General features: G+C 51.3%; 15 protein-coding genes, 2 non-coding genes and 3 pseudogenes across 55 annotated transcripts; 8 read left to right on the top strand and 12 right to left on the bottom strand.

Annotated features, from left to right (window-relative positions):
- Nucleotides 1–2,249: 2,249 nt before the first annotated feature.
- Nucleotides 2,250–11,798, bottom strand: DLL3 (delta like canonical Notch ligand 3). 3 transcript variants are annotated; one of them, XM_054462702.2, is made up of 9 exons: nucleotides 11,684–11,798; nucleotides 11,254–11,535; nucleotides 10,056–10,113; nucleotides 7,663–7,905; nucleotides 6,434–6,651; nucleotides 5,272–5,494; nucleotides 3,103–3,682; nucleotides 2,807–2,891; nucleotides 2,250–2,467 (listed from the first exon to the last, which is right to left on the bottom strand). In XM_054462702.2, exons 1-9 carry the CDS (start codon nucleotides 11,750–11,752, stop codon nucleotides 2,462–2,464), a joined length of 1,764 nt encoding a protein of 587 aa, XP_054318677.2. In that variant the 5' UTR covers nucleotides 11,753–11,798; the 3' UTR covers nucleotides 2,250–2,461. The 3 variants fall into 3 exon arrangements, 2 of the variants coding, with proteins under 2 accessions (XP_054318677.2, XP_063513834.1); XM_063657764.1 differs by having other exon boundaries at nucleotides 2,250–2,891; nucleotides 11,684–11,779; XR_010124935.1 differs by lacking the exon at nucleotides 2,250–2,467 and having other exon boundaries at nucleotides 2,809–2,891; nucleotides 3,007–3,682; nucleotides 11,684–11,761.
- An 8,390-nt stretch (nucleotides 11,799–20,188) lies between these two features.
- Nucleotides 20,189–29,803, bottom strand: TIMM50 (translocase of inner mitochondrial membrane 50). Its single transcript, XM_054462704.2, has 11 exons — nucleotides 29,387–29,803; nucleotides 28,309–28,459; nucleotides 27,419–27,450; nucleotides 27,179–27,200; nucleotides 24,716–24,774; nucleotides 24,511–24,630; nucleotides 24,027–24,131; nucleotides 23,823–23,921; nucleotides 22,114–22,270; nucleotides 21,682–21,788; nucleotides 20,189–20,611 (listed from the first exon to the last, which is right to left on the bottom strand). The coding sequence occupies exons 1-11, from the start codon at nucleotides 29,801–29,803 to the stop codon at nucleotides 20,510–20,512; spliced, it is 1,371 nt and encodes a 456-aa protein (XP_054318679.2). The 3' UTR covers nucleotides 20,189–20,509.
- A 3,702-nt stretch (nucleotides 29,804–33,505) lies between these two features.
- On the bottom strand, nucleotides 33,506–65,533 carry SUPT5H (SPT5 homolog, DSIF elongation factor subunit). 3 transcript variants are annotated; one of them, XM_054462698.2, is made up of 30 exons: nucleotides 64,567–65,533; nucleotides 64,229–64,382; nucleotides 56,654–56,819; nucleotides 52,438–52,503; nucleotides 51,876–51,887; nucleotides 51,288–51,357; nucleotides 51,102–51,170; nucleotides 50,926–50,991; nucleotides 50,586–50,616; nucleotides 50,215–50,283; nucleotides 45,126–45,377; nucleotides 43,612–43,701; nucleotides 43,438–43,508; nucleotides 41,321–41,426; nucleotides 41,010–41,103; nucleotides 40,784–40,920; nucleotides 39,900–40,055; nucleotides 39,651–39,797; nucleotides 38,671–38,817; nucleotides 38,444–38,569; nucleotides 37,682–37,766; nucleotides 37,245–37,364; nucleotides 37,060–37,162; nucleotides 36,844–36,971; nucleotides 36,649–36,754; nucleotides 36,051–36,209; nucleotides 35,770–35,938; nucleotides 35,454–35,657; nucleotides 34,001–34,096; nucleotides 33,506–33,920 (listed from the first exon to the last, which is right to left on the bottom strand). In XM_054462698.2, the coding sequence occupies exons 2-30, from the start codon at nucleotides 64,301–64,303 to the stop codon at nucleotides 33,777–33,779; spliced, it is 3,264 nt and encodes a 1,087-aa protein (XP_054318673.1). In that variant the 5' UTR covers nucleotides 64,304–64,382; nucleotides 64,567–65,533; the 3' UTR covers nucleotides 33,506–33,776. The 3 variants fall into 3 exon arrangements, with proteins under 3 accessions (XP_054318673.1, XP_054318674.1, XP_054318676.1); XM_054462699.2 differs by having other exon boundaries at nucleotides 64,229–64,312; XM_054462701.2 differs by lacking the exon at nucleotides 51,876–51,887 and having other exon boundaries at nucleotides 64,229–64,312; nucleotides 64,567–64,688.
- On the bottom strand, nucleotides 41,892–41,963 carry LOC129021253 (small nucleolar RNA ZL116). The gene has a single exon (XR_008495987.1). It is a non-coding gene; the product is annotated as a small nucleolar RNA ZL116 (small nucleolar RNA).
- Nucleotides 65,534–68,672: 3,139 nt separating the features above from the next.
- On the bottom strand, nucleotides 68,673–70,688 carry LOC129019663 (uncharacterized; annotated as a pseudogene).
- A 2,644-nt stretch (nucleotides 70,689–73,332) lies between these two features.
- Nucleotides 73,333–77,161, top strand: RPS16 (ribosomal protein S16). 3 transcript variants are annotated; one of them, XM_054462697.2, is made up of 6 exons: nucleotides 73,333–73,419; nucleotides 74,011–74,398; nucleotides 74,538–74,639; nucleotides 76,607–76,703; nucleotides 76,799–76,846; nucleotides 76,950–77,161. In XM_054462697.2, exons 2-6 carry the CDS (start codon nucleotides 74,351–74,353, stop codon nucleotides 77,093–77,095), a joined length of 441 nt encoding a protein of 146 aa, XP_054318672.1. In that variant the 5' UTR covers nucleotides 73,333–73,419; nucleotides 74,011–74,350; the 3' UTR covers nucleotides 77,096–77,161. The 3 variants fall into 3 exon arrangements, with proteins under 3 accessions (XP_054318672.1, XP_063514756.1, XP_054318671.2); XM_063658686.1 differs by lacking the exon at nucleotides 73,333–73,419 and having other exon boundaries at nucleotides 73,894–74,398; XM_054462696.2 differs by lacking the exon at nucleotides 73,333–73,419 and having other exon boundaries at nucleotides 74,246–74,398; nucleotides 76,607–76,846.
- A 7,483-nt stretch (nucleotides 77,162–84,644) lies between these two features.
- Nucleotides 84,645–97,503, bottom strand: PLEKHG2 (pleckstrin homology and RhoGEF domain containing G2). Of its 11 annotated transcripts, none has more exons than XM_054462651.2 (19): nucleotides 96,644–97,503; nucleotides 95,861–96,113; nucleotides 94,795–95,066; nucleotides 94,616–94,716; nucleotides 93,744–93,810; nucleotides 93,561–93,607; nucleotides 93,158–93,308; nucleotides 92,462–92,599; nucleotides 92,049–92,249; nucleotides 91,334–91,426; nucleotides 91,157–91,243; nucleotides 89,503–89,536; nucleotides 89,311–89,412; nucleotides 89,166–89,213; nucleotides 89,049–89,087; nucleotides 88,864–88,880; nucleotides 87,881–88,054; nucleotides 86,509–87,430; nucleotides 84,645–86,429 (listed from the first exon to the last, which is right to left on the bottom strand). In XM_054462651.2, exons 2-19 carry the CDS (start codon nucleotides 95,967–95,969, stop codon nucleotides 84,868–84,870), a joined length of 4,164 nt encoding a protein of 1,387 aa, XP_054318626.2. In that variant the 5' UTR covers nucleotides 95,970–96,113; nucleotides 96,644–97,503; the 3' UTR covers nucleotides 84,645–84,867. The 11 variants fall into 11 exon arrangements, with proteins under 11 accessions (XP_054318626.2, XP_054318625.2, XP_054318629.2 ...); XM_054462650.2 differs by having other exon boundaries at nucleotides 95,861–95,991; XM_054462654.2 differs by having other exon boundaries at nucleotides 94,795–95,063; nucleotides 95,861–95,991.
- A 188-nt stretch (nucleotides 97,504–97,691) lies between these two features.
- On the top strand, nucleotides 97,692–124,235 carry PAF1 (PAF1 homolog, Paf1/RNA polymerase II complex component). Of its 4 annotated transcripts, none has more exons than XM_054462678.2 (16): nucleotides 99,302–99,349; nucleotides 100,518–100,554; nucleotides 118,875–119,246; nucleotides 119,777–119,806; nucleotides 119,905–119,997; nucleotides 120,309–120,430; nucleotides 120,522–120,588; nucleotides 120,685–120,786; nucleotides 120,870–120,975; nucleotides 121,053–121,121; nucleotides 121,203–121,306; nucleotides 121,392–121,508; nucleotides 121,600–121,728; nucleotides 123,282–123,387; nucleotides 123,509–123,599; nucleotides 123,678–124,235. In XM_054462678.2, the coding sequence occupies exons 3-16, from the start codon at nucleotides 119,200–119,202 to the stop codon at nucleotides 124,094–124,096; spliced, it is 1,602 nt and encodes a 533-aa protein (XP_054318653.1). In that variant the 5' UTR covers nucleotides 99,302–99,349; nucleotides 100,518–100,554; nucleotides 118,875–119,199; the 3' UTR covers nucleotides 124,097–124,235. The 4 variants fall into 4 exon arrangements, with proteins under 4 accessions (XP_063513764.1, XP_063513765.1, XP_054318653.1 ...); XM_054462677.2 differs by having other exon boundaries at nucleotides 118,840–119,246; XM_063657694.1 differs by having other exon boundaries at nucleotides 97,692–100,554.
- Nucleotides 97,796–97,888, top strand: TRNAI-UAU (transfer RNA isoleucine (anticodon UAU)). The gene is given in 2 exon segments: nucleotides 97,796–97,833; nucleotides 97,853–97,888. It is a non-coding gene; the product is annotated as a tRNA-Ile (tRNA).
- Nucleotides 100,666–103,300, bottom strand: ZFP36 (ZFP36 ring finger protein). Its single transcript, XM_054462682.2, has 2 exons — nucleotides 103,143–103,300; nucleotides 100,666–102,333 (listed from the first exon to the last, which is right to left on the bottom strand). The coding sequence occupies exons 1-2, from the start codon at nucleotides 103,182–103,184 to the stop codon at nucleotides 101,377–101,379; spliced, it is 999 nt and encodes a 332-aa protein (XP_054318657.1). The 5' UTR covers nucleotides 103,185–103,300; the 3' UTR covers nucleotides 100,666–101,376.
- On the bottom strand, nucleotides 109,492–118,825 carry MED29 (mediator complex subunit 29). Of its 2 annotated transcripts, none has more exons than XM_054462685.2 (4): nucleotides 118,425–118,825; nucleotides 117,540–117,598; nucleotides 116,472–116,556; nucleotides 109,492–112,538 (listed from the first exon to the last, which is right to left on the bottom strand). In XM_054462685.2, the coding sequence occupies exons 1-4, from the start codon at nucleotides 118,701–118,703 to the stop codon at nucleotides 112,308–112,310; spliced, it is 654 nt and encodes a 217-aa protein (XP_054318660.1). In that variant the 5' UTR covers nucleotides 118,704–118,825; the 3' UTR covers nucleotides 109,492–112,307. The 2 variants fall into 2 exon arrangements, with proteins under 2 accessions (XP_054318660.1, XP_054318659.1); XM_054462684.2 differs by having other exon boundaries at nucleotides 109,492–112,608; nucleotides 118,425–118,773.
- A 1,025-nt stretch (nucleotides 124,236–125,260) lies between the features above and the next one.
- On the bottom strand, nucleotides 125,261–167,640 carry SAMD4B (sterile alpha motif domain containing 4B). Of its 14 annotated transcripts, none has more exons than XM_054462668.2 (16): nucleotides 167,491–167,640; nucleotides 161,669–161,770; nucleotides 157,698–158,255; nucleotides 156,014–156,074; nucleotides 152,983–153,383; nucleotides 139,938–140,408; nucleotides 134,203–134,442; nucleotides 133,547–133,656; nucleotides 133,302–133,388; nucleotides 132,285–132,624; nucleotides 131,522–131,607; nucleotides 130,023–130,141; nucleotides 129,303–129,501; nucleotides 128,977–129,100; nucleotides 126,794–126,877; nucleotides 125,261–126,586 (listed from the first exon to the last, which is right to left on the bottom strand). In XM_054462668.2, exons 5-16 carry the CDS (start codon nucleotides 153,176–153,178, stop codon nucleotides 126,558–126,560), a joined length of 2,085 nt encoding a protein of 694 aa, XP_054318643.1. In that variant the 5' UTR covers nucleotides 153,179–153,383; nucleotides 156,014–156,074; nucleotides 157,698–158,255; nucleotides 161,669–161,770; nucleotides 167,491–167,640; the 3' UTR covers nucleotides 125,261–126,557. The 14 variants fall into 14 exon arrangements, with proteins under 14 accessions (XP_054318643.1, XP_063513763.1, XP_054318640.1 ...); XM_063657693.1 differs by having other exon boundaries at nucleotides 125,261–126,377; nucleotides 167,491–167,610; XM_054462665.2 differs by having other exon boundaries at nucleotides 158,122–158,255; nucleotides 167,491–167,610.
- A 31-nt stretch (nucleotides 167,641–167,671) lies between these two features.
- GMFG (glia maturation factor gamma) lies at nucleotides 167,672–181,871 on the top strand. Of its 3 annotated transcripts, none has more exons than XM_054462693.2 (8): nucleotides 167,672–167,758; nucleotides 174,016–174,099; nucleotides 174,550–174,646; nucleotides 174,771–174,820; nucleotides 177,085–177,134; nucleotides 180,605–180,687; nucleotides 181,150–181,223; nucleotides 181,684–181,871. In XM_054462693.2, exons 2-8 carry the CDS (start codon nucleotides 174,097–174,099, stop codon nucleotides 181,753–181,755), a joined length of 429 nt encoding a protein of 142 aa, XP_054318668.1. In that variant the 5' UTR covers nucleotides 167,672–167,758; nucleotides 174,016–174,096; the 3' UTR covers nucleotides 181,756–181,871. The 3 variants fall into 3 exon arrangements, with proteins under 3 accessions (XP_054318668.1, XP_054318667.1, XP_054318669.1); XM_054462692.2 differs by having other exon boundaries at nucleotides 167,678–167,769; XM_054462694.2 differs by lacking the exon at nucleotides 167,672–167,758 and adding an exon at nucleotides 168,308–168,547.
- Nucleotides 181,872–189,346: 7,475 nt separating this feature from the next.
- On the top strand, nucleotides 189,347–203,423 carry LRFN1 (leucine rich repeat and fibronectin type III domain containing 1). Of its 3 annotated transcripts, none has more exons than XM_054462663.2 (5): nucleotides 189,347–189,470; nucleotides 191,904–191,936; nucleotides 194,116–194,170; nucleotides 194,880–196,322; nucleotides 201,700–203,423. In XM_054462663.2, exons 4-5 carry the CDS (start codon nucleotides 194,917–194,919, stop codon nucleotides 202,607–202,609), a joined length of 2,316 nt encoding a protein of 771 aa, XP_054318638.2. In that variant the 5' UTR covers nucleotides 189,347–189,470; nucleotides 191,904–191,936; nucleotides 194,116–194,170; nucleotides 194,880–194,916; the 3' UTR covers nucleotides 202,610–203,423. The 3 variants fall into 3 exon arrangements, with proteins under 3 accessions (XP_054318638.2, XP_054318637.2, XP_054318636.2); XM_054462662.2 differs by lacking the exon at nucleotides 189,347–189,470 and adding an exon at nucleotides 189,589–189,773 and having other exon boundaries at nucleotides 191,904–192,110; XM_054462661.2 differs by lacking the exon at nucleotides 189,347–189,470 and adding an exon at nucleotides 189,599–189,773.
- Nucleotides 203,424–211,565: 8,142 nt separating this feature from the next.
- On the bottom strand, nucleotides 211,566–213,820 carry LOC129019654 (interferon lambda-1). The gene is made up of 5 exons (XM_054462686.2): nucleotides 213,635–213,820; nucleotides 213,345–213,422; nucleotides 212,132–212,275; nucleotides 211,943–212,026; nucleotides 211,566–211,848 (listed from the first exon to the last, which is right to left on the bottom strand). The coding sequence occupies exons 1-5, from the start codon at nucleotides 213,803–213,805 to the stop codon at nucleotides 211,723–211,725; spliced, it is 603 nt and encodes a 200-aa protein (XP_054318661.1). The 5' UTR covers nucleotides 213,806–213,820; the 3' UTR covers nucleotides 211,566–211,722.
- A 27,155-nt stretch (nucleotides 213,821–240,975) lies between these two features.
- Nucleotides 240,976–242,768, bottom strand: LOC129019655 (interferon lambda-3). The gene is made up of 6 exons (XM_054462687.2): nucleotides 242,586–242,768; nucleotides 242,306–242,487; nucleotides 241,935–242,012; nucleotides 241,528–241,677; nucleotides 241,344–241,427; nucleotides 240,976–241,250 (listed from the first exon to the last, which is right to left on the bottom strand). The coding sequence occupies exons 1-6, from the start codon at nucleotides 242,593–242,595 to the stop codon at nucleotides 241,152–241,154; spliced, it is 603 nt and encodes a 200-aa protein (XP_054318662.2). The 5' UTR covers nucleotides 242,596–242,768; the 3' UTR covers nucleotides 240,976–241,151.
- Nucleotides 242,769–244,900: 2,132 nt separating this feature from the next.
- Nucleotides 244,901–246,770, bottom strand: LOC129021060 (interferon lambda-4-like; annotated as a pseudogene).
- Nucleotides 246,771–255,751: 8,981 nt separating this feature from the next.
- Nucleotides 255,752–256,106, top strand: LOC129019660 (methionine-R-sulfoxide reductase B1-like; annotated as a pseudogene).
- A 6,129-nt stretch (nucleotides 256,107–262,235) lies between these two features.
- LOC129019658 (interferon lambda-4) lies at nucleotides 262,236–264,781 on the top strand. Its single transcript, XM_054462691.2, has 5 exons — nucleotides 262,236–262,663; nucleotides 263,097–263,168; nucleotides 263,241–263,384; nucleotides 263,628–263,702; nucleotides 263,860–264,781. Exons 1-5 carry the CDS (start codon nucleotides 262,514–262,516, stop codon nucleotides 263,956–263,958), a joined length of 540 nt encoding a protein of 179 aa, XP_054318666.1. The 5' UTR covers nucleotides 262,236–262,513; the 3' UTR covers nucleotides 263,959–264,781.
- A 1,243-nt stretch (nucleotides 264,782–266,024) lies between these two features.
- LOC129019656 (interferon lambda-2-like) lies at nucleotides 266,025–267,548 on the top strand. Of its 2 annotated transcripts, XM_054462689.2 has the most exons (6): nucleotides 266,025–266,034; nucleotides 266,133–266,314; nucleotides 266,608–266,685; nucleotides 266,944–267,093; nucleotides 267,194–267,277; nucleotides 267,371–267,469. In XM_054462689.2, the coding sequence occupies exons 1-6, from the start codon at nucleotides 266,025–266,027 to the stop codon at nucleotides 267,467–267,469; spliced, it is 603 nt and encodes a 200-aa protein (XP_054318664.2). The 2 variants fall into 2 exon arrangements, with proteins under 2 accessions (XP_054318664.2, XP_063513584.1); XM_063657514.1 differs by lacking the exon at nucleotides 266,025–266,034 and having other exon boundaries at nucleotides 266,096–266,314; nucleotides 267,371–267,548.
- Nucleotides 267,549–269,014: the final 1,466 nt, after the last annotated feature.

Below are 269,014 nucleotides of genomic sequence, written 5' to 3'. Positions count from 1 at the left end.
ACTCGGGAGGCTGAGACAGGAGAATTGCTTGAATCCAGGAGGCGGAGGTTGCAGTGAGCCGAGATTGTACCACTGCACTCCAGCCTGGGCAACAAGAGTGAAACTCTGTCTCAAAAAAAAAAAAAAAAAAAAAGATGAATATTCTAGCCATGCAATTGTGAAGAAAGAAAAGGAAATTCATGCTAGTTTCACTGTCATACCTCAAACTGCCAAAGTTTCCAAGGCCACAGGGTGTGATAAATGCTCAGTCAAGATGGGAAAGGCATTCCGTTTGTAGGTGGAAGACATGAACAGAAATGTGTTCAGATTGCATTCGGTACTATCAGCAGCTTCAGGCATCCACTGTAGGTCTTGGAAAGTATGCTTCAAGGATAACGGAGGACTACCATAATCTTTTTTTTTTTTTTTTTTTTTTTTTGAGATGAAGTCTCGCTCTCGTCCCCCATGCTGGAATACAATGGTGCGATCTCAGCTCACTGCAACCTCCGCCTCCCAGGTTCAAGCGATTCTCCTGCCTCAGCCTCCTGAGTAGCTGAGATTACAGGTGCGTACCACCATGCCCGGCTAATGTTTTGTATTTTAAGTAGAGACAGGGTTTCACCATGTTGGCCAGGCTGGTCTCGAACTCCTGACCTCAGGTGATTCGCCCGCCTCGGCCTCCCCAAAGTGCTGGGATTACAGGCGTCAGCCACCGCTCCCAGCCCGCTGTAATCCTTATAATTACATAATTACTGTCACGGGCGCTTTTTTTTTTTTTTTTTTTGAGACAGAGTCTCACTCTGTCACCCAGGCTGGAGTGCAATGGAGTGACCTCAGCTCACTGCAACCTCCGCCTCCCAGGTTCAATTGATTCTCCTGCCTCAGCCTCCCAAGTAGCTGGGATTACAGGTACCCGCCACGATGCCTGGCTAATTTTTGTATTTTTAGTAGAGACAGGGTTTCACCATGTGGCCAGGCTGGTCTCAAACTCCTGACTTCAGGTGATCCACCCACCTCAGCTTCCCAAAGTGCTGGGATTACAGGCGTGAGCCACCGCACCCAGCCTGCTCTTTGGTTTTTGGTGTAAATTTGAATTACTGTCTGAGGTTACCTGCTTTCAGACTAAGGAGTTTCCTTATTTCTTTTAAGATGGTCTGTCAGTTTGCCTGCCTGACACAGTACTCATTTCTGGGAACAAATGATCTGAGGGGAGCAGGGACACCCCATCACCTATATATTCCATGTGATCTGGGCAGGCTGATGTCACTTCCTACCACACAACAGGCAAATGAGCAAGCCTGGCCAAATCAGAGGAAGCCATACTGCCTGACGACTGGTTTAGGAGGGCCTACCAACAAGCCAGGGCCAATGAGAGACTGCCCACAGTGAAATCAATCAAGGGGTAAGAAGAGGCAACTGGAGAAAGACCAAGAGCCCCAGTCCATTGCTGTTGGAAGCCACATCTACCCCTAGGATTTTTCCATTTTATGAGCTAATACTTTTTTTGTTTTTGTTTTTGTTTTTGTTTTTTTTGAGACAGAGTCTTGTTCTGTCTCCAAGGCTAGAATGCAATGGCACAATCTCGGCTCACTGCAACCTCCACTTCCCGAGTTCAAGCAAATCTCAGCCTCCCGAGTAGCTGAGATTACAGGTGCCTGCCACTGCACCCAGCTAATTTTTGTATTTTTTAGTAGAGATGGGGTTTTGCCATGCTGGCCAGGCTAGTCTCCAACTCCCGACCTCAGGTGATCCACCCAGCTCGGCCTCCCAAAGTGCTGGGATTACAGGCGTGAGCCACCACGCCCGGCCACTAATACATTTTTTTTTTAAAGAGACAGGATCTTGCTGTATTGCCCAGGCTTTAGTGCAGTGGTGTGATCATAGCTCACTGCAGCCTCAAACTCCTGAGCTGAGGCGATCCTCCCGGCCTCAGCCTCACAAGTAGGTAGAACCACAGGTGTGCCACCAGGCCTGGCTAATTTTGTTTTAATTTTTCATATAGGGGTCTTGCTGTGTTGCCCAGCTGCTCTCCAACTCCCAGCCTCAAGCAATCCTCCTGCTTCAGCCACTGATCCCACTCAGTGGTTCAGTGGGATTACAGGCGTGAGCCACTGCACCCAGCCATAAAGTCTTTTATACTTAAAGCAGTTTGAGTCGTTTCCGACCCCTACAACATAAAGAGTCCTGTCTACTATTCTCCTCAGGAGACAAAATCTCTTCCCCTCAGCCCCAACACCAAATACAAAGCATTCAGCCTCATTAGTCAAAACTGATCACAATAATAGCTTTTATAGGTGTTTCTGGAGAGATGGGGTGAGAAAAAACAGGATATAAATAACCATTATTTACAACTTGCAGCAGTGAAGTTCTCCCAGACACCCCTTCAAGATTGAACTCCAAAGCCTCTGCGGCAGAGACTGGGCACCACCGAGCAAATACAAAAATCCACGCTCTGACTCCAGGTGCGGATGGAGGAGACGCGTCAGGCCTAGAAACAAAATGAGTAGGAAGCATTAGAGAAGCTGGCCCCTCTGCCTCCCCTGCCTCCCCGCAGAGTAGAATCAGTGGAAAAGCTCTGGCGGAGTCGGCATCGTGACCTCTTCAAGCCCATAGCCTTTTCAAAGAGAAGATGGCGGGTAGCTCAAAACGACAAGAGGGATGCAAAACAGAATGAAACTAAGTTAGAACTGAAAATGGGCTTAAAACCTTCCAGGGACTCTACCAAATTCATTTCACAGACAGAATCGAGGAAGGGTAGGGAAAAAGCAGGTGCTGCCTCTGCCCAGCGCGCCCAGTGTGTAGCGGGGGGGAAAAGGGGCGTCGCTACCTCCCGAGCGTAGATGGAAGGAGCAGATATGACATAAATCCCTCGAGGGTCTACATCTTCAGGGCGATTCCAATCTACGGACGAGCTGTGGGAGGAAAGAAAGAAGAAAAACTCAGACCCTTTAAATTCTCAGATCTTGTTTTCCCCTACCCATCACAAAGGGGAACCCAAAGCCGGCTACCGGGGTAAGAGAGACCGACCAGAGAAATGCATCAGGGAATCGGGCCAACTGCACCACGGAGATGGGTACAAGCAGCCAGCAGCGCAAGGCGTTCGTCTGCGGCGCAGCCCCTCACCTCGGGCCATCCCCGGGACCCTCCTGCGTCCTTAGGTTGTTGAGTGCATCCGGGAGTGCGTGGACTGACGGCTCCGGGGTCCCAGCCAGCAAGCGAGACCCAGCATCCTGGGCGTGGCCACGGCGGCGCACGTGGACCAGCAAGAGCGCAGCGCCGGCCACGCCCGCGGCCACCAGCAGTCCCAGAGCCGGCGGCAAAAGGTAGCGCTGCGGGTCCCCGGGCCTCAGGCCCGGCGGGGCCGCGGGCAACGCGCTTGCGCCGTCGGGGTGCACTGGGAACTCACACCGCGCTCCCATATAGCCGGGCGCGCAGGCGCAAACGAGGCCGGAGAAGTGGGCGTAGCAGCGGCCGCCGTGAGCACAGGGGCGCGCGGCGCACGGGTCCGCGCGCTCGCGGCAGTCGCGGCCGCCGAAGCCCAGCGCGCAGGAGCAGCGGTGCGCGCCGCCGCCCTCCACACACGTGCCGCCGTTAGCGCAGGCGCGGCCCGCGCAGTCGTCCAGGTCGTGCTCGCAGCGCGGACCCGCGAAGCCGGCGCGGCAGCGGCAGCGCAGGGCGTGGCCCAGGTCCAGGCAGAGTCCGCCTGTAGGGAAGGGAGCATCAGAGGGCGCAGTCCGGGAGCCGGGGACCCACCTGCCCGCGCTGTTTCCCAGCTCTATCATCGCTGCACGGGGTCCCCTTTTTCTCTCTGTCTCTAACTCAAGGGCCAGCGTCTTGGAGTGTGCCAGGAAAGCCAGCTTGCTTCTTTTCTACCTAATGAAGTTTTGGAATAATGAATTCAGCTCCACCTCTTTGGCTGTGGGTGCCCTTGTCTCTTTTTCCCTCGGCTTCAATCATACTTCAATAGTAGACAGCTCCCAGAACTGTGTTTGAACTCTCTGGCCTTCCTCTGCCTTAGAATACCCCTCCTCTCTTCCCTTCCTCCTTTTCTCACATTTTTTCCCACCTTTTCTCTTCCTTGGCCCACCCCTCAGGTCTCTACTCCGATGCTCCTTCCTCCATCCCAGCCCTGATCACTGCCCTGTGCTCCCAGATCACAGCCCTGACCACCCACCCTGGGCTCTGTCTGAGGGTGTCTGTCTTCCCCTCTGGGCTGGTACCCGCAGGAGGGTAGGGCCCAGAGATGTCCCGGTCCGTGCTGTGTCCCTAGTACCACACACCCCAGAGTGAACACTCAGTGTTTGGGAAAGAATGATCGTATTCACTCACAAGAAGATACACGGCCAGCCCTTTACATTCATGATCTTTTTTTTTTTTTTTGAAACGGAGTCTCGCTCTGTCGTCCAGGCTGGAGTGCAGTGGCGCGATCTTGGCTCACTGCAATCTCCGCCTCCCGAGTCCCGAGTTCAAGCAATTCTCTGCTTCAGCCTACATTCATGATCTTATTTAATCTTTTTTTTTTTTTTTTGAGACAGAGTCTCACTCTGTCGCCCAGGCGGGAGCGCCGTGGCACGATCTCGGCTCATTGCAACCTCTGCCTCCCGGGTTCAAGTGATTCTTCCGCCTTAGCCTCCCGAGTAGCTGGGATTACAAGCACCTGCCATCACGCCCGGCTAATTTTTTGTATTTTTAGTAGAGACGGGGTTTCACCATGTGGCCCGGGCTGGTCTCCAACTCCAGAGCTCAGGTGATCTGCCCGCCTCGGCCTCCCAAAGTGCTGGAATTACAGGCGTGAGTCACCGTGCCAGGCCGCATTTAATCTTTTAGCACCGATATCAGGTCTCTTCTCTCCTCAGAACCTTCCTGTGGCTCCATCTCACTCAGAGGAAAAGTGAAAGTTCCCCTTCTTGTGACCCAGGGGGTCCCACAAGACGTGCCTCAGTCACCTCCCTGACCTCATCTCATCAGTGTAACCACACTGGCTTCCCTGCTTATCCTCAGCACACCAGGCACCTCAGCTCTATCAGGCGGGGGCAGGGACTTTGTCTGTTTCATTCCCTGCTGTATCCTCAGTGCCTAGAATAGGGCCTGGCACACAGTAAATTCTCAGTAAATATTAATAGTTATGAGATAGGGAATGTCTCCTTGCCCATTTTACAGGCTTGGGGGTGGAAGTTCAGGTCCCCAGGCCCTAGGGTTAGAAGAGTCAAAGCCAGGATTCCAACCCAGGACTGTCTGAGCCAAGCAGGACCCCCACCCCCATCCCTTGCCGTTCAGGCCTCCAGGCCTCACCATTGCGGCATGGCTGCAGGCTGCACCGGTCCACCCTCTTCTCACAGTTGGAGCCTTGGAAACCGGGTGGGCAGTGGCAGATGTAGGCAGAGTCAGGGTCTGCACCCCCAACACACAAGCCGCCGTTGAAGCAGGGTCCATCCGCACATGTCACCCCGCTCACCTCACACCGCAGCCCGTAGAACCCACGCGGGCAGGCGCATTCAAAGGACCCGGGTGTCTCCTGGGCAGGGACAAGAGTACTTGAGAAGGGTGTTTCCTTGGAGAAAAATCCCATCACCCTCCTCAGTCCTAACCACTGGGGGCTGCTCCTTGTCCAGTCCCAAGTCCCACTGTGCAGGCGCCACCCTGGGAGGTCCTCCCGACATCCTCTCGATCCACTCCACATTTTTGTGTCTGCCCATGTGACCCCACAGGGAGGAGGCTCTGGGGACCCAGAGTGACCCCATTCCCACCACTACACCTTTGCCTACCAAATGCTGCCTGCCTGGTCTGCCCTCCTCGCTTCTGTCTACACTGACGAGTCCTACTGGGAGGTCCTAGATCTCAGCCCACCTCCTCCAGGAAGCCTTCTCTGGATCTCTCCTTCCCAGGGCCTCTCCCTAAGTATTTGAACCCTGAGTGTGGCAGTATCCAGGTGGCCCACACTGGACCCTACTCTATCCCAGCACTCCATGCTAGGCTCACTCACTGCCACCTCTGCACCCTTGCTCCCTGCAGGCCAGTCACCTGGCCACCCTCTCTAATCACGTCCCAGAAGCCCCAGCCCCGGCTGTCTCCATTAAGCCTTCTCTGATGTCTCCACCCCCTGTGCCCGCAGATCCCAAATCTCCAACCTATTTGGCCCCACCACCCACTACCTTGGGCCCTGAATCGTTCTCAGTCCCGCAGTAGGGGCAGCTGTGGCCCCACACGGCTCCTCATCATTTCCACTCCCACATCTTTTGGGGCCACCCACTGAGCCTGCTCTCCCCAGTCCCATCCCCATCACCTAATCCTACTTCAAGGCCCCAGATGCAGGCTGGATGCCTCCAGGAAGACCTCCCTGATAGTTATTCCCAGATCTCCTCCCCAGGCTGGTGTCTCATGGAGCCCCAGTGAGAGGGCTGTGGCTCCCAGGGTAAAGTACTAAGCAGGACAAGGTGGGAAGGGTGACACTGACACTACAGCTGCCTCCATTGGCACACGGGTTCCCGTCACAAGGCCCAGGCCCAGGGACAAGGCATCTGGTAGTAGCAGAGGATGGGCCCCTGGGGCTGAGGCAGCTGCTGGTGGAGACAGGGACCGTGCAGAGGGGTCCAGTCCAGCCCTCTAGGCATCGGCATTCACCAGGCTGTTCACAGAAGCCATGCTCGGGGCTGCAGCCTGCTCGGCACACCGCTATGGGAGACAGAGAGGCAGAGAGAAAGGGAACACCAACGTCGGGGAGGGCCAGGGACAAGACAGAAAGCAGGGAGGTTTCTGAGCACGTTCCCTGAGCCACCTTGCTTCATCTTTGTGACAGATAATCATCGGGACTAGATGGTACTGTGACCCCCCGCAAGTTTACAGATAGGGAAACTGAGGCCCACAGAGACGAGGTGACCAGCCCACCTAGAAGTGGAGGAGTGATGATGTGAACCCAGGCCATCGGGCTGGAGTCTGTGCTCTTGGAAGGAGGATGGGACGGGGACACCCAGGTGAGATCGTGAGGATAGGAGACAGTGAGGGGATTTGGGATTGGTGGGGGGACCCCTGGCCTTTCAGGGAAGATAGGAATGTATTGAATTAGGGTGGCTCTGAGAAGATCTGGATTAGCCTGGGAGTCCTAGGGGCCTTGGTGGGGCTCTGAAATTTGGGGAGAAGTCTGAAGAATTCCAAGCTTTAAGAAGCCATGGGTTCTGGCCTGCAACCCTAGAGAGGGAGGATGGAGGGCCCCTTGGCCAGAGTGGACTGGGAGGAGATTCCAAAGCTTCCGAGTGGGAGTCGGGAGGCCAGCAGAATTAGAAAAGCTTTGGAGTCCTAGCATCAGGACAGGGTGTGAGTGTGGGTTAGGGAAGGAACTGGAGGGTGCCAGCATAGGAAATGGACGTGGGCTTCCGATTTGGGGCAACAAGAGGGCTGGGAGAGGGAAGGGGGCTCGAGTAGCAAGGCAGGGCTGGGGAGAGGTCCAGGGTCCTCAGTTTCCCCGAAGGTGGCAGCTGGATGGTGGGCGGGGTTTGGGGTACATCCGCAGCAGTCAGCGCGTTCCCCAGCTCCCTGAAGAGGGGTGCCTGGGGTACATGGTGGGGGACTCTAGAGTACCCTGAAGAGGGTGAGTGGGTTGTGAGAGGGGACCGGGGGCCGCAAGTGACGCTCAGGAGGGGCCGGGGTCCCCGGCTAGGCTGGGGTGGGTTCGAACGCAGGACTCACGCGGCGCCTGGCACTCGTCCTGGAGCGGTGCGCAGGGGCGCAGTCCCGGGCCACACCGCGAGGGGGCGCTGCGCGGACGGCAGAGGCGCATGCACGCGGTCCCGACTGCAGGCGGCTCGCAGCGCGCGCGGTACGAGAAGCGCAGCTCCCAGGCGCCTGCGCGCTGAATGTCCCGGGCCCACGGGTCCCCGGCTGCCAAGCGCCGCCGGCCAGCCACTCGCGCCAGCAGGCTCCAGGCGGGCCCTGCGGGGACAGGCAAAGGAGGGGTGCTGGGGTGGGCCCGGCCGAACATGGATGCATACGGAGCGCCCCTGTCGCATTCTCCCCGCCCCTCCCAGCGAGGCCAAAACGCCCTCATGGAGCCCTGGGGTCCTTGGACCTCGCAAGTAGAATGGCAGTCACCCTCTACTTTAGCAAGGCTGCTAACTCCCCAATGCACCCTGGGACCTGCAATGTCGTGGTCCTTTCTAGGTAACAGTTCTCTCGGCCAGGCATGGTGGCTCAAGCCTGAAATCCCAGCACTTTGGGAGGCTGGGACGGGTGGACCACCTGAGGTCAAGCGTTCAAGACCAGCCTGATCAACATGGTGAAACCGTCTCTACTAAAAATAAAAAATAAAAAATAAATTAGCCAGACGTGGGGTCGCGCGCCTGTAATCCCAGCTACTCAGGGGACTGAGGCAGGAGAATCACTTGCACCCAGAAGTGGAGGTTGCAGTGAGCCGAGATCGCACCATCGCACTCCAGCCTGGGTGACAGAGCAAGACCCCCTCTCAAAAAAATAAAAATAAAAAATAAAAAATAAACAGTTATCTCATAGAAACCGTAATACTCCTGTATTTTGACCCAGATCTTTGTTTGTTTTTTGTTTGTTTGTTTTTTGCGACAGAGTCTCACTCTGTCGCCCAGGCTGGAGTGCAGTGGTGCGATCTCGGCTCACTGCCAGCTCCGCCTCCCAGGTTCACGCCATTCTCCTGCCTCAGCCTCCCGAGTAGCTGGGACTATAGGCGCCTGCCACCACGCCCGGCTAATTTTTTTGTATTTTTAGTACAGACGGGGTTTCACCATGTTAGCCAGGATGGTCTCAATCTCCTGACCTCGTGATCCACCCGCCTCGGCCTCCCAAAGTGCTGGGATTACAGGCGTGAGCCACCGTGCCCGGCCTTGACCCAGATCTTTGTAAATTGAAGTAATGATAAGACCTCTAACACCCTGTGACATTCGGTACCTCCATATGGCCAAAGAACAATAACATGTCTGAAGAGAGGTCATAACACCCCTAAATTGTGCCTCCGGATCTTCCTATATCAAAATAGTGGCAGAGACCCCAGTTACTAGACCATAAGTTACCACACTACCTGAGACCTTGGGATACTAGGAGAGTGACACTTTCTTGAAGGCAAAGGTGTCACCCCCGCCAAGATTGTGACACAGCTTTCTACATCAGAACGGTGAAGAAGTGGCTCACTCCTATAATCCCAACTTTTTGGGAGGCCAAAGCCAGTGGATTGCTTGAGCCTAGGAGTTTGAGACCAGCCTGGGCAACATAGCGAGATCCCATCTCCATAAAAAATAAAATAAAAACAAGAAAAAAAAATGGTGACAAAACCCCCGCTGTGGGCCTTACATAGCAACAGAATCTCCCAAGTTGAGGATAAGAATGCCCTGTATCCCTCCCAGGAACCTCTGCTCAATATTCTCCTTGGTGAAGCTCCAACATCCCACAGGGCTCCCTGGGACCTCCACATGGACAAGGTGATAGGGGCCAAGCGTGGTGGCTCACGCCTGTAATCTCAACACTCTGGGAGGCCGAGGTGGGTGAATCACGAGGTTAGGAGTTCAAGACCAGCCTGGCCAACATGGTGAAATCCTGTCTCTACTAAAAATACAAAAAAAAGTAGCCAGCTGTGGTGGTGGGCGCCTGTAATCCCAGCTACTTGGGAGGCTGAGGCAGGAGAATTGCTTGAACCCAGGAGGCAGAGGTTGCAGTGAGCTGAGATCATGCCATTGCACTCCAGCCTGGATGACAGAGCAAGACTCTGTCTTGGAAAAAAAAAAAAAACTTCACATAGAAGAACCAGAAGTAACTCATATTGCACCATGAGCTCTCAACATCAGATGATAAAGTAGGGCTGTGAAATGCTATGCCCTGCTCTGGAGGCTTTGATAGTAAGAGAGCTTCCCCTACTTCATGTGGTACCAGAACCACAGACTGCTACATCCAGTACCAGGGACATTTCTGTGCCTGAGATGCCAAGAGCCCTGGAGCTGTCAACACTCGGCACCACATCCCAGGAGCTGTGATGACATCATAAGACCTATAGATGACACTACCAACCCCGTGACTCACGTGGGCCCCAGCTCCCCACCAGTCCCAAGACTGAAGACACTCACCTCCAATCTGGTCTCCTAACTCCTCTCTCCAGGTTTCGATGATGAGAGAGAAGGTGCCCTGGTTGGGTGAAGGAAGGGGGAGATGAAAGATGAAAGACAGTGGTTAGGGTAAGTACTCAATGAAGGCCAGAGTTCAGGAATGGAGGGTGATGGCCATTGCTGGGGACTGAGCAAGCAAGGGAAAATTCCCAGAGGGACCAGGCCAGCCCAGGGAAGGAATGACATCTGTGGCTTTTTTTGAGGGGTGGGAGACAGGGTCTCACTTTGTCAACCAGGCTGGAGTGCACTGGCGCGATCTTGGCTCACTGCAACAACCTCCGAGGCTCAAGCAATCCTCCCACCTCAGCCTCCCCAGTAGCTGGGACTACACGTGCATGTCACCATACCCTGCTATGGTTTTTTTTTGTTCTTTTTTTTAGAAACAAGGTCTCACTATGTTACTGAGACTGGTCTCAAACTGCCGGGCTCAAGCGATCCTCCTGCCTAGGCCTCCCAAAGTACTGGAATTACAGCATGAGCCACTGAACGTGGCTTGCTATATTGAGCACTTACTACGTGGTAAGCACTTTATTCAAGAGATGTGGCTGAATCGCTCAAAAGGGACTCTTGTGAGGTACCAGGATGATCTCATTTTTAAGCTTAGGAAACTGAGGCTGGAAACCAGGCAGTCACTTGTCCAAAACGACAAGGGTCAATAATTGCAATACAGGTCTGTTCATCTTCGTGCCTTTGGGTTGTGGGGGTGGGAGATAGGATTTTGGAGGTGAAAGAGTAATTAATACAGGACCCAATTGAAAGAACTGAGGACAGAAAAAAAAAAAGAGAAGATATTAGTGGTCCCCAAGACAAGGTGTGAGAGGTTTGGGGATAAAGATGAGGACCCCAGTTTTTAGGGATCCCCAAGGAGCAGAGGTAGGGTTTCTTGAGTTTAGGATTTCAGAGCTTGGGTTTGAGATTCTGGGAATTTGGGGTCCCAGCATCCAGGGTTGGGGAATCAGAACATTTAGAATCCCCAGTGTGTAGAATTTAGAGGTCTGGGAATGTGGGGTTCCAGATGGTAGAGTTACTGGTCTGGGAATTTCGTCGACCCCCTGGGTGGCAGGATTAGGGTCTTGGAAGCTGGAGGGGAGAGGAGGTGGAGGTTTCGCTGGCAGGGTTACGCCTCCAGCACCGGGAGTCCCCCGGGGGCAGCACTTACAGGCCAGGCGTCCCGGAAGGGCACCTGCAAGAGGCCGTCGGGCAGTGGGAGATCAGGCGCGGGCGCTCCGGGCTGCTCGGTGTAGACGGGTCCGCGCGCACTCAGTGCCGCGCCCAGGGCGCACGGGGACTCGGCGGCCTCCTCCGAGAGCCCAGGCTTCAGGCAGACTCTGAAGAAGAGGCGGCAGGGGACCCGGACCCTGCAGGGGGACCGCGGGGCCCCAGGGCCTGGACCCGGCCCGAAAGAGTTGATCTGCAGCTCGAAGACGCCAGCGGGCCGTGCCTGGGACGGAGAAGGGCGCAGGGTGAGGCGGCCGGGAGGACCCAGGCTTCCCGTCCGCCCCGCGCTCCTTCCCCAGGACCTTCAGGTCGCACTCACCCCTCCCCTCCGCTTTCATCCCTTTCCACGCCACCTCCCACTTGGCTCTGACCTGGGGGAGGAAAATGAGCGCTAGGATCACAGTCTGGGAGAGGAGCCGGGACATCCGTGGGGAGACCATGGCCTTCTGGTGGGGGGTCTCGGGAGTCGCAGCTGCTGGCTTCCAAGCCTTATAACTGAGAGAATGGCCCCGCCCCTTCAGGCAGCTACCCGGCCCCAAGGGACCAAGGGCAGGCGGTGGGGCGGGGGGGCCGGTCACAGGGGAAGGGGAGCGTGCAGGAGCAACAGCGAGATTCCGTCTGTGGTCGTGGGCACGAGCGAGGTCATGAGTGGGTGATCCCGCGACTTTGTGTGTGGCTGGGATGGGGTGGGGTTGGGGGCTAAGCCTGTGTGTGAGGTTGTAAGGATTTTAAGATTTTGTGTGTGTGGTATGAACCAGAGCTACCAGAGGGTGCACATGACTTTGTGATTGTGAGTCCACGTGGAACTGTGCGGCTCAGCATACGCCTGGAGTTGTGTGTGATTGACACATTTATGAGGTTGTAAACAATTCTGATTCTGCACGCACACCCGAGAGGGAAACTAGAAGTGTACACGACTTCGTGATTGTGTGACGCTTTGAGATTGTGTGGCTGTGTAGATGCTTCTCTGTGCGTGTGTGTTTATGGGAGATCCCGTATAGGCGTATAAACCTGTGACTTTGTGCTCTGTGCGGGTGTGGTAGACGCTGTGCAAGGTGATGAATGGCTGAGGGCGTCTGTGTGTGAATGAGACTGGGTTTGAGAGGTCCACGGATGCAGCCGCGTGTGAACACGATGAAGATCCGGAGTTCTTTGTAGACCCCTGTGTGCGCTGGTTTGTGTGAATGAGACTGGGTTTGGGAGGTCCACGGGCGTAGCTGTGTGTGGATAGGCTGAAGATCCAGGGCTCTTTGTTGACCCCTGTGTGCAAGCGTGTGTGTGTTCCCCCTCCCCAAGACAAAGCCACCCTCCCAAACCCCGCATCGCGGACGCACCAGACGCCAGGGCGAGGAGCTCGGCCTCAGAGGGGGCTCCCAGCTGTATGTAAATGCCGCCATCTGCCGGGCGGCCGAGCCCCTCCCCCTTCGGGCCGCAGCTGGGCTGCCCGTTTGGCCTCCGGAAGGTGTGAGGAGCAAATGGGCAGGAAATTCCGTCTTCACATACAGGGACCCGCTCCCCCACCCCAGAAGAACTGGGTGGGGGGGACATCCCGGGCCGTTCAGAAACCCTTTAGTATTCCAGGACCTCAGCAGGAAAAGCCAATTAGGAGCAGATGTCCCAGCCCCTCTGGTCATAATTGCTCCCTGCCAGGCATGGGGCAAAACCCTTGAGCTGGGGTAACTTCTTTGTTTTTTCCCCCCAAAGTAAAAAACTTTAGTGCTTAGAGGCTAATAATTATAGGGAAAAATACAGGTTCAATTTATATGTTTTTTTCCAGAGAAGTAAGATATAGTAACCAACGAAGCATAGCCCAGCAGAGCCAGGCATATAGTAGGTGCTCTATTTTTTTTTTTTTTTTTAGAAGTTTTGCTCTTGTTGCCCAGGCTGGAGTGCAATGGTGCAATCTCGGCTCACTGCAACCTCCACCTCCCGGGTTCAAGCGATTCTGCTGCCTCAGCCTCCAGAGTAGCTGGGATTACAGGCACCCACCACCACACTCGGCTAATTTTTTATATTTTTAGTAGAGACGGGGTTTCACCATGTTGGCCAGGCTGGTCTCGAACTCCTGACCTTCAAGTGGTCCACCCACCTCGGCTTCCCAAATTGCTGGGATTACAAGCATGCGCCACTAATCCCTGCTCAGTTAATTTTTTAATGAATGAAAGAAGACCAGGCTGGGCACAGCGGCTTACGCCTATAATCCCAGTACTTTCCAAGGCTGAGGCAGGGGACTGCTTGAGGCCAGGAATTTGAGACCAGTCTGGGCAACACAGCAAGACACACTTTTCTACAAAAAAGAGAAAAAAAAAAGGAAGAGAGGAGGAGCAGGAGGAGGAGGAGGAGGAGGAGGAGGAAAAAGCAGCCTAAAGATTCTTCTCCTAATTCTGACAACAGTGGCGTTTGAGCAAGGCAGGGCCATGGGTCAGATTGGGCAGAACATCCCAGGCTCCTTTTCCCTGTATTTGTCTTTTCCACTCCCTTATTATTTTTTTAAATTTATTATTATTTTTTGAGATGGAGTTTTATTCTTTCACCCAGGCTGGAGTGCAGTGGCTCCATCTCCGCTCACTGCAACCTCTGCCTTCCAGTTTCAAGCAATTCTCCTGCCTCAGCCTCCCGATTAGCTGGGATTACAGGCACGCACTACCACACCTGGCTAATTTTTGTATTTTTAGTAGAGACAGGGTTTCACCATCTTGGCCAGGCTGGTCTTCAACTCCTGACCTCGTGATCCACCCGCCTCGGCCTCCCAAAGTGCTGGGATTACAGGCGTGAGCCACTGTGCCCGGCTCCACTCCCTTCTTTAATTCCTTTTTCACCATTCAGACTTCAGCTCCTCCAGGCAGCACTACCTAACACTCCCCAGAAGCATCAAGCACCTCCTCTGAGCTCCCACATCCCCCTGTGATTCTTTTATTCTGCCCGATCCCTCTGTCTGTGCCTCCCTCAGCCGTGACCACTGTGGCGTATGAGGTCTATTTTTCTGAGATGGGGTCTCTGTTGCCCAGGCTGCGGTGCAGTGGCATTACCCTAGCTTACTGCAGCCTCGACTTCCCGGGCTTAAATGATCCTCCCACCTCAGCCTCCCAAGTAGCTAGGATTACAGACATGAGCCACCACACCTGGCTAATTTATTATTTTTGGTAGAGATGGGGTCTCCCTGTGTTGCCCAGGCTGAACTCCTGGGCAAAAGCGATCCTCCCACCTCGGCCTTCCAAAGTGCTGAGATTACAGGCATGAGCCTCCATGCCTGGCCCTGTGTGGTTTATCTAAGCACAAATCAGACCATTTCCTTCACCTGCATTAGACTTCTATAGCTCCCCAGTGCCTTCTAAATATGTAAGCTTCTAAGGCTGACATTTGAGACCCTCCTTCCACATCCCCCCCTGCTCAGACAGGTTATGTGGCCCCAAGGAGTAAAGCCAGACCTTGTAAACCAAAGTCACCTGGAGGCAAATTAGGTCTCATATTGGGTTAGGTGAGGGAATAGGCTTCCCATCACAGAATATATTTTAACAGAATTTGGGCAACCAGCTGTGGAAGGAAGCAAATTCCTGCCCTGGATGATCATCGGGGGGAACAGATTCCAGGTCTGAGATATCTCAGAATGTTTGTTTTTTTTGTTTAGTTTTGGGTTTGTTTTTGTTTTGTTTTGTTTTTTTGAGACGGAGTCTCGCTCTGTCACCCAGGCTGCAGTGCAGTGGCTGGATCTTGCCTCACTGCAACCTCCGCCTCCCGGGTTCAAGCGATTCTCATACCTCAGCCTCCCATCTAGCTAGGATTATGGGCACCCACCACCACGCCTGGCCTGTTTTTTTGTTTGTTTGTTTTCCTAGAGTCTCACTATGTTACCTAGGCTGGTCTCGAACTCCTGGCCTCGAGTGATGCTCCTTTCTCAGCCTCCTAAAGTGTTGGAATTACAGGTGTGAGCCACTGAGCCTGGCTCTAAAATTTTAAAGATTATAAAAATTGCCAGCCTTTGTGAAGGTTTGTGGCAGGCATGATGGCATTTCATGTGGATTTTCTTGTGGTGTGTGGTGTGTGTGTGTGTGTGTTGTGTTGTGTACTTTAAGGGATTTCTGAGCATCTTTCTGGCTATTCACAACTTTTCTTTATGTGTTGACCATAGTCACCATAGAAGGCCATGCTGGCCAGGCACAGTGGCTCACACCTGTAATCCCCGTACTTTGGGAGGCCGAGGCGGGCAGATCACTTGAGGTCAGGAGTTCGAGACCAGCCTGGCCAACATGATGAAACCCCATCTCTACTAAAAATACAAAATTTAGCTGGGAATAGTGGCGGGCACCTGTAGTCCCAGCTACTGGGGAGGCTGAGGCAGAAGAATCGCTTGAACCTGGGAGGTGGAGGTTGCAGTAAGCCAAGATCACACCACTGTACTCCAGCCTGGGCAACGGAACGAGACTGTCTCAAAAAAAAAAAAAAAAAAAAAAGGCCATTCTAAGGTCACATTTAAGCAAAGGCCTAAAGGAGTAAGTTGTGTAGACTCTAGGGAAAAACACTTCTGGCAGAGCAAACAGCAATGGCGGAGGCCTGAGGTAAGCATGAGGCCCTGAGTGTGCCTCAGGCACACTCAGCTATCCCAGGGTTTCCCTCCTCACTTCATCCCATCTCTGCTCAGATGCGCCTTCCCAAGAGGCCTCCCGACCATCCCGTCAGGTCTAAACCAGTCTTCCGAGTCCCCAGATCACTGCTGCTCCTTGCTATACTTTTTCTTTATGCATTTATTATCCTAGGAAGTTATCTGATCATTGTCTGTCTCCTCTGTGAGAACACTGAACATCAGCTCATGAAAGCAGAGCTTTGGTTTTTTGTTTTTGTTTTTTTTGAGACAGAGTCTCACTCTGTCACCTGGGCTGGAGTGCAGTGTTGCGATCTCAGCTCACTGCAACCTCCGCCTCCTGGGTTCAAGTGATTCTCCTGCCTCAGCCTCCGAGTAGCTGGGATTACAGGCGCCCACCACTACGCCCAGCCACTCTTTTGTATTTTTAGTAGAGGTGGGGTTTCACCAAGTTGGCCAGGCTGGTCTTGAACTCCTGACCTCGTGATTCACCCACCTTGGCCTCCCAAAGTGCTGGGATTACAGCCGTGAACCACCGCGCCTGGCCTGAAACCTCATCTCTCTTAAAAAAAAAAAATGCAAAAAATTAGCTTGGCATGTTGGCATGTGCCTGTAGTCTCAGTTACTTGGGAAGCTGAGGTGGGAGGATCACGAGGGCCCAGGAGGTCAAGGCTGCAGTGAGTGGTGACAACGCCACTGCACTCCAGTGTGGGCAAGAGTGAGACGCTGTCTCAAAACAAAACAAAAAGCCAGGCGCAGTGGCTCACGCCTGTAATCCCAGCCCTTTGGGAGGCCAAGGCAGGCGGATCATGAGGTCAGAAGTTCAAGACCAGCTTGACCAACGGGGTGAAACCCCGTCTCTACTAAAAATACAAAAATTAGGCCGCAGTGGCTCACACCTGTAATCCTCATACTTTGGAAGTCTGAGGCGGGCAGATCGCTCAGGTCAGGAGTTCGAGACCAGCCTGGCCAACATGGTGAAACCCTGTCTCTACTAAAAATACAAAAATTAGCTGGGTGTGGTGGCATATGCCTGTAATCCCATCTACTTGGGAGCCTGAGGCAAGAGAATCGCTTGAACCCAGGAGGTGGAGGTTGCAGTGAGCAGAGATCGCCCCACTGCACTCCAGCCTGGGCGACAGAATGAGACTGCATCTCAAAAAAAAAAAAAAGCAGCACAGGTCCCCTCCCTCAGTCCTGCAGACTTCCTCAAGCTGGGAAGGACCAAGAATTTTGGGAAGTAACCCCACCAGCTTACAGACAGTGCACCCCAGGACAAAGGGTCATGGTGTAAATTTTAATTCTTCTTTGTAGAGGCCTGTGAGGCTTCAAAAAAAAAAAAAAATCTAGAGTGCAGAGGTTCAGTCTGGTCCACACAGTTCTGAATGCCTTTTAATTACCATCACACACACCAGGGAAGGTCATCTTAGAATATTTAATCAGTATTAGCACTAGATGAAGGATGGAGTAGGAGAGACTGGGACAGTGTGGGGCAATGTGGGGATGGAGGCAGGGCGAGGGAGATAAAGTCAAACTGGTTATTTTTTTTTTTTTGGAGACAGAGTCTTACCCTGTCGCCCAGGCTGGAGTGCAATGGCATGATCTCGGCTCACTGCAACCTCCGCCTCCTGGGTTTAATCGATTCTCCTGCCTCAGCTTCCCAAGTAGCTGGGATTATAGGCACCCACCACCATGCCCAGCTAATTTATTTGTTTTTTTTTTAGTAGAGACAGGGTTTCACCATGTTGGCCAGGCTGGTCTCAAACTCCTGACCTCAGGTGATCTAGCTGCCTCGGTCTCCCAAAGCGCTGGGATTATAGGGGTGAGCCACCGTGCCCAGCTAAGATATTTCAATCGGTGAATAACCCATATGGCCTGGTAACAGCAAGCACCTGGGAATATATACATAATAACCTGCATACGAACTCTCCCGTTCACTCCTCACAACCACTCTGCTAACGTACTACCATCACCCCATTTTAGAGATGAGGAAACGGAGGCAGAGGTGCCTTGCCTAAGGTTTACATAGTTACCATTTGAGTGCCTACATGGGAGTGCTTCATTTGGTCCCCAAAGCTAGCCTATGAGACAAGAACTTTTTTTTTTTTTTTCCCAAGAGACAGGGTCTTCCCATGTTGCCCAGGCTGCTCTCCAACTCCTGGCCTCAGGCGATCCTCCCACCTCGGCCTCCTGAAGTGTTGGGATGACAGGCATGAGCCACTGTGCCTGCCCAGTTATTATTTTATAAATGTGGAAACCAAGGCACTGAGAGGTAAAGTAACTTGCACAGGATCACAAGCCAGCTGAGAAGTGGTCGAACTTGGATTTGAACTTACAGAATCTGGAACTCATACTCTTAATACACAGTGGCACTGTCGATACAGGAGACACATGTGGCTATTTAATTAAAAGTAGCTGGGCAGAGTGGCTCACTCCTGTAATCTCAGCATTTGGGGAGGCCAAGGCAGGAAGATTGTTTGAGCCCAGAAGTTCAACACTGCAGTGAGCTACAGTTACACCACTGTGCTCCAGCCTGGGCGACAGAGCGAGACCCTGTCTCCAAAAAAAAAAACCTTAAGTTTTTTGGGGTTTTTTTTGAGACAGGGTCTCGCTCTGTTGCCCAGGCTAGAATTTAGTGGCATGATCACAGCTCATCACAGCCACGCACGACCTCCTTGGCTCAAGGGGATTCCTCCCACTTCAGCCTCTCACGTAGCTGGGACTACAGGTACACATAACCTCACTGGGCTCATTATTTTGTTTTTTTTTTTTTTTTAGAGACAGGATTTCACCATGTTGCCCAGGGTGGTCTTGTGCTCCTGGATTCAAGCAATCCTCCTGCTTCGGCCTCCCAAAGTGTCGGGATTACAGGCGTGAGCCACTGTGCCCAGCCTAAAACAAAATTAAAAATTCAGTTTCTCAGTCACACTAGCCACATTTCAAGTGCTCAGAAACTTTATGTGGGGCGGGGCATGGTGGCTCATGCCTATAATCCCAGCACTTTGGGAGGCCGAGGTGGGCGAATCACGAGGTCAGGAGTTCGAGACCAGCCTATCCAACATGGTGAAACCCTGTCTCTACTAAAAAACACAAAAGTTAGCCGGCCGTGGTGGTGTGCGCCTGTAATCTCAGCTACTTGGGAGGCTGAGGCGGGAGCATTGCTTGAACCTGGGAGGTGGAGGTTGTGGTGAGCCGAGATCGTGCCATTGCACTCCAGCCTGGGCAATAAGAGCGAAACTCTGTCTCAAAAAAAAAAAAAACTTTATGTGGCCACTGGCTACTGTACTGGACAGTACAGACCTAGAACATGAACCAAACATCACAGAAAGTTCCAGTGGAGAACACTGCTACATATCTGCCTGTTTTAGTTAAAAGCCAACATTTATTTTTTTATTTTATTTTTTGAGATGGAGTTTCGCTGTTGTTGCCCAGGCTGGAGTGCAATGGTGCGATCTCAGCTCACCACAACCTCCGCCTCCCAGGTTCAAGCAATTCTCCTGCCTCAGCCTCCCGAGTAGCTGGGATTACAGGCATGCTCCACCACACCCGGCTAATTTTGTATTTTTAGTAGAGATGGGGTTTCTCCATGTTGAGGCTGGTCTCGCACTCCTGACCTCAGGTGATCCGCCCGCCTCAGCCTCCCAAAGTGCTGGGATTATAGGTGTGAGCCACTACACCCCGCTAGGAGCCAACAGTTTTAAATAGGGAGATTTAATATAAAAACCGCTATTTTAGCTGGGCACAGTAGCTCACACCTGTAATCCTAGCGCTTTGGGAGGCCAAAGCAGGAAGACTGCTTGAGACTAGGAGTTTGAGACCAGCTTAGGCACCAAGACCCCAGCTCTACAAAAAAAAAAATTTGTTTAAATTAGCTGGGTATGGTAGCACGCACCTGTAGTCCCCAGAAGGGTACTCAGGAGGCTGAGGCAGGAGGGTCACTTGGAGATCACTTGAGCCGGGAGGTCACGGCTGCAGTAAGCTAAGATCACATCACTGCACTCCAGCCTGGGCAACAGTGAGACCCTGTCTCAAAAAAAAAAAAAAAAAAAAAAAAAAAAAAAATTCCCCAAGTTCTTGCTTCTTTTGAACAACTGGTATGTCAAGCAACTCCAGGCCCCCTTTACCCCAGGGCCACACTGGCTGGAGCCAACCAGCAGCTGGCCTGTTGAGAGGGGTAATCTCTGGTCCACCAGAGCCCCACTGGGCCCATAACACATTCTCTCCACAGTAGCCTGGCAGCTACCTGTCTTTAAAGGCAAGTGCCATCCTCTCTTCCCTTCACCACACATGGGCAGTCTGTGGTCAGAGGGAGATGTATTTTTTACAGATCACACAACACACAGGAAGACACAGCGAGGGTTTTTAGATTCGGAGACTAGGGTGAAAAATCCGCTCTGATCCAACAAAGCACCCCCACTGTGCCTGGCAGCCGATCAGCCACTGTGGGACAATGACCCAAGAGTCCCGGACCTCACCCTGATGCCCCCATCTGGAGACTCTCGGGACACAGCAGGTGTGGCGTCTGGGATGTACTTTATTGGACAAGTGGTGGCCCAAGTCTTGGTCTGGAAGCACTGGGGTCCTGGACCCAGGCACTGAGTTTGAGGAGGCCCAGAGTTCAGGGCTGTTTGGAGCGAGGCCACAGGCGGCTGGTGAGGGAGCCGAGGAAGAGGTTCTGCTTGTTGGACTTGGAGAGCTCGGCCAGGCGCTGCTGCTCCTCCTGGGGTAGGGGGACAGTTGGAGGAGAGGGTCAGCACAAGGTGGACAGAGCCTCCTCCCAGATGCCCAGGTCCCCAGGCCTCAGCCCAGGGACCACCTTTCCTTCTGACTTCTGCCAAGTCCAGACCCCTTTCCCCAAACCCTGGGGCCCCCAGCCCAGACACAAGGGACCCTAGACCCCAGTCCCCCCACCCCAGACACTAGGAAGAGCCAGCTCTGAGCCGCAGGAGCCTAGGTTTCAATGTTTGGGGGACGACAGACTCCAATACTAGGCACTCGAGGTATTCAGGCCTGAACTGCAGTAGGTTCTCAGGCCCCAGACTGTCATAATCTCCTTCCCCAGATCCCAGGGATCCCTCCCCTGAGCCTGAGATCCTATCCCAGACCCTGTTACCCCAAGGTGAATGCTGGTGAGATCCCAGGTCCAAACCCCATGGCCCTCCTCACCAGACTGCATCATCCTGCCTCTGGGCCCCCTGAGCCCCATGACCCCTCTCTGGATGCAGGGGTCGGGGGTTCCCTGGGGGTCCCCACGCCCAAATCTCTAGGGACTTCTGCTCTGGGCACTCAGGGGCTCCCAACTCTAGGAACCTAACCTAGAATCTGGTGAACCTCAGCCTAGACCCCTGGGAATCTTACCCAGATGCAATCCATACTCTCAGTCCCACTTCCAAATTACCAGGGTCCCACCAAGACTATCACAACTCTCCCCACAGCCTTGGGCCACATGCCCAGGGAGCCTCTTTCCAGGCCTGATCTAAAACCCAGTCCACCTCCACAAGGTGCCCCCAGACCTACTCAAGACCATCAAGGGCAACCCCTCTCCCAGTCCAATCTCAAATCCTCTGTCTCCTGTTCTCAGAGCAGGCTGCAGAATCAATGCATCCCCTCATTCTGGCAGCCCTACAGGACAGGCTGTGTTATATCCCCCTGGTTACAGAGAGTGAGACAGAGAGAAGGTATCTGCTCAGGGTCACACAGCCAAGCCAAGAGTGTGGAGATGGACTGCCCCGGGCTCCTCCTTCAGGAGCCTCAGAGCCGATCCTCCACTCTGGGCATCTGAGCACCGACCTGCTCTAGCCGGCTTTGCCGCTGTTTGAAAGCCGCCAGCGGGTCATCCTCCAGGGCGTAGTGCTCCAGCACGGTTCGCACGTCCTCCACACCATTCAGTGCAATGGCTATGGGCACAACAGGGGGAGATCAGTCAGGCTTCTAAAGGCCAGACAGAGGGAAGCAGGGCCCATGAGAGGAACGTCCCACACTGGGGCACGGGGGCGGTCAGTGCTACCTGGAATGCTTCTGAACGCTCTGAAAGGGCTCCCCTGAACATCCCCAAGTATCCCCCAAACATTCCATGAACATCCTAAGAAGCTCCTAAAGACTCCAAGGTGCTCAGGCACCTCTTGCACCTCAGTCATCCAGCCATGAATCATGCATTTATCCTTCCTCTTCAGAGTCAGGGGCTCTGGGGTCAGAGGCCAAGGGATCAGGGGTCAGCCTTACTCTTGAGGAAGGCAGACAGATCCAACAAGACCCGGTCATCAGAGTTGCCGTCCCAGGGCCGCAGGGCGACACCGTTATACGGCTGCAGGCGGAAGGCTTCCTTCTTGCAGTCCACAACTACTACTCGAGCTGGGTCCCGATTCAGACATGAAATATCCTGGAAGTGAGTGATAGATCAGGTCAACATCTGTGCCCAACTCTCCCCCCATCAAGAAGACCCAAAACACACAAAACATACATACACACACAGCATCACACATACTGGGATCACAATGGCAGGGCCTCTCAAAGACCGGCTTTGGATGATGACATCGACCCCCACAGAGGGCCAGGTATGGTGGCTCATGCCTGTAATCCCAGCACTTTGGGAGGCCGAGGCGGGCGGATCACCTGAGGTCAGGAGTTCAAGACCAGCCTGGCCAAAATGGTGAAACCCCGTATCTACTAAATACAAAAAATGGCCGGGTGCGGTGGCTCACGCCCGTAATCCCAGAATTTTGGGAGGCCAAGGTGGGCAGATTGCCTGAGCTCAGGAGTTCAAAAACAGCCTGGGCAACATGGCGAAACTGTCTCTACTAAAAATACAAAAAATTAGCCGGGCGTGGTGGTGTGTGCTTGTAGTCCCAGCTACTCGGGAGGCTGAGGAAAGAGAATCCCTTGAACCTGGGAGGGGGAGGTTGCAGTGAACCAAGATCGCGCCACTGCACTCCAGCCTAGGCAACAGAGCGAGACTCCGTCTCACAAAAAAATTAATAAATAAAAATTAGCCCAGGCATGGTGGTGTGCACCTATAGGCCCAGCTACTCAGGAGGCTGAGGTGGGAAGATCGCTTGAGCCCAGAAGGTTGAGACTGCAGTGAGCCATGTTCACACCACTGCACTCCAGCCTGGGTGACAGAGCAAAACCCTGTCTCAGAAACAAAAAACAAAACAACCCCCAGGATATTGGGGAGCTAATCACATAGACTCCTAGACCCAGGGCCTAGCACACAGAGAGGTGATTAGGAAGTTCCCCGGAGAGGGAGGCGGCCACTCTCGTGTTTAACCCCTGCCCAGGTGACTGTGGTATGTTGCAGGTTTAAGAACCTCTCACTCAACTAAACAGGTGCAGACAGATCTGCAGCCACACCCAGGGAACCACACAGACAGGCACCCAGACACAGACCCTTCAAGACCCTTGATCACAGCCCATGTATTTTGGAATTTCCAAGAACAACACAGACCCCCCCACCCCGACATGACACAGACAGAAACCCAACAGACACATAGATACTTGGAGCCAGATCCACAAAGAGGCCCATTCACAGATCCAGACTCCTAATTATATCACTGGCCACAGTAACAGACCCCAGGTCAAACAAACCCCAACCAGTCTCATATGTACAACTATAAGCAAACCTTCCCAGAAACACTAAGTTACAGACACAGCAAGATAAAACCAGCTTCTAAATAGTACGTCCTTACCACTCACCCCCAACTGTCTTCTTTAGAGAGACCCCATTTCCCCCAACTCCCACACCCAGATTCCAGGGAACAAAGAAGGGTGCAGATGTCTGGCCAAGGCTAGAGGCAGGCATGTGCCTGCCAGCAGGAATCGAATCTGGGCAGAACCATAAGCCAGGTGAGGCTAGGGTCAGAGCTGGGCCCTCCTTCCCTCAGGTGGTGCCAACTCCACCAAATCCCAGAGGCCCACCCGTGAACCCACGGCACCTTAACATGGTGTCCATCCATGTATCTCGTGGCGTCCCGGAATAGGCGGTAGGAGATGAAGCCGTGGGGGTCCACACTATCAATGAGTGGAAACGCAGTCTGGGGGTGGGAAGTGAGCGAGAAAAGGTCAGGCTGAGCCCTGGTCCTCCAGATCTCTACGCCTCCCGCCACACCAACATTCCCTCCCCTGCCCCAGAGCCTCACCATGCCAGTCTCTGACGTAAAGATGACAATTTCATATAAAGGGGCAAGCTGCTGGAACAAGGTCTCGATGCCTGGGCGCTTCTTAAACCTCCAGCCAGTGGCCAGCTGGGAAGACAGTGAGGACAGTGAAACACCAAGACCCAGAGGCCCTCAGAGTCCCCAAGAGGACAAAGATCCAGCCTGGGGGATTCCCAGAACAGAGTTCTCTCCGTCTGTCTTTGTGGCTCTTGGAGTTCAAGTAGTACATGGGCTGTGACTGAGGGTCTGGCTCCTTTGTGGCACTTACAGCGTGCCTGGGCACACCTACACCACCCTACAGAGTGGGTGTTAGCATGACTGCCTTCTCCCAGCTGAAGAAAGCTAGGCAATGATAGGTGACATCTCCTTCCCAAGATCACATAGCACAGCCAGGGCTGAAAGTCCACCTCATCACAACCCCACTGCCCAGGTCTATCCCCAACCCACTGCCTTTCCCGGGACACACCGACCACTCAGGATGCAAGAGGACGCCAGTGAGCTCCAAAACGAGCGTGTAGGGTGGCTGGTAGTACGGTTCCTGCAGAGGGTCTGGGAGAAGGCAAGGGCTGGTGGGCTCGATGATCATCTGTGGGAGAGGGACAGGATGGGGGCGCTCAGACAAGGAGGCCAGGGCTGGAGACATGGGGACTAAGCCCAGGACTTCTGCTCACCTGTCTATAATCTTTGAAATATTTGTATGTCCGGCGCAACTGCTGTACCAGAATTGGATCTAGGAGAACACCAGGCACAAAGAGATTCCACAATAAGCTGCTGCTCAAACTCCCAAACAAACCAGGGGTTTCTTATCTACCAGATACAAACAAGTCTGCATACCTACCTGGTTTGAACCAACTCATTTCTAGGTCCAAAGACAGAAGGCAATGACATACCGCCAGACAGGAATACAGATTTATTTACCTGCCCTATTTTAAGCTGATACGTATATCCACATACTACCCCAGGTATGAAACAGAATGCTTATTACATTGGCCCACTTAAAACCCACATACAAGGCTGGGCGCGGCGGCTCACGCCTGTAATCCTAGCACTTTGGGAGGCCGAGGCAGACGGATCACGAGGTCAGATCAAGACCATCCTGGCCAACATGGTGAAACCCTGTCTCTACTAAAATATTAAAAAAAAAAAAAAAAAAAAAAAAAATTAGCCAGGCGTGGTGGCATGTGCCTGTAGTCCCAGCTACTTGGGAGGCTGAGGCAAGAAAATCACTTGAACCCGGGAGGTGGAGGTTGCAGCGAGCCGAGATTGCACCACTGCACTCCAGCCTGGCAACAGAGTAAGACTCCGTCTCAGAAAAACAAAACAAAACAAAACTCACATACATATAAATCTGCTGACATTACACCAGTGTATACACACTTTTTAAATAGAGACAGGGTCTTGCTCTGTTGACCGGGCTGGTCTTGAACTCCTGGGCTCAAGTGATCCTCCCGCCTTGGCCTCCCAAAGTGTTGGGATTACAGGCGTGAGCCACCACACCTAATTTATGCCAGTGTATTTTGCCCACTTTGAATCACTAGGCTTCCAGATCTGCCCACTTTAATCCAGTGTGCTGAATCTAAACCACAATGAATATATAAACACATCTGTATACCATAAAACAGTGGTTCAGAACTAGGAACAATTTTGATTATCTGCCTACCCCTGGGAAATTTGGCAATGCTGGGAGATATAACTGATTATCGCAATACTGGCATCTAGTAGGCAGATGCCCAGGATGCTGCAAAAATCCTTCAATGCACAGGGCAGTCCTCTATAAGAACTATCTGGTCCAAAGTGTCAATAGGGCCAAGGGTGAAAAACCCTGGTTTAAGTGAATATATTGACTCCAGTTTACTTTCTCATTTTAACTTATTTTTTTTTAGAGGTGGAGACTCACTCTGTTGTCCAGGCTAGAGTGCAGTGGCGGATCACAGCTCACTGCAGCCTGTAACTCCCAGGCTCAAGTGATCCTCCCACCTCAGCCTCCTGAGTAGCTGGGACCACAGGCACAGGCCACCACTCCCGGCTAATGAATCCAGCATAAAACAGTAAACTTACATGGCTACCTACTTTAATACAGTATTTTTAGTGCAATACATGGGCCTGCCTCTTAAAAAAAACACAAAATATTGGGCCAGGAGTGGTGGCTCATGCCTGTAATCCCAGCACTTTGGGAGGCTGAGGCGAGTGACCACCTGAGGTCAGGAGTTCGAGACCAGCCTGACCAACATGGTGAAACCCTGTCTCTACTAAAACTATAAAAATTAGCTGAGTGTGGTGGTGTGCGCCTGTACTCCCAGCTACTCGGGAGGCTGAGGCACGAGAAATGCTTGAACCAGGGAGGTGGAGGTTGCAGTGAGCCAAAATTGCATCACTGCACTCCAGCCTGGGCAACAGAGCAAGACTATGTCTCAAAAATAAATAAATAAATAAAACAAAATAAACCACAATATTGAAACCAGTTAGGCTAGTAAACATACACACTTTAAAACTGCAGATTTACCTGCCCAATTTAAATCAGCATACTGATTTGTTGAAGCCAGCATGATTCTACAACTGCCCAGTGTGAAACAATCGATGTATTAACATGACTGTTTGCAAACGTCCCCCAGCATAAACAGGTGGCTTTCTGGACCCACTAATTTCATTTTTCTCCTAGGAAGAGCCAGATGTGACAGGATTGACAACTACTCTCTACTATCCAATTTCTCATATACTTCACCACCAAAAGCTGGTTAACCAGAAGGGGAGAGAGGAAGGCGGCATTGTTTTGAAAATGAGCCTAATGGGGTAGGGGCTCGAGGGGGATGGGGAAGGAGTTGGGAACTGCAGATGCTTAGTCTAAGGCACAGGAACCCATGTGTCTGGAGATAGGCCACCCTGTGTCCCCAAGCCCTCCCACCCAAGGCTCCCCTCCCCCATCTGTCTCTGACCATCTGCTCAGGGCTGAGGGGCCAGGGAAGTGGGCTTGGGCTTTGTAATGTCCCTCCCCACAAAGCCATCCAGCTGCTGGCTCCCCCACCTCCCCAGTGGAAGGAGGAGGGGCCGGAGACACCAGATGGGGAGACAGACATCCTTACAAATGACAGAGTTGAGAGGGTCAGGGACTCCAGAATCTGTGCTTGTTTACTCACCATTGTCGAACTCATCAGGAATCTGGGAGGTAGAGAGAAAAATGGAAGGTTTAGGATGTCAGAGGCAGAACCCCATCACATACAGAAAAGGAATCTCCAGGACCCCAAGAGGAATAGGCAAAGGTCACTGGTAAAGAAAGGCTCACTCCAGACCAGCAATGTGCCTGAACAGACCAAAGGGGACCCCTCTCACCCACAGACTAGGACCCCTGGCAAGGCCTCGATCTCTTTCCCCCTCACCTTGGCACCATTTTCATCCACCGGGTTGTTTCCTGCAAGGGAGACCAGGATGAATATGAGGAATTAGGGCCCAGTCCCCTGGGTCCCGAGGGAGGAGTGGGATAAGGGGCCTGGATTCCTGGATCTGAGGAAAGAGAGTTAGAGGCATAGCCTCCTGGATTCAAGCCAGGAGGGGGCTGGGAGCCAAGAATCCTGGGTCTTTGAGAGAAATGGGGCTGGGGCTGGGTCTCTTGGGTCTGTGGGATTTTTTTTTTCTTTTTTTTTTGAGACGGAGTCTCACTCTGTCTCCTAGGCTGGAGTGCAGTGGCACGATTTCGGCTCACTGCAAGCTCCGCCTCCTGGGTTCACGCCATTCTCCTGCCTCAGCCTCCCGAGTAGCTGGGACTACAGGCGCCCGCCACCATGCCCAGCTAATTTTTTTTGTATTTTTAGTAGAGACGGGGTTTCACCGTGTTAGCCAGGATGGTCTCCGTCTCCTGACCTCGTGATCCGCCCGCCTCGGCCTCCCAAAGTGCTGGGATTACAGGCGTGAGCCACTGAGCCCGGCCGGGTCTGTGGGATTTAAAGTAACTAGTGGGAAGGCTGGATTTTTGGCTGCTGAGGAAAGACAAAGTTTAGGAAGCTGATCCAGGCCTATCCTTCCCCATCTTCCTCTCTTTCCTGTATCCTGGTACAGGAACCAACTAGAAAGACTAGAACCTTAAGGAGTGGAAGGGAGAAGAAAGAAGACTTCCCTGGTTTTCAAGGTAGGTGTCCTGTTTGGCTGCCCTATTGAGGAAGGAGCCAGGGAATGAAGATGAGAGACGCTGGTAGTGGGCAAGAGTGGGAGGTTCCACAGTGGACTAGGGAGGCCAAGGAACAAAACTGGGGGACAGGGATATGTCCCTCACCAAAGATATAGACGACGCTCACAGTCCCACCAGCTCCAAGCAGCCCAGCAAGCCAGAGCGCAACTTTTTTGGCATAGCTGGGACCCTCTGAGCCCGGCTGCTGCTGTGGCCCTTGTGCCTTAGTGCTCCCGCGGCTCCCGATCTCTGCGGCCTGCGGTTGAGAAAGGGGAGGTCAGCAAAGAGAGAAGACAGGTCAGGATGGTCCCAACCCTCCAGTCCAAGAAGAATCAAGTTCAGGAGCCAAGACAGACACCCACAGAGCCCTGGACATCGTGTCCCTGGAGGAGCAGTCAGGAAGTGGGGCCGCTCAGAGGGTCAAAACCAGACTGTCCCGCACCAGGATGCCAGGAGTTTTAAAAGCTAACAGGCCAGGTGCACAGGATCCTGTAGGCAACAGGACTGGAGGGTCTGCAGCCCAGAAAAGCAAAGCACGGAGAATAAGGGATGGGAAGGCCTAAACACTGGGATGAGAGGGAACGGAGGGCACAAGTGGTGGGGGAAGGGGGACAGACAGGACCGGGAGTTATGACATCCGGCTGCTTGGGGCTAAAGGTAGCAGAGTTATAGGATAAGGGATGGGAGCGGAGGCGGGGAAGGGCAATCACTTGTCTGGGGCTTGGGGAACTAAGGCACAGAAGTGATAGACTTGGAGGTCAGAATGGCTGGGTCTCTGTCAACATGGAGGCAAGTCGAATTGGAAACCCAAATGTCTACCTCACCACCACCAACGCCACAGAGAAAATAACTCCCATGGCCAGACTGGGACTCCAGCGTCCCAGGCCCGTCCTGCTGAAGTATCACCTGAGTGGTCACCGAGATGGGGAACGGTAACCCCCTCCTCCTCCGACACCCACGTGGGTGGGAGGTGGGGTCTAAGGACACACCTGGATTCCCAGCCTCCAGCCTAGGGGAGCAAGTGTCGTCCACCCAGGAGGCTGGGAAGGGCCCCAAAACGCAAGCGGCGTTTCATTCAGCACCCTGAGGGGAGGCGTCCCGGAACCCCCAAGGGGGGGGGCGATATGTCCCTAACTCCAGGGAAGGGACCCCACATTCAGAGCGCCACCCTCGTTCTGCTCACCTGATCTGGGGCCCGGGGGGGCGGCGTCGCCAACCTCGTACACAGTCCCCGCGAGCCGAGCCGGAGCCCGCTCCGCAAGCGTGAGAACACCGCTGCCGAAGCCGCCATCTTGCGCTGACGCCACGCGGCCCCGCCCACTCGCTCCCTCTTCGCCCGGCCCGGGCCGCAGCTACAGCCAATGGAAACGCGGGGGAGGGGCGGGTGGACGGAAGCCCGAGAGAGACTAAAGGCATCAGGCGGATTGCCGCAGGCGCGTTTGCCTCTGACCAGTCTCCTGCCTGGCCCTGGGGGCGCCAACTGGGATCCAAAGTCATCTGGACCACGCCCCCTTGGGCCTTGCAGAGCGCCACCGCCCCTACAAAGGACGCAGCGAAGGAAGGGATCACACTTATTGCCCAGAGTTAAAGCTGAGGCCATACTGAAGGGAGTCAGTGGCTGCCTGATTTGTCCAAAAAAATAGTCATGAGTCAGGTCGCTTGTCTCATCGTGTAAGGCAATCGGCCCTCACCTCCCAATTGTCTGAAGGGGTGGGTTGCCCCTCCACACCTGTGGGTGTTTCTCGTTAGGTGGAACGAGAGACTTTGGACGCAGAAACAGAGTAAAGAGAAAGAAATAAGGGGGCCCAGGGGACCAGCGCTCAGCATACAGAGGATACCGCCAGCCTCCGAGTTCCCTTAGTATTTATTGATCATTCTTGGGTGTTTCTCGGAGAGGGGGATGTGTCAGGGTCATAGGATAATAGTGGAGAGAAGGTCAGCAGATAAACACATGAACAAAGGTCTCTGCATCATAGACAAGGTAAAGAATTAAATGCTGTGCTTTAGATATGCATACACATAAACATCTCAATGCCTTACAGAGCAGTATTGTTGCCCGCATGTCCCACCTCCAGCCCTAAGGCGGTTTTCCCCTATCTCAGTAGATGGAACATACAATCGGGTTTTATACCGAGACATTCCATTGCCCAGGGACGGGCAGGAGACAGATGCCTTCCTCTTGTCTCAACTGCAAAGAGGCGTTCCTTCCTCTTATACTAATCCTCCTCAGCACAGACCCTTTAAGGGTGTCGGGCTGGGGGACGGTCAGGTTTTTCCCTTCCCACGAGGCCATATTTCAGACTATCACATGGGGAGAAACCTTGGACAATACCTGGCTTTCCTAGGCAGAGGTCCCTGTGGCCTTCCGCAGTGTTTGTGTCCCTGGGTACTTGAGATTAGGGAGTGGTGATGACTCTTAACGAGCATGCTGCCTTCAAGCATCTGTTTAACAAAGCACATCTTGCACAGCCCTTAATCCATTTAACCCTGAGTTGACACAGCACATGTTTCAGAGAGCACGGGGTTGGGGGTAAGATTATAGATTAACAGCATCTCAAGGCAGAAGAATTTTTCTTAGTACAGAACAAAATGGAGTCTCCCATGTCTACTTCTTTCTACACAGACACAGTAACAATCTGATCTCTCTTTCTTTTCCCCACATTGTCAGAAATAGACATTGAGGCCCAGAATACGACCTGAAAAGCCAGCCCTCAAAAACTCTTCTGGCCAGGCACGGTGACCGACACCTGTAATCCCAGCATTTCGGGAGGCCGAGGCAGGAGGATCGCTTGAGGCCAGGAGTTTGAGACCACCCTGGGTAACATAGCAAGACTGCCATCTCTATTTTTAAAATTAATAATAGACTGGGCGCAGTGGCTCATGCCTGTAATCCCAGCACTTTGGGAGGCTGAGGCAGGCGGATCACCTGAGGTCAGGGGTTTTGAGACCAGCCTGGCCAACATGGGGAAACCCCATGTCTACTAAAACTACCAAAAAAAAAAAAAATTAGCCAGGCATGATGGTGCACGCCTGTAGTCCCACCTACTGGGGAGGCTGAGACAGGAGAATTGCTTGAACCCGGGAGGCAGAGGTTGCAGTGATCCTAGATCGTGCCACTGCACTCCAGCCTAGGCGACAGAGGGAGACTCCGTCTCAAAAATAAATAAATAAAAATTAATAATAAAACTCTTCCTCACGTGGAGCTGGGAGGCAGAATCTGTTTTCTCTCCCATTCCTTCCTGCCATGATTTTCTATAAAGGACTGGAGAGCCAACCATTTTACCTGAGGCTCAGCCAAAGAATAGCAGTATCTGGCTGTACAGGGCTTGAGAAACGAATTAGAGGCTATAGATAGGACACTACGAACCTCCCTTAAATTGAGTGGAAGAAAAATCAGATCCTGTTTATGTAAACTTTAAAACCAAATACCAAGGTAGTAAAAATACAAATTCAAGAAAGAGAAAGACACAAGGAACTCGGCCCTCCTGGTTACTTCTGGGGGAATGGATTTAGGGTGCTCCTGAAGTGGGTGCTATCTAGTACATATTGTTTCCTGTTTCCTCAGCTGGCTGATGGGGACATGGGTGTTCTTGGTATATAATCTTGAACATCTGAAATGTTTTTTGGTGTTTTTTTTTTGTTTTTTTTTTTTTTGGTTTCTTGAGACAGAGTTTTGCTCTGTCACCCAGGCTGGAGTGCAGTTGGTGCAATCTCGGCTCACTGCAACCTCCACCTCCCAGGTTCAAGTGATTCTCCTGCCTCAGCCTCCCAAGTAGCTGGGAATACAGGCGCCCGCCACCATGCCCGGCTAACTTTTTTTGTATTTTTAGTAGAGACAGGGTTTCACCATGTTGGTCAGGCTCAACTCAAACTCCAGACTTCAAATGATCCGCCCCCCTCGGCCTCCCAAAGTGCTGGGATTACAGGCATGAGCTATCGTGCCCGGCCTTAAAAGTTTTATAATACATTTACATTTGTAAAAAGACAGGAATATCTAACGAGGAAGGGAAACAGGTTCTGGGTACTAAGCCCCAGTCTCTAAGATTGCACTCACTCCTGTCCCCAAGTCATTGGATAAGGTACAGCAATCCTGGTGTCACTGCTATCAGTGTTCAAGAAAAAGGACCGCTGAGCACTGTGGCTCACGCCTGTAACTGCAGCACTTTGGGAGGCTGAGGCAAGAGGATCGCTTGAGCACAGGAGGTTGAGGCTTCAGTGAGCAATGACTGCACCACTGAACTCCAGCCCGGGCAACAGAGTGAGGCCCCACCTCAAACAGAAAATTAAAAAAAAAAGGAACATCGGCCAGGCGCAGTGGCTCACGCCTGTAATACCAGCACTCTGGGAGGCCGAGGCGGGCGGATCACGAGGTCAGGAGTTCAAGACCAGCCCGGCCAACATGGTGAAACCCGTCTCTCCTAAAAATACAAAAAAAAAAAAAAAAAAAAAAAAATAGCCAGGCGTGGTGGCTCACGCCTATAATCCCAGCTACTCGGGAGGCTGAGACAGGAGAATTGCTTGAACCCAGGAGGTGGAGGTTGCAGTAAGCCAAGATCATGCCTCTGCACTTCAGCCTAGATGACAGAAAGAGACTCTGTCTCAGGGGAGGGGAAAAAAAAAAAAGGCCAGGCGCGGTGGCTCACGCCTGTCATCCCAACACTTTGGGAGGCCGAGGTGGGCAGATCACGAGGTCAAGAGATCAAGACCATCCTGGTCAACATGGTGAAACCCCATCTGTACTAAAATACAAAAAAATTCGCTGGGTGTGGTGGTGCACACCTGTAATCCCAGCTACTGGGGAGGCTGATGCAGGAGAATCGCTTGAACCCGGGAGGCGGAGGTTGCAGTGAGCCAAGATCGTGCCACTGCACTCCAGCCTGATGAGAAAGCAAGACTCCGTCTCAGAAAAATAAAAATAAAGAGAAAACAAAGAAAAAGGACCATCAAGCACTGTATCCTGCACCACAGGAGGAATTTAGGCTTCCTGGGGGATACTGTGATTTTCACTTAGCATAATTCATGCCTGAATAAGATATAATGTCATCAATCACATGACAAGTTCTACTCTGATCATCTCCTTGCGATGTCTTCTCATACACACTCCCCTCAAGAGCTCTCTGGGGCAGGCACTATCACTATTATCTAGAAGGGAAAATGGATTTAGGTAGGGTCCACTTATTTGCCCCAACCACAAAGCAAGGAAGTGGGGTCTGCAAATGACCCCACTTAAAAACGACACCCTCATTCCCACGGCATACACACACACACACACACAGACACACACACACACACATACACACACTTTTAGACCAAACAGCTTCTTTTTATTGAAAGACGGTACAACAAAAGCAAGCTGTGGGGAGGAGGTACAGGAAGGTGGGGACCCTCCCCCAGACTCTACTCAGATTCCAATGAGCACCAGGGAGGGAAAAGATGGAAAACTAAAAAGAAAAACAAAAGGAAATCCAGAACGATGGGCCTAGCCCTGCAGCAGGATCTTGTGTCACAGCCAAGGGCCAGGGAAGGAAGGAGGATCACTCTTCATCTGCCGAAGTCCACCGGCCCTGCCTGCTTCAGGCTTCCAGGAGCTTCCCCAGGAAGCGGAGGTTGAGGATCTTGAGCTGCTCATCAAGGTCCATACGGACAATGCCATCCTCACCATCAATGCTCAGCAGGACGCCCGTGGCTTCCCGATCCTCACCCAGGATCACTTTCACCTGGGGGTGGGGGGGAATATGGTCAGGGTCCGAGTCAGTACCCAACACTCCCATCTTATCTCCTTGCCCCCTGCCCTTACCTTGTTGTTCTTGGTGGGGGTGATGGGCTCCAGGTGCTCACTGGAAATGCTGACAACCTTCTCACTGTCCTTCAGGTACACGGAGCACATGCCCCCCTGGAGGATGGGGACAGCCTGGTCAGCCTGTCCTGCTCCCAACATGGGACTGAGGCCCACACTCCAGGGGACAGAGGCTCAGGGCTCATTCTGAGAACTCAAGGTGAAATGGGGGCAGGAAAGGCCAAGGCTGGGCCTGGTTCCAAGGCCTGGGGCCTGTGGTGCATGTCAGGGTGGATAGGGTGACCCAATGAGCAAGGGAAGCATCAGAATGAAGCTAACAGGCAAAAAGGAGACTGCTTCTTGACTCTTCATGTCTCAAACTGGCCTCAGCGTCTTCCCCACACCTGCTCCTCTTCCTGGACCTGGTCTCAGGGACCGCCCCATGGTCTGCAGGCCCCCCCAGAGCTCTGGACCTCATCTTGGTCACCTCCCTCACCAACAAACCCCTGGCTCTGAGGCCTGGCCATTCAGCCCGTGAGGGTCTCTCCCACCTGCCTCCTGCCTCTTCCCCACAGCCCTGCCCCAGTGCAGCCCAACCTCCCCCTGGGGTCCCAGCCCAGTCTCCCCACCCCCAATCCATCACTGATGGAGAATTCCACACCACAGATCTGCTCCCACCCCTCTCCTGCTTAGATTCCTTCATGGCTCTCCGGCGCCCTCTGAACAGTCTAGGTCCTCCGGGCTGGTGCATGACAGGGCCCCAGCCAACTCTCTGGCCTCATCACTCACCATTTTTTTTTTTTTTTTGAGGAGTCTTGCTCTGTCACCCAGACTGGGGAGCAGTGGCACGATCTCGGCTCACCACAACCTCCACCTCTTGGGTTCAAGCGATTCTCCTGCCTCAGCCTCCCAAGCAGCTGGGATTACAGGCATGCGCCACTACGCCCAGCTTTTTTTTTTTTTTTTTGTATTTTTAGTAGAGACAGGGTTTCACCACATTGACCAGGCTGGTCTTGAACTCCTGACCTCAGGTGATGTGCCCACCTCGGCCTCCCAGAGTGCTGGGATTACAGGTGGGAAGCACTGCCCGGCCCCCTTCGGCTCTTTATGTTCCAGCCACAACAAACCTTTTAGCTCCCGGAATGTGCCCAGGTTCCCCTCACCTCCAGGCCTCTGTACATGCAGTTCCCTCCATTTGGAACACACTCACCCCAGTCACTTTCCTTAGCTTACTCCTATTCATTTGTCATGTCTTGGCTCAGATTTCTCCTTCTCCAGGCAGCCCTCCCTGATTCCCCGCTAAATCAGGTAAGATGACTCCTTTGGGTTCACATAGCTCCCCTTGCCCTCTAGGCTTCCTCAATCCCAGCTCTGCCCACTCTGGGCTGTCACCATCTGGGGACAGGTCTGTCCCCAGTTTAGGGGGTACCAAGGAGAGGATGCCTGCTCACCCACCACCCTGGGCCCCACGTACCGTGACACTGCGGATGACACCTGTCTGTCCCACCACCTGTGTATCCAGGTAGGTGTCCCGCACCTTCACCTGAATGTCAGTGGTTACCCAGTCGCTGGAGTTCTGCTCGATGCCTGAGCCTGGCGTGTGTGGGTTGTAGCCACCAGGGGAGGGAGCTCCAGGTGTCATAGGACTGTAGCCAACGGGGCTCGGGCTGGGGCTAGCCTGCAAGGGAAAGAGGAAGTGTCATTGGGAACAGTCATCTGGCCTGGCCAACCCTATATGCCCAAAGCCACCCTAGCCCACCACCCTTCAGGGCAGGCAGGCAGACCATTACCTGATAGGCCATGGGCGACGGTGTAGGGTGGTAGCTGGCCGGGGAGTGGGTATTCTGGTAGCCTGCTGGGCTTGGCGCCACCTGGTGGTAGCTCTGGGGGCTGGGGCTGGGCTGGTAGGAACCTTGTGGGGAGGGGGCAGCATAGGGAGAGAACTGGTCTGTGTTGTACCTGCAGAGACAGGAGAGAAGGGGGCATTTGTTGGAGGAGGGAGGGAAAAAGAGGTGGTGGCAGTAGGAGGGTTTGGGCAGGGGTAGACGAGGGCAGACCCCAGTGGACTCACATGGCCGGCGTCCCTGGCGTCTGCGGGTTGTATTGTGGGTTGACCTGTGGGGACGAGGGGTCTGGGTAGCCAGGTGTTTGGGGATTGGGGGTTCCCCCATAGGCCTGCGGGGACGGGGTGGGCTCATCATCGAAAGCATACTCATATTCTTCCTCAGCCCTGTTGGGAGAAAAGTCTGTTGAGAGCGACTGTGGTGATAATGCGGTGGATGCTTCCAGAACAGCACCCTACACCAGACCCCGAACTGAAGCAATTTCATTCTCACGGAAGCCCCATCCAGAGGCACTCCTGATGTTATTTCCTTCCACAGCTGACACTGTGGCTGACAGAAATGAGGGTGCCCTCCCAAGGTCAGCCCACCCAGGCAATCTTTCTCCAGGCCCAGGGGTATCCACAATCACTACTGAGGTTGGGGATGGAGAGGAGGCCGCTTTGCCCCCGCCCCACCATGCTATGCCTCCTCCTTCAAAGGGACCAGCCTGAGCCTAGGAGCAGAGAATGCTGGGTGTGCCCCACAAACCCCTCCATGCCCCAGACACCCAGCATCACCCCTCACACACACCAGCACACACCAGAACCTGGGGAACCCTGGACTCACCGTGACGGCGTGTTGGGGTTGTTGGGGTCCCAGGCCCCACTCTGGGCAGGAGTGCGGCTGCCATCATGCAGGGGCGTCTGCGAGCCGTAGTGTGGGGTGCGGCTACCTGGAATGGGGGAAATGAGTGTGTCTGTCAGTCCTGTCCCTTCTCTAGGTCCCCCTAGCCCCTCTTCCCTGTCCCCTGCGGGCACTCACCATCCTGGAGGGGTGTCTGTGAGCCGTACATGGGTGTTCGGGAGCCAGAGCCATACATGGGCGTCTGGGAGCCATACATGGGCGTCCGCCCATAGGTCGAGGTCATGCCACCCGGGCGCCGTGAGCCCCTGTGGACGCAGAGAACAAATAGGGTGAGCAGAGCCCTCTCACTGCCTAGCAAGCCCCACCCTGGCCCTCCCCAGGCCCCACCCGTACACTGTGGTGAGCCGCTGACGGTCCACAGAGATGGTCTGGCAGGTCGAGTGCAGCTCCACACGGGCCGTGGACTCTGTGGCATCCTTCACCACACCGATGTAGCCTGCAGGGGGGCAGGAGGTCAGGCTGGGCAGGCTCTCCCTCACCATGCCCCTCCCCAGGCCTCCACAGGCCTCGCAGGTCACCTTTGTAGGGCCCCTGGGAGATGCGCACGGTCTGGCCGATGAGTTCGTTGTCCCTCCGGCCCCGGCCCCTGCTCATGCCACCACTGCCGCCACCTGGGCTACCAAAGCCGCCACGCTGACCTGGGGATTGGGGAGAATGTCACTGGTCCCCCACGGCTGTGCCCACAGCAAGGGCCCCATCAGAACGTCCCCTTCACTTGCTTGACTCCTCCCTACTTGGGTTAGGAGCCTCCTCTGCCCACCCCTGCCCCTTGGCTTTCCTATGGAAGCCCTGACCATTCCGGGCTGTCACTGTGGCGTCTACCCTCCTGTGGGTGGTGAACCCCCTAATAGCAGTGCCCAGCCCAGCACAGGCACTCAGTGAGTGTAGGCTGAACAACCAAGTTCCTTCCAGCCCCTTCTACCCACCACATCCCCTGACCCTGAACCCCTCTCACCTCCAGCACTGGGGTGCATGGGGCTGCTGATCCGGGGACTCATAGGCGCAAAGCCACCCACGGTGAAGTTGGTCACATCACGGGGCTAGGAGAGAAGCAAGGAGTGAACTGGCAGGCAGGGGATGGGGGAACCACAAACCACAGGAACTCATCATCCCATGTGCAGGGCCCTGAGGAGACCAACCAGCCACTCACACCCCAGGCCTGAATTCCTCTGTGACACCTGGTCCTGCACACTTTCCTACAAGCCCCACCTCAGGGCCTTTGCACTTGCTGTTCCCCCAAAATGCTCACTCTCCATCCCTTCATTCAGGTCTCTGCTCCAATGTTGCCTCCCACTGAGGCCTTTTTTACCCTCCTCTATCTAAAACAGCAGCCCTGGTCACTCCCTGTCTCCTGAGCCCATTCTGTTTTCTTCACAGCGCTTGCCATCACCTCAAGCTGTACGATGGGTTTATCTGTCCGCCCACCTCTGGAGTATCAGCTCTGTGAGAGCAGAGTATTTTTGTCCTGTTCACCACTGGTTCTCCAGTGTCTGGCACCTAACAGGTGCTCAGGAAAATGAAATGAATAAATAACTTAAATAACTTGGTGAACAGCTCAGAATCCCAAATAAACCTTCTCACTCTTTGCCAAGGACCTGACAATGACACTGCTCTCCTAATCCCTCACAAGCCCAATCTTGTCACTTCTGGGGCCAGAGGAGGCTTGGAGGGCTGAGCCAGGTACCCAACGCACAGGGTCCTGCCATGCCCACCTCACCTTTGAGCCCCCAGCCAGCACCAGGTGGCGGGTCTTGCAGACAAACATGCCCCCGTTCTCCACCAGTTTCTTGCAATGTAGGAAGGCGAAGCTTCGGAAGAGATGGCGAATCTCCCCTTCTCGACCCTAGCCGGGGAGAGAAGGGTCACTCTCTTGACCATGTCCCCCTCACCCTCAACCAACCAAATTCTTTCAGGTGCAGCTCAAAAGCAGGAACTTGTACTCACTGAGTGGGGGCCATCAATGACCTTAACGATGTCTTTCACATGGATGTTGTTCTGCTCTGAGTCCAAGGCCACAGCAAAGCGGTTGTCCTTCTTCCGGGTCACAGCCTGATGTCTGACAGTCACCACCTTCCCGTACATGTTCAGCACCTACAGAGGGAGAGCAGGGAAGTGAGGGGGTGAGAATGGGAAGGGGAGACACGGGGCAGGGGTTCCCTAAAGTGGGATAATCCTTCCTTGTGGGAGACGGTCCCAAGCTCCACAAGGCATCTCAACTCCCTGGCTGCAGGGCAGGCAGGCAGAGTGCCACCTTTAGGTACTGGGTCAACCAAAAATGTTCCCAGTCATTCTAAAACACCCTTTGGGAGGAGACTCCACTCCCGATTGGGCAACAGGGACCTGAGAGATGGAAGAAGAGGCTGATAGCAACATTGTTCATCCATCATTCTGTGTCAGGCCCCGTAAGATTTCACTGAAGCCTCAAAACTTCCTCTGAGGTGGATTCTATCATGATTTCCATCTTACAGAGGGAAACTCAGGCTGGGAGAGGGTGAGTCACTAGCCCACGGTCAAACAGCACAGAAGCAACAAAGCCGAGATGTGGATGTGGAGTCCAGGATCCTAAGTACTGTGCTCCATGACTCCCACATCCATGAGGAAGGAGCAAAGGCAGGAGGGCACATGTGGCACTCCATCCTTGAGCGAGCAACAGACACCAGGGTACAGATCTAACCTCAGGGAATCATTCACTACGAACAGAGTAGACGCTGCTCTCGTTTCCATTTTATAGGGTGTGAAAACAGGCAAGGGGAGAGATCAATGACTTGCCATGTGCCCACTATCAGCCAGTCAGATGTAAGTGACAGAGCCAGGTCTGCAACCCAGAGCAGTCTGGGGGCTCTGCCACCTCCCAGGATGAGGGGTTGAGGGACAAGAAGCCTCCTAAAAGCAAGTCCACCCCACAGAGCACAAGACACACACACCTGGAAGGTCTCCCGTTCTAGTCGCACGATGACACCCACAGTCTGGGGATCCAGCTGCACCAGCTCGCCCCATTCATGCTGGCCCCCAACATCCACACCTGATGCTGTCTCTGAGCAGAGCTGCAGGTCCCGGGGGAGCACCTTCAGCTGCCAGGGATGGTGAAAGGGGTGAGGCCCGGTCCAGGTGGCTCGCCTACCTGGGTCTCTTCTTGGCACGTGCACCCTTCCCCAACCCTTCTATCCACCTACCTCATGCATGGTGAGGTCAGAGAACAGTATAACAAAATTCTCCTCCACCCGCACAATGAGGCCTGTGTCGCCCTCGAATCGGCCAGCAATCACCTTCACGTGGTCCCCCATCTTGAAGTATTTCCGAAGTTCCTGGGCTGGGAACTCCAACATGTCCTGGGGGATTGGGTGTGGGGACAACAAACAGGTGAGGGGAGACTACCACAACCTGCCAGCCCCTCCTGTCTTTAGAATCCACTCATGTTCTCAAAAACCCCACTTCAGGCTCATACCACCCACCCTAGACTACCTTAGTCCAGCTGGACGACCCCTCAGACTGCCCCAGAAACAGCTGACCCCAGACACAGGACACCAACCTGGACAACCTTTACCCCAGCCCACCCTCAAGACACACGATGCCTACCTATACCCACACAGAGAGCCTGCCCCTCAGACACAGGACCCCCAACTGGACAGCTCCTCAGCCCCACCCAGAGACAGCCTCACCCCACACATCACATTGGGCCTGCACAACCCCTCAGACACATACCAGACACAGACAAACACACACCCCGCTCTAAGCAAACAAAATCAAGCCCCCACCGCAGATTACCCCTTGGTTAATCACACTCTCAACCCAGTACTACCCAGATATCTTGCTTTTCAGAAACAACAGATAGACCAAGCCACTCTCCAGAGACAGACACCACCAGGCAGACCTGCTGCCCACCGACCCTGAGCTGCATTCAGACAGAGCCTCTCAGGCACCTGAGAACACTAGAAGGGCCTCAACTTACCCTCCTGGAAACCAGGTGTCACCAGGCACACCACCACCTTGACAGCCACATACAGCCAGATGTGCCTGAACACTCCAACCCCTGCCCCTGGGAACACCGGGCACCCACCTTGAGGTCCTCATGCTTGGGCATGATGGTGATCTTGTTGCCATCCACGCTGAGGATCTTGCCTTGCAGGTTGATGAGCTCACCCTCACAGACCTCCACGTTGTCCCCAGGTTGGAAGTTGTGCTCCCGCTCCTTCCCTGCAGGGGCGGTCGTAGGGCTGACTCAGGGGTTGCCACCATGGGCCGCCCCTGCTCCTTGGCCCAGGTTATAGAGGGGGATCAAATACCTGTGCTCTCAGTCACCACCTCCAGGTCGATGCCCTCTGGCTGGTCCTCAAACTTTTCCAGCTCAGAGAGTGTTGGCTTCACACCCTCCGTGATCTAAGCCCCCAGCGGTGAGGGGAAGAGAAGGAAATGGACCGAGGTCAGTGCAACAGCCCAGCTGAGTGGGCTGAGTGGGTCTTAGGGGAATAATTCTCCTAGGGAACACTCCTAACTTGAGGAGTGGGACAGAATCAGATAACCCACAGCCCAGGGCCTCACCTGCAGGAGAACGCTCACACCACCCCCATTACCAATGCCCCTCTGGGACCCTCACCACAGCAGACATGGCGAAGCTCTTGAACAGAAAGCCCTTCCGGCTGTAACGGTTCCCCTCAAAGATGAGGAAGTCACCATCAGAGGCAACATCACCTCCCAGGGACCTGGAATTTGATGGGGCAGAAGATTAGAAGGGAGAGTCAAGAAGAAAATCTTGCTGTACCTCAGTCTCCTCAGCTGGCAACAGAGGGAGAGGACCACAGGCGGAATGACCCATCCCATCCCAGCACACACCCTCTTGGCAGCAGTGACTTCTCACAAACCCCAAAGGCCCGCCTCCCACCTCCCTGCACTCCTCCACCCATTCCCTGATTTATCTTTCACCAGAGCACCGATCACCATCTGACAAGCTAGTGTTTGACCTGTCCCCCTAACTAGCATGTCAGCTCCAGAAGGTCAGGGATGTAACATTCACTAAATTTCACCAAGAATAGTGCCCAGTACACAGAAAGTATGCAGTAAACATTAGCTGAACAAAATAACAGTTTCAGACAATGATACCAGTTAATATTCGCAGAGCGCTCAGCCTGGCCTGCACATTCATGACCTCACAGACTCTTCCCCAAATCTGTGACATCAGTAACTGCTCATCATTTCCAGGTGAGGGAATGCAGGCTCAGGAAGGTCACATCACATGCCCAAGGTTGCCAAGCCAGAGTCTTGACAGGATTCAAAAGCAGGCAGGTGGGACTCCCAAGCCTGCAGCTCCCGGCCCCAAATGTGGAGTGCCGGCTGCTTAGTGCCTGTTCCATGTCTCTGGGGTGGGGAAGGAGCCTCCTTCACAGAGGAGCAGGTCAAGTTCCTCCTGCGCTCATGCAATCGCCTTCTCCCGTGGTGAATCTGGGAGAGGGGCCAGCATGCTCTGCTGGGCATGTTGGGGTACTTGGTCAGCTGGCTTGTTGGGGGGGTGGGGAAGGGAGCACTAGGGTTTGTTCTTTGCAAAGAGAGGTTCAGGTGAGTCGAAACCAGTGGTATAAATGGGTCCGAACTCAGGCAGGTGAAGTATTAGCAAGGCCCTTGGGTGCAGACTCAAAGGTGCATTCCACAGCTCTTCCTTTATCTGAAGGAAAACCTGACTGGCTGAATCACACACAATTAGTTCTAGAACAGGACCAGAGGGAAGAATATCACTGGCACCTCTCGTTTCTCCATGTTCTCCTCTCCTGCCCTCCCTGCCGGAGCCCCCAGTTGGCCTTGGGATTTTGAAATTCCTGGGCTGCTCCAATTCTCTACCCAGCTAGGGAGTCTGGGGGGCATCCTGAGGGAAAGGGGATCCATATCCCCCCATCTCAAGTGGGCATAAGCAGATCAGGAAAGGAGACTTTCTAAAGCCTGACATAGTCTATGAATCCCACTTCAATATATCATACCATGGATCACACTTACTACATGCCAAGTGCATTCTGAGTACATACGCATACTAATTTATTTAATTCTCACTATAATCTATAATCTGAGGAAGCAGAGGTTGTTTTCTTTTTTTTATGAGATGGAGTCTCGCTGTCACCCAGGCTGGAGTGCAGTGGCACGATCTTGGCTCACTGCAATTTCTGCCTCGTGGGTTTAAGCGATTCTCCTGCCTCAGCCTCCCGAGTAGCTTGGATTACAGGAGCCCACCACAACCCTTGGCTAATTTTTGTATTTTTAGTAGAGACAAGGTTTCACCATGTTGGCCAGGCTGGTCTTGAACTCCTGACCTCAAGTGATCCGCCCACCTCGGCCTCCCAAAGTGCTGGGATTATAGGTGTGAGCCACCACGCCCGGCCTCATCAATCTTTTTAAATTTCTTTTTAACTTTTTTCTTTTTACTATTATTTTAAAAGATGGGATCTCATTATGTTGCCCAGGCTGGTCTCGAACTCCTGGCCTCAAGCAAGCCTCCTGCCTTAGCCTTCCAAAGTGCTCCCTCCCACTGCGCCCAGCCTCATCAATCTTTATAGCAGAAGAAACTGAGGCACAGGGATGTGAAGTGACTTGCCTGAGGCTATACTGCCAAGCTAACCAATTCACAGGCTAAACCTGTGGCAGGGCCACCCCTGGGGAGGAACCTGCAAAAGGCACATTCTGCACACCGGCCCTGGGGACCCAGCCCAGCCAGTCCCCAAGGACACGCACCTGATCTTCTCAGCATCAAACAGCCTCTGTGGAGGCCGCTTAAACTTCTTCCTTTTGGCAAACCAGTCTTTCTATGGAGGAAAGGGGCATGGGTGGGAAGGGTGAGGGAGGGAGCTTGGCCACCAGCGGGATCGAGCACATCCCCTCCCCCAGGCCACAGATTCCCCTGAGTACCAAGCTCATGCGGGCCTTGATGCGATCGTAGTCGATGCGTGGGATCATCTTCAGGGAGATGGTGTTCTGGCTGGGCTCCACGTAGTCCACCTGAGCAGCGCGAGCAGGAGGTCAGCAGGGCCCCACCCTCCTCCCTGACCCCAGACACAAGAAGGGTCAGGAGATGCTAGGAAGAAGGGACGCAGGACGGTGGGGAAGAAACCAGGCTGCTGACCACTCCCAAAAGTCCCACTCTAGCTTGTCTCTCCCCTCAACTCTGGCACTGAGTAGCCACTGCCTGCTTGCTATCTCCACCTGGATGTCTAAAGGTCCCTCAAATCCAGGACAACCGCAGCCAAACCGCTGATTCCCCCAAACCTGCTGCCTCCCACTCCATTCTTCCCTCTGCTCAGGCACACAACCTGGGAGCCACGCTTGACTCCTTTGTTTCTCTTACACCTACCCGACCTGTCGGCAAATTCCATCAGCTCTGCCTTCAAAATACCTGACCTCTTCCCCTCCTCCACTGCAGTCTCAGCATTCCAAATCCAAAAACCCAAAATGCTCAAAAATAGGAAACCCTGTGAGCACCAACATGATGCTCGAAGGAAATGCTCACTCTTGGATTTTCAGATTTGGGATGCTCAACTGGTAAGTATAATGCAAATATTCCAAAAGCTGAAAAAATCTGAAATCTGAAAAACACCTCTGGTCTCAAGCATTCAGGTTAGAGACACTCAACTTGTATTAGGGTCTTGGTCCCATCCCACCAGCACTGCCACGTGGGTGGGATGTGCTACAGCAGCAGCCTCCTCCCTGGTCTCCACGCTCTTGCCCATGGCCCCCTCCAGGCTATTCCCGGGTTTATCAGCCTTGGCACTATTGACTTTTTGGGCCAGGTAATTTTTTGTTGTGGGCAGCCATCCTGTGCATTGGAGGACGTGTGTGTCTAGCATTTCTGGCTTTAACCTGCTAGATGCCATAATCATCAACCCCCTCCCCAGCTGACATAACCAAAAATGTCTCCAGACATTACCAAATGTCCCCTGGGGAAACATCGCCCTGGCTTGAGAACCAGTGGTCTAGTCTCAACACAGTCACCAGAGAAATCTTATTAACACTGAAGTCAGCCTGTGTGCCTTAGAGCCCTCCCATCCTACGCCAGTAAACACCAAAGCTCTCCAATGGGCCGCAGCCCTCGTGAGCTCCCTGAGTCATCTCGCGCCATCCCTGCTGTAGCCAGTGACTGTGCCATCCTATCTCACAGGCCACTCCTGCTGCCTACAACACTCCTCCCCAAGAGTTCCACATGCCTCATGCCCTCTGCTCCTTCAGACCTTTACTCAACACGCCTGGGAATGTGCAAGGAAGACGGCCATCCGTTTCCTGTGTGCTCACAAAACCCAGGCTCTGCTTCAACTCATCTGAGTGGGGTTCTATTCTCTGCAGCACAAAGAGGGTGGGAAGGACAAAAGGAAAGGAAGGGAGAACAGAATGGAGGGACCCTGACCCCCATGCCACCCCGCCCCCGGCACCTGAGCAATGTCATCCTTGTAGATGCCCCGCTTGAGGCGGACCCAGGATTTTGGTTTCAGGTTGGCCACCTCCTTCACCACTTTGAGCACATCTGTCATCTCCTTGATGGGCACCATCTGCTGGTTCCAGTAGCCAAGCCGCAGGTTGCCTACCCCCTCAATGGCCTGCTTCACATGGGTCTGCTTGTAGGCCTCCACGTAGATGTAGCCCTTCACATGCTCTGGTGCCACCACTGACTTGATCTGCAGGGGCTGCAGGGTGAGCCGGTGGAAGGAGGAAACAGTGAGACACAACGGCTAATATCAGAAACGACTGCGACTCATCAGCAGTCCCTCTTCTAGGAATTTATTCCACAGAAACACATTGGCACAATGACATGGACACAAAGGTGTTCCCTGCAGAATTATTTATCACAGCAAACAAACCAGACTACAAATTTAAAAAACATCCAGAAACAGTAACTAGTTAATTTATGGCTTAATGTACCATGAAATACAATGTTGCAGTTAAAGAATACAAAAACTAGCTGGGTGTGATGGCACATACATGCCTGTAGTCCCAGCTACTCAGGAGGCTGAGCCGGAAGGATTGCTTGAGCCCGGGAGGTTGAGGCTGCAGTGAGCTGAGATCGCACCACTGCACTCCAGCCTGGGCAACAGAGTGAAACCCTGTCTCTTAAAAACAAAAAATAAAAAATAAAAATTAGATTAACCTGTATGTACTAATATAGAAAGCTATCCAACATATGTTCTGTGTAAAAAAGCAACTAGAGCCGGGCACGGTGGCTCATGCTTGTAATCCCAGCACTTTGGGAGGCCGAGGTGGGTGGATCACTTGGGGTCAGGAGTTCAAGACCAGCCTGACCAACATGGAGAAACCCTGTCTGTACTAAAAATATCCAAGATTAGCCGGGTGTGGTGGCACATGCCTGTCATCCCAGCTACACGGGAGGCTGAGGCAGGAGAGTCGCTTGAACCCAGGAGGTGGAGGTTACAGTGAGCTGAGATCGCACCATTGCACTCCAGCCTGGGCAATAAGAGCAAAACTCCATCTCAAAAAAAAAAAGCAACTAGAAGAAGAACCAAGAAAGGAGTGCTTACATCAGACAAAATATACTTTAAGACAAAAATTGCTACCAGAGACAACAAAAAACATTTTATAACAATAAAAAGGTCAATCCATCAAGAAGATAGAACTACAAATGTATATGAAACTAACAGAGCCTCAAAATATATGAAGCAGAAACTAATGAAAATGAAAGAAGAAACTGACAACTCAACAGTAACAATCATTGACTGCAATACCCTGCTTTCAATCATGGATAGAGCTAGACCCAAGATCAACAAGGAAAGAGAACACTTGAGCAACACTGTAAGCCAACTAAACCTAATAACCAGCTATAGACAGAACATTTCATCTTCAATTTCCACTTATTAAGCGGAAATGGGAAAAAAGCACACTCCATCTAACAACAGCAGAATGCACTTTCTTCTCAAGGGCATATTGAATTTTCCAGAATAAACCACAGGTTAGGCCATAAAACACGTCTCAGTAAACATAAAAGAACTAAAATCATATAAAGTATATTCTCCACCCATATGTAATGAAGTTAAAAACCAAAAGAAAGATACTTAGGAAATTCACAAATACATGGCAACACACTCCTAGATACCAAAACTTCTGAGATTTGGAAAAAGCCATGCTTAGAAGTAAACGTATAGCTGTAAATACCAACTAAAAGAAAAAAAAAGGCCAGGAGCGGTGGCTCATGCCTGTAATCCCAGCACTTTGGGAGGCCGAGGCAGGTGGCTCACTTGAGGTCAGGAGTTCAATACCAGCCTGGCCAACATGGTGAAACCTTGCCTCTACTAAAAATACAAAAATTAAGGCCGGTTGGCAGGGTGCAGTGGTTCATGCCTGTAATCCCAGCACTTTGGGAGGCTGAGGGGTGGATCACCTGAGGTCAGGAGTTCAAGGTCAGCCTGGCCAACATGGTGAAATCCCATCTCTACTAAAAATACAAAAAAAAAAAAAAAAAAAAAAATAGCTGGGCATGGTAGTGGGTGCCTGTAATCCCAGCTACTTGGGAGGCTGAGGCAGGAGAATCGCTTGAACCCGGGAGGTGCAGGTTGCGGTGAGCCGAGATCGCGTCATTGCACTAAAGCCTGGGCAACGGTGCGAGACTCTGTCTCAAAAAAAAAAAAAAAAAAAAAAATTAAGGCTGGGCACAGTGGCTCACGCCTGTAATCCCAACACTTTGGGAGGCCGAGGTGGGCTGATCACCTGAGGTCAGGAGTTCGAGACCAGCCTGGCCAACATGCTGAAACCCCATCTCTACTAAAAATACAAAAATTAGCCAGGTGTGGTGTCGGGCGCCTGTAATCCCAGCTACTTGGGAGACTGAGACAGGAGAATCAGTTGAGCCTGGGAGGCAGTGGTTGCAGTGGGCCAAGACTGCACCATTACATTCTAGCCTGGGCAAAAAGAGTAAAACTCCATCTAAAAAAAAACAAAAACAAAAAATGAAGTCTTGATATATGCTACAATATGGATGAGTCTTGAAAACATTAAGTGAAGCAAGTCAGTCACAAAAGGTGACATATTGTATGATTCCCTTTGTATGAACCATTCAGAGTTCCAACAGTCAAATCCACAGAGAAAGAAAGTAGATTCGTAGTTACCAGGAGCTGTGAGGAGGGAGGAATGGGGAATTATGGCTAATGGGTATCGGTTTATTTTTGGGATAATGAAAATGTCCTGGAATTAGGTGGTGGTGATGGTTATGAATACACTACAATATATAAAATCCACCATAGTTTACACTTAAAAAAAATTAAATTTTAGGCTGGGCACAGTGGCTCAGAACTGCCATCCCAGCACTTTGGAAGGCCAAGGCGGGTGGATCACTTGACTCAGGAGTTCAAGACCAGGCTGGCCAACATGGTGAAACCCCATCTCTATTAAAAATACAAAAAAATCAGCCGGGCATGGTAGCGGATGCCTATCATTTCAGCTACTCAGGAGGCTGAGGCAGAGGTTGCAGTGAGCCGAGACCACACCATTGCACTCCAGCCTGGGCAACAAGAGTGAAACTCCGTCTCAAAAAAAAAGAATAATCAGAGACGAGTTTGAAGTAACTAGAATTTTACCCCAGGGTACCATGTAGGAGGATTTGAGCACACTTCTTTTAATTATTATTATTATTATTATTATTTTTTTTTTTTGAGACAGAGTCTCGCTCTGTTGCCCAGGCTGGAGTGCAGTGGCACGAGCTTGGCTCACTACAACTTCCGACTCCTGGGTTCAAGAAATTCTCCTGTCTCAGCCTCCCGAGTAGCTGGGATTATAGACATGCACTACCACGCCTGGCTAATTTTTTGTATTTTTGGTAGAGACGGAGTTTCACCATGCTGGTGAAGCTGGTCTCGAACTCCTAACCTCAGGTGATCCACACGCCTCAGTCTCCCAAAGTGCTGGGATTACAGGCGTGAGCCACCGCGCCCGGCCTATTATTATTTTCTTTGTAGAAACCAGGTGTCACTATGTCACTATGATGCCCAGGCTGGCCTCGAACTCCTTTTGCCTCAGCCTCCCAAAATACTGGTATTACAGACATTAGCCACCACACCTAGCCAAAAGGTACCTTTTCAGCCTCCCTGTTGGGGAATCACACCCCACAAACCCCAGTCTCACCCATGACAGGCAGGGACACTTACTACTATTTAATGAGGAAGACATTCCACCCACTACCCACCCCAAGACAGAGTCGCACTCTGTCGCCCAGGCTGGAGTGCAATGGCGCAGTCTTGGCTCACTGTAACCTCTGCCTCCTAGGTTCAAGTGATTCTCCTGCCTCAGCCTCCCAAGTAGCTGGGATTACAGTCAAGCGCCACCATGCCCAGCTAATTTTTGTATTTTTGGTAGGGACAAGGTTTCACCATGTTGGCCAGGCTGGTCTCAAACTGGCTGGTTTCGAACTCCTAACCTCGTGATCCACCCGCCTCAGCCTCCCTAAGTGCTGGGGATTCAGGCATGAGCCACCGTGGCCGGCCTTTGAGGAGGACATTTGAGCACATTTAAAAGCATAGTTTGCAAACCCTGCAACTGTCTACTTGGTCCTACTGGGTCACATCCAGTGGCTGGACAGGTAAAAGCATGATCCCTAGCAGGGATCATGTTAACTGAGAAAGCTACCAGCCAGCACCCTTCATAGCGTTTGCCCTGGTTCCCAAACTGCCAATTAAGCCTTTGACAACAGCTCTGCTAAGTAAATGCAAGCTGCAGAACAAGTCCTAGCTGATAGCTGGACATAAAGCCACCTAATCCTTTTTTTTTTCACGCTGGAGTGGAGTGATGCGATCTCGGCTCACTGCAACCTCTGCCTCCTGGGTTCATGTGATTCTCCTGCCTCAGCTTCCCAAGTAGCTGGGACTACAGGTGTGCACCACCACGCCCGGCTGAGTTTTGTATTTTTAGTAGAGATGGGGTTTCACCACGTTGGCCAGGCTGGTCTCGAACTCCTGACCTCAAGTGATCTGCCTGCCTCAGCCTTCCAGAGTGCTGGTATTACAGGCGTATGCCACTGAGCCCAGCCAAAAGCCACCTAATCCTAATGATGCTGAGAGGCAACCAAGGGGCCCAGAGAAGGGAAGTAGGTGCATCAGAGTCACACAGCTAAGAAGTGGCAAGGGCAGGACTCAAACTCTGTCAGGCTAAAGAAAACCTGGGCCTTGGATGCAGCATTTGCTGCCTGGCAGGTGGTGAAGTGGGTGACCCCAGCCCAACAGGCCTGGTGAACAGGCAAACCCACTCTCACGAAGAAAAGGTGCAGGAAGCTAGCTGGCTGACTTCCAAAGGGCTAAAACGGTGGCAGGACCCTGTCAGAAATGCAGAGAACAAAGACAACATATCCGTCTAGGCCGAGAGGAGCCCTTCCATCTAGGCAGTGGTCTTATTCCAGCTCAAGCAGCTCACTCAGCAGGCAGCTCTGCTCAGCACAGAGGCACCTGGTACCCCTGAAGTTGACAATGTCCTTCCCTCTGGGTGTTGCCATGTCTCCCCACCAAGCCGCCTGCCCACCCGACTTACCGTGTCTGTGAACTGGTAGGCAATGAACTTGCGCATCAAGGAAATGGCCGTGGCCCGTTCCTCCCCAATCTGGAAGATGAGAGGCAGATTTGAGAGAGATGACAGGATGGAGGAAAGGACACAGGAAAGGGGGAAGGAGACAGCAGCAAGAAAAATAAAGTAGGACCAAGAGAGGAGAGAGAAAGAAGGATGGACAGCCAGGAAGATGGAGGTGGGAGATAGCCAGTCAGTAACGTGGAGTGAGGGACGGAGACAGAAGGACCAAGTGACTGGCAGGCCACGGAGACCCGGGACAGACAGACACTTCTCCCCCACAAAGCAGCCTCCCTCATTCTCCCACCTCCTCCAAGCCCCAAGATCAGAGCACATACCTTACATTTGACAGTCCACAGATTGGGATCCCTAAGCAGCAGAGGAAAAGGAAGCCCTTCAGTGAAGCTGGATCTTCAGTAACAAACAGACGAACCCCCAGGGCCACCCCCTTCCTCTGGTTTCACATCCAGGTTCCCCCATACTCACTGACTTCCCCACGCTTCTACCCAGGAGCAAGAGGAAAGAGAAAGTGCCACCTTGCCCTCCCTACCCCCGCCATCCACCACACCGCCTGTGTGACTCTGCCCTGACTTATTTCAGGGAGCCACCTATCTGGGCACCATCACCCTATACAAGATTCGCACCCCAGCATGGCCCCCACCATCCCAACCCCCTTACTTGACTCCTGGGAGCAGCTGCTGCTGGGTGATGTCGTCTGAGAGCTCATCAGATCCTCCATACACCCTGAAGGGAGGAGGGCAGTCAGGAAGGGGTGAAGCTCTATCAGATCCCCGCTCCTTCCCGCTTAGGGACCACCTGCTCCCTGCCCCCACCTGCCCCCGCCATGCCCTTACGTCTCTCCCACAGATGACTTGGCGTATTTCTTCATGTAATACTCGCCCAGTTCTTCTTCTCGCTGGTCCCTGGAGCACGAGTGGGGAAGCACACACAAATTGAAGGTTGAGGACAGCAGGTGGGCTGACCTACCCCCAAATCTCCCCACAGGAGCCAATCCCACCACGTTTCCCTTCCTTGCCCACCTCCAGAGGTTTTGCAGGCGGCGAGCCCCAGAACGATCTTCATCCAGGACAACATTATCGATATTGGAGGCTGAAAACAAATGGGCAGAGGGCGTGAGCAATGGCAGGTGGAGGGCAGGGGCCTGGAGAAAATAGGGGCGTGCAGCTAAGAGGGCCAGGGTTTGGCCCTGGGGCAGGAAGATGACATCTCACAGAGGAAATCCCAACCCCTCATCCCCTACTCTGTCCTACTCAGCATCCTGCTTCTTGTCAAAAAGACTGGGGATGGGGCCCAGCAAGTTGGGGGGCTTCCAGCTGTTCCCATCTCAAAGTCACTGTCCAGGCACACCCTAGACTGCACCCCACCCCACACATCGCTACCACCCACAAATGCTCAGTCCCAGACAGACACATCTATGCTTTCCCAGGTCAACAACTGGGGTATACCTGGCCCCAGAACTCCCTGACTCTGGATCCTACATGGGTCAGAGCCCCCAGGGCCAGACCGGGGCTGGTGGGGAGGCTACCGGTGAGGGCAGGTGCCTCAGGAAGGAGGAAATGTCAGGATATGGGAGGAAGGTCGGGGAATCACACTTTTCAGATTCTTACCTTCAATCTCTTCTACTTGGAGGAAGAGGAGGTGGTGGTGGTGGTTGTGGTGGTGGTGGTGGTGGTGGTGGGCGAGGGCAGACAAAGTATGAGCCAAATTATAGCAGCAAAATCAACCAATGGGTTGGGGGAGGGAAAGGGAGGGACACAGAAAGGTTGAAAATCAAAAGTAAAGGCCAGGCACCAGGTGGTTGGGGAGAAGCCGAAATGTATGAGGCGCACAGAACGGAAAATAACGGGGAAAGGGGGGCACTGGCCCAGGAAGTGGGGGGTATCTTGGGACAGAGCTCGCCCACCCTACAACCCCAGAAGGGATTCACTGGGCCCTGGGATCCCAGAGTCCTCTCTCCACAACATCGCCACCCCACGGCCCCACCCCCCACTCATGGGCCTAAAAGGAAAAAGCAGGGAGCTGGTCTCTCTGGGAAGGACAGAAAGAAGCAAGGTGAGGACAGTGGGAGTTGGGGTGTACAGGGGATGGGGGGGTGGGGGGAATGGGCTCTGAAGACCCTCTCAGCCACCCTCTTCCCAGTAGTCTTGTGGAGGCAGGGCTCACACACACCTTTCTCTAGGATGTCCTCTGCTCCATCCTCCCACTGGTCCTCGTCCTCATACTCATCGTCAACATCTAAAACGGAAAGGCCAAGTGGTAAGTGGCAAAGGTGACCTCATAACAGCTCCCAGGACACGAAGCATCTCCTCTGGGAGACGTGCACTACAAATCCCCACTGCACAGAGCAGGACACTGAGGCTCCGACAGGGAGGTACTCGTCTGAGGCCGTGCCACAGAGCTGGTGCACGCATCAGGATTGAGGGGGACATACAGCTCCAACTAGCTCCAAAAGTCATCCCCTCTCCTTATTCCACTCCCAAATCCCTTTTAAAAAACTAAGATCAAAGTAAGCAAAAAGAAAATTTCCCTCCCAACTATCAAAAAATGATCAATAAATACAGTTTTTTAAAAGATGGTTCGTGGTCTGTTGGTTTTATGATTCTCGTGCATTTATAACAGCTAATGCTGAGAGCATACTATACATCCTGCCCTGTTCTGAGTACCTGACACAGGTTCCTCACTGATCTTCCTAGCAACCCCGAAGGAGGCACTATCGCTGTTCCTATTTTACAGCAAGGGCTCTGAGACCCAGAGAGATTAAGGAACCTGCCCACAGACTCAGCTGGGATCTGAGAGAGGCAGTCTGGCTCCATGGTCCATGTACTTAATCTCTACACTATGTTGGATGTACTGCTTTGTAGGTATCAAACATTACACTAAAAATACATGTACATAATGAAAAACTCCAATGTCTATAGAGGATGTAAGTATCAATTAAGTCTCCCTCACATTTCTAACCCCTAGTATCTCAGTAACCTTTCCCAAAGGCAACTCTGTGACAAGTTTCTTGCCTAGAGATATCTGTGTACATATATGAAATCCATTTAAGGCTGGACATGGTGGCTCACACCTGTAATCTCAACACTTTGGGAGGCCAAAGTGGGAAGATCACTTGAGCCCAGGAGTTTGAAACCGGCCTTGGCAACGTAGTGAGACCTCCTAAATCCAAAAACTTAAAAAATTAGTTAGGGCTGGGCATGGTGGCTCATGCCTGTAATCCCAGCACTTTGGGAGGCCAAGGCGGGTGGATCATGAGGACAGGAGTTCATGATCAGCCTGGCCAACATGGTGAAACCCCCGTCTCTACCAAAAATACAAAAAATTAGTCGGGTTTGGTGGTGGGCACCTATAATCCCAGCTACTCGGGAGGCTGAGGCAGAGAACTGCTTGAACCCGGGAGGTGGAGGTTGCAGTGAGCCAAGATCACACCACTGCACTCCAGCCTGGGCAACAGAGGGAAACTCCGTCGCAAAAAAAAAAAAACAAAAAAACAGTCTAGTCAGGCCTGGTGATGCACACCTGTGGTCCCAGCTACTCAGGAGGCTGAGGTGACAAGATCACTTGAACCTGGGAGGTAGAGGCTGCAGTGAGCTATGATCATGCCACTGAACTCCAGCCTAGGAAACGGAGTGAGATCCCGTCTTTAAAAAAAAAAAAAAAAAAAAAAAAAAAAAAAAGGGCTGGGCACAATGGCTCATGCTTATAATCCCAGCACTTTGGGAGGCCGAGATGGGTGGACCACCTGAGGTCAGGAGTTCGAGACCAGCCTGGCCAACATGGTGAAACCCCGTCTCTACTAAAAACACAAAAATTAGCCAGGAGCGGTGGCGCGCACCTATAATCCCAGCTACTCAGGAAGCTGAGACAGGAGAATCGCTTGAATCTGGGAGGCAGAGGTTGCAGTGAGCCGAGATCACACCACTGCACTCCTGCGTGGGCAAGAGAAACTCCGTCTTCAAAAAAAAAAAAAAAAAAGAAGAGGCGGGGCACAGTGGTTCACGCCTATAATCCCCGTACTTTGGGAGGCCAAGGTGGGTGGATCATGAGGTCAGGAGTTCGAGACTAGCCTGGCCAACATGGTGAAACCCTGTCTCTACTAAAAATACAAAAATTAGTTGAGCGTAGTGGCAGGCACCTGTAATCCCAGCTACTCGGGAAGCTGAGGCAGGAGAATTGCTTGAAACCAGAAGGTGGAGGTTGCAGTGAGCTGAGACTGTACCACTGCACGCCAGCCTAGGTGAAAAAGCGAAACTCCATCTCAAAAAAAAAAAAAAAAAAAAAGAAGAAAAGAAAAGAAATGCATGTAATCCCCCCCTCCACCACTATGTTCCCCCCATGTAATTTTTTTTTTTTTAGACTGAGTCTTGCTCTGTCGCCCAGGCTAGAGTGCAGTGATCTCGGCTTACTGCAACCTCCACCTCCCAGGTTCAAACAATTCTCCTGCCTCAGCCTCCCGAGTAACTGGGATTACAGGCGCCCGCCACCACGCCCAGCTAATTTTTGTATTTTTAGTAGAGACAGGGTTTCACCATCTTGGCCAGGCTGGTCTCGAACTCCTAACCTCAGATGATCCACCTGCCTTGGCCTCCTAAAGTGCTGGGATTACAAGCATGAGCCACCGCACCCAGCCCCCACGTAATTTTTTTAACACACTGTTCTGTACCTTCCTTTTTCTCAAAACTACTACTAACTCAGAGCTCTCCCACAGCAGTACGTGCCTCATATACTACATGGCCCATAATTTGTTTAACCAGGCCCTAATCATCAATAAACATTTAGGTCACCAAACTTTTGCAACTGCGAACAGGACTACAACAAGCATCTTTGTTCTCACGTCTTCATGCACTCATGCAAGTTTAACCATAAAGTAAATTCTAAAGAGGAACTGCTGAGTCAAAGGGTTCCCGCATGTTAAATGCTAACAGGCACTGCCACATAGCCTTCCACACAGACAGTGCCCACCAACACTTCCACCACCAACATATGGGTGTCCCTGGGAGCCCACAGCTTTTACCCAGCATGGTATCCATTCTCTTGCTCTCTAAGAACATCCAGAGCACCTCCTATCCCTTTGACAATAAACTAGTTTTCTTCTCAGGTAAAACAGTCCCAGGAAAACAGAGGGAGGATGTGTTCTAAGTGACCCCTCTTCCCATAGGTAAGAGAAAACATACACATTCTTTATCATCATGGAAGTATGAACTAGTCTTATCTTTTCAGGAACTGATATTTGGCCATAAATATCAAAAATCTTTTTTTAAAAAAAATGCGGCCGGGCATGGTGGCTCACGCCTGTAATCTCAGCACTTTGGGAGGCCAAGGCGGGCGGATCACAAGGTCAGGAGTTCGAGACCATCCTAACACAGTGAAACCCCGTCTCTACTAAAAATATAAAAAATTAGCCAGGCATGGCGGCACGTGCCTGTAGTCCCAGCTACTCAGGAGGCTGAGGCAGGAGAATCAGTTGAACCCAGGAGGGAGAGGTTGCAGTGAGCCACCGCACCACTGCACTCCAGCCTGGGTGACAGAGCGAGACTCCGTCTCAAAACAACAACAACAACAACAACAACAACAACAAAATGCACCACCTTTGCCTAGCAATTTGACTAACATGGATTTAACATGTAGAACAGAGATTTTTCATCTGGGGTGGTCTGTGTTCGATGAAAAAACTACAGCTCCTATTTTCAGTAATCTGGAATTGAAATTTAGCATTTATATCAATTACATACAATGGCAACAAACCACACAATGTTAGCTGTGTCACTGGCTCTTTCACAGCACATTATAGCTATAGATATCTCAAGGCAGCATTTACACTCACTGCTACTCGAAAATTAGATTCTTAGACTACCTACAAAGTCTTATTACCTAATGCACCAAAATGTTCTTTTTAAATATTCTGATAACTGTACTTCAATAAATTGTCCTCTTTGGAATCCTATGTATTTTGTTTTATGCATTTCAGAAGATGATTCTGAGAAGGGAACAGGGTTTCACCAGACTACAAAAGGGGCCATAGCACAAGAAAAGTTAAGAACTTTGGTCCTTCACGCCTGTAATCCCAGCACTTCGGGAGGCCGAGGCGGGCAGATCACGAGGTCAGGAGATTGAGACCATCCTGGCTAACAAGGTGAAACCCCGTCTCTACTAAAAAATAGAAAAAATTAGCCGGGCGTGGTGGCGTGCGCCTGTAGTCCCAGCTACTCGGGAGGCTGAGGCAGGAGAATGGCATGAACTTACAGTGAGCCAAGTTCATGCCACTGCACTCCAGCCTGGGCGACAGAGAGAGACTCCGCCTCAAAAAAAAAAAAAAAGAAAAAGAAATGGAACTAAAAGTGGAAGTTCAGCCTCTGCTCAGCACTGGCCGAGCACTATGACGTACCAGCCTCGTCCAGAATGAAGCCTCCATGGCGGGGTTTCTTGGGGGGCCGGTCATCATCTTCTTCCTCCTCTTCCTCATCATATTCCTCCTCCTCTTCCTCCTCCTCTTCTTCCTCAGGCTCTTCTTCTTTCTCACTGCCCGCTGCACTCCGCCGCTCTTCCTCTACCTACAGGGGTCAGGCAGGGTTGTAGCACCAGAATTCTACTACCCCAAAAATCCAAAAACCAAGTTCCCCACCCTAAATGTGACCTCAGATTGGCCTGGCCAATCATAGCCCACTTTGCTCTGCATATATCCCTTTCACTCTAGCCTGGCCTCTCTGGTTACCATCCTATCTCAGCGACAGCACTGCCATCTCCCCAGCCACCCAAGCAACCCTGGGAGTTGACCCGGGCTTCTCCCTGCACTAGACCTCTAAATCCACCAAGTCTTTAACTATAATAGCTCGATGAAGCTTGGTCCTTGGGCCTCATTTCTTTCTCTCTCTCTTTTTTTTTTTTGAGACGGAGTCCCACTCTGTCTCCCAGGCTAGAGTGCCATGGCAGAATCTCGGCTCACTGCAACCTCCACCTCCTGGGTTCAAGCAATTCTCTTGCCTCAGCCTCCTGAGTAGCCGAGATTACAGGTGTGCACCATCACACCTGGCTAATTTTTGTATTTTTTTAGTAGACACAGGGCTTCACCATGTTGGCCAGGCTGGTCTCGAACTCCTGACCTCAGGTGATCCACCCGCCTCTGCCTCCCAAAGTGCTGGGATTACAGGTGTGAGCCACAGCACCCGGCCCATCTCTTCCCATTCTACAACTCCCCAAGGCCATCTCGTCCTCTCCCTTGGCAGTGGTGGACATCTCTGTGACAGTGACTCCCATCTCTGTTTCTAGTCCACACTGCTCATCAAGATCACTGGCCACCCCTGTTGCTAATTCTGTGGCCATTCTGTATCCCTACCACCCCAGCAGCATCTGGCACCCCAACCATGCCCTCCCTGGAGAAATGCTCCTCCCTTGGCTTCTGCCGTATCATGCTCTCCTGGTTTTTCTCAAAACCCCACCGGCTCCTCTTCAAGCTCCCCTTACTGTTAATGTTAACCCCTTCAAATCTGACATCAATTACCAGGGCTCAGTCCAGGGCCACTTTGTTCTCCCTCCATGCACTCTCTCCCTGTCCATTTTACTTTCCATGACCTCAGTTCCTGTCTCTAGAGACGACACCCTCATCTGTCTCTACAGTCCCACTTTTTTCCAGAACTCAAGACCTCCATGCACCAGCAGCATCCTGGATGCCTCCCCTAGATGGCCTCTGAGCCCTTTCATACTCACTGTGTCCCAAACTGACCTCAGTGTCTTCCCCTAGACCTGTGATGGCCTCCTCCAATTACCGACAGGCACCAAATCCTCATCTTTTCTGCCTGTGAACATCATTTCTCCAACCCATCCTTTTCCCCCAGCCCCATATATCTGCGCCTAGGCCAGGACACTGCCCTCTAACACCTGGATCCTTACCCCAGCCTCCTCCCTACTCTCCTGGCCTCTAATCCTTCTTTCCATACCAGAAACAACATTAATGGATGCATACCAAACTTCAATCTTTAACTCATGAACTTCACAATTTCTTCCATGTCATTACTACAATCCATTTACCTAATAAAGGTTGAACATCCCTAATCCAAAAATCTGAAATCTGGTCAGGCGCAGTGGCTCATGCCTGTAATCCCAACAGTTTAGGAGGCCAAAGCGGGTGGATCACCTGACATCAGGAGTACAAGACCAGCCTAGCCAACGTGGTGAAACCCCGTCTTTACTAAAAATACAAAAGCTAGCCCAGCATAGTGGTGGGCACCTGTACTCCTAGCTACTCAGGAGGCTGAGGTAGGAGAATCACTTGAAACTGGGAGGTGCAGGTTGCACTGAGCCGAGATTGTACCACTGCACTCCAGCCTGGCCAATGGACCGAGACGCTGTCAAAAAAACAAACAAACAAAAAACTGAAATCTGAAAGGCTTCAAAATCTGAAACTTTTTTCAGCACTGACATAATGCTCAAAGGTCATGCTCAGGCTGGGCGCAGTGGCTCGTGCAGATTACTTGAGGTCAGGAGTTCAAGACCAGCCTGGCCAACATAGTGAAACCCCATCTCTACTAAAAATACAAAAAAAAACTTAGCCAGGCATGGTGGCACGCCTGTAGTCCCAACTACTTGGGAGGCTGAGGCAGAATTGTTTGAACCTGGGAGGCACAGGTTGCAGTGAGCCAAGATCGCACCACTGCACTGCACACCAGCCTAGGCGACACAGCAAGACTCTGTCTCAAAAAAAAAAAAAAAAAAAAAAAGGTCATGCTCAAAGTAAATGTTCACTGGAGCATTTTGGATTTTCAGATTAGGGAATGCTCCAGAGCAAATATTACAAAATCAAAAAAAAAAAAAAAAAAATCCAAAATCTGAAACACTTCTTGTCCCAAGCATTTTGGATAATATTCAATGTGTATTTTCTTCAAATCTACTCACCTTCTTAAAGAAAAATATTTCTATATTATGCAATGTTTCAAAATTTAAAACTTTTTGAAGGTTTGTCATAAACACAAGGTAACTATAAAGATAAAAGCAAAACAATGTTATTAGACCCAGCAAGATACTGCTGCCTGCTGCAGGCTCTAAGCTTAAGGCCTGTTCTCCCACCCAGAGGCGTTCAAGACACAGTAGCACTAAGATGAAACTTTCTCATGACCCAATCAAGATAAGACACACAACTAAAAAGGAAATATTCTCACTAAATGATTCAATGTAGCTTAAGGTCTTGTCCTTATTCCACCTAAAAGCACCTTTCATCATCCCCAACCTAGAATATATGGTACAGTCTTAGAAAACTGTAATCTAAAACATGAACCTGACCATTTGGTCCCCTGCTCAGCTTCAGCCAGCCTGAACTAGAAGCACATGCTCTGCCTGCTGCCTCTCCCCGTTTTCCACCATTCAGGACTGCCTCCCCAACACTAGGCTTCAGCTGCACTCAACTACTTGGACCATACTCTCTCAGGGCTGGCCATCATCCATGCTGGTTCTCTGTATAAAAAGTCCCCTCTGGGGCTGGGCGCGGTGGCACGCACCTGTAATCCCAGCTACTCAGGAGGCTGAGGCAGGAGAATCACTTAAACCCGGAAGGCAGAGGTTGCAGTGAGCCGCGATCGTGCCACTACACTCCAGCCTGGGCGACAAAGCGAGACTTCATCTCCAAAAAAAAAAAAAAGCTGTGCCTCCCATTCACACTTCAACTAAAATATTCCCCCCTTAGCTAGGCATGGTGGCTCACACCTGTAATCCCAACACTTTGGGAGGCCAAGGTAGAAGGATCACTTGAGCCCAGGAGTTTGACACCAGCCTGGACAATCTGACAAAGCCCTGTCTCTACCAAAAATACAAAACTTAACCAGGCATGGTGGCAAATTCTTGTCGTCCCAGCTCATTGGGAGGCTGAAGCAGGAGGATTGCTTGAGCCTCAGGAGGTTGAGGCTGCAGTGAGTCCAGATCACACCACTGCACTCCAGCATGGGTGACAAAGTGAGACCCTGTCTCAAAAAAAAAAAGGCCAAGCGTGGTGGCTCATGCCTGTAATCCCAGCACTTTGGGAGGCCAAGGTAGGCGATCACTTGAGGTCAGGAGTTCTGAGACCAGCCTGGCCAACATGGTGAAACCCCATCTCTACCAAAAATATAAAAATCAGCCAGGTGTGGTGGTGCACCTCTGTAATCCCAGCTACTCAGGAAGCTGAGAGAGAACTGCTTGACCGTGAGGTGGAGGCTGCAATGAGCCGAGATCGTGCCACTGCACTCCAGCCTGGTGACAGAGCAAGACACCAAGACAAAAAAAAAAAAAAAAAAAAAACAAACCAAACCAACCTTCCTCCTCCAGGCAGCCATCCCCGCCCCCTCTCCCCCAGGCAGAGTCAGGCACATCCTCTATGCTCACAATTCTCTGGGCTCCCTCCATCACAGCCCTGACCACTGTGAGCCTCCCAATAATAGGGCCCAATCCATCTCAGGCACTGCTGGGTCCCCCAACATCACCCAGCCCAAGGCCAAGCACAGAAGACTTCAGAAATATTTGCTTAACACAAATCTCGACTAGCCCACAATGAAACACATTTTAACAACCCAAACTATGACAGGACCACAGGCTGATTTCTAGGAACCTTGTCATCAGTTCCCCTCTGCCAGGTCCCAGAGATGCCTCTTTCCAAACCTGGCTCCTCCCTCCCAGTGGAGGATGCCCCCACCACTCTCTGCATCACCTCAGGGCTTGGATGTGCTCTCACCGTCCTCAACATCCCCTGCAGTAACTGTGTATCTATAAAACTTCCACTGCTCTGAGACTGAGATCTCCGTAAGGGAGACTGTGACCCCAACATGACAAGTCAAGGAACATTTGTTTTTTGTTTTTTTGAGACAGAGTCTCGCTCTGTCTCCCAGGCTGGAGTGCAGTGGCAAGATCTCTGCTCACTGCAAGCTCTGTCTCCTGCATTCACGCCATTCTCCTGCCTCAGCCTCCCAAGTAGCGGGGACTACAGGCACCCACCACCACGCCCGGCTAATTTTTTGTATTTTTAGTAGAGACGGGGTTTCACCGTATTAGCCAGGATGGTCTCAATCTCCTGACCTCGTGATCCACCCGCCTCAGACTCCCAAAGTGCTGGGATTACAGGCGTGAGCCACCGCGCCCGGCCAGAACATTTGTTGAATGAATAAATGAACAGGTTACTGGAGCCATGATGGGTGAACCAGCAGCTCCCCTCAAAAGTAGCTCATTATTTGCCATCCCTACCTGTCTAGCCACAGAACCCTGTCCTTCAAGGACCATGTCACCATTTGGCTGTCTGAAAAGGCCATCCAGTCCTGTCCCTGGCAGTGGGGACAGGCCTCACAGTGCCCTCTTGCCTCACCTCGTAACTGAAGAGGAGCCAGCGGCGGCAGGGGGGGTCAAGTATGGTGTAGTGTTGGGGAAGTGAGACTAGTACAGTGCAAACGAGGATGTCCCAGACAGGAAATGGAACTGGGGATCTTGGTCTCATTTCCACGAGACTTTAACCACCAAGCAGTGTCTCCAAGCCATGAATCAGAGACCAAAAATCCAGTGCTACAGCTTAGAGAAAAGGCCCTCCTTGTCACTCTCCCACCACAGCATCCCAATTTCTCCAACTCTTCACTGCAAGCCTGGAAACCAGGCACTCTCCAAAGGTCACAACAAAGATTGGCAATCAAATGTCCACAGAGGATAAGCAGGCAACATAAGTGACTGGGACAAGTCACCCGAAACACACAGCACTCTCCGTCTACCAAACGTTTTCCAGAACACAGCCACATGAAATCTTTTCCTTTTCTTCACTCTGCCACAAGGCAAGCAAGAGGACAAATGCCAACTAACTTATCCCGGGAACTGGAGAAAACTCCCAGCTGTAAGTAGGGCAGCCACTCATCAAGCAAATGGCTGCTCTGCAGAACAACTCTGGGTCCCAGGGTGCCAGCTCCTTCCATTTTCCCAGAAAAAGAAATCTTAATCTTTATGTTAAATCTCCCTCACAAGCATTGGCAACTAATTTAAAAGCCAATTTAAGTTTCTGTGCATCAAACAAGGGATCTATAATCACCCTGTCATCTGTTTACTGGTTTGTGATTGCTACCTACTAAATGTCAACTCCAAAAAAGCAAAGATTTCCTACCAGACACCAGAAGTAAGTTCCACCAGAAGTAAGTGGAACACAGTAGTAGATGCAAACACTGATTTGTTCAACAAACGAATAAAACAAAAATAAGTTTAAAAGGTGGATAATGGGCTTGGTGCAGTGGCTCACACCTGTAATCCCAGCACTTTGGGAGGCCAAGGAGGGTGGATCACCTGAGGTCAGGAGTTCAAGACCAGCCTGGCCAACACGGTGAAACCCCGTCTCTACTAAAAATACAGAAATTAGCCTGATGTGGTGGTGCATGCCTGTAATCCCAGCTACTCGGGAGGCTGAGGTTGCAGTGGGCTGAGATCATGCCACTGCACTCCAGCCTGTGCAACCTAGTGAGATGCTGTCTCAAAAAAAAAAAAAAAAGGATAATGGCAAATAAAAGAACATTTGAAATCAGAAATGCCCCAGGAAATGTTGGTTTTTTGGTTCCTGGAACAGAGGTACACAACAGACCCAAAGCCAGAGTGGTCCTTTCAAAACATTAGGTCACATCTTCCACTTGCTCAAACTTTTTCGTGGTTTCATTTTACTCAGTTAAGACCAAATTCCTTACCACAGCCTTCAAGATCCTACATGACTTGGCTCTCATAAATTCTTTGTTGCACTCACTCTGATCCAACCAAAGTAGACCCCCTTTTTTTAGGGGGTGGTGGGGAAACAAAGTCTCACTCTGTCACCCAGGCTGCAGTGCAGTGGCACCATCACAGCTCACTGCACCTTCACCTTCTGGCTTAAGCGATCTTCCCACCTCGGCCTCCCAAGTAGCTGGGACTACAGAAGCGTGCCACCAAGCTCAGCTAATATTTTTATAAGACGGAGTCTTGCTCGTCGCCCAGGCTGCAGTGCAGTGGCACAATCTCAGCTCACCACAATCTCCACCTCCCTGGTTCAAGCGATTCTCAGCTTCAGCCTTCCAAGTAGCTGGGATTACAGGTGGGCGCCACCATGCCAAGCTAATTTTTTTGTATTTTTAGTAGAGACGAGGTTTCACCATGTTGACCAGGCTGGTCTTGAATTCCTGACCTCAGGTGCTCCACTGTCTTGGCCTCCCAAAGTGCTGAGATTACAGGTGTGAGCCACCAAACCCGGCCTCAGCTAATTTTTTTAAGATTTTTGTAGAGACAGGGTCCCGTTGTGTTACCCAGATTGCCCTCGAACTTCTGGGCTCAAGGGATCCTCCCAGCTTGGCCTCTCAAATCCTCGTCAATCCTTGAATACGGCAGACACACTCCCATCTTTGCACCGGCTGGTCCCCCTCACTGTAACACTCCACTACCAGCTAACCACGACTCACTCCCTCACCTCCAACAAGTTTTTGCTCAAATGTCACCCCTCAGACTCATGCTGATGACCCTATTTCAAGAGCAACCAGGACTCTCCATTCCCCTTTTCTGTTCTCCTTTTCTCCAGAGTACCTTCCAGCTTACTATATAGTTTATTCCTTGGCTATATTTATTTACATTCCCGAAGGCAGACATTTTTAAAATCTTTTTGTTTACTGGTGTATCCTAAGAGCAAAGAATTGCGCCTGGTACACAGTAGGCACTACAAATATAGTTATGGAATGACTAGACGTAACCAAAAAAAATTAATGCTAAGTGCTTACTATATGCACACAAAGTAAACTTGAAAAACATCACCTGTTATCTCACTGGACCTGACCCATTACTGGCCTCCAGAACCTGTCCCTTTGCTTGACTTGGACTTGCCTAATTCTCTACCTCTTGCGACAATCTGGGAGTTCCCAGAAGCCAGAGCCCTCTGTGAACCCCTCGAGCCTCCCACAGGGGCCTTTCTGCCCGGAGTCCTGTCCCCAGACGCAATGTCTCCCCCAGCGCCCCAGCCACAGACCTCGGCCTCCTCGCCGTCACTGCTGCGCTCGCTGTCCTCCTCCTCGGAAAAGTTGCTGTCCTCGCTGTCCGACATCTTCCGCTGCTGCTGGGAAAGACAGCAGCTGTGGCGCGTCCCACAATCCTGCGCTTCACCCCGAGCCTCAGTTTCCCCGCTGGTTCCCCGGGAGAAGAAAACCCCTTAGCGCGCTTCCGGCAGGCTCGTTTTGGCAATCGCGAACTGGAGTGCGGACCCCCTCCTACGCCACATGCTAGACCTCCCAAGTTTCTGAATCTGTTCTCTACACCTCCCCAGCCCCCGGCGACCCCCGGAACTGCCACCTCTGCACACGCACTTACCTCTCGGGCTCCACCTCCGCCTTCGGTACCAGCTGCTGTTCGCACGACGCCTGACTGGGGCTGACGGGTCTCTCGCGAGAACCTACCCGTTGACCTCGCCTAACACGAGATTTCCGGGGCTGGCACGGGCGACGCACTTCCAGGTCGCCATCTTAAAAGAGGCAGGGCTGGCCTAGGCGGAGTGCGGGGCCGACATCTGCGGAGGGTCACCAGGGGAAAGATTTTTTTTTTTTACCCGCCGGCTCGGCGACGAGGCTGAAACTCATGTTTGAATTTAGTGAGCCGTTTGTTCGTTAGTCCAGAACACTAGCGCGGTAGGCCAAGCCCCGAGGAGGCGGCGAATCAGCGAATAGCAAATTACAAAAGAAACCAGGCTTTATCTCCTAAGCCCTCTAAAGCATCCCCAGGAGATACCTATCCCCATTTTGGAGAGAACGCTGAAGCTCAGAACTCAGTGGAAAGCGGCAGACCCAAGCCTCCTCGCCAAGTCTGAGTGACCGTGAAGCCCTGGTTTTTCTTTTTTTACTTTTTTTTTTTTTTTTTTTTTTGTAGAGTCAGGCTGTTGCCCAGCCTGGTCTCAAACTCAAACTCAAAAGCCATCCTCCGGCCTCGTCCTGCCAAAGTGCTGAGATCACAGGCATAACCTGCCGCCCCCGGCCCAAGTCCCTATTTTTCTTTCCAGGCTCCCTAAGTTCATTTAAAGGCGAATTTATCTATTAGTAATGACGGCTGACGAGTGGTGGCAGAGTGGATAGGTGTAATGGAGAGATGAAAAATGAACCTTCGCCTGTAATCCCAGCGCTTTGGGAGGCTGAGGCGGGAGGATCACCTGTGGCCAGGAATTTGAGACCAGCATGGGCAACAAATTGAGACCCCATGTATCCAATTTTTGTGTTGTTTTTTTTTTCATGTGGTGTGGTGGCGTGTGCCTGCGGTCCCTGCTACTCCAAAGACTAAGGTGGGAGGATCACTTGAACCCATGTTGAGGCTTCAGTGAGCTATGATTGCACCACTGCACTCCAGACTGGGTAATAGAGACCCTGTCTCTAAAAAAAAAAAATTAAAACTTAAATTTTAAAAAATTGAAAAATTAACCTGATAGGGGAAAGTTTAAAAATCAGAAGCCTATGTCAGGCACGGTGGCTCATGCCTGTAATCCCAACACATTGGGAGGCCGAGGCGGGCAGATTACCTGAGGTCAGGAGTTGGAAACCAGTCTGGCCAACATGGTGAAACCCCGTCTCTACTAAAAATACAAAAAAATTAGCCGGGTGTGGTGGCATGCGCCTGTGATTCTAGCTACTCGGGAGGCTGAGGCAGGAGAATGGCGTGAACCCAGGAGGCGGAGCTTGCAGTGAACCGAGATCGCGCCACTGCACTCCAGCCTGGGCGAGAGTGAGACTCAGTACCCCCCCCCCCCCAAAAAAAAAAAGCCTCAGGACACATTGGTAAAATTTCTCACATAAGTATGACACACCTGGGCCGGGCGTGGTGGCTTATGCCTGTAATCCCAGCACTTTGGGAGGCCGAGGCGGGCGGATCACGAGGTCAGGAGATCGAGACCATCCTGGCTAACATGGTGAAACCCCGTCTCTACTAAAAATACAAAAAAATTAGCTGGGCATGGTAGCGGATGCCTGTAGTCCCAGCTACTCGGGAGGCTGAGGCAGGAGAATGGCGTGAACCCAGGAGGCGGAGCTTGCAGTGAGCCGAGATCGCGCCACTGCACTCTAGCCTGGGCGAGAGCGAGACTCTTGTCTCAAAAAAAAAAAAAAAGTATGACACACCTGGATTCAATTTACCTAAGCTTGATATACCTACTTAGTTACTGGGGAATGGGGTGCAGCTATGATGGAAGCAGGCAGTGAATATACCTGAAGGTGCGTGTGTCTCCCCAAAAGCACACACTCCCAAATCCAGCAATCCCAAATTGAGTCCAAGATAGATTGGGGAGGGGCTGAGCACTCTGTCTAAAGGTGTTTCCCCTTCCTTAAGCTTGGTTCTTTTAAATAGCAACTCTTGAAAATAGGATTCTTGGCCGGGCGCGGTGGCTCACGCCAGTAATCCCAGCACTTTGGGAGGCCGAGGCAGGCGGATCACGAGGTCAGGAGATCAAGACCATCCTGGCTAACACGGTGAAACCCCATCTCTACTAAAAATACAAAAAAAAAATTAGCCGGGCGCGGTGGCAGGCGCCTGTAGTCCCAGCTACACGGAAGGCTGAGGCAGGAGAATGGCGTGAACCCCGGAGGTGGAGCTTGCAGTGAGCCGAGATCATGCTACTGCACTCCAGCCTGGGCAACAAAGCTAGACTCCATCTCAAAAAAAGAAAACAGGATTATCGGCCGGGCGCGGTGGCTCACGCCTGTAATCCCAGCACTTTGGGAGGCCAAGGCAGGTAGATCACGAAGTCAGGAGTTCAAGACCAGCCTGGCCAACATGGTGAAACCCCATCTCTACTAAAAATACAAAAAAAAAAAAAAAAATAGCCAGGTGTGGTGGTGCACGCCTGTAATCCCAGCTACTTGGGAGGGTGAGGCAGGAGAATCACTTGAACCAGGGAGGTGAAGGTTGCAGTGAGCAGAGATCACACCACTGCACTCCAGCCTGGGTGACAGAGTGAGACTCCGTCTCAAAAGAAAAACAAATTTTGGCACACCCATCCATGCAACAGAATAGTAACGACTACCAATACACCCATGAATGAATCTCCAAAACATTATGCTGAGTGAAAGGAGCCAGACATTAGGAGATGTCCAGCATGATTCCATTCATATGAAACTCCAGAGCAAGCAAAACAAACCTATACAGACAATGCAGATTAGTGGATGTCTGGGGCTGGAGAGGGAGGTGAAAATTGACTGGGAAGAGAGATAAGGAATGTTTTGGGGTGATGGAAATGTGGCCATCCAGTCCACCAGCCAGTGCACTCCAGCCTGGGTGACAAAGGGAGACTCTGTCTCAAAAAAAAAAAAAAAAAAAGTCAGGTGTGGTGGCTCATGCCTATAATCCCAGCACTTTGGGAGGCCGAGGGGGGAGGATCCCTTGAGCCCAGGAGTTCAAGATTAGCCTGGGCAATAAAGGGTAACCCCATCTCTACAAAAAATACAAAAATTAGCTGAGTGTGGTGGCATGCGCCTATCTATAGCCCTAGCTACTTGGGGGGCTGAGGTGGGAGAGTCACTTGAGCCTGAAAGATCGAGCCTGCAATGAGTTTTGATCATGCCACTGCACTCCAGCCTGGGCGACAGAGTGAGACCCTGTCTCAAAAAAATATATGGACAAATGCCAAGTATAGCCTGTGCAGCATAGTGAAACACTGTCTCTAAATAATAATAATAATAATAATAATATAGATGCTCAGGCTCCACCAGAGACCAATTATCAAATTATCTGGGTTGGGGTCTGGCCATCAGTATTACTCGAAAGTTCTCCAAGTGGTGGGCTGGGCACGGTGGCTCACGCCTGTAATCCCAGCACTTTGGGAGGCTGAGGTGGGCAGATCACAAGGTCAGGCGTTCGAGACCAGCCTGACTAACATTGTGAAACCCCATCTCTACTAAAAATACAAAAATTAGCCAGGTGTAGTGGCACGTGCCTGTAATCCCAGTTACTCAGGAGGCTGAGGCAGGAGAATTGCTTGAACCCGGGAGGTGGAGGTTGCAGTGAGCTGAGACCATGCCACTGCACTCTAGCCTGGGCAACAGAGTGAGACTCTGCTTCAAAAAAAGAAAAGAAAGTGTTTCAAGTGGTAATTATTTGTAGCCAGGGATGTAGGGATGTGAACCACAGGACCCTCCCTGTTCTCAAGGGATAGAGATGAGGTTAGAGAATACCTGTGCACTTCTCTGTTCCTTCTTGGAAGAAGAGAGAAGAATATCTAAAGGAGGGTGAGAATGGGGGCAGGTGGAGCAATTTATCCAACTCCCTGCCCAAGAGGTCAGAGACTTCAGATCTCACCTTACTTTCCTCCTTCTCACCTCTTCCCCTTGGCTACTAGGGCTCCAGGTGGGGTCCTCTGGCCTAGAGGGAAGAAAAGGCTTAGGGTTTGGGAGTTGGAGCTGAAGACTATTCCCTCCCTCTCTCTACCCAGCCTCTCTGGGTGTACCTGGGAGCCCATGTCCTCCAAAGCTCAGGCTGTGGTAGGATGCCGAGCACAAGCTCCCTGTAGTAACTCCAAGAGGGGGACAGGTCTCTGGGGATGTCCTTCACAGGGCAGGCAAGGGCCCTGGCTGGCCACCCACAGCCGGGACCCCAGGGGATCCAGCAGGCACTGTAGCTGGAACACAGCAGTTCCCATAGATGGTCCCTCCTCAAACCCAATCACAGACAGCTCCAACCTGAAGCAGCCTAGAGTCTCAGCAGGACACACAGTAGGGACAGAGTGACCTGGTATCTATGGGTAAGGGCATGAGTCCAAGTCCCCACTCCCAAGGTTTCTTATCTGTGGCCTGGAACAAACCCCTTCGTTCTCTGGGCCTCAGTTTCCTCATTTGTAAATAGGGCTCTGGATAATCCCAACCTTAAGGCCTGACACTATCCCATGCTGTACTTATGTGCAAGTTAGAAAAAGACACTCAGCTGGGCACAGTGGCTCATGCCTGTAATCCCAGCTCTTTTAGAGGCCAAGGCAGGAGGATCACTTGAGCCCAGGTGTCCAAGACCAGCCTGGGCAACATAGTGACACCCCATATCTACGAAAAAAAAAAAAAAAAAAAAAGGTCAGGCGCGGTGACTCACGCCTGTAATCCCAGCACTTTGGGAGGTTGAGGCAGGTGGATCACGAGGCACGAGGTCAAGAAATCAAGAACATCCTGGCCAATATGGTGAAACTCTGTCTCTACTAAAAATACAAAAATTAGCTGGGCATGGTGGCACATGCCTGTAGTCTCAGCTACTCGCTGAGACTTCTGCTGAGGCAGAAGAATTGCTTGAACCCAGGACGCAGAGGTTGCAGTGAGCAGAGATCGCGCCACTGCACTCCAGCTGGCGACAGAGCAACACTCTGTCTCAAAAAAAAAAAAAAAAAATTAGCCATTAGCTATTTGTGGTGTCACGTGCATGTGGTCCCAGCTACTCTGGAGGCTGAGGTGGGAAGATTGCTTGAGCCTAAAAGGTCGAGACTGCAGTGAGCTGTGATTGTGCCACTGCACTCCAGCGTGGGGGAGAGAGCACGACCCTGTCTCAAAACAAATAAAATAAAAAGACCTTCCTTAAGTTCCTTCTACCTTCTAAGTCTTGATTTTATTAGAACAAGATACTTTACTGCCATCTGCCGGAAGTTGGCAAATATGCAAATCTACAATGTCCAGCCTGTGAATATAGTACTGTCTTTGTAGATGTGGGATCCTTGTGCAGCGTACAATGTTCACATGCATACATGGCGGTCCTATCTATTTTATAGGATTGGTGTAAAGAGGAAATAAGCTAACATACTTAAAGCATTTAAACCAATACCTGGCACAGAGTAAGCACTATTTACATGTAGCTGTAGTCATCATCATCATTTGTTATTATATGCCTCCCTATTCTAGGTGTTGGAGACAGCAGTGAGCAAAATATATCTGTCAAGGCTAGGGGCTGGGTCAGGAGACAGTCCCACTACCTCCTCCCCACAACATATTCATGTGGTCACACAGCAACCCTCACACATGGAGACCACTGAATTCTCTCAAAACCTGCAACTGCAGAAAGAAGCGAATGCAATACTCACTGAGAGATCATCTGGGGTGTAGAGGGTGTCATCATTTTTGTTTTCCTATAGTTCAGGGGTAAGGAGAAGAATCAGATCTTGGAGGGAAAGAGGCTGACCCTTCCTCAAACACACCCCCTACCACGCCCCATCAATTGGCCCACACCTGTCTGCTGGCTCTGCTCCCCACTCACTAGTATCTTCAGAGGGCTGCAAGAAAGTAAAAACGCCCCTCCAGCAGAGGGGCGTTCCCAGGCCCTCCCAGGGCTGTACAAGCAGGAGGATGATCCACAGAAGCAACATGGGCACCTTGCTCACTCCCAGGCCTTCTCTGGTGCTTGGCCTGGGGTTCTGGAAGAGAGAGGTACAGGAAGGGGGAGCAGACTGGAAGGCTGAAGTGGGTGAGGGGAACTCCCCCTCCACCCCCCATCCCATCCCCTGCTTGCTCCACTCAAGCCACAGATAATTCCGGGAGTGTGCCCATAGAGGCTGGGGAAAGATGGTGACCCCAAAGTCGGGAGGGCTTAGGTCAGAGCGCTCCCTGACTCCCAAGCTCAGGGACGATATGAGACAGCAAATGTGTGAAGATCAATCTGGAGAGACTAGAGAACCTGAATTCCCCTGCCCAACAGGCCCTTAAGACAGTGCAGGCTAGGCCAATCGCCGTGGCTTACACATGTAATCCCAGAACCTTGGGAGGCCGAGGTGGGCGGATCACTTGAGGTAAGGAGTTCAAGACCAGCCTGGCCAACACGATGAAACCCTGTCTCTACTAAAAAATACAAAAATTAGTGGCCAGGCACAGTGGCTCACACTTGTAATCCCAGCACTTTGGGAGACCGAGGCAAGTGGATCACTTGAGGTCAGGAGTTCAAGACTAGTCTGCCCAGCATAGTGAAACCCTGTCTCTACTGAAAAATACAAAAATTAGCTGGGCATTGTGGTGCGTGCCTTTAACCCCAGCTACTCAGGAGACTGACGCAGAAGAATTGCTTGAACCCAGGAAGCTGACGTTGCAGTGAGCTGAGATCAAGCCACTGCCCTCCAGTCTGGGCAACAGAGCGAGACTCCATCTCAAAAAAAAAAAGAGAAAAATTATTAGTCAAGCGTAGTGGTGGAGGCCTGTAATCTGGGCTACTCAGGAGTCTGAAGCAGGAGAATCTGTAATCTCAGCTACTCCAGAGTCTGAAGCAGGAGAATCGCTTGAACCGGGGAGGCAGAGGTTGCAGTGAGCTCAGATTGCATCACTGCATTCCAGCCTAGGTGACACAGAGAGACTCTATCTCAATTAAAAAAAAAAAAAAAAAAAAAAAAAAAAAGACAGTACAGGTAGAATGTGTGCATCCTCTCATCTGCCTGCATCTTCATTGGAAAACACCTGTGCTAGCCTTTATCTGCGTCTGCAAGTGAATATTTGAGGTCTCTGCTCTCCTATTTATTTATTTTTGAGACAGAGTTTATTTATTTGTTTATTTATTTATTTTTGAGACAGAGTCTTGCTCTGTCGCCCAGCCCGGGGTGCAGTGGCGCCATCTCAGCTCACTGCAACCTCCGCTTCCCGGGTTCAAGCAGTTCTCCTGCCTCAGCCTCCCTTGTAGCTGGGATAAAGGCACCTGCCACCATGCCCAGCTGATTTTTATATTTTTAGTAGAGGCGGGGTTTCACCATGTTGGCCAGGCTGGTCTTGAATCCTGGGCTTGAGTGATCCTCCTGCCTTGGCCTCCCAAAGTGCTGAGATTATAGGTGTGAGCCACTGCACCTGGCCTCTGTCTCAAGTATTTTGGAAACATCATGCCTGCCTTTTATCTCTTTTTTGTTCGAGGGTTGGCCTCTCTGCCTCTAAATGTCACTGGGCTTGTTTTGGGGGTCCATCTCTTGACTGTCCTGGTTTCTCCCTTTTCTCCTACTCTTCTCCCTTGGCCTTTCATCTTTCTCTCCTTCTCCACTTGTGCCTACATTTCTTTGGGCTGTGTCTGTGTCCCTCCAGGTCAGCCTCTGGGTACTTCCTTCCTCCCTCCCCACAGCCCCTCTCCCCGCTCACCCTTTTAGAGCTGGACTCTGGGCTGGATTTTCCCTCTGGCCCCAGACCTGCCCTCCAGTGTCTCCCTGTCTCCACCCTCTTTGGCAAGGTGCGCCACCACGCCCTTTTGAACCTTGGATCCCAGGCCCTGTACTGCCAGAGAAACTGAGGCAACTGTGGGCTTCCTGTAGCTCTGAGAGACGAACCTCTTTGTTGGGGAGACTCTTGATGGGGTGAATCTGCCGGGGAACCAGAGGACAACCCAATCCTGGGGTTCCTCAGGTGGGGTTGGGGGACTGGGGATGGAGAATTCTGTGGGGAGGAGGCCTAAGTGGAGGGTCATTTCGGGGAGATGAAAAAGATGACTGGGAGATTCTGGAGAAAGAGATTCTAGGGGCCGGACGCGGTGGCTCACACCTGTAATCCCAGCACTTTGGGAGGTTAAGATGAGTGGATCACTTGAGGTCAGGAGTTGGAGACCGGTCAGTCTGGCCAATATTGTGAAACCCCGTCTCTACTAAAAATACAAAAATTAGCCGGGCGTGGTGGTGCATGCCTGTAATCTCAGCTACTCAAGAGGCTGAAGCAGGAGAATCGCCTTAACCCGGGAGGCAGAGGTTGCAGTGAGCAGAGATCACGCCACTGCACTCCAGCCTGGGCGACAGAGCAGGACTCTGTCTCAAAAAAAAAGAGAGAGATTCGGCCGGGCGTGGTGGCTCACGCCTGTAATCCCAGGACTCTGGAAGGCCGAGGCGGATCACATCAACTGAGGTCAGGAGTTCGAGACCAGCCTGGCCAACATGATGAAACCCCATTTCTACTAAAAATACAAAAAATGACCAGGGCGTGGTGGTGGACGCCTGTAATTCCAGCTACTCGGGAGCCTAAGGCAGGAGAATCTCTTGAACCCGGGAGGCGGAGGTTGCAGTGAGACGAGATCGCACCACTGCACTCCAGCCTGGGCAACAAGAGCGAAACTCCGTCTCAAAAAAAAAAAAAGAGATTCTAGGGTGGGGACCCGGAAGAGGTGAATTCTCGGGGGAGGGTCTCTTAGGAGACGGGGATTCTAAGGGAAGGAGAACTCAGGGAAGGCAGTTGCTGGGAAGAGGAGTCTCGGAAGGGAAATAAATTCAGGAAAAAGGTAGATTTTGAGGGACGGCTCTCTGAGAGAGAAGTTTTTGTGGATTTGCGGGGCGGGGTGTTCTGGGAAAGGGGGATTTGCCGGGAAAGGGGGATTTGCCAGGAAAGGGAGATTCTGGAGGAGGGAGATTCTAGGGGTACTGGGTCCTGACAAAAAGATTCTGGGAAGGGTGACTGAGGGGACGAGGACCGAATGGAGGGAGATTCAGGGAAAAGGGGGGTCTAAGTTGAGCACTCTTAAGAGGGACATTTGGGGTTGGCCTTCTGAGAGAAGGATGGGAAACATTCTGGGAAGAGAAGACTGAAAGGACATTCTGGTGAAAGGGAGATTTTGAGGGGAGGGGGCTCTGAGGGGAAAAGGATTCTGGGAGAGGATCCCCAAGGAGGGGGATTCTAGGAAGGATAGGATTCTGGAAGTCCTGAATCTTGAGAATCCAGCCAGATTTCTTGCAGTAGATTCCAAAGGGAAGATTCTGATGCGGGGGATTCGGGTAGGAGGGAGTCCAGAGGGGAGAAAGATTACAGGTGGTGGGAGGGTGGGAACTGATTTAAAGAAAGGGCGAAGGGAGATTATTAAAGAGCCAAAATGCAGAGAAGAGCAGCGGCAATCGACGACTGAGGAGGACGCGAAGCACTTTCCGCGGCGTTCCCTTCAGTCCGTACACGACACTCCCAGGCCCCGCCCCTTCCGCCGAGAGAGCCCGCCACTTCCGCCTCTCAGGGCCCGCCGGCTCTGAGCTCCTAAGGGTCTTCCCGCCGCTGACCAGACGCCCCGCCCGTTAGCCGCAACAGAAGCCGTAAAGCTCTCTCCCGTCGTGACGCAGCGCTCAAAGCGCCTGCGCAGACCCTGAAAAGCGGCCAGTGTGGCCCCTCGTTTTCCTTTTCCGGTTGCAGCGCCGCGCGGTGAGGTTCTCTCGTCCACGTTCGCAGCCATGCCGTCCAAGGGCCCGCTGCAGTCGGTGCAGGTCTTCGGACGCAAGGTGAGCCAGACGCCGGATGGGAAGGGGAGGGGAAAGAGAAGGGCAGGGTCTGGGAGAGGCCAGTGGGCAGGAATCTAGGGAGCAACATGGGAGCTGGAGCCGGAGCTCACGGGGCCCCTGTTTCTCTTGTATCTTATAGAAGACAGCCACAGCTGTGGCGCACTGCAAACGCGGCAATGGTCTCATCAAGGTGAACGGGCGGCCCCTGGAGATGATTGAGCCGCGCACGCTACAGTACAAGGTGCTGGGATCGGGCACCGGCGTTGAGTGAATGGAGAACTCTTGGAGACAGAGATGTTGTAGCTCTTGAAAGCTGAGGGGGCTGGTATCAGCAACGGGATGTTTAGAAGTTGTATTGGGTGTAGAAAAGTGGGGTATTTGGCGATAGAGCTGGGCTTGGGGTTCAGAAGATGTAAAAGCTGAGATGGGGGTGTTGAAGATTAAGGGGTTGCTTTGAAAACTGGGATGTTAGGAAGCTCACCTAACTGGGGTGGGGGGACCCAAAGGGTGAAGGGACACCGGCTTCGTAGCTTTATTTTCATAAGGATCAATGTTTTGATCCTGATAAACCCCAAGTGTCTAAAGCAGCGTTTAGACATTGTAAGTGCTCAGTAAGTATTAAAGTAGCTTGAATTTGAGTCTGTTTATTTTTTATTTTATTTATTTGTCTTGAGAGGGAGTCTCGCTCTATCACCCAGGCTGGAGTGCAGTGGCGCGATGTCGGATCACTACAATCTCCGCCCTATGGGTTCAAACAGTTCTCCTGCCTCAGCCTCCCGGGTGGTTGTGACTACAGGCGCACGCCACCAAGCCCGGCCAGTTTTTGTATTTTCAGCAGAGACGGGGTTTCACCGTGTTGGCCAAGCTGGTCTAGAACTCATTATCTCAGGTGATCCACCAGCCTCAGCCTCCCAAAGTGCTGAGATTACAGGCGTCAGCCACCGTGCGCGGCCGAATTTGGGTCTGTTTAAATGCTTGCTTGTAAAAAGGGTTCCTCTGTTCCCCTTTTGGGACTCTCAATTTCTTTGGCTCAGAATGGAAAGAAACCAGAGTCTGATTTCTGCCCCTTCTGAACTCTCTACTACTTGTAAAAGAAATCATGTCTACATTGCAGGGTCAGTTAAAAAATTTTTTTTGAGTTATAAGATTCTTTTTTAAGAACAGTATCTTGCTGTCACCTACCCTGGAGTGCAGTAGCACAATCCTAATGAACTGCAGCTTTAAACTCCTGAGTTGGAGATCCTCCCACCTCAGCCTTTCGGTTGCCAAGACTGCAGGCACATCACGCCTGGCTCATTTGAGAAATATTTTTTTGTAGACATGGGGTCTCACTTTGTTGTCCAGGCTGGTCCTTGGTCTCAAGTGATCCTTCTGCCTGGACTGGGATTACAGGTGTGATCACCATGCCTGGCCTAGAATTTAATAAAAATTCTGAGATTTCCTTTGTGTAGCAGATGTTGAATGTTACTGTTTTAGGCTGTCACTGTATTTGAAGGATTTGTATGTGTACCCTCTGTTGAGTTTTGGGGACATAGCAGTGATCCAGATGACTTCAGGTCTTGCCTTCATGAACTTGCCAGCCTAGTTGGGGAGAAGGACTGGGCCCAATACCAGAAGCTGATCAAAAGTGGTCAGAACTGGGGAAGGAGACCTGTGAGCTGAAAGCAGGTAGAGGAAGTATCCAGACAGAGGCACTGGTAAAAGACCTAGAGCTGGGAAGGGTCTAGGGACCAGGGACAGGTTGTATTGTAATTTTGGAAATCTGTGAGGCTCAAAGAAAGGGCAGAGAGCTCAGGTGGGAAATAGAAAAGGCACCTGAGCAGTCCAGGGATGGCTTTCGACTGCTTGAAACAGCCTTGGGAGTTTCAGAAGCCATTGGAATGCTCCTTACTGTTCAGCCTTCTAAGAACCGGTCTTAGAGATAGGGTGTCTGAGGTCCAGTGAGGGACACAAGTAGGAGGGAGCCCAGATCTTGTTCCCTTTACTTTGCCTATATTTCTTACACCACTTCAGCAGTCTCATATCTGGCTTTTTTAACTTTCCTCTTCTCTGGGTCTGTAGAGGGGCTTGGAGTGACACCCTGACCCCCATCCGCTAGTACTTGAAGGCCAGTGGTGGCAGAAGCCACAGAAACAAGGAGAAGCCCAGTGAGATGGCTAAGCTGCCCAGCATGTAACTTAAATCCCTGTTCATTCCCCATTCCTTTAGCTGCTGGAGCCAGTTCTGCTTCTTGGCAAGGAGCGATTTGCTGGTGTAGACATCCGTGTCCGTGTGAAGGGTGGTGGTCACGTGGCCCAGATTTATGGTGAGTCCCAGGAACTGAGCGCATGGGGGAGGTGGCTCTGGGAAGGAGGCCTTCACAGAGCTCCTGTATCCTTTAATTGTGTGTCTTCCTCACAGCTATCCGTCAGTCCATCTCCAAAGCCCTGGTGGCCTATTACCAGAAATGTGAGTGAGCATGGGTCCTTCCCGTGAGGTAGGTGGGTGTGTGGGGATCAAGTCAAGGATTCTGTGTGATTATCTAAATCCTCATCTCTGCCCTTCTTGCCAGATGTGGATGAGGCTTCCAAGAAGGAGATCAAAGACATCCTCATCCAGTATGACCGGACCCTGCTGGTAGCTGATCCTCGTCGCTGCGAGTCCAAAAAGTTTGGAGGCCCTGGTGCCCGTGCTCGCTACCAGAAATCCTACCGATAAGCCCATCATGACTCAAAATTCACCTGTATAATAAACAGTTTTTGAGGGATTTTAAAGTTTCAAGAACTGTGTGTGGCCTTATGTGTTGGTATTGGATGTTTAACCAGATAGAAATCAGTAAACATCCTGGACCTATTGCCAGTCTGGATTTTGACCCTCCCCAGAAGTGGTTGAGCGGGGCTTGGTGTGGGTGGGTGGAGGCAGAAGGCAGGGGGTCTCTGTCTCTACACCTCCAGTAGAGTCCAGTGTGCAGGCAAAGCTGAGATGGCAGTTGTTTGGGGCCATTAGTGGCTGCAGACCTTGGCGGATATATGGCTCATCCTTGTGGGTGTCTATTTTTCTCAATCCCAGCCTCCCAAATAGCTTGGATTACAGGTACCCACCACCACGCCATGCTAATTTTGTATTTTTAGTATCAATGGATTTTTCCATATTGGTCGGGCCGGTCTCAAACTTCTGACCTCAAGTGATCCTCCTGCCTCAGCTTTCCAATGTGTCCAGGTTACAGGTGTGAGCTACCATGCCTAGCCAATAATCTTTAATACAAAGAAAACAAGGAGAGCCGGGCGTAGTGGCTCAGAACTGTAATCCCATCACTCTGAGAGGCCAAGGCTGGTGGATTACAAGGTCAGGAGTTAAAGAACAGCCTGGCCAAGATGGTGAAACCTCATCTCTATTAAAAATAGAAAAATTAGGCATGGAGGCTAAGGGAGAGAATTGCTTGGACAGGCGCCTGCCACCACACCCAGCTAATTTTTTTGTATTTTTTTTTTTTTAGTAGAGACAGGGTTTCACCATGTTGGCAAGGTTGGTCTTGAACTCCTGACCTCAGGTGATCACCCGCCTCGGCCTCCTAAAGTGCTGGGATTACAAGCATGAGGCACCACGCCCAGCCTAATTTTTGTATTTTTAGTAGAGGTGGGGTTTCACCATGTTGGCAAGGCTGGTCTTGAACTCCTAACCTCAAGTGATCCTCCCGCCACAGCCTCCCAAAGTGCTGGGATTACAGGCATGAGCCACCCTGCAGGGCCCAAAGTGGCATTTTGGACAGGCAACTGGGCTGTGGAAGACCCTAGGGTCTTTTTTTTATTTATTTTTATTTATTTTTCTTTTTTTTGAGATGGAGTTTTGCTCTTGTAGCCCTGGCTGGAGTGCGATGGCTTGATCTTGGCTCACCGCAACCTCTGCCTCCCGGGTTCAAGCAATTTTCCTGTCTCAGCCTCCCGAGTAGCTGGGATTACAGGCGCCTGCCACTTCGCCCAGCTAATTTTTCTCTTTTTAGTAGAGACGGGGTTTCACCACGTTGGCCAGGCTGGTCTGGAACTCCTGACCTCAGGTAATCTACCCGCCTTGGCCTCCCAAAGAGCTGGGATTACAAGCATGAGCCGCCGCACCTGGCCTTTTTTTTTTTTTTTTTGAGAAAGAGTCTTGCTCTGTCACCCAGGCTGGAGTGTAGCTGCACGATCTCAGCTCACTGCAACCTCTGCCTTCTGGGTTCAAGCAATTCTGCCTCAGCCTCCTGAGTAGCTGGGACTACAGGCAAGTGCCACCACACCTGACTGATTTTTGTATTTTTAGTAGAGACATGGGTTTCACTATGTTATCCAGGCTGATCTTGAACTCCTGACCTCAGGTGATCCCCCTGCCTTGGCCTCTCAAAGTGCTGGGATTAACAGGCGTGAGCCACCGAGCCCGACCTAGAGCCCAGGTTCTTGACTACTAGTTTAGGTTGTCACAGATCTGCTCAAGAGGCCCCATCTCTACCCTGTGGCCCATCAATATGAGGAGCTAAGAAGTCAGGGCGGCCGCTTGTGGGAAAAGCACAGGAGGCTGTGGGACTCAAGCGGCGCCTGACAGCCTGGAGGAGTCAGGTGGACTCCTTGAGGGAGAGGACATGGGAACCAGGGTCTGCTGGCCAGTAGGAAGAGTAGCCAGGGAGACCATGTCTGTGATTAGTTGTTTTCGGGTGTCTATGGCCTCAACTTGCTCTTTCGCTTCCCTTGAACACCTGTGCTGGGCCATGTGCTCGTCATGGGGCACTGAGTGACCACAGCCCTCTTCCCCCTCCCAAGGAGTCACAAATGACGCAAGGGTTGCTGCCGGTGCTGGAAGAGGAGTTGGGCTTCAAAGCACAGTGCATCCTCAGTGTCTTGTATAGGTGCTTGGAAACAGACTTAAACAAAACAAGCAGATCCTGTAATAACAGTCCTTTAAACAAACGTTTCCTTATACGTCGTTTCGCTTAAGGTCACGGTTTCCCAGAACCTATTGATGACGTTAAGTGAGGACTTGGTTGAGTGGCTAATGACTCATAGGAAGCGAGTGAACTTCATTGTTTGGGGAGCGCAGATATCTCTACTTCCTAGTTCCAGCCTCTGCAGCCAATAGGGAAGTCCCGCACCTAAATGCTCCGGGGGAATGTTTTACAACTTGAGATTTTCTGTCCACTTGCCCATTTTCTATGTATCTGCCCTAGTCAATACAGTAGCCAGTGCTCAGAAGCCATGTATGGCTACCAAGCGGGGCTGCACAGATTAGAACATTTCCGTCATCAAGGAAGGTTATATGGGACAGCAGGGACACAGGATACATAAAACGAGTGGGGGGCTGGGCCCGGTGGCTCACGCCTGTAATCCCAGCACTTTGGGAGGCCAAGGCAGGTGGATGGCTTGAGGTCAGGAGTTCGAGACCAGCCTTGCTAGCATGGCGAAACCCGGTCTCTACTAAAAATACAAAAAAAAAAAAAAAAAAAGGCCAGGCGTGATGGTGGGTGCCTGTAGTCCCAGCTATTTGGGAGGCTGAGGCAGGAGAATGGCTTGAACCTGGGAGGCAGAGGTTGCAGCGAACTGAGATCGCACCACTGCACTCTGGCCTGGACAACAGAGCAAGACTCTGCCTCAAAAAAAAAAAAAATGCCGGGCATGGTGGCTCATGTCTGTAATCGCAGTACTTTGGGAGGCCGAAGTGGGTGGATCACCTGAGGTCAGGAGTTGGAGACCAGCCTGACCAATATGGTGAAAGCCTGTCTTTACCAAAAATACAAAAATTATCTGGGTATGGTGGCGTGCGCCTGTAGTCCCAGCTACTCAGGAGGCTGAGACAGGAAAATTGCTTGAACCCTGGAGGTAGAGGTTGCAGTGAGCTGAGACCTCGCCGCTGCACTCCAACCTGAGCCACAGAGCAAGGACCCGTCTCAAAAAAAAAAAAAAAAAAAAAAAAAAAGGCCAGGCATGGTGGCTCATGCCTGTAATCCCAGCACTTTAGGATGCCGAGGCGGGTGGCTCATGAGGTCTGGAGTTTGAGACCAGCCTGGCCAACATGGTGAAACCCTGTTTCTACCAAAAATACAAAAAAATTAGCTGGGCATGGTGGCGCTTGCCTGCAATCCCAGCTACTTGGGAGGCTGAGGCAGGAGAATCACTTAAACCCCAGAGGCAGAGGTTGCAGTGAGCCAAGATTGTGCCACTGCACTCCTGGGCAACAGAGAGAGACTCCGTCTCAAATAAATAAATAAAATAAAAAGTAAAGGAGTGGGGGTCCGGGCGCAGCGACTCATTCTTGTAATCCCAGCACTTTGGGAGACAGAGGCAGGCAGATCACTTGAGGTCAGGAGTTCGAGACCAGCCTGGCCAACATGGTGAAACCCCGTCTCTACTAAAAGTACAAAATTAGCTGAGCATGGAGGCATGTGCCTGTAGTCCCAGCTACTCTGGAGACTGAGGCAGGAGAATCGCTTGAACCCAGGAGGTAGAGGTTGCAGTGAGCCGACATTGTGCCACTGCACTCCAGCTCTGGGTGACAGAGCAAGACTCCTCCTCAAAAAAAAAAAAGAAAAGTAAAGGAGTGGGGTTCATGGAGCATCAGGTAGGTGGTTGTTGGAGGTATCCACATCCCTGTGAGGTTGGTGACACAGGATGAGAAAACTACCCTAGTGGCAAAATGTTTTGCAGCTCGCCAAGTTTTGCATTGCAGCCAGAGTTAACTCGGGTTAACTGGTTTAGCTGGCATTAACCTAAATGTCCCAGAGAGCACAGCAGGCACCATCCTTATCCTTTCAGAGCCTGATTTAGCTGTAGCTCTGAGGAGGACTGAGCTCGGAACCAAGGTAGGACAGCAGGAAAGGTATTCCTGAGGAGGCGACGGAGCTGGGGCTGGGAAGCAGCAGTAGGAGTTGGGCGGGAGGGAGGAATGGAATTCACAGACGCCAGGAGGAGGGGTGGAGGCAAGCCTGGCGCCCATGGTTTTCCCAGGGGGTCCAGAGACCCCCTTATTGAGGCTCCTGGCTCTTTCCCAGAGGCACAGCTGGGACACATCTGGACTGGAAAGGGGCTTGCCTCTGCTTCCCAGCTCCAGGCCTTGGAGTAGACAGGCCCCTTCTCCCTCCCTGCCTCCTCAAATACCGGGAATTCCGACGCCACTGGGAGGCCAGGCCAGGCTGAGAACTTTCCTTCAGCCGGGAATGTGCAGCTGGGGCGGAGGAGGGGAGCGTCGGCCGCGGTCCTGACCTTGGGGAGGCTGCAGTGGAGTGGATCACTCCAGGCTGAGGAGTTCACCTCCATCGCCACGGGGCCCCCGGACACAGCCTCGGCCCTGAAGTACAGTAGCCAGTCAATAAACAGTAAGTGAGCAGAAGCCAGCAGCTAATATTTATTGAGCCAGGCCCTGTGCTGGCAACTGTACTCAGCTAATTATCAGAATCCCCTGAGGTGTGCACAGCACCAGGCCACAAGCCTCATGCGGGCAAGGCAGTGTTCTGTCATGTATCCCCACTGGCAAGAACAGCACCTGGCACAGGACAGGCACATTTATTTATGTATTTTATTTTATTTTTTTGAGACAGAGTTTTGCTCGTCTCCCAGGCTGGAGTCTAGTGGCACAATCTCGGTTCACTGCAACCTCCACCTCCCAGGTTCAAGTGATTCTCCTGCCTCAGCCTCCTGAGTAGCTGGGATTACAGGCGCCCACCACCACGCCCAGCTAATTTTTTGTATTTTTAGTAGAGATGGGATTTCACCATGTTGGCCAGGCTGGTGTGGTCTCGAACTCCTCACCTCAAGTGATCCACCTGCCTCGGCCTCACAAAATGTTGGGATTACAGGCGTGAGCCACCGCACCTGGCCAGGACAGGCAAATTTAATGGTAGATTTAAGCCAAGCTGTGTGGATTCTCAGTGCTGCACCTTCCTAGCTGTGTGACTAGGCAAATCCCTTAGCCTCTCTTTGCCCACCTCAGTTTCCTCACCTCTAGACTGAGGATTAAAAAACATGCTCACTTGCATATTAGGAATGTTATGAGGACAGTGAACGAGCTTATATAAAGTGGCTGTAATGCTCATAGTATGTGCTTAGTACCCAGTAAATCTCAGCTTATTTGCTGTTCACTGATTGCTAAAAATTCAGATTCCTGGGCAGGGTATGGTAGCTCACGCCTGTAATCCCAACACTTTGGGAGGCCAAGGTGGGCGGATCACCTGAGGTCAGGAGTTCAAGACCACTATGGCCTGGCCAATATGGCGAAATCCCGTCTCCACTACAAAATACAAAAAGTAGCTGGGCATGATGGTGGGCGCCTGCAATCCCAGCTAGAGGCAGGAGAATCACTTGAACCTGGGAGGCAGAGGTTGCAGTGAGCTGAGATCGCGCTATTGAACTCCAGCCTGGGCAACAAGAGGGAAACCCCGTCTTAAAAAAAAAAAAAAAAATTCAGATTCCCAGCCAGGAATGGTGGCTCATGCCTGTAATGCCAGCACTTCGGGAGGCCGAGGTGGGCGGATCACGAGGTCAGGAGATCGAGACCATCCTGGCTAACACGGTGAAACCCTGTCTCTACTAAAAATACCAAAAAAATTAGTCGGGCGTGGTGGCAGGCGCCTGTGGTCCCAGCTACTCGGGAGGCTGAGGCAGGAGAATGGCGTGAACCCAGGAGGCGGAGCTTGCAGTGAGCCAAGATCGTGCCACTGCACTCCAGCCTGGGCGACAGAGCGAGACTGTCTCAAAAACAAAACAAAACAAAAAAACAATAACAAAAAATTAGCTGGGCATGGTGGTGCACGCCTATAATCCCAGCTATGTCGGGAGGCTGAGGCATGAGAATTGCTTGAACCCAGGAGGTGGAGGTTGCAATTAGCCAAGATTGTGCCACTGCACTCAAGCCTGGGTGACAGAGTGAGACTTTATCTCAAAAAAAAAAAAAAAAAGAAAAAAAAATCAGATTCCCAAGCTCCTCCTGCCCTGGGGGTCCTGATTCAATAGGTTGGGACTAGATACTGGGGGATCTATGATTTGAATGATGCTCCTAAGCAAGTCAGAGGTTCAAACATGTTTGGGAAGTGGAAGGATATGCTCCCTAAATCTTTCAATGATCCCAGGAGGGAATTACTGTTGTCTTCATTTTGTAGATGAGAAAACTGGCTCAGAGGGAGGACCCACACCAAATAAGATGGGACTTGAATTCATAGCCAGGACACCAGGGTGCTTCAGAGAATCCTAGGGGAGCTTACATAAATAATGTGCTAAAGCACAAGAGGCTAAGTATTTGATAAAGTAGCTAATATCATCACCAAAGAAACTACTTAAATTGTGCCTCTCAGTGGGCATACCACTGCTGGAACAAGGGGGCAGACAGAACCTAACAGAAAAGCCTTTTGTCTCCACGACGTGAATTATTTTGCTGGGGGAGGGAGCATGTGGATGAATTGTAGAGGCTGCAAACTGCGGGGAGGAGTGAAGGGATCTGAGGTATGTGAGTGGGCACAAGAACTGGGATATTCATGAGGAACTGGCGGGAAGGATGCCAAGGGAAATCAGACAGACGTGGGACAGACTTATCCCAGAGCCCCAAAATTGATCTCCCCTGTATCAGCATGGAATTGTCTCTGAAGTATCATAGTACTAAGACCGAGAAGAGTCCAGTGAGGGAGGGATGGGGTATGTCGATGGATTGGGAGATGGCTGGGTGAATATGTATGGATGGCAAAATGAGTGGATGAATGGACACAGATGGAAATATGGAGGGAGAGGTGGATGGATGAATGGAGTGCTGGATGGAGAAGATGGGGAAGTGGGATGATGGATAAATGGATGGAGGGATGGAATGCCAGATGGGGGTAGAATGATAAAGGGATGGGTGGGTGAATAGGGCAGACAGTTGGATAAGCAAGGCAGATAACGTAAGATGATGGATTGGAAGATGGGTAGATGGAGAGGGAAAGCTAGATGGAGCAATAGCCGGATGGATAGGTGGAGAGATGGCAGGGTGGGTGAGATGAACGGATGGTGGGAGACGTGAACTATATAAATTGCCAAGGGAATGGATTTCTAGGGTCTACTTGAAGCAAAGCTTCTTAACTTGGCTTTCCTGAATGGGCATCAAGCAGTTCACACACCTGCTGAAATCACACGCCAAGTTACAGTGGGTCCATTTTCCAATAATTCTCAAAGGAGTCTGAGATTCCCCAAGCGTTCAGAACCACTGATTTGTTCTGTGTCAGACCCTCCCATTCATTGTTTTGTCATCTCCCACAGCCTCCAGAATGGGAAAATACACATCATTGCATGAAAGAATCAGTATTAATTGACAAAACATTAATGACATTCCCTTCCCCATCCCTGTGGATCAAGGCAAGAAGGGCCATTCGCCGATGCAGATACCAGGAGTTGGAAAGCCGCAGCAGTTTTGAGGCCTGCGTTCAGTGTCTGGACTTCCAGGTCAAGTTCTGAGGGTCTATGGCATCTGGCTGAAATCCTTGCTTCAGGGAAGCCTCATGTCCTGGCTCACATGTGGAAGGGGGCATCAGGAGCCCCCTGGGCCCTGCGAAGGCCCATAGATTCCTGTGTGGAGGCCAAGAGAGCAGGGTGGTTCAACCGGACCTGGGCCTTGGCTGGCCGAAGCCGCCCACCCCCGCCCACGTGGATGTTAACCGTCGTGGCATAGCTGAGCCGCCTGGCTGGGGGAGGTGGTGGCTGGGGCTGGGGGGGCGGCGAAGATGCCCGTGATGTGGGAGCAGAGGACCAGGAGCCCCGGGAGGCTGCGGGGGCCCCTCCCCCAGGCCCCTGCCGCCGAGCCAGGCTCTGGCTGATATATGAGGCTGCCAGGTATCTGGAGAGGGCAGCTGCATTGGGGCCCAGGAGCTGACGGCTGGAAGGTGGGGGACTATGAGGTGGGGTCAAGTCTGAAGACTCCAACCTGGCAACATGAGAGGCTAAGGAGCCTCCTGGTTTGGACAAAACCATGGTGGTCTGAACTGGGGTGGGTAAGAGGCCCTGAATGTCTAGAGAGCCTCCTCTCTCCGCTAAAGGTGTGGCAACTGGAACATGGGCATCTGTGAGGCTCTTCTGCTCCAACAAAGGTGTGAGTTTCTGAACCTGTGTATCTGTAAGGCTTGGCTCCGGAAGTGGAGGTGCAGCCACTGGACCCTGGATGTCTGGGAGGCTTCCCTGCTTGGGTGAAGTTGGGAGGGCTTGGACCCAGATGTCTGTGAGGACTTGTGGCAGGGGCAAAGGTGTGGTAGCTGGAACCTGAGTGTCTGGGAGGTCCTGGGACAAAGACAGTGGGGCGTTGGCTGGGATCCGATGGTCCAGGTGGCTTCCATGTGCAGGCAAAGGTGAGGTACCTGGAATCTGAAGGTCTGGAAGGTGACATGGCAAGGGCGGTAGGGCGTCGCCTGGGCCCTGGGGATCCAGGCTACTTCCATGCAAAGATAAAGGCTGGATGGATTGACTGCAGACAGGGTCTGGGCCCTGAACATCGCTGGAACCTCCTTGCTTTGTCAGTGGGATATTGGTTGGGCTCTCGCTGTCTAGGTGACCTTCTTGCTTGGGCACAGGGGTGGTGACTGAAACTGTGAAATCAGAACAAATCTCCTTGGGCAAAGCTGGAGTGGTGGGAACGTGGATGTCCACACAGTGTCTCTGCTCAGGACAAAAGGTGGTGGATGGAGCCGGTATAACCACATGACTTCTATGCTCAGGCAAAAGAGTGGTGGCTGGAACTTGGATTTCCGGGTGGCCTTGATCAGGGAAAGCTGTAAGAGCTGGCACCTGGAGGTGCAGGGGGCCTTCTTGCTTGGGCAAAGGTGTGGTGGCTGGAGCCTGGAAATGCCAGGAACCTCCTTGCTCAGGCAAAAGGGTAGCAGCTGAAACGTGGATGCCCGGATGGTCTTGCTTAGGCAAATTTGAAACATGTAGACCCTGGCCATCCGGACTGCCTCCCTGCTTCGACAAAGGTATGGCAGCTTGAACCCAGGCAGCAGGACCCAGGGGGACAGACTCCTGAGCACATGTCAGTGGGAAGGCCAGCTCACATACCAGCACGTGTCCAAAGGCAGGCAGGAGCCCTGAATGCGAAAAGAGGATCGAGTCAGGACCACTACCCCAGCGGGGACCACCTCTGCCAACCACGTACCCGGACCTCACCTGGCTCTGCCTGCTCCTGGGGCAGACAGGGGGATGGCTGGGGTTGGGCCAGAACCCGAGGCCGGCGGCGTGGGGCGTTGGCTGATGCCCGAGTCTCCGCCCGCTGCATCTGCTGGATCCGCTCGCTGTAAAGCCGGGCCAGCTCTCGCACTCGGGACGCTGTCCTTTCTGAACTCGGGGCTCCTGCCTTCCCGCTCCCGCTGTCTCCACCCAGATCCGAATCCTCCAGGATCAGCAGTGGCTCTGGGAAGCCTGGGCGGGCCAGCTGTCCCTGCTCCAATGCCTGCCAGGCGCTCCGGATTTCTGAGCAAGAGCGGAATGCCAGCTCATCTGGGAATCCCTGATGTTGGGTGACATCCTGGGGCTGGAAGTCTGCGAATGATACCCCGTCTTCATCTTCCTCTGGCCCTGCCTTGCCTCCTGAAGGTGGCTCTCCCAGTTTCCCAGGATTGCTTCCAGAGAACAGTTCTCTCCTGGTGGCTGGAGCCTCAGCTGGTTCCTGCAGAGGCTCTTGGAGCCAGGAGTCACAGGAGAGGGTGGGAGTGCTAGAAAGACGGGGGGTGTCGGGGACACTAGGTATGGCTGGAAGGCAGGGCATCTCAAAAACATCGGAAACGTCAGAGAGACTAGGAAGGCGGGAACCTTCGGGAATTTCACAGCGGCTGGGAATTTCAGGAAGGTTGGGCACGTCAGGAATTTTGGTAAGGCAGGGAATGCTGGGCATTTCAGCTGCAATGGAACTTTCGAGCCCTTCCAGGACGTGGAGTGGGGAAGGCCCCCGTTCATCCATCTCCAGCCCTTCCTCTTCCTCCTCCTCCTCTTCTGAAGAGTCCCGGCTGGGCAGGGCTTGGAATGTGAGGGTTTCGCTGTCGCCAGGCACCTGGGAGTCTCTGGGGAACTTGGGAATGTCATGGGTGGACGGCTACAGTGGGCACAGAAGAAGAAGCCAAAGATATCAGCATGGTGGCTGGGTGTGGTGGCTCATGCCTGTAACCCTAGAACTTTGGGAGGCTGAGGTGGGCGGGTCACTTGAGGTTAGGAGTTCGAGACCAGCCTGGCCAACATGGTGAAACCCTGTCTCTACTAAAAATACAAAAAAAAAAAAAAAAAAAAAAATTAGCCGGGCGTGGTAGCGAGTGCCTCTAGTCCCAGCTACTCAGGAGGCTGAGGCAGGAGAATCGCTTGAACCTAGGAGGCAGAGCTTGCAATGAGCCGAGATGGTGCCACTGCACTCCAGCCTGGACAACAGAGCAAGACTCCATCTCAAATAAAAAAAAAATAAAGGTATCAGCATGGGCTGGCCTACCTGGTCCCTGGTCTGTGTGCCCACACCCAGAGGCCCAAGGACACCATGATGGGACAGCCAGCTCACCCCTGGATCTCGAAGGCCTCGCTGATTCAGCAGTTCCAGTATTTCTTCAGTGATTGAGGTCCCAGAGGGGTCCAGTGTTGGGGGTCCAGCATCCTCCAGATCCTCAGGGGGTCCAGAGCCTGAAACTGGTGGCTGAGATTCTGGGGGGTAGAGTTCCCCTTCGCTGCCAGCGTGCTGTGAGGAGGGAAAGCAATGGAAGGCAAGAGCCAAGACTCCTCCTTCACATAGAGGACCCCAAGTCCCAATCCCCTTCTTTTGCGTTTGTTTTGAGATGGAGTCTCACTCTGTCACTCAGCCTGCAGTGCAATGGTACCATCTCTGCTCACTGCAATCTCCGCCTCCCAGGTTCAAGCGATTCTCCTGCCTCAGCCTCCCGAGTAGCTGGAATTACAGGCACCTGCCACAATGTCCAGCTAATTTTTGTATTTTTAGTAGAGACACGGTTTCTCCTTTTTGGCCAGCCTGGTCTCAAATTCCTGATCTCAGATGATCCACCTGCCTTGGCTTCCCAAAATGCTGGGATTACAGGTGTGAGCGACTGTGCCTGGCTCAATTTTTAAATTTATTTTTCTTTTAAAATTTTTATTTATTTATTTGAGACAGGGACTCACTGTCACCCAGGCTGGAGTGCAGTGGCGCGATCCCAGCTCTTTTGCAACCTCTGCCTCCCAGGCTCAAGCAATCCTCCCCCCTCAGTCTCCTGAGTAGCTGGGACTATGGGCACGCACTAGTGTGCCTGGCTAATTTTTTTGTACTTTTTGTAGAGATGGGGTTTTGCCATGTTGCCCAGGCTGGTCTCAAACTCCTGGGCTCAAGCAATCCTCCTGCCTTGACCTCCCAAAGTATTGAGATTACAGGCATGAGCTACTCTGTCTGGCCCTAATCCCCTTCTCATTCAGACCCAGGATTTTGGAACTCAAGCTCCCTTCTCCATCAGACCCAGAAGTCAAGGTGCCCAGACCCTATCTCGAGATAGCTCTTACCTTGAATCCAGGCTTAGCTAAGGATGGAGAGATGAGAGAGAGAAAAGCATTAGTGAGATGTAAGGGAAAAAGAGTGATCCCCCATAACTGATGAGCTGAAGCGACCACCCCTCCCCAACCCGCCCCAGACATCCCACCGGGCGACAGACAGGGATGGACCAGGCTGAGCCGGGGCAGTCACTGACCGTTCTGTGGGAACATGACATAAGGGTCCTTCACCGGCTCTGCGGGGAGGACACAGTGATGTCAGGAGCCCAGCTCCCACCCCGATGCCTGGATCACCCTTAGGGGTGAGTGCTCACCAGACTGCCTGCGGCCTCGGCGGATCACAGAGGGCCCAGGAGATGGAGCTGTGGGAGGGAGGGCCAGAGCCCGGTGTGAGCCCAGCTCCCGGGTCCTAGGGAAGTAGGGGCTGAGGGCCGGGACTCAGGGATCCACCGCCTTTACCTGTGTTCCTTCGCCCAGGGGTAAAACTTCTAGCATCTCGAGGTCGAGGAGACCCAAGTGGGGGTGTCAGGGGTTCTGGGACAGGCTTACTTTTGGGGGCACCTGTGGGGAGAGTTTTGGGGCTAACAGCCAACTTTTTCTTGAAGTAATTCCTCTACTTCCACACCCTCCCAGCCCAAGGCCCCAACTCACAATGCAGGCTGTTTTCAAGGAGAACTTGCTTTGCCTGAAAGATAGGAGGACGAGGGCTGAGGTGGGTCGATCTTGGGAGTACCACAGGGAGGATGCTTTAAGCACCATAGTCATGCCCATTAATGGGTGCTGTTTTTGTTTTTAGATCTTGCTCTATCCGCCAGGTTGGAATACAGTGGTGCAATCATAGCTCACTCCAGCCTCTACTTCCTGGGATCAAGCGATCTTCCCACCTCACCCTCCTGAGTAGCTGGGATTTCATATGTGCACCATCACATCCAGCTAATTTTTTTTTTTTTGAGACTGAGCTTTTGCTCTTGTTGCCGAGGTTGGAGTGCAAAGGCGCGATCTCAGCTCACTGCAACCTCTGCCTCCTGGGTTCAAGCGATTCTCCCACCTCAGCCTCTTGAGTTGCTGGGTTTACAGGTGCCCGCTACCACACCTGGTAATTTTTGTGTTTTTAGTAGAGACGGGGTTTCACCATGTTGGCCAGGCTGGTCTTGAACTCCTAACCTCAGGTGATCCACCCGCCTTGGCCTCCCGAAGTGCTGGGATTACAGGCGTGAACACCACATCCAGCCCAGCTATTTTATTTTTATTTTTTTGAGACGGAGTTTCGCTCTTCTTGCCCAGGCTGGAGTGCAATGGCATGATCTCGGCTCACCGCAACTTCCGCCTCCCAGGTACAAGTGATTCTCCTGCCTCAGCCTCCTTAGTAGCTGGGATTACAGGCATGCGCCACCATGCCCGGCTAATTTCTTTTTCTTTTTTTTTTTTTGAGACAGAGTCTCACTCTGTTTGCCCAGTCTAGAAAGGGCAGTGGCGCAACCTAGGCTCACTGCAAGCTCTGCCTCCTGGGTTCATGCCAGTCTCCTGCCTCAGCCTCCCGAGTAGCTGAGACTACAGGCACCTGCCACCATGCCTGGCTAATTTTTTGTATTTTTGGTAGAGACGGGGTTTCACCATGTTAGCCAGGATGGTCTCAATCTCCTGACTTCGTGATCCACCTGCCTCGGCCTCCCAAAGTGCTGGGATTACAGGCGTGAGCCACTGTGCCCGGCCTAATTTTGTATTTTTTAGTAGAGATGGGATTTCTCCACGTTGGTCAGGCTGGTCTTGAACTCCTGACCTCAGGTGATCCACCTGCCTCGGCCTCCCAAAGTGTTGGGATTACAGGCGTGAGCCACTGTGCCTGGCCAGCCCCAGCTAATTAAAAGATGTTTTTTAGAGACAGGGTCTCACTATGTTGCCCAAGCTGGTATCGAACTCCTGGGCTTAAATGATCCTCCCACATCACCCCTTTGAAGTGCTGGGATTATAGGCATGAGCCACCACAGCCAGCTGATGGGTGCTTCTATTGGTCAAGCCCATGACGTGGCTGGTGACCATTAATCATCACCACAACCCTAGGATGAAGGTGCTATCATTCCTCTAGGTGAGGAAGTTAAGGCTCAGAGAGGTTAAGTTACTTGCCCAAGGTCACAAAGCAGGGACATGGTAGAGCTAAGATTCAAACCCAAGTAGCGGAATTCTGCACTTTTAGCAATCACATTATAACAGACTGCTCTGGCATTGGGCAGGGGTGTCTCTTAGTACTATTGGGGGAGGGTGTCTCCAGCACTCAGAGGGCCCCCGGCTGCGGCAGGAGCTGTACCTTGGCAGGGATGGAGGCGGGGTGGTTCTCAAAGAAGAGGCGCTGGAGACAGTGAATCCACAGCCTCTTCTCTTCTTGGTTCTTAGCCTAGGAGTGGGTTGGAGTAGAGTCAGGGAGCCAGGTGTGAGGTCTCGAGGCTGGGGGATCCCTGCCAGCCTGATCCCACTACATGCTCACCTGGAGCAGGTGTCTGTGCTTGGGAATGGTCAGATCAGACACCTTGAACCCTAGAGGGTCTCGGGGACTCTCGCTCACGCTCAGGTTGCAGCACTGGAAGAGAGGGGCAGCAAGCTCAGAGTCCTTGGGCTCACTGATGCCCCTTGTACGGAGACACCCTTGGAGGTGTATCTGGTTCCTCCTCCCTAGGAAGATGCATCCCATAAGACTGTATGGTGGGTTTCCTTTCCCTTATTTTTTTGAGACAGAGTCTCGCTCTGTCACCCAGGCTGGAGTGCAGTGGCACGATCTTGGCTCATTGCAACCTCCACCTCCTGGGTTCAAGTAATTCTCCTGCCTCAGCCTCCCCAGTAGCTGGGATTACAGGCACTCGCCACCACATCCAGCTAATTTTTGTATTTTTAGTAGAGACAGGGTTTCACCATGTTGGCTAGGCCGGTCTCGAGCTCCTGACCTCAAGTGATCCACCCGCCTTGACCTCCCAAAGTGCTGGGATTACAGGAATGAACCACCACGCCCAGGCTTCTCCCTTTTTTTCTTAAGTTGGGGCAGCTCTCATTCTATACACTAGAAAGCAAGCTTCCCTTGGCTTCCATTCTCTAACTCAAGAAAACGTGGCAGGCTCCCCTGGCCCACACTGTTGGGCACACAGATACAGGTATACAGGATATACTTTGTAGGTAGTATTCAAGCCCCACCCCATCCCCAAACTCACGAAGATGTGGCCTTTGTAGGTGTACTCCAGCCCCCTGCGCTTGGCCACCAGCAGCATCCGAGAGAACAGGAAGAGCAGCCGCTCACCCCCTCGTAGCCGGGGGCCACCCCCTCCACCTCCTCGGAACGCGCCCTCCAGCACCAGCTCCCCAAAAGCACTGAGCTCTGGTCCGGTCCAGCCACCCAGCCGCCGCTGCACTTCCTGCCGGGACCCCGCCAGGTGCGCCGGGCACAGAGACAAGCATAGGTAGGTGGCACACACATACACACCAAAATGGGGGTTAGCAACAGGGCCATGCTGTCCCAGCCAACCCTCCAAGGCTACCTCTGAGGCACTGATTTCCCCCCCACCCGCAACCAAGGCCCCCTTGCTCACTCCCTCATCCAGCAAGCCCCAGCCCACCCTGGGGCCACCTGGAGGCGCGCCGCATGCTCCTGCTTGCGCTTCATGTCGTTGATGTACCAGGCAACCGCTGTCATGGACACAATAGCTTCCTCCACCATCTCGCGGCCCCCAGTGCCCGGGCCCTCTGCCCAGTGCTTCCCTAGTTCCTGTCAGGAGCCACCAGGCACGCAGAAATGGGGAGAGAAACAGAGAAGGAGAAAGAGAATGAGAATAACAGGAGACGGAGAAATATAAAGATAGGGGCAGAGGCCAGGTGCAGTGGCTCACGTCTGTAATCCCAGCACTTTGGGAGGCTGAGGTGGGCAAATCACCTGAGGCCAGGAGTTTGAGACTAGCCTGGCCAAGATAGTGAAACCCCGTCCCCATTAAAAATACAAAAATTAGCTGGGCATGGTGGTGTGCGCCTGTAATCCTAGCTACTCAGGAGGCTGAGCCAGGAGAATCACTTGAACCCAGGAGGTGGAGGTTGCAGTGAGCCAAGATCGCACCACTGCACTCCAGCCTGGTCGACAAGAGTGAAACTCCACCTCAAAGGGAAAAAAAAAGGTAGGGCTGTGTGCGGTGGCTCACGCCTGTAATCCCAGCACTTTGGGAGGCCTTGCCCAACTCGTGGGGGGTCCATCCTCATCCTCCAGATGCACCCACAGGTGGTCAAGGGACAGGACCTCCCCCTCCCCAGCCTGGCTCTAGGGGCCCCAGCTGACCTGCAGCAGCAGATGGTACTTGAGGATGCGCTGGACAGGTTTCAGCAGGAAGCTCTGCAGGGGCAGCGAGTGGCGAAGCTGGGCCTGGCGCTCCTGCAGCCACAGGGCTGCTGGCGGAGACGATGACAGCTCCCGGAGCAGGGCCAGGGAGCTGGGGGCACAGCACAGGTCCGTGGTGATTGTCAGTTCCAGTGGGTGGGGTCAAGAGGGGTTAGGGAGGGGCCAGGGTTTGGGAAGGGTCAGGGTCTGACAGGGGGCGGGGCAGTGAGGGAGAGGTCAGTTACTGTCACAGCCTGGCAGGGGTCGGTGCTGGATGGGTCAGGGGTGGAGGGAGGGTGACGGGTGACTGGCACATCAGCTTGTGGGCACGGCCTGAGGCCCGGCAGGGGCTCCTGCCCCTCACCTCGGGTAGTTCATGCAGTACAATGTGTAGATGTCAAAATCCTCGCTCTGCGGGTGACATGGGAGTCAGGGAGACCCCAGGTCCTGGCTTCCCATGACCCCCCTTCCAGCCTAGCCCAAGCCAGCTCTCCCCCCTCTACAAAGGCCCCATGCAGGACCGAGAGCCCTCCACCCCTCCACTCACCCTCTGCACGAAGCACTCGGCAATACCCCCGGCGCTGCTGCTGTTCTCCAAGTCCTCCAGAAGCTCGCTACGGGGGAGAGGGGAGGGTGAGGAACCGCCTGCCTCCACGAACCCCTCCATGTGAGGCCTCCAGGAGGCTGAGGCCCCAATGGTCTGCTGGGGCTGGGGGCTTGCTGACTGCCAGCATCTCCTAAGGGGATGTCACATCCGGAGGAAGTGTCCTCTGAGGGCTAACACGGGGCATGGTAACCTGCTTAGACTTTGTCCCTGGACAGCTTCTCATTCCTCAGCTTGAACTTGTGTCACTGCTGGCATGAGCCTAGGGGTGTCATGTCATGACCCAGAGAGCTAGGATGATCTTAAGCTCCTGATGTAATCCCGAGACCTCATCAAAGTACTTGGAAATGTCATGATCCTTGGACCCCAGAGTCCTCCTTACCACAGTGACCAACCATCCTGGTTTGTCCGGGACTGAGCAGTTTCCTAGGACGAGGGCTTTCAGAGCTAAAACTGGAAAAGTCCCAGGCAAATCAGGCTTAGGGGGTCACTCGCATGCTCACGCTGTCTCGGCCTTCAGGCCCCATGTGATTCTTGGATTCATCGTGAGCCCAGACCTGACACAGCCCCAAGGACTCATCCTGGTGCCGGGACCCTGTCCCAGTGTTTGGGCTTCATCCAGGTCCTCTGACTCCCATCCCCTATGCCCCTCCCTCACTCTGGGTCCTCACTCCCAGTCGTGATCCCTGATCCTTGCCCAATGTCACAACCCCACATACCAGCCTGGACAGGACACTATGAAGCTCCGAGGTTTGGATTAGGAAATAGACCCTCCAACCAATCAATGCCCCCTACCTGTCCCCCCTGCCCCTGACCTGCTGAACTCGTAGATGTCCTCAATGTTGGCAAACAGCGTGCCCACCTGCTCCACGCTCAGCCCCAGGACCCCGCCGTCCAGCAGAGGGCCCAGGTAGTCCTGTTGGGATGGCTGGGGTTATGGGGGCCAAGGGGTTGGCCTGGGTACCCACTGCCCTTGGGTGTCTGCCCGCCTTACCTCCACGATGCTGCGGAGGTCCCTGACATAGGCCCGTTCTGTCTCCACGATCTCCCGGGCCACACGCTCCAGCCTTGAGGGTTTGGCTGAACCTGGGATCCCCACCGGAGAGAGATGTAGGCGGATGGGGGGCCCTGGAAGGGGCTCTGGTCTGGAGACTGAGCAGGCTGGAAGGGGCCCGGGGGCTGGATCCCCCTCAGAGCCCACTGTGCTCAGGGATGTGGAGCTCCCAGAACCTCGGGGGGAGGCCATGGTGGGGGCTGCAGGAGCTGCTGGGGTGTGGAACAGGAGGTCAGAGAAACCTCCCCATGCACCGACTTCCACAGCCTTTCATGCATTCAGCCCACACCCTCACCCACACCTGTCCAACAGCTTTCCCACAGGCTCCTTCCTCCTCTCCCCACTGCCCTGTCTTGGTCCAGTCCCATCCTCTCCCATCAGGGTCCTCTCTGGACTTCTGGCCTCCATTTCTCTAATCTACCTCCATAAATCAGCTAGGTAGACTTTTATTAATTTGTCCATCTGACTGTGTTATTCCAGTGAGTATAACCCCTTCATGCCCCTGGGGAATAAAGTCCAAACTCCTCAGATCCACAGGGCACTCACTGGGCAATGTGGCTGACACAGATCCCTCCAGCCAGTTCACTTCCCACAGCCACCCCTCTTCTTACACTCTGGATGCCAGTGACACTCAACTTCTTTCAGTCACTTACATGCAGCCTTTTCTCACCGCTGGGCCTTTGCACATGCTGTTCCTTGCATGTAGAATACTCTTTCTTGTCTTTGCCCAACTCCTTCCCCCTAATCTTCCACTTCCCAGTTGAGATGTTCCCACCTCCAGGAACCTTCCCTGACCTTCCGAGCTCGGAGGATCCACGATCACAGCTCTGACCACTCTGCCCAGAGCTGCCCCCTCTGGCCTGTCATTGCCTGGGGATGGGCCCGCCTTCCCCACCAGACTCGGAGCTTTGTGCGAGTTGGCCTGGGGTTGTCTCCATCACCCTGCCTTGCCAGCATTGCCAAGGAATAAAAGCCCCACAGGCTCCGCCCCTGCCTCTGGGCTCACCTGTCCGATTCTCACACACGGTGCCACAGTCACACACTTCACCTCTTCGGCCACACCCGAGGCTTGGGCTAGGTTTGGAGAGGCTCAGTCCTTGGGCTCCCTCAGGCATGGCTGAGCGGCCCAGCAGAGTCCTGCAGAAAGAGCCCCTTCTTGGATATCAGGACCCCATGGGCCTCTCCGCCGCCCAGACTCACAGATGGGGGCTGGGAATTAGGAGCGTGGCGTAAATCCAGGGAGGGGTCCCTGGGAGTAACTAATAGGGGAGGCACAAAGTGACAGAAAGAAGGGGATAAGGAGAGAGAACCTGGGAAAAAAGATGGAAAGTCTGAGACAAAGAAGAGCGAGCGGAGCAGGAGGCGCAGAAGCTGCGAGTCCCGTTTGTCTGGGGCCGGAGGCTTAGGGATCCTGGGAACATTTGGGCTCTGGCTGGAGCGGAGGGCGAGGGGCAGGGCTGGGAAAAGCCGTGGGCGGGAGGCCGCGGGGTCCCAGGGGAGGGCGGAGGCTGGGGGACCGGATGCCAGGGTCCTGCAGACGGCTCCCTCCCCCGCCGAGGGCTGTGCGCTGGGGCGCTGGCCCCGAGCCCTCGCACCCCCTCCGGCCCGTCTCTCCGAACCCCGATCGCCGTCCCCACAGCCGCAGCCTCCCCAGCGCCTTCCCACACCCCTCCAGCCCCCAACTCCCGCCGGCGCCTCGGCTCGCCCCCCGCCGGCACGCCCCCTCATTGTTCAGCAATGGCGCCGCCCCCTCCCCCAGTCCGCCTGGGCCCCTCGCCTCCCCCCTCACCTCCCGGGGAGCCTCCAGCCCCGGCCCGAGGTAGCCCAGCTCCTGCGCGACCCCGACGCGGTCCCCGGGGAGGTGCGGAGCCTAGACTCAGGGGCGTGAACTTCAGGCTCTCAGGCTCCAGGAATAGAATCTGGGGTCTCTCGGAGACTGGGGTCCCGCAGTCGGAATTTTTCAGTGTTCTACGTAGGGGATGCTAGGAGCCTCGACTCTGGAGTCTCAGATGGCGGCGCTGGGGACCCACATTCCTAAGTCTTCTAGGTAGGGCCGTGGGGTGGGGGATGGATTTCTGGGTTCCCCTAATTCTAGGGGCAGGAATGAAACTCCCTCCAGGTGGGAGCACAGGGGGGTCCCAAAGTCCTGGGTCCCCTTGAAGTGATGGCCGCTGCAGCCCGAAACTGGTTGGGGCGCTTAGAAGTCCGGATCTCAAGTTCCTCCAACGCGGGGTCTTGTGATCGGAGCCCTGGAGGGAGTCTGCGGTCCTGGATCCTGAGTTCTTGAAACGGGGATACGGGGCGCTCGGCCTCCAGGGTCCCGCGGGGTGACGTCCGGGCTCCTGGCTGCTCCAGGAGGGGGCGCTGCACACCTGGATGGCTCAACTTCTCCAGCCTGGGCGCCGGGGCCTGGACCTCGGGGTCTCTCAGGATGAGGTGCAGAAATTCCGGACGCCCGGGTCCGAGCCTCTGGACCCTTCGGGCTCCCGGCTGGGTGTCACGGGGCTCGTGTGACGGCGGCGGCGCCACATCTGGGGCGGGAGAGTCCGGTCCCAGCTGTGAGGCGGGGGGCGGTCGCCCGGGGCTTCCCCTCCCCCGCTGTTGCCGGGGCTCACATCCTGTTCCCGCCTGTAGCGGGGGAGGGGCTGCCTTCCGGCCGGCCCGCCAGCTAAGGGTTAAGACCCCACCCCCTTGTTTTGAATATTCATGAAGAGGCGTGTCCTTCTGGTAGGAGACACCCCCACATTCCAAACGCCTCGCGGACTTTTCCCTTTTACAGCAAGGGCCGCGAGGCGTGAGAATCCGGAACTGGCAATGCACTGTCTCCTATTGGTCAATCCAAAATTTTTAATTTGCATATGTAATACGAGGCGGGGTCCTCCGGTGAGGTCACGTGGCTACGAACCACTGAAGAACTCCCCGGCGCAGGGGTGCGGCTGGAGCTCCAGTGGCGCAATCGGTTAGCGCGCGGTACTTATATGACAGTGCGAGCGGAGCAATGCCGAGGTTGTGAGTTCGATCCTCACCTGGAGCACTTTTTTCTCATCAGTTTTTATAAACTTATACATCTTATAAACCAACAAAAACATCTACATCAGTTAGATGAATGAACGTTTCTATCTTTTGAATTATTGGGCTCAAAAGACTCCCAGGGCGTTGGCGACGGTCCTTTGGGTGTTCTGTATTGTAGGAAGGTGCCGTTTCCGTCCCAGCCACCAGGTGGGGGTATCGTCTCTTATTAATGGAATTCAGTGCAAATAGTTTGACTTCTGTAGAGATGTGGGTCCTTGGCAAACTGCATATGACTCTGCCTCCTCCGTATTTCTCTGTCTTTTTAATGCCTCCTTTACAGATGAACATATTTATCTGTCTTGGAGTTTTCAACCTCTGTTGAAAAGGAAAACTATGTTTTTGAGTCGACTTGTTTTTTCAATAAATATTGAACATTCACTTATGTGCCTGGCTTCCTTTAGCTATGTGTAATACAGCAGTGAACAAGTAGTCCCTGCCCCTGAGGACGCCACATTCTAGTGGGGAGGCAGATTGCTGTCAACATAAGAATTAAGTACATTTTAATGTTAGGTGGTGATGATAAATGTCATGGAAAAAGTCGAGCAAGGTAGGAAGGGTGGGGTAGTTGGAGGTGGGGTGTGGATTGCAACAGCAGTGGTCAGGGAGGATCTCACAGAGAAGGCAACTTTTGAGCAGAGACCTGAAGGAGGGGAGTGAGCCATGGGGACTCCAGGGGAGTGTTCAGGCAGAGGGAACAGCTAGTGCAAAGCTCCTATGGATGAAGCAGACCAGACTTGGTAGAGCAGCTAGGAGGCCAGTGTGGCTGGTAAGCGATGGGCACCAGACTGTGTGGGCTGTGGGGAGGACTTAGGACTTTGACTTTTATGTGATCTGACTCAGGTCTCATAACAGGCTTCCTTTGGTTGTCTCGTGGGGGAGTGGGAAAAGGAGAGACTGAAGGCAGGGGCTAGAGCAGAGACTGGGGCTGGGGCTGCTATGAAGATGCAAATGGCAGACGATGTTGGCTAGGACCAGGGCGGGGGTCATGGTAGGGGCAGGTGGATTGTGGATCTATTTTGCAGGTGGATCAGACAGGATTGCTGTTGGCCTGGGGTGTGGATTTGAGAGCAAGGTGTCAAGGGATATTCCTGGGTGTCTGGCTTAAGCCCTGGTAGATGGTGAGAGGTGCCGTTTTCTTACATGAGGGATTTTTTGGGGAAGGGGCAGAGAATCAGATCTGGCTAAAGGAAGGACCAGAGATGTTGTTCTTTCAGTCTCCAAGGCTCTGTTTCTGCAAATGTCTCTTCACTGCTTGCTCTTGGTCTCTGCCCCTCTGCTGCCTTTGCATCTCACGGGTTCTGACTCCCTCTGCTGCCTTTGCATCTCACGGGTTCTGACTCCCTCTCGCCTGATCCTCTTCTATTTATTAGGGCCTGAGCTCTTTCCCACAAGGGAAGCAGTTTCCTGGAAGAGGAGACCAAAGGTCAGTGAGCAAGGGGAGAGGGCCAAGGAGGCCTGAGAGCAGGAGGGAGGCTTGAGGAGGGTAGAGAGGAGAGGAGGGAAAGGGGCTGTAGAGGGAGAGAGAAGAGGAGGAGGAGGAGGAGGAGGAGTAAGGCTCGGGGGAGGACGGGAAGAGGACAATGGGGAGTGGGAGGGCAAGGAAAGGGTGGAGAGGGAAGGAAGGACGGGAAAAAGGGAGAGAAGGGAGACGGGAAGGAGGAGAAAGGGGGTAAGAGACAGCAGGATGGGGACGCTGGAAGTAGGGGGAGAGGAGTAATGAGGGAGGAGACAAATTGGAGGGGGGAGAGAAGAACAGAAGGCAAAGGGTGTAGGGCGGGGCAGGAGGTGCAGAGGAGGAAGTGAAAAAGAGGAGGAAGGGTGAGGGTAGGGAAAGGAGAGAAGAGGGAAGTGAGAGGGAGGAGGGAGGAGTGCGGGGCAAGGAGAAAGAAGAGGGGTCGCAGGGGGCGAAGGCTGGGCGGCAGGGCCGAGCCGCAGGCGCTGACGCAGGGCGGCTTCCGGGCGTAGGGCCCCGGGGTTGGTCCCGACACCGCTGGCCTTGTATGGTCTGAAGACGCGGCTCCCCCGGGGCCCCTCCTAGACGCGCGGCCCCTACCCACACGCCCTGGCCTCGCGGGGCCGACCCTGGTTGGTGTCCGAGGCCTCGGGCTTCCAAGGTTCGGAAATGCCAAGACCCGGTAATTCCCGGGCTCCGGGGTCCCGGGTGGCCAGAAATCTGCAACTCCGAGCCACCAGGGGTCTAGAGTCTAAAGCGCTAGGGGACGCAACCTGAGACTCCGAAATGTTGAGATCCTAGCCTCTTGAGACCCTAAAACCCGCTTCCCCAACATCCAGAAGGTGTCGAAGCCCCCCCGGAACCCCTAGTCCCGAAACGGGTTCCGCTACCCCAGGCTGCCCCGCCCGGGGCCCGCCCCCGCTCGCTCTGGGCGCGCGCCCCAGCACATTCCGTCCTCCCCACCCGGCCCCTCCCGCCTCCCGCGGCCCCGTGGGGACGGAAACATCCCGTCCCCGACCGCACCCGCCCGAGAGCTGGGTCAAGGAGCCCGGCAGGACGGGAGCGCGGCGCCCCCAACGCCCGGGAACTGGCTCCCCCGGTTCCCATCTGGTGACTTCACCTGGTACCACCCTTTCAGGTGAACTGCCAGGCCCGGTGACGTCACTTCCTGCCAGGTAAGCGCCGCGGGGCTCGGAGAAGCAGAGTTGACTGCACCCAGCTTCCAAAAAGTCACCGCCTCCCTCCCCATTCCTGTCTCTAGACCACGAAGAAGCCAGGATCCCAGCTTACACTCAGATTGTTTATTTAAAAATGCCCCAAAACACAAAAATAGACTTTTAAGGTAACAATATATATTACTAAATATATTATAGTCTACTTATAATAATTATACCGTCGTTTTCAATATTACAAAAAAAGAGGAAGAAAAATACAAGGGAAGCAGACGACCCAATATATATAAATACTATAAAATCATATTAGAATAAATAAAGTCGTCATAAATAAAGGGCCCATTGATTTATGGGTGGGGTTTGGCAACGGCTTTGGCTACTTGCTTTTGGAGGGTAATTTGAGCACCAGGATTCCCCCTCAGGAGAGGTTCCAGTTACCAAGAGACACTGGAACCTCAGGTCTATAAAAACTGGAGGGGCAGTGAAGGCCTATTATTCACAGCACGTAAGATTCTAGGAAACAGATTTGGGCAGGGAAGACGTGGGGGAGAGGGTTCATTGCCTCCCTTAAATATGCTACATTTTTTTTTTTCCCAAGAACCTCAGAAGACACTCCATCCCCCACCATCATGAATACTGAGCTTGCACACTTGGGGACCTGCCCCAGCGTGAGGTCAGGGGAGTGGGTTAATGCATTCTGGAAAAGGGGGTTACTTGATTACTGTCCCCCAAGTCCCCACAGCCTTGGGGTCCATGCAGAGACCACAGTGCAAGAGACGTGGCTCCCCGCTGAGATCCAGCTGATCTGACCGGGCAGTCACTTTGTCACTCAGAAACAGAGATGCGATTGAAGATGGGGAGTCGCCGGGGGGCTGCCACGGGCTGGGGTGGTGCAAAAACTCCCGCCTCGAAGACAGGAGAGTCAGAGCCCCCCAGGCTGCTGCCGCTGCTGGCGTATTCATCAGGGTCGGATCCCAGGGACTGTACAGAGGGGGTCCGAACCAGGCCACCCAAGGGGCCCCAGACGCTGATAGGAGTGGCCCTTCGGCAGGAGGGGCAACAGACTGGGGTGGGGTCTCTTCGAGCCAGGGGTGTACCAGGGGCAGCAGAGAAGGCAGAGGGTGACAGTGGAAGGTCCCCAGGTGGTGGTGGGGAGCTGGAGGGCGAGAAGGAGCTGGAGGACAGGGAAGGGCCGGCCAGGCCTGGTGGTGGTGGTGAGGTCCGGCGGCCAGAGGGCAGGCCGGAGAAGCTGATGCTCTGGCGAAGCACAGGAGGGTGGCCCGGGGCCGCCAGGTCTTCGCTGGGATTGTGGATGAAGTGGCAGCGAGAGCCGTAGGGGCAGCGGCCCTGGAGGTAGAACTTGTGGCAGAGTTCCGTCTTGTATTTGGGGTGGCGATTGGCCTGGCGCAGCTCGCCCAGGCCATGGGCAAACTGGCACTTGGCCCCGTAGCGGCAGCGCCCACTCTCTGAGAAAGTCCGACATAGCTCAGTCTTGTAGCGCGAGGGGGTGGTGGAGGTCGCAGTGGGCGAAGTGGGTGAGGGTGACAGCTCGGGGCCCAGGCGGGGAGCCAGCGGTGCGAAGCCAGGAGGTGGGGGCACCCAGCCACAGCTGCGGCCCTCCACTAGGCTGGTGGAGCGGCCAGGCAGGCGGGAGGTGACCCCAGACGGGCTGGAGTCGGAGGGGCTCAGGCTCCAGGGTCCCGAGGAGCCCCAGCCTGGGCTGGACTCAGTCCCTCCATGGTCGGATGGCACGGGCACGTCAGGGCTCAGCGACAGCAGGCTCTGCGGAAATGGGTCGGTTAAGGTACCTGAAAATGCAGGGTGACGCCCCACCCCAGCTGCAGGAAACTAGAGCTTGCCAGGCCGGTTTGTGGGCTCCCTGCCTGAGCCCCACCCGCCCGCAGAAACCCCTGGGTTTCGGATGCCAGGAACCCAGATTTGGAGGTTCTGAGTTTACCCACGACCGAGGCCTTATCCCGAGGAACCCAGGAATCCCGGCTTCCCCGGCTGGACCAAGAGGGGGCCCCCGAAGTCAGGGCGCACCACTGTTTCCCAATTTTGGATCTCTTGTCCTCCCCGGATATGACCCACGCGTCGGCATCTCCAGTTTCACAACTGGAGGAACCGGGCAAAGTTGACCCGGGAGTCCGGATTGCTTCGGTTTTAGGGTTCTCAGAGAACTACGGTCAGGGACTGGAGAGACAGAAGTCGGATCCCCCCACCCTGAGACTTCAGCCCCAGAGACGCCTCCGCGCAAAACCACGCCCTCAGCAACGACTAGGGGTGAGCCAGGTATGGGGGCCACTTCCGCCTCCAGGCAGCCTCGGTCTGAGAAAAGTTCTCCGACTTTCCACTTGCATGGGCCGCCCCACCCATGTTTGAGCGAAGAGCCGGGTGTCGCGGGCTCCATTTTCACCTCCAAATCACCAAGCTAGTCTGAGCGGGAGGCAGGGGCCCCAGGCTGGAGGGCGCGGCGCCAGGGAGCCCCAGTTGGAGAAGGGAGGCAAGCGTCCCGGGCTGGAGTTTGCGGCGCTAGAGAGCTGGGGAGTCAGGCATACAGGTACCGGGGATGCCGTGCGGCGGGGACTCACCTCGTAGATGGCAGTCAGATCCATGGTGTAGCGGTTGGCCATGAAGGGGGTCGGCCGAGAGTGGGAGCGCTGAAGTCAGGCTGAGGCTGGCACCGAGAGCCGGCTACTTATAGGAAACTGCAAGCACGGGGCGGGGCCGGGGCCGGGGGTGGGGCCGGGGGCGGGGGCGGGGCAGGAGGGGCGCTTCCCGGACGCGCGCCCCCGGCGCAGCCCGGCTGGCCCTGGACTGGTTCCCTTCCCCCCGGCCCTGGGCCAGGACGCGCCTGAGCTTGGCCGGTGGACAGCCGCGACCGGGCGGGGAATGCGTGGGGAAGGGGTGGGGGTGGGGATGGGGGGACGCCTGCCCAGTTTTCAAAGCTGGAGACTGAGGCTTGTAGAAGGAAACTGGGGCGGAGGTGGGGGCAGGGCCCCAGGGGCAATTGACAAGAGCAGAAGCCCGATGGGGGTGCGCGTGCGACACAGACGGACGGGGGCGGGGAGAGACGCAGAGGGGTACAGACAGGCAGACAGGCAGGGAGAAAAACATCGAGAGAGACGCACACACCGAGAGACATACAGAGAGAGATAGACAGGGTGAGGAGGGGAGGGAAGACGGGGAGACAGAGACAGTCCCAGAGACAGATTCAGAGGGAGAAGAGGGTTGGGAGGATCACAAAAAGAAACAGAAAGGTGCTGAGCGCAGTGGCTCACGCCTGTGATCCCAGCACTTTTTGTGTTTTTCTTTCTTCTCTTTTTCTTTCTTTTTTTTTTTTTTTGAAAGACAGGCTTTCCCTATGTTGCCCAGGCTAATCTCCAGCTCCGGGGCTCAAGCGATCCTCCCACCTCCGCCTCCCAAAGAGCTGGAATTACAGGTGTGAGCCACCAAGCCCGGCCAATCCCAGTACTTTCAGAGGGTGAGGCAGGTGGATTACCTGAGATCAGGAGTTCAAGATCAGCCTGGGCAACAGTGAGATCCCATGTCTACAAAAAATACTATTTAAAAAAAAAAAAAGAAAAAGAAACTGGACAAAAAGGAGAAAGACTGTGAGAAACAAGCACTTAACGGAAAGAAATCTGCAGAGCAAAGTGCCAAGAAAGAGCCAGCAGGCCTTGGAGGGGAATTCTCTGAAAACTGCCTGCCTTGTGTGGTCTCACTCCTAAGCAGCCCAGACAGATAAGGAGACCTGGACTGCTCTCCCTCTCCCCACTTGCTGGGGTTGGGTGGGTGAGTGAGTGGGCTGGGGTCCAGGATACCTGGCAAGGCTGAAAAGGGGCCTCCTTTCACAATTCACAGGGCGGCTCTAGCCCCCTCACTCTCAGGCAGATGATCTCTTCTAGGCTGAGTTGAGAACTCACCTGGGCTGAGTTCTAAGTACTTTACGCACATAAATCCTAATGCCAGGTGGTATGCCCATTTAAGGCAGGAGGAAACCAAAGTGAAGTTACTCTCCTGCCCGGCTCACACCTGTAGTCCTAGCACTTTGGGCGCCCAAGGCAGGCAGATCACTAGAGCTCGGAGTTTGAGACTAGCCTGGGCAACATGGCGAATCCCCATTTCTACAAAAAATACAAAAATTAGCTGAGTGTGGTGGCACACACCCTGTGGTCCCGCTACTGGGGGGCGGGGAGGGAGCAGGCTGGGGTGGGAGAGTCGCTTGAACTCAGGAGGCGGAGATGGAGATCGGGCGACTGGGCCACAGAGCGAGACTCCCTCTCAGGGGGAAAAATAAAGTTACTCTCCTAGTTCGAGCTAGCAAATGGCAGAGGCCTCATACTAGGGTCTGAAATTATGTCGAGGTTTGCTCTCTGAGAAAACTCAAGATTGGCAAGGTGGAGGTCTTTCACTATAACGGATGGTTGCATTGATTGAAAGCTGTTTTAAACTTCCAAAAAAAAAAAAAAAAAAAGGTCATCCTCAGTTGATGGCTGGATGGGTCTCTTATAGTGGGGTGTGCCTTCAGACTACATTTTCCTTTTTTTTTTTTTTTTTTGAGACGGAGTCTCGCTCTTTCGCCCAGGCTGGAGTGCAATGGCGCGATCTCGGGTCACTGCAAGCTCCGCCTCCCGGGTTCACGTATTCTCCTGCCTCAGCCTCCAGAGTAGCTGGGACTACAGGTGCCCACCACCACGCCTGGCTAATTTTTTTGTATTTTTAGTAGAGACGGGGTTTCACCGTGTTAGCCAGGATGGTCTCGATCTCCTGACCTCCGTGATCAGCCCGCCTCGGCCTCCCAAAGTGCTTGGGATTACAGGTGTGAGCCACCAAGCCGGCCCGGCCTCCTTTTTTTTTTCTTTTTTGAGATGGAGTTTCGTTTTTGTTGCCCAGGCTGGAGTGCAATGGCGCGGTCTCAGCTCACTGCAACCTCTGCCTCCCGGGTTCGCGTGCTTCTCCTGCCTCAGCCTCCCAAGTAGTTGGGATTACAGGCGCCGGCCACCACGCCCAGCTAATTTTTGTATTTTTAGTAGAGACAGGGGTTTCACCATGTTAGTCAGGCTGGTCACGAACTCCTGACCTCAGGTGATCCACCTGCCTCGGCCTCTTAAAGTGCTGGGATTACAGGTGTGAGCCACCGCACCCCGCCCAGACTACATTTTCAAGGATCATTCCCCACACTGGCACATTTTTTGTTATCAAAGGGTCGCCCTAGATGAAAACCCTCTTAAGATCTAGGAAGACTATTTTTTAAGGGGTGCTGGAGAGCTGGATGCCCTGAGTGAAAATGTGGGGGTAGAAATCATTGCCACAGTGCACAGTTACAATGGTGGAAAGTTCATTCTTGCAGGCTGCGGGCTTGTATTAAGGTGGGGAGATTCTGCCAGGCTCCACGTCGACCTGCTCCGTCCGAGAGCGGCGGGGGGGAATCCCTGGTGCGGCGCTTGCTGAGGGGCCTTCCCGGGCCGGTCTCGTGAGCTGGGCGGGCCGCGGGCTGCTCTGGCACGGTTGTGGCCTCCTGCTCGCCCGTGACTCACTCGCAAGGGGCGGGGGAGTGGGGGCTTCCTGGAAGCCGTGACGAGGAGGTTCAGCCCGGACACTCGGGTTCCTCTCCTGTAACCAGGGCTCCCGTCTCCTGTAAACAGAGCCTTGAGGACAACGGGGAAAAAGGGGGGAGGAGGGGGACCTGGGACCCGCCTCTAGGCCGAGCTCCAAATCCTTACGCAGCTTATAGGATTGAGGCGCGGAAAGGGGGGTTGGGGGCATCCTTGGGTTCGCGGAGGCCGGCTCAGCTCGGGCTGCGATCAATCCTGGAGGAGGGATTCCAGTTTCTACTCCCTGGAGACCGGGAGCATTTCCCATCCCTGAGTCAGGCTGTCCCCCTCGTCTCTCCCATCTGCTGAGTCATCGGCCCCAAGAGTCAGGACTTTTGGGATAGGGCCACTCTCAAAGGAGGGGGATGCTTTGCTCGCAGAAGGACTGGTCCTCCACCTCCGCAAACCCACAGACCTGGGGGACCCAGGAGCCAAGGCCTCAGTCCCTCCTCCCTCGCAGTAACCCAGGGGCCTGGGTCCCCAGCCCCTCCTCCCCCAGACCCAGGAGTCCAGGCCCCCAGCACCCCCCTCCCTCGGATCCAGGCCCCCAGCCCCTCCTCCCTCGGAACCAGGGGTCCAGGCCCCCAGCTCCTCCTCCCTCAGATCCAGGGGTCCAGGCCCCTAACTCCTCCTCCCTCAGACCCAGGGGTCCAGGCCCCCAGCTCCTCCTCCCTCAGATCCAGGGGTCCAGGCCCCTAACTCCTCCTCCCTCAGACCCAGGGGTCCAGGCCCCCATCTCCTCCTCCCTCAGATCCAGCGGTTCAGGCCCCGAACCCCTCCTCCCTCAGACCCGGGAGACCCCCAGCCTGTCCTCCCTCAGATCCAGGAGACCAGGCCCTCAGCCCTCCCCTCAGGTCTCGGGCGTCCAGGCCAGGAGGAAGTTCATGGCAGGACTCCTCCCTGCTCCCCACGTAGCCAGCGGGAAAATCCGCGGCCCCAGCGGCGGCCGGGAATCCCCTCTGGAATGACGGTGGGGAAGGGGATGGCCGGGGTCCCCCCGCGGGGCGCTGGGGCCAGTCCTGGGCGGGCGGGGAAAGAAGGAAAGGGGCGGAAACCAGAGAGGCTAAAAATACAGCCAACACTTCCGGCCTAGGGGGAGGGGAGCGGAGAGCAGAGTTTCCAGAAAAACAAGCGGGGACGGGAAACGCGGGGGTGTGAGAGCCGGCCGAGTGCGCGGGCGAGCTGGGGATCGTGTACCCGCGGCACGTGTGCTCGCGCCGTGTGTGCGCCTGGCGTGATTGCCTGGGCCTGAGCGGGCGTGGCCAAGGGCGGGGCTGGCCGTGTGTACCCTGGCCTGCGACTGCGTGGGCGGCCGGCCTGGGCTAGCAGGCATGTGTACCAGGTTGTGTGAACAGTATGTGTGCTTGCGGATGCAAAGGTGTGCGCCTTGGCATCTGGGGCTGCGAGAACCTGTGTGCCTGGGTATGCAGTGGGGGAAGGTGAGGGACACGAGTGTGCCCAGTTTCCTGTGAGAAGGCTGTGTGCATACAATCCCGCATGACTTGGCTGTGTGAATCAATGTGTGAAACCGCCTGTGTGATCGACTGTACCGTGTGTACTTTGGCCATCTCTGGGTGTGGGGTGGATGCTCTGTTGTAACTGTACTGCAATTTGTCTCTGAGGCGGCATTCTTAAGAACATGAGATTTTCATCCCCACCTGCATATCTGTGCGTAGCTCTGAGCCACTGTGGGATCTGCAGTGACTGTGTGTGTGTAACTCCGCGCAGGTGCCTGGGTGAGGGAATGACTCTGCCCTCCCCTGTGACTGAGGCTCTGTGCACACACAACTTTGTGTGTGTTTGTTGCTTTGAGACAGGGTCTCACTCTGTTGTCCAGGCTGGAGTGCAGCCGCACGATCTCGGCTCACTGCGGTCTCGACCTCCCAGGCTGAATCGATCCTTTCACTTCAGCCTCCCAGGTAGCTAGGACTAAAGGCACGTGCCACCACACCCGGCACACACATTTGAAGCTGTCAGCATCTGTGACTCTGCAGCTGTGGCCGTGTGCAAGGCCTTTGTGGCTCAGTGTGCGTAGTCCCTGAGTGTGTGAATAGTGTTCACATATGTCCACATCCTTTGTCGTGGGTGTCTGAGACTGCATGTGCAGATCACAGCAGGCCGGCGTCTGAATGCGGTTCCTGTGGCCCGAGTCACAAGGCAGTGAAACCGATGAACTTTGGTTTCTGACGTCTACAGCCCGCGTGATGGGGAGAGTAGCTGGCCAGCTCCCCCCTCCATGTCACTGTTCTTGTGTCGGCCTCTGTGGGCAGAGCAGACGTGCAGACATGAGCACCTGAGAAGCTGGGGCAGCGCCGATGAGGCTGCTTCTGATAGTGCTGGGCTAAGGACAGGGCTGAGTCAGCCTGTGATGGGCAAAGTCTGCGATGGGGTGAGAGATAGCTTATCAGGTAAAGTGGTGGTTTGAGGGTTGTTTGTGTATTCATGTGGCTGGGTTGCTCCCTGAAAGTATCTGTTTGTGGGGCTGTCAATGGGATGGGGTCCCTGGGGGCACCATGACTGTAGGGTGGTGGGTTAGCTCTGCAGTGGGGCAGGCATGCTGTGTGCTGGAGTCCCCACGGTCTTTGTGGTGGCTGTGCACCTCACGTACACCTCCCTGGAGCATGCAGTGTGCACCAGACTGTGTAATCTCCCTCTGGGTTTAGTTATCTAGCAAAGCCAAGTCCTCACCAAGGCCCTCTGTGACCTGTCTGGATTTCCTCTCCTATCCCTGCTCCCTCATTGTGCCCAAGCCTCCTTTTTATGTGTTCCATAAACCCCAGCACATTCCTGTTCCAGGTCCCTGGCACTTGCAGTTCCCTCTGTCTGGAGCACTCTTGCCTGGATGTGTGGATGTCCCCAAGCTTATTCCCTCTCCTTCGGGGCTGCTCTAATATCGCCTTCTCAGTGAGGCCTTCCTTGACCTCTGTCAAGGATTAAAAAAAAAAATTAAAAGGCCCACCGCAGTGGCTCGTGCCTGTGCCTGTAATCCCAGCACTTTGAGAGACCAAGGCGGGCAGATCACTTGAGGTCAGAAGCTCAAGACCAGCCTGGCCAACATGGTGAAACCCCGTCTCTACTAAAAATACAAAAATTAGCCGGGTGTAGTGATGCACGCCTGTAATCCCAGCTAGTTGGGAGGCTGAGGCAGGAGAATCACGTGAACCCAGGAGGCGGAGGTTGCAGTGAGCCGAGATGGCGTCACTGCACTCTAGCCTGGGCGACAGAGTGAGACTGGTCTCAAACATATATAAACAAGAATAAGAAAACCCTTGTCATCTATTTAATAATAAATACATGGAACATATATAAACCATAACGAATGCTCACGAAACCACAATCCAACTTAAGTTCTCAAACTTTTAATGTTTTTCAATAAAGTAACACAATTCTCCATATGCAGATATTACATTTCATGTGTTAGATTTGCTCCTAAGTATGATTTTTTAATTATACATTTCCATTTTTTGATCTTCAACTTAATTACACTTAAAAAAAATGAGTATTTTGCTTGTGTAAACACCTCCACTTCTTTTTTTTAAAAAAAGAGTCTCCATTAACCAAGCTGGAGTGCAGTGGTGCGATCACAGCTCACTGCAGCTTCGACCTCTCAAGCTCAAGGCATCCTCCCACGTCTCAGCCTCCGAGTACCTGGGAACCTGGGCACGCACCACCACACCTGGCTAATTTTTGAATTTTTTGCAGATAAGGGCTTTTGCTATGTTGCCCGGACTGGTCTTGAATTCCTGGGCTCAAGCCATCTGCCTGCCTGCACCTCCCAAAGTGATGGGATTACAGGCCTGGGCCACTGTGCCTGGCTCCAACATCTCCACTTCTGATCTCATTTTTCTGTTTTCTCACCATCTGATATATTTTACTTTTGTCACATTTACTGTCTCTCACTAGAATATCAGCTCCACAAATACAGGCCTTGGGCACAAGATACCCAATGTGTTTGCTGAGTGCAACTTCATGGTGCCCACCTCCGCCCTGTGCCTGGTAAATGTGCATCCATCACCCCACCACCCACTGAGCGCCTCTGTGGCCTCCCTGGGTGTGGTTTTAAGCATTGGTAGGCCCTGTATCATGGGTGCTGGGCTATCAGGCCCCCCACCTGTGTGTGATGTTGTGTTGACACCACCTGGGAGGGCCGGCAGTCCCTCAGTCTTGTGTGTGTGCTCATGGACCAACATCTCCACCACTGCTGGTGGGCTCTGTTGGGGAAAGGGTTAGTTGTTTTCAGTTGTATGCAAGATAACTGCATCATGTTGGGTGAGACTATGACTATGTTATCATACTTACTTGGAGATTAAGTGTGGTTAAGGAGATGTGTGAGGGTGCCCAGGTGACAAGGACTAAATGGTCAGTTTTTTATTTTTTTGAGACAGAGTCTTGCCCTGTCGCCCAGGCTGGAGTGCAATGGTGCGATCTTGGCGCACTGCAACCTCTGCCTCCCAGGTTCAAACGATTCTCCTGCCTCAGCCTCCCAAGTAGCTGGGACTACAGGCACGTGCCACCACACCTGGCTAATTTTTTGTATTTTTAGTAGAGTTGGGGTTTCACCGTGTTGGCCAGGCTGGTCTCGAACTCCTGACCTTGTGATCCGCCCGCCTCAGGCTCCCAAAGTGTTGGGATTACAGGCGTGAGCCACTGCCCCCGGCCCAATGGTCAGTTTTATGTGTCAACTTGGACGAGCTACAGTCCCAGTTATTCAAACACTCATCTAGCTGTTGCCATGGAAGTGTTTTGTAGATGTGATTAAAGTCCATAATCAGTTGACTTTAGATAAGGGAGATTATCCTACAAAATCGGGGGATTGGGTAAAAAACTGATTCAATTAGATAAATGGGCAAAACTGAGGCTTCCCTGAAGGAGAAATTCCTCCTAGGGACAGCGCTTCAGCCTTCCTTCTTGCCCTACATGCTCGGGCACTTCAAGGAAGAATAAGGGGAGGAATTTCCTGGGACACACAGCTGGCCATTTCCCAGTTTTCCAGTGTGGGGACTTGGGCTCAGCGTGAATCACAGAGGTATCCATGGTCCTAGGGTTTCCTTGCAGACGTGGGGTCCAAGACAGGAGGCCACGGAGTGGGAATGTGGGAACCATGGCACAGAAGATACTGGGTGGGGCAGTTCTCCAACCAGGCTGAGTCACTTGAGGCTTTCACACCCCAACATCTGAGCCTGGGCTGGTAGCTCTGCCCTGCACTTGCTCAGGCCTGAAGGCCGAGGCTGAGCTTCCTGAAGCTTCCAGGGAAGCAGGGAGTCTGAGGAGGCACTCCCTCCTTGAAGCCCCCTCCCCAGTGCCTGCTTCCCGGAGCTGGGGCTCAGGCGCCTGGGTTCTTCCCCAGGACTGATGATTCACCCCAGCTGGGGCCTTTTCACTTCTCCTTTGGGGCTAAAAATACTGGGACCCAGGCATCCAACTGGGCCAGCCTTGCCACAGATTGCACAACGCCCCTCACTCAAGTTCCGCTGACGCAGGCTTGGGTGGGGGCCTGAGTTGCTCCCTGCTCAGACCTGTGGAGCTCAGAGCCTGGGCCCCTCCACTGCTCCTCTCCTAGGCCAAGGACCCTGGGGTCTGGGCTGACATGTGAGCCGCTGGGGGACTCTGGGCTTGGCTGTGGCCCCTGGAAATGAAGTCCCTTCCCTTAGCCCCAGATAACCCAGGGGTGCTGGCCCCCTGCATAGACACAGAGTCTCAGTTAGGAGCTGGGGATAAAAGACAGCTAAAGGGGACTAAGAGAGAGAGAGGTCAGAGTGAGAGACATAGGACCATGGGGAGAAACACATTAACAGGAACAGAGAAACAAGGACAAAAAGAGACAGGATGAGAGAGACACAACTGTAATAGAGACACAGAGGAGTGGCACACAGAGACCACCTCCCAGCTGGAGACAGTCAGGAAGGACTGAGGGAGAGGGGACAGCCAGGGCTCCACACCCAGGCAAGAATGGGGGAGGGCCTGTGGAACAGAGAGGTCATCAACACACACAGTCCAAAGTCTACCCGAGGCTAGGAGGGGGAGCAGGAAGAAGGGGCAGGGACGCAGGGGCCCGGCCTGTGAGCTCCCTGTTGGCCTCTGCTGCCCCCTGCTGGCTCCCGCCGCGGTGCTCAGGCAGGAAAAGAGAGGAGGCTGCTGTGTTTAGGCCCAGGACGCTCTTCATTCCCTTTGCACACTACCCACCAACCACTGCCTGCCCCACTCCCTGTCCCCCACTTCACAGAGTGCCCCCAGGGCCAGCAGGTGGTGCAGGCGTCTTGCCTGTGACCTTGTTGGCACAGTCCAGCAGGGCGGTGTGAATGTCCTTGGCACAGGAAATCTGGGCTTTGATGACCGCCAGGTACTGTGGGTAGGGGAGGCTGTCAGGCTGCACTGCGTCGGGCTTGGTGGCTGTGGGCACCAGCGTTGGAGAGTGCTTGGCACTGTCACAACTCTGTGACAGGCACTCATGCGCCAGGCGCTGCGGACAGGCAGGCAAGGGGACAGCATCAGCTCCACCCCAGGTCAGTCTACCCCACCCCAAGGGCCAGCTGGGGGTTGTTGGCTTTGCCTCTGGATTTCCCAGTTCTTAGAGTCAGAGGTTGGCCCTGCCAGTCATTTGCTGGGGAACCTGGGGGCATGGCGGCTACTCTTCTCTGAGCCTCAGTTTCCTCCTTTGGAAAACGGGTTTAATAACCACCTCTTCTTACCTCATAAGGTGAGAACAGTGAGAGCAGGTGTGTGAGACACAGGCACGGGTCCTGGCACACCGTTTAAAGTGCCAAGAAATGTTAGCTACTATCATTGTTACTGCTCTGGCTCCAGGCCTGTTGTTGGCAGTGGCACCTCACCCCTGGTTTTCCGCCTGCTTCTCTGGCTGCTCTAGGTACTAATTTCTTTCTTTCTTTTTTTTTTTTTTTTGAGATGGAGTTTCGGTTTTGTTGCTCAAGCTGGAGTGCAATGGCACAATCTCAGCTCACTGCAACCTCCCCCTCCCGGGTTCAAGTGATCCTCCTGCCTCAGCCTCCCAAGTAGCTGAGATTACAGGCACCCGCCACCACGCCCGGCTAATTTTTTTGTATTTTTAGTAGCGACAAGGTTTCACCACATTGGCCAGGCTGGTCTCAAACTCATGACCTCAGGTGACCGACCCGCCTCAGCCTCCCAAAGTGCTGGAATTACAGGCATAAGCCACCGTGCCCGGCCTTTTTTTTTTTTTTCTTTTGAGATGGAATCTCGCTCTGTCGCCTAGGCTGGAGTGCAGTAGCACGATCTGATCTTGGCTCACTGCAACCTCTGCCTCCTGGGTTCAAGTGATTCTTCTGCCTCAGCCTCCAGAGGAGCTGGCACTTCAGGTGCATGCCACCAAGCCCGGCTAATTTTTGTATTCTTAGTAGAGACGGGATTTCACCATATTGGCCAGGCTGGTCTCGAACTCCTGACCTCGTGATCTACCCGCCTTGGCCTCCCAAAGTGTTGGGATTACAGGCATGAGCCACTGTGCCCGGCCCCTTTTTTTTTTGGAGACAGTCTCGCTGTTACCCAGGCTGGAGTGCAGTGGCGCCATCTTGGTTCACTGCAACCTCCACCTCCCGGGTTCAAGAGATTCTCGTCTCATCCAAGTAGCTGGGATTTCAGGTGCACGCCACCATGCCTGGCTAATTTTTGTATTTTTAGTAGAGACAGGGTTTTGCCATGTTGGCCAGGCTGGTCTTGAACTCCTGACCTTGTGATCTGCCCGCCTCAGCCTCCCAAAGTGCTGGAGTTACAGGCATAAGCCACCGCGCCTGACCAGCTCTAGGTACTTCTTACACTACCTAAGACATAAGTGCAGCCATTCCTAGGCTCTGTCTTCTCTCACTGTTCAAGCCCTCCCAGGGCTGTCACACCCACACACACCACTCAGTTTCCACCTCTGCACTGATGGCGCCCACACTGTCGCCAGCCTCCCCCTGACATTTGTAGGGCCTTTGTACTCCCCAAAACTGCTTCTCCTAGGTCCCTGTTTCAGGGACAGTCCTCCATTCATTTTTTTTTTTTTGAAATGGAGTCTCGCTCTGTCGCCCAGGCTGGAGTGCAGTGGCGTGATCTCGGCTCACTGCAAGCTCTGCCTCCCGGGTTCATGCCATTCTCCTGCCTCAGCCTCCCTAGTAGCTGGGACTACAGGCGCCCGCCACCACGCCCAGCTAATTTTTGTATTTTTAGTAGAGATGGGGTTTCATCGTGTTAGCCAGGATGGTCTCGATCTCCTGACCTTGTGATCTGCCCGCCTCAGCCTCCCAAAATGCTGGGATTACAGGCGTGAACCACCGGGCCCAGCGACAGTCCTCCATTCTAAACCAGAGTCCTGGGCCTCATCCTAGAAACTTTATCTCCTTCCAGCACACCAGTCCTGTGGCCCGTATACAAAACCCTGCACACGAAGCCTCTCAAGTTCCCCCAGTCTTCCCCATTTCCTCATGGCCCCGCCCTGGTGGAGCCCAGTCCAGGCATCCTTGGATCCTGCCATGGCTGCGCCCTTGGGCTCCTGCCTCCAGTCTCGGCCCCTTGAACCCTGCCCTCATTTGCCAGCCAGAGGTGTATTTCTAAAAAGCAGATAGGTCCATGTTCTTCCCTGCTTGAAACCCTCCATGCTTCCCCAGTGCCCTTAGGATTATATTCAAAATCCAACAAGCTCCTATGCCTACCACACCTCAGCCAGAATGAATTACTTGATGTTCCTAAAACAGATTTAAAGCAAATGTTATTCCCTCTGGTTGGAACATGGTTCTGACACTACCAAACTTCTCAACTTCTCACTTTTCCTTCAAAACCCAGGCCAGGCCAGGCACAGTGGTCTGTAATCCCAGCACTTGGGAGGCTGAGGTGGGTGAATTGCTTGACTCCAGGAGTTCAAGACTGGCCTGGGCAACATGGCAAAACCCCGTCTCTACAAAAAATACAAAAATTAGCCAGGCATGGCAGTGCATGCCTGTAGTCCCAGCTACTTGGGAGGCTGAGGTGGGAGGATCACTTCAGCCCAGTAAGTAGAGGCTGCAGTGAGCCGAGACTGTGCCACTGCAGTCCAGCCCGGGCGACAGAGTGAGACTCTGACTTGGGGGGGGGAGGGGGGGAAAGCCGGGTGTGGTAGCTCACGCCTGTAATCCCAGCACTTTGGGAGGCTGAGGTGGGTGGATCACAAGGTCAAGAGATCAAGACCATCCTGGCCAACATGGTGAAACCCCATCTCTACTAAAAATACAAAAATTTGCTGGGCGTGGTGGTGCGTGCCTGTAGTCCCAGCTACTCAGGAGGCTGAGGCAAGAGAATTGCTTGAACCTGGGAGGCCGAGGTTGCAGTGAGTTGAAGTCGCGCCACTGCACCCTAGCCTGGCGACAGAGTGAGACTCTGTCTCAAAAAAAAAAAAAAAAAAAAGGCCGGGTGCAGTGGCTCATGCCTGTAATCCTAGCACTTTAGGAGACTGAGGCAGGTGGATCACTTGGGACCAGGAGTTCAAGACCAGCCTGGCCAAAATGGTGAAACCCCATCTCTACTAAAAATACAAAAATTAGCCAGGCGTGGTAGTGTGCGCCTATAGTCCCAGTTACTTGGGAGGCTGAGGCACCAGAATTGCTTGAAACCGGGAGGAGGAGATTGCAGTGAGCCTAGATCGTGCCACTGCACTCCAGTCTGGGTGACGGTGAGACTGTCTTCCCCCTCACCCCCCGGCCAAAAAAACCAGTCCAAAATAATGATGATACTACAGTACACATTTGCCATATGCCTGGTATCATATTAAGTAGTTTACATGCATAATCTAAGTTTTCCTGGAAACTCCATTTTCCTAAGGAGGAATCCAGAGGTCAGAGATAGAGATTGATGGTGCATCTGACTCCAGAGGCTGTATTCTTAATCACTTATCCTCCTCTCAACTCTTGCCTCTCTTCTCTTCTTTGTTTCAGACTTGGTCAGATGTGCTCTCTAGCAGTAGCCTTCCCTAAGCCACTCTCTCCCTATCCCCACCCTGGGCTTCCACACTGAGATTTCTCCATCCCAGCCCTGATCCCTCTGCCTGTGTGCCTCCTCAATCATAACCCTAACCACTCTGGCCTAGGCTTCTCCCATCACAGCACTGACCACTCTGAGCTGTCACTGTTTAGGGGTGTGCTTATTATTCCACTCAACTGAAAGCTCTCCGAGGGCAAGGATCAGAGCAACCCTGTGTCCTCAGTGTTGGTGGAAGCACAGGTCTGGCCCACAGGAGGTCCCCAGTTGAGTGTGAGTTGACTGACTGACTGAGGGTTTCTGAAGACCCCGGAGACTGGGACATGGCTGTCGTTACCCCGTGTCCAGAAGGCTTCTTACCAGGCAGAGCTCCAGCTGGTCACAGAGTGCGTAGAACTCTTCCAGGCACTTGTCAAAGCGCTGTATGGGTCCATCACTGCTCTTTCTACAGACAAGGAAAAAAGGATGTCTGAAGAATTGATTTCTAATCTCTGGGACACCAGTATCTACCCAACCAAGTGTCCATCAGGAAACCAGGTACGGGTCCAGGAGATCTGAAGTAGTGGCTGAAAACCGGAGGGGTTCAAAAAAAAAAGAAAAGGAGGCTGGGCACGGTGGCTCATGCCTGTAATCCCAGCACTTTGGGAGTCCGAGGCGAGCAGATCACCTGAGGTCAGGAGTTCGAGACCAGCCTGGACAACATGGTGAAACCCCATCTCTACTAAAAATACAAAAATTAGCCAGATGTGCTGGCACACGCCTGGAGTCCCAGCTACTTGGGAGGCTGAGGCAGGAGAATCGTTTGAACCCGGGAGGCAGAGGTTGCAGTGAGCCGAGACTGCACCACTGCACTCCAGCCTGGGCGACAGAGCGAGAGTCTCAAAAGAAAAAAAAAGGAAAAGGCTGGGCGTGATGGTTCATGCCTGTCATCCCAGCACTTTGGGAGGCCAAGGTGGAAGGACTGTTTGAACCCAGGAGTTTGAGATCAGCCTGGACAACATGGCAAGACCCTGTCTCTACAAAACAACAACAAAAATAAAATAAAATAAAATAGGAGGAGTGATTCGTGAGGCTGAGGGGATGGCTAGAGGCCAGGAGTTTGAGACCAGCCTGGGCAACATAGCAAGACTCCGCCTCTATAAAAAAATCTTACAAATTAGCCAAGCATCTGTAGTCTGTAGCCATGTCTGTAGTCCTGGCTACTTGGGAGGCTGAGGCAAGAGGATCTCCTAACTCAGGTGTTCAAGGCTGCAATGAGCCAAGATCGTGCCACTGTAGTCCAGCCTGGGTGACAGAGGGAGACCCTGTCTCACAAAAAAAAAAAAAGTAAATATAGAAGGTGAGGTGGGCGGGGAGCAGGAGAAGGAAAGATGAATTTCAAAGACTGGGGAGGCAATAGAATATCCTGGGAAAGGGGGCTGCACTCACTGTCCATTGTCGATGTTAGTGTTCTGAATCAAGTTTTGGGCTGCAACCTTCATCAAGGTCTAGTCAAAACAAAAACAAAACACGTGGGAAATGGAAAAACAAAAGGGAATACCTCTGGCAGATCTACACTCTTCCTTAAGATCACTCAATCTCAGGTTTTCTTTTCAACTGGCACCTTCCCTCCTGACTTTCCAAAGTAATATTTGTTTCCATTCCTATAGCTGTCACCAGTCCATCCTCCCAGAGGCCCACTCTCACCTGAGCTTTTCGCCAATAACCTAAGGGTCCTCCCTCACCTATCAATCAAGGGCAGAATCTCCGTATAAGCCAGTACTCTCCTCAGGCTTTAACGACCAGAGCCCAGTTTCTCCTCTAAACAACCCCTCACTCAAGCTCTGGCCAGGCCCAGCCTCAGCATCAGCGCTGATCCCATCTCTGCCGAGCTTCGCTTAGGTCTCGCAGAAAACAACAGTTTTTTTGTTTGTTTGTTTTTTTTTTTTTACGGAGTCTCCCTCTGTTGCCCAGGCTGGAGTGCAATGGCACGATGTCGGCTCACTGCGACCTCCGCCTCCTGGGTTCAAGCGATTCTCCTGCCTCAGCCTCCCGAGTAGCTGTAATTACAGGCGCGCGCCACCATGCCCGGCTAATTTTTGTATTTTTAGTACAGACGGCGTTTCACCAGGCTGGTCTTGGAACTCCTGACCTCAAGTGATCCGCCCGCCTCGGCCTCCCAAAGTGCTGGGAACACAAGCGTGCGCCAGCCAGGCCAAAACAGCAGGTTCTACTCCTCTTTCTGCTTAGCGCTCTCTCCGACTAACCTGGCCCTCGGCCTGCCCCTCTAGACTACTAAATCCAGTTTGCTTCTCGCTGCTTAAGGCCAGTCACCTGTAGACTCTCCTTCAGTTGCGGGATGAGCATCTTATAGCGCTGCACAGGATCGAAGTCCTGTTGCTGTTGCTGCAGGAGGCCGCTCTGGGCAGGGCCCACCAGTTGTGCTGGCGGTTGCGGCTGCTGCTGGGTACCCGGGCCGCCAGCCGAACTAGGACCCGATACACCAGCAGCTGAGGAAGCCGCTGAAGCTTGCTGCTGGGATGCAGCCATCTTCCTCGCGTAGACCGCCGGAAGTGCGTCACAACTGCGTCTCTCTCCGTTGCTTTTCAGCATCCCTATTTCTAGTCCCCGTTTGCTAGTTAGTCCCGCCTCCCAGGCAATTAAGCCAATGGAGGGGAAGGAGGTGCCCTAACGTTACGTCACTCTCAAATCCAGGGTCCAGACTGAGATATCTTTTCACCAATCACAGAAGCACCTCTCTCCCTCGCTCCGCCCTTCACCCAGACGCTCGCCAATCCGTGTGTGGTTCCGATCCGGACTTCATTTCCCCGAAGGCGTCGCGGCCTGAGGAGACCCGTTGGGTCCTCAGCGTCTTGGCGGCAGTTGGTGGAACCGGAGCTTCGAGTCCGTCCCCGGTGCTGCCTGCGCGTTCACCTGAGTCTCGCTGGAGCTCTTCTCGCCCGCCCACCTCATCTCAACCCACTTTCCGCGGGGAGCGGCACCAAGCTGGGCCTTCCTCGGATCAGGCGTCCCCTGAAGTCGCCACGCCCCTCTGCGTCCCCCTTCGGTCCCGCTAGGACCCCGTCCGGGCTGCCGTCGCCTCGTCGCTATGGCGCCCACCATCCAGACCCAGGCCCAGCGGGAGGATGGCCACAGGTAGGCGCCACGCTTTTCTGTTGCAGCAAGGCGGGGGATCGGGAGAGGGTTTCTGCTGAACAACGTCACCAGCCCCCAGGTCTGCCCGTGACGTCATGAAGCGCTCACCTTTGACGAAGGGGGCGGGTTCCTTCTGAGATTCAGGTGTTCCCCTCCTCCCCGCCGTGCAGTTCAGGGATTAAGCTTTTGGAGACTCCCTCCAGAAGGGATCCCTCCAGTCAAGCGTTTGGATACCCCTCTTCCAAAGACGATTGAGTACATGGTTCTTTATTAAAGCACTTGAAGCCATCCCCTGCAAAAGGGATTGAGCACTTGGCCTTGTTCATTAACGCTTTTGGGGGCATTTCTTCCTAAATAAATTGAACATTTGTCTTCCTCCATTAAAGCATTTGGACACCCCCCTACCCCACCACCAAAAGAAACCAGCATTTGTCACCCCTCCTTCTACCTTTTGAAAGGTTGGAGAAGGCTTTTTCATTCTCCTGTCAATCCCGTCCTCTCCACCTATCACTTTCTTTCTTCTCCACTAGGCCCAATTCCCACCGGACTCTGCCTGAGAGGTGAGCCCCACTGTGCTTTCCCAGGAGCGGTGGGGCAGTGGGGCTGGGAGCAGAGGTGAGGCAGCGGGGGCCCACTTTTGAGCCACTAATGTTCCTAGGTCTGGAGTGGTCTGCCGAGTCAAGTACTGCAATAGCCTCCCTGATATCCCCTTCGACCCCAAGTTCATCACCTACCCGTTCGACCAGAACAGGTGAGACTAAGGAATGGGAAAACTACTCAGGTGTGAGTTCCTTGAAGGCAGGGACTGCTTGTTTCGTTGGCTGGTGTCTGCTCAGGGCCTAGCACAGTACCTACCCTAGCACATAGTAGTAGCTGCTCAATTGTTTGTTAATGGAGCAAGCAGTGTCCAAGTCCCTTCCCACTGGGGAGCCAGCTTTCAGACTCCGCCATGGGGGACACTTCATTCTGAGTTCCTCCCCAGAGAAGCTCCGCCTCTGGGAAGCAGGGCTGTGAGGGGTGAAGCTGGAATCCAGACACCACAATAGGTGTTTCCTCACCCAGGTTCGTCCAGTACAAAGCCACTTCCTTGGAGAAACAGCACAAACATGACCTCCTGACTGAGCCAGACCTGGGGGTCACCATCGATCTCATCAATCCTGACACCTACCGCATCGACCCCAATGGTGTGTGGGGACAGGGAGGGTCTGCTCTAGGTCAGCAAAGGCCCAGGCCTGGGCCTCCCTCATGGTCCTCCTGCCCCCTGCTCTCCTCTAGTTCTTCTAGATCCAGCTGATGAGAAACTTTTGGAAGAGGAGATTCAGGCCCCCACCAGCTCCAAGAGGTGAGTGGGTAGCAAATGGTTACTGGAGACTGGCTCAGGTGGGCCCTACAAGCAGGAGGGCGGTGGGGTCCTGAGGTACCTGATTTCCTACCCCAGATCCCAGCAGCACGCGAAGGTGGTGCCATGGATGCGAAAGACAGAGTACATCTCCACTGAGTTCAACCGTTATGGCATCTCCAATGAGAAGCCTGAGGTCAAGTAAGTTACTAACAGGAAGAGAGGGAAGGTGGAGATATCAGGTGTGTCCAGTGGCCCCTAAGGGCCTTTTTCTTCATTCCTAGGATTGGGGTTTCTGTGAAGCAGCAGTTTACCGAGGAAGAAATATACAAAGACAGGGACAGCCAGATCACAGCCATTGAGAAGACTTTTGAGGATGCCCAGAAATCAGTAATTGAGGGACTGGGATGGGGAGAGGCAAGGGTGTGGCTGCAGAGCTCCTCCTCACCCTGTTTTTGTCCCACCAGATCTCCCAGCATTACAGCAAACCCCGAGTCACACCGGTGGAGGTCATGCCTGTTTTCCCAGACTTTAAGGTCAGGCCCAAGGTGGGAGGTAGAAAGAGACAGCCTATTTGTGCCTGTTCCCATCTAACCCCAGTGCCTCCATCTCCTTAGATGTGGATCAATCCATGTGCTCAGGTGATCTTTGACTCAGACCCAGCCCCCAAGGACACGAGTGGCGCAGCTGCGTTGGAGATGATGTCTCAGGCCATGATTAGGTAGGTGGTCCTGCTGTCCACCTTGGCCTGCTCCTTGCTACCTCTTGTCCTCACACTTCATTGCTACTCCTTTTCCCCCAACCAGGGGCATGATGGATGAGGAAGGGAACCAGTTTGTGGCCTATTTCCTGCCTGTAGAAGAGACGTTGAAGAAACGAAAGCGGGACCAGGAGGAGGAGATGGACTATGCACCAGATGATGTGTGCGTGGGTTGGGGTTAAGTTTTGGGGATTGGGAAGTTTGGGGATTGGGATAGGGAGGAAACGGGGCTGAAGCTGTGCCCTCATCCTCAGGTATGACTACAAAATTGCTCGGGAGTACAACTGGAATGTGAAGAACAAAGCTAGCAAGGGCTATGAGGAAAACTACTTCTTCATCTTCCGAGAGGGTGACGGGGTTTACTACAACGAGTTGGAAACCAGGTACTCAGCACACTCCTATCTGATTAGCCTGGATCTGTGCTTCTTAAGACCCTGGGGCATGCAAGAGCCACCTTGAAGGTCATTTGTACCTAAGAATTTGTCACATGCATTGGTAAACAAGAGCAGCAGATGTCTGGTCATGCACATGAGCTGGACTTGGTTCTAACAGGAGGAGCCAGAAAAAAAACTTTTTTTTTTTTTTTTTTTTGAGATGGAGTCTCGCTCTGTTGCCCAGGCCAGAGTGCAGTGGTGTGATCTCAGCCCACTGCAACCTCTGCCTCCTCGGTTCAAGTGATTCTCCTGCCTCAGCCTCCTGAGTAGCTGGGATCACAGGCGTGTGCCAGCATGGCCAGCTAATTTTTTTGTATTTTTAGTAGAGATGGGGTTTCACCATGCTGGCCAGGCTGGTCTTGAACTCCTGACCTCAGGTGATCTGCCCGCCTCGGCCTCCCAAAGTGCTGGGATTACAGGTGTGAGCCACCGCGCCCAGCCAGAAAGAAAATCTTAATGCAGGAGACATTTAGAGCTTTTGTGCAGCGTAGAGGGCCAAGTTTCCCAGTATTAGTAACAGACTTCATGTGAAAGTAAACATTGCCAAAGTATGGAGTAATATATAAAATTAGCATGAATGTTTTAAATGAAATGCTTAATACCCACGTTCAAAAATGTGACTCCAAAACTCTTCCCTTATGGCTCAAAGTTTACTGCTATGCCAGTACCTCTGGTGTAGAGTTGGGAAGTCTTGAGTTTCTGTTTAAAGCAGAGATTACAAGAACTGACCCCATAGGCCAGGCAGGAAATGTAAAAGAGCAGTGGCTGGTAGCATCTGAGTGACCTGGAGTTCTGGGCAACCATGGAGGGCACTATTCACTTCCAGCCCACTGTTGCTATGCTGTGGGGCCAGAAATTCCTATCTTCCAAAAGCCCCAGATCCAAATGATTTGGTATCTCCTGGTTTCTCAAAGTGTTGGTAACTAATTCACATATACAGTAATGCACTGCATGTTTCAGTCAACAATGGACTGCTTATGGTGGTCCCTTAAGATAGAATACCATATCTTTACTGTACGTTTTCTATGTTTAGATACACAAATACTTACTATTGTGTTACAATTGCCTGCAGTATTCAGTACAGTCACATGCTGTACAACTTTGTAGCCTAGGAGCAATAGGCTACAACATTACAGCCTAGGTATGTAGTAGGCTATACTATGTACGTTTGTATAAGTGTACTGTATGATGTTCACATGATGTATATCTCAGAATGTGTCCCTGTTAAATGGCCCATGCCCGTATTTATGTAAATACACCGTATAACACACACACACACAGTGTAGAGCAACCAAACTGGTGCCATGGGAGCCATCCTTCCTTTCCCCTGCCCTCAATACCTTGAGCTTAGCTGCCCTTATTCAATCTGTATTTATTCCCATTTACTCTAAGTATTGATGGGGAACCAAGTCAGACCAGACCCCTCACTAGGGGGCGGGGAAGTGGGAGGTGTGTCTTTAACTGCATCTTCCACTTCTCTCCCCCAAATTCACCCCCTGCAGGGTCCGCCTTAGTAAGCGCCGGGCCAAGGCTGGGGTTCAGTCAGGCACCAACGCCCTGCTTGTGGTCAAACATCGGGACATGAATGAGAAGGAATTGGAAGCTCAGGTAACAAGCACCACTGGCCCAGGGCACCCATGGCAGGGAGGGTGGTGGTTGTAGGTGAGGAGGGGGACAAAAACCCAACAGAACACCCTCCTTCCCCTCATTCCAATCTTGCTGCTTCCAGGAGGCACGGAAGGCCCAGCTAGAAAACCACGAACCGGAGGAGGAAGAAGAAGAGGAGATGGAGACAGAAGAGAAAGAAGCTGGGGGCTCAGGTAAATCTGGACAGGCCAGACTCTGGGAACCCCGGGAGGGTGGAAAAGTGGGTCTCATCTCTCTCCACTCCCTTCCAGATGAGGAGCAGGAGAAGGGCAGCAGCAGTGAGAAGGAGGGCAGTGAAGATGAGCGCTCAGGCAGTGAGAGTGAACGGGAGGAAGGTGACAGGGACGAGGCCAGTGACAAGAGTGGCAGTGGTGAGGACGAGAGCAGCGAGGATGAGGCCCGGGCTGCCCGTGACAAAGAGGAGATCTTTGGCAGTGATGCTGATTCTGAGGACGATGCCGACTCTGATGATGAGGACAGAGGACAGGCCCAAGGTGGCAGTGACAATGATTCGGACAGCGGCAGCAATGGGGGTGGCCAGCGGAGCCGGAGCCACAGCCGCAGCCGCAGCGCCAGTCCCTTCCCCAGTGGCAGCGAGCACTCGGCCCAGGAGGATGGCAGTGAAGCTGCAGCTTCTGATTCCAGTGAAGCTGATAGTGACAGTGACTGAGTCCCAAGGCATTCAGGGCTGCTTCAGACACCATTATTGTGAGCAGGAAGGCACTTTTCTAGTGGTCTGTTTGTGAGCCTTTCACTTGTTTGTTCCCCACCCCCAAACATTTGCTGTTAATAAAGTCAACTTCTCTTTACTTCCCCTCCCAGCCCCTATGATGTCATTCAGCCCAGCACATACCTCCCCCACCCCCAGGTGCTCAAGGATCTTGGCTTGAGGCTTAGAAACACAGGCCAGAGGCAGGGCCAATGGTTTCCCACAAAATGTAGCACAACGAAGGTCAGAATTCGTTTTTTTTTTTTTTTTTTTTTTTTTTCCAAAATAAGCCCAGACCATTAAACAAGTGAAACTCCAACAAATAAGTCTTCTCCAACAGCGAGAAAAACTGTACAGTTACTCAAAGCTGATTCTGCCAGTGGGGCCGGGGACAGAAGTGGGTAGGGAGGGCGAAATCATGGAGGAGGGCCTGGGGAGGAGGCTGGAGCAGGAGAGGGTCAGGGTCCTGCCCATCAGAGTGGGGCCGCCTGCGTCCTGCACACTCTGCTGTCAGGTGGGGTGGGGGGCAGCTCTTGCCTCCCTGTGTGTGTGAGACGGTGTCCCTCACCACCTCCCAGTGCCAGGCACAGTCAGCTCACCCTGATGGAGAGTGAACAAGACAGGACAGGCTGGGGAGAGGGGAGGGTCCCATGAGAGGGACACCCTGCTGATTCCAAGCGAGGTGGCCCGTCCATCCCACTTCCTGCAGCTAGTGGGAGGGGACTGGAGAAGCCCTGGGAGATTGAGGGGATGAGCAAAGGCACAGAAACATGGAGGGCCGGGGTGGGGGACTTGCATAGGTTGATGAGTGTGCAAGAGGTACATAAATAAACCTGACACCCCACCCAGCCCGGCACTGGGAGAGGAAGTGGGGACCCAGAGCCAGGTTCCCAGGGCCACCCTACCCCCTGGCTTCTTCCCCCTCCCTGGGCTCAGAGCAGAGGGAGGTCCACAGACCAGGAGGGCGGGGGCAAGAAGGTCTGGGGAATGGGGTGATAGTGCAGGGAGGGTGGTGGTTTTAAAATTTTTTTTTTTGGTTTTTTTGTTTTTTTCCCAACATTTTGTATCTTTAATAACATACACAATGGTTACCAGCCATATTCATAACAAAAGTTATTCATAAAATGTATCTAAAAATAACGTTTTTTTTCCTTTTCGGTGTGAAAAGCTTGAGAATGTCCCAGTGGGGAAGGTGGGTTGAGGGGGAGGAGGGCGTTGAAGAGGGAGACCCTGGCTTCCCCGCAGTCTGAACCCCCAAATCCCCTCCCTCCACCTGGGCCCCAACACAACCCCTCATTAGGAATAGGGACCAGACAGTCTGTCAGACTCTGGGGCTGGGACGAATCTCTGGGTTATGATATAGTGTTCCACTTAAGTGAGGTCATGACATAATGCGGGGAGGAGAAAGGCTGAAAGAAAAGGGAGGGGCTTAGGGAAAAACCCAAAAACCAAACAATCCCCTTTCCCTTATTCCTGACTCCCAAGTCTCACCAACCAGACCTGGGAGCGGAGAAGGGTGTGTGTTCGTGGGGAAGGGGACGTTAAGGCAACAGACTTCCTGACCTCACTGGCCACCCTGGCTGCCCACCTCCAATCTCTTCATCTGGGGAGCCAGGGCTGGAGGAAAATGGGTTAGAGCTTGGGGGGCTGGAGGAGGGGGCTCTGCCCTCTCCCCTCATAAAGTTCAGGCTCCCCCTGCCACTGTCTTGGCTGAGAGAGAGACCTGGGGATTCTAAAAATGAGAGGAAATGATCAGAGAAAAACCGTTAAGAACTATATAAATATGTATCTTAAATAGGCCTAAGAAATTAATCATAGAGAACCTCTGGTGAACAGGGCCAGGGGAGGTGAGAGAGAGGAAGGTGGCTCCTGTCCTTGGAGAATGTGGGGAATGGTGAAGGGGAAGCAGGGAGAGGAGAGAGAGCTTCCTCTCCTTGCTCCCCTTCCTTCTCCCCAGCTCCTCTCAATAACATTCTGGAGGGCAGGTTCTCTGCCCTGCGCATCACCCCAAATGTCAAATGTTTCTGAGCAGGCTCCACAAGGTAGTGGTCAGTTTGTCTCTGGGGAGTCTGCTCCCTTGGGGAGAGGCAGGTGGTCAGCGGTCTGGAGGAGGCAGGGGTGGGATGGGACCAGGTGGGGATGAGGAAGGAAAGGAGAGAGGCAGGCAGTCTGGCCAGTCCCTGCCCCCTTTATCCTGGCTGCCCCCAACTCCCTGGGCCTCAGCAGAGATCCCTCGACGGGCCTGGGAGTGAGCAAGGCATGTGCCAATGTTAAACAAAAGTTAAGAGGATGAAAGAGTAGAAAAATATTAGAATATATAGCTGAGCCAGCCCACCCTCTCGCTGTCGCGGAGAAGCCCGTTGGGGGTTGGCCCCCGCCCGCCGCCCAGGGAGCCTATAGGTGCGCTGGGCTGTGGGTCCCGTCAGATGGTGGAGGTTTTGTCTGTCCCATCTGTGGTAAGAAAGGGAGGAAGGGAGGAAGATCAGGAGCTGGAGGGAGGCCCAAGAAAAGGCACTCGGGTAGCCTGTCATCCCGGTCAGGCCCTCCCTGGAGTCTGGCCTCCCCTGGGGACCCCTCAGAATGACTCTGAGTTGCTCAGTTCAGAGGCAGAGACGCTGGGTAGGTGGGAGCTGGGTCAGGGAAAGAGGAAATGCTCACCACCCAAGGCGTGTTCTGTCATGCTCAGACACAGAGACTCCAGAGTGGGATTGATCTCCAGGTCAGGCCCAGGAACCGGGCAGTCTGGGTGGGAGAGAGGAGAATGGGGGTGGTAAGGACCGACTGGACTCGGGTGAAGACAGCTGGGATGACAAAGGATGCTGGTATACGAAGGGAGCAAGAGAGATGGAGGGGGAGAGGGAGGAAGGGGAGGAGGTGGACAAGGAGAGAGACGAGCGTGTCACACAACAGGCAGAGGAGACAATGGCAATGGCAGAGGCTTGGCAATACAAAAAAAGCCTGACTTGCAGAGAGTGGAATTGAAACTGAAGGAGCTCCTGGAGGCCACACACAGCCTGCTGTGACTACTCTGAACACAGACTGCATACTGTCTTGAGCACAGTCTGGGCATCTACCCTGGACACTGGGCAGCCCCCAAGGCTCCCTGATTGAAGACCTGCTCTGTACTTGGTGCAAAAGCTAAATCAAAACCCTTCCTGTCCCCACTTGGACCTGCTCCTCTGGGCAGGATTCGATCCAGGCAGGCTGGGCAGGTGGGGGCAAAGTAGGACAACCACCATGGGACTTGTCCTCAAACCACACTTCTCAAAAGCGCCTCCTATTCGGGCATCTGGGAAACCACCCACCTCCCTGGGCAGACCTGACCTCCCCCACTACACTGCTTAAACCCTTCCCTGACTCCTCACTGCCATCAGGACAAAGTCCGAGCTGTTTACCTGGATTTAGACGACCCAGCTCCCATCTCCACCCTAACCTCTCATCACTGTTCCCTCCGAACCCTGAGCTCATGTCGTATCAGATCACCCAATTGTCTCTCCTTAAAAAAAAAAAATTTTTTTTTGAACTTGGGCAAGACCTTTCTGTCTCAGATTGCTGACTGATGAATAACATCAGCGTCCTTACACATACAGTTGAGAGGAGTCAATCAGTGCAGGAGAGCTATCTGACAAAGCCTGGGACACAGCATACTGGTAAAGAGAATGGTTCTTGTTCATTCCTGCGGTTCATCCACCTGCTTGTTTAACATCATTTACAGATCCCTACTGTGTGTCAAGCCCTGTGCTAGGATGAACATGATGGATGGGTTCCCATGGCCTCAACAGATGGCTGTCCACACAACCTCATCAAGTAAGACTCCTGACTGACTTGGTAGTTTATGACATGAATTCTGCAAATCCATGCTCTCTCTAGAGTCAGCCCATTCCAGACAAGCCTTATCTGTCTCTGCAGCCCCAGTACCCAGCACCGTGTGGAGGAGTCAACCCCTCACTTGTTGAGCAGGGCAGGGACCTGTGGTTAGCAAATCTCTAATCTTCCTTTTGCCCACTTGGCCCAACATCTTTTTGAGATGGTGTCTCACTGTCGCCCTGGCTGCAGTGCAGTGGCACGATCTTCGCTCACTACAGCCTTGACCTCCTGGGCTCAAGTGATCCTCCTGCCTCACCCTCCCGAGTAGCTGGGAGTACGGGTGTGTGCCACCAGGCCCAGATAATTTCTGTGTTTTTTTTGTAGAGATGGGGTTTCACCATGTTGTCCAGGCTGGTCTCAAACCGATCTACTTGTCTCAGCTTCCCAAAAGTGCTGAAATTACAGGCGTGAATTACTGTGCCCGCACTTGGCCCAACTTCTGCTCTCCCATCTCCAGGATGGTCTGTAAGCAGAGGTCAAAACAACCCTCTCACTTCAAACACCTGTTCTAAGAGGTGAAGTCCACTGGTTCCTGTGTGGTCACCTGGCATCTGAAAGAATGCCAGTAGGCTGATGGGCAGGACTCCCCTCCACAGAAATCTCACACTTTAACTGTCCCATCCCCTCAACCCCTTCTAAACTGAGTATTCAATGATCCTGTAAAGAAACAGATGATGACAAAGACCAACACAGACACTAAGATTATGACATAGGGTGGGAAACATGAGATGGGGTGGGAGTAAGGGGTGAGAGATGATGATTCAGAGGGGTGGGGGCAAGACCTGAGAGATAAAATTGAAGCAGAGGAGGAAAACAACCACCCACAATTGGGGGAGATGGGTGCAGAGTGGTGTGAGGTATGGTAAGAGGTGCCCAGGCAGTCTGGAAGAACAGTGGACATGAGACCCAGGAGAAAAGAGAAAGTTCAGCTGAGGATGTTGGCCAGGCAGAGTCCCAAGGGTGGGGCACCTCACCTGGAGGGAACATGAGAATGGCCTGGGGTGACGAGTGGACCGGGAGCGAGTGGGTGCGCTGCACAGAGCTGCGGCTCTGACTGGGCATGCTGTTGCTGCCTCCAGGGTTGGCAAACCACAGGTTCTACACAGGTCCCAGGAAGAGAGAAAGTAGTAAGTGCAGAAGAGGCCTAGACCCAAGAGTGGTGGAGGTGGTACAGGCCTTCTCCCACTCCCATCCCCGCCACCTCTAAGCTGGGTCCAGACACAGAGTATATAGACATAGACATCCCAGGTACTGCCACCCCAACCCCAGGAGGCCAGGCCCCTACTTCCAGCTAGCTTACCTGTCGGCCCTGGCCTCCAAGGCTGGGGCTGGTGAGGGCATGTCGAGGGGAGACACCCCCAATGCCCGAGGGGCTCAGGAGGCCCATCCGGCCAGGTGGGAGGGCCCGGGGAGGCATTGGGAACTGCCGCTGGGTACGCCGGGCCACTCCCATCCCCACAGAGCCAGCTATGGGGAGCGAGTTGGAGCCGAATGCCCAGCTGTGAGAGAGCAGAAGGCAGGGTGTTAATTTACGTAGATGGGGCCTATCTGTCCACCCCTTCCTCACCTTCCTCACCTTCCTCACCTTCCCCAACAATCCCAAGTGGTAGGAGAGAACATAAACCTCCATCACACATTCTGTCCCCATCTGTCCCAAGGATACCCCCTGGAAGGAGATGGGACATATACAAGGGTTTCCTCACTGTCCACTCAAAACAGTTCTCCAAACTTCAATTCTCAAAGGAGACATTTCTGTTACTTGTCTGGTCTAAGGAGGGACTTCCAGGCCCTCTGCATACAGGTGAGGAGCAAGGTACATACGAGGGGCCTGCTCATGGGACATGTGTTGTTTTTCAGCTCAGCATCCTATTCTAGTGGGAAATTTTCTTCTGGGAAAGTCACCCAGTGACTGAATAAAACTAGATTCTCAGTCCAGAACACAATCACCCCTCTAAGCACAATCTGCTAACCAGCAAAGGCCTATGGAGGGCAGGTCCCTGTAACCTGGCCACCGGCCTACCCTTTCTGCTGCCGGTAGTTCTGCATCTCTAGTGCGGCTTTGCGCGGGAATGTCCGGAGGAGCTTCAGCACTTGCTGTTTCCAGGATAGCAGCCGTTTCTTCTGCGTCTCCGTGAAAGCCTAGAATTGGCAGGGCACGGGTGAAGCAGAGAGGGTGATGTTTCCTTCAGACCTCCCTTCCAGTCTTCCATTCATTTGTTCAAATATTTATTGCCTGGCTGGGCATGGTGGCTCATGCTGTAATCCCAGCACTTTGGGAAGCTGAGGCGGGTGGATCACTTGAGGTCAGGAGTTCGAGACCAGCCTGGACAACATGGTGAAACCCCACCTCTACTAAAAGTACAAAAATTAGCCAGGCATGGTAGTGCGTGCCTGTAACCCCAGCTACTTGGGAGGCTGAGGCAGGAGAATCACTTGAACCTGGGAGGCAGAGGTTGCAGTGAGCCGAGACTGCGCCATTGTACTCCAGCCTGGGCAACAGAGCGAGACTCTGTTTCCAAAAAAAAGATTCATTGCTCATCTACTCTGTGCCTGTGCCAGGGAATTCTGGGATGCAGAGGTGACCATGCCCAGAGAGCTTATAGTCTGGTTGTGAGGGAAAGATATATACATAATGATAACTGTGACAAATTATCCCTCCCTGAGGGAGAAGAACAGGAAGCAAAAGAAACTTAAATAAAAATGAGGGGTTGGTAAAGGTGTCCCTGAGATATAAATGTTTGAACTGACAGCTGAGGGGTGAGGAGGAAGGGGTACTGTTCCTGATAAAGAGTATGTATGGGCTGGGCATGGTTGCTCATGCCTATAATCCCAGTACTTTGGGAGGCCAGGGCAGGGGGATCACTTGAGGCCAGGAGTTCAAGATCAGCCTAGGCAATAAAGCAATACTCCATCTCTAAAAAAGAAAATCGTCACGCCTGTAATCTCAGCACTTTGGGAGGCTGAGGTGGGAGGATCACTTGAGGTCAGTTCAAAACCAGCCAGGGCAACAGTGTGAGACCTCATCTCTATTAAAAAAAAAAAAAAGAGAGAGAGAGAGAGAGGAAGAGTGTGTACAAGGGTTCTGAGAAGAAGCCTCTAAAGCCAACACTGGTAAGATACAAGACTGGAAGAGCTGGCATGTGCCACGTCAGGTAAGGCCCTGTGGGCCACATACAACACAGTGGTCTTGAGAATGATGGGGCAGCCTTTCCCTCACTCTGTCGCCCAAGCTGGAGTGCAGTGGCGCGATCTCGGCTCACCGCAAGCTCCACCTCCCGGGTTCACGCCATTCTCCTGCCTCAGCCTCCCGCGTAGCTGGGACTGCAGGCACCTGCCACCACGCCCGGCTAATTTTTTGTATTTTTAGTAAAGACTGGGTTTCACTGTGTTAGCCAGGATGGTCTCGATCTCCTGACCTCATGATCCGCCCGCCTCAGTGGCCAAAGTGCTGGGACTACAGGCGTGAACCACCACGCCTGGCCGCCTTTCCCTTTTCGAGTATGTTAGGGAAGGCCTTACCTCATGAGTCAGGCACTTTTCGATGAGCTGGAGGTAACTGGTGATGTTCTCCTCGTCTGGTCGGGACACCAGCAGTTGGGTGCACACTGGGGGACATGAGAAAGGGCAGGAGGTTAGCCCCTAGTATGCCCTCTGCCATGTTCCAGCCTCCAGCTGGCTCGTGCACAAGAAGGAACAGAGACTCAGGCTGGATGAGTATCAACTATTAAGTGCTAGCCATGGTATTTGGGTTATCATGAGGATATACAACATAGTGCCTGACACAATCTTGTCACTACACACATTTTTAGCCTTAGAAACCTAAAGCTCAGAGTTGAGTCACTTGCCTCAGGTCCAGATCCAGATCTAGACTGATCTGGATCCAAGTGTAAAGTCTGCTATATCATGCTGCTTTAGGAAAGGCTGAAGCTGTGATAAATTTCACCATCCCCATCCCCTGGACTTTGGTCCCCTCTGAGAGAAATCAATGGACTCCCCTCAATTGCTCACCCTTTACTACATGGAATTTCTTCGGACCCACTGCCCCATTTCTGCTCAGACTGGAGACACTTTGAGTGGAAGGGCTGTTATCCACCATCAGCCCAGACGTGCCCAAGGGCAAGGGGCCTTGTCACCCTGTCTCAGCTACTCTCTGTAGTGTTCCAGTCTCCAGTAGGCTTTACAAAGCCCTGCTCCCACCATCTAACTTGGATTTGATCCCTGGTGCTTGGGTTCACTTGGCTTTCTGCCTCAGGATTTCCTGCTAGGCTGTGGCTGGTCTCACCTTTGCCCATCACCCGTGTAAACTGGCTGGGGATGTCTCCGTCGGCGACGGGAGCCGGGGCAGGCTCACTGCCATCAGTGGGAGCTGGAGCTGGTGGAGGTGGGTAGTTCTCCACAGCTGGAGGGTCCTTGGCCTCGGTGCCTTTGTCTGTGCCGGGGTGGGCTAGGGGAGGCTCAGCACCTGGCAGCGGTGGTTCCCCCGGGGCCCCATCCTTGGCAGTAGGGGTGGTGGTGGCGGCAGCCACGGTGGCCTGGAGGACACTGTAGGCCTTGATGGGAGTGATGATGATCTGCTGCAGCTCCTGCAGAGCGTTTCGTAGGTTCCCGCCTTCCAGCACATCCTGGATGGGAGGACACAGGCTGGGGTCACATGCAGACCCTACAACGAGGGACAGAGAGTATCTACACAGAGAGTCAGACAGGGCTTGCAGAAGGATGGGTAGGACCCTGGGTTCCAGCACATAGAGAAGGCATGTAAGGGTACTGCAAGCCCACAAACATACAGGTACACATTTCCTCTTTCCCACAGAACTCACGAAAAGCCAGTCTAATGTTGGAGTCTCAAGGACCCAATAAGGATAGAATCAGAGATTCAGACCTAGACACTGAGCAGGGAAAAATACAAACAGAAGGCAGCGGCAAGGAAACAGAATCAGATGTGGAAGGAAAATGAGTTTAGAAACAATCAAATGGAAAGAGAGATTGTACAGACAGAGACACTCTGCTCTACCAGAAAGACCAGTAAGAAATGGAAAAGCAAAAGTGGAGAGAAGGTGTAGAGTCAAAAGACAGAGATCCTGGAACCACAAACCAGGAAAGACAGGGAGGGGAGCCTCTTAGCCACCAGCAAGTGAGCCTTTTGATGCCAGCTTGCAAGTGGTCCCTGAAGTCTGGGTCCCTAGGGCTGGGGCCTTTGGAGGCCAGATCCGAGGAGTCTGGAGGCCAACTCAGGGCCTTTGGTCTACTGGTACCACCAAGTGGCTGGCTGGCCTTGAAGATGCAGAAACCAGTTCCTCACCTTCTCTAGGGACTTGAGGACGCTCTGTCTCTCACGCAGCTTCTGGATGCTCAGGGCTATCTTGTGGCGGGCACCTTTGGTGACGTTCTGTGATAAGGGCAGAAGGGGACAGGAGGCTAGAGATGTGAGGCTGAGATATTTGGGGGTACCCAAATAGAGACCAAGGAGACAGAGGAGGCTTGGGCTGCAAGGATGCCAAACTAGCGCTGCCCCCAGCACCTCCCTGATGGTCCCCTTGGCTTCACCTGAGACTCCAGGTGCTGCTCAGTCAGTGTCATCATCTCTTCGTAGCTCATCTGTGAGAAGAGGGCTGCATACTTGTGCAAGCGGAGGCTCTTGAGCCATGAGGGCACATCTTTGGCAAAGGAGGGAGAGTGAAAGGTCAGGAGTTTGGCCCAGATTACCAGGGTAAAGGAAAAGTTGTGGGGATAAACCCACAGGAAGCCTCAAAAGATGCAAAAAATTGGGAGGGGGTTGGGGGGGAGCTAAGGTTCCATCAGCTCCTTCTTCATCCGCCTAGCCAGACCCTCTCAGGCAGCCTTCCCTGGGAAGAACATCTGACCCTTCTAAGCTGCTCGGCTGGATGTATACCAGGATGACCTCACTGATTGCTCCAAAACTCTTGCTGGAACCTCTGTTCCATCAGTTAGCTGTGTCCTGGCTTGTCAGACTGGGGTGTGTGAAGACAGGGGGCTCCTCCCTAGTCAGACCAGAACTTGTTAGGGTAGATGTGGGGTCTCTCTGCTTAGTCTTGAGCCCTAAAAGCAGGGACTATCTACTCCCCTCAGACATGTCCCCTCCTCAGAGGGGTAAGCAGGTGTCAGCTACAAGCTCCTTTCTGTCCTCTAAGCTCTGCAGAAGCCCCTGGAAAAGGGTCCTGGTGCTGCTGTCCCCAATGTACCTTTCATGCCACTGCCATCCTCCTGGAAAGTGTTCCGGCTGGAGCCCTGCTCCTCTGTCTGCTCACTGCCAGAGGAGGCCACGCTGCTCTGGGGCGAGAGAGGTGCGTGATCGGGCGTGGTAAAAGCAGCCCGGGCCCCAAGCTCCTCTGGACTCGGCCACTCACCAGGAACCTGGGGGCTTGTAGGGATGAGTGACATGGAGCGCTTCAGTGGGCTAGGGTGGATTTGGCAGGGGAGACCTGGCCAGAGTGGGAGAAAAGCAAAATATTAGACCTGGGGACCCAACCACAGGAGACCATCCCCCTGCCGTCAGTGCCAGGATGGCAGTTTGGCCCCATAACCTGCCAAGAGGAAGGGACCTGGGGTCCAAGGGTAACTGCCTACCAGATATACCTCATTCTCTTACCTCCAACACCCAATCCATCAGCAAGCTGTCAGCCACTTTCCTGAATTTCTCCAGTTCCGCTGGCTCAAGCCACCAGCACCCCTGGCAGGAATTACTGCCATAGCCTCCTCACTGGTTTCCTGCCTTCACTCTTGCCTCCTACAGTCCATGCCCCTCACAACAGCCATAAAGATCCTTCTAAAAATGCAAATCTGACCAAGCCTGACTCCTGCTCAAATCCCTGACTTCCTTTCATAGTGGGAACAAAATACAAATGCTTCCACATGCCTAAAAGGCCATGCAGGACCTGGCCCCTGCTCCTCTCCCACAACCCACCACTTGGTTCATGCCTCTCTAGCCTTTGCCTCCTCCCAAACTCCCCTTTGTTCCTGAAACACTCAAGGTTGTTCCAGCCTCAGGACTTCTGGACTTGCTCTTTCTTCTTACCTTCTTGATCTCAGCGGTTGGCTCCCTCAAGTCTCATCTCAAGTGTCGCCTCCTCTGAAGCCTACCCTAAACCCTTAATCTGAAGTCACTGCCCACCTCTGCTGCCCCAATCCCAGTCACTCTATCACATTACTGTCTTGTCTTTCTTACAGCACCTATCACAACCTGAAATTATCAAGTTATTTGTTTACTTTTTTAAAAAAGATTTATTTACTTTTTTGAGATGGCATCTCGCTCTGTCACTAGGCTGGAGTGCAGTGGCACGATCTGGGCTCACTGCAACCTCCGCCTCCCAGGTTCAAGCAATTCCCCTGCCTCAGCTTCCTGAGTAGCTGGGACTACAGATGCCTGCCACCACGCTCAGCTAATTTTTTTGTATTTTAGTAGAGGCAGGGTTTCACCACGTTGGCCAGGACGGTCTCAATCTCCTGACCATGTGATCCGCCCACCTCGGCCTCCTAAAGTGTTGGGATTACAGGCGTGAGCCACTGCGCCCAGCCTGTTTACTTATTAACTACACCCCCTGCTAGAATAGAAGACCTGTGACAGCAGGAACCTGTCCCATCTTAAACATCATTATATCTTGTAATTAATGAAGTACGTAAGCTGCTTCCTCAACAACCCTGTTATGGGGCCTCAATACCTCCCATTTTTTTCTGCAGTGAGCCCAAACTGGCCACTCTTGAGGCCTGGTGATTCAGGGTGATCCCAGGTCCTCTTCTGAAGGATGCTCCATACCCTCTGTCCATACCAAGTCTGAGGTTGGCAAAGGAATCCAACTTGATTTTTTTTTTGAGATGGAGTTTTGCTCTGTCGCCAGGCTGGAGTGCGGTGGCACAATCTCGGCTCACTGCAACCTCCACCTCCTGGGTTCAAGCGATTCTCCTGCCTCAGCCTCCCAAGTAGCTGGGACTACAGGTGCCCGACACCATGGCCAGCTAATTTTTCTCGTATTTTTAGTAGAGACAGGGTTTCACTATATTGGTCAGGCTGGTCTCGAACTCCTGACCTCAGGTGATCCACCTGCCTTGGCCTCCCAAAGTGCTGGGATTACAGGCGAAAGCCACCCATGCCCGGTCATATATATATATATTTTTAGAGATGGAATTTCACTCTTGTGGCCCAGCCTGGAGTGCAGTGGCACAATCTCGGCTCACTGCAACCTCTGCCTCCCGGGTTCAAGCGATTCTCCTGCCTCAGCCTCCCGAGTAGCTGGCATTACAGGCACCCACCACCACGCCCGGCTAATTTTGTATTTTTTTAGTAGAGACGGGGGTTTCTCCATGTTGTTTAGGCTGGTCTTGAACTCCCGACCTCAGGTGATCCGCCTGCCTTGGCCTCCCAAAGTGCTGAGATTACAGGTGTGAGCCACCATGCCTGGCCTCCAACTTGATTTTTAACCACTCCCAAGACAGGGCAGGTTCCCATGAGCTCCCAGACCTTTATCTGTGCTTTTCCCTCTGCCTCGCTCACCTCGCCAACTCTTCTCCATCAGCCACTTCTCCCTTCATGCCTTGGTCATGTACCCCTCTGCTGCTGCCTCAGGCCTGGCGCTTGCTGCCCTCCTCACTAGCCTCCCTCTCACACTGGACTGTGGGTCCATGGAGAATGGCAGCCCAACCCAATTACTTCTGCAACCCCATGATCAGGCACAGAGCATGACACACAGAAGTCCTTCCAACGAAGTTTCATAAAGGACAAAAGGGTGCTAAGAGGGCCTCTGAGCTCCACCTATGGCATCCAGAAGTACCCCAAGTCAGCCTAGACAAAAAGAAATGAAACAAAGCCAACGAGCCTCACCCTGGGTAGGTGAGGACATCAAGGCCCAGGGAGCTGAAGCCCTTTGCCCCAGTTCCCACAGGAGTTGACAGGCTGAGACAGAGCCCAAGCCTTGTTTCTGATGGAAAGGCTGGGGTTCCTGCCAGTGCTACAGTGACACCCAGCCCAGGAAGGAGGGCTAGCCTAGTGCAGGCCCCAGAGCATCTTCCCTCAGCTGTGACAATACTAATGCTCCTGGCTAGGAAGTCACCTAAGGGACAGGGCAAGGCAGTGGCCCACCCTTAATACCAGCTTCTGCCCTACCCCAGAGTGTCCGGGGTCCTCTTCCCAGGAGTTCTTCAGCCTCTAGACTCCCTCAGCCCTGGCTTCTGTCCCCACTCAGCACTCTTGGGGAACACGGCACACTCTGGGCCCTGGGGGACTGGGAAATCCTCAAGACAGGTCTTTTTGCCTGTTTTGGTGTCTCTGGCCTCTTTCTTTCTCCCTTCTCAGCCAACAAGTGGGCAGGAGAGGCTGAGAGGCAGGAAATTACCCTGACTGGAATGATCATGCAGTTCCTGAGGAGCCCTGCTTGGCTCTGCACTGGGGTGGAGGCCGGCCACAGCATGAGAATGACAAAAACAAGAATGCCGGCCAGAGATCCAGGGCCTTGCACTCTCCAAGAAATCCTGATCTGCTCTTGGCAGCACCCCAAACCCAAGCTGCCTGACCTCAAAGGCCAATCCTTGTTCCCCACTCAAAAATATTTTAATGATTTCCTGTTTCCTGCAACTGCCTGGAATCCAAAAGCTTCTCCTGTCCTTCAATGCCCCCCAGAATGTAGCCTTCACACATTGAGGTCTGAGGGTAAAGACAGGCCTGAGTTCAAATCCTAACTCTTGACTCTGACTCTGTTGCCTCTGTGTGATCTTGGGCAAGTCACTTCATTCGCCTCTCTGCCTCCATTTCCGCATGAAGTCCTTAGCAGAGGGATAGGCACACGGTAAGCACAAGTCTCTGCTACTGTTATTACTCATTCAAATCCACCCCAGCCAGATCTGTCTGTATACTGTCCCCTCTAATTTTCCACCCCGTGCTTATTTCATGCTGTGCCTTCTACTTGGAATGCCCAATTCCTTTTCCTCTTTTGGTCCAAACCCCTATCAACATTGTTCAATCTTTGTCTTTTAATGGCTGCTGGGGTCCCCATGATGGGGAACCCAGAAGGTATGAAAAGAAAGAAATTTATAGGCACCCTGCATGGGTGACCCCTCCCCTTGGTGAGGGCTGAGCATCTCCAGGAGGGGTACTTTTTGATGGAGGTAGTGTAGCACAGTAGTTCAGAGTATGAGGTCTATAGCCAGAATGCCTGGCTTTAAACCTTGAGTTTATATGTACAAAGTTCTTAGAATAGCTCCTAGTGAAGACTAAGCACTCAATGTTTTTTTTTTTTGAGATGGGGTCTCGCTCTGTCGCCCTGGCTGGAATGCAATGGCAGGATCTCGGCTCACTGCAACCTCCGCCTCCTGGGTTCAAGCGACCCTCCTGCCTCAGCCCCCCGAGTAACTGGAATTACAGGCACGCGCCACCATACCCAGCTAATTTTTATATTTTTAGTAGAGATGGGGTTTCACCATGTTGGTCAGGCTGGTCTCGAACTCCTGACCTCAGGTGATCTGCCTGCCTCGGCCTCCCAAAGTGCTAGGATTACAGGCGTGAGCCACCATGCCCGGACAAGCACTCAATATTTTTCGCCTAGAATGATCATTATTAATACATCCTCCCATCCTGGAACTGTGATGCTCCATGACTGGAAAATGAGGTCCAAGACACCTCAGGTTGCTAAGTTTCCTGAAACTACCCTTCTATCCCTCTATCTTCCCAGGTTCTCACCAGCAACTGGGAGGGAGGCAGATGGACCAGAATAGCCACACTAACTGGGGGAAAAACAGGCTCAAGGAGTAACTGATGAGCACTAGGTACCAGACAGCGGGGCATTAGGGACCCGAGGTTACCCCCACCCATTGACACATGTGACATTTCACTGCCACTCTCTCTTGTCTTGCTTTAAACCAGTGCCTGCTGAAGGTGACTAGCCACTCTGAGGTTTACATCATGAACCCCCTCCCTCACCCTGGTTCAGGTCATGCTGCCTTACCATGGCTTGGAAAATCCACCCTCCCTTATCCTGTACATTTCAAAAAGTCACTGGGATACCAACAACTCCTGCTCACTCCCGCCTGTAGGACTTTTACTAAGAGAGCTCTTTCAAACCTGCTTAGTTGGCGGGACAGTGTAGTGGTCAGAGGCAGGCTCTGGCATCAGACTGGTTGGGTCTGTTCCACCACTTGTTCTACGTGTGACTTTGAACACATCACTTCACCTCTGAGTCCCAGTGTCCTCATCTGTTGAATATGGCTAATGATATGGTTGTGATGTGGATTGAGATCATACCTGAACAGTGTCTGTAAAAGAGTACCCAGCATAGTCAATGCTGAAAAATGTTACCTATTATTACGAATACCTTGCAGCATGAGTTTTGTCTTATACAGACAGTGTTCTCAGAAATAAAGCTGTAAACTGAGGCCAGATACATAAAATCCATAACGCTGTCTGAACTGGAAGGGATCTCAGATGATGGTATGCACACCTCCATCAAGCGTCATAGCCTGATGCCCTTAGAGGCCAGGTATATATCAGAAATGCCCAAAGGGGGGTTGGTGGGAGCAGAGGCAGACTGGGGCACTTGTGCAGGGTCTAAAGGGCATGCTCAACATTAAGCTCTATATTATTGCTACCACTAGGAAAACAGGTCTTGTTGAGTTGCTAGATCTTTTGACTTCTTAAGAAAGGCTGGAAATCTCATTTTTAGGGAAAAATTCTTGATTCTTTATACCACCCACATTTATTTAAAAACCCAACACAACAAAACAAAACCAAACCAAAGTATGGGTTCAATAAGACATGTCTGTAGGTCAGATTCAGCTCTGGGAAAGCCAGTTCACAGCCTCTGCATTGCCTCATAAAGTTGAGGCCTACAGCTTATGTGACTTGTCTAATGCCACAGAGCGAGGGAGTTCTCACTGAGCCTAGTCCAACCTTTTTCAAGTAGACATGGCCTTCTGGGACACCCCCGCCACTTACCTGTGCTTGCATTGCTCCCAATACTGTTGATGGCTGGCGGCACTGAGCTGGACGGGTGGAAGGGCACGTGTCCATTTTCCCGGGGTGGCTTGTCCTGCCAGCCTGGCCCTGCCTCCCCAGGGCCTAGCTCTGCAGGGCCCCCCCACTCATCTGAGCCTTGGCGTGAATGGTAGGAGGGCTCTGGCCGGGAGCGGAAGCCACTAGCCAACCGCTCTTCCAGGTGGCTCAGCCAGAGGGCCAGGGCGTTGCGGTCCTCCAGTGTGGTGGCTGGGTGGATGAGGGCATAGGAAAGCAGCTGGCGACTCTCCTCGATGAAAGCATTGCTCTCGATTGAGTAGGCCAGCACTTTCTGCAGTAGCCTCATGTACTCTGACTTGGCCTCTGTGTTGCCTGGCTGAAGCAGAGGAAGGTGGGACAGCAGGAGGGACACCACCTTCTCTTTGGACTCCTGCTGCCACTGGCTGACGATGGCTACAGAAGGGATAAGAAGAAATGTCAGGAGAGCCAGGGTGGGGTACTCCTATTCACCTGAGAGCACTGCCTATGGCCTGTTCCCTCAGCTCCAATCTCCTTTTCATAACGATCTTCTTTTCATAACTCCCAACCTTATCCCTCATATAGGTGAGATCAAACACACTGACCCTGCCTCTGGAGTAATTTTTGTCTTATTTTTTTTAAGAGATGGGGTCTCACTATGTTGCCCAGGCTGCAGTGCAGTGGCTATTCACAAGTGCAATCCCACTACTGAGCAGCACGGGAGTTTTGACCTGCTCCATTTCCAAACTGGGCCAGTTCACCCCTCCTTAGGCAACCTGGTGGTCCCCCACTCCTAGGAGGTCACAATACTGGGGCCACACTTAGGGCAGACACCCAATCAGCATAGCACATTATAGCCCAGAACTCCTGGACTCAGACAATCCTCTTGCCTCAGCCTCCCAAGTAGCTGGTACTACAGTCATGTGCCCACCACAGCTGGTGTAGGTAATTTTTCTTCGTTCTATCACTCCTGTTCTCAGAAACCTGCAGTGCCTCCCAATCAGCCAAACTTGCTACTCTGGAATCTGAACTCCTCCTGTCCCCAGGCCTGCTCTCATGCTTCATCTCCATGACTCCTTCCTCCACTCTTCATGGCCTCTATGCCATTTTCCCTGTCAAAAAGCAGTCTCCTTCCTGAAAGGAGAAGGCAGTGGTATATGGTAGTTAAAAGTTTGGGCTCTGGAATCAGATGGTCTAGACACCCCAGCTTACTAGCTAGATCTTGGTAAGCTACCTTGAACCTCACTGAGCACTAAATTATCTGTGAAATTTTGGAGATAATTACAGTACCCAATTCACAGTGTTGCTTTGAGATTCAATGAGCTAGCAAAGAACACAAAGTGGTCTGGCGACATAATAAATGCTTGCTATTGTTTTTTAACTGGTCTCTCTGCTTCTAGATTCTCCCCTTCCAGTCGATCCCATACATCCAGATGCATTTATCTTCCTAAATCACAACAGGATGTCATGTTCCTGACCAGGAGTTTATAATGGCAACCAGCAAGCACCAACAGACTCAAGTCCAAGAACTCCTAGCCTAACATCACCTTCACTTCCAGGGCACCCTCCATCTCCCATTCCTCCAGATAAAGACTCAGCTCAGGATATCTCCCCATCTTCCTTGGGGTTCTCTCCACAGTATGTATTTATCCAAGTTCCACACCTTGGCTGAGATTCAAGGTTTTGGCCGGCAACAACCTCCTTCCTCCTATACAAACTCTCTTTTGTAGATGGCCTAACTTACTGCCTTCCTCCAGGAAGCATTCCCTGGCTGTTCCATGTCATGGTCATCTTGACCTCTCCTTTCTATCCCACTGTGTGAGGACCTTAGTCTACCCTGTGGAGATAAGCCAGGTTTCCCTTTTCTTTTTTTTTTTTTTGAGGCGGAGTCTCACTCTGTTGCCCAGGCTGGAGTGCAGTGGCACGATCTTGGCTCACTGCAAGCTCCACCTTCTGAGTTCATGCCATTCTACTGCCTCAGCCTCCCGAGTAGCTGGGACTACAAGCGCCCACCACCACGCCCGGCTTATTTTTTGTATTTTTAGTAGAGACAGGGTTTCACCGCATTAGCCAAGATGGTCTCGATCTCCTGACCTCATGATCCACCCGCCTCGGCCTCCCAAAGTGCTGGGATTACAGGCGTGAGCCACTGCACCCGGCCTCAGGTTTCCCTTTTCAACCCACAAGGGAGGTCCCTAAGAATATGGCCCCAGGCTGGCCACATCAAAGAAGGCTTGGGTAGGAACTGTTACAAGTCTGACTCTCCCCGTCAAAGACCTTATTAGCACTGGGTGTGGTGGCTCACACCTGTAATCCCAGCACTTTGGGAGGCTGAGGCAGGTGGATCACCTGAGGTCAGGAGCTGGAGACCAGCCTGGCCGACATGGTGAAAGCCTGTCTCTACTAAAAATACAAAAATTAGCCAGGCATGGTGGTGGATGCCTGTAATTCCAGCTACTTGGGAGGCTGAGGCAGGAGAATCACTGGAACTCGGGAGGTGGAGGTTGCAGTGAGCTGAAATCGCGCCACTGCACTCCAGCCTGGGGGCAAAGTGAGACTCCGTCTCAAAAAAAAAAAGAAAAAAAACCTCATTAGCACTTCTGTGACTAGCTAAACAGGGTGGAAGATGGAGATAATGCTGACAGGACAAGGAGAGGGACAAAAAATACCAATACTTGGGAAAAGAGACAAAGATTTAGCTCTGAGGCCAACCACGCTCTCACCCTTGGGCAACTGAGCTCACATCTGTAGCCAAGGTGATGATTTACAAATATCTCACAAAGGAGTTCTGAGAGAGATGCTAATCGTGAGGTCTTGGAAATGAGCAAAAGAGCTGGCTCTAACCAGACAGAGCTAGGACCCCAAAGGAGTGGGTGATGAAAAGGAACAGGCAGAGATGTGGCATATGTCCCTTCACCACCACTTACTGGCCATGTGACTCTGGGCAAGTGTGATCACTTCACTGAGCTCTATTTTCTCTATTTGTAAAGTGGAGCCCAGAATCATTCCTACCTGGCATGGCTGTTATGAATTATGTGAGGCCACAGCATAGAGTAAGTCCTCAGTAAACACTAGCTGCTTTTACTAGTATCGTGGTTACTGTATCTCACTGTGTCTCCCTCCTTTCAAATACACACAGAGATTCTAAAGGCACAAGCCAAATCTCTGGGCCCAGGAAACCAAGAGGCTGGGAATAAGCACCTATAAGGAAAGTCTTGGAAACCTAGACATCTGAGAGTCTTTCAACCCAAGTTCCTTAGGCCTTTACGATTCCAAGGACATCTAGCATGCTTCAGGATTGACTTAAAAAAAAAAAAAGTTCCATGGACTTCTGGTCTCCTCTGCCCACACTGAAGGATGGACACCTGGCCTTGCATACAAACTCAGAAATGCCCTTTCTGTAGCCCTATTTCTCTTAATGATCCCCTTAGAACTCTGTGGCCTAGAATTCACATACACTCCTAATTCCTCTTAAGTTTGTAGTCTCAGGAAAATGAATCTCACACAATTCCTAACTCCTGGCTATAAAGACTGTGCATTTTCTTGGCCTGGGGCTCTCTGCTCTAAGCTTCCTAGAGAGAACACCTGTTTGTTAGTTTTTGTTTTCTATTTTTTTGAGGTGGAGTCTCGCTCTATCGCCCAGGCTGGAGTGCAGTGATCTCAGCTCACTGCAACCTCCGCCTCCAGGTTCAAGTGATTCTCCTGCCTCAGCCTCCCAAGTAGCTGGGATTACAGGCGTGCACCACCACGCCTGGCTATTTTTTTTTTTTGACGGAGTCTCACTTTGTTGCCTAGGCTGGAGTGTAGTGGCACGATCTCGGCTCACTGGAACCTCTGCCTCCAGGGTTCAAGTGATTCTCCTGCCTCAGTCTCCTGAGTAGCTGCGATTACAGGCACGTACCATGACACCTGGCTAATTTTTATATTTTTAGTGGAGGGGGCGTTTAACCATGTTGGCCAGACTGGTCTGGAACTCCTGACCTCAGGTGATCCGCCCACCTTTCCTCCCAAAGTGCTGGGATTATAGGCATTAGCCACCATGTCCCACCTGTTACTTTTTTCACTATGTTGGCCAAGCTGGTCTCAAATTCCTGATCTCAAACGATTTGCCCACCTCAGCCTCCCAAAGTGCTAAGATTACAGGCATGAGCCACTGTGCCCAGCCAAGGGAACACCTGTTAAATCCATTCATTCAAAGTCATCAACTCATACTATGTCTACAGCACTGGTTAAAATTAATAGTAGAACCAATACCACTATTGCTGTTGCTACTACTGACAATAGCAATAACGAATGGCACTTTCATTCAGAATGAAGGATACTGTTTATTGAGCATTTACTATGTGCCAGACACTATGCTAAAAATATGATTGCTTTTCATCCCTGTTTTAATCCTGTTTTAGCGTGCTCATCTTGCAGGTGAGAAAACAGATTTGGGAAGGTGAGGTCACACACCCTAAGTGACAGACACCGTTAAGCGACACAGCTGAGATCTGAATCCAGGCTCTGTGTGCCTCCACTTTTTTTTTTTTTTTTTGAGATGGAGGCTTGCTCTGTTGTTCAAGTTGGAGTGCAGTGGCATGATCTCGGTTCACTACAACCTCCACCTCCTGGATTCAAGCAATTCTCCTGTCTCAGCCCCCACCAGTAGCTGGGATTACAGGCGCGCGCCACCACACCTGGCTAATTTTTGTATTTTGAGTAGAGACGAGGTTTCACCATGTTGGCCAGGCTAGTCTCAAGCTTCTAAACTCAGGTGATCCACCTGCCTTGGCCTCCCGAAGTGCTGGGATTGCAGGTGTGAGCCATGGTGTCCGGCAGGGAGGAATTTTTTTTTTTTTTTTGAGATGGAGTCTCGCTCTGTCACCCAGGATGGAGGGCGGTGGCACGATCTCGGCTCACTGCAGGCTCCGCCTCCCGGGTTCACACCATTCTCCTGCCTCAGCCTCCTGAGTAGCTGAGACTACAGGCGCCCGCCACCATGCCCGGCTAATTTTTTTTTTTTTTTTGTATTTTTAGTAGAGACGGGGTTTCACCGTGTTAGCCCGGATGGTCTCGATCTCCTGACCTCATGATCCACTCGCCTCAGCCTCCCAAAGTGCTGGTATTCCAGTAGTGAGCCACTGCGCCCAGCCAGGGGGGAGCTTTTTACCCACAACCTTTTCTCTCTCCAATCCCAAGTCTCTCTTCTTCCCTGGCTTTCCAGATCCCCTTCAGCATCTGCCACTCAAAGCTAGGAAACCTCATTCCCTTGTCTGTCTTCACTTGAACCGACTGCCAAGATTATGAAAATGCCCTTCAGGCCATCTCCACATCTAAAGATCATTTTCCAAGGCAGAACAGGCCTCACTGAAGTCACAGAACTTTTGTCTTTCCTGCCCTCCCAACTCCACCTGGCACTGGATCAAACGGTAAAAACTCTGTGGTACCCCCGTTTGATAACTTAGTCCTGTAGTTTTCAGTTCTTGATGAGAAAGAAGAAAGACAGTGATTCCCATTAGGGACAGAAAGTCAAGAATGAAAATAAATAAAAATAAAAATAAGTCAAGGATATGCACCCCAGTCAAAAACACACACAGTGGCCTGGGCAGTATGCTTCCTCCTCTGCAAAGTAAGGATTATAAAGCTGCTGAGATGTAGGGAGATGATGCATGTAAAGCATGTGACAGAGTGTACTCATAGTAAACATTCAGTCTGTGGCTCAGTGACGGGTGTTTTCCTCTCTTCTCCAGTAGAGTCGAATCAGCCTGCCCCTCCAGCCCTACCCTGACATTCTCAATCGCTGTTGTTTAGGCCTTGCAGCATAGCCAGAGGCATCTGGGACAGAGAGAAGCCTTGTCTAGTCCTTTCCCCACTCCAGAGTACTGCCAGGACCCCAGGGCTAAGGGACACAGCTTCTTCTCTGGTACTGCCAGGGGACATGACAGAACAGCCCCAAGGGTTGGGCTCAATGCAGGACCTTGTTCTGCTGCCGAGAAAGGGGAGAGTGGTTTTGGACAAACGGAGGCTGATTCTGGGGAAATGTGTGTTCATGTGTCTGTGTGGTGGTGGTGGGGAGGGCGGGCCTCCCATGACTGAGAAGCATCAGTGAGTACTGGAACTGGACCAAGGAATTTGTGCAGCCTCAGGCCCCTTGGGGTGAGCCCAGCTGGGGCTACAAATAATGGGTGGGGATGGAACTTCTAGTTTCCTGCCCAGATCAGAAAAAGCCTGGCCCAGAGTGGAGGCACAGCAGAGGCCTAACGAATACCTGCACAATTGAACCCAGATGGTCCCCTGGAAGGTAGTGGTGTACTCTGTCTCAGGTCCTAGCAGAGTATACTAAGCAAGAGCACAAGTTCAACAGGCAAATTTGCTGGATTCAAAATCTAGCTCTGCCTCCACGACCTAACTCAATATAATTGTGGGCCAGTCCTTTAACATCTCTGATCCTTGGTCTCTTCTGTGCAATGGGGACTGTAAGGCCTCTACCTCACAGGGTTGTTGTAAAGAGTCAATGAGACAATCATGCAAAGCGTCTGGCATGTGGTAAGTGCTCAAGTACATTTTAACTATTATTGTTGTTGCTCCTGGTTGAATCTAGGGCCCATGCTGTTTCAGGGCTGGTGGGAACAGTTCACGTACAAAAGCACATCTGGGCCTTCCCCTTAAGATTCCCGACAGGGGTGAGGAATTTCATACAGTTATTTACCAAAAACAGACACATCTCTGATTCCTTGGAGCTAGATGTACAACAAGCAATGATGAAATTCTGGAGGTGGGCGGATGGGGGAAGGGGCTGGGGAATGCCAAGACGCCAATGGCTGCTTCTCACCAAGCTGCAAACCTGGACTCTACAAACATGGAGAGGTCGAGGAACGCTGTGCGTATAAATGTCCTCCTTGGCTATAGTGGCAGAAGGACAGAGCTGGCCAGGTGACTAGAGCTAAGTAGGTCATGACCCTGGGTCCTGGCAAATTACAGGCACCAAACGAGACTGCCCTAAGAGCAAACCCATTTTTATGTACTGGCCTGGTGCAACAACTGGAGTAGCCTCAGGCACCAGTCAGAGGGGCTAGGGTTTGGCTCTAAACATGACCTTCTCTGCCTCACCCCAGCTCACATGGACACAGGGGAGTGCAGGGGGCTCACATTTTTGTTTGATGAATTGTCAAGTAGAGCCTGAAAGTGGAGGGTGGAGGAAAGGGCTGAGCTCTGGTGACTCACTTGCCATTGCCCCTCCTGACCTCAGTTTCCCCACCCAGACTGAATGAGCCAGAGAGAGAGGAGTTTAAACCTGCTAGATATGGGGACTGACTCAGAATAGGAGGTGGGAAGAAAACGCAGGAAATGTCTCCCAGGAAGCTACAGGACAATGGAGGGAAGTGGAATTCAGCTCCCCTGACTCCCCTAGTCTCCTCCCTCCTGTCCATAGGAACAGCCTTCTGGTCCAAGTCAGCATCAGAGGAAAGGAGAGGACCAGGGTTATTGTTCTAGCTCCAAAGAGGCAGGGAAGACAGCACCTGGAGAACAAACAGGGATTACAACAAGGGGCAACCTGGAACCTCTTCTTCCCTGTTCCAGAGACCCTTGGAATATTGCTTTTCTGTTTCTAGGTGTTGCGCCTCATGTCCTACTTCCATGAAACTGATGCTGGCTGCCTGTGCTGGAGGACTTCCCTATACCTTCCCAGCTGTCTGAGAGGAAGCGATGACCTAGGCCAGGCTTTCCACAGCTATAAGCCCCGACTCCCCACTTCTAGTAGGTCACACAACAGTATCCTCACCAGCTTCCCGGGCCTACCCAAAATCAGCATCAGCATCAAGACAAGTGGTTCTCCACTGGGTGCACACAAGAGTCAACTAGGGAGCTTTAAATCTCCAGGGATAGGACCTGGGCTTCACATTATTTTTAGAAAGGCCCTGGCGGATTCTAACACAAAGCTAGGGACATACTCACCTAGGTCAGCGCTGTGCTACCTGACCTATCTGAGCAGGAAGCAGGCAACTGGGCAGCTCTGACCCACACCCAAGGTCTCCCTGGAGAACTGGAGGAAGTAGTAAGGTTGGTTCAGTGGGACATGGAGATACAACCCACAAAAAAGCAGGGGATCTGCCTCACTGTTCAGCTCTCCAGGTTTGAAGGGACCAAGCTAAAGAAGGGCTTGGAGACAGGCAACTCTTTTTTTTTTTTTTTTTTTGAGACGGAGTCTGGCTCTGTCGCCCAGGCTGGAGTGCAGTGGTGCGATCTCAGATCATTGCAAGCTCCTCTGCCTCCTGGGTTCACGCCATTCTCCTGCCTCAGCCTCCCAAGTAGCTGGGACTACAGGCGCCCGCCACCATGCCCGGTTAATTTTTTTGTATTTTTAGTAGAGACGGGGTTTCACTGTGTTAGCCAGGATGGTCTCAACCTCCTGACCTCGTGATCCGCCCACCTCGGCCTCCGAAAGTGCTGGGATTACAGGCGTGAGCCACCATGCCCCGCCGGGGAGACACGCAACTCTTTTTTTTTTTTTTTTTTTTTAGATGGAGTCTCACTCTGTTGCCCAGGCTGGAGTACAGTGGCGCAATCTCGGCTCACTGCAAACTCTGCCTCCTGGGTTCACGCCATTCTCCTGCCTCAGCCTCCCAAGTAGCTGGGACTACAGGTACCCACCACCACGCCTGGCTAATTTTTTGTATTTTTAGTAGAGACGGGGTTTCACCATGTTAGCCAGGATGGTCTCAATCTCCTGACCTCGTGATCCGCCTGCCTCGGCCTTCCAAAGTGCTGGGATTACAGGCGTGAGCCATGGCACCCGGCCAGGCAACTCTTAACTGGGGACTAGTGAACCAACTGAACTCAAGAGTTGGTTTGTGGAGTAGGTGTGCATCTTTTTGGGGAGGGTGGGGAGGAGGGGAAGATTTTCTAACTGGTCCATCCCACTAAATATTAAGAACTCTTGCCCTACAATAATGTGCTGGGCCTCTCCCAAAAGAAAGTAGTATGCTTGGCTGTGGCTCTGTCTTCTTTGGCACATTATTTCAGAGCCCAAGAAGTACCTGGAAAGTACCAGAACAACTCCCTCACTGTCCAAATGGGGATCCTGAGACCCGAGAGGGTCAGGCAGGACTGACCCAGGTCACAAGAGGTGTTAGTGGAGAGCTGGATCTACAACTCTTGGGTATCTCATGTCTCACAACAAATGAATCATCCAGCAGGGCATCACCTCTCACACTGCCTGGTGAACCTGGGTACTCGTTCCCAGGCCCATATCCTCAGGATTCTGATTTAGTAGGTCTATGGGGGGCAGAAATCTGGATTTTAACAGTCACCTATCCCCAGTGATTCTGATGATGATGCAAGTTTGAGAAACACCAGGGAATGGGAAGGCCATAATAACCAGAGAAGAAACAAGAGTATGAACAGCTCCTTCTTTGAGGCAGGTCTCCAGGCCCAGAAAGTAGCACCTTCCTTTACAAATGAGGCAGGTGGGTTCTACTTAAGGGTAGGAGTGAGACAGGAGGCACCTGCTTCTTAGTCTTAGAGCCCTTAAGTCTACTAGAAAACAGGCATTCAAGACTACCAGAATTTACCTCTGTGATCACTTCTCTTTCAAGTCATGCTTTGCTCCAGTCCTGGCAGGCTTCCTGCTGACTCTGGAACACACCATGGCCTTCCCTCATTCTAAGTTTTCCTTTCCTCTCCACCCATTTAAGTACCAGCTTGTTATTCTCACCATCTGATATGGGGCTATGGATAAAAACCTTGATTCATATATTCATTCATCATTCAATTCATTTCACAGCACTTCTCAACCCTGGCTAGGCATTACCACCAATATCCCACTGCAAACCATCTGGGAACGGGCCTCAGGTTATTTGTATAAAATGCAGCATGTCTTTCAAGGGCAACGTGGTGAGAACAAATATTTTATTTTATTTTTTTATTATTTTTTTTTGAGACGGAGTCTTGCTCTGTCGCCCAGGCTGGAGTGCAGTGGCACAATCTTGGCTCACTGCAAGCTCCGCCTCCCGGGTTCACACCATTCTCCTGCCTCAGCCTCCCGCGTAGCTGGGACTACAGTCGCCCGCCACCATGCCCGGCTAATTTTTTTGTATTTTTAATAGAGACAGGGTTTCACCGTGTTAGCCAGGATGGTCTCGATCTCCTGACCTCGTGATTCACCTGCCTCGGCCTCCCAAAGTGCTGGGATTACAGGCTTGAGCCACCGCGCCTGGCCTGGAGAACAAATATTTTAATTGCATATACCTTTAAACTAGCAGTTCTGCAGAATCTGAGGAGTTCATCCTAGAGATGTTTAAAGGGTACTCATTACATCACTGTTTGTAAGAGGAAGACCACATGTACCATGTGGAAGAGTCTATGGGTCAAGAGCTCTAAAGAACTCTGAAGTCAAATTTGAACTCTATCTCTTATCAATTGTGTGACCCACGGCAAGTCATTTAATATCTCCAGACCTACAGTCTCCTCTGTAAAATGGGGGAGTAACAGGGGAGTACAGAGTTGTTGTGAGGTGTAAATAAATACTTAACGAGATACAGATGTATGTGCTGAATATGGAATGATCTTCAAATCATATTGGTAAGTGAAAAAACCAATATGCATGTTTGGCCATATGTATTAAGACAAAACAATGACAAAGTTCAAAGGAGAATATGTATGCATTCATATATGCAGGGAATTTATCTCATAAAACATAAGGAAATGAGAACGTGAAGTCTGGAAGAAAAACCTCACTTTCACCTTTTGTACTATCTGATTTTACTACAAGATCTGAAAACAAAAGCAAAAACTAAAAATACTCAACTTACTAAGTACTACTGTTAATTGTGATATATAGCTAAGAGTGGCACCCAGTGGTAATCCAACTGCCTGCTCAGCATGGGGCAGTGGGGATGTGTGACGAAGCTGTGTAAGACACTGGCCTGCCCCACAGGAGCCCCCACTCTAAAGGCAGAGTCATAACACAAACAGAACTCCTGCCTTTAGTGTTAGAGCGGTGGGGAGTGTGGCAGGGGTGAGAAATGGCTGAGCTCCGAGCCTGCTGCAGCTGAGTTGGGTTCTTATTGCTCTTTGTCTAGAACTAAGAACTTAACTGCCAGACTAGGAATTAAGCTGATGTGACCCCTGGCCTGAGTAACCGCCTCCCCCTACAATCATGCTGCTTCTGTGACTTCCACATAAAAACTCAGTAAAATAAGGGTGACTGTTGCTAAGGCAGGTGGGCCTGGGGAGATGAGGGAGGCCAGGCAGCTGTGTGGCTCCCCAAATCCCAATCCTAGCAGCCCATGCTTGTTTCCTCACCTGTAAAATGGGGCTAATGACAGGACCTACCTCATGGGGTTGTTGTGAGGACTAAATGAGTTATTGACATTAACAACTGACAGTTATTAAGTGTTTACTACATGTCAGGCATGCAGGAAGCTACACGTGTTAATTCACTGAATCCTCACAACTACCCTAGAAGGTAGATATAATTATCATCTTTTTTCTTTCCTTTTCTTTTTTTTTTACTGAGGTTACATACTTCTCAGGATATCATCTTGAACTTAAGATGAGGAAACTGGCTGGGTGCGGTGGCTCATGCCTGTAATCCCAGCACTTTGGGAGGCTGAGGTGGGCAGATCATGAGGTCAGGAGTTTGAGACCAGCCTCACCAACATGGTGAAACCCCGTCTCTACTAAAAATACAAAAATTAGCCAGGCGTGGTGGTGCGCAGGAAACTGAGGCACAGAGAGGTTAAATTACTTGGTTATATGGCAAGTAACAGAACTGGGATTCAAACTTAGACAGTCTGACTTGAGAGCCACGTAAGAACACTGCTTTTTTGTTTGTTTGTTTGAGACAGAGTTTCGCTCTCGTAGCCCAGGCTGGAGTGCAATGGCACGATCTTGGCTCACTGCAACCTCCGCCTCTCGGGTTCAAGCGATTCTCTTGCCTCAGCCTCCCGAGTAGCTGAGATTACAGGCGCCTGCCACCATGCCCAGCTAATTTTTGTACTTTTAATAGAGACAGGGTTTTGCCACGTTAGCCAGGCTGGTCTCGAACTCCCGACCTCAGGTGATCTGCCTGCCTCAGCCTCCTAAAGTGCTGGGATTACAGGCGTGAGCCACTGCATCTGGCCAAGAACACTGCTTTTAAAGTTAATAAACAAGTAAAGACAGTACTTGCCTTGCTGTAAGGGCTCAATATGAACTATTATTCTGAAGAAGAAGGTGCAAAGAGTTAGGGTGACTAATTTGGACAAACTGCATGGAGCCCCTTGATGCCCTTCCCAGCTAGCTTTCGGGTATCCACTACCCTCCCTCTTCTTTGGCCTCCATCTCTCCCATCTGTCACTGGGGCCAACAGCTCCCCATCCAGCCCTGTGGAGGCCCAGACAGCCAGAGTAGCTTCAGCAGTAGCCCCTGATTCTAGCCTGACTCCTGTCTACAACTGGGGCCTAAGGGACAGGTCTTAGAGAAGCCTGGCTCACCCATCCCAATGCCAATCTCAGAGGACACAGAGTGCCTCTCTAATAAGTACTTAGGGAACTGACAGGATGAACTGTATCTAAATTCAAAACTCTATGGAAGCTGCTTATGCTTTAAGTCCAACCTACCTTTGAGGGTAAAGAATAGTATAGGATGACACGAATTTTGGAAGAGTTCTCAAATTCCCTCCTAGCCCTGATATCCTGAAGCTTAAGAAATTCATTACTGCTCACCTTCTATACCCCTTTCATAATGACTTTCGTCTGTTCCTTTCAGCAGCCCACATAAGCCACTTTACATGATCTTCCTGTTATGGGGAGTTTCCAGTTTGCATTGCCTTCTCCCATAAGTCCACTATGCCATGCCTGAGGATTTATGGCAACACAGTCCCAGAAGACCCATGATGACAACTTAGGAGGTAAGGAACTCCCCACCCACCAAGCCTAGAACCCACGTTTTTCAGCCCCATTGTTGGGTTGACCTTCTTAGCCATGTGACATCTGTTCCAGGTCTCCCTCCTGCTGTGCTCCCATCTCTAAGGGTGGAGACTCACCAGCACTGTTGGCCTCCGACTCCAGCAGATGGATGTCATTGCAGTCTGCCAGTGAGTGCTCCAGGCAGAGTTGCAGGAAGCGGGCCTGGGTACGGGTGACCCGTTTCAGAAGTGACAGCAGGGCCACTGTCTGCTCACACTCATTCCAGCCCTTGAACCAGCCAGCGAGGATGCCCACCTGGTCTCGGAACATCATGGTGCCGGGCCTGGGGCCAGGGTGGGGGGACGGCGGTGGCGAGGGCCAGCGCCGTCACATGGTCCCGGCTCTGGCCTCCTGTTACCTTTCCCCTGAGGGCCAGGGCTTAAGGACGTTTCTGGGCGTGGTGGCAACGGTTGTTGGGGGAGGAGGAAGCCTGCTCACATGGGGGGAGGTCTTGGTCCAGCCACGCCTCTCCAGTTTCCTGAAAAAGGAAGCAAAGGGGTCAAACAGAAAGAAGGGGCTGAAACTTGCCTGGTGAGTGTGGGTTGAGGGGGCATGAAGGCCTCATGCCTTTCTCTTTCAGGGTACTTGCTCTGCTGAGCTCCTGGAAGAAAGATGAAGCCAACACCAGATATTAAAGCTACTTTCACCCAAATCTTCAGATCCGGAGAAAAGGCATGACTGGGACTTAGATGCCTATCCCAGAGACCAAGGAGATGTTGGCCCTCACACCTGGCTGTCATAGTGTCAAAGGAAGCGGATTTAACACATAAAATATATTGGAAAGATTTTTCAGAAGTGGGAAATAGTAGGCTGCAAATTATGAGAAAAGATATGAAGTGATGGCGATCTGGCCCAAGGTGACATGACTAAGCACAGCACATCTCTGACCTTGCTGGTTTCTGGCCACCTTCTCTGAGAGCTGGACAGTGTGACTGCTAACCTACTGATAGGACTCCAAGGGCTCTTTAAATTACTTCAAGCTAGACCCACAATGCTGGGTAGAGGATGGATGGTGGGGTAGTGACCCTGGTGGAGATCTCAGGTATGCAGCCAGCCATCTGATTAGTAACTGGCTGGGTATCTATCAGGTGTGGGCATGGACAAAGGGCTTTTCAAAGATCACCAACAGGCTGAGGGAATCTCACCCTCTCTAACCCAGCTCCCTGACTCTGGAAAAGGCACAGCTCTGATTTACCAGATTTTACCCATCTCTATTCTGAGGTGAATCACTCCCTGCCCTCTTAATTCCCCTGAAGGCTGCTCCAAACCTAAACTCTCTGGTTGGGAAGTCCCCCTGCCTTCCAGAGATGCCAGCTTGTCTCAGGCTCCTCCTGGGGGGAAAGAAAATGCCAATCTGAGGGGAAGAGGACAGATCAAAAGTCAAAAACTCACAAGCTACAAAGTGTCCAAATTCCCCTCTTAGGCAGGAACTAAAGAAAAGTTATTTCAACTGGGCAAACAACAGACCTATTTTTCAGTTGGTTGGTTTCTGGACACCACTCCGAAGGCTTTTTCTAAGTGTCTCGAGCTCCAGATCTCCACTCAACATTTCTTCCATCTGTCTGTCTTGCAACCAGTGCCCTTGGCTCTATCCTCAAACCACATTCAGCTCCATCCCCCTCTGGCTGCCAAAGGCTAAGGTTCCCTGGACTGAGAACTTCATACAAAGACCCATTGAACCTACTGGGCTCAGGTCTAAGGGAGCTACTCACATCTCTCTGAACTTCCGTGCGCTTGCTGAGGAGGGCTGTGGGGTGCATTAGGCAATAGCTGTGACTTGCCTCACAGATCCCCTGTGGGACCCCTAAACAGATTGAACTGGCCTGGTTGCCAATCCCTTTGGATGTAAGAAGCAGGAAAGGTATGAGGGAAAATGAAACCTTGCTCCAAGTTAAACAAGCGTCCAGCAATTTTTTTAAAAGGGGAAATCAGATGTCACCTCCCCGGCCTAAAATTCTCCAATGACCTCCCATTGCACTTAAATAAAATCTAAACAAGGTCAGGCATGGTGGCTCTCACTTGTAATCCCAGCACTTTGGGAGGCTAAGGCGGGTGGATCACTTGAGGTAAGGAGTTCAAGATCAGACTGGCCAAAGTGGCGAAATCCCGTCTCTACTAAAAATACAAAAATTAGCCAGGCGTGCTAGTGCACACCTGTAATCCCAGCGACTTGGGGGGCTGAGGGACGAGAATCGCTTGAAGCTGGGAGGCGGAGGTTGCAGTGAGCTGAGATCGTGCCACTGCACTCCAGCCTGGGTGACAGGGCAACTCTGTCTCAGAAAAAAAGAAAAAAAAAAAAAATCTAAACAAATTCCAAACATCTTATCTTCACCTACAGAGCCCTATAGGACTCCTGTGGCCACTCCAACCTCATCTTGTACCAAATTATCTCTTATTCAGTGGAACTGTCTTCCCCTAGAAGCTGGCTCCTGTCATTCAGGTCTCAGCTCACTGTCATTTCTTCAGAGAGAGCTTCCCTGACCATCCAATCTCAGGAGTTACTCCTCCAATTATATTAACACTATTTCATTCCTATACAATTTAGCACTCTCAGGTATCACCTTATTTATGTTTCTCTCTACTGACCAAAATGCAAGCCATACAGTCAGCCAGTGCCTACAACAGTGCCTGGCACGCAGAAGGTGCTCAATGTATATTTATTGAATAAATAAATAGCTATAGAAGGTGAATGTGGAAGCCACACTTGGGATTTCTATAGCCCTGGGGGGAAAGAAGATAGAAGGAACAGCTCATAGGATGGTAAAGGGATTTGAAAACCTTGTTTTAAGAAAAAAAAACTGAAGGCGCTGAGATTTCCTCTGGGGAAGAGAAGACTCAAGGGGAATGGCATAACTGACTTTGAATATCTGAAGAGGTAGCACACAGAAAAGAAATTATATTTGTTCTTTTACTCTAGAGGAGAAAAGCAGGGTAGATGACTCTAAGGGAGTGACAACATGGGATATAGGAAATGCTGAAAGTCAAGAAAATTCAGTTCTAGTCCTGCCCAAGCCACTGATTCACTTTGATCACGGAGCTAGTCTGTTCTCTTCTCTAGAATGTAGGATAAGGAGCTGGACTGGGTGAGACATGACAAATAGGTTTTACCTCACAGGCTAACTCCAATCGATTGGTAGTGGCTGCCTGGAGCACTGCGATGAGAAGAATCCTGAAGAAATGAATGGGAATATCCATTAATGGGGAATGATTAATAAACTGGGGCAGATCCCACATTGTACAATATAACATATCTATTAAAAACATGCCTAATCTGGCCAGGCGTGGTGGCTCACTCCTGTAATTCTAGCACTTTGGGAGGCTGAGCAGGCAGATCACTTGAGGTCAGGAGTTCGAGAGCAGCCTGGCCAACACAGCGAAACTCCATCTCTACTAAAAATACAAAAATTAGCCGGGTGTGGTGGCCGGCGCCTGTAGTCCCAGCTACTCGGGAAGCTGAGGCAGGAGAAACGCTTGAACCCGGGAGGTGGAGGCTGCAGTGAGCCGAGATTATGCCACTGCACTCCAGCCTGGGTGACAGAGCGGGATTCCATCTCAAAAAGAAAACAAGAAAACAAAAAAACAAAGCTATATACAATGTTTGATCTGTAACTACTTGGAGGGGTGTCCATAAGCTACATAGTAATATGTACAATATAATGTCGTTTTTTAAATTAAAAAAAAGCCACATACAAAACCCCTTATATATCTTATATATGAATATTTATGTCTATATGTGTATAAATGTATAGAAGAATACACTCTCGGCTGCTAACACTATCTTGGAGAAACGGGGATTATTAACACTATCTTTATATAACTTTGTACTACTTCACTAGTTGCAAGTGAATACATATTACTTTTGTAATTTTTAAAAAAGAATTTAATTACAAACAATTTTAAGGCAGCATACTTCCTGACTCAGTGAGAAAGAGTGCTGTGATTAATTATCAATGTTTGCCCTGGATGCAGGGTGGATGAGTGGTAGCTCACACGCCTAAAAAAAATCGGTTTTCCTTCCCAGCTCCAGCATTTTGTGGCTTTCAGTCCCAAAGAGGCAGCAGCTGCTTCAACATAAGGAAGAATTTTAAAATAACGCATCTGTCCAAGAATGGAACTGGCTGCCATGTGAGGAGGTAATAAGCTCCCTGGCTGCTGGAAGTGGTCAAGCGGAGGCTGGATGAACATCCCTTGGGAGTGGGAGGGATTCCTTCACTGGGTGGCAACTTATAAGATAGAAGGACATGTTACTATTTCAGAGGGAACATTTGTGACGGGAGGTTTGATATGCCAACAGCATTTACAGCAAAAAAATGACCAAATCCACAAACAGACCAAAGTTGTGCACACTCTTTCCCATAAATTCTTTTACTGGGTTGTTACTTTTCCTAAGCAACAGGACTGTTCACCCCCCTCCACCCACCCAATAAGCTGCTGACTAAACATTAATCCAGCTTTTCCCCCCAGGCCAAATGATAGAAGCAAAGCTTTGGGACATAATAGGGTCTCAAACATGATGCTTACAAGGCCAGGCTTTGAACAAAGCAGGCCAACTGGGACTATGGTGAGTTGGAAAGTCCACACCCGGTCTAAAGGGAGAAGTCACTATCCACCTCTTATCAACTGCTACCATGAAGGAATGTGGGTCCAGTATTGTTACGCCTTAGGTTGTTTTTTTTTTCCCCCTAAAGAGGAGCCAGATATCTGGATTTTAAAGTAAAATCCCCCTAATTTCAAATGTGGGAAATGAATCACATTGAAACAATAGTGAACAACTACACAGAAGAAGACATACCTGTGGTCCTTGGAACAGATGAGCACAAACTAGAAAAAGACCAGAAGTCTGCTAACTATCCCTCCCTTGGGCCTCTCTGGTTTATACCTTCAAGCCACCCCACTGCCCAGGGAACATGACTGGTGGAGAAGATCTAGTGATGGAGGATGATTCTGACAGTCTTCAGTAAATACTGGAGGCTTTAGTGAAACAGTTACTTTTAAGATTTCACTGTTAAAAAAAAATCATCCCTGAAGGTAGGGTTCCTATGTCTTCTGGATGAGAGAAGGATGCTTTGTGTTCGGTCTAGATGTTAACTGGAGAGGACTGGATGGCCCTCTTCCATTAAAGGGCCAGAGGCCGCCTGGTACTTTCTATCCCATGTGCTTGGCTGGAGTGAGAGAGGGAGACCTGGGTGAGGCATCTCACTGTGGCAGCATCTTACTGTATCGATTTCCATCTTCTAGTATCAACACCCTGGGTTCCCCTTGGAGAAGGAACTGTCTTTCTTGGCTCCAGAAGTGGACATGGGGTAAAGCCTGGCCAAGGATAGTCCTCTCTGGATTTTTGCTGGAACTACTAAGGAAAATAAGTTCTTGGTTAGGGTTGCTCAGATTATACATCGTCTCATGATGTCACCAGTTGCCACCTCTTCTATTTCACGGTGGAAGCCTGCTTCAGAATGAAACTAACACAGATGACAGCAGAGTCAAGAGATGGGGGAGGGGGAAATGGAGATCTGTTCACATGATTTAAAACCTAGATGCAGCTAGCCTGAAGCCTCCCCCTTGTGGCCCACTCTTTTCAGTTACATAGATGAATAAATTCCTTTTTGACTTAGGCCAGTTTGAGTTGGGTTTCAGTTAAAACTGAAAGAGCCTTGACAATTCCCATGCAAAACAGAATGCACTACTGGTCTGGTCTCTTTGTCCTCATGTGACCAAAAATGACTCCTTGCCTTTGAGGAAAGACACAAGAGGGGAGCCTCTACAACAAAAGTCTCTCCAACAGCCCAGCAGTATTGCCACCATACTTGAAGAGGTCCAAGTGATCTTCTTGGGAAGCCCCTACCACCTCTAGAGGTGGGAAATGAGGTTAACAAAATGGCTAAGACGGCTGGGTGCAGTGGCTCACACTTGTAATCCCAGCACTTTGGGAGGCCTGGGCGGGTGGATCGCTTGAGCTCAGGAGCTCGAGACCAGCCTGGGCAACATAGTGAAACCCTGTCTCTACAAAAATTACAAAAAAATTAGCTGGGTGTGGTGGCGTGCACCTGTAACCCCAGCTACTTGGGAAGCTGAGGCGGGAGAATCACTTGAGCCGGGGAGGCAGAGGTTACAGTGAGCCAAGATCGTGCCACTGCACTCTAGCCTGGGTAACAGAGTGAGATCCTGTCTCAAAAAAAAAAAAAAAAAAAAAAAAACCCAAAGGTTCCAGATCAGCAGCCTGGGCAACATGGCAAAACCGTTTCTACAAAAAATCCAAAAGTTAGCTGGGTGTGGTGGTGTGCACCTGCAGTCCCAGCTACTTTGGGAGGATCACTTGAGTTCTGGAGGTCGAGGCTTCAGTGAGCTGAGATCGGGCCACTGCACTCCCACCTGGAGAAAGACTGGGCACGGTGGCTCACGCCTGTAATCCCAGCACTTTGGGGGGCCGAGACGGGCGGATCACCTGAGGTCAGGAGTTCGAGACCAGCCTGGCCAACATGGTGAAACTCCGTCTCTACTAAAAATACAAAAAATCAGCTGGGCGTGGTGGCAGGTGCCTGTAATCCCAGCTACTCAGGAGGCTGAGGCAGGAGAATCGCTTCAACCTGGGAGGTGGAGGTTGCAGTGAGCTGAGATTGCGCCACTGCACTCCAGCCTGGGGGACAAGAGCGAGACTTTGTCTCAAAAAAAAACAAAAAACCAAAAACGCTAAGATGTTCCAGGACAAACTGCCCTCTGGGCTTCTTCTCTGGCCCCAAACAGTGAGAAAAGGCCCATATGCCCATAAACAGTGCCTCTGGAGTCCACAGCTCTCTTCATTCAGAAGCAGGATGGTGGAGTCAGTCAGACCTGGCTTAAATCCTGGCTCTCCTGTTACACTTACTTGCCGAATTGACTATGACAAGTAACTCTGTTTCTTCCTCAATGAAGCTTGTTAGAAGAATTAAATGAAACAATGTATTTAAAAATACCTAGCATGATGCTTTTTTCCTCCTCTATACTTCATTTCAATAGCAAGCATGATGCTTAGCGTGTCTTCATATATCATACATTGTCAGGCCCTTTGCCAACAGCTTTCCATAGATAAGCACATTTGATTCCCAAAACTCTATTTAAAAAATATATTACATACGTATAAAAATATATTATCATTTTACAGATGGAGAAACTGAGGCACAGAGAAGTTAAGTCACTTTGCCCAACACTGCACACTAAGCTGAGATTTTCAAGGCCAGGCAGTCTGGCTTCATAGCTCTTGCTTGCTCTTAACAATGCAACAAAGCTGGGCATGGTGGCTCACACCTGTAATCCCAGCACTTCGGGAGACTGAAGTGGGCAGATCGCTTGAGCCCAGGAGTTTGAGACCAGCCTGGGCAACAAGGTGAAAGTTGGGCCTAAGGGCCCTTTAATACCAACATCTCTGGATAAATAAGGGGATCCTATCTGCCTTCTTACCCATTCCTAGTTCTTTTTACAGCACGACCTAGGCCTTTGAGAACTTACACTTCATGAACAAGGTAACAGGCTAGTTACCTAGCGTTAACTCACTTTCATAACCTGAGAAGAGACTGTCAGAAGCCAAGGGAGCACAACTTCTAAGAATCAACCATTATTTCCAGAAACTCCTGAAATACGTACACAAAATATGTATACCACTGCATTAGCAGAGAAAGAGCTTTTTGTATGAATGGTGCTGGGGAAGGGAGGCAGAGGAGAGGAGAAGCCAGGCAGGGCCTCCTGGAAGATAAGCACAGTATGGGGAGCTCTGGGAAACTCTGGAATAGAGAGGAAGCTAGCGTTCTTCCTCCCACTCCTAAATGTCTTGACACCCCTTCCCCTCAAAAAGTTTATCCTCCGCTTCCTTTCCCTTCCTTACACTTGTTTTCTCTCACTTAGGAATGTAAACAACTCCTGTAGATTCAATTATCACCTCTCTGTGGACAACTGAGACATTTTTTGAGTCATCTTTGACTTCTTTCATTTCCCAAAGGCCCAGTCATTAGGTCTTGATTTCTTTTTTCTTAATGTCAGCTACACATACCTTCCTTATCTTTCCCCAAACCTAAGTGGCTCTAGAACCAGACTGCCGGGTTGGAAATATAAGCCTGCCACTTACTACCTGTGTAATTTTGGGCAAGTGATTTCACCTTGCTGTGCCTGTTTTGTCATCTGTAATGTGGGTGTAATAATAGTACCTACTGAGAAAGAAGACAGAAAATAATAATAGTGCCTACTCTCATAGAGTTGCGAGGCATAAATGACTTGGCTATTATCATTATTCTAGATTCCTCTCTTTCTCTAATCCCATCATCAAGTCCTGTTTTCTGTACACCCAAAATATATCTGCTTCTCTACATCTTCACTACCACCACCACATTCATGTCACCATTTCTCATCTGGACAAATGGATTGTCTCCTAACTTTCCTTCCTGATTCTGTCCTGACCCTCTGTTTTCCTCCCAGAAACCAAAGTGAGCTTTCTAAAAAAATTAATCAGATCATGTCGCTGTCTTGCTTTTAAAAACTCCCTTTTAATAGTTTACCAGTCCCCTAAAATGAAAATAGAAACTCCTTACCGTGGCCCTTAGGCCGCAAGTAATCTGGCTTCTGTCAGCCTTTCCAACCCCTCACCCCTCTCCCTCACTTAGGCTTTAGCCACACTGGTCCTTGCTATTCCCTGAACATATCGCAGGGCTCTTGCACCTGCTGACCTCTCTGCCTGAAATGCTCTTCCCCAGACCGTCACAAGGTTGGTTCCTTCTCATCAATCAGATCTGGGCTCACCTGTGCCCCATTCTGCCTCATCTGCCCAGTAGGAAGGAGTCTATGATATCATCATCAAGAGATGTTTCTTCAAAGGCTGCAGCTCTTCCAAAAACACCTAGACTGTAAGATCCATGAGAGAAGGGAAGACTGTAGCTATATTATTCATTGCTACATCTCCAATTCCTAGCATAGCACCTGGTACATAGCAGGCCCTCAATAAATATCTGTGATGAATTTCCCCACCTTGCAGAGGTCCTTTTTCTGCATGTAACAATGCTTAGATTAGAATGTTCCACTCCCAGATCTTCCCACAACTGGTGCCTTCTCATCTTTCTGGTTATCAGGCTCAACTGTCACCTCCCAAAAGAGGCCTCTTCTGATCCCCCTGTCTACTACAGTGGCCACTCCCACCCTCTCCTTCACACTGTTTTATTTCCTTCACAGCATAAATCACTCTCTGATTTTTTTGTGTTTCCTCCCCCCATCAGAATATAAATTCCATGTATTTCAGGACCTTGAATGTTTTATTCACTGCTCTGTCTCCAGTACCTAGAATAGTGCCTCCACACATTAATGAATGAGTGCAGGCTGGAGATATTTGAGACTTGCATACTCCATACACTGCTGTTCCGTAACTTGCCCTGAACCCGCTTCTATTCAACAAGTTTACACTAAAACAAACAAACAAAACAAAACTCCACTCACAGCAACCCTACTTAACTCTCTTCCAAAGTTCTGTGTCTTGGAAACCTTAAACTGTGGTGAGGGTATTGCCATTACTCCTGGATTCTGCTCCCTTGAGGCCACCATCAAGCCAGGCTGATCACCTCATATCACCCGTGATATCCCAAAGCAAAGTGTGGTTGAGTCAGACCAGCCATAAGCTCTCTCTAGACCCAAACAATCACAGAGCAGAGAATGACTGGGGCTGGGGGACAGTGGGGAGGGAGATTGCCATCAATGCTCAGAAAGTTCATGGGATGGAATCACAGGCCTATTTGGCTCAGCAAGCCAGAGACTGAGTTGCAGGGTACAGAACCCAAAATATGTTTCTAAGGATCTTCTGGCATAATCTCACATCTATTCAAGGAAGAAACTATTTTCAAACTGGGACTCTCAAGAAAGAGTTCTCTTTCCACTAAGGCTTTCCAAGGAGGTAGGGTTAAAACCTGGGGCTGCTGAGGACCATCTTTGTCACCCAAAGCAGAAGCTTGTTGAGGATGAAGCTAACTCAGTGAAGAAATGGGAGGAGATGACTGAGAAAATTATTTGAACACCTGGATGCAGCTAGGTCTGAAGCCAACCTAGCTCTGGACTTTCCAGTAACAAAAGCCAATTAATCCCCTGCTTTTTTCATTAAACCACTTTGAGCTAAGGTTCTATCACTTTATGTTTTTAGAGTTCTGGCTGATATGAGCTTTTTTTTTTTTTCTTTTTTCTTTTATTCTTTTTCTAACATTGCAATTATGGGCAAGGCATTGTTCTAAGTACTTTACATGTATTAACTTATTTAATCCTCGTAACAATTCTATGAAGTAGAGTATCATTATTTCCTTCATATTTTTAGCTGTGGAAACTAAAAGACCAGGGAAGTAACTTGTCCTAGGGCACAAAACTGGTGAGTGGTAATGTGGGATACAAATCCTGTCCAGACCCAGGGTCTGCATACCTATCAACTACTGCCCCATTGCAGCCAAACCTATCTTAACTAAAAATCCAACTTTTTGACCCAAGGCACTACCATCTTGGAATGGACAGTGCCCACAGACCCTCTATTAGTCCTACCTGTCCTTAATCTCATCATATGCAAAATGAGGATAATGGTAGTTTACTTACCTCATAGGATAGGTAAACTCCTACCCCCTATGAATACATGTAAAGCGCTTAAACAGTGCCTGGCAGTTAGAAAGCATTCAAAAACCAGTGGTCATTATTATTATTACTCTGTAGGTCACTAAAGTGCAGCTGGCAAATACAATGCAAATGGAGGAAATCTGTCTTCTTTCATCTCTATCTTTTGGGTGAAGAGAAGAGATACCATGGGTGAGAGATGAGGAGGCTTCGTCTTTGACCCACTGCTTAAGCTGTTTCCTCTGCCTGGGAGGCACCATCATTGTCCCAACTCCCATGGAACACTACCCAGCCCAAATACCACCTTTTCTGTGAAGTCTTTCCAAATAAAAGGCTCCCTCTCACTGCTGAATTTCTACAGCATATAATTTGTACCTCATTTTCTGCTCTGTACATGCCCAAGCCCCCTACTGGTATTGTGAGCTCCCTGAAGGCAGACCCCAGTATTTACCCTGGGGTCTCTGTTTCCCCTTCTGGGCCCTAGAAACAGAATCCCTTGAAAAAAGTTGAGAGCTCTGTGGAGGCTCCAGACTTAGCAGCTGAAAGGGGCTGCTAAGAGAAGCCAACGAGGACGGGTGAGGCAGGTCACCAGGCAAAGGACTTGGGGTAGCTCAGAATCAGGAAACAGCACAAAGAAAGTCGCTAAGACAGGAGCAAGTAGGGCAGGAGAAAAGGCAAAGGGTGCTGTGTGGAGAAAAAAAGGGAGGTGAGAAGAGAGGAGGGGGCAGGGAAGGTGTGCTAAACCTGAATGAGGGGTGAGATCTGAGGAACTTGGAGATTTCTGGCCAAATGCAGAAGGAAGAGCTGCTTATTCTCCAGTGATTTCCAATAACTTACAAAGGGTAGATGCCACCTTGTGGGATTCAGAGAAGAACAAGACACATCCCGTCCTTTCAGAGTTCCTAGTCCAGTGAGGGTGAGTGGACCAGTACATTAAAATCTACAAGGTTGAAGGTGGGTGGTGTTCTAAGAGGTACAAGGTGGGTGGAGGGGTCTTGGCAGTAAGACACAGAATGAAAAGACCTCCTGAGGGTGCCTCAAGGGGAGGGTGCCTATGTGAAGAAACAGATGGACAAGAAGAGATGGATATGTGTGTTCAAAGAAGCAGCAATTTAAAGAAGCACCAAAGGCTGGTAGTGGGCTGGAGGGGTAGCCAGAAAGAGAAAGCACTGAGGAAGATCTGAAAAGAAACCATTCAAAAGTAGAATCGGAAATAACTGCTCAGAGGATGGAGTAACCTTGTGGAGAAGCCAACATGCTTTCAAGGTAGGTAAGAAATCTTTCTGGAGGATGGGTACTTTGTAAAGGGGATTCCTAGGAAACAGGAAAGCAGCAGTGGGCAGTAGGGCAAAGAGGCACACCCTGAGGCATCTTTCAGGGGGCTTTTTGAGGGGAAAAGGAAATCCTCCTACAGGGCACTGGTTCTCAAACTTGCGTGTGCATCAAAATGACCAGGAGGGTTTGTTAAAAACTCTTGATTGCTGGGCCCTGCTCCCAGGCTTTCTGATTCAGTAGATCTGAGTGGGACTCAAGAATGTATATTTCTAACAAATGTGGCTGCTGCTGGGCCAGGAACCACACTAAGAACCACTGCTATAGGGAAAGGGATTCTTTGGTGAGGAGGTCCTCAAAGGGGAGAAGGAAGAAGGCTTCTGAAAGGGAAATGGGGAGAATCCTAAGTCTCTAAGGAGGGTGTTAAGGGTCTCTTGATCTCCGAAGGGAAGAGGGGTCTATGAGGATGGCACCTAAGAAAAATGGTCTGAAAGAAAGATCTCGGAGCACTGGGATTTCAAGGGGGCAGGGAAAGGTGTCTCTCAAGAATCTTTACAAGGAAACATAGAGGCTCTTGGGCGACAAGTCTGGAGAATGTTGGGGGGCCTCTGAAGGGATAATGGGAAAAGGGGGCCCCCTGAGAAAGGTCTCTGAGTTGACTTCAGAGGAAAGAGAATGGGGAAATGAGAGGGTGTAAATAGCAATTCTGAAGTTAGTGGGTAAATCTGATAGGGTCCTAAATAACGTTTCTCGGGGATGTCAGAAGTGGAATCTGAGGGAAAGTTCTGAGGAAGTCTCAGGAAGCGCTGGGAGTGGGTGGCTGATGGAGGGTAATTTGGGAGAAAATTCTCTAAAAAGTGTCTGAGGAAGGTGTGGTCTTCTGAGACTGGTCCTGGAGCGGGATGACAGACGGATCTTTTTAGGAAAAACTCTTCAGAGATCTCAGCTGAGGAGAAACCTGAATAAAGTCTCCAAAAGAGTATATGGGGAAGGCGGGGTCTTCTGAGAGAGTGTCAGAGGAGAGGGTTTTTCAGAAAGAATTCTAGGACTTTCTCAGAGCAAGAGCTCGGGTTATTTTGGGGGAAAATTAGGTGTGTGTGAGGGTCTTCTTCAGGGGATTCTAGAGGATTTAGGGGACCTGTGTGAGTAAGTTCAGGCAGGGATATCTCTAGAAAAGTCCCTTAGTAAGGCAGAAGTATTGATTCAAGGGGTTCTGGTGGTGTCAGGAAGGTCTTGGAGGGATTTCAAGAACATCCATCAGGAGAGCTCCTAGGGGTTGTTGGGGTCTCTAAGCTGTGTGTTGGGGGGGAGGGTCCTGAAAACCTGCATATCAGAGGGGTCACCAAGAGAATCTTACGGTCTTACAGGAGTTGAGGAGGATCTTCAGAAAATTCCTCTAAAACCGGTCTGCAAGAGGGGATTCTGAGGTGTTAGTGAAGGGGAGTTCTAGGGGATCTGAGAGAAAAACTATGAGGAAAGTTTTCAGGATCCTTAAACAATTTTTGGAGCGTGTGATGTGGGGGACTGGAAAAGATGTGGAGTATGTAAAAGGGATTTTGGAAGAAGCTTTTGGAATATGATGTTGAGAGTCCTCTGGAGATTTCAGGCAATTGCTGGAGATTTTTAGAATGAGTGGGGGTGGGGAAGGAGGTCCCGAGGAAGATCACTGGGCTACGTGAGGGTGATCTCTAGGGCATTTTAGGGTGGTGAGACCGAGGGGAGACAGGAGACCTCTGGGGGAGACTTTTGGGATCTGCGGAAAGGTCCAGAGGGATACGTGAAGGGGGAATGTGTATGCGAGATGGTTGCAATATGGTGGGGAGGGGGATGGGGTCTTCTAGGTGAATTTTTGGGATCTGGGGGCATTTCACAAAGTCTGTGAGGAAGATTCATTTTGGGGATTATGGGAAGGAGATCTTCAGGGAAGATGATCAGGGTCCGTCGGGGGCATTCTGAAGGACTTCTGGGAGGGGGACTCAGAAATGCAGGGGGTATGAGCGGAAAATCTCCAAGGAGGTTTCTGGAATGGGGTAAGTGGGAGGGAAAATTCTTAGGATCCGGGAGGGGGAAGCCGGGTGAGCCTGCTGGGCTGTGAGAGGCAGGGCTCCGGGGGAGAGTTCTGGAATGGACAGGGGTCCAGAGGGAGCCTTGGGGAGGTGTGCAGGGCTCGTGAGGGAGGCTCCTGGAGCAGCTATGAGAGCCACGCTGTGGAATGGACGAGGAGTGGCCTCCGAGGACTATTTCTGGAGACAGGAGGAGGACGGGGGCTTCGGGGCCAAAGGGCGGGGGTCTGCGAGGAAAGCTGCTGGGACCCATCAACGGCTCGACGAGGCGGCCCCATGGGAGGGGTGGGTTTTGCGGGGACCCTTCAGGGCGCACACGGGGGATCGGCAGGGTTTCCGGGGCTCTCCGAGGCGGATGTACGGGGGGTCCTGAGGAGAGGTCCCCGGCCCGGCCCCTCGGCAATCCCGAGGGCATGAGGAAGATTTCGGAGGGAAGCTTCTGCCAGGGCCCAGGAGGGAGACTGGGGACGGGCGCGGGGCTTCTCCCGTGGGCCCGGCCCCCCGAGGCCCGCGTTCCGCACCCGCCCGCCGCCGCCGCCCGCGGTTCGGGGTCCCTGAGGGGGCGGGGCCGCCCGCGCGGCCTGGGTCGCCCTGAGGGGAGCCCCGCGCGCCCTGACCCGCCGCCGCCCCGCGCCGGCCCGGCCCGAGACTCACCGCCTGGGCCTTCGCCGCCACCGCCGCCCCTCGGGCCTCCTCAGGCCACCGCAGCCGCCGTCGCCCCCTCTCGGGCCCGCAAGCTCCCCTCCCTCCTCCCGCACCGACCGCCGCCGCCGCCGCCGCCGTCGCGCTGCGTCACCGCGCCGTGCGTCACCGCCCCTGGCCCCGCCCCGACGGGGGCCGCCGCGCGCTGGCATTAGTTCACGCCCGGGTGACGAACGGCGCGCCAGCCAACGGGCGGCGAGGGCAGCCCGAAGGGCGGGAGGTGTGAGCCGAGTAAGGCGGGGTCGCGGCGAGGGGGGAGCGACGGTGGTGGAACGGGGCCCAAGAGGCCCGCCCCCTCCTCGGCGGGATTGGTCGGACCTGGAGGTGACGGGCAGTCGGCCAGGCCTGGGGTTTGGGGCTGGGGGGCTGGGCAGGGGCGGGGCGCGCGCGGCGTTGCCCAGGGCAACGGGCCCTGCGGAGTCTGAGGTTGGGCCTCCAGGCCCGCAGGGGGCAGGCTCGCGCGCGTCCACCCCAGCTGCCCCGAGCGAAGTCACAGTTCCTGATTCAGGTGTTCCAGGCCTCCTCTTCCCCGCCCCTTGGGTGGCTCGTCTCACCCAACGCTGTCCCCGGTGGGCGTCTGCACTCGGGCTTCTGGGGACTCGGCTTTCTCATCGCGCTGTTCTCAGCCTGCCGCTTGCTCTCTCCGATGGGAATGGCGAGGCGAGATCTAGCCTTTAGGGTGGGAAGAGAATGCACAGAAAGCGCTAGGGATCAAGGAGGCCGTCAATAAACGGGAGTTGTTGCTGTGACTTTGGTTGTGATCTGGGCGTTCCATAAACTGTCTTGGGTCCGGGTGAACTAATCAGAGGGACCTGTGTTCAGAAGGCTCTCGGTGACAGATCTGGCTTGTTACAGGCACTCAGAGAGGCAGTCGGGATGGAGGGTCGAGTTGAAGACAGGGAGGGGTGAGGAACGAGCAGAGGCCAGTTGTTTGCCCACTTGAGGGAGTTTGGACTTGTCCCGAGGGCACTAGGGAGCCGTGAAGGGCTTCAAGCCGGGGGGGATCATGGTGAGTCGGGGGTTTTGGAGAGATGTCTCTCTGGCTTATACATGGAGGGCGGATTGGAGGGAATGAAACGGGGTCGGGAGTCCAGGGAGGCAGCTGGGGGAGGGGGTGAGGAAGAAAGAGGCGGGTTTGCACGAGGGAGGGACTGTGGGGAGGGAAGGAGGTGCAGGTGGGAGGGACGCCCTGGAGGCAGAGCGAACGGGCCCTGAAACTGGCTGGTCATGGAGTGGAAGGGGGAGAAAAGTTTAGGACCAGGCCCCTCTAGCTAGGAGATTGGGCGCCAGAAGCAGGTTGGGAAGATACTAAGCCCAATGTGGATGCCTAGCAGCGAGGTCCAGGAGGTGCACAAACCCTGGGTCTGGAGCTTAAGAGAGAAATTGAGGCTGGAGACCAAGATTTAAGGATCGTCAAAGATGGTAATTGAGGCTGTGGGAGTTAGGGGTCTAGCCCGAGGAGGGTATGAAGGATCATTGGAGACAGAGACTGAACAGAACCCTGAAACGGAGAGGCAGGATTTGAGCAAAGGAATTGACGCTGTCGATGAATATTGCAAAGGGCAGCCAGAGAGAGGAAAACCAGGAGAATGTGGCATTATAGACGCTTTGAGGAAAGGCCGTTTCACCAGGGTGGGGCCATGTCACAAACCCCATCCACTACCTCCTGCATTTAAGCAACAGCCTTCACACTGCATAGAATGATTGTGCTCGATAACTGCTGGTTCATTAATTCATTCAATAATATTTCTTGAGTATCTAACATGTGCCAGGCTCTGCTTAAGGTGCTAGAAATACAACAATAGGATGAACGCGGTGGCTCACACCTGTAATCCCAGCATTCTGGGAGGCCCAGGCAGGTGTTCGAGACCAGCCTGACCAACATGGTGAAATCCCGTCTCTACTAAAAATACAAAATTAGCAGGGCGTGGTGGCGCATGCCTGTAGTCCCAGCTACTTGGGAGGCTGAGGCAAGAGAATCGCTTGAACGTGGGTGGCAGAGGTTGCAGTGAGCCAAGATTGTGCCATTGCACTCCAGCCTGGGCAACAACAGTGAAACTCCATCTCAAAAAAAACAAAAAAACAAAAAAACTTACATTCTAGTTCTTGGGGACACAAACAATAAGGAAATACAGTGTAACTTCGTGTTAAGTACCAACTTCGTGATAAGTACCAAGGAGAAAAAGAAAGCAGTGGCTGGGCATGGTGACTCATGCCTGTAATCCCAGCACTTTGGGAGGTTGAGGCTGGTGGATCACTTGAGGCCAGGAGTTTCAGACCAGCCTGGCCAAAGTGGCAAAACCCTGTCTCTACTAAAAATGCCAGAAATTAACTGGGCATAGTGGTGCATGCCTGTAGTTCCAGCTACTCAGGAGGGTGAGGCAGGAGAATCACTTGAACCCAGGAGGTGGAGGTTGCAATAAGCCGAGATTTGCCATTGCACTCTAGCCCAGGTGACAGAGCGAGACTATGTCTCTAAATAAATAAACAAATAAATAACAAGAAAGCGGCTAAGGGAATGGAGTGATGCAGCCAGAATTAATTTACATGGAGAAAGGCCTCTTTCATTAGGTGAGACTGAAACAGAAATCTGAAGGAATGAAGGAGAAAGTGGGTTCCAGAAAGAGAAAACAGCAAGTGCAAAGGCCACGTAGTAGGATCATTCACAGAACCACAAAGGGGCCAGCATTGCTGGAGTGGAGTGAACAAAAAGGAGGGCAGTGAAGGATAAGGTCCAAGAGGCAATGGGGTAGGGGTGGTGACAGATAACTCATTATTTTAGTCCTTGTTGGTGTGTGTGTGTATGTGTGTGTGTGTGGCAGGGTCTCACTCTGTTGCCCAGGCTGGATTGTAGTGGTGCAACCTCGGCTCACTGCAACCTCGGCTCACTGCAACCCCTGCCTCCTGGGTTCAAGTGATTCTCCTGCCTCAGCCTCTGGAGTAGCTGGAACTACAGCCATATGCCATCAAACCTGGCTAAGTTTTGTATTTTTAGTAGAGATGGGGTTTCACCATGTTGCCCAGGCTGGTCTTGAACTCCTGGACTCAAGTGATCTGCCTGCCTCGGCCTCCCAAAGTGTTGGGATTACAGGTGTGAGCCACTGCACCTGGCCTGCTGTTTGGTTTTTAGAGATAGGATCTTACTCTGTCACCTGGGCTGGAGTGCAGTGGTGTGATCCTAGCTCACTGCAGCCTCAAACTCCTGGGCTCAAGTGATTCTCCCAACCTCAGCCTCCCAAGTAGCTGGTACCTGGGATTACAGACACATGCCACCATGCCCAGCTACTTTTAAAATTTTTTTATAGAGACAAGGTCTTGCTATGTTGCCCAGGCTGGTCTTGAACTCCTGGTCTCAAGCAATTCTCCTGCCTTGGCCTCCCAAAGTGCTGGGATTACAGGCGTGAGCCACTGTGTCTGGCCCATGGGAGGGTTTGATACCAGTCTGGCCAACATGGTAAAACTCTGTCTCTACTAAAAATACAAAAATATGGCTAGGCGCGGTGGCTCACGCCTGTAATCCCAGCACTTTGAGAAGCTGAGGCGGGCGGATCACGAGGTCAGGAGTTCGAGACTAGCCTGACTAACATGGTGAAACCCTGTCTCACTAGAAATACAAAAATTAGCTGGTTGTGGTGGCACGCACCTGTAATCCCAGCTACTCATGAGGCTGAGGCAGGAGAACTGCTTGAACCCGGGAGGTGGAGGTTGCAGTGAGCTGAGATTGTGCCACTGCACTCCAGCCTGGGCGACAGAGAGAGACTCCATCTTAAGAAAAAAAAAAAAAAAATTTAGCTGGGTGTGGTGGCTCACGCCTGTAATCCCAGCTACTTGGGAGGCTGAAGTGAGAGAATCGCTTGAACCCAGGAGGCAGAGGTTGCAGTGAGCCGAGGTGGTGCCACTGTACTCCAGCCTGGGTGACAGAGCGAGACCCCGTCTCAAAAAAAAAAAAAAAAAAAAGAAAAGAAAAAAAAAGAAAAGAAAAAAAGAAAAGAAAACCAGGCAAGTGTGGTGTCATGAAGACAATGTTTCAGGGAACAGGGAGTGATGGGCTGTGTCAGATGTGGCTGAGGAGGACTGAGAATTGGCCATTAGATCCAGCACCGTGGAGTACATGGATGACCTTGACAAGGGCATGTCAGCTGAGAGGAATACGGGTGAAAGGCTGATTGGAGAAGGCAGAAGAGAAAACTGGGAGGAGAAATTGGAGGCAGCAATGTAGATTATTCTTTTGAGAAATCTTTTTTTTTTCTTTTTTTTGAGACGGAGTCTCACTCTGTCACCCAGGCTGGAGTGCAGTGGTGCAATCTTGGCTCACTGCAAGCTCTGCCTCCTGGGTTCACGCCATTCTCCTGCCTTATCCTCCTGAGTAGCTGGGACTACAGGCGCCTGCCACCACACCCGGCTAATTTTTTGTATTTTTAGTAGAGACGGGGTTTCACCTTGTTAGCCAGGATGGTCTCGATCTCCTGACCTCGTGATCCACCTGCTTTGACCTCCCAAAGTGCTGGGATTACAGGAATGAGCCACCATGCCCGGCCTCTTTTGAGAAATCTTGCAGAAAAGGGAAGGAAATGAGTGAGCGGCAGCTGTACAGGAGATAAAGTTTTATGTTTTTAAGATGGAAGAGGCCAGACACAGTGGCTCACGCCTGTAATCCCTGCACACCGGGAGGCTGAGGCAGGAGGATCACTTGAGGCCAGGAGTTTGAGGCCAGCCTGGGCCACATAGCGAGATCCTGTCTCTATAAAAATCAAAAGTAAAATTGGCCAGGCATGGTGCTGCGTGCCTATAGTCCCAACTACCTAGGAGGCCAAGGTGGGAAGGTGGCTTGAGCCCAGGAGTTGGAGACTGCAGTGAGCTATGATTACACCACTACACTCCAGCCTGGGTGACAGAATGAGACCCTGTCTCAAAATAAAAGAAAAAAAGAAAAGAAAAAAATTAAGATGGAAGAAGTAACACTGCATGGAGACTAAGGAGAAAGATCCAGGAGGCATGGGACATTGGTGAGACAAGAGAGAGAGGGAGGATAGCTGCAGAGATGTAGGTGAAGGGGTAGAGTCCAGTGTAGGGTCTGGGGTTTGCCCACCATGGAGGGAAGTGGGCCAGTGACAGTGGGCCTAGGATCCTGTGAAAATTGTCTTTTGTTTGCTTTTATCTTCTCACTGAAATACATATGGTTTTCGTGTGAACTACTTTCCTTTTATTTCTTCTTTATATGGCAGTCGGGACATTATATTGATTTTTTTTGAATTTATGTGTGTAAGTAGGTTATATTATCTAGGAATTTTATGTCGGGATGGGAAAAGGGGGCAGTGCAAAAATACTCAATAAAAAAAATGGCCGGGCATGGTGGCTCACAGTGGCTCACACCTGGAATCCCAGCATTTTCGGAGGCCGAGGCAGGTGGATCATTTGAGGTCAGGAGTTCGAGACCAGCCTGGCCAACATGGTGAAACCCCGTCTCTACTAAAAATACAAAAATTAGCCAGGCATAGTGGCACGTGCCTGTAGTCCCAGCTACTTGGGAGGCTGAGGCCGGAGAATGGCTTGAACCTGGGAGGCGGAGGTTGCAGTGAGCTGAGATCGCACCACTGCACTCCAGCCTGGGCGACAGAGTGAGACTCTGTCTCAAAAAAAAAAAAGTGGGTACTGGTCTGACGGGATTGAACTCCCTTGTTGTGGGCCTCATAGGTCATTGCAAGGCTAGTGAGGTTGAAAAAGTGCAGGAAAAAAGTCACCATTATCCAGGCACTGTGGGGTTGCCCCTCTGGTCCCCATTTTGCCATTGACATAATGGGCGTCAGTCTGACCAGCAAGAGACTAAACTCCCCTTTTCCAGCCCTGCAATTCAAATATCCCAGATGGGGGTAAATCTAGGAAGGCCACCTGGAGGAGGGGAGGAGCAAAATAGTTCATTTTTAGTACCTATTGTGTCTGCCATGCTGGCAGCTATGTGAAGGTATTTATTTATTTATTTTTATTTTTATTGCCTGGGATGGAGTGCAATGACGTGATCTCGGCTCACTGCAACCTCTGCTCAGATTCAAGCGATTCTTGTGCCTCAGACTCCCGAGTAGCTGGGATTACAGGTGCACACCACCACGCCAGGCTAATATTTTGTATTTTTAGTAGAGATGGGGTTTTGCCGTGTTGGTCAGGCTGGTCTCCAACTCCTGACCTCAGGTGATCCGCCCGCCTCGGCCTCCCAAAGTGCTGGCATTACAGGTGTGAGCCACCATGCCCGGCCGATGTGAAGCTATTTATATCCTCACCACAATCTCAAATCAGAGGGGTGAAGTTACTTAGCTAGGGTCACACAGCAAGGAAGCTTTCGAACTCTGGTCTGAGCAATTTCCTGACAGGTCCTGGCAGATGAGGGGAAGGAAGGAGGGGGAGGAGCCCTCTGTGACAGTTGTCCCAGAAAGGGCATAAACAGGATGTGGTGTTGGATGAAACCTTCCTCCTGTTGCACAGCTTGCCCCCCCCGCAGCCCCGGTCCCCACGCCTAGAAGACAGCGGAACTGAGAGAAGAAGAGGCCTGTGGACAGAACGACCATGGTCAGGGGCCAGGGGTCCTATGGGAAGAGCTGGGGCTGGGGTTGGGGCTGGGGCTGGTGCTTGGAGGACACCTGGGCGAAGGTCAGGCTATGGGATGGAGGTCACAGGCCGGGAAGGGGACCCAACTGTGGTGAACAGCCTGGCTGGAAGAACAGAGAGACAGTGGCTCTGGGTTTAGGCCCAGGAAGTGGATCTCTGCACCTCCTTGAGTGTCCCCCAAGAGTCCCCATGGAGAAGGCGGGAAACCAGCCTCTGCTCCGCCCCCAAAGCTGAGCGCCCTGGTGAGGGGTATCTACTCTGTGGGAAGGGTGCCTTTTCTCAATGTTCACAGAGGCATCAGATGGGCTGGCGCGATGCTCCTCTTCATTAGTGGATGGAGAAACTGAGGTTTGGGGAAGGGGTGAGGGCTGAGGCCAGGCCATCTCAGCTTTTCCTGGGTCCCTCTGGCAGTCTGACTCCCTGGTGGTGTGCGAGGTAGACCCAGAGCTAACAGAAAAGCTGAGGAAATTCCGCTTCCGAAAAGAGACAGACAATGCAGCCATCATAAGTGAGTGACATCTTCCCCCATGGAAGGATGGGAGGGCGGTGGTGAGGGCAAATAGGGAGGGCTGGGCTTGTGTCTCCCATGGATCAGGGGGAGTGTCTAATCCCTGTGTGCCACCCCTCCCCAGTGAAGGTGGACAAAGACCGGCAGATGGTGGTGCTGGAGGAAGAATTTCAGGTGAGGGGCTGGGGTGGTTGGGACTGGGAGGTACAGGGTGAGACTGGGAGAACCAAGTGGTTGGAACTGATACAAAGAGCCTGGCATGGGGGTAGAAAGACCTGGAGATCAGCCGAGCATGGTGGCTAGTGCCTGTAATCCCAGCACTTTGGGAGGCTGAGGCAGGTGGATCACCTGAGGTTGGGAGTTCAAGACCAGCCTGGCAAACATGGTGAAACCCCATCTGTACTAAAAATATAAAAAGTTAGCTAGGCATGGTGGTGGGCACCTGTAATCACAGCTACTTGGGAGGCCGAGGCAGGAGAATCACTGGAACCCGGGGATGGAGGCCGTAGTGAGCCGAGATTGTGCCACTACACTTCAGTCTGAGCCACAGAGCAAGACTCTGTCTCAAAAACAAAAACAAAACAAAAACAAAAAACAAAAAAACAAAAAAACCTGGAGATCGAGTTCTAGCTCACTCATGACCCCTAGCAAGAGACTTTGCCTGTATGTGTCTCTACTTCCTCATCTGTGAAATGGGGAGAACAGTACTTACCTCATAGGCTTGTTTTTACATCCAGTGATTTAATTCTTGTAATGGGTTTAGAACAAGGCCTGGCACTTAGTATATGCTCAGTAAGGTGATGATGATCTTAATAATGATGATAATAATGCTTTATTGGCATTTAAATGAAAGAGTTTCCATATAAGTTAAAAAGCTAGCCGGGCATGGTGGCTCACGCCTGTAATCCCAGCGCTTTGGGAGGCTGAGGCAGGAGGATCACTTGAGCCCAGGAGTTTAAGACCAGCCTGGGCAACATGGTAACACCCTAACTCTACTAAAAATACAAAAATTAGCCAAGCACAGTGGTGTGCACCTGTGATCCCAGCTACACAGGAGGCTGAGGTGGGAGGGTTGCTTGAGGCCGGGAGTTTGAGACCAACCTGGGCGACAAAGCAAGACCCCATCTCGGCCAGGCACGGTGGCTCACGCCTGTAATCTTAGCACTTTGGGAGGCCGAGGTGGGCAGATCACGAGGTCAGGAGATCGAGACCATCCTGGCTAACATGGTGAAACCCCGTCTCTACTAAAAATTCAAAAAATTAGCCGGGTGTGGTGGCGGGCGCCTGTAGTCCCAGCTACTCGGGAGGCTGAGGCAGGAGAATGGCGTGAACCCAGGAGGTAGAGCTTGCAGTGAGCCGAGATCACGCCACTGCACTCCAGCCTGGGCGACAGACTGAGACTGTCTCAAAAAAAAGACCCCATCTCTACAAAAAAAAAAAAAGGCAGTAGACCTCACCCCCTGGTGGCCTCACTGTCTTTATCAATAACAAGAATGATAATAAGGCTTATTTCCCTAGTGTTGCGATAAGGATTTATAAGGGAATCCATGGAGACTGGGGGCTGGGGCTCTCTCAGGCCCTCTGAAAGGCAGTATAGTGAAGCAGTTATGATTTGAACCCAGATTCAAATCTCAACTCTGCTGCTTTCTATCTGTGCAATCTTGGGCAAATGCCTTAACACCTCTGGGCCTCAGTTTTCTCAGCTGTATAGTGGGCATAATGATGGGACCTACCCCACAGACTTATGGGATAGTTCCATGAATTAATCCATGTGTGTTTCATAGAACGATGCCTTGGCACATGGTAAGTGCTCACCTAAAGGTGGTCATTCTTTTTTTTTGAGACGGAGTTTCGATCTTTTTTGCCCAGGCTGGAGTGCTATGGCACAATCTTGATTCACTGCAACCTCCGCCTCCTGGGTTCAAGCAATTCTCCTGCCTTAGCCTCCCGACCACGCCTGGCTAATTTTTTTTTTGGAAATGGAGTCTCACTCTGTCTCCCAGGCTGGAGTGCAGTGGCGCGATCTCTGCTCGCTGCAACCCCGCATCCCGGATTCAAGCAATTCTCCTGCCTCAGCCTCTCGAGTAGCTGGGACTACAGGTGCGTGCCACCATGCCTGGCTAATTTTCTGTATTTTTAGTAGAGATGGGTTTCACCCTGTTAGCCAGGATGGTCTCAATGATTTCCTGACCTTGTGATCCACCCACCTCGGCCTCCCAAAGTGCTGGGATTACAGGCATGAGCCACCGTGCCTGGCCACGCCTGGCTATTTTTGTATTTTTAGTACAGACGGGGTTTCGCCATGTTGGCCAGGCTGGTCTCGAACTCGTGGCCTCAGGTAATACACCCTCCTCGGCCTCCCAAAGTGCTGGGATTACAGGTGTGAGCCACCGCGCCTGGCCTCATTCTTTGTCTTTTCTTCTATTTTCTTGCCTCAGAACATTTCCCCAGAGGAGCTCAAAATGGAATTGCCGGAGAGACAGCCCAGGTATCCTGGGGGAAGAAAGGGTTGGATCAGGCCATGAGGGGAGGGGTGATGTTGGAGGTGCAGGCTAAGGGACTGCTGGAATTCCAGCCCTATTCATGGACTTTGAATCTCTGTGTTTGGCCGGGTGCGGTGGCTCATCCCTGTAATCCCAGCACTTTGGGAGGTCGAGGAGGGCGGATCACTTGAGGTCAGGAGTTCAAGACTAGCTTGGCCAACATGGTGAAACTCCGTCTCTACTAAAAATACAAAAATTAGCTGGGCGTGGTGGCATGTGACTGTAATCCCAGCTACTTGGGAGGCTGAGGCACGAGAATCGCTTGAACCTGGGAGGCAGAGGCTGCAGTGAGCTGAGATCACACCACTGCACTCCAGCCTGGGTGACACAGCGAGACTCTATCTCAAAAAAAAAAAAAAAAAAAAGAATTTCTGTGTTTGAGGCCAAGAGTTCATACTCTAGAACTTTTTGTTTGTATAGCAATATTTTATTGCAGAATTTTACCCTGATAATTTATATATGATACCGGTTTAGAGTCTGCTTTTTTTTTTTTTTGTACAAACTGTTGAGTTTTTGTTTCAACATTACGCTGGCATCATTTTTTTAAAATGAAATTTTGGTCAGGCACTGTGGCTCCCACCTGTAATCCCACCACTTTAGGAGCCTGAGGTGGGAGGATCACTTGAGGCCAGGAGTTCGAGACTAGCCTGGGCAACATAGCAAGACCTTGTCTCTATTTTTTTGTTGTTGTTGGTAGAGACAGAGTCTCACTCTGTTGCCCAGGTTGGAGTGCAGTGGCACAATCTTGACTCACTGCAACCTCCGCCTCCTGGGTTTAAGCGATTCTCTGGCCTCAGCCTCCTGAGTAGCTGGGATTACAGGCGTCCACAATCATGCCTGGCTAATTTTTGTATTTTTAGTAGAGACATGTTGGCCAGGCTGGTCTCGAACTCCTAACCTCAGGTGATCCACCTGCTTCGGCCTCCCAAAGTGCTGGGATTACAGGCGCGAGCCACCGTGCCTGGTGGAGGACCTTGTCTCTATTAAAAAAAAAAGAAAAAAATTAGCCAGGCATGGTGGCATGTGCCTGTGGTTCCAGCTACTTGGGAGGCTGATGTCGGGGGTCACTTGAGTTCAGTAAGCTGAGGCTGTAAGTGAGCCAAGATGGCACCCCTGTACTCCAGCCTGGGTGACAAAGCAAGACCCTGTCTCAAAAAAACAAAAAAAGAAATTTTCCTTCTTTTTCAATGTTTGGGAACACTTTAGGTAGCAAACAAATTAGTTATTATTATTGTTATTTTATTAAAAAAATTTTTAGAGACAGGGTCTCACTGTGTCACCCAGGCTATTGGGCAGTGCTGTGATCCTGGCTCACTGTAGCCTCCAACTCCTGGGCTCAAGCCATCCTCCTGCCTCAGCCTCCCAAGTAACTGGGACTACAGGCACTGCCACTGCACCCTGCTAAAGGAATGACTTGACTTTTAATGATTAGGTAGAATCCTGGGCGAAGTCACATGAGCCTGGTGCTTTTTTTGGTGGAAGAGCTCTTTGACTATTTCTATGAAAACTGGTCTGTTAAGGTTTTTCATCTTGACTGAATTCATTTTGGGTCTCTAGGATTTTGATCCTCAATCCCAGGCTGTAGGACTCAACAAGGACCAGCTTTATGGGCATATGATAATTGCACAGGGCCCTGCACCCAGGAGGGGGCCTCACATGTGGGGGTTAATGGTCACCTTCTTTATAGTTTTATCTTTGAATTTCTGTTTTGTATGAAGTCAGATGGGACAATGGACTTCACACAAATGTGCTGGGGTTTGGAGCTAGGTTCACAGGCAGTCCACCACCTGGCTGCCTCCCTGAACAGGTTCTCAGCCACCCACTCTCTGCACCCACCCAGTGACCACTACTGTCCTTGGGTTTCCTGCTGGTGTAGGGAGGGTCAGGGTCCAGGAGGCACCCCTTGCCTGACAAGTTACAGGGTGTTCCTGTGAGCATCTGCACTCTGCCTGCGCATATCCTCATGCCCGAGGGAGCACGACTTTAAATAGCAAACTAAAAAAGACAGACTGAGCACAGTGGCTTGCACCTGTAATCTCAGCACTTTGGGAGTCTGAGGTGGGAGTACTGCTTGTGGCCAGGAGTTCAAGACCAGCCTGGGCAACATAATAAGACCCCGACTTCTAATAAAATTTTTTTAAAAAAGGCCAGGTGCATTGGCTCATGCCTGTAATCCCAGCACTTTGGGAGGCTGAGGTGGGCAGATCACTTGAGCTCAGGAGTTCGAGACCAGCCTGGGCAACATGGTGAAACTCTGTCTCTGCAAAAAATACAAAAAACATTAGCTGGACGTGGTGGCACGCGCCTGTAGTCCCAGCTACTTGGGGGGCTGAGGCAGGAGGATTGCCTGAACCTGGGAGGTCAAGGCTGCAATGAGCTGAGACCACATCCCTGTACTCCAACCTGGGTGACAAAGTGAGACCCTGTCTCAAAAAAAAAAAAAAAAAATTAGCTGGGCATGGTGGTGTGCACCTATACTCCCAGCTACTCTGGAGGCTGAGACAGGAGGATTGCTTGAGCCCAGGAGTTCAAGACTGCAGTGAGCTAGGATCGCACCATTGCACTCCAGCCTGGGCAACAGAGTGAGTCCCTGTCTCTAATAAAAGTAAAAAAAAGACGATGATCAGTCTAGAGAGAGACTACAAAAGAAAGGAAAACAATTTTCCTGCTTCTTGAACAAGAAGCCCCACATTTTCATTTTATACCAGGCTTGGATGATTCTGTAGCCATCCCTGGTCACAGTGCACTGGGGTTCGAGTGCACTGGACAGAATTGCATAGGGGGTGAGAACTTACACGCTGGCATTTCCCAGGTTCAAATCTCTCCCCTATCCGTAGAACCTTGGGCAAGTGACTTTGGGCCTCAGTTTTCCTATCTGTACGATGGGGATATTAATAGCACCTATATTATAAAGTTATTGTGAGTCAAATGAGCACTATCATTATTATTATTATTGTTATTTGAGATGGAGTTCCACTCTTGTCACCCACGCTGGAGTGCAATGGCGTGATCTTGGCTCACTGCAACCTCTGCCTCCTGAGTTCAAGTGATTCTCCTGCCTCAGCTTCCTGACTAGCTGGGATTACAGGCGCCCACCACCACTCCCGGCTAATTTTTGTATTTTTAGTAGAGACGAGTTTTCACCATGTTGGCCAGGCTGGTCTGGAACTCCTGACCTCAGGTGATCCACCCGCCTCGGCCTCCCAAAGTGCTGGGATTATAGGTGTGAGTCCTGCGCCCGGCCCTATGATTATTTTTTAATCATTTGTTGTGTTTGAGGTCAGTACCCTGAGTCCCAGACATCAACCCTGGGTTCTCAGACTCAGCCAACATTTCAAGGCTGTGGACTCAGGTAATGGCTGTTAAGCCTGGGCTGCAGGCCAGAGTCCTGATTTTCAATTCCCTTTCATGGTAGGTTCGTGGTTTACAGCTACAAGTACGTGCATGATGATGGCCGAGTGTCCTACCCTTTGTGTTTCATCTTCTCCAGCCCTGTGGGTGAGACACAGCTCTACTGTCCTCAGGAGAGGGTCTTCGATTCTGTGTGTGTGTGTTTGTGTGTAAATGCGAATGTGTGCAGGCACTTGTGTAAGAGTGTGAGCATGTGACAGCCTGTATGTGAGGATGTGTGTGTGTCACATGCATGATGTGGGAGGGCAGTGAAGTGGAGGTGGGGGCTCAGATTCACCAAGAGCCCACCCGTTCTCAGTCCTGGGGCCTAAGCCAACCCACCTTTTCCTTTCACCTAGAAATCCCCATCTGGCCCCTAAATCATCTCCAGAGACCCTCAGAATAACTTGAAGCACCCAAGCCAACCTAGAAACTGAGTACAGTGCAGGGACCTCCTTAGAAGAGGTCCTAGGACCCTTGGAAAACTGCAGGGCCTTCAGGACATTACTAGAGCTTTAGAGAACACGCCTGGGTCCCCACTGATGTGCCTTTCTTCTCTTTTCCACGCAGGCTGCAAGCCGGAACAACAGATGATGTATGCAGGGAGTAAAAACAGGCTGGTGCAGACAGCAGAGCTCACAAAGGTTCAGACTGGGATGGGGCTCCAGAGTGTTAGGGAGAGGTGGTGTGGGTCCTGGGTCTGGGTCCTGGGTCTGAGGGAAGAGGGACTAGAGTCCTCACTGTATCAGTGTTTTTTTTTTTTTTTTTTTTAAAGAACTGGGTCTCGCTCTGTCATCCAGGCTGGAGTGCAGTGGCACAACCTCGGCTCACTGCAGCCTCCACCTCCTGGGTTCAAGCGATTCTCCTGCCTCAGCCTCCCAAGTAGTGGGACGACAGGCACACGCCACCACACCTGGCTAATTTTTGTATTTTTAGTAGAGTCAGGGTTTCACCATATTGGCCAGGCTGGTCTCGAACTCCTGACCTTAAGTGATCCACCCACCTCAGCCTCCCAAAGTGCTCTCTTAAAGGTGTGAGCCACCGCGCCTGGCCACTGTCTCAGTGCTTGAGTAGATCATAATGCCGAGACCTCTCTCTGCCCAGGTGTTTGAAATCCGAACCACTGATGACCTCACCGAGGCCTGGCTCCAAGAAAAGTTGTCTTTCTTTCGTTGATCTCTGGGCTGGGGCCTGAATTCCTGATGTCTGAGTCCTCAAGGTGACTGGGGACTTGGAACCCCTAGGACCTGAACAACCAAGACTTTAAATAAATTTAAAAATGCAAAAACTCAGAGATCCTCAGTTTGGACTCAGTTTCTGCCTCTCATCTGGGCTCTAGCCGACAGTTCCTGCAGTACCAGGCTTGGGCCAGCGGGGGGCGGGCTGACCTAGAGGAATGTGAGCTGGGTCCCGGGAGAGAAGGAGGATACCTCTTTCTTAGAAAGAAAGGGAAGGGCCTGAAGGATTTCCTTGGCGGGTGGGGGACGGATGGGCAAGGCCTGGGTCTCCTGGAGGTATTGGGGAAATATCTGGATCTACAGAGCGGTCAGTCCCAAGGAGAACAAGGACCCCTGAGAATAAAGGAGGCAAAGTGCCCGTTTCCTCCCCCACTCCCCACCTCTGGGGGGTAGGAGGCATCACCGAATGCGACTTTTCTCAGCTGAGCCCTTAGATAGGAAGAATTTAAAGGCCGAAGAGGTTTGAACGTAATTGCTTCAGGATCTCAGGAGCTGCTGGGGGGGTGGATGGTTTGTACGGTCAGGTAGGCCTGAGGACCCAGGGCTGGGGAAGGTGAAGTCGATCCTGGGCCCTCAGTGGACTCCCAGGGGTGTGAGATTGAGGAGACAGGGAAGGGACACCTGCCCCCATCTGAAGATTCTTCTTTTCTTTTTTCTGGCATCTCTGGACATCGAACTTTCTCAGGCTTTCTGTGTCTGTCTCTGAGGGACATTGATAAACTACCCACAGTGTACCGGGCTCTGAGAATTCCGAGATGGGCAGGTCTTCACAGAGATGAATCACACCCTTTCTGCCCCTCTGCTTCTCTTCCATGTTTCTAATTGTTTCCCTCTCTGTCCCCGGTTTCAGGGACGTGGGAACTCCCTCCCACCCCTTTTCAGGTTCCCGGTAGAGAGGTGGCTGTTGCCATGGTAACAAAGACATAGTGACCTTGGGCCTGGGCTGCCCGTTCCCCCAACCTTGGTGTTCCTGGGGGTAGGGTCCAAAAAGCCCAGCTCCAAGCCCTCCCAGCCTTAACACACCATCCCCCTACCACCCCACTCTACCGTATCTCCTGCCCGCTCATCCCCAATCAGGGCAAATCCTTTGCATGAGGGATTCGGGATAGAATCACTACACTGGTCCATAGAGAAAATTCACCCTGCCCTAAATTCTGTGGAGGGTTAGGTTGAGCTCTTCTGCTCTCCACTAGTGCTGTTTTCCTGTCCCTATCTCTCTGTCCCTCCCTCTGATCACAGGCCCAGTCCCTGAAGGCAGGAGATGGAGGAGGAGGAGGACTGGAGACAAGAGGGGTCATTCAATTAAATGGACAAGGAACTCCTGGCCTGCAGAGGTCAGAGAGGCAGAGGGACTCATCCAAGGTCATGCACTTACATGATCAAATGAATACTAATAGCTGACCCTCCTCTTGAGGGCTTCCTATGTACCAGGTACTTCTATAAGCATTTTATAGGCATTAGCTCATTTAATTCTTGCAATACCTCGTGAAAAAGGTACTATTATTCCCTCCAACTTAAAGATGATATAAACCTGAGGCATAGAAGCCAAAGGCACCTGTGGTCTGTACAGTTAGAACTCTTTAACCCCAGGCTATCTTGGGGTCAACAGCCACACCCTCTCTTAGGCAAGAGATTTAGGGAACCACCTCCTCCTTCTCCTCATCCCCCTCCCCCTCCCCCTCCTGCCCTTCCCCCTCCCCCTCCTCCTCCTCCTCTTCCTCTTTGGTGGTACTCCCACCCTCCATAGTGGAACTTCTGTTTCATCCAGGCTTGTGATTACAAACGGTCCAATCAGAAAGGGCCATGCACAAGGACTTGCCCGATCAGGAGCAAAGCATGGGAAAGCAGGGGCCAATCAGAAAGGGTGGCTCACAGGCGCAGTCCAATGCAGAGGGAGTATAGCTAGGGATTGTGGAAGGACCAGTCAGAGAGGCCAGAACAGACTGCACCATCCAATGAGGAGTCAGCACAATGGGACGTGTCTTCGGGTTTGGGGAGATCCCCTGGAGAGGCAGTACAAACTGGGGACCGCCTCCTCTAGTTCCACCAACCTATCCTATAAACGCCCACAGATCCAAGCTCCCTAAGTTTTGAGTCGGTGCCCTAGACTTGGGGGACTTCCTAACCTTGAAAGGGCCGGAATGGGCCTTGCTTAGCTTTAAAAGGGCTGGAGTTTTTGCTCTGGGGCGGGGCCTAAGAGTCTGGGGGTGGGGCCTAGGCTTGGGGCGGGGCCAGAAGAATGGGATTGGTAGAGGGTCTGTATTAGGTTTGGGGCAGGAATTAGGGCTCCAGGGAAACAATTAAGATGTCTAGTTCAACCTGTTGCCCGTTTTTCAGGCCAACTCACACATTCCCTTACCTTATGGGACATTCTCCAGCTGCTGGGTATACCATTTTCTTCTAGGGAACCTGGGCTAAGAGGTCGTATTTATTCCTTCCTGTGGTCCCTGAACTGAGTCTGGAGCCAGACTAGCTCCCCAGTCCTCTCCCAAGACGCATTTGAGAACACATGTTGGGCCAGGCACGGTGGCTCACGCCTGTAATCCCAGAGGATCACCTAAGGTCAGGAGTTCGAGACCAGCCTGGTCAACACGGTGAAACGCCATCTCTACTAAAAATACAAAAAATAGCTGGGCGTGGTGGTACGTGCCTGTAATCCCAGCTACTCGGGAGGCTGAGGCAGGAGAATTCACTTGAGCCGGAGAGGCAGAGGTTGCAGTGAGCCGAGATCGCTCCATTGCACTCCAGCCTGGACAACAAGAGCAAAACTCCGTCTCCAAAATAAATAAATAAATACATAAATAAATAAAAATAAGATAAATAAAAAAAAAGAACACATGTTGTCTAGGTGCAGTGGCTCACGCCTTGTAATCCCTACATTTTGGGGGGCCGAGGCTGGAAATCTTAGAGGCCGAGAGTGTGAGACCAGCCGGGACAACATAATGAGACCGCTTCTCTACAAAAAATAAAAAATTAGCTGGGTGTGGAGGTGCGTGCCTGTAGTTGGGAGGCTGAAGTGGGAGGATCACCTGAGCCTGGGGAGGTCGAGGCTGCAGTGAGCCATGATCACGCCACTGCACTCCAGCCTGGGTGACAGAGGGAGACCCTGTCTTTAAGAAAAGCACGTTTACTGAGTTCCTGGGTGGCAGTCACTATTCTGGGCACTGGAGGATGTTGGTGTCCGTGCCACTTCCCTTGGGAGGCTTACATTTCAATGACTAGACAGTAAATAAATAACAATAAATAGGTAAACAAGTAAACAAAATAAGAGGGTGACAAGAGCCAGGCACGGTGGTTCACGCCTGTAATCCCAGCACTTTGGGAGGCCAAGGCAGGAGGATGGCTTGAGCCCAGGAGTTCGAGACCAACCTGGGCAACATAGCAAGACCTCATCTCTTTTTTCCTTTTAAAATAAAAATAGAGTGATAAGTACTATAAGGGAAATAAATAAAGTCATGTGCTAGATAGAAATGGCAGCACCTGGTGGGGCTGTTTGTTGCCACCAGAAGAGTCCTGCTTCCCCACTCCCTAACATTTACTATGAAACATTTCAAACATGCAGCCAAGTTGAAATAATTATATATATATGTGTGTGTGTGTGTATTATTATATATATCTATATATATATCTCTGTATAAAAGTTTATTAGAGATGGGGTCTCGCTATGTTGCCCGGCTGGTCTTGAACTCCTGGGCTCATCTGATCCTCCCTCCTCAGCCTCCCAAAATGCTGAGATTGCAGTTGTGAGCCACCACGCCCAGCCTGAGTTGAAATAATTTTATAGTGAACACTCATATACCCATCACCTAGATGCCACCACTGACACGTCAATGTATTACTTCATCATATATCCATCCAGCAACCCTTCTTCCTCCTCCTTCTCCTCCTCTTCCTCTTCTTCCTCTTCTTCTTCCTCCTCTTCTTCTTCCTCTTCTTCTTCCTCCTCTTCTTCTTCCTCTTCTTCTTCCTCCTCCTCCTCTTTCTTCCTCTTCCTTCTCTTCTTTTCTCTCTTCTCTTTTCTTTTCTTTTCTCTTCCTCCTCCTCTTCCTCCTCCCCTCCTCCTCCTCCTCCTGCTCCTCCTTCTTCTTCTTCCTTTCTTCTATCCTTCTTCTTCTTCCTTTCTTCTCTCCTTCTTCTTCTCCTTCTTCTTCTATTTCAAAGTAACATCAGAATGCTGGTTGGGGGCCCAGGTAGGGATGGTGTGTGTAAATTGGGGATGGAAAAGGAAGGTCTCTCTGAAGGGATTACATTTAAGACCATCATGAAAACAAAGAACCAGCATCCATGGAAAGGGGAGAAGAGTGCATATGCTCAGGGGCTGCTGCTGTGGGCTGGTGTGTTGGAGGAATAGGAAAGTCATCGTAGAAGCTGAACAAGGGTTCGGATGCGGTGGCTCACACCTGTAATCTCAGCACTTTGGGAGACTGAGGTGGGCGGATCACTTGAGGTCAGGAGTTTGAGACCAGCCTGACCAACATGGCAAAACCCCATCTCTACTAAAAATACAAAAATTAGCCGGGTGTGGTGGTGGGCGCCTGTGGTCCCAGCTACTCAGGCTGAGGTGGGAGAATCGCTTGAGCCTGGGAGGCAGAGGTTGCAGTAAGCTGAGATCATGCCATTGCACTCCAGACAGAGTGAGGCCCTGTCTCAAAAAAGAAAAGAAAAGCCATTGTTAAAACTGAAAGAGGGTCCAGGAGTGGTGGTGCACGCCTGTAAACTCAGCACTTTGGGAGGCTGAGGCAGGAGGATCACTTGAGCCCAGGAGTTCCAGACCAGCCTGGGCAACATAGTGAGACGCTCATTTCTAAAAAAAAAAAAAAAAAAAAAAGAAGCTGGAAGAGAAGAGGAGAGTGGTTGGAAATAGGGTCAGTTGGGGCCAGAGCTCACAGGGCCAGATTGGCTCTATGAAAGGCATATCTCTCTCAGTTTCAGCTTCTTTCTTCTTCCATCTGTCTCTCTTATTATTATCTTTTTTTTCTCTCCCTCTCTTTTCTACTCCTGTCCAGCCCAGGCCTACCCTCACCCTCTTTCCCCATCATGCCTACCCTGTTCTGCCACATACTATCCGTGTGACCTTGGGCAAGTGACCAAACCTCTCTGTGCCTCTATTTCCCTTATCCATAAAATGGGGATGGTAATAGGACCTCTTCATTTGGCTGTTGTGTAGATTGAATGAAGTGATAGATGTGAAACCCTTAGAATCATTTCTGGCACAGAAATAGTGCTGTATATGTGTTCACTTGTGTTGTGGTTGTTGCTCCAGCAGGGAGCACTAGCAATCATGGTGGGAGGTGGGGATGCTGCCTGGGTGGTGGTGATGAAGGGTGGAGTCTGGAGAATAGGGGGATTGTGAGTGTCCCCAGGGACATCTCAGAGTTGTGCTTGGGGTTAAGGTTCACCGGAAGGGTTATCCGCAGAGCTGAGCTTGATCTGGGGGATAGGGCGGGCTTCATGTAAATAATTTAGGCCAGGCACAGTGGCTCATGACCACCGTGGTCAGGAGTTCAAGACCAGCCTGGGCAACATAGTGAGACTCCATTTATAAAAAAACTAAAACAAAACCAAAAACAAAACAGCTACTGAGGAGGCTGAGATGGGAGGAACACTTGAGCCCGGGAGGTCCAGGCTGCAGTGAGCTGTGATCATGCCAGTGCACTCCTGCCTGGGTGATGGAGTGAGACTCTGACTCAAAAACAAACAAATAAAAAAAAAGAAAGAAAGAAAAATTAGACTGGGTGCGGTGGCTCATGCCTGTAATCTCAGCACTTTGGGAGGCTGAGGCGGGCAGATTACTTGAGGCCAAGAGTTCGAGACCAGCCTGGCCAACATGATAAAACTCTGTCTCCACTAAAAATACAAAAAGTAGCCAGGCATGGTGGGACATGCCTGTAGTCCCAGCTACTCGGGAGGCTGAGGCAGGAGAATTGCTTGAACCCGGGAGGCAGAGGTTGCGGTGAGCGGAGACCATGCCAGTGCACTCCAGCCTGGGCAACAGAGCAAGACTCTGTCTCAAAAAAAAAAAAAAAAAAAGAAAAAGAAAAGAAAAATTAGCCGGGCGTGGTGGCGCACACCTGTAATCCCAGCTACTAGGGAGGCTGAGGCAGGAGAATCGCTTGAACCTGGGAGGTGGAGGTTGCAGTGAGCAGAGATCGTGCCACTCTACTCCAGCCTGGGTGACAGAGTGAGACTTTGTCTAAAAAAAAAATTAGGAAAGGGGTTTAGAGGAGGACCTCTGTACAGCGGGATCCAAAACGAGAAGGGTTTGAGACCCCAGGAATCTGGGGCACTGCATGAAACAACACAGATTTTTAGGGGAGAAGTTGCTGGGTTTAGGGACCCTGTGAATATCTCAGAAAGAGAAGGAGAGTGGCCTGAGATACTCAGTGGGGTTTGAGGGAAGGGGTGGGGTTCAGCTATGGGACAGAGGATGGGCAAAGGGGTCTGAACTAGGAAGGAGCAAGGCATTCTGGGCTCCATGGAAGTCACAGGGAGGGGGGACTTTCAGGGTCCAAGAGAAAGAATTGGAGCAAGAAGGAGGCAGGGTCCTCAAGGGGGCAGGACTAGTGGAGGGTGGGAAAAAATTGGGGCTAATTGGGGGGTTTTGGGAAGCAAAGGATGTCTTGGAGGGGAAGGAGAGAGAAAGGTCAAAGGGGTGGAAGATGGTTTGGGGTCTAATGGGGTTAATGGGGAAAGTTTAGGGGTCTCTCATAGGGATAAGAGACATTTTAGAGCCCCCTAGAAGTTAGGCATGGTTTGGAGTTCATACTGGGGGTAAGGGAATGGGTTAGGGTCCTTGAGGGTAGAAGGACATGGCTGGGGGTCCCCAAGAAGGAGTGGAATATGATTTGTGGTTCTGGTGGCTATAGAATGTGGTTTGGGTCCCCAAAGGGAGTCAGGCACTATCTGGGATTTGGCTGACATATGGTCTGAAGTCTCCCCCGATGTTAGGGTATGATTTGGGGTCCGTGAGGGAAGGGGTGTGGTCTGGGGGTCTATCTGAATGTTGGGATATGATTTAGGGTTGCTGGTGGGGTGGTCTGGATCCCCTTGGATGCTGGGATATGATCTGGGATTCTTCTGGGTTTGGGGGCATGGTCCGGGGTTCCTGACAGTGTGTGGGTCATAGTCTGAGGTCAAGCAGGAGAGCAGGGCATGATTTGTGGTCCTGGGTGGTCCTAGAACATCGCCTGGGTTCTCAAAAGAGGTGAGGCCTGATCCGAGGTCCCCCTGGGTATTACGATGTGATCGGAGGTCTCTGTAGGGAGATCCGGGGTCCCCAGGCCAGTTGGGGCGTGGTCTGGGGGGTCTCCGGGAAGGCCGGCGGGGCTGGGGGTGGGGCTGGGGAAGGGTCGGGGGCGGGCCCGCGGCGGCTCCGCAGTGGAGAGGGGTCTGCGGCGGGTTCGGGGCGGGGATCCCGGGTGTGCGACCGCCCCGCCCGGCCGCCCCCATCAGTCGGCGCCCCCTCCCCCCTTGCGGCGGCGGTGGCGGCGGGCGGCGCGGAGGGCGGAGCTCGGCGGCGGCTCGGGAGGGAGGGCGGGAGGCGGGAGGGAGGCGGCCCCGCGGCACCGCGCCCCCTCCCCCGGCCCTCCCCCCACCATGGCGCGGAGCGAGGCGGCGGCGGCGGGGCCGGGCCCGGGGCCCCCCCCGGGCTGGGTGAGCGCGGCCCGCAGCGGCCCGGGAGCGGCGGGCGGGGGCGCGGGTGTGTGCGCGGGTGTGAGCGTGCGAGCGTGCGAGTGTGTGTCCGCGGCGCTGCGGCGGGCCCGGCGTGCGCCCGCGCGGCCCTGTGTGTGCCCGGTGCCGGCGTGTGCGGCGCCCTGCCCGTGTGGCCATCGGGTGTGCGCGGGGTGTCGAGCCCGGCCGGCGTGTCCGGCTGTGCGCGCGTGTCCCCCCGAGCGGCCGCCTCTCCGGCTGTGTGTCTGGGCGCTGTCGCGCGCCCATCGGAGGGGCTGTGTGCAGGTGTGTGTGTGCGTGGGTTGTGTGCCCAGGTGTGGGTCCTCCCCCCAAGCCCGTGTGCGTGCGCGACTAGCTGCTCTGGGTGTTTGTGTCCGGGTTGGATGTCCATCCCCGGGTCTGTGGAGCCGGGTGTGCCCGCTCGGGTGTCCATTTGTGTGTGTGTGTGTGTGTGTGTCTGTCTGTGGGTTGTATGTCTCCGAGGGTGTGTATCTGTGAGTCCACGGCAGGTTGCCGGCTTGGGGGCTGAGGCTCGGCGCCTTGTGGGTCCAGGCCTCGGTGTGGATTTGGGGGAGGGGAGTTCGCCGCTCCCTCGGTCCATGTCAACTGGGGGGTCCTTAGCGGTCCTGGGGGAAGCGGCCATGTCTTCCCCTTCCCGGTGGTTGCGGGGGGGGGGATGGGCGGCCAGGAGGTGGACAGATGGAGGGGGGATGAGAGGCCGAGAAATGGACAGATGGGCCCTGAGGTGGGGGTTGGGGGGCGAAGACCCGGCCCTTCCCCACCCACTCCACCCTAATTCCCCCACCGGCCAGACATCTGCAGATGGAGCCAGAGTTACCTCCATCCTGATGGCCAGGCTGGGGTACCTTTGGGGCTGCTGGTGGGAGGATCTCCTTGAAACGGTGATCTAGGACTCAAACCCCCAAATCCTCTTGAGTTTCCACCTGCTGAACTCTGACCTCTGGCCTGGCTTGTGCTCTGGTTTTTTGGGGGTGTGGAGGGGAGGATGCTGAACGTGCTGCAGGGATGTTAGGATTTCTTGGGCCTGGGAAGTAAGTAGGTGGGGTGGTGGTGGGGGGTGCCTCAGGGCTGGGAGGGATGTGTGTCCAAGACTGTGTGAGTGTGAATCTGGGCCTGTCTACTGACTGTGCTACTGTGGTTCAGTATTTTCTATGCATTTGTAAGTGTGTAAATCACAGGACTGTTGTGTGAGCATGTGTCTGTTATGAGTGAACATCTTGGCGTGTCTGCAAAGGTGGATCTTTTTGTGCCTGTGTGCATGTTCCAGTGTGGATCAGCCTCGTATCTGTATGCTTGTGGTTGTGTGTGTGTGTGAGGTATGTATCTGTTGGCGTGGTGCTGTATCAACTTTGCAACGTGGAGATGTGTGAAGTTGTATGAGTGTGTCTGGGCATTTAAGAGTGTGCACTTGTGTATCTTTGCACAGGTGTGTGTGTGTTAGATGTGTGTGCCCTTGTGTGCTGGTGAGTGTGCAAGGTAGATCTGTTGTAAATGCATGTACCTGGTTGTCTGTTAGGGAGCACATGAGTTTCTCTGTTGTATCTGTGCATTTGTGTGTGTGAACATGCATGGCAGAGTCAGTGTTGTACGTGTGTTGTTGCATGCAGGTGTGTCAACCTTGAGGGTATGTATCCATCTATGTTGTGAGTCTGTTTGTGTTTTGGTGTTGGTCTCTGAGGAGTGGGGTTGTATATGTTCAGACACGCATGTGAAGGACACATGTGTCTGTGCCCTGGCACAAGGCTGTCCCTACTTCTGGGTTCAGTGGGTTTGAGGCCCATGTGGCATGACCTCTGCTATGCTGGGGTCCCGCCTGGGGTTCCTGGACACAGTGTGTCCATATACCAGGCCAAGTGCCCATAGAGGGTGGCGGGCACACAGAACATGTTGCTATGTCCATAGAAATCCAGATGTAGAGACTGGGGTTGTGGGCTTGCATGGGTTCTGACATGGCCACCCATGTTGGTGTGGGCAATGGTATCATGGCAAGGATGGGAAACTTTGGCCCTTCCCCAGCTCTTGATACCGTTCAGGACTTTGGAGTTGAGGGGCTGGGATGTAAACTCTTGGGTTCTAAAGGAGGGCCAGAGGTCTGCTCTGGACTCTTGGGTCAGAGGGAAGAGGGGGCTGGGGTTCTTGGCTCCTGAAACCCCAGAGGACAAAGGGCTAAAGTCCTCGACTCCTGGGCTTTGGAGGGTGAACAGCCCTGAGGCCTAATCTAGGATTCCAGAGAGGACTTCTGGGTTCCTGTGAGACTATGCAAAACCCGCCACAGGAGGACTGAGAGCGTGATCACACCAGGGACTTCCTTGGCTGGGATGGTCTCCAAGGCAAGATCTGGTGCCCAGAGAAGAGCCAGAACGATGCTAACAAGGTGGTTCTGTTCCTTTGCAGGTGCTGGCCCAGGCCCTGACTCCCTGAAGAGAGGTGAGTAGAGCCGTAAGGCTTCAGAGAGAGAGAGACATGTGGGGTGATGGGGCTTGCTGTCAGCCAGCTGGGGGTCTGGAACCCTGCCTCACATGGATTTCAGCTCGGGGGATGACAGTTTCCTGAAGGACCAGATGCCTACCACTCTGTCCAAGGCTGGGGAGTGGTGACAAGGTCAGGAACATCAAAGTTGGGTGAGGGCTTGTGGTGGCCAGGTGGCTCTGGGGAGCAGGTGGGGGGTTTCAGGCCAAGAGACATTCATTCTCAGGGTGGTTAAGGTGGTTGGGAAAGCAGGGTTTCCTCATGATATCAGTAAAGGATACAAGAATATGTCAAGATATGAAATGACCCCTGCATTTAGAGTGTTGAATGAATATGTTTTGCCATTTTATATGTGCGTGTGCATGGGTGTGGGAAGATCTCCCGATAGCCTGGCCTGCTGGTGGCTGAGAAAGCTGGAGAAAATAATAAATTAATAATAATAATAGTAATAATAATAATAATGATAATAGCAGCAGCTCACATGTATATAGTGTTTACTTTGTCAGGAACTATTCTAAGCATGTCATGAAATATTATCTCATTAAATCCTCATAGCAACCTTATGAGGTAGGTGCCATTATTATTCCCATTTGACAGATGAGCACACTGAGGCACAGAGAGGGGAAATCACTTGATTAAAGTCACACGGTGGGGAGGTGAGGTCTGAACCCAGGCAGTAGGGCGGATTCTGTCGTGTAGTGCTGCACCACTCTCCATAAATGTTAGCTATTTCCATTGCTATTATTATTCCCTCCATTTGAGTCCTACCCCAGCTGTCGGAGGCGAGGCTCTGGACTTCTGTTTCATAGACTGGGGTTCTGAGCCCTGGAGACCCCACAGCCAGGCAGGTGCAGACTCAGGCTCCTAATTCTGGAGTCTCCCTTTCTAGGCCAGGGTTTCCGGTACATTGTAGAGTAGTGATCTAGAGGGAGTGAAGGACAGATTTGGGGTGAACTCAGAGATGGTAGGACACCCCGATCCGGCCTCTTTTTCCGCCTTCAGCCCGGTCATTGTCTCCCTTACTCTCTGTCTCTTTCCTCCTCTGTCTTTGTTTCTCTAATACTGTCTCTATTTTTCTCTCCATCTCTGTGTCTCTCTCTTTTCTGTGTCTCATTCTTCACTCTCAGTTTTCTGTCTGTTCACCTTCCTTTCAGACTCATCTTTTTGTCTCTCTGTTTCTCTCCGAATCTGTTTCTCTCTCTTTGCCAGTCCACTTCTCCCTCCCCCTGGTCTCCGCCTGTCTCTCTTCACCTCTCTTTCTGACTTTCCTGGTCTCAGTCCCAGGCCCCCTCCCCACTGGCAGGAAGATCAAAGCCACCTAAGGCCATAGCCCCAAACACAGATTCCCAGGAGGTAGGCCAGCAGGGGCTAGGGTACAGGGCAGGGTGGGGTGAAAACAGTTTCAGGGACGCCCCCTTCCCATCCTTTCCTCTTCACCCCCCGCCCACCCTGTGTTGTGATGGGAACTGACATGTCGTGGGCTGCAGCCGCCGCAGGGGGAATCCCTGCCGGAAGGTTTTGCCTGGAGCAGAGACATAGCGTGAGTGTGCGAGTGTGTGAGTGTGTGTGTGTGTGTTGTGTGCACCCAAAGATGTGAGCATGAAAGTCTGCCCTGCTTGGGAGCTCAACTGAGCCCAGGATGAAACCAGACCTCAGAGAAGGACTTCCTGAGGCTGAACTGGAAGACTCTGATGTGTTTTTCTCAGTCCCTCCCACTTTCACACTCTCCCTGCCAATGCCAGAGGCGGGAGGGGGGAAACCCTTAACATTTATTGAGTACTTACTGTATGCCAGGCATGTTCGGTGGTACATGAATGAAGATGGTACAATTATCATCCCAATTTACAGGTTAAGAAATTACAGCCTAGCTAGGGGAAATCATTGGCTTGGGGGTCACAGACCTAGCAAAAGGGGAACCAGGATTTGAACCTGAGTCTGTTTGATTTCAAAGTACTTACTCTCAATAATAGGGCACTGTTCTATGCCTGGTACATATTAAGCACTTGATGATCATGATGATGATTGCTAACATGTAACAAGCATATTTTATATGCCTGGCACTATTCTAAGTGTGCTATGTTCGTCAATCCATTTAGTCCTCACAGAAGTAAGGCCTGTTTCTATCTCCTTTTTACAGATGAAGAAACCGAGAATCAGAGAGGTTCAGATACTTGCTGGAGGTCACACAGCTAGTAAGTATCAGAGCTGGGATTTGGAGCTAGGGAGTATGGCTTGGACAGCCAGGGCCTTAAACCATAGTTAACAGTGATTTTTTAGAATATTTAGTGGGTACTGGAGGGCCCAGGTTGGGCCAGGTGTCACCCCTCTGGTTGGGAGATCATGAGAGGTTTGGGAGCTACTACAGGAGGGGCAGAGGTGAGGGTGGGACACGCAAGTAGGGGCAGGGGTATTCTATCAACCAGTATAGAAATATTTTTATTTTTATTTATTTTTTAAGATGGAGTCTTGCTCTGTTGCCCAGACTGGAGTGCAATGGTGTGATCTCGGCTCACTGCAACCTCCACCTCCCCGGTTCAAGCGATTCTCGTGCTTCAGCCTCCCAAGTAGCTGGGATTACAGGCGCCCACCACCATGCCCAGCTAATTTTTGTATTTTTTAATAGAGACGGGGTTTCACCACGTTGGCCAGGCTGGTCTTGAGTTCCTGACCTCAGGTGATCCGCCTGCCTCGGCCTCCCAAAGTGCTGGGATTACAGGCGTAAGCCACTGTGCCCAGCATGGAAATGTTGTAATCTGTTGTTAACAGCTGATAGTGGCTTTCTCTCACCATCCTATGGAACCCAGCTGTAGGCGGTAGGGGAGGGATCCAGGTCTGACTCGTAGCAGGACATCCCATGGCGGCCAAGTCCCACGCCTGGGTAACCGGCTCCTTCCCCGGCAGGTCTCACCTCCCACCCCTCCTGCCTTCCCACTGCACCATGGCGCCGGGACCCTTCTCCTCGGCCCTCCTCTCGCCGCCGCCCGCTGCCCTGCCCTTTCTGCTGCTGCTCTGGGCGGGGGCATCTCGTGGCCAGCCCTGCCCCGGCCGCTGCATCTGCCAGAACGTGGCACCCACACTGACAATGCTGTGCGCCAAGACCGGCTTGCTCTTTGTGCCGCCCGCCATCGACCGGCGCGTGGTGGAGCTGCGGCTCACCGACAACTTCATCGCGGCCGTGCGCCGCCGAGACTTCGCCAACATGACCAGCCTGGTGCACCTCACTCTCTCCCGGAACACCATCGGCCAGGTGGCAGCTGGCGCCTTCGCCGACCTGCGTGCCCTCCGGGCCCTGCACCTGGACAGCAACCGCCTGGCGGAGGTGCGCGGCGACCAGCTCCGCGGCCTGGGCAACCTCCGCCACCTGATCCTTGGAAACAACCAGATCCGCCGGGTGGAGTCGGCGGCCTTTGACGCCTTCCTGTCCACCGTGGAGGACCTGGATCTGTCCTACAACAACCTGGAGGCCCTGCCGTGGGAGGCGGTGGGCCAGATGGTGAACCTAAACACCCTCACGCTGGACCACAACCTCATCGACCACATCGCGGAGGGGACCTTCGTGCAGCTTCACAAGCTGGTCCGTCTGGACATGACCTCCAACCGCCTGCATAAACTCCCGCCCGACGGGCTCTTCCTGAGGTCGCAGGGCACCGGCCCCAAGCCGCCCACCCCGCTGACCGTCAGCTTCGGCGGCAACCCCCTGCACTGCAACTGCGAGCTGCTCTGGCTGCGGCGGCTGACCCGGGAGGACGACTTAGAGACCTGCGCCACGCCCGAACACCTCACCGACCGCTACTTCTGGTCCATCCCCGAGGAGGAGTTCCTGTGTGAGCCCCCGCTGATCACACGGCAGGCGGGGGGCCGGGCCCTGGTGGTGGAAGGCCAGGCAGTGAGCCTGCGCTGCCGAGCGGTGGGTGACCCCGAGCCGGTGGTGCACTGGGTGGCACCTGATGGGCGGCTGCTGGGGAACTCCAGCCGGACCCGGGTCCGGGGGGACGGGACGCTGGATGTGACCATCACCACTTTGAGGGACAGTGGCACCTTCACTTGTATTGCCTCCAATGCCGCTGGGGAAGCGACGGCGCCCGTGGAGGTGTGCGTGGTACCTCTGCCTCTGATGGCACCCCCGCCGGCTGCCCCGCCGCCTCTCACCGAGCCCGGCTCCTCTGACATCGCCACGCCGGGCAGACCAGGTGCCAACGATTCTGCGGCTGAGCGTCGGCTCGTGGCAGCCGAGCTCACCTCGAACTCCGTGCTCATCCGCTGGCCAGCCCAGAGGCCTGTGCCCGGAATACGCATGTACCAGGTTCAGTACAACAGTTCCGTTGATGACTCCCTCGTCTACAGGTGGGTGCGGGTGCTGCAGTCCCAGGGCCTCCTCCCAAGCCCAGGGGGACCCTCCCTCCCACCTGCCCATTCCCTTGGCCTTCTTGCTCAGCCAGGGTTCTAGATGGCTGTGAGAGTTGTTCCCGCCCTCCTTTGCCCTGTCTCCTCTCTCTATTCTCACTGTCTCTGTTTTTCATGCTTATAGAAAATATTCGCTGAGCACCTACATGAACCCGACCAGGGCTGGGCACTGGAGTCCTAACAATGACTGAGCTCAGCATGAACCCTGCCCTCATGGGGCTCATAGTCAATATCACTGCTCCCCACAACAATCTGATTGTACACCTCTTCAGTTAAACATTTTGGAGCATGAAATACACACACACATTTACGGTGACATTTATTTACTTGTTTGTTTGTTTTGAGACTGAGCCTTACTCTATTGCCCAGGCTGGAGTGCAGTGGCACGAACTCAGCTCACTGAAACCTTCCACCTCCCGGGCTCAAGCGAATCTCGTCCCTCAGCCTCCCAAGTAGCTGGGATTACAGGTACCCACCAACATGCCCAGCTAAGTTTTGTATTTTTAGTAGAGACAAGATTTCACCATGTTGGGCAGGCTGGTCTTGAACTCCTGACCTCAAGTGATCCGCCTGCCTTGGCCTCCTAAAGTGCTGGGATTACAGGTATGAGGCACCTCGCCCGGCCTACAGTGACATTTATATTTATAAATTATATACCAGTACTACTGTACCAACACATTGGGTACATTACAGAAACAGAAAACAAAACATATGAGAAAAATATGTTATTTCCACCCTCCTTTGTGTTTGAAGCCATTGCCCTGGTGTGGACAGACTGTATGGTGTCAACAGACATTTTTAAAAAAGAGTTATTTTCTCCCATCGCCTCCTTATTTCTCCTTTCACCTCTCTGTCTGTCTCTACCTTCTCTGCCCTCATTAGGCACAGAGCCCCTGCTTTGTGCAAACTCCTGAGCTGGGTGCTGGGGACACAGGGAAACCACCCAGTCCCTGTCCTCAGGGAGCTCATAGCCCAGTAGGTCGTGGCCCATAGTACACTATGAGTTACAGTCCTGGCCTTGTCATGTCTCTCCATCTCAGTAGTTTTATTTATTTATTTTTTTGGCAGGGTCTTGCTCTGTCACCCCAGGCTGGAGTGCAGTGGTATGATCATAGCTCACTGCAGCCTCAAACTTTTGGGCTCCAAGCAATCCTCCTACCTCCTGAGAGTAGCTGGGACTATAGGTGTGCACCACCACACTGGGCTAATTTAAAAAAAATTTTTAGTAGAGATGAGGTCTTGCTATATTGTCCAGCCAGGTCTTGAATTCCTGGGCTAAAGTGATCCTCCTGCCTTGGCCTCCCATAGTGCTGGGATTACAGGTATGAGCCGCTGCACCTGGCCCATCTTGGTAGTTTTTTAGTATGGCTCTCTGCCACAGAATTGGCACACAGTGGGCACTTGATAAATGGTAGTTTGCCACATGGATGTCTCTCCTTCTAGCTCTGCCTCCCTCATGCACATTGTAGAGCACCAGTTAAATGCTTCAGTCATCTGCTTGGCTTCACCTGGAGATGCCAGAGGGGCTGGAGCTGTTTCCCTACCTGTGGAGAGCCCCAGCTCCTGGCTGTCAGATCCTCACTGAGAAACCTGCCTCTTGGCCTCCATCTCTACCTTTCCAGTGTTTTCTTGGCCATAGGCATGGCACATAGTAGGTGCTTTCCCAGTGTTGGTTGAATGAAAAAAATGCCTCTTGGCCGGGCGCGATGGCTCATGCCTATAATCCCAGCACTTTGGGAGGCTGAGGCGGGCGGATCACTTGAGGTCAGGAGTTCGAGACCAGCCTGGCCAACATGGCGAAACCCTGTCTCTACTGAAAATACAAAAATTAGGCAGATGTGGTGGCATACGCCTGTAATCCCAGCTACTCAAGAGGCTGAGGCAGGAGAATCACTTGAACCTGGGAGGCAGAGGTTGCAGTGAGCAGAGATCGCGCCATTGGTCTCCAGCCTGGGCGACAGAGCGAGACTCCCTCTGGGAAAAAAAACAAAAAAAACAAACAAAAAACAAGCCTCCCTTTTCTTTTGTCTCCGTCTTCCTCATTTCCCTCTCTTTTTGATTCTGGTCCCAAACACTGAGTAGATGCCTACTGTGTGCCCATCTTGTGCTGGGCCCTGCGCCTACTGAGATAGGTTAGATCCTGGCCCAGCTTACAAACATGAGGACAAACAAATGAACAAAACACAAACCTTCACAACGAACTTCCAAGCTTGCTACTTCATTTGATCTTCCCAGATCCGCTATGAAGGCGCAATGACCCCCTCTCCATTTCACAGACAGAAAAACTGAGGTTCAGTGGGGGATGTCACTTGCCCAAGGTCACACAGAAAGTAGCAAAGCTGTCCTTTTTACACTGACACAGAAGGGAGATGGATAATATATTTCTGTAAATAATTCTTAGCTTCTGTGACTCTCCACTTCTCTGTCCCTCTTTTTCCTTTGCTCTGACCCATGGCCACCACATGGTGGGGTGGGGGAGGTTCACAAGCCCCCAGACCCTGCATGGATGCAGATGTTGATGGCCCCCTGTCCCCAGCTGGGCAACAGACCCTGGGACTCTTCTCTTCCCTGTAGGGCCCCAGTTCCAGTTCTCCAACCCCCATTGCAGATTCCTATGCTATGGTGCCGCAGGGGTTAACTTCCTCACGCTGTCATGGGCGGAGGTGACAGCCAACCAGAAGCCTGCTTAGCTGCTTGCTTTGATTCTGCAGCCAATTAGAGACACTTAGGCTGAAGCTTTCTTAAGGAGCCAGCCTCTGTCCTTGAAAAGGGGTGGGGGAAGCCCCTAGCAACTGGCTATTTAGGGGAAGGAGCAAGTGGAATCCAGGGCTCTGGAGAGGAGAGATGAAGAGAGGAGGAGGAAGGCTTAAAGCCAGGGTGGCCGAGGGTGGCTGGAGTGGGTGGCAGTGGTCTCTGAAATTGCAGTCAGGGGTGGGTAGAGTGGAGTTGGAGAAGTGGGTGGACCTTTATGAAGGGGCGGGGCCCTGATTGGAAGTCTTTTGGTGGGAGGGTGGCTCTTGGTAGTGGGAGAACCTCCTGGAGGTGGGATGACAGAAGTGGAGCTTCAGGGCCAGAAGGTGGCTCTGCTGGAGGGGAAGCGGAAGCATCGGAGAGATAAGCAGGCCTTTGGAGGTGGGGATGTGGCCTGTCAGAGGGGGTGGAGCTTGTTCTGCATGGTCCCACGAAGAGGAAGGGGCGGTCCTTGTCTCCCGGGACCCACCAAGAGTCTTTGCTGGAGAAGAGAGCTTGTGAGGTTGCATCCTGGCCATGTCAATCAATGTGGAACGGGCAGTCCAGGTTTAGCTGAGGCTGGACATAGCCCACAGTGTGGAAAGGATGTATTCAACAGAAGAGGGCCAAGGCCTAGCAGGAATGGCCCTCCAGAGGGGTAGATCTTATAGATGGGAGGAATGCAATGGGCTGGACAGTGTGAGCCACAGCAAGGGTTACTGGCCAACACGAGGTGGGATGCAAGCTAATGATGATATCATTAAGTGCCAGGTCCTGGCTATGTTAACTCATTCATTCCTCACACCATCTCTATGATGTAGGAGTTATTATCATCCCGATTTGGGGAAAATGAGACACAGGGAGGTTAAGAAACTTGGCAAAGTTCACCGGGCGTGGTGGTTCATGACTGTAATCCCAGCACTTTGGGAGATCGAGGCGGATGGATCACCTGAGGTCAGGAGTTCGAGACCAGCTTGGCCAACATGGCGAAAACCTGTCTCTACTAAAAATACAAAAATTAGCCAGGCGTGGTGGTGGGTGCCTGTAATCTCAGCTGCCCGGGAGGCTGAGGCAGGAGAATCGCTTGAACCCGGGAGGCAGAGATTGCAGTGAGCCGAGATCGCGTCATTGTACTCCAGCCTGGGTGACACAACGAGCCTCTGTCTCAAACAAAACAAAATGAAACAAAAGAGAAACTTGCCTAAGGTCACAGAGCTAGCAAGTGGCAGAGGACAGACTCAAACCCGGGCAATCTGGCCCCCAGACTTTGTCATCTTAACCAGTTCTCTACACTAGCCTTCATTCGAGGGGAGGGGCCTACAGCAAGAAAGGAGTATGGTGTGTGCTTGGCTACGTTTGACCCCTTTATGGAAGAAACTTACCTGGTAGCGTGATTTGGTGACTTCTGATGGCACATGAACATATGAGGTGGTTGCCTTTAATATCTGGACAAGGAGCAGGGCCTGCAGTCTGGATGTGGCCTATACACAGTAGGGGAGCCATCCCTAGTGGGCCATTGTGGGGTATGCCTGGAAGCCACAGTTCATTTGGTTGGGGAATGGCCTGTAGCAATGTCAGGGAACATGTAGTTAAGGGACTTGGAAACTATGCCAGGACATAGACAAAGCTAGATGGTTTTTTTTTTTTTTTTTTTGGTTTCTTTGTTTGTTTTTTGAGACAGAGTCTCGGTCTTGTAGCCCAGGCTAGAGTGCAATGGTGTGGTCTCGGCTCACTGCAACCTCCACCTCCCAGGTTCAAGCGATTCTCCTGCCTCAGCCTCTCGAGTAGCTAGGATTACAGGTGCCTGCCACCACGCCTGGCTAATTTTTGTATTTTTAATAGAGACAGGGTTACCATGTTGGCCAGGCCGATCTTGAACTCCTAACCTCAGGTGATCCACTCTTCTTAGCCTCCCAAAGTGCTGGGATTACAGGCGTGAGCCACTGCAGCCGGCCAAAGCTAGATGTTTTACCCAAAGGTGCTGCATGCAGATAAGGGGGAGTGACCTGCATCATGGTTTTCCCTGAAAGGCAGGAATATGTATAAAAGAGGAACTAGAAGAGCATCCATTGTTCCAGTAGGAATATGACTGGCACTGTGAGCTGACCTTAGTGTCCACCTGAGTGGGGGATGGGGCATGCAGAAAAGGGGAGGTGGCCAGTAGCGTTGGCCCAGTTTTGGGGTAGAAATGCCTAGATGAAGGACCTTGAATGGCAGTTGTCCTAGCAAGAGTGAGACATAGCTAGGGAGCATGTCCCTTGAGGGCAAGGCTTAAAAGCCATAGCACTTCTCCTCTGCAGGGGCCGGGATATGCAGAGGAGGTAATATGAATGATAGATATATTGTCCCAGTGGGTGATGGGACACAGCCAGGAGGTGGGTCTGAGGGCGGGGCATACAGATGAGGGATCCTGAAAGGGTGGGAATATGTTGATGGAGGCGGGGCTTGAATTGCTGCTGTTGTCTTAGTAGCGCGTGAGACTTCGATAGCAGGGTTTAGTCCCCACTGTTCACCATGGGCGGGGCATAAAGCGAAGGGGCGTGGTTCGGGAGGACTAACCCCGCCCTGACCCCGCCCCCTCCTGCAGGATGATCCCGTCCACCAGTCAGACCTTCCTGGTGAATGACCTGGCGGCGGGCCGTGCCTACGACTTGTGCGTGCTGGCGGTCTACGACGACGGGGCCACCGCGCTGCCGGCAACGCGAGTGGTGGGCTGTGTGCAGTTCACCACCGCCGGGGATCCGGCGCCCTGCCGCCCACTGAGGGCCCATTTCTTGGGCGGCACCATGATCATCGCCATCGGGGGCGTCATCGTCGCCTCGGTCCTCGTCTTCATCGTTCTGCTCATGATCCGCTACAAGGTGTACGGCGACGGGGACAGCCGCCGCGTCAAAGGCTCCAGGTCGCCCCCGCGGGTCAGCCACGTGTGCTCGCAGACCAACGGCTCAGGCACAGGCACGGCGCAGGCCCTGGCCCTGCCGGCCCAGGACCGCTACGAGGCGCTGCGCGAGGTGGAGTCCCAGGCTGCCCCCGCCGTCGCCGTCGAGGCCAAGGCCATGGCGGCCGAGACGGCATCCGCGGAGCCGGAGGCGGTCCTTGGACATTCTCTTGGCGGCTCGGCCACCTCGTTGTGCCTGCTGCCATCCGAGGAAACTTCCGGGGAGGAGTCTCGGGCCGCGGTGGGCCCTCGAAGGAGCCGATCCGGCGCCCTGGAGCCACCAACTTCGGCGCCCCCTACTCTAGCTCTGGTTCCTGGGGGAGCCGCGGCCCGGCCGAGGCCGCAGCAGCGCTATTCGTTCGACGGGGACTACGGGGCACTATTCCAGAGCCACAGTTACCCGCGCCGCGCCCGGCGGACAAAGCGCCACCGGTCCACGCCGCACCTGGACGGGGCTGGAGGGGGCGCGGCCGGGGAGGATGGAGACCTGGGGCTGGGTTCCGCCAGGGCGCGCCTGGCCTTCACCAGCACCGAGTGGATGCTGGAGAGTACCGTGTGAGCGGCGGGCGGGCGCCGGGACGCCTGGGTGCGGCAGACCAAACGCCCAGCCGCAAGGACGCTGGGGCGGGACTGGCAGAAAGCGCAGCGGCAAGACATTGGACCGGAGTGGAGAAGCGCCCTTGTCCCCGGGAGGGGGCGGGGCAGCTTCGGGCTTAGGCTCGAGGCCACGCCCCCGTGCCCAGGGTGGGGTTCGGGGACCGGCTGCCGGCCTCCCTTCCCCTACGGACTCCTCGACCCCCCTCCTACCCCTCCCCCCGCGCGCTCGCGGACCTCGCTGGAGCCGGTGCCTTACACAGCGAAGCGCGGGGAGGGGCAGGGCCCCCCCGATACTGCAGCACTGAGACACGAGCCCCCTCCCCCAGCCCGTCACCCGGGGCCGGGGCGAGGGGCCTATTTCTTGTATCTGGCTGGACTAGATCCTATTCTGTCCCGCGGCGGCCTCCAAAGCCTCCCACCCTACCCCAAGCACATTCCTGGTCCGGTCGGGTCTGGCTTGGGGTCCCCCTTTCTCTGTTTCCCTCGTTTGTCTCTATCCCGCCCTCTTGTCGTCTCTCTGTAGTGCCTGTCTTTCCCTATTTGCCTCTCCTTTCTCTCTGTCCTGTCGTCTCTTCTCCCTGGGCCCTCCCTGGTTTTGTCTAGTCTCCCTGTCTCTCCTGATTTCTTCTCTTTACTCATTCTCCCGGGCAGGTCCCACTGGAAGGACCAGACTCTCCCAAATAAATCCCCACATGAACAAAATTCAAAACCAAATCCCCCTCCCTACCGGAGCCGGGACCCTCCGCCGCAGCAGAATTAAACTTTTTTCTGTGTCTGAGGCCCTGCTGACCTGTGTGTGTGTCTGTGTGTGTCCGTGTGTGTGTGTGTGTGTGTGTGTGTTGGGAGAGGGTGACCTAGATTGCAGCATAAGGACTCTAAGTGAGACTGAAGGAAGATGACTAACTGGGGCCGGGGGAGACTGGTAGACAGGCTTTTATCCTCTGAGAGACTTAGAGGTGGGGAATAATCACAAAAATAAAATGATCATAATAGCTAACACTTAGTGAATACTTACTATGTGCCAAGCACTTAAGTCATTTAATTCTCACAACACTAGGACATCGGTATTATTATCCTGTTTTCCAGATGAGGGAATTTCGGCCCAGAAAAGTTAAATAACTGGCTCAAGGTGGTAAAACTGGGATTTAAAAACGCAGGCAGGCCAAGTTCTGAGTCTCTACTGTAGGGGTGAAAAGACAGCTTCCCCTTCACTCTTTGAAATTTCGCTGGAATGGGCTGACAATAGATTAACAAGAGAAAAGGCATATGGAGGGTATTTAACATGCACTGGGAAAATCACAGGAAAGTGATTACCCAATAACCCAGTGAGGTTTAGATGCTTATATACCTTTCTTCACAGGGAAAGGGGAGATGGGGAAAGGAAGGCAATTTTGAGGGGTAATAAATGATTTTGGGGAAAATAAATGGGTCCAGGAGATAGAAATTAGCTTGTAAATGTCTCTGGAATTTGAGCCTGACAGACAGATAATTTCTTGTGACAAAGTCTGTCCAGGTGTAGACATTTCTCTGTCTTTTTTTCCTGTTAAAGATAATGAAATGTCAGGGAGAGGACGGAAGGCGCTTGTGTTCTTTTTGGTCTTTAGGCAGATAAGAAGACATAGGAGGAAAGCCTCTTCCAGCATCTATGGATCTCTAAGTGCCTTTAATTTAAAATAATCAGCATACCAGGGTGCCATATTTTGGGGTGACATTCCCTGAACTCCTTTAATGCTCTTAACTAGAGCACTGTACTGCTGAGCAGTTATTGAATATTCATTCCGCCCTCTGAGACCTCACAACTCAGTGGGGTAGGGTAGATCTACCCTTGGTCCCATTTTACAGACAAGAACCTGAACCACAGAGAGATGAAGTCACTTGCCCTAGTCCCTCCATCCCCCCAATGAATAAATAGCAGAGCTGGAAGTTTGATTGTACCCCTACACTATGCTGCCTCTGGGGTGTGTGTCCGGAAGCTGGGGTATGGCCCCCATGAGCTTAGCTGAGCTTGGATATCCACAGCCAGCCTGGTGAGCTCAGGGACAAGAGCTCTTGTGTCGCTCTGCCTGGAATCTGAGGGACCCTGGCGGAGGGCATGGAGAATGGTGTGGAGAGAGGAGTTTCTCAGGTGAGGCTGAGGGCTGTGACTGGGGAAGGAAAACTGGTTGGGGAGAGGAGAGGGACAGACATCCCAGCCCTTGCAGGGGCCCTGCAGTGATAATGCCTTCCTGATCTTGGGGAAGAAGGAGGAAGGCTTCTTGCCAGCCGGGGGCCCCCTGAGGCCAGGGGAGGAGGAGAGAAAGACAGAAATAGAAACGGAGCAGGAGGGAGGGGGATGGATCTAGGCAGACAGGGTGGGAGGCAGCTAGGACAGAGGCACCAGAGAATCACAGGCCAGGAGGCTTCCTCACCTCCACCACCCTCATTTGTGTCAGTCATGACGACTCCTAGGTACTGAGGGCTTTTCACAAGCCAGGCACAGTGCTCCCAAACCCTCCCTGATGCATGGATAAAGAGTATGCAACCCAGTGCATGGCACATGATGCTCAGGAAGTGGAGTTACCCCAATAATAAGCATGACTGCATTTAAAGCCTGCACAGGTATATGCAGTGTGTGCACACAATTTTCAAGATGAAGAAACTGAAGCTCAGAGAGGTTAAGGAGCATCTCCAAGATCACACAGCCAGTTAACAGCAGAGCTATGATTGGAAAGCTGACTGCCTCCAACCTGCACACAGAACCATCAGGAATCTTGTCTCTAATTCACTTGATAAAGCATTATTGAGCATGTATTATGTAACTGGTCCTATGTAGGGACTATTGCAGTGAACAAAATAGATGAAACAAAACAAGAAAGCCTTGCTCCGTGGTGCCTATATTCTAGAGGAAGGAGAAATAAACAAATAAGCAATTAAATGAGTTCAGGAGGTTGAGACTGCAATGAGCCCTGATTGCACCACTGCACTCCAGCCTGTGTGGCAGAGTGAGACCCAAAAAACAAACAAACAAAAACGAGTAAAGCATGTCCAGTGGCAAATAAATGTTGTGCAAAGAATGAAAACAGGATGATGGCATAGAGAATGACTTGGAGGCCTACTTTAGATGGGAGGGTGAAGGAGGGTGATGACGGAGCTAAATAAATGCATTGTGAGAAAAGCAGGGAAAAGCATTCCTGGCAAAGGGAACAGCATACGCAAAGGCCCTTGGGAAGTTGTGTGCTTGATGTGTTGGAGGCAGTGTGTCTGGACTGAAGTGGGAAGAGTGAGAGGAGAGTAGGTGGGAGAAGCAAGCAGGTTCTACAGAACCTTGTGAGGTGTGGTCAAGAGTTAACATTTTATTCTTTGGGGCCATGGGAAGCCAATGAAGGGTCTTTACCAGGGGTGGTATGTGGTCTGATTTCTATGTAGACCCCAGCTTTGAGGTGAGGTATGCCTACCTTCAAAACAGAATTGGAGGCCGGGCGCAGTGGCTGACACATAATCCCAGCACTTTGGGAGGCCAAGGTGGGAGGATCGCCTGAGGTCAGGAGTTCGAGACCAGGCTGGCCAACGTGGTGAAACCCTATCTCTACTAAAAATACAAAAATCAGCTGGGCATGGTGGGTGCCTGTGATTTCAGCTACTTGAAAGGCTGAGGCAGGAGAATCGCTTGAACCCAGGAGGCGGAGGTTGCAGTGAGTTGAGATTACATCACTGCATTCCAGCCTGGGTGACAAAGTGAGACTCTGTCTCAAAAAAAAAAAAAAAAAAAAAAAAGTTGTGGGATGATTGCAAAGCTACAAGGAACAGGGCTTTAGAGAAAGGAACCCAGACTCAACCCCACCAAGACAGTCTCTCTACACAGCTCTCTTCTCTGCTTGGCTCAGCTCAGATTCATCCCTTTCAACTGCATGTGGCGGGGGAAAATGGTCATTTATTTACAGACACAGACTAGATCTTTCCAGAGCCCAGAGATAAAATGGCAGAATCTCCAGTCCTAAGAGAAAAATCTCAGGGAAGAGCTCTTATCGGCCTGGCTGAGGTCACATAGCAACCCCTGCACTGATTGCCGCATCCAAGGGAATGAATGGAATGCTTTGATTGGCCAGGTAGGGGGTGGGTGGGTCCTATGTCCAGGTTGTGTGTCCTGGGAAGGGCGGATTGCTAAATATTAGGTTGAACCACATGAACTTGCCATTTTTTGTAGGTCACACGTTGTATAGTGTTGGCAATTTTATGTGGTTGAAGGTAAATACTCTCCAGAAAAAGTAGGATAAGAAATCTTGTTGGCTGGGTGTGGTGGCTCATACCTGTAATTCCAGCACTTTGGGAGGCCAAGGTGGGAGGATCACTTGAGGCTAGGAGCTTGAGACCAGCCTGGGCAACATGGCGAGACTCTGTCTCTATAAAAATAAAAATAAAAAACAAAAAATTAGCCAAGCATGGTGGTGTGTACGTGCAGTCCCAGTTACTCAGGAGGTGGTCTTGAGCCCAGGAGTTTGAGGCAGCAGTGAGCTATGATTGAGCCACTGCACTCCAGCCTGGATGACAGAGCAAGATCTTAAAAAAAAAAAAAAAAAAAAGCAAAGAAAGCTTGTTGCTATTAAATGCTAGTCTCAAAAAAGAAAAAAAAAATAAGAAAGCTTGTTGAGCATATAAAAGCAATAGAGGCTGGACACGGTGGCTCACGCCTGTAATCCCAGCAGTTTGGGAGGCCGAGGCGGGTGGATCACTTGAGGTCAGGAGTTTGAGACCAGCCTGGCCAACGTGGTAAAACACTGTCTCTACTAAAAGTACAAAAATTAGCCATGCATGGTGGCAGGTGCCTGTAATCCCAGCTACTCAGGAGGATGAGGCACGAGAATCACTTGAACCCGGGAGGTGGAGGTTGCAGTGAGCCAACATCGCGCCACTGCACTCCAGCCTGGGTGACAGAACGAGACTCTGTCTCAAAAAAAAAAAAAAAAAAATATATATATATATATATAATGAAAAAGCGCTAGAAACCCTGGTGTACTATGCAGAAGGATTATTGGAAGAGGAAGTGATATTTTGGAAATGAGCCAGGTGAAGACTTGGTCGTGGGAGAGTGATGGGAACTGTCCTAAGCAGAGGGAACCACTTAAGCAAAGGCCACTGTGAGAGAGGACAAGGAAAAGCTTGTTACTGTGCTCTGGAGAGTGCTTGCTCTGATTGATCAAATTGGAGTCATGTGTCCAGCCAAATGAGGGAGTAGGAAAGGAGGTCATTTCCAAAGGAAAATTGAAGAGCTGTTACCAGGAGTAATGGATGCTGCTCAGGCAAAACTAAAATATATCCAGTTCAAAATCTCTTCTATAAAGCCTTGGCATCTCCAAGTAGAGATCTGCAACCTTGTTTTCTTCCATTGCAACATTCATAATTGAAGAGACTCATATGCCTGGGCTCAGACATGTCCTATATGATTAAAATTTTTATGAAATATTAATTGACCACCTTCTCTGGGTTCAGTGCTGGCCATGCAGAGATGAATTTGTGGGGATACATTTGGCCACAAGAAACAGAAAAATCCGATTAACATGACTTAAGCAATAAAGACATTCAGTTATGTCACCTAAGAGTAAGTCTGGAGTTAGGGGATTCTGGGGTTTGGAGCAATGGCTTATTAATATCAGCAAGGACCCCGTTTTCTACTCTTTTGTTCTACCTTCCTCAGAATGATAGCTTCACACCCTAAACTTGTTGCCTTGTGGTCACAAAATTGTTGCCATAGCTCTGGGTCTCACATCCTCATACCAATGAACTAAGAAGGAAGGAAGGGAACAAGTGGGAAAGAGTTCTGTTTGTATTAAGGAAGAAAAATATGTTAAAATAATAAGAGTAACAGCAACAAACACATGTATGGGGCTCAGCCTTTGCCAAGCTCTGTTACATTTTTTACATAAATTAACTTTTTTTTTTTTTTTGAGACAGAGTCTCGCTCTGTCACCCAGGCTGGAGTGCAGTGGCACCATCTCGGCTCACTGCAACCTCCGCCTCCTGAGTTCAAGCGATTCTCCTGCCCCTCAGCCTCCGGAGTAGCTGGGGTTACAGGCACGCACCACCACACTCGGCTAATTTTTGTATTTTTAGTAGAGATGGAGTTTCGCTGTGTTGGGCAGGCTGTTCTCAAACTCCTGACCTCAAGTGATCTGCCTGCCTCAGCCTCCCAAAGTGCTAGGATTACAGGAGTGAGCCACTGCACCCAGCATAAATTAACTTATTTAAGAAGCCCTTAATTTCATGGCCACTCTGAGCTGCGAGGGAGCCTGGGAAAGCAGGTATCAGGCAAAAGGGACAGAAATTCATGTCCTGGCCAGGGCACCATGCTGCCCCCTACCCAAACTGAGGTTCTGCTAGTCACAGACTTTATAATGCAGTGGGAATGGCTGTGAGGTTGTGTGTAAATTTTTAAAAAATTTACAAATAACTTTTTTACGTTTAACTCCTTTTTCTTTCTTTCTTTCTCTTTTCTTTCTTTCTTTCCTTCTTTCTTTCTTTCTTTCTTTCTTTCTTTCTTTCTTTCTTTCTTTCTTTCTTTTCTTTTTTCTTTCTCTCTCTCTCTCTTTCTTTCTTTTTTTTGAGACAGTCTTACTTTGTCGCCCAGGCTGGAGTGCAGTGGCATGATCATGGCTCACCACAGCCTCAACCTCCTGGACTCGAACCATCCTCTTGGGACTGGGACTACAGGCACATGCCACCATGCCTACCTAATTTTTAAGTTTTTTTGTAAAGATGTGGTCGCTATGTTGCTCAGGCTGGTCTCTAACTTCTGCGCTCAAACAGTCCTCCCACCTAGGCCTCCTAAAGTGCAGGGATTACAGGCATGAGCCACCGCACCTGGCCACATTTAACTTGTTTTTGGTTATCAAAGGGAGTGCTTCAACTTTTGCCCGTTGGTTGTGTGTAATTTCTGTGTATGGCTGTACTTCAGCCCTCTGACTCCTAATCAAGAAAATACTCAAGAAAGCAAAGGAGGCCGGGAGCGGTGGCTCATGCCTGTAATTCCAGCACTTTGGGAGGCCGAGGTGGGAGGATCACTTGAGGCCAGGAGTTCGAGACCAGCCTGGCCAACATGGTGAAACCCTGTTTCTACTAAAAATACAAAAATTAGCTAGGAGTGGTGGCATGTGCCCATAGTCCCAGCTACTCAGGAGGCTGAGGCAGGAGAATCGCTTGAACCCAGGAGGCAAAGGTTGCTGTGAGCTGAGATCTCGTCATTGCACTCCAGCCTAGGTGACAGAGTGAGACTCCGTCTCAAACAAACAAACAATACAAAGAAGTGAGAGTTACAGGATTATAAGAATGGAATTTTATTCTGAATCCCCTGTAATGTAACAAAAAGTCAACCATTCAGAAACTTTGGTGGGGCTGGCGTGGTGGCTGACGCCTGTAGTCCTAGCACTTTGGTAGGCCGAGGAAGGAGGATTGCTTGAGTCCAGGAGTTCGACACCAGTCTGGGCAACGTAGCGAAACCCCGTTTCTGCAAAAATTACAAAAATTAGGTGGGGGTGGAGACACATACCTGTAGTCCCAGCTGCTCAGAAAGCTGAGGTGGGAGGATGGTTTGAAACTAGGAGGTGGAGATTGCAGTGATCTGAGATAGATCGTACTTCAGCCTGGGCAACGGAGCCAGACGCTCTCCCCCTCTCCCCAACCCAAAAAAGAAACTCTGATGAGTTATTTTGGTAATACATTTCTTGTGACACACCTCACAGTGAATTGTGATGGGCTGGTGGCTGTCTCACTGTTCCAATGATTTCTTGCCTTATAACAAACCAAACTTAGTGGCATAAAACTAATATTATTATGCTCACAGTTTCTGTGGGTCAAGAACTTAATCAGGGCCCCGTGGTGATGGCTTGTCTCTGCTCCAGCTGGGACCTAGAGTCATCTAAACGCGTCTTCACTCGCATGTCTGGTTCCTGAGCTGGGGTGATTCAAAAGCTATGTTGGGACTATCAGATGGAGTACCTATATGTGGTCTCTCTGTATGTCTGGGCTTCTCACAGCATTGTGGTGAGGTTCCAGGATGTAGCATCCTGAGAGCTTTTCTTTTCTTTTCTTTCTTTTTTTTCTTCTTTTTCTTTCTCGAGACGGAGTTTTACTCTTGTTGCCCAGGCTGGAGTGCAATGGCGTGATCTCGGCTCACTGCAACCTCCACCTCCCGGGTTCAAGCGATTCTCCTGCTTCAGCTTCCCGAGTAGCTGGGATTACAGGTATGCGTCACCACACCCGGCTAATTTTTGTATTTTTAGTAGAGATGGGGTTTCTCCATGTTGGTCAGGCTGGTCTCAAACTCCCGACCTCAAGTGATCTGCCCGCCTTGGCCTCCCAAAGTGCTGGGATTACAGGCCTGAGCCACGGTGCCTGGCCTTTTTTTTTTTTTTTTTTTTTTTTTTTTTAAGACGGAGTTTCTCTCTTGGCAGCCAGGCTGGAGTGCAGTGGTGTGATCTCGGCTCACCACAACCTCCACCTCCTGGGTTCAAGCATTTCTCTTGCCTCAGCCTCCCAAGTAGCTGGGATTACAGGGGCATGCCACAACTCCCGGCTAATTTTTGTATTTTTAGTAGAGACAGGGTTTCACCACGTTGGCTAAGCTGGTCTCAAATTCCTGACCTCAACTGATCTGCCTGCCTCAGCCTCCCAAAGTGCTGGGATTACAGGTGTGGGCCACCATACCTGGCAGTACAGACACATACTTGCACACATGTGGGCATGAACACGCACAGTTATGCACCTTTGGTTAGACTCAAGTTCAGGCAGACACTCATTTACATACAAATACATACATAGTCACAGAAGTCAGGCACACACAAATATACACAACCAGTCACAAATTTTGCCTGCATCACACAGATATCCACACCCAGTCACAGACCCACAATCACACACACACTCAAGGATTCACCTATCACAGAAGGTTCCAATTCCTTGTTGTTTATTTGTGCATAATGTATAAAAGTAAAACAATAAACTCAGCCCTATGTCTCAGTCAGGGCTGCAGCTTCATAAATAAAGGGTGAGAGGAAATAAATTAAGGAAGGAGTAGGGCTCAGCACATAAATAAGGTGTGGGGTGTCAGGTGGACTCGGAGTGGGTTGACGTTCTCAGACACAGGTCCCCATTGGCCACACATTTGAGGTCTCGCGTGAGGAGGCGGAAGAGGTTGAAGGTGACAGACGCCTCCAGGCAGCCAGGGGACTCCTGTGGGGGAGGAGAGGATGGGTCAGGGGCCGTCCAGGGTCTGGGCTCCTATTGGCTCCCCAGACCCCAGTCCTTCTCTTCCTGGGTCACTCACCTTTTTGGGGGCCTCCTGGAGCCGGTGCAGCCAGTGGTGGAGGCGGCCCCGGGGCCTGGGCCCTGCCGTGGGCTGAGCCTGGATCTGTGGGCAGAAGAGGGTGGTCTGTGAGGCGGAGCCTGGGCCGCCGCAGGAGAAGGATGCTGCTCAGATCCCACAGACCTGGGTGCCCGGGCCCCAAGGACTCACACAGGCCTGGAGCTGGGAGAGGATGTGGTGCAGGGTGTGAAGGGGCTGGTCTAGGACGTCCTCCAGGGCTGGGCCAGCAGCGGCCTCCAGGACCTTCAGCGTCAGGGCCAGCTCAGCCTCCAAGGCCACAGGGCGCTCTCTCACCTGAGGAGAGGTGAGAAAGAGCAGGTGAGGGAGAACAGGCAAGAAGACCCAGTTAGTGGGGACAGGTAGGCAGTCCTGGGGAAGGTCGGTGACACAGTGCATGTGGTGGGGACAGGTGGAGGGATCTGGGGAGAAGGAGACAGGAGGGGGAAGACAGAGGTAGGATACAGGTGAGGCAGGATAGTCAAGGAGGCAGGTGAGGGGATAAGTGAAATGGAGACAAATGAAAGGGGACTTACGGGGGTCACAGAGGTTCCCTGGGGCGGGGTGGGGACAGGCGAGGAGAAAGCAGGTTGGGGGCACAGTAAGAGAGGGACAGTTGCATGCACAGAGAAGAAGGGTAGGGCTGGGTGTGGTGGCTCACGCCTGTAATCCCAGCACTTTGGGAGGCCGAGGTGGGTGGATCACTTGAGGTCAGGAGTTCGAGACCAGCCTGACCAACATGGTGAAACCCCGTCTCTACTAAAAATACAAAAATTAGCTGGGCATCATGGCACATGCCTGTAATCACAGTGACTCGGGAGGCTGAGGCAGGAGAATCGCTTGAACCCAGCAGGCGGAGGTTGCAGTGAACCGAGATCATGCCACTGCACTCCAGCCTGGGCCATAAAGCAAGACTCTGTCTCAAAAAAAAAAAAAATGAGAAGGGTGGATGAGAGGGGAGCATGAGCTGGATGAACGTCAGTGAGAGATAATGAGGGACAGGTGACAGGGGCAGGTGAGAGGGAGAGGGAGTCAGTGTTGGGAACAGACAGGGAGAAGTGGAGCAGGACGAATGGCACAGGTGGAGGACAGACTAGGGACATTTGGGAGAGAAATGAAGACTGAGAGTGGAAGTGACAGGGACAGGTGAGCGAGCTAGGGAAGTGGGGCCGATGGGAGATGATAAAAGGGACCCAGGGGAAGGACAGAGTCAAGAGAGCAGTTTTGAAGTGGCAGGGGCACAGGACAGGTGAGGAGAGGTCCAAGGGAGTGAAGGACAAGGGCAACAAAGAAGGCTAAGGGGCCACTTAAGAAGAGAGGGGAGAGGGTCAAGGGAACGGTGAAGGGGGCCTGACTTCCAACTCACCTGGAGAAGCCTCAGGTCCCAATTCCCGGGGAAGACAGGAGAGCTGCAACTCCAGTTTTTCAGCTTGAGTGACTCTTCCTAGAGAGCAAGGGCAGGGGTTAGCCCACAGCAGGATGGCTGGAAGCTAGTTCATAGCAGCAAGGATGAAGTTGGCCTGACAGCATGGGTTTAACCCAGTGCAGAAAGGGTAGAGGTTCGCCATAGTTGGAAGGCTAGAGGCTAGCCCACAGTAGCAGGGCAGTAATTGGGACACCCATAGAAGCGGTTAGCCCATAGCAACAGGAACTCACCAAGGCGTCCCTGGCCTTCTTGAAGCTCGCTAGCTCCTGCGGTGACAGAGATTTGAACCTGTCAATGTGGCAGCCCTTCCCGGTTGTGGTGGGCTTGGAAGTGGGGACAGGGCCTGCCACGGCCAAGCCTAGCACCAAAGTCACCAGCACCACAGTCCAAGCTGCAGCCATGGCTAAATCGCAACTGCTTCCCCAGCGGCATGGCTCTGCTTTTTAGCCACGCAAAATGGGCAATCCAAGATGATGTGTGTAAAGTGAAAAGGTAATTGGAAATGAGAATTTCCACTTTGACTTAAGAGGCATGAGTGGGCGGGGCCAGTCTGGGAGCCTGGTGAGGGAACAGGTGTGGGCAGGACCAAGTGAGCTCGGAGCTGCATCAAGAAGGAAAGAGAAACTGAAATCCTTAGAATTCCCTGGGCAGCTTTCAGCCAACTGGCCTCGGGGAGTCCCTGACAGAGGCTGAGATTACGGATAAGGCTACCTGAGTGGCAGAGAGAAAGCTTCTTTTTTATTCTAAATTAGCCAGGTGTGGTGGCATGCACCTGTGGTCTCAGCTACTCAGGAGGCTGAGGCATGAGAATCGCTTGAACGCGGGAGGCAGAGATTGCAGTGAGCCAAGATCATGCCACTGCACTCCAGCCTGGGTGATAGAGTGAGGTCCTGTTTCAAAAAAAAAAAAAAGCTTGTTTTTTATTTTATTATTATTATTATTTGAGACGTAGTTTCGCTCTTGTTGCCCAGGCTGGAGTGCAATGGTGTAATCTTGGCTCACTGCAACTTCTGCTTCCCGAGTTCAAGCGATTCTCCTGCCTCAGCCTCCTAAGTAGTTGGGATTACAGGTGCATGCCATCACGCCTGGCTAATTTTTGTATTTTTAGTAGAGACTGGGTTTTACTATGTTGGTCAGGCTGGCCTCGAACTCCTGACTTCAGGTGATCTGCCCGCCTCGGCCTCCCAAAGTGCTGGGATTACAGGCATGAGCCACCGCCTTACTTTATTATTTATTTATTTATTTATTTATTTTTGTAGAGATAGGGGTCTCACTATGTTGCCCAGGCCAGTCTTGAACTCCTGGCCTTAAGCCATCCTCCTGCTTTGGCCTCCCGAAGTGCTAATATTAAAGGCATGAGCCACTGCTCCCAGCCAAGAAGGAGCTTCTGCCATTGGTTTAAGAATGTCCCATTAACTAATTTCAGTTCATGCTCCTAATGTTTCTCTGAGTAGTTATTTTTATAATTGTGATGGTTAATTTTAGGTGTCACCTTGACTGGTTAAGTTTACCAGGTAGCTGGTGATGCGTTAATTCTGGGTATGACTCTGGGGTGTTTCCAGAAGAGATTGGCATTTGAATTAATGGACTGAGTAAGGAAGACCCGTTGTTACCCAATGTGGTGGGCACCATCCAATTGGCCGAGGGCCTGAATAGAACAAAAAGGCAGAGGAAAGGTGAATTTGCTCTCTCTTACGAGCTGGGATACCCTACACCTGCCCTTAAACATCAGAACTCCAGGCTCTTTGGCCTTTGAATGCTGGGATGTGCAGCCGGGCATGGTGGCTCACGCCTGTAATCCCACCAGTTTGGGAGGCTGAGGCAGGTGGAAGGTGGATCACTTGAGGTCAGGAGGCCAACATGGTGAAACCCCATCTCTACTAAAAATATAAAAATTAGCCAGGCGTGGTGGCACAGGCCTGTAGTCTCAGCTACTCGGGAGGCTGAGGCAGGAGTATCACTTGAACCCTGGAGGCGGAGGCTGCAGTGAGCTGAGATCATGCCACTGCACTCCAGCCTGGTCAACAGAGCGAGACTCCATCTCAGAAAAAAAAATGCCGGGACTTGCACTAGCTACCCCCTAAGTCCTGAGGCTTTTGTTCTTGAACTGAGCTGCACTACAAGCTTCCCTGGTTCTCCAGCTTGCAGATGGCCTGTTGTGGAACTTCTTAGCCTCCCTAATTGTCTGAGCCAATTCCCCTAATAAATCCCCTCCTCTCTCTCTCTCTCTCTCTCTCCCTCTCTCTCTCTCTCATCTATCTAGTCTCTATCTATCTATCTGTCTATCTATCTATCATCTATCATCTATCTATCTACTCTGTCTCTATCATCTCTCTAGTCTATATCTCTCCATCTATCTATTGTCTATTTATCCAAACATCCTATTTGTTCTGTCTCTCTGGAGAACCCTGACTAATACAATAATCATGCCCATTTTACTGGTGAGATAACTGAGGCATAGGAAGGCAAAGTGACTTGCCTAAGGTCCCACAGCGGGTTAGAGGCAGAGATGGGTTATGATCAGAGTCCTACGTACTTGCTCCCTATTCCACATGCAGCCCAGGTACAAGATGAGAACCTCTGGGGGTAGCAGGCCCACTTCTCCTTTCTGTCCCTCTGGGTAGCGTGGAAGGGGTAGGGAACTCCTTATTCGCTGGGGGCAAGCACATTTCCTGGGGACTGGAGGGGCTGCCTGGAGAGAAGGCGGGCGGTGAATGTGGTTGCCTTGCTATCATCATCCCTGCAGTAATAATAATTGTGTAGCAGGTAAGAAACTGCTCTGATGTGCAGACATTTCCTATTTTCACTCCTTTATTTTTTTTCTTAGCCCTTTGGTGCAGAAAGTTATTAATCATACTCTTCAGGTCATAACACAGGATCACAACTGGCCCACGAAAGACCCTCCAAGGCTTTTACTCCTCCATTGCCAATTCCCATTCCCACCGCACCCCCACAGACACCCACTATACTGCACTTGATAAATAGCTGCAAAGATGTATCTTTATAATTTGTGATTTCGTGTGTGTATGTGTTTCCAATGTACATAAGTGGAATTGTGCTATAAATCTTCTACTTCTTTCTTTTTTATTTTTTAAGTTAACACTGCTTCTGAGATCTCTTCACAAGCTGTGTACATCAAGTTTCCTGTGCACTGTATTTCATGGTATATACAACCACAGCACTTTTACTTACCTATTCCCTCAGTGATGGACACTTAGGTTGCCTCTAGCTCCCCATTACCATAAGGCTCACACCTGTCCTCTGGGTGGGAGGCTTTCTGGAATATACGGTAGCACACCAGCTGATGCCCTCTACTGTATCCCCTCGGCTTGTGGATACGGTGGTCAGTTCCCACACAGGCTGACAGTTTCCTGCCGCACGTGCTTGGATCTTTCTGCTTCTCTGCTGGAGATCGAGGCATTTCTACTACCTGCATGCAGAATGGACTGGAAGTAGCAGGATTGATTCCCCCAGTAGCAGTCCTCAAACAGTGAGGGCTCAAAGCAATGGAATAAATACTGCAGCTTCCCTTTTCCTCAGAGGGTCAATTCTCGGGTGACTTCTACATGACTCCTTGATCTTCTGATGGTCCCCAGAACAAATTACCTCTAGCTGCTCACAGCAGTAGACTTTTTAGGGGCTGGAAGTAGGGTGGGTCAAATTAGGGGACCAGAGTCAAAATTTAAGCAGGGGGCCAGGTGTGGTGACTCACACCTGTAATGCCAGCATTTTGGGAGGCTGAGGTGGGCAGATCACCTGAGCCCAGGAGTTCGAGACCAACCTGACCAACATAGCGAAACTCTGTTTCTACTAAAAATACAAAAATTAGCTGGGCGTGGTGGCATGCGCCTGTAATCCCAGCTACTCAGGAGGCTGAGGCACAGGAATCGCTTGAGCCTGGGAGGCGGAGGCTACAGTGAGCTGAGATTGTGCCACCGCACTCCAGCCTGGGTGACAGAGTGAGACTCTGTCTCAACAAACAAACAAACAAACAAAAATTAAGGAGGTGCTCACTCTGAGTCAGGGAAGTGCTCTAGGTGCCTCCCTCTACTCCAGACTCTGCACCATTTATTGGCTTTTTGCTCTTCCTGGCTCAGTTTCCCCACTCGCTTGTGCTTCTGGGAAACAGCTCCCAAATAAGCCACCTGCACCTCTGGCTTCTGGATATGCTTTTGGGAGAACCCGAACTGAGGATTGCTGGGTCACAGGTCGTACCTGTGCTTATATGGTCTAATCAGTGCTGTTCATTAGAACTTGCTGCAATGACAGAAATATTATGCATCTTTACTGTCCAATGTGGCTGTTAGGTATTTAAAATTTGGCAAGTGCAATGCAGGAACTGAATTTTCATTTTATTTCATTTTATTTAAATTTAATTACTGTATGTGGCTAGTGGCTATCATGATGGGCAGCACAGCTCTACATATTCATCCTTTGCTCTCCCAAATAGTTGCACCTGTATCCCTCTCTCCAGAAGTGCTGGAGGGTCCTATATACTGGCAATACTGTAGCCTCCCCAACACTTGGATCTGATTTAGATGATGAGATCCTGGGGCTTGCATCTGAGCCTGCCACAGTAGATGAGATTTTTGAGGTTGAGGAAAGACATGAGTCTATTTTGCATGTGGAAGGAATATAAATAATTTGTGGCCAGAGGGCCGACTGTTAAAACATGTCTTTGGCCTGACATGATTGTTCATGCCTATAATCCCAGCACTTTGAGAGGCTGAGGAGGGAGGATTGCTTGAGCCCAGGAGTTCGAGCCCAGCCTGGGCAACATAGCAAGACCTCATCTCTACAAATTAAAAAAAAAAAAAATAAGGGCTGGGCGTGGTGGCTCACACCTGTAATCCCAGCAGTTTGGGAGGCTGAGGCAGGCAGATCATCTGAGGTCAGGAGTCTGAGACCAGCCTGGCCAACAGGGTGAAACCTGTCTCTACTAAAAATACAAAAATTTAGCCAGGCGTGGTGGCGCTACTCTGGAGGCTGAGGCACGAGAATCACTTGAACCCAGGAGGTGGAGGTTGCAGTGAGCTGAAATCATCACTCAGCCTGGGTGACAGAGTGAGACTCTGTCTCAAAAAAAAAAAAAAAAAAAAAAAAAAGAGGACAAGCATGTGGCATGTGCCTGTGGTCCCAGGTACTTGGGAGGCTGAGATAGGAGGATCTCCTGAGTCCAGGAGTTTGAGGCTGCAGTGAGCCATGATTGTGCCACTGCACTCCAGCCTGAGTGCCAGAGTGAGACCCTGTCTCAAAACAAACAAACAAACAAACAAACCCAAACCAAAAAAATATGTTTTCAAAGTCTTTGGCCCTTTCCCCATTGAGAAGTGAGTTTGACCCCTTCCCTTGAGTCTGGACTGGCCCTAGTGGCTCATGTGTAACCATAGGTGCTGCATGACCTCCAAGGCGAAGTCGGAAAAGGATAAGAACCTTTCACTTGGTTCTCCTGAGACGATCACTCTGGAAAGGCTGGGTACCATGCTAGAGGGCTCTGAGAATACTGTGCTTCCACTTTCACTTGGTATCAACTGCCAACCATGTGACTTAGACATCTTGGATGTTACTAAACTTTGGATGTTTGTTCTCTCCAAATCTCGCGTTAAAGTTTAATCGTGGCCAAGTGCAGTGACTCACGCCTGTAATCCTAGCACTTTGGGAGACCAAGGCAGGCAGATCACTGGAGGTCAAGAGTTCAAGACCAGCCTGGTCAACATGGTGAAACCTTCTCTCTACTAAAAATACAAAAATATTAGCCAGGCGTGGTGGCACATGCCTGTAGTCCCAGCTACTTGGGAAGCTGAGGCAGACAATCGCTTGAACCCAGGAGGTGGAGGCTGCAATGAGCTGAGATCATGCCACTGCACTCCAGCCTGGGTGACAGAGTGAGACTCTGTTTCAAAAAAAAAAAGTTTAATCCCCAGTATGGCAATGTTGGGAGGTAGAGCTTAGTCGGAGGTGTTTGGGTCCTGGGGGCAGATCCCTTGTGAATGGTTTGGTGCCATCCTTGAGGTAATGTGTGAGTCCTCACTCTATTAGGTTTCTCAAGAGCTGCTTGTTAAAAAGAGCCTGGCACCTCTCTTCTCTCTTGCTTCCTCTCTTGCCACATGGTCTCCACACATGAAGCTCCCCTTTGCCTTCCATCCTCAGTGGAAGCAGCCCGATGCCCTCACCAGCAGCAGATGCCAGTGCCATGCATCTTGTACAACCTGCGGAACTGTGAGCCAAATAAGTCTCTTTTCATTATAAATTGCCCAGCCTCAGGTATTCCTTTATAGCAACACAAATGCACTAAAACAGATATACAGCCCAGCTTTCAGGTCACCTAAACTATGGTGGGAGACCTATCACCTCTAAATCCCACCCCACCAAGGACCCTACACAGCCATTTTTACTCTACCACTGTCCTGGGGCCCAAGGAGCAAAGGAATTATACCTGCACACATAGACAATTTCTTCTTTTATGTACAAATGGGCTTGTTTGTGTGTGTGTGTGTGTGTGTGTGTGTGTGTGTCTCGTTACAATTACTACGTAACAAATTACCCAAAACTTGTGATTTGTTCACTGTGTAAGGTGACTAGCACCAGAAATGTGCGAACAGAGCTCTGATTATTGCCTCAGCAATGACAAGATTAAAAAAGAAACCAGCATTTCATAATGTAATGTCTCAAAAGTCCAGGATACAAGAGAAAATAACTTGTTATACTCATCATCTCAAGAACCAGGAAAATCTCAAGTGGAATGGGAAAAGCCAATCAATAGATGCCAACACTAAAATGATACAAATATTGAAATTATTGGACAAAAATATTTTAAAAATTTTTATTTATTTGCTTTTTAAGATATGGGTGAAATCTCACTTTGTTGCTCAGGCTGGCCTCAAACTCCCGGCCTCAAATAATCTTCCCTCTTTGGCTTTCTGAGTAGCTGGGATTACAGGTGTGAGCCACCATGCCTGGCTCTCTGACAATAATTTTAAAGTAATTGTCATAAAAATGCTTCAACAAACGATCATGAATACTTTTGACACAAATTTTTTTTTTTTGTTTGAGACAGAGTCTTGCTCTGTTGCCCAGGCTGGAGTGCAGTGGCGTGATCTCGGCTCTCTGCAAGCTCTGCCTCCCGTGTTCATACCATTCTCCTGCCTCAGCCTCCTGAGTAGCTGGGACTACAGGCACCTGCCACCACACCCGGCTAATTTTTGTATTTTTAGTAGTAGAGACGGGGTTTCACCGTGTTAGCCAAGATGGTCTCGATCTCCTGACCTCGTGATCCACTCGCCTCAGCCTCCCAAAGTGCTGGGATTACAGGAGTAAGCCACTGCGCCCGGCTGACACAAAAATTTTTAATAGAAAGTTTCATCAAAGAAATAGAAGATATAAAGAATTGAGTGGAAATTTTAGAACAGAAAAATATAAGAACTGAAAAATACAAGAACTGAAGTAAAACTCACTGAAAGGGCCAAATAGCAGAATGGAGATGACAGAAGAAAGAATCAGTAAACTTGAAGATAGGTCAATAGAAATTACTCATTCTGAACAACAGAGAGTAAGTAGCAAATAGATTGAAGTATGAACAAAAGATAGAAGTAGATTTTTAAAAATGAAAAGAGCTCCAGGGAGGTGGAAGTTGCAGCAAGCCAATATCGCGCCACTGCGCTCCAGCCTGGGGGACAATGTGAGACCCTGTCTCTGAAAAAAGAGAAAAGAAAAGAGCTCCAGGGACCTTTAGTACATTAAGTTTTAACACTCACATCACTGATGTTCCAGAAGAACAGAAAGAAAGTGGGGACGGGCATGGTGGCTCATGCCTATAATTTCAGCACTTGGGGGAGCCAAGGTGGGTGTATTGTTTAAGCTCAGGAATTTGAGACCAGCCTAGGCAACATGGCGAAACCCTGTCTCTACCAAAAATACAAAAATTAGCCAGGCGTGGTGGCATGTGCCTGTGGTCCCATGGTCCCAGCTACTTGGGAGGCTGAGGTGGGAGGATCACCTGAGCCAGGGAGATGAGGCTGTGGTGAGCCGTGACTGCACTCCAACTGGGGTGATGGAGCGAGACTTTGTTCCCCCACCACAAAATAAAGATATCTATATATTTATAAATCAGGGAGGATAAAGGGACCTAAATTGTAATGTTTCCTACATTTCATTTGAAGAGATAAAATATTAATACTATTGCATTGTGATGTTATATATATATATAGTAATTCCAGAGAAACCACTAAAAAGCTATATAAAGAGATATACTAAAAAAAAAAAACAAAACTATAGATAAAGCTAAATGAAACACTAAAAAAAACTTAGTAATCCACAGGAGGGCAATGAAAAGGAAACAGAAGAATAAAAAACAAAAGGAACAGAAGAAAAATAAGATGGGAGACCTAAGTTCTAATATATCTGTAATTACATTAAATGCAAATGGTTTATATACAGAGATTGGCAGAATATATTTTAAAAAACTGTATGCTGTCTACAGGAAACTCATTTCAAATATAATGACATAGGTAGGTTAAAAGTAAATGGATGGAGGCCAGGCGTGGTGGCTCATGCTTTAATCCCAGCATTTGGGAGGCTGAGGTGGGCGGCTCACTTGAGGTCAGGAGTTTGAGACCAGCCTGGCTAACATGGCGAAACCTTGCCTCTATCAAAAATACAAAAATTAGGCTGGGCAGGGTGACTCATGCCTGTAATCCCAGCACTTTGGGAGACCGAGGAGGGCTGATCACCTGAGGTCAGGGTTTCCAGACTACCCTGGCCAACATAGCAAAACCCTGTCTCTACTAAAAGTACAAAAAATTAGCCAGGTGTGGTGGCAGGAGTCTGTAATCCCGGCTACTTGGGAGGCAGAGGCAGGAAGAATTGCTTGAACCTGGGAAGTGAAGCTTGCAGTGAGTCAAGATTGTGCCACTGCACTCCAGCCTGGGCGATAGAGTGAGACTTCATCTCAAAAAAAAAAAAAAAAAAAATTAGCCAAAATGAATGAGGACAAAAATACAACATATAAAAACTCGTGATTGGACATAGTGGCTCATGCCTGTAATCTCAACAATTTGGGAGGCTGAGGTAGGAGGATCATTTGAGCCCAAGAGTTCAAGACCAGCCTGGGCAACATAGCAAGACACTGTCCTACAAAAAATTTAAAAATTAGCTGGGTATGGTGGTGTGCACCTGTAGTCCCAGCTACTTCCAGCCTGGGCAACATAGGGAGACACTGTCCTACAAAAAATTTAAAAATTAGCTGGGTGTGGTGGTGTGCACCTGTAGTCCCAGCTACTTGGGAGGCTGAGGAGGGAGGATCACTTGAGCCCAGGAGGTCGAGGGTGCAGTGAGCAGTGATAGCACCACTGCATTCCAGCCTGGGTGACAGAATGAGACCCTGTCTCAAAAAAAAAAAACCAAAAAAAACCAGGAAGAAAACCTCCTCAAAACTTGTGGGATACAACTAAAGCAGTCTTAGAGAGAAGTTTATAGCACTTAATGCTTATATTAAAAATGAAGAAAGGGCCAGATGTGGTGGCTCACGCCTGTAATCCCAGCACTTTGGGAGGCTGAGGTGGGTGAATCACTTGAGGCTGGAAGTTCAAGACCAGCCTGGCCAACATGGTGAAACCTTGTCTCTACTAAAAATACAAAAATTAGCCAGGTGTGGTGGTGCACACTTGTAACCCCAGCTACTTAGGAGGCTGAGGCACAAAAATCGCTTGAACCTGGAAGGCAGAGGTTGCAGTGAGCTGAGATGGCGCCACTGCACTCTAGCCTGGATGACAGAGCGAGACTCTGTCTCAAAAAAACAAAAAAATGAAGGAAAAGTCTCAAATTACTAAACTAAGCATTCACCTCAAGAAACTAGAAAAAGCTAAATAAACTCAAGTCAAGCAGAAGGAAAGAAATCATAAAGAGGTGGAGAAATCAATTACGTAGAAAACAGAAAAACAATAAAGACAATAAAATCAAAAGCTGGTTCTTTGAAAAGATGAATAAAATTGATAAACTTTTAGCAAGACAGAAGAAGAGAAAAGAGAGAAGACACAAATGACCACTATCACTACAGACCTCATGGACATTAAAAGAATAATAAGGGAATACTGTGAATGAGTCTATGCATATAAACTCAACTTAGACTATATGGACAAATTGCTCAAAGACCACAAACTACCAAAGCTCACCTAAGATGAAATAGATATTATGAGTAGTCTTACAACTATTTAAAAAATTTGATCTCTAATTAAAACTCTTCCAAGAAGGAAATCTTTGTGTCCAGATGGTTTCACCGTAGAAATCTAGCAAACATTTAAAGAAGAATTGATACCAATTCTTTAGTATCGCTTCCAGAAAACAGAAGAGGAAGCAATACTTTCCATTTCATTTTATAAAGTCAGCATTATCTTGATTCCAAAACCAGACAAAGATAGAATGAAAACAAAGAAAAAGGGAAGCTATAGACCAGTATTTTCCTTTTCTTTTCTTTTCTTTTTTTTTCTGAGACAAGGTTTCACTCTTTTACCCAGGTGGGTGCAGTGGCATGATCACAGCTCGCTGCAGCCTCAACCTCCCGGGCTCAGGTGATCCTCCCACCTCAGCCTCCTGAGTAGCTGGGACTACAGGTGCCCACCACCACGCCTGGCTAATTTTTGGATTTTTTGTAGAGACAAAATTTCGCCATGTTGCCCAGGCTACTCTTGAACACCTGGGCTCAAGTGATCCTCCTACCTTGGCCTCCTAAAGTGCTAGGATTACAGGCATGAGCCACGGTGCCCAGCTTAGACCAATATTTTTTATGAATGTACATACAAAAAAAGCAAATCTTATACGGCAATAAAAAATATGTAAAAATAAGTATGTTGCCATATGAATTGAACAAGGACTTGGGGAGGCCAAGGTGGGCAGATCATTTGAGGTCAGAAGTTCGAGACCAGCCTGGCCAACATGGAGAAACCCCATCTCTACTAAAAATACAAAAATTAGCAGGGTGTGGTGGTGCATGCCTGTAATCCCAGCTACTCGGCAGGCTGAGGCAGGAGCATGGCTTGAACCCGGGAGGTAGAGGTTGCAGTGAGTCAAGATTGTGCCACTGCACTCCAGCCTGGGCAACAGAGCGAGACTCCATCTCAAAAAAAAGGACAGAACAAGGACTCATGCAGACACTTCTAGACCTATATTCACAACACTGTTATTCACAAAGATGGAAACAACCTATGTGTTCATGAACAGATGAGTGAATAAACAAAATGTGGTATGTACATACAATGAAATATTATTCACATATAAAAAGAGTGAAATTCTGATACATGCTACTATATCGATGATCCTTGAAACCATTATGGCTAAGTGAAGTAAGCCAGACACAAAAAAGACAAATATTTTATGACTCTACTTATAGGAAATATCGAGAATAGGGAAATTCATAGAGGCAGAAAGGAAATTAGAAATTACTTAGGGCTGGGTGAGGAAGGGATATTATTTGCTTTATGCATACGGGTTTTCTGTTTAGGGTGTTGAAAAAAATTTGAAAACACACAGTGGTGATGGCTGCACACCATTGTGAATGTAATTAATATCACTAAATTGTACACTTAAACATGGTTAAAATGGCAAATTGTACGTTATATTAGGTTGAAGCAAAAGTAATTGTGGTTTTTATCATTAAAAGTAATGGCAAAAACCGCAATTACTTTTGCACCAACCTAATACATATTTTACTGCAGTTAAAGGTCGAAAAGTTAATCTCACTAGAAGAATGGTGGTCCAAACTAAATAAACATGTTTCACGTTAAAGAAAAATTATACATCATGACTATGTGGGATTTATTCCAGGAATGCAAGGTTAGCCAAATATTTTGCAATTTCTCAATGGGATTCATCATACTAACAGGCTGAAAAAGAAAAATCATGCATAAAAAGCATTTGACAAAATCTAACATCCATTCCTGATATAAAAAACTTTCAGAAAACTAGAAATTGAAGGAAACTTTCTCAGCCTGATAACAAAATTTATGAAAAACCTTCAGCTAGCCTCAAAATGGTGAAATACTTGTTGCTTTTCCTCCTAAAAATCACAAGCAAGGCAAATATACTCATTCTCCCCCCTCATTATTTCATTATTTTCATTGGGATGAAATACACATAATATAAAATTTACTATCGTAACCTTTTTTTTTTTTTTTTTTCCTGAGACAGAGTTTTGTTCTTGTTGCCCAGGCTGGAGTGCAATGGCGCAATCTCAGCTCACTGCAACGTCTACCTTCTGGGTTCAAGCGATTCTCCTGTCTCAGCCTCCTGAGTAGCTGGGATTACAGGTGCATGCCACCATGGCTGGCAAATTTTTGTATTTTTAGTAGAGACAGGGTTTCATCATATTGATCAGGCTGGTCTTGAACTCCTGACCTCAGATGATTTGCCCACCTTGGCCTCCCAAAGTGCTGGGATTACAGGTGTGAGCCACTGTGCCTGGCCTATCATAACCATTTTTAAGTATACAATTCAGTGGCATTAAGTACGTTACATTGTTGTGCTATCATCCATACCATCTATCTCCAGAACTCTTTTCATCTTGCAAAACTGGAAGTCTTTACTTATCAAACAATAACTCCCATTCCCCTCTCCTCGAAGCCCCTGGTAACTGCTATATTACTGTTTCTCTCTATGAATTTGACTACTCTATATGCCTCATATAGGAAGAATCATATATTTGTCCTTCTGTGACTGGCTTATTTCACTTAGCATAATGGCCTTAAGGTTCATTCATATTGTAGCACGGGTCAGAATTTTCTTTTTTTTAAGGCTGAATAATGTTCTGTTGCATGTATATATCACATTTGTCTTATTCATTTATCAGTCAATAGACACTTGGAATGTTTTCACCTTTTAGTTATTGCAAATAATGCTGCTATGAACATGGGTGTACAAATACCTCTTTGAGTCCTTGCTTTCTGTATTTCTTTAGGGTATGTACACAGAAATGGAATTGCTGGATCATATGGTAATCCTATTTTTAATTTTTTGGGGAATTGCCATACTGTTTTCCATAATGGCTGTATCATTTTACATCTCACCAACAGTGTACAAGGGTTCCAATTTCTCCATGTCCTTGTCAGCATTTGTTATTTTCTGTTTTTGTTGTAGCTATCCTAATGGGTGTGATGTCTCATCACTCTTATTTAACATAGTGTCAGAAGTCCTAGGCAATGCAATAAAGCAAAAATAAAATAAAATACACAGAGATTGCAAGGGAAGAAATAAAACTCTCCTTATTTGTAGATGGCATGATTATGTATAAAGCCCCAGGAAACTACAAGAACTCCTAGAACTAATAAGTGAGTTGATCAAAGCCACAAGATACAACATGAACACACAAAATCAATTATATTTATTTATACCAGCAATAAATATTTGGAAACTAAAATTAAAAATACAATTCCACTTACAATTACTAAAAAACACTTAGGTATAAATCCAACAAAACGTGAATAGGATTTGCATGCTAAAAACTGTAAAACCTGGATGAAAGACATCAAAACATATCTAAATTAAGGGACAGATACACCATGTTCATGGATTGGAATGCTCAACATAGTAAAGATGTCAATTCTCTTCAAAGTAATCTGTAATTCAATGCAATTCCCATAAAAATTCCAAGTTTTTTTTGGTTTGTATAGACAAGCTTATCTTAAAATTTATATAGAAAGGCAAAGGAACTAGAATAGCTGAAACAATATTTAAAAGGAAGAATGTAGGAGGAATCACACTTGCTGATTTTGAGATTATTATATAACCATGATAGTCAAGACAGTTTGATATTGGTGGAAGCACAGACGCATAGGTCAATGAAACAGAAGAGAACCCAGAAATAGAACCACATAAGTATGCCCAAATGAATTTTGACCAAGGTACAAAAGCAACTCAATATAGAAAAGATAGTCTTTTCAACAAATGGGCAATGAGACATCATTAGTGAAAAGTATGAATATCAGCCAAAACCTCACACCTTATATAAAAATTAACTCAGGGCCTGGCATAGTGGCTCATGCCTGTAATCCCAGTACTTTGGGAGGCCAAGGCAGGTGGATCACCTGAGGTCAGGAGTTTGAGACCAGCCTGGCCAACATGGTAAAGCCCCATCTGTAATAAAAACACAAAAATTATCCTGGCGTGGTGGCAGAGGTCTATAGTCCCAGTTACTTGGGAGGCTGAAGCATGAGAATCACTTGAATCTGGGAGGCAGAGGTTGCAGTGAGCCAAGATCCTGCCACTTCATTCCAACCTGGGCAACAGAGTGACACTCTGCTCAAAAAAAAAAAAAAAAAAAAAGAATAAAAAAGAAAATTAACTCAGGATATATCATAGATCTTAATGTAAAATGTAAGACTGTAAACTTTAAAAACAGAACATAGAAGAAAATCTTTCTAACTTAGGGTTAGGCAAAGAGTTTCTAGACTTGATACCAAAAGCATGATTTTTTTTTTGTTTTGTTTTTGTTTTGTTTTTTTGAGATGGAGTTTCACTCTGTCACCCAGGCTAGAGTGCAGTGGCGCCATCTCGGCTCACTGCAACCTCCCGGGTTCAAGCGATTCTCTTGTGCCTCAGCCTCCTGAGCAGCTGGGATTACAGGCACATACCACCACACCCAGCTAATTTTTGTATTTTTAGTAGAGGCAGGGTTTCACCATGTTGGCCAGGCTGGTCTCAAACTCCTGAGTCAGGTGATCTGCCTGCCTCAGCCTCCCAAATTGCTGGAATTACAGGCATGAACCACCGCTCCCAGCCAGCATGATTCTTTAAAAAACAAAAAGGGGCGAGGTGAGGCAGCTCATGCCTGTAATCCCAGCGCTTTGGAATGACAAGGTGGGAGGATTGCTTGAGTCCAGGAGTTCAAGACCAGCATGTGCAACATAGTGAGACTGTTTCTTTCTTTTTTTTGAGATGGAGTCTCACTCTGTCACCAGGCTGGAGTGCAGTGGCGCAATCTTGGCTCACTGCAACCTCTGCCTCCCAGGTTCAGGCAATTCCCCTGCCTCAGCTTTCCGAGTAGCTGGAACTACAGGCATGTGCCACCACACCCAGCTAATTTTTTGTGTTTTAGTAGGGACAGGGTTTCACCATGTTGGCCAGGATGGTCTTGATTTTCTGACCTCATGATCTGCCTGCCTCTGCCTCCCAAAGTTCTGGGATTACAGGTGTGAGCCACCGTGCCCAGCCAGTGAGACTGTTTCTACAAAAATAAAAAAATTAGCTGGGCATGGTGGCGCACGCCTGTAGTCCTAGCTACTTGGAAACTTGAGGTGGTAGGTTTGCTTTATCGAGACCCCGTCTCTAAAACAAAAAAGGATCAATTGGACTTTATTAAAATTAATAACTTTTGTTCTGCAAAAGGCCCTGTTAAAGGATGAGAAAACAAGACCCTGGCTGGAAGACAATATTTGCAAATCATGTATTCAGCAAGGACTAGTATCTAGAAAAAAATATATATTATTCTCAAAACATCCATAAAAACAAGAAAAAATCCAATAGAAATGGGCAAAAGACATGAACAGACAGTCAAAGAGGCTACACAGATAGTAAATAAACACATGAAAATATGTCAATATCACTAGCCATTAGGGAAATGTGAATTACAACTAAGATGAGATACCAGTACACCCCTATTAGAATGAGTAACAGTAATACCAATAGGACCAAATGCTGCTGAGGACATGAAGAAACCCAATCTTCCACACACCACTGGTGAAAATGTAAAATGATACAGCCATTCTGGAAAACAGTGGCACTTTCTTAAAAATTTAAGTGTATACTTACCACATGACTCAGCAACCACACTCCTGTGCATTTATCCTAGAGACATAAATATGTATGTCTGCACAAAAAGCTGATACAAATATTCATAGCAGCTTTATTTGTGATAGTCCCTAACTGGACACAACTCATATGTCCTCCAACAGGTGAATGGTTAGTGTGGCAGGTCCATGCAAGAGAATATTATTAGGTTGGTACAAAAGTAATTGCGGTTTTGGACAGTGAATTTTAAACTATTATAACTAGGCTCAAACCCATCTTTAGTATAAGTCAGAATATGATCCATTACAATCAACACATTTTTGCCAATGAGAAATAAGTTTGTTTATTCCTGTACCATAAAAATCGTGCTTTGGGATTCGACGAGTTCTTGGGAAACATTTTCTGCATCCTACTGATGGTGGAAGCATTTTTTTCTGCAAAAAGTTGTCGAGATGCTTGAAGAAGTGGCAGTCGGTTGGCGAGAGGTAAAGTGAATGTGGTGGATGAGGCAAAACTTCATAGCCCAATCGTTCAACTTTTGAAGCATTGCTTGTGTGACATGCAGTCAGGCGTTGTCGTGGAGAAGAATTGGGTCCGTTCTGTTGACCGATGCCAGCTTCAGGCATTGCAGTTTTCGGTGCATTTCATGGATTTGCTGAGCCTGCTTCTCAGATGTAATGGTTTCGTCAGGATTCCGAACGCTGTAGTGGATCAGACCAGCAGCAGACCACCAAACAGTGACCATGACCTTTCTTTGGTGCAAGTTTGGCTTTGGGAAGGGCTTTGGAACTTCTTCTCAGTCCAACCACTGAGCGGGTCGTTGCCGGTTGTTGTGTAAAATCCACTTTTCATTGTACGTCACAATCTGATCAAGAAATGGTTCGTTGTTGTTGCATAGAATAAGAGATGACACTTCAAAATGACGATTTTTAAAATTTTCGTTCAGCTCATGAGACACCTACTTACCGAGTTTTTTTTTTTTTTTTTTTCTTTTTGAGACAGAGTCTTGCCCTGTCTCCCAGGCTGGAGTGCAGCGGCGCGATCTCGGTTCACTGCAACCTACGCCTCCTAGGTTCAAGCAATTCTCCTGCCTCAGCCTCCCGAGTAGCTGGGATTACAGGCACCTGCCACCACCGCACCCAGCTAATTTTTGTATTTTTAGTAGAGACAGGGTTTTGCCATGTTGGCTAGGCTGGTCTCGGACTCCTGACCTCAGGTGATCCGCCTTCCTCGGCCTCCCAAAGTTCTGGGATTACAGATGTGAGCCACTGCGCCCGGCCATTGCGGAGCTTTTTCACCTTTCCGATTTGCTTCAAATGCCGAACAACCATAGAATGGTCGATGGTCGGCGTTGAGTTCTTCGGCAACTTCTTGTGTAGTTATAAGAGGATCAGCTTCGATGATCGTTCTCAGTTGGTTGTTGTCAGTTTCCTACGGCTGGCCACTATGCTCCTCATCTTCAAGGCAAAACTTCTCCTTTCCAAAACTTCTTGAACTGTACGTTCATTAGCAGTTCCTGTGCCAAACGTGTTGTTGATATTGCGATTTGTCTCCGCTGCTTAACAACCCATTTTGAACTCAAATAAGAAAATTGCGCGAATTTGCTTTTTGCCTGATATAATTTCCATAGTCTAAAGTAAACATAAAATAAACAGCAAGTAATAAGTCATTAGCAAAAAAACATAAAGCAAGAAATGGACATTAAAATGATGTATAACATAACCACATTTATTTAAGAATGTATTCCAACATCGAATGACAAATTTCAACAATGCAAAAACCACAATTACTTTCAGCAATTAATAGGATTCAACTATTGATACACACAACCTGGATGGATTTTAAGCATGTTTTGCTGAGTGAGGAAAAAAGTCAGTCTCAAAAAGTGACATTCTAGCCAGGCGTGGTGGCTCACGCCTGTAATCCCAACACTTTGGGAGGCCAAGGCAGGCAGATCATGAGGTCAGTAGTTCAAGACCAGCCTGGCCAACATGGTGAAACCCCGTCTCTTCTAAAAATACAAAAAATTAGCTGGGTGCAGTGGCACGTGCCTGTAACTCCAGCTACTCGAGAGGCTGAGGGAGGAGAATCGCTTGAACCCAGGAGGTGGAGGTTGCAGTGAGCCGAGATTGCACCACGGCACTCCAGCCTGGGCAACAGAGCAAGACTCCGTCTCAAAAAAAAAAAAAAGTGATATGCTATGTGATTCCATTTATATAACATCCTTGAAATGACAAAATTACAAAGCTGGAGAACAGATTAGTGGTTGTCAAGGGTAAGAGAAGGAGAGGGAGGATGTGACTGTAAAGGTGTGACTTGTACATTTCTTTGTAGTAAGGAAGCAATTCTGTATTTTGATTATGGGATTTATACCTGTGATAAACTGTCACTGAATTATACACAAAGACATGCAGAAAGAAATGAGTGCATGCAAAAACTGGTGAAATCCCGGTAAAGTCTGTAGTCGAGTGAATAGTATTGTGACAATGTCAGGTTCCTAGTTTTGAGAATTACTATAGTTATGCAAGATGTTACTATTAGGAAAAGCTGGGTGAGGGATACGGAAAATGCTTCTGTGGTATTTTTGCAACTTCTTGTAAGTCTATAATATTTTATTTATTTTTCTGAGATAGGGTCTTGCTCTATTGCCCAGGCTGGAGTGCAGTGGTGTGATGACAGCTCACTGCAGCCTCCATTTCCTGGGCTCAAGTGATTCTCCTGCCTCAGACTCTCAGGTAGTTGGGACTACAGGTATGCCTGGCTATTATTATTATTATTATTATTATTATTATTATTATCTTTGTAGAGACAGGGGTCTGGCTATGTTTCCTGTGAGCCACCGAGCCCGGCTGGATACATCTTCTTCTTTTTTTTTTTTTTTTTTTTGAGATGGAGCCTCACTCTGTCACCCAGGCTGGAGTGCAGTGGCACCATCTCAGCTCACTGCAACCCCCGCCTCCCAGGTTTAAGCAATTATTCTGCCTCAGTCTCCCAAGTAGCTGGGAATACAGACGCACGCCACCATGCCTGGCTAATTTTTGTATTTTTAGTAGAGACGGGGTTTCACCATATTGGCCAGGCTAGTCTCGAACTCCTGATCTTGTGATCTGCCTGCCATGGTCTCCCAAAGTGCTGGGATTACAGGCGTAAGCCACTGCGCCTGGCCGGATGCATCTTTTTGATGCTCTGGGTCCTCATCTGTAAAGTGGGACTAATTGTAAGACCTACATCCTAAGGTGGTAGTAAGGATTAAATGAATTAACTTAATTCATTTAATTCCTTGCATAGGAGATGCACCACATAAACTTTTGCCATTTTGTTATTATAATATTATTTATTATGATGATGATGCTCCATAGGCAGAGGTGGGAGGAGCGTTCAGAGAAGGCTGTGTAGGAAATGGAGGTTACAGTGGGGTTGGGATCTGGCTGTGGGATACGAGGTTCTGCAGGGCAAGCTGGCAGGCCCATTCCACCTGGCCTACCCCCAGCTGCACAGCAGTCAGGGGTTGAGCCCAGTGCTTCTTCAACTTTCACATGTGTAGAATTACCTGGAAATATTGTTAAAGTGCACACTTCTTTTCCTTTTTCTGTTTTTTTTTTTTTTTTTTTTTTTTTTTTGAGACTGAGTTTCACTATATCACCCAGGGTGGAGTGCAGTAGCACAATCACTGCTTGCTACAGACTAGACCTCCCTGGGCTCAGGTGATCCTCCTGCCTCAGCCTCCCAAGTAACTAGGATCACAGGCGCACACCACCACACATGGTTTATTTATTTATTTATTGAGACGGGGCTTTACCATGTTGCCCAGTTTGGTCTCAAACTCCTGGGCTCAAGCAATCTCCCCGCCCCCACCTCCCAAAGTGCTGGGATTACAGGTGTGAGCCACTGTGCCAGCCTAACCTGCACATTTCTGATTTAGTGGGTCTGGGCTAGGGCCTGAGATTCAGTATTTCTAACACTCTGCCAAGGTGGTGCCAATGAGGTTGGTTCTATGTTTAGCAAGACTCTAGCTGATTCCAATGTGCTTTAAAGTTTAGGAATCACTGATAGAATGTAATGATTAAGACCAATCACATCTCTGGGATTGCAGGCCAGACATCTTTTGAGTTCCCCAGGTGATTATGAAGCAAGCAAGGGCCATGAACCACTGGATTGGCCAATCCCAGCTGATGAAAGAAAAGCAAACACACCTCTTGAAATTGGAATGTGCCGCCAGGGTAGGGCTGGGGAAGCTCAGATACGCGGTGGTCAGAAGATGACAGAGGACAGACTGAATTCGAAAGAGAAACAGAAAGGAGGCTAGAGCAGAGAGCTTGGAATTCTTCTAGAAAGAGATCCCTGACTGGAAAACCCTCAGAACCCATAGAGTAGTGAAAGGAGAGGAAATCGCCCTGAGTCACCCCTATTTCCTAGCAGTGGTGAAAGCACAAATGAGTTGGGGGCAGATGTTTTTGAAGCAACTGGGGCATGGTGGAGGTCTTTCTTGGAATCTTAGGGGACACATGTACAGTTTTGCGGGAGCTGCCAGAAGAAACATGATGGGTTTGGTTGACTTGTCTCAAACACACCCAGTGGGCTGGGTGCTGCAATCCTAGCACTTTGAGAGGCCGAGGCAGGTGGATCATTTGAACCCAGGAGTTCGAGACCAGCCTGGCCAACGTGGTGAAACCCTGTCTCTACCAAAAATACAAACATTAACTGTAATCCCAGCTACTCGGCAGGCTGAGGTAGGAGATTGCTTGAACCCAGGAGGTGGAGGTTGCAGTGAGCTGAGATCATGCCACTGCACTCCAGCCTGGGCAACAGAGCAAGACTGTGTCTTAAACAACAGCAACAACAACAACAACAACGACAAACACACCCAGGGGAGACTAAAGTAACTCCATCTTGGTGCTAATCTGCCATCTTGACTTCTTTTTCATTTGTTTGTTTTGCGACAGAGTCTTGCTCTGTTGCCCAGGTTGCAGTGCAGTGGCATGATCATGGCTCACTGCATCTTGACCTCCCAGGGTCCAGCAATCCTCCCACCTCAGCCTCCTGAGTAGCTGGGACTACAGGTGTGCACCACCACACCCAGCTAATTTTTAAATTTTTTTGTAGAGACAGGGTCTCACTATGTTGCCCAGACTGGTCGCGTACTTGTGGGGTCAAGCGATCCAACATTCAGGCCCATGTTGACTTCTGATTAACTCCAGTTCTGGGAATGCCTCTAAGATTTCTATTTTCATGTACTTAACAAATATCCTGCCCTTAGGTAAAAATAACCTTTATGTTATCATAAACACATACTTACCATAAATCCTGCCTTGAGGCAAATTTCCTATAGTGTATGAGCCCTACATTTGTGGGGTAACTGTGTGGGGGATCCACTCTGTCTTCCTAGGGCCTCCTGAGACATGGCTTCGGTTTGTGAATTCCTCTTAAACGTTTCCTTCTAAGAAATTGGATTTGTCGGCTGGGTGTGGTGGCTGACGCCTCTAATCCTGGCACTTAGGGAAGCCAAGGCGGGCGGATCACCTGAGGTCAGGAGTTTGAGACCAGATTAGCCAACATACTAAAACCCTATCTCTACTAAAAATACAAAAATTAGCCGGGCGTCATGGTGGGCGCCTGTAATCCTAGCTCCTCGGGAGGCTGAGGCAGGAGAATTGCTTGAACCCGGGAGGCAGAGTGAGCCGAGATCGCACCACTGCACTCCAGCCTGGGCAACAGGAGATTCTGTCTCAAAAAAGAAGAAGAAGGAAAAAAATAAACTGGATTTGTCAGCCTCTTTCTCCCTTGGCCTTTGGGGGTAGGTTTGCACAGACCTGCTTACCTTAGAACATATCTCGTAATGAATAATGATGACAGTGACTATATTTCATGAAATGGGCTAAGTGCTTTACACCCACAATTATATAGATTCCTCACAACAAGCCTCGGCAGTGAGTATTGTTCTCCTTTTCCATTGATGAAACTGAGGCTTCATTGTAACCATCAGGCCATCCTTCTGTCACTCTCATGCCTGCATGCACATGTGCACACACGCATACACAATACCACATCATTTTCAATTCATCAGTAAGTCCTGCTGGCTGTATTTTCAAAGCGTTTCCAAATTCACCCACTTCTCGCCCTGCCCATACGTCTTGTCTACCTGTCTACTGTCACCTCCTGCCTGGATGATCACAGCAGCTTCCTCCTGGTCACCCCCCACTCCCACACCCTCTTTCCCACCTACAGTCAGAGATTACATCCCCGCTCTATTCAAAACCGTCTTGTGGCTCCCATTCTGCTTAGAAAAAAATATCCAACCCCTACCTTCCCTTACAAAGCTCTTGGAGGTCTGGACCCTCCCCCTCGCAGCTCCACCACACTGGCCTCATTGCTGTTCCTTTCTTTCTTTTTCTGAGACAGGGTCTCGTTCTGTTGCCAAGGCTGGAGTGTAGTGGCATGATCATGGCTCACCGCAGCCTTGTCTCCTGGGCTCAAGCGAGCCTCCAAGCTTCAGCCTCCTGAGTAGCTAGGATGACAGGAGGGTGCCACCATGCCTGGCTAATTTTTTAAAAATTTTTATTTATATTTTTTGTAGAGATGAGGTCTCAGTGTGTTGCCCAGGCTGCTCTCAAACTCCTGCGCTCAAGTGATCCTCCTGCCTCGGCCTCCCAAAGTGCTGGGACTGCAGGCGTGAGCCACTGTGCTTAACCTGCATTGCTGTTTCATGAATGAAGAGCCCATTCCTGGCTGCATAGGTCAGAGCTCTTAGCACAGAGTCCACACTGGCTAATTTGAGCAGTCAAGGGCATTGGGAAGTTCACAGATGATCAGCAAGGGCAGAGAGGTAGATTATGAAGCTGTTAAAGCAAACTAAATATGGTCTGAGAAGGAGACTCTGTACTTCTATATTTGAGTCCTCGAGGATGAACTGTAACCTAGCTTAATAGGCAGACAAGATTGAAAACCTAATTTAGGAGTATGTGCCCGTAACAATAGCTGAGGGTTGGCCAATCCCAGCGGCCATACTTCAACCACTCATAGATTGCTAAATGTTCGAACTGTTTTCAAATAAGGCAAACGCCAGCCTGCAGCCTATCCAGCTGTTTCTGTACAAAACTTCCAACTTCCATACGTCACTTCACTTTTTCTGTCTATGAATTTGTTCTGATCACGAGCCCGCGCTGGAGTCTGAATCTTCTATGATTCTGGGGGCTGCTCGATTCACAAATCATTCATTACTCAATTGAACTTCTTTAAATTTAATTCGGCTGAACATTTTCTTTATTTTATTATTATTATTATTATTATTATTTTTTGAGATGGAGCCTTGCTCTGTTGCCCAGGCTGGAGTTTAGTGGCACCATCTTGGCTCACTGCAGCCTCCACCCCCCAGGTTCAAGAGATTCTCCTGCCTCAGCCTCCTGAGCATTTGGGATTACAGGCACCCGCCACCACGTCCAGCTAGTTTTTGTATTTTTAGTAGAGATGGGGTTTCGCCATGTTGGCCAGGCTGGTCTTGAACTTCTGGCCTCAAGTGATCTGCCAGTCTTGGCCTCCCAAAGTGCTGGGATTATAGGTGTGAGCCACTGTGCCTTGCCAGCTTTCTGTGAATTTCTTTTACAAATTTGCCTATTCTGAATAGTTCATATAAATTGAATCATATAATGTGTGGTCTTTTTGCCTGGCTTCTTTCACTCAGGATAGTGTTTTCTTTTTCTTTTATTTATTTACTTATTTCATTTTTTTTTTTTTTTTTTTTTTGAGATGGAGTCTTGCCCTGTCACCCAGACTGGAGTGCAGTGGTGCAATCTCAGTTCACTGCAGCCTCTGCCACCTGGGTTCCAGTGATTCTCCTGCCTCAGCCTCCTGAGTAGCTGGGATTACAGGCACGAGTCACCACATCTTGCTAATTTTTGTATTTTTAGTAGAGATGGGGTTTCACCATGTTGTCCAGGCTGGTCTCGAACTCCTGACCTCAGGTGATCCACCCACCTTGGCCTTCCAAAGTGCTGGGATTACAGATGTGAGTCACCGCGCCTGGCCTTTCTTGCTCTTTTTTTCTCCCCCCAAATCAGATGTCAAGCATAGAGTTTTCAAGGTTCACCTATGTTGTAGCATGCATTAGTATTTTGTTTGTTTTAGAGTCAGGATTTCATTCTGTTGCCCAGGCTGGAGTCAGTGGCAGGATCATAGCTCACTGTGGCCTGAAACTCCTGGACTCAAGTGATCCTCTTGCCTCAGCTTCTTGAGCAGCTGGGACTACAGGCGTGCACCACCACCCCTGGCTAATTTTTGTTTTGGTAGAGACAGAGTCTCACTATCTTGCCCAGGCTGGTCTAGAACTCCTGGGTTCAAGTGATCCTCCCACCTCAGCCTTGGAAATAGCTGAGATTACAGGCGTGAGCCACTGCCCCTGGCCTCCTACAAGTTTTATTTATTTACTTTTATTATTTTATTTTAGATGGAGTCTCTCTGTGTCACCCAGGCTGAAATGCAGTGGCACTATCTCGGCTCACTACAACCTCTGCTTCCCAGGTTCAAGTGATTCTCCTGCCTCAGCCTCCCAAGTAGCTGGGATTACAGGCTCTTGCCACCATGCCCAGCTAATTTTTGTATTTTTAGTAGATACAGGGTTTCACCATGTTGTCCAGGCTGGTCTTGAACTCCTGACCTCAAGCGATCTGCCTGCCTTGGCCTCCCAAAGTGCTGGGATTATAGACTTGAACCACCGCACCTGGCTGGGCTGGCTATTTATTGAACTGATGACCCACCCTTTGTCCCGTACACCTGTCCTAGAGCTGCTTTGGCCCAAACTGCACACAGAAGTGAAAACTTGTTTCAAAAAAGCAAAAGAAAACCCAAAAAGAACAAAACAACAGCCCCCCCCCGACAATTGCCAGTGATTTATAATTTCTCAAGATTTTCAGGTGGCCAGGTGGTTCTTCTACTGGTGTTTTAAATATCCCACTCATGAGGCTTAAGGCGTCAGCAGAGCTGGTTCCTTCTGGAAGCTGCAGGGGAGATCTCTTTCCTTGACTTTTTCAGCTCTGGAGGTGTCCAGCATCCATTGGCCCCTGTTGCCTTCCTGACATCTCTCCAACCTCCTGCTTCTGTGGTTACATCTTCCGCTAATGATGCTGACCCCCTGCCTCCCTTTTATAAGGACTTTCGTGATGACATTGGGTCCAGGTGAACAACCCAGGATAACGTCCGCATCCCAAACCCTTAACTTACTCACATCTGCAGAGTCCCTTGTGCCATGGAACATAACATATTCCCAGGTCCAGGGATCAGGAACATCTCGGCGGACGAGTCTTCTGTCTAGCACAAATCCATTACAAATTCAGGCAACACACCCCAACAGTGTTAGCAGAACTTGTGACTTTGTCACCAAAAGAAATCACAGACATTTCCTATCACGTTATCTTCCAGCAGGCGTCTTGAAATATCATTTATACTCATCTCTGCTTCTAAATCACAGTGGTTATTAAAACCGCCACGGGTGACTTTTTGCTTCATGCATTAATGAAGAAGCACATGAATTGCTATGTTACAGTGTGAAAAAATATTTTGATCACTGTATTACAATCAGAGTTGGATTCCTTTGTCCTGCGCATGTTCTTTCATTCTGAGAAGGGTCCGTAGGCTTTTCAAGGCTGCCGTGAGGTCCGGTGGGTGAAGATGGTGAGGGAGCCCTGTCCCGGGGACTGGGGAGCACAGAACTGCCAGGAACCAGGGCCCCTGGATGACTGGGTGGGGCCATCCTGCCAGGAGGAGCGCTCACCTTGGAAGGAGGAGCTGGTGGAGAATGACACTCTGTGGTTTGTAATCCACGATCACTGTATTTGGGGGACTCTTTGTTCCAGCAGCTCAGCCAACTCTACTCAGCAGGGGTCCCCGATCCAAGTTGTCCTCCTCATTTGTGGGGGCCGATGCAGGGTTAGTGAGACCTCATGTTTGCTTATACAATTCAGGGGCTTCTTGGAAAGAGAATGGGCTGGACCCAGTGACTCAAGCCTGTAATCCCAGTTCGGGGAGGGGCTGCAGTGGGTGGAGGATGGTGCCAAGGAGAGAGAATCGCTTGAGCCCAAGAGTTTGAGGCTACAGTGAGATGTGATCATGCAAGAGACAGGGTCTTGCTGTTGCTCAGGCTGGTCGTGAACTCCTGACTTCAAGCAATCCTCCCATCTCAGCTTCCGCCAGTAGCTGGGATTATGGGCTTGTGCCACCACGCCCAGCCAATTGTTTAATTTTTTATAGAGGCAGGATCTTGCTGTGTTGCCCAGGCTAGTCTAGGCTCAAGTGATCCTCCCAACTCGGCCACCCAAAGTGCTGTGATTACAGTCTTGAGCAATTGCATCCAGGCTCTAAATTAATTTTAAAGGTGCTTCATTTCACCCAATACATCCAAAGTGCTATCATTTCAACATCTAATGAATATGTAAATTATAATCGAGCTGTTTTACATTATTTTTTTCCCACAGTAAATCTTCAAATTCTGGGGTTTGTTTTACATTCACTGCACAAATTAGGTTGCACCACCTACATTCCAGGTGCTCGATAGTGACATGTGGCCTGGGGACCCCAGTGGATGGCACAGCCCTCAATGAACCTGCTGTTCTAGATGTCTCACCATGGATGCTGATGAAAGTTCTTATTACCAAGGCATTTCTAGCTTCTGTTACTTATAGCACAGTGCATTCTAAATGATCCCTCACACTCTCAGGTAGACCAGACACACACACAATCCCATAACTACAATGAGGCACAATCAGAAGCACAATCATACACACACTGTAGGAGGCCAAAGAAGCCACCCCAAAGTCACCCAGCACCGCATCCCTGGACCCTGTGCATATCTTATGTTACTCGACAAAGGAGCTTTGCAGATGCGATTATGGCATGTGGACTGACACTGGGGAGATCACCCTGGATGCCAATCTAATCACATGAACCCTGAAACGTGGAAGATTTTCTCTAGCTGGAAGTAAAAGAGAAACGTGGCAGGAGAGGTCAGAGAGGTTCCAAGCATGAGAAAGGTTTGAAGCACCATTGCTGGCTCTGAGTTGGAAGGGCCTATGGGCAGGGACCACAGACAGTCAGAGAAGCATGAATGGGGAAGGACAGTGAATTTTCAGGGCAGTGAAATTATTCTGTCTTCCACTGTCATGAGGGATAGAATACGTTATGTATTATGCCTCAGATCTCAGGTCCTGGGGAAGAAGCGGGAACGGCACCTGCCATCCATCTACAGGACCGACTCTTCCTAGAAAGCAAGGGCACAGGTTAGCCCCCAGCAGAAGGGGTGGAGGTTAGACCACTCCAGTGAGATTAGAGGATGGCTGACAACAGGATAGTGGAGGTTAACTCCCAGGAGGATGTTAGAGGACCCTCCACTGCAGGAGGACACGAATCAGCCCCTATAGTAGGAGCATGAGATAGCCCACTGCAGGGAGGGTGGAGGTTAGTCTAGTGAGAGGAGTGGAGGACCCTTCAGCAGAGTCAGCTCAGGATGGACCCATAGCCAGGAGGGGGCAGGAACCTTAGTCCTACAGCAGCAAGGAACAGTGATCTGCTGACAATGTGACTGACACTGGAAAGAGTTTCTCTTCAGAGCCCCCAGTAAGAGCCCAGCAGCAACGCTTGGATTCCAGCCTGTGAGTCCCACAGGAGAGAAACCGGCCAGGGCCAGCGAGCCTCTGACCTGCAGACTCCCAGCTCATCAAGTGTGTCTTTGGAAGACGCTACTTTTAGCGTTGTTATGGCAGCAATGCAGAGGAAATACACACCAACACACACACAGTCCAACGACATGAGAGTCTTTTCCTCATTGTTTATTTCAACAAGGGTTATAAAAAGTAGAAAAATAAACATTTTCCTGGAGGTGAGTTGGATTTACACACACAAATACATAAATAGCGACTGGGTGGCAATAAATTAAGACAAGTGGCTAATTTATAAATAAAATCTCAGGTTGCGTGACTGATAGGAGGGTCAGACACACAAGTCCCCACTGGCGACACAATTCAGGTCTCGCGTGAGGAGGCGGAAGAGGTTGAAGGTGACAGAGGCCTCGAGGCAGCCAGGGGACTCCTGTAGGGAGGAGGGGATGGGTCAGGGGCTGTCCAGGGTCTGGGCTCCCAGTGGCTCCCCAGACCTCAGTCCCTCTCTTCCCGGGTCACTCACCTTTTTTGGGGCCTCCTGGAGCCGGTGCAGCCAATGGTGGAGGCGGCCCCGGGTCCTGGGCCCTGCCGTGGGCTGAGGCTGGATCTGTGGGCAGAGGAGGGCGGTGTGTGAGCCGGGGCCTTGGCCCGGGGAAGGACGCTGCTCATAGCCCACAGACCTGGGTGCCTGGGCCCCGATGACTCACACAGGTCCGGAGCTGGGAGAGGATGTGGTGCAGGGTGTGAAGGGGCTGGTCCAAGACATCCACCAGGGCTGGGTCGGTGTCAGTGGCGGCCTCCAGAACCTTCAGCGTCAGGGCCAGCTCAGCCTCCAAAGCCATGGGGCGCTCCCTCACCTGAGGAGAGGTGAGAAAGAGCAGGTGAGGGGGGAGGTGAGGGGAACAGCTTGGGGAGGAGGATAGAGAGGAACAAGTGAAGGTGACAGGCACAGGGGAGAGGGCACAGCCAGTGTGGTCAGGTGGGAGCAGAGGGAAGGGGAGCAGGTGTGAGGAGAAGAGAGAGGGACAAGAGAGAAAGAGACGGTGAAGGGGCCACTACAGAGCCAGGTGAGTGGGGCTGGGAGGGCAGGGGTGGGCCTGACTCCCCCTCTCACCTGCAGCTGCCTCAGGTCCCAGGTCCTGGGGAAGAGGCGGGAGCGGCACCTGCAGTCCTTCAGCAGAAGTGACTCTTCCTAGACAGCAAAGGCACAGGTTAGCCCCAGCAGGAGGGGTGGAGGTTAGACCACTCTGGTGGGATTGGAGGATGGCTGACAACAGGATAGGGGAGGTTAACTGCTGGGAGGATGGTAGAGGACCCTCTTCTACAGGAAAACATGAGTCAGTCCCTGCAGTAGGAGCATGAGATAGCCCACTGCAGGGAGGGTGGAGGCTAGCCCAGTGAAGGAAGCTGGGAGTGGGAAAGCGTGGTGACCCTTGGAGTGGGGGTGGAGGCTAGCCCATGGCAGGAAGGCAGGGGGAGACTCACTAAGGCATCTTTGGCCCTCTTAAAGGCCTGCAGCTCCTGTGGAGACAGGGACTTGAACTGGGCTATGTGGCAGCCCCTTGCATCTGGGAGAGCCCCACGGAGCCTGGCGACAGGAACTGCTCCAGTCACAGTCAGCACTGCGGCCATCAGCACCAGCACTGGCATGCAGCCCCCAGTCATGTCTGTGTCACGGAGAGAAAGGGAGCTGAGGGGATGGAGAGGCTGCCCCCTGAGGGCAGGGGCTGCAGGAGCTGAGCACGGACAGAGATGTGGGACTCACCTAGTTTCATTCCTGATCTCTGGTCTTTGTCAGCAGAAGAAACACTGTGAGGCGCTCACCCACGGTCTGTTTGGGTCTTGTTTGGAGTCTCTGTTCTTTTCAGTCCCCTCTTCTGGATCTCAGACTGTGTCCTGGCTTTGACTCTTTCTGTCAGTTTCGAGCTCTGTCTGGGATGTAATTTCTGCCTGAGCTCCATGGGGCAGCTTTTATCCCTGACAGAAGGGCAGTCCCAGCTGATGTAGGAAAAGTGAAAACACAGCCTCAGGTAAGACACTGGCCACCAGGGGAGCCCCAGGCTGGGAAAGCCCAGAGCAGGGCAGGGCCAGTGAGCCAGGTGAGCAGCTGGAGGGAAAGAGAAACTGATGGAGACTCAGGGGTAACCTACAGGAAGGTGTGTTCCCAAGAGGATTCCACCTGCTGTGGTTTTGTTGTTGTTGTTTAAGACAGGGTCTCACTCTGTCACTGGAGTGCAATGGCATGATCATAGCTCACTGCAGCCTCAAACTCCTGGGCTCAAGCCGTCCTCCTCACCCAGCCTATTAAAGTGCTGGGAATACAGGCCTGAGCTGCAACTCCTGGCCAATATATATACATACATATTTTTTGAGATAGGGTCACGTTCGGTCACCCAGGCTGGAGTCCAGTGGTGCAATCTAGGCTCACTCCAACCTCTGCCCCCTAGGTTCAAGCAATTCTCTTGCCTCAGCCTCCCAAGTAGCTGGGATTACAGGCACGTGCCACCATTCCCAGCTAATTTTTATAATTTTAGTAGAGATGGCAGTCCACCAATTGGCCAGGCTGGTCTCGAACTCCTGACGTCAGGTGATCTGTCTATCTCGGCCTCCCAAATTGCTGGGGTTGCAGGCATGAGCCACTGTGCCCAGAGGCCATGATTTCTTTCTTTCTTTTTTTTTTTTGAGATGGAGTCTTGCTCTGTAGCCTAGGCTGGAGTGCAGCGGCGTGATCTCGACTCACTGCAACCTCCACCTCCTGGGTTCAACGGATTCTTCTGCTTCAGCCTCCCAAGTAGCTAGGACTACAGGCACGTGCCACCATGCCTGGCTAATTTTTGTATTTTTAGTAGAGATGGGGTTTTGCCATATTGGCCAGGTTGGTTTTGAACTCCTGACCTTGTGATCCACCTTCTTTGGCCTCCGAAAGTGCTGGGATTACAGACGTGAGCCACCGTGCCCGCCCAGAGGCATATATATATATGTATATGTGTATATATATATATATATATATATAGAGAGAGAGAGAGAGAGAGAGAGAGAGAGCAAGCGAGAGAGATGGAGTCTCGTTCTGTTGCCCAGGCTGGAGTGCAGAGGCACCATCTCAGCTCACTGCAACCTCCGCCTCCTGGGTTCAAGTGATTCTCCTGCCTCAGCCTCTTGAGTAGCTTGGATTACAGGCATGTGCCACCATGCCCAGCTAATTTCTGTATTTTTAGTAGATACAGGGTTTCACCATGCTGGCCAGGCTGGTCTCGAACTCCTGACCTCATGATCCACCTTCCTCGACCTCCCAAAGTGCTGGAATTACAGGCATGAGCCAACGAGCCCAGCCAAGGCCAATATTTCTTAATTGCCCAGGCAAGGAAGGACTCAGGAATATGAGGCGCTGCTCAAGAATTGAGGTGTTAGGAAGGACTTGAAGGACACCACATGGGTGCTGTCTTTCTTAGGGAAGTTCAGGCAGTGGTGAAGAGCATGGATCTTGGAGCTGAAGGGTCTGGGGTTCAAACCTGGTTCTGACCCTCACTAGCTGTGTGACCTTGGCAAGGAGGGGTGCATTCAGCAACACAGATTGCTAATGCACAGATTTGGAGAAAAAATTAATAACACAATTGTTTGTGTATTTATGTGAGTGATTATTTAATATAATCCACTCATTAAGACCATACCAGGACCTCAGCTGGAGAGTTTTAAACGTGATCTCAACGTACACTACTCCAACACAAGGCAAGTATACTAACCCATCCTATAGGTGAGGAAACACAGGCTCAGAAAAGTAATTTGCCCTGAATTCCACTGTAATTAACTGGCAGGGTCAAAACTGAAACTCAGGCCACCTGAGTCCCTGGCTCGGCCTCTTTTTTTGCTGTAAGGCGCACCTCACAAACATCATGTGGAAAACAAACAATGCAATCAAAACACTCTTTAATAACTGGCAATAAATTTAAACCAGGAAACAGAAGAGCAAATTCACAGGAACTTCACAAATACAAACAACACACGTAAGGGAATCCAAAGAACTACAGTCAGTTAAGGACTCTTGGGCCTTTCACTACCAAATCCTTCATGGATTGGTGTCCCTTAGATGTCGGATCCAGGAGTCACGGATTCACGGAATCTCAAAGCTGGCTGTGGGGCTGCAAATCCGGGGTCAGGACCTGGTGTTGGGGGTGTCCTGGTAACCACACAAGGAGGAACTGGTCCCTGTTCCCTGGGGGTCAGCCACGGTTTCCAGAGCTCAAGTCTCTTCCTGCCATAGCAACCCCTGGAGGGTCGTACAATGCACCCCGAGGAAATATCATGGCTTCCTGGGGTCTCTTCCCTGTAGAAGGACCCGCTCCTCTTATATCTGAGACAGTGGATCCAGGTCAGGCCCAAGGCTGCGAAGAAGTTCTCGTGCCTCAGCACCCATTGGCTGAGATCCTCGCCTGGCCGGGCCAATGGGCGACAGGGGCCTCTTTCGACAGCCAATGGCGTGGAGGTTTCCGTGCTGCAGGAGGGGGCGGGGTCGGAGGCAAGGCCCCGAGTGTGCCGCCCGCCGGAGCTCCCAGATGAGCAGGCGCAGGAGGTTGAAGATCACGCTGGCTTCGCGACACCGAGGCGAGTCCTGGAGCCAGGGAGGGAGCGCAGCTGCGCTAAGCCAGGCTCTTCCCTCCCGAGAAGACCTCTCCAATCCCGCCGCTCCCAGCCTCAGTCCTGTCCGTGTCAACCTCGCTCGGTCCTCTCTGCAGGCTAACCCTGTACTGCCTGCTGCACTCACAGCTCTCCGCGGTTTGTGACGCCTCCTCTGGGCCCCGGGGACCTTCCTGGAGGAGCCTGGCCGTGCCAGCTCAAGCTGGAGGTGGGACGCGAGGCAAATGGAAAAGGCGAAGGACGGAGCCCCTCTCTGCATCTGCCCGAGGCCCTCCCAGACGCAGACCCGAGCCCGGATTTCAGGACACCCAGAGGACCCGACCTGGGTCTGGATCTTTTTTTCCACTAAACAGGACAGATTCGCAAAGCACTGGGGCTCGCCGTGGGCCTGAGGATGCAGAGAAGCTGGCGGGGGCGAGGGGCGGCGGGGCCCGGCCGTCACTCACGCAGGCCGCCACGTCCTTCCTCGCGGCTGCCAGGGGCTCCAGGAACCGGCTGGCACCGGGAAGCAGCTCCGGGCGGTGCAGGCAGCTGAGCACGGCCTGGGCGTCCGCGATGCTTCTGGCCACGTGGCGGAGCCGAGCGCAGGACTTGAGGGGACGAGAGGGCGTTAGAGGGGGCCGCACCCAGGCCATGCCTCTCCCGCCCGCTTCTGGGCCTCACCGATGGCCGCGGAGGATCCCTCCTGGGGCGGACGGAGCAGTTGCGCGGCCTCCAGCTCAGCGCCTCTTCCTCCTGCGGGACAAGCGGTGCTTATCGCATACGGCTGGGGCCCCTCGCCAGGGCCCCTAACCTCTGCACGGTCTGGGATTCCTGGACGTGGATGGGTACTGGCAGCGTACGGTCATGCCTGTCGTGTACTGAACCAGGGAGCTCCCCGAAGGCGTGAACCAGGGTTGAATTGCATCCCGCGCTTCCCCGGCATAGCCCTGCGCCCGCGACCTGGAGCCGAGTCCACCCTGCAGGGCTCCTTTTGTGACTGACCCTGAGCCTGCGTTCACGCTGACGACGGGGACTGCGGGGGTCTCGTGGTGGGAATTGTGGGCTCTGACGTACAAGAGGCGCCTCCTGGGCGCTAGGACGCAGGACCCCTCGGGACAGCGACGGGTGTGTGGGAACCCGGCGGGGCCAGGGTACCGGTGGGCGCAGGGGCTGGGCGGTCACTCACTTAGCGGTTCCTCAGCGCCTTGACGGCCGCCAGCATCCGGGGCTGCAGTGAGCGGTAGTGCGAGAGCAGGCAGCGTCGGGGGGTCGCCGCGCCTACCGTGCACGGGACCCACAGTCCCGCGGCCACCGCGGCCCACACACTCGGTCGCATCTCTGCTCCTGAGGGACGTCAGGGAGGCCAAAGAGAGGGTCCCACGCGTCCAGTCCCCCGCCTTGGGTTAGGCTCACAGGGGAGGCGCAGCAGACACAGGGGGAGAGAGAGCGGGAGCCGGCCCACTCCTCGCCTTGGCCTCTGCCCTCACTTCTCCCTGCAGTGCACCCTCTGTGCCTCGTGCTGCAGCAGGTGCTGCGGGCCACTGTCCCCTGGGAGGCGTCCGGAGCAGTCTCCACCTGGGCAACAGTGCCTCGACGGTCCATGCTGGCTTTTATGTGCAGGGCTGAGAGGGTTTGCAGCCGGTCCCCGTCCTGGACAAGATTTCGTAACGTCACTGCTGGCCCCAGGCCTCTGGGATCCCAGTTGGGGTGTGAGGACTTTAACCCACGGTGGGCCTATGCCAGAGACGGCTGGCCTCCATCTCTCTATCCTGAGCCAACTGCCTGTGTCTGTTTTCTGGACATCTGTTTGTCTCTCTTTGCCTCTGTCTGATCTGTCTTCTGTACTCTAGGAATGAACCGAGACACTTTTTCCTTTTCTTTGAAGCTACAGGCTTGGCAGAGCTACCAGATCATTTAAATGCCTGCCCTGGGGTGTTCACAACTGGCTTTCCAATGCTGTCTCCTTCATCTTTCTCTGCTTTCTCATTACATTTCTGTTTGTGTGTCCCTGTCTTTGTATCTTTCTTTCCCTTGTCAATGAATGAAAAGAGTCACACTCTGTAAAAAACACTTGAAGAGATTTATTCTGAGCCAAATATGAGTGACCAATGGCCTGTGACACAGCCCCCAGGAGATCCTGAGAACCATGTGTCCAAGGTTGTCCGGCCACAACTTTTTTTTTTTTTCTTGACACGGAATCGCGCTCTATTGCCCAGGCTGGAGTGCGCTGGTGCAAACTTGTCTCACTGCAACCACAACCTCCCAGGTTCAAGTGATTCTCCTGCCTCAGCCTCCTGAGTAGTTGGGACTACAGGCGTGCACCACCATGCCCAGCTAACTTTTGCCTTTTTAGTAGGGACGGGGTTTCGCCATGTTGACCAGGCTGGTGTTGAGCTCCTGACCTCAGGTGATCCGCCTGCCTCAGCCTCCCAAAGTGCTGGGATTACAGGCGTGAGCCACCGCGCCTGGCCTACAACTTGATTTTATACACTTTAGGGAGACATAAGGCATCAATCAATACACGTAAGATGTACATTAGTTCCATCCAGAAAGGCAGGACAAGTGGAAGCCAGGGTGTGCTTCCAAGTCATAGGGGGATTCAAAGAGTTTCTGATGGGCAATTGGTTGAGTTATTATCAATAGAGAGGAATGTCTGGGTTACTATAAGGGGTTGTGGAGACCGAGGAAGGAAGGAAGGAAGGGAAGAGAATGCAGAGATCTTGTGCACCCTTTACCCAGTTTCCCCCAAGGGTAACTAACATCTTACAAACCTCCAGTCCAATACCACAACCAGGATACTGATATTGACACAATCCACCTATCTTATTCAGATATCCTGTTTTACTTACATTGAGTGTGTGTGCAGATGAAGCCTCCAGATAGCAGGCTTCAGAGAAAATAGATTGTAATTTTTAAAAAATCAAACTTAAAGGTCTCTTCTATCAGTAATTCCAAAAGGAAGGAGGCCATGATGAGGCATGTCCCACTCCCCCTTGAAATTATGGCCCGAACTGGTTTTTCAGGTTAACTTTGGAATGCCCTTGGCAGAGAGGACAGGATCCATTCAGATGGTTGCGGGGGCCCTTAGAATTTTATTTTTGGTTTACACCCTGAATACTCCCCCTTCTCTTCTGTTTTTTTTTTTTTCTTTTCTTTCTTCTTTTTTAGAGACAGGGCTTCACTGTCTCTGGGCCCAGCCTGGAGTGTAGTGGTGAGATGACAGTTCACTGTAACCTCAATCCTGTGGGCTCCAAGGATCTTCGTGCTTCAGCTTTGAGTAGTCCCTAAGTAGCTGGAGCTGCAGGCACCCACCACCATGCCCAGATAATTCTTCTATTTTTTTTTTTTTTTTTGTAGAGATGGGGGTCTCACTGTGTTGCCCAGGCTGGTCTTAAATTCCTGGCCTCAAGCTGTCATCCCACCTTGGCCTCTCAAAGCACTGGGATTACAGGTGTGGGCCACTGCACCTGGCCCCCTCTCTCTGGTTTTTGTTCATCTGTGTCTCAGACGAGCTGTCTCTGGCTTTCATATTGTTATATGAATATAATATTTATTTGTTTACCACTTAATAAAGTATTGTTAGTTTGCTGCTGAAAATTGGAATTACAGACATGTTTTTCTCAACTACTGTTATGTGTGTGTGTGTATATATATATATATATATATATATATACATACACATATATAGCTAATATATACTCAGCACTTCCTGGCTCCATTCTAAGCTCTTCTCATGTAAATATCTGTTTTTTTTTTCTCCCCAGCAACTGTTAGGTAGTTGACTGGTTATTGGCTGACATTTTATAGAAGAAAGAACGGTGGCACAGAGAGGTTATGAATGAAACACGAGCTCACACAGCTTGTAGGTGTGAAATGGGGATTTGATCCCAGGCTCCCTGGGTTATTATTGGCAATACTCTGCCATCTCTCATCTGTATGACTGATCTATCCCATACAGAATAGCCTACATATGTTTTTTGTTTGTTTTTGAGATACAGTCTCGCTCTGTTCCCAGGCTGGAGTTCAGTGGTATGATCACAGCTCACTGCAGCCTCAACCTCCTGGGCTCAAGCGATCCTCCCATGTAGCTGGGACTACAGGCATGCACCACCATGCCAGCTAGTGTTTAAATTTTTTGTAGAGACAGGATCTCAGTATATTGCCCAGGCTGGTCCAAACTCTTGGCCTCAAGCGATCCTCCTGCCTTGGCCTCCCAAAATGTTGGGATTACAAGTGTGAGTCACTGCACCCAGCCTTAGGTATGTTTTGAGTAAGTCAGGCATGCTTCCTACTTGAGACCACTTTTAATTAATTCTAATTAGGTTTATATAAATATTGATAATTATGGGTAAGTAGTGACTGTTTTTCATGGTTATATGTCTTCCTCAGCATGAGTATGAGAAAATTATTTTATGGTTTGCCAGTGCATATTTTCCTATTCAAAGGCATAGAGGTTTTAAGAACCAGCAAAGCCTGGCCAACATGGTGAAACCCCATCTCTACTAAAAATAAAAAAATTAGCTGGTCAGGTGGCACGTACCTGTAATCCCAGCTACTCAGGGGGCTGAGGCAGGAGAACTGCCTGAACCAGGGAGGGGGAGGTTGCAGTGAGCCGAGATTGTGCCGCTGCAGTCCAGCCTGGGTGGCAGAGCGAGACCCTGTCTCAAAAAAAAAAAAAGAAGTTTCAAAAAGTGTCCATGGAGTATACTTTCCAAGCTTCTATCACCTCTCCCCAATCTTTCCTGAGATCCCCCATTTCAGTTGGGGAGCTAAATAGTTTTGGGAAGATGATTTAACCCCCTCCCCATCCCTGGGATGGGGTATGTGATCTGGCTGTAGCCATTTACATCAGTTTGTCTTCTTAGCTACGGTGATTGGGTTTGTGGTGGGCATGTGACCTAATCCAGTTCAATCAGAATGATCTTCGGTCCTGAACATCTTGGGAAAAAGATGTTGTTGTTGTTTTTTTAAATCTACTGAAGAAAAATAAAACCTGAAGCCTGAAGCCTGGGATGCTGCTAGACCCATCTTGGATTTACGAGAGTAAACAGGCTTCTCATCAGCATAAGGGAGACCTGAAATATTTAAAAACAAACAAGCAAATAAACTGAGGCTGGGTGCCGTGGCTCATGCCTGTAATCTCAGAACTTTGGGGCCGAGACAGGCAGATCACCTGAGGTTAGGAGTTCGAGACCAGCCTGGCCAACATGGTGAAACCCCATCTCTACTAAAAATACAAAAATTAGCCAGGCATGGTGATGTGCACCTGTAATCCCAGCTACTCAGGGAGCTGAGGCAGGAGAGTTGCTTGAACCCTAGAGGCGGAGGTTGCAGTGAGCCGAGATCATGCCAATGCACTCCAGCCTGTGTGACAGAGTGAGACTCCATCTCAAAAAACAAACAAACAAACAAAAAAACAACTGGGAGGTTACTCATGTCTTAAGCTGCTAGATCAAACTTAACCTGAAGCCTCACCACTAACCCTAGGCTTCTCAGTTTTGTAAGCTCAAAAATTCTCCAGTGTTCAAGCCAGCATGAGTTGAGTTTTTGGTTATTTACAACCAAAAGTGTCCTAACTAATAGATACCATGAGGCCGAAATAAAATTATATATGTCCAAAGACTGAAGAACTAGAAGGAAAATTAGTAATGGCAGAAAGAATGGAGTGCCATAGATTGGTTGGAGGAAAGTGCCAGATGCAAATTATTGACAATCAGTGATCCAGCTCTGACCACCATGGTGCAGGTTATGTGCAATAAAAAATTCAATTTAATGCTGTCCCAATAGAAATGTGTCTTGTGATCCACTGCTTGAGACCCCTAGTCTGTTAGAAACACTACTTCAGGAATTTAAGAAATAACAAAAAGCTTTGGAGAACGTTTATTTGTGAGTATAACTCAAAAATGATCTAGGAACTGGATCACTCATACATTGCTGGTGGGAATGGAAAAATGGTGCAGCCATTCTGAAACACAGTTCAGTAGTTTCCTGTAAAACTAAATATGCAACTCCTAGTCGGCCCAGAATGGTATGCCTGGATATTTATTCCAGAGAAATGGAAACTTATGTCCATGCAATAACATAGTTATTTGCTTTGCAAATGTTCACAGAAACTTTATTTGTAATAGCCCAAACTAGAAAGCCCAGTTGTCCTCCAAAAGGTGCATGGTTACACAAAGTCTGGCAAATATATACCATCAAATAGGAATGAACTATTGATATATGCAACAACTTGGATGAATATCCAGAGAATTATGCCGAGTGAAAAAAGCCCATCCCAGAAGATTACATACTACTTCATTATCATATATATATATACACACACACACATATATAAATTGTTTAAAATTGAGAGTCTTGCCCTGTCACCTAGGCTGGAGTGCAGTTGCAAAATCGTGGCTCGCTGCAGCGCTGACCTCCTGGGCTCAAGCAATTCTCTCACTTCAGCCTCCAGAGTAGCTGAGACCACAGGCACATGCTGTGGGCGGCAAGCCATCCAGGTGCTGAGGCAAGAGGCTGAAGGCACAAGCTGTTCCAGTATAATAAAGAAAATAATTATAATAAGAAAAGTTATACTAGAAATAGGATATAGATATGATTATATATGAATATTGTCAATCATTAGTTTGTAGTATTACTCTTTGTTTTATTATTATAGTAATTTCTGTTTTATAATTATAACCTAGGAGAAACCAGGCCATACAGAATCAGGAGCTAAAGGGACACTGTGAGAGGTGACCAAAAGACAAGAGTGTGAGCCCTCTGTCAGGCCCGGATAAGGGCCGCTTGAGGGCTCCTTGGTCTAGCAGTAGTGCCAGTGCCTGGGAAGGCACCCGTTACTTAGCAGACCGGGAAAGGGAGTCTCCCTTTCCCTGGGGGAGTTAGAGAACACTCTGCTCCACCAGCTCTTGTGGGAGGCCTGACATTAGCCAGGCCTGCCCTCAGTCATCTGGAGGCTTAAACGTCTCCCTGTGGTGCTGTGCTTCAATGGACACGCTCCTTGTCCACTTTCATGTTCCGCCTGTACACCTGGCTCCTCTTTTTAAGTTCTTAGAAGATAGCAGTAACAGGATTAGTGAAAGTATTAAAGTCTTTGATCTTTCTGATAAGTGCATAGAAAAAATGCTGACGTGTGCTGTCCTCCCTCTCCGCCTCAGCTACCACAAAGGGAAAGGCCCCCTGTCATGTGGACACGTGACTCGCGTGACCTTATCAATCACTTGAGATGACTCATACTCCTTACCCTGCCTCCTTGCCTTGTATACAATAAATAGCAGTGCGTCCAGGCATTTGAGGCCACTACCAGACTCTGCACATTGGTGGCAGTTGTCCCCTGGGCCCAGTTGTCTTTCCTTCTCTTTGTCTCGTGTCTTTATTTTCCTACAATCTCTCGTCTCTGCACACAAAGAAAAAACCCACGGGCCCAGTAGGGCTGGACTCTACAACATGCCACCGTGCCTGGCTAATTTTTATATTTTTTGTAGAGACAGGGTCGCCGTATATTGTCCAAGCTGGTCTGGAATTCCTGGGCTCTAAGTGATCCTCCCACCTCAGCCATCCAAAGTGCTGGATCTCAGTCTTCCAAAGTGCTGGATCTCAGTCTTCCAAAGTGCTGGGACTACAGGCATGAGCCACTGCACCTGGGCTATATAACATTTTTTGAATGAGAAAAATTTGAAAGTGGAGAATAAATTAGTTGTTGCAAGGAGTTAGGGAAAGGTGGTGGAGGGAGGAAGGTGGGTGTGGTTATAAAAAAGGGCCAGGTGCGGCGGCTCACCCTGTAATCCTAGCACTTTGGGAGGCCGAGGCGGGCAGATCATGAGGTCAGGAGATCAAGACCATTCTGGCTAACACGGTGAAACCCCATCTCTACTAAAAAAAAATACAAAAAATTAGCCAGGCGTGGTGGCAGGCATCTGTAGTCCCAGCTACTCGGGAGGCTGAGGCAGGAGAATGGTGTGAACCTAGAGGTGGAGGTTGCAGTGAGTTGAGATTGCACCACTGCACTCCAGCCTGGTGACAGAGCAAGACTCTGTCTCAAAAAAAAAAGGATGGCATGGCCCCAAGGATGTTCATGGTGATGGAACTCTTCTGTCTTTACTGTGGTGATGCATACATGAACCTATGCATGTGACGAAATTATATAACTAAATTGTATACAGTAAACTGTATGACTAAACACACATGCAAGAATACACAAACACACTCAACGCAAGTAAAACTGGGGACATTTGAATAAGATGGGTGGACTGTATTAATGTCAATATCCGGCTGTGGTATTGGACTAGCATTTTGTAAGATATTACCATTGGGGGAAGCTGGATAAAGGGTGCACAGAATCTCTCTTTATTATTTCTTTCTTTCTTTTTCTTTTTGAGACAGGGTCTCGCTCTGTCACCATGCTGGAGTGCAGTGACACCATCACGGCTCACTGCAGGCCCCACCGCCCAGACTCAAGTGATCCTTCCACCTCAGCCCCCTGAGTAGTTGGAACTACAGGTGGGTGCCACCACACCCAGCTAATTTTTATATCTTGTGTGTGGAGATGGGCTCTTGCTATGTTGCCCAGGCTGGTCTTGAACTCCTGGACTCAAACAATCCTCCTGCCTTGGCCTCCCAAAGTGTTGGGATCATAGGCATGAGCCACCAAGCCTAGCCTGAATTTTTGCTTATAACAGCATGTGAGTCTTTAATGACCTCAGTCTCAAACATTTCTATTAAGAAAACTCAGGGGGAAAAAATAGAAATCTTCAGGAAGTAGATGACCTACTTGAACATTTAAGCACGGGAAAAGTGGGCAGGGTTAAGGAAGACGCAAGAGGTGGTGGTGCACCCAGAGGCCAGTAACAGGGGGAGCTGTTAGCACTCCTAGGCATGACAGGACAAAGACTGTGGCTGTAGATAGAGGATCACGGCCACTGTCAAACTCCAGACTTGCAGGGGGAAGCCAGCAAATAGGAGAATAAATACCCCCACCTTGCTCTCTGCCCTCCCTCAATCTCCTGCCAGCACCTCCACTGGCTAAACACCAACCATAAGCCAGAGGGCAGGCAAGCCTCAGAGGTGAGGATCAGGAAGGGTCAGTGAACACCCGCACAGCAGCAAAGTGGCAGAGGATAGGGACAACGTTTTACAAAGCCATTATCAGGAGCTCTAGAGGCCAGTCTCTCCTGGTGCAGGGACTCTCACACCTGTAATCCCAGCACTTTGGGAGGCCAAGGCGGGTGGATCACTTGAGGTCAAGAGTGCCAGGCCAGCCTGGCCAACATGGTGAAACCCCGTCTCTGCTAAAAACACAAAAATTAGCTAGGTGTGATAGTGGGTGCCTGTAATCCTAGCTACTTAGGAGGCTGAGGTAGCAGGATTGGTTGTACCTGGGATGCAGTAAGCTGAGATTTCGCCACTGAGTTCCATCCTGGGTGACACAGCGAGACTCTGTCTCAAAAAAACAAAAAGAGAAGCTCTAGAAGTTGGATTAATGTACTTTTTAAGAAAGTCTCACAAACGATCTACCCAACCAGCAACTGAAGAAGCAGTGAGCTACCATTTCCCTCATATCCAGTGAGTTTGTTTCACTGTTAAGTTAGGTAGAATTCATTCTCCTTGTAAGAAATTAAAATATGGCTAGGCGCAGTGGCTCATGCCTGTAATCCCAGCGCTTTGGGAGGCTGAGGCAGGCAGATTGCCTGAGGTCAGGAGTTCGAGAACAGCCTGGCCAACATGGTGAAACCCCATCTGTACTAAAAATACAAAAATTAGCCAGGCGTGGTGGCTAATTTTTACAGACACCTGTAATCCCAGCTACTTGGGAGGCGGAGGCAGGATAATCGCTTGAACCTGGGAGGCAGAGGTTGCAGTGAGCGAAGATCACGCCACTGCACTGCAGTCTGAGCGACAGAGCAAGAATCCGTCTCAAAAAAAAAAAAAGAAATTAAAATATTATTAATACATTTAAATATTCCAGTGATCATCTCCTCAGTTCCCATGCTCTCTCCAGTGATAAATAACTCACTATTAATCAGTTTGGGACATATCCTTGCACACTTTTTTATACATTTTTAAACATTTTATATATTATCAATATTTTATATATTTGCATAATGCATGTATAGCTCCCAAGGAAATATGTCTGTGTGATTGTTTTAATTAGAGTTTTTACTTTGACATAATTGTGGATTCACATGCAATTGTAAGAAATAATGCAAAGAGATTGGTTCTTGGGAGGTGCAGGGAGGTGGGCATGGGTCCCGGCGGTCATGGGGTCAGTGGCCTTGGGTCTGTTGGACAGGGCAAGTGGACAGTGGTCCTGGCGGCGCCATGTCATTCTGCAGCTTCTTTGGGGGCGAGGTTTTCCAGAATCACTTTGAGCCAGGCGTCTATATGTGTGCCAAGTGTGGCTATGAGATGTTCCCCAGCCGCTCAAAGTACACATACTCATTCCCCCGGCTGGTGTTCACCAAGACCATCCGTTCTGACAGCGTGGCCAAGCACCCAGAGCACAATCATCCTGAAGTCTTGAAGGTGTCCTGTGGCAAGTGTGGCAACGCGTTGAGCCACGAGTTCCTGAACGATGGCTCCAAGCTGCGGCAGTCCCGATTCTGAATGAATATTCAGCAGCTCGCTCAAGTTTGTCCCTAAAGGCAAAGAAACTTCTGCCTCCCAGGCGCACTAGGCGGGCAGCCCACACTGACCCCAGATGGCTACGGCACTAAGGCCACACACTGGCCATTCTACCATGGAATTAGAGCCCTGGACATTGAGACAGGAAGGCAGGGCACAATGGCTGAAACATCCAGAAAGCTCCCAAGGCCGCAGCTCTGAACAAGATCTTGTTTCTTGGAAAAGTCACTTATTTGCTGATGGTTCCTGCCTTCTGCTAGGACAGGCTTGGGCTGTGTGGCCACACTGTCGGCTGACTTTGCCTCCTGCTCACTCGATAAGGCATCTCAGGGGTGTGGTCTGGGCGCAACTGGTCTTTGAATGATGTTACGCCCCGACCTTCGAACTTTTCTTCCCGGTCCTGCCTCTGGACTCACCCCTGTGGGGCCCAATTCCAAGACAGACTCTCGTCCTCACCAAAGCTTAGGCCCACATCTCCCAGGCTGCTTACGAGACGGAATGGAAATGGAGGCTGCCCCTGACAGCTGCCCCGGCTCTGGTCGCCACATGATCCGCTGTGGTTAAACCCCTCCAGACCAGCCAGGTGATGATGGTCCACGATCCACCAGGAAAGCAGGCTGATGGGGCAGACCCTTGGCCTCTTGTCCAAGAGGGGAGAAACCTAAACCCTGTTTCACAACCTGCACCATGTCCAAAAAACCACGTCCAAAAAAACAAAAACCTGCATAAAAGTAGCTTGGCTCACTCAGGCTTAGGAAAGCGGCTGTGGCTTCATTACTTTACCCAGCATGGGGCTGGGGGCCTGCAGTTCACCTGCAGAGAGCTCCCCACGATGTGACTGTGTCTTACTGTACATGCTCGGAGGTCTTCCCATAGGTGGGCAATGCTGAAGTCACCCTCCCGCCCATCTTAAGCATCTTAAGTAATTACTTTCTGGAGTAATCAGGCGGAAATCAATAAACAAATGAAACGTGCAAAAAAAAAAAAAAAAAAGAATGCAAAGAGTTACTGTGTACCCTTTACCCAGTTTCCCCTAATGGTAACATCTTGCAAAAACCATGGTATTATATCACATACAGAATATTGACATTGTGTATTAGTCCATTCTTATACTGCTATGAAGATGCTACCTGAGACTGCATAATTTATAAAGGAAAGAGGTTTAATTGACTCGCAGTTCTGCATGGTTGGGGAGGCCTCAGGAAATTTACAATTATGACAGAAGGGAAAGCAGGCATCTCTTACATGGCAGCAGGAGAGAGAGACAGTGAAAGAAGGAGGAACTTCCAAATACTTAAAACACCATCAGATCTTGTGAGAACTCACTCACTATCACAAGAACAGCATGGGGGAATCACCCCCATGATCAGATCCAGTCACTTCCCACCAGGTCTGTCCCTCAACACCTAGGGATTACAATTCAAGATGAGATTTAGGTTGGCACCCAAAGCCTAACCATATCACATTGATACAGACAAGATACAAAACACTCCATACCACAAGATCCCTTGTGTTGCCCTTTCAATAACCACGTCCACTCCTCTCCCATCCGACCCCTTCCTTAACCTCTGTCAACCACTAATCTGCTCTCCATTTCTATAACTTTTTCATCTCAAGAATGTTGGAATGGAAACATACCAGACTGGCCAACAAAGTGAGACTGCATCTCTGGGGAAAAAAAGAAAAGTTAGCCAGGCCTGCTGGCACGAACCTACTACAGGTAGCTGGCGCCCCAGCTACTTGGGAGGCTGGGGTGGGAGGATGGCTTGAGCCTGGGAGATGGAGGCTGCAGTGAGCGGCAATTGTGCCACTACTATGCTCCAGCTTGGGCTACAGACTGAGACCATGTCCAAAAAAACAAAACAAAAAGCAACTTCTGCTCTGCAAAAGACACTGTTGAGGGAATGAAAAACCTGCCACCCTACCAATCAGGGGTTGGTTATTAAATGATCCTGCTGGAATGGAAGCTCTAATAGTGGTGTGAGGGTGGGGGATGTCTTCCGTTTGCCCCTCCTTATCTACTGTCCCTGCTTCTCCAACCTACTCTGGGCCCCAGGTAGAGGGGAGAGGAGGTCAGGTGTCTGTTCCCCAGGGCTCCTCCCTGTGCTGGGCCACCACAATTCATCTGTTTCCTCCACGAATCTAAGTGACTCTCTCCTCCCCAAGTCAGGCAACAACATTCACACCCTCAACCCTCTCCCCTTCCTTCAGGCCTGTGGATGAGGCCCCTCACCCATGCTGGCCCCAGGAGTTTGCACTAGCTCTTGTCATTTGCCTTTACTATCCAATCGCTTTATAAAGGCTTCTGGTATCAACCCCACCTCAAATTATCCTAAATTGACGGGGCCATCTGTTTCCTGCTGGGCCCTAACTGATACACTATAATTAAAGATGTGGGAGAATGCAAATGAGAGATAATGGTAAGACATAAAAATCCAGCTACCAAACTGTATACAGCGTGGTTCCAATTTGGGTGAAATTGCTCACAGAAAGGAAAACAAAAGGAGGAACAGTGACAAATTGTTAAAAAATATTTACCTCCAGGAGGTGAAATTCAAGACTTGCTTTAACTCTCCACGTTGTATGTTTTTGTATTGATGGAATCTTTTACAAGGAACAAGTGTTACTTTGGTAGTCAGAAAACATATGCACAAATAAACACATGGAAAATTCCTATGTATTGGGACGAATTGTTCCAGAAGTGGGATGAGGGATGAGAGGAGGATGGTGAAGTTATAGGTGATGTTTTTTCTCTTTTATGCTTTTGTGTATTTTTCAAGCTTTATCCACTGAATATGCATGGCTAATTTTATCAGAAAAAGAAGTAGATTTTATGTTTAAACTAACAAAAAGAGATTGATTGAGACAGACAGAGTGACCCAGGTCAGGATGCTTGTTGGAAAAATGAATAAGAAAGATGGAGTCACACAAAGCCAGAGACAGGAACAGAGAGAGAGAGAGAGAAAGAGAAAGCAAGACATAGGAGGAGATGCTGAAAAAGATAAGGGCAGTTATGGCATAGAGAACAAGCTTTGAAACTGGACAGTGTGTGGGTTCAAACCCCACCTCTGCCATTTATTAGCTGTGTATCTTGGAACAGTTCCTTTACTTTCCTGGGCCTCAGTTTTCCATCTGTAAAATAAGGCAATAGAACCTCCCTTTTGTGTCTTTTTTTTTTTTTTTTTTTTTTTGAGACGGAGTTTCACTTTTGTTGCCTAGGCTGGAGTGCAATGGCGTGATCTCGGCTCACTACAACCTCCGCCTCCCGGGTTCAAGTGATTCTCCTGCCTCAGCCTCCCACATAGCTGGGATTAAATGCATGCACCACCACGCCTGGCTAATTTTGTATTTTTAGTAGAGATGGGGTTTCTCCATGTTGGTCAGGCTGCTCTCGAACTCCTGACCTCAGCTGATCTGCCTGCCTCGGCCTCCCAAAGTGCTGGGATTACAGGCATGAGCGACTGTGCCTGGTTTGTGTCTTTTTTTTTTTTTTTTTTTTTTGAGACAGTCTCTCACTCTGTCACCCAGGCTGGAGTGCAGTGGCACAATCACAGCTCACTGCAGCCTCAACCTCCCAGACTCAAGGGATACTTTCATTTCAGCCCCATGAGTAGCTGGGACTACAGGTGCGTGCCACTGTCAGAGGCATTTGAACCAGAGCGACTCCATCTTGAGTGAGGGCTAGGAAAAAGGAGGCTGGGACCTGCTGAGCTGCATTTACAGCTAGGAAGTTAGGCATTCCTAGCCTCTAGATGTTTACTGTTAATGGAACAGATTGATAACATTTACTAAACAGACTCAGGCTCAGGAATGTCCTGAAATCTTGATATCTTGAGAACAGAAGCATTCCTCATCAGAAGCATTCCTCATTTTGCTTTAAAGATAGTAATATTGGTTCTTGCAAAATATGGTAATTAAGAAATTTAATCCTTTGTCACAAACCCTTGTAGCAGAGCACATCTCCCCATGATATTTTTTGTTATTCTCTACATAAACAAGCATTGTACCTAGGGTGGGCCCATTCCTCCTCTTACTTTCAGGAACACCCTACTCTGTCTATGGAGTAGCTATTCCTTCACCACTTTGCTTTTTTTTTCTCGCTCTGTCTCCCAGGCTGGAGTGTAGTGGCACAACCTTGGCTCACTGCAATTCTCCTGCCTCAGCCTTCCGAGTAGCTGGAACTACAAGTGTGCACCACCACACCCGGCTAATTTTTTTGTATTTCTAGTAGAGACAGGGTTTTGCCGTGTTGGTCAGGCTGGTATTGAACTCCTGACCTCAAGTGATCCACCTGCCTCGGCCTCCCAAAGTGCTGGGATTACAGATGTGAGCCACTGCACCCAGCCACCACTTTACTTTTTAAAATAAACTTGCTTTTGCTTTGCACTGTGGACCTGCCCCAAATTCTTTCTTGCACAAGATCTAAGAACCCTCTCTTGGGGTCTGGATCAGGATGCTTTTCCAGTAACACCACCATGCCCAGCTAATTTTTAAATCCCTTACTTTTTGTAGAGACAGGGTCTCACTATATTGCCCAGGCTGGTCTCAAACTCCTGGGCTCAAACAATCCTCCCTCCTCAGCCTCCCAAAATGCTGGGATTACAGGCCTGAGCCACTGTACCTGGGCTTGTGTCATTTTTGACAATGAAACTGTCACCTGTAAATGGAGTTCTTTCCCTACTCTGCATTGGTTGCAAAGAAAGAACACCCAATTGGAAACAAAAAGGCAAGCAGGTTTTATTCCTAGCTAGGATGGGGAAGGAGAGAACTCTTGCTCTAAAGACACCTTATCACTAGGCGCGCTCATGCCTGTAATCCCAGCACTTTGGGGGGCCAAGGTGGGCGGATCACCTGAAGTCAGGAGTTTGAGGCCAGCCTGGCCAACATGGTGAAACCCCGTCTCTAATAAAACTACAAAAAACTAGGCAGGTGTGGTGGCATACACCTGTAATCCCAGCTACTCAGGAGGCTGAGACAGGAGAATTGCTTGAACTCGGGAGGTGTAGGTTGCAGTGAGCCGAGATCATGCCACTGTACTACAGCTTGGGCAACAAGAGTGAAATTCCATCTCAAAAACAAACAAACAAACAAACAAAAACAAAGAACAAAAAACACCTCATCACCCAGCTGTGGGGAGCTGGGAAATTTTAAGGAGTTAGCTGTGGGGTGGGGAGGTATGTAAGCATGCGCAGGGAGAAACTCCAGACGCAGGTGCAGATCATAAGCATGTCTCTTCATATGATGTATGTTCAGCAAATGGTGAGCGTATTTTCCTCCATGGGTAGGGAGTTTACCATGATAATTATATATTAATGATCTAAAGGTAACCGTGGGTCACTGTGTCTGGTTTGCACTTGTTTTGCCCCAGCCTTATCTTCCTCCAGTAATAAGCAAAGGAAGCGTCCTGAAGCTCCTGTGGCCTTTTGGGCATCTGCAGTTCTTTTAATCAATGCACCTATAGATAAAGAGACTAGAAAAAAATGGTTTAAGAAAATAATGAGGCCGGGTGCAATGGATCATGCCTGTAATCCAAGAATTTTGGGAGGCTGAGGCGGGCAGATGGCTTGAGCTCAGGAGTTAGAGGCCAACCTGGGCAACATGGCGAAACCAGGTTTCTACAAAAAATGGTGGTGGCACCACCGGTAGTCCCAGCTACTTTGGAGAATGAGGTGGGGGGATGCTTGAGCCTGGGAGGTTGAGACCGAAGTGAGCTGTGACTGCACCACTACTACAGCCTGTGCAACAAAGCAAGACTCTGTCTCTAAAATAAAATAAAATAAATTAAGCGTTCTCTTTCTCAGCTACACCTCCAGGGCTGCCCTGGTACAAAAATGAGATGGTATGTCTGTGTCAATTACATAGAAGAGGGCCTGATGCACAGTCAACACTACACAAGGGCTGGTTGTGATTGCAGAACAGAGATAAAGACAACCAGGGTGAAGCAAAGAAAGAGGAAACAGACAGTAGAAACAGGGACAGAGACAATTTGGAAACCGAGTGTTGGAGGGCAGCCATCCCGGGCACAGGCCAACCTCGGGTTGAAGTCCTCACACCCGACTGGGATCCCAGAGGCCTGGGGCCAGCTCTGATGTTGGGAAAGCTTGCCCTGGACAGGAAAGCCCGGCTGCAAACCCCATTCTCAGCCCTGCACATAAAAGCCAGCATGGACCGTCGAGGCACTGTTGCCCAGGTGGAGACTGCTCTGGACGCCTCCCAGGAGACAGTGGACGGCAGCACCTGCTGCAGCACGAGGCACAGAGGGTGCACTGCAGAGAGGAGTGAGGGCAGAGGCCAGGGCGAGGAGGGGGCCGGCTCCCGCTCTCTCTCCCACTGCGTGTGCTGTGCCTTCAACGCTCCGAGCATTGCCTTCCCTGCGAGCCTAACCCAAGGCGGGGGGCTGGACGCGCTGGACCCTCTCTTTGGCTTCCCTGACGTCTCTCGCCTGCTGCAGAAGCACAGATGCGGCCGAGTGTCTGGGCCGCAGTGGCCGCGGGGCTGTGGGTCCTGTGCACGGTGGTCGCAGCGGCCCCCCAGCGCTGCCTGCTCTCGCACTACCGCTCGCTGGAGCCCCGGACGCTGGCGGCGGTCAAGGCGCTGAGGGACCGCTACGTAAGTCACCGCCCAGCCCCTGCGCCCCCTGGGACCCTGGCCCCACCGGGTTCCCACACACCCGTCCCTGTCCGAAGGGGTGCTGCGTCCTAGCGCCCAGCAGGCGCCTCTCCTATGTCAGCGCCCACAATTCCCACCACGAGACCCCCGCAGTCCCCGTCGTCAGCGCGAACGTAGGCTCAGGGTCAATCACAGAAGGGAGCCCTGCCGGGCGGACTTGGCTCCAGGTCGGGGCGCGGGGCTTTGCTGGGGGAGCGCGGGGTGCAATTCAACCCTGGTTCACGCCTTCGGGGAGCTCCCTGGTTCAGTATACGACAGGCACGACCGTAAGCTGCCAGTACCCATCCACGTCCAGGAATCCCAGACTGTGCAGAGGTTAGGGTCCCTGGCGAGGGGGCCTAGCCGTATGCTGTAAGCGCCGCTTGTACCGCAGGAGGAAGAGGCGCTGAGCTGGGGACCGCGCAACTGCTCCTTCCGCCCCAGGAGGGATCCTCCGCGGCCGTCGGTGAGTCCCGGAAGCGGGCGGGAGAGGCATGGCCTGGGCGCGGCCCCCTCTAAAGCCCTCTCGTCCCCGCAGTCCTGCGCTCGGCTCCGCCACGTGGCCCGGGGCATCGCGGACGCCCAGGCCGTGCTCAGCGGCCTGCACCGCCCGGAGCTGCTTCCCGGCACCGTCCCGATCCTGGAGCTGCTGGCGGCCGCGGGGAGGGATGTGGCGGCCTGCGTGAGTGACGGCCGCGCCCCGCCGCCCCTCGCCCCCGCCAGCTTCTCTGCATCCTCAGGCCCACGGCGAGCCCCAGCGCTTTGCAAATCTGTCCCGCTTAGCGGAAAAACCTATCCAGACCCGAGTCGGGTCCTCTGGGTGTCCTGAAATCCGGGCTTGGGTCTGCGGCTGGGAGGGCCACGGGCAGATGCAGAGGCGGCTTCGTCCTTCGCCTTTTCCATTTGCCTCATGTCCCACCTCCAGCTTGAGCTGGCACGGCCAGGCTCCTCCAGGAAGGTCCCCGGGGCCCAGAGGAGGCGTCACAAACCGCGGAGAGCTGTGAGTGCAACAGGCAATACAGGGTTAGCCCGCAGGGAGGACCAGGCGAGGCTGACAAGGACGGGACTGAGGCTGGGAGCAGCGGGACTGGAGGGGGATTCCGGGGGCGGGGGGAAGAGCCTGGTTTAGCCCCGCTGCCCTCCCTCCCGGGCTCCAGGACTCGCCTCGGTGCCGCGAAGCCAGCGTGGTCTTCAACCTCCTGCGCCTGCTCACGTGGGAGCTCCGGCTGGCTGCACACTCTGGGCCTTGCCTCTGACCCCGCCCCCTCTGGCACCACCGAAACCTCCACGCCATTGGCTGCCGAAAGCAGCTCCTGTCGTCCATTGGGCTGGCCAGGCGAGGCTCTCAGTCAATGGGTGCTGAGGTACAAGAACTTCTTTGCAGCCGTAGGCCTGACTTGGATCCACTGTCTCAGATACAAGAGGAGCGGGTCCTTCTACAGGGAAGAGAGCACGGTTCTCCAGGACGCCATGATATTTCCTCGGGGTGCATTGTACGACCCTCCAGGGGTTGCTATGGCAGGAAGAGACTTGAACTCTGGAAACCGTGGCTGACCCCCAGGGAACAGGGACCAGTTCCTCCTTGTGTGGTTACCAGGACACCCCCAACACCAGGTCCTGACCCCGGATTTGTAGCCCCACAGCCAGCTTTGAGATTCAGTGAATCCGTGACTCTTGGATCCGGCATCTAAGGGACATCAATCCATGAGGGATTTGGTAGTGAAAGGCCCAAGAGTCCTTAACTGACTGTAGTTCTTTGGATTCCCTTACGTGTGTTGTTTGTATTTGTGAAGTTCCTGTGCATTTGCTCTTCTGTTTCCTGGTTTAAATTTATTGCCAGTTATTAAAGAGTGTTTTGATTGCATTGTTTGTTTTCCGTATGATGATTGTGAGGTGCGCCTTGCAGCAAAAAAAGAGGCCGAGCCAGGGACTCAGGTGGCCTGAGTTTCAGTTCTGACCCTGCCAGTTAATTACAGTGGAATTCAGGGCAAATTACTTTTCTGAGCCTGTGTTTCCTCACCTATAGGATGGGTTAGTATACTTGCCTTGTGTTGGAGTAGTGTACGTTGAGATCACGTTTAAAACTCTCCAGCTGAGGTCCTGGTATGGTCTTAATGAGTGGATTCCATTAAATAATCACTAACATAAATACACAAACAATTGTGTTATTAATTTTTTCTCCAAATCTGTGCATTAGCAATCTGTGTTGCTGAATGCACCCCTCCTTGCCAAGGTCACACAGCTAGTGAGGGTCAGAACCAGGTTTGAACCTCAGACCTTTCAGCTCCAAGACCCATGCTCTTCACCACTGCCTGAACTTCCCTAAGAAAGACAGCACCCATGTGGTGTCCTTCAAGTCCGTCGTAACACCTCAATTCTTGAGCAGCGGCTCATATTCCTGAGTCCTTCCTTGCCTGGGCAATTAAGAAATATTGGCCTCTGGGCATGGTGGCTGATGCCTAAAATCCCAGCAATTTGGGAGGCCTAGACAGACAGATCACTTGACATCAGGAATTTGAGACCAGCCTTGCCAACATGGTGAAATGCCGTCTCTACTAAAAATATAAAAATTAGCTGGGAATGGTGGCACGAATCTGTAATCTCAGCTACTTGGGAGGCTAAGGCAAGAGAATCGCTTGAACCCAGGGGGCGGAGGTTGTAGTTAGCCAAGATTTTGCACTGCACTCCAACCTGGGTGACTGAACAAGACCCTGTCTCAAAAAAAAAAAAAAATATATATATATATATATATGCCAGGAGTGGTAGCTCAGGCCTGTATTCCCAGCACTTTAATAGGCTGGGTAAGGAGGATGGCTTGAGCCCAGGAGTTTGAGGCTGCAGTGAGCTATGATCATGCCATTGCACTCCAGTGATAGAGTGAGACCCTGTCTTAAACAACAACAACAAAACCAGAGCAGGTGAAATCCTCTTGGGAACACACCTTCCTGCAGGTTACCCCTGAGTCTCCATCAGTTTCTCTTTCCCTCCAGCTGCTCACCTGGCTCACTGGCCCTGCCCTGCTCTGGGCTTTCCCAGCCTGGGGCTCCCCTGGTGGCCAGTGTCTTACCTGAGGCTGTGTTTTCACTTTTCCTACATCAGCTGGGACTGCCCTTCTGTCAGGGATAAAAGCTGCCCCATGGAGCTCAGGCAGAAATTACATCCCAGGCAGAGCTCGAAACTGACAGAAAGAGTCAAAGCCAGGACACAGTCTGAGATCCAGAAGAGGGGACTGAAAAGAACAGAGACTCCAAACAAGACCCAAACAGACTGTGGGTGAGCGCCTCACAGTGTTTCTTCTGCTGACAAAGACCAGAGATCAGGAATGAAACTAGGTGAGTCCCACATCTCTGTCCGTGCTCAGCTCCTGCAGCCCCTGCCCTCAGGGGGCAGCCTCTCCATCCCCTCAGCTCCCTTTCTCTCCGTGACACAGACATGACCGGGGGCTGCATGCCAGTGCTGGTGCTGATGGCCGCAGTGCTGACCGTGACTGGAGCAGTTCCCGTTGCCAGGCTCCACGGGGCTCTCCCGGATGCAAGGGGCTGCCACATAGCCCAGTTCAAGTCCCTGTCTCCACAGGAGCTGCAGGCCTTTAAGAGGGCCAAAGATGCCTTAGTGAGTCTCCCCCTGCCTTCCTGCCATGGGCTAGCCTCTACCCCCACTCCAAGGGTCACCATGCTTTCCCACTCCCAGCTTCCTTCACTGGGCTAGCCTCCACCCTCCCTGCAGTGGGCTATCTCATGCTCCTACTGCAGGGACTGACTCATGTTTTCCTGTAGAAGAGGGTCCTCTACCATCCTCCCAGCAGTTAACCTCCCCTATCCTGTTGTCAGCCATCCTCCAATCCCATCAGAGTGGTCTAACCTCCACCCCTCCTGCTGGGGCTAACCTGTGCCTTTGCTGTCTAGGAAGAGTCACTTCTGCTGAAGGACTGCAGGTGCCGCTCCCGCCTCTTCCCCAGGACCTGGGACCTGAGGCAGCTGCAGGTGAGAGGGGGAGTCAGGCCCACCCCTGCCCTCCCAGCCCCACTCACCTGGCTCTGTAGTGGCCCCTTCACCGTCTCTTTCTCTCTTGTCCCTCTCTCTTCTCCTCACACCTGCTCCCCCTTCCCTCTGCTCCCACCTGACCACACTGGCTGTGCCCTCTCCCCTGTGCCTGTCACCTTCACTTGTTCCTCTCTATCCTCCTCCCCAAGCTGTTCCCCTCACCTCCCCCCTCACCTGCTCTTTCTCACCTCTCCTCAGGTGAGGGAGCGCCCCATGGCTTTGGAGGCTGAGCTGGCCCTGACGCTGAAGGTTCTGGAGGCCGCCACTGACACCGACCCAGCCCTGGTGGATGTCTTGGACCAGCCCCTTCACACCCTGCACCACATCCTCTCCCAGCTCCGGGCCTGTGTGAGTCATCGGGGCCCAGGCACCCAGGTCTGTGGGCTATGAGCAGCGTCCTTCCCCGGGCCAAGGCCCCAGCTCACACACCGCCCTCCTCTGCCCACAGATCCAGCCTCAGCCCACGGCAGGGCTCAGGACCCGGGGCCGCCTCCACCATTGGCTGCACCAGCTCCAGGAGGCCCCAAAAAAGGTGAGTGACCCGGGAAGAGAGGGACTGAGGTCTGGGGAGCCACTGGGAGCCCAGACCCTGGACAGCCCCTGACCCATCCCCTCCTCCCTACAGGAGTCCCCTGGCTGCCTCGAGGCCTCTGTCACCTTCAACCTCTTCCGCCTCCTCACGCGAGACCTGAATTGTGTCGCCAGCGGGGACTTGTGTGTCTGACTCTCCCATCAGTCACGCAACCTGAGATTTTATTTATAAATTAGCCACTTGTCTTAATTTATTGCCACCCAGTCGCTATTTATGTATTTGTGTGTGTAAATCCAACTCACCTCCAGGAAAATGTTTATTTTTCTACTTTTTATAATCCTTGTTGAAATAAACAATGAGGAAAAGACACCCATGACGTGGGACTGTTTGTGTGTGTTGATGTGTATTTCCTTTGCGTTGCTGCCATAACAAATCACCCTAAAAGTAGCATCTAGAACAGCAGGTTCATTGAGGCTGTGCTGTCCACTGGGGTCCCCGGGCCACATGTCACTATTGAGCACCTGGAATGCAGGTGGTGCAACCTCATTTTTTCAGTGAGTGTAAAACATACCCCAGAATTTGAAGATTTACTGTGGGGAAAAAAAAGTAAAACAGCTTAATTATAATTTATATATTCATTAGATGTTGAAATGATAGCACTTTGGATGTATTGGGTGAAATGAAGCATCTTTAAAATTAATTTAGAGCCTGGATGCAGTTGCTCAAGCCTGTAATCACAGCACTTTGGGTGGCTGAGTTGGGAGGATCACTTGAGCCCAGACCAGCCTGGGCAACATAGCAAGATCCTGCCTCTATAAAAAATTAAAGAATTGGCTGGGCGTGGTGGCACAAGCCCATAATCCCAGCTACTGGCGGAAGTTGAGATGGGAGGATTCCTTGAGGTCAGGAGTTCATGACCAGCCTGAGCAACAGCAAGACCCTCTCTCTTGCATGATCACATCTCACTGTAGCCTCAAACTCCTGGGCTCAAGCGATTCTCTCTCCTCGGCACCATCCTCCATGCACTCCAGCTCCTCCCCGAACTGGGATTACAGGCTTGAGTCACCGGGTCCAGCCCATTCTCTTTCCAAGAAGCCCCTGAATTGTATAAGCAAACATGAGGTCTCACTAACCCTGGATCGGCCCCCACAAATGAGGAGGACAACTTGGATCAGGGACCCCTGCTGAGTAGAGTTGGCTGAGCTGCTGGAACAAAGAGTCCCCCAAATACAGTGATCGTGGATTACAAACCACAGAGTGTCATTCTCCACCAGCTCCTCCTCCCAAGGTGAGCGCTCCCCCTGGCAGGATGGCCCCACCCAGTCATCCAGGGGCCCTGGTTCCTGGCAGTTCTGTGCTCCCCAGTCCCCGGGACAGGGCTCCCTCACCATCTTCACCCACTGGACCTCACGGCAGCCGTGAAAAGCCTATGGCCCTTTCTCAGAATGAAAGAACACACACAGGACAAAGGAATCCAACTCTGATTGTAATACAGTGATCAAAATATTTTTTCACACTGTGACATAGCAATTCATGTGCTTCTTCATGAATGCATTAAGTAAAAAATCACCTGTGGCAACTTTAATAACCACTGTGACTTAGAAGCAGGGATGAGCATAAATGACATTTCAAGGTGCCTGCTGGAAGATAACGTGATAGGAAATGCCTGTGATTTCTTTTGGTGACAAAGTCACAAGTTCTGCAAACACTGTTGTGGTGTGTTGCCTGCATTTGTAA

The sequence above is a fragment of the Pongo pygmaeus genome, chromosome 20 (genome assembly GCF_028885625.2).
Source record: "Pongo pygmaeus isolate AG05252 chromosome 20, NHGRI_mPonPyg2-v2.0_pri, whole genome shotgun sequence".
NCBI classification, from domain to species: Eukaryota; Metazoa; Chordata; class Mammalia; order Primates; family Hominidae; genus Pongo; species Pongo pygmaeus.
The sequence above is the reverse complement of the archived record's forward strand: the minus strand, read 5'-3'. Positions and strand labels throughout refer to the sequence as shown.

Bases quoted from the DNA above. Each gene is read 5' to 3' on its own strand.
- LOC129019656 (XM_054462689.2), top strand. The intron at 266,315-266,607 runs GTGAGTCTCCCC...TTTGCTGTCTAG, and splicing joins AGAGGGCCAAAGATGCCTTA to GAAGAGTCACTTCTGCTGAA. The intron at 267,094-267,193 runs GTGAGTCATCGG...CTCTGCCCACAG, and splicing joins TCTCCCAGCTCCGGGCCTGT to ATCCAGCCTCAGCCCACGGC.
- DLL3 (XM_063657764.1), bottom strand. From the start codon at position 11,752: ATGGTCTCCCCACGGATGTCCCGGCTCCTCTCCCAGACTGTGATCCTA. The intron at 11,536-11,683 runs GTCAGAGCCAAG...TCTCCGTCCCAG, and splicing joins CGCTCATTTTCCTCCCCCAG to GCACGGCCCGCTGGCGTCTT. The intron at 3,683-5,271 runs GTGAGGCCTGGA...CCTTCCCTACAG, and splicing joins CCTGCAGCCATGCCGCAATG to GCGGACTCTGCCTGGACCTG.
- SUPT5H (XM_054462698.2), bottom strand. From the start codon at position 64,303: ATGTCGGACAGCGAGGACAGCAACTTTTCCGAGGAGGAGGACAGCGAG. The intron at 51,171-51,287 runs GTGGGCAAGGAA...CTCGTGCTCCAG, and splicing joins CGCCTGCAAAACCTCTGGAG to GGACCAGCGAGAAGAAGAAC. The intron at 50,992-51,101 runs GTAAGGGCATGG...TCCTCCCTTCAG, and splicing joins AAGTCATCTGTGGGAGAGAC to GGTGTATGGAGGATCTGATG.
- PLEKHG2 (XM_054462651.2), bottom strand. From the start codon at position 95,969: ATGCCTGAGGGAGCCCAAGGACTGAGCCTCTCCAAACCTAGCCCAAGC. The intron at 95,067-95,860 runs GTGAGCCCAGAG...TCCACACCCCAG, and splicing joins CGTGTGTGAGAATCGGACAG to CAGCTCCTGCAGCCCCCACC. The intron at 87,431-87,880 runs GTGAGCTGGCTG...TGCCCACTGTAG, and splicing joins GAGGCCTTCGAGATCCAGGG to CCGTCCACCCATGACATTCC.
- SAMD4B (XM_054462668.2), bottom strand. From the start codon at position 153,178: ATGATGTTCCGAGACCAGGTGGGCATCCTCGCTGGCTGGTTCAAGGGC. The intron at 140,409-152,982 runs GTGAGTCTCCAC...TCCCTTCTGTAG, and splicing joins GTCGGAGGCCAACAGTGCTG to CCATCGTCAGCCAGTGGCAG. The intron at 126,878-128,976 runs GTGAGGTGCCCC...TCTCCCACCCAG, and splicing joins CATTCTCATGTTCCCTCCAG to ACTGCCCGGTTCCTGGGCCT.
- LOC129019658 (XM_054462691.2), top strand. From the start codon at position 262,514: ATGCGGCCGAGTGTCTGGGCCGCAGTGGCCGCGGGGCTGTGGGTCCTG. The intron at 262,664-263,096 runs GTAAGTCACCGC...CTTGTACCGCAG, and splicing joins AGGCGCTGAGGGACCGCTAC to GAGGAAGAGGCGCTGAGCTG. The intron at 263,385-263,627 runs GTGAGTGACGGC...TCCCACCTCCAG, and splicing joins GGAGGGATGTGGCGGCCTGC to CTTGAGCTGGCACGGCCAGG.
- LOC129019654 (XM_054462686.2), bottom strand. From the start codon at position 213,805: ATGGCTGCAGCTTGGACTGTGGTGCTGGTGACTTTGGTGCTAGGCTTG. The intron at 212,027-212,131 runs GTGAGTCCTTGG...TTCTGCCCACAG, and splicing joins TCTCCCAGCTCCAGGCCTGT to ATCCAGGCTCAGCCCACGGC. The intron at 211,849-211,942 runs GTGAGTGACCCA...CCTCCCCCACAG, and splicing joins TCCAGGAGGCCCCCAAAAAG to GAGTCCCCTGGCTGCCTGGA.
- GMFG (XM_054462693.2), top strand. The intron at 174,821-177,084 runs GTGAGGGGCTGG...TTCTTGCCTCAG, and splicing joins TGCTGGAGGAAGAATTTCAG to AACATTTCCCCAGAGGAGCT. The intron at 181,224-181,683 runs GTTCAGACTGGG...CTCTCTGCCCAG, and splicing joins AGACAGCAGAGCTCACAAAG to GTGTTTGAAATCCGAACCAC.
- LOC129019655 (XM_054462687.2), bottom strand. The intron at 242,013-242,305 runs GTGAGTCTCCCC...TTTGCTGTCTAG, and splicing joins AGAGGGCCAAAGATGCCTTA to GAAGAGTCACTTCTGCTGAA. The intron at 241,678-241,934 runs GTGAGAGGGGGA...ACCTCTCCTCAG, and splicing joins GGGACCTGAGGCAGCTGCAG to GTGAGGGAGCGCCCCATGGC.
- RPS16 (XM_054462696.2), top strand. From the start codon at position 74,351: ATGCCGTCCAAGGGCCCGCTGCAGTCGGTGCAGGTCTTCGGACGCAAG. The intron at 74,399-74,537 runs GTGAGCCAGACG...TGTATCTTATAG, and splicing joins TGCAGGTCTTCGGACGCAAG to AAGACAGCCACAGCTGTGGC. The intron at 76,847-76,949 runs GTGAGTGAGCAT...CCTTCTTGCCAG, and splicing joins GGTGGCCTATTACCAGAAAT to ATGTGGATGAGGCTTCCAAG.
- TIMM50 (XM_054462704.2), bottom strand. From the start codon at position 29,803: ATGGCCTCAGCTTTAACTCTGGGCAATAAGTGTGATCCCTTCCTTCGC. The intron at 28,460-29,386 runs GTGAGCAGAACG...TCTCAACCGCAG, and splicing joins CCCCCCGGGCCCCAGATCAG to GCCGCAGAGATCGGGAGCCG. The intron at 24,631-24,715 runs GTGAGCAGAAGT...CCTCTCCCACAG, and splicing joins ATTTCAAAGATTATAGACAG to ATGATCATCGAGCCCACCAG.
- PAF1 (XM_063657694.1), top strand. From the start codon at position 119,200: ATGGCGCCCACCATCCAGACCCAGGCCCAGCGGGAGGATGGCCACAG. The intron at 121,509-121,599 runs GTGCGTGGGTTG...CCTCATCCTCAG, and splicing joins GACTATGCACCAGATGATGT to GTATGACTACAAAATTGCTC. The intron at 123,600-123,677 runs GTAAATCTGGAC...ACTCCCTTCCAG, and splicing joins GAAAGAAGCTGGGGGCTCAG to ATGAGGAGCAGGAGAAGGGC.
- MED29 (XM_054462684.2), bottom strand. From the start codon at position 118,703: ATGCTGAAAAGCAACGGAGAGAGACGCAGTTGTGACGCACTTCCGGCG. The intron at 117,599-118,424 runs GTGACTGGCCTT...TGTTTTGACTAG, and splicing joins AACTGAAGGAGAGTCTACAG to ACCTTGATGAAGGTTGCAGC. The intron at 112,609-116,471 runs GTAAGAAGCCTT...GCCTGTCCGCAG, and splicing joins ACCAGCTGGAGCTCTGCCTG to CGCCTGGCGCATGAGTGCCT.
- LRFN1 (XM_054462663.2), top strand. From the start codon at position 194,917: ATGGCGCCGGGACCCTTCTCCTCGGCCCTCCTCTCGCCGCCGCCCGCT. The intron at 196,323-201,699 runs GTGGGTGCGGGT...CCCCTCCTGCAG, and splicing joins GATGACTCCCTCGTCTACAG to GATGATCCCGTCCACCAGTC.
- ZFP36 (XM_054462682.2), bottom strand. From the start codon at position 103,184: ATGGCCAACCGCTACACCATGGATCTGACTGCCATCTACGAG. The intron at 102,334-103,142 runs GTGAGTCCCCGC...CCATTTCCGCAG, and splicing joins ATCTGACTGCCATCTACGAG to AGCCTGCTGTCGCTGAGCCC.